The sequence below is a fragment of the Oncorhynchus gorbuscha genome, linkage group LG03 (assembly GCF_021184085.1).
Source record: "Oncorhynchus gorbuscha isolate QuinsamMale2020 ecotype Even-year linkage group LG03, OgorEven_v1.0, whole genome shotgun sequence".
In the NCBI taxonomy this organism is placed as follows: domain Eukaryota; kingdom Metazoa; phylum Chordata; class Actinopteri; order Salmoniformes; family Salmonidae; genus Oncorhynchus; species Oncorhynchus gorbuscha.
The window spans coordinates 40,690,412-40,978,769 of NC_060175.1; the positions used below are offsets into that span (position 1 = coordinate 40,690,412).

At 44.0% G+C, this 288,358-nt stretch overlaps 1 protein-coding gene across 3 annotated transcripts; it reads left to right on the top strand.

Annotated features, from left to right (window-relative positions):
* The first annotated feature begins 16,906 nt into the window (after positions 1 to 16,906).
* Positions 16,907 to 205,085, top strand: LOC124031381 (rho guanine nucleotide exchange factor 10-like protein). 3 transcript variants are annotated; one of them, XM_046342537.1, is made up of 27 exons: positions 16,907 to 17,119; positions 29,915 to 30,214; positions 30,987 to 31,014; positions 42,026 to 42,201; positions 44,276 to 44,384; positions 44,626 to 44,756; positions 45,716 to 45,814; positions 46,619 to 46,727; positions 47,888 to 47,991; positions 48,402 to 48,479; positions 49,563 to 49,742; positions 50,789 to 50,905; positions 54,504 to 54,596; positions 55,343 to 55,513; positions 59,154 to 59,299; positions 60,070 to 60,236; positions 64,306 to 64,421; positions 84,615 to 84,742; positions 89,776 to 89,876; positions 106,656 to 106,774; positions 135,263 to 135,334; positions 153,751 to 153,965; positions 155,383 to 155,540; positions 158,479 to 158,621; positions 174,430 to 174,601; positions 201,387 to 201,509; positions 201,659 to 205,085. In XM_046342537.1, exons 5-27 carry the CDS (start codon positions 44,342 to 44,344, stop codon positions 202,201 to 202,203), a joined length of 3,330 nt encoding a protein of 1,109 aa, XP_046198493.1. In that variant the 5' UTR covers positions 16,907 to 17,119; positions 29,915 to 30,214; positions 30,987 to 31,014; positions 42,026 to 42,201; positions 44,276 to 44,341; the 3' UTR covers positions 202,204 to 205,085. The 3 variants fall into 3 exon arrangements, with proteins under 3 accessions (XP_046198493.1, XP_046198492.1, XP_046198494.1); XM_046342536.1 differs by having other exon boundaries at positions 44,279 to 44,384; XM_046342538.1 differs by lacking the exon at positions 45,716 to 45,814 and having other exon boundaries at positions 44,279 to 44,384.
* The last annotated feature ends 83,273 nt before the right edge of the window (positions 205,086 to 288,358 follow it).

Genomic DNA, 288,358 nt, shown 5'->3' on the forward strand with positions numbered 1-288,358 from the left:
CTTGATTTTGAGACTGGTCTCTGCCCATTTTATGCAAATAAGTATCTTACAAATCTTTAGAAATGGGCTGAGTGTATTCATTGAATTGGTTAATAAACATATAGGAATTTAATTCCTCTAACAATTAGAGAACAATATATATTTAGAACCAGTTTTAAATCAACAAGGGCTTTCTGTAATGCAACTAAATCAGACCGCAGCTCTAACATAGCTTGGTCAAGAGTCTGTGCAATGACATACATAACCATATCGTCTGCATACAGATGAATATTACAGGATTGAATAAATAAACCAATATTATTTACATACTGTAAATAGTAAAGAGAACAGGTCCCAATACCGACCTCTGCGGTACAACTTTCAAAATATTGAGAAAACTAGACTTGACACCATCAGAAAGCACACATTGTGTCCTGTCTGTCAGATACTGTAGCTCTTAAACCATTTGCATTACTTATTGTCCAGGCCCATTTTAGAACTTTTTAGTTGTTAGTTTTCTTTTGTACTTTTTTTTACCCATTTTTCTCCCCAATTTTGTGATATCCAATTGGTTGTTACAGTCTTGTCTTATAGCTGCAACTCCCTTACAGACTCGGGAGAGGCGAAGGTCGAGAGCCATGCATCCTCCGAAACACAACCCTGCCAAGCCGCACTGCTTCTTGATCGCTTAACCCGGAAGCCAGCCACACCAATGTGTTGGAGGAAACACAGTACAGCTGGCGACCGAAGTCAGCATCCATGCGCCCGGCCTGTCTCAAGGAGCTCGATGGGACAAGGACATCCCAGCTGACCAAACTCTCCCCTAACCCGGACGACGCTGAGCCAATTGTACGCTGTCTCTTGGGTCTCCCGGGTCGCAGCCCGCTACGACACAGCCTGGGATCAAACCCAGGTCTGTAGTAACGCCTCAAGGTTTTTAATGGTTAGAGAATGGTCAACGGTGTCGAATGACTTGGAAATGTCTATAAATAGGGCAGCACAATGTTATTTTTTGTTTTTTTTGTGGCTGAAACAGTGCTATGTCCAGATCTAAAACCAGACTGAGAATGGAGTGAGAAGTTAAACAAGTTCTTAGCTGGGAGTTGGTCAGGGATTCTTGTACCCTGGCTAGGCAAGATAATTTGGAGATGGGGCGGTAATTATCTAAGTCAGAAGGATCTCCACCTTTATGTAAGGGGAGTATATGTGCTGCTTTCCAAATGTTAGGGATAAAACCAGTAGCAATTGTCAAGTAAAATATACAGGTTAAAGGTTAAACAATGACTGGGGCAGAGAGCTGTAGTAAGAATGGGTCAAGTGACTCAGCCCCTGTGTATTTTTTTTACATCGATCTTTAGCAAGGCACTTAATATACTACATATTCTATCCATATACTGTGTATAAGGTCTATACATACCATCATATACATACTGTACATACTGTATATTTACAGAATATTCCAGACTCTGACATTGCACATCCTAATATTTATATATTTCTTAATTCCATTCTTTAACTTTTTAGATTTGCATGTATTGTTTTGTATTGTTAGATATTACTCCAGTGTTGGAGCTAGGAACATAATACATTTAACTACACCCGCAATAGCATCTGCTAACTATGTGAATGTGGCCAATAACATTTCATTTGTTTTAATACATCGTAGACATCAAATGGTTGAAATTAAAATAAAGTATGTGAGTCTGTTAGAGCATCATTCTCCACAATCTGTTCTGAGGTGACTAAAAGACTCCCTGTTTCAGAGACTATTCTTTCAAACAGGTGGCCAGCTGAAGCAAAATGGTTATTAAAAGCAGTACACATTTTAATTTGGTCTAAAATGGGACCAGAGGCTGTCAAACAAAGCCTGTTGGGGCAACGAGGGGGTGGAGTTTCGTTTCAAAGATTTGACCACTTTCCAGAAGTTAGCTGGATTACCACCACTCTGATACACAATTCAAGAAATATGTTGATGTTGCTTTTCTAACCATCTGTTTCTCAAGTGTCTGAAGGACAATCAGACGCACAACCATTCAGTCTAGCCTTAGCACAAGCTACATTTCTTTCCTGTAATTTCTCAGTCAATTAATGCGTCAATCAAGGATTCGATTATCCTTAGCCTTTGGTACGACGCATGTTTATGTGTAACAGAGTTCAATTTAAATATATTTTAGCCCATCAGACACTGGCATCAACAAATGCAGATTAAGATCACCCACTATGAATCATTTGGATTTAGCATAGTTAGACAGCAGGTCAGACAATTTGCTGAGAGCACATAAGGAGGCAGAGGAAAGGCGATAAACTCCCAATAACATTAGTTTGGCATTATTACAAAGGCCCACATTTAAGACCAGGCATTCAAATTGCTTTGGGACAGAGATGGTAATACACACAGCAACATTCAAGTTGTTCTTTATGAATATGGAAACACCCCCACTCCTGCCAGCTCTGTCAAATCTATAAACATTATATCCATATTATATCCATTCAGAGACACATCGGAGTCTGGCACAGACTTTTTTTTAACCAAGTCTCAGTAATGATCTAATTGTCCATGTTTGAGAGGACAGAATTACGATATGATCCATTTTCTAAATCAAACTTCTGACATTTACATGAATCAGCCCAAATCCACAACTGCGGGATGACATATCAGACAGAGTATCTAACACAAACATGCTGATGATCAGTAGATAACCCTTATATGAAATAGCCATGCGGTTGGCCTGAAATGGTATAGAAAAAAAATATTTCTTAGAACTGTGCCATTTGGTCTATGGCTCGAATGAGGACGTGGATTAATAGAAGACTCCACAAGGGTTACCTGCTCCGGGCAAGGACTGATACCCCATCACTTTAGTAGTCTTTCAATGTTAGCACTCAGCATCCAAGCTCCTCTCCTGTTCAGGTGCAGGACGTCTCTTGTGTAGGAACTGTGGTCACTCCCAAAACAGATTGAAATGTTAAATATATCCATCACTTTTTCAGGGCAGAGACCTGACTTCATCCAAGAGTCCAGTGCTTATAGCTGGGAGAAGCGATCAATTCCATGACAGTAACATAGTAGATGCAAACGCATTGAATATTTACCTTCATGCACGTTCGAAATGAATTGTGTAACTTTGTCCCAGAAGCATTTAACGACAGGGCACTCCCACATCATATGAAGGAATGTGCCTACCTGATTTAGGGGACACAGTGAACAGTTGAGAGTTGGGGACAATTTCATTTTAAAACTTTCCCTTATTTAAATACGGTCTGTGAACAAACTTAAAATGCATAAATTGATGGTTCGGATTACGGGATGCCAAGGTCACATTTTTTCTAATTCTGTTCCAGTAAAAGGGTTGTTCTGATTCACTTAGATCTGTGGAACATACATTTTCAATGGCTAGTTTAGAATAGAAGCTTTCCAAAGGTTGTTTTTATATTATAGAGATCAGTCCTTTTGAGAGCCAAAATAATTGATTTATAAATCCCATCATTGGATGGTTGGGTAGATGGGTTTCCCAAGGGACTCCATAGGCCAGCATAGCTGACCTAATAGAGAAAAGGAGTTACCTGGTAAAGGCATTATTGTGAAATATTGTAGTATGGGCATGCCATTCTAATTCCCAGTTACATTGTTCTTATATTCTGTGCCAAATAGAAATTGTGTGAGCAATAACAGGACAAAAGCATAGTTTATATTGTTTAAGGAATATATAATTGAAGACAATCTCTTCCAGGAAAATAGGAGACACCATATTTCTCTCTGTACTTGGCCAGGGGGCAGAATAATCATGTGAAACCAATTTAGGATGGGACGAAATGCTAGTGCCCGGAAATACAATTTAAAGTTTTGTATAGATTGTTGTCCCGTCTTTCCCTCGTTGCAAATTTGTTAATCTTATCCGGGCTTGCTTACCTTGCCATATATATAGACTAATGGTCAAACGTTTTAGAACACCTACTCATTCAAGGGTTTTTGTAGAATAATAGTGAAGGCATCAAAACTATGAAATAACATGGAATCATGTAGTAACCAAAAAAAGTGTTAAACAAATCAAAATATATGTTATATTTGAGATTCTTCAAATAGCCACCCATTGCCTTGATGACATTTTTACACTCTTGGCATTCTGTCAACCAGCTTCATGAGGTAGTCACCTGGAATGCATTTCAATTAACAGGTGTGCCTTAAAAGTGTTGTGGAATTTCTTTCCTTCCTAAGGTGTTTGAGTTGTGTTGTGACCCTATTTAGTAAAAGACCAAGTCTATATTATGGCAAGAAAAGCTCAAATAAGCAAAGACAAACGACAGTTCATCATTACTTTAAGACATGAAGGTCAGTCAATACGGAAAATTTCAAGTACTTTGTGTGCAGTTGCAAAAACCATCAAGCGCTATGATGAGACTGGCTCTAATGAGGACCACCACAGGAATGGAAGACCCAGAGTTACCTCTGCTGCAGTGGATAACTTAATGAGAGTTACCAGCTTCAGAAATTGCAGGCCAAATAAATGCTTCACAGAGTTCAAATAACAGACACAACTCAACATTAACTGTTCAGAGGATACTGTGTGAATCAGGCCTTCATCGTTGAATTGCTGCAAAGAAACCACTACTAAAGGACACCAATAATAAGAAGAGACTTGCTTGGTCCAAGAAACACGAGCCATGGACATTAGACCGGTGGAAATTTGACCTTTGGTCTGGTCCAAATTGGTGATTTTTGGTTCCAACTGCAGTGTCTTCGTGAGACCCGGTGTCATGTTTTGTCATTGATTATCATGCCTTGTCCCTGTTCTTCTCCTTCTATTCGTTTCCCTCTGCTGGTCTTATTAGGTTCTTTCCCTCTTTCTATCCCTCTCTCTCCCCCTCCCTCTCTCACTCTCCCGCTCTCTCTTCTCTCTATCGTTCCGTTCCTGCTCCCAGCTGTTCCTATTCCCCTAATCAATCATTTAGTCTTCCCACACCTGTTCCCGATCCTTTTCCCTGATTAGAGTCCCTATTTCTCTCCTTGTTATTCGTTTCTGCCCTGTCGGTTCCTTGTCTAGAATTCACCGTGCTGTGTTTGTGTATCGCCCTGTCGTGTCGTGTTTTCCTCAGATGCTGCGTGGTGAGCAGGTGTCTGAGTCTGTTTGGTTCAAGTGCCTTCCCGAGGCAACCTGCTGTTCACCTGCTGTTCAAGATCGAGTCTCCAGTTTGTCCTCGTCATTTCGAGTGAAAGTTGTGTTTTTTGATTGTATTTACTTTACTGGATTAAAGACTCTGTTTTCGCCAAGTCGCTTTTGGGTCCTCTTTCACCTGCATGACAGAAGGAACCGACCAAGGAATGGACCCAGCGACTTCAGACGCTCGTTACACTGCCGTCGAGATCCAAGGAGCCATGCTCGGCAGACACGAGCAGGAATTGTCTGCTGCTCGCCATGCCGTGGAGAACCTGGCCGCTCAGGTTTCCGACCTCTCTGGACAGTTCCAGAGTCTTCGTCTCGTGCCACCTGTTACTTCCTGGCCTGCCGAGCCTCCAGAACCTAGGGTTAATAACCCACCTTGCTACTCCGGGCAGCCCACTGAGTGCCGCTCCTTTCTCACGCAGTGTGAGATTGTGTTCTCTCTCCAACCCAACACATACTCTAGAGAGAGAGCTCGGGTTGCTTACGTCATTTCACTCCTTACTGGCCGTGCTCGAGAATGGGGCACAGCTATCTGGGAGGCAAGGGCTGATTGCTCTAACAAGTACCAGAACTTTAAAGAGGAGATGATTCGGGTTTTTGACCGTTCAGTTTTTGGTAGGGAGGCTTCTAGGGCCCTGGCTTCCCTATGCCAAGGTGAACGGTCCATAACGGATTATTCTATTGAGTTTCGCACTCTTGCTGCCTCTAGTGAGTGGAACGAGCCGGCGCTGCTCGCTCGTTTTCTGGAGGGACTCCACGCAGTGGTTAAGGATGAGATTCTCTCCCGGGAGGTTCCTTCAGATGTGGACTCTTTGATTGCTCTCGCCATCCGCATAGAACGACGGGTAGATCTTCGTCACCGGGCTCGTGGAAGAGAGCTCGCATCAACGGTGTTTCCCTGCTCCGCATCGCAACCATCTCCCTCCTCTGGCTCAGAGACTGAGCCCATGCAGCTGGGAGGGATTCGCATCTCGACTAAGGAGAGGGAACGGAGGATCACCAACCGCCTGTGCCTCTATTGCGGAGTTGCTGGACATTTTGTTAATTCATGTCCAGTAAAAGCCAGAGCTCATCTGTAAGCGGAGGGCTACAGGTGAGCGCAACTACTCAAGTGTCTCCATCAAAATCCTGTACTACTTTGTCGGTCCATCTACGCTGGACCGGTTCGGGTGCTACATGTAGTGCCTTGATAGACTCTGGGGCTGAGGGTTGTTTCATGGACGAAGCATGGGTTCGGAAACATGACATTCCTTTCAGAGAGTTAGAGAAGCCTACGCCCATGTTCGCCTTAGATGGTAGTCATCTTCCCAGTATCAGATTTGAGACACTACCTTTAACCCTCACAGTATCTGGTAACCACAGTGAGACTATTTCTTTTTTGATTTTTCGTTCACCGTTTACACCTGTTGTTTTGGGTCATCCCTGGCTAGTATGTCATAATCCTTCTATTAATTGGTCTAGTAATTCTATCCTATCCTGGAACGTTTCTTGTCATGTGAAGTGTTTAATGTCTGCCATCCCTCCCGTTTCTTCTGTCCCTACTTCTCAGGAGGAACCTGGCGATTTGACAGGAGTGCCGGAGGAATATCATGATCTGCGCACGGTCTTCAGTCGGTCCCGAGCCAACTCCCTTCCTCCTCACCGGTCGTATGATTGTAGTATTGATCTCCTTCCGGGGACCACTCCTCCTCGGGGTAGACTATACTCTCTGTCGGCTCCCGAACGTAAGTGTCATGTTTGTCATTTATTATCATGTCTTGTCCCTGTGCTCCCCATTCTATTCGTTTCCCTCTGCTGGTCTTATTAGGTTCTTTCCCTCTTTCTATCCCTCTCTCTCCCCCTCCCTCTCTCACTCTCTCGCTCTCTCTTCTCTCTATCGTTCCGTTCCTGCTCCCAGCTGTTCCTATTCCCCTAATCATCATTTAGTCTTCCCACACCTGTTCCCGATCCTTTCCCCTGATTAGAGTCCCTATTTCTTCCTTTGTGTTCCGTTCCTGTCCTGTCGGTTCCTTGTTTAGAATTCACCGTGCTGTGATTGTGTATCGCCCTGTCCTGTCGTGTTTTTGCCTTCATCAGATGCTGCGTGTGAGCAGGTGTCTCTGTCAGCTACGGCCTGCGCCTACCCGAAGCGACCTGCAGTCTGTGGCCGCTTCTCCTGTTATTCCCCTCTACAGACTAGAGGATTTCTGTTATTCCCTGTTTGGACATTTCCTGTTAAGGATTCAGGATTTGTCGTTTTCTGTTTGGACTTGAATAAACTCTGTTTCTGTTAAGTCGCTTTTGGGTCCTCTTTCACCTGCATGACAGAAGGAACCGACCAAGGAATGGACCCAGCGACTTCAGACGCTCGTTACACTGCCGTCGAGATCCAAGGAGCCATGCTCGGCAGACACGAGCAGGAATTGTCTGCTGCTCGCCATGCCGTGGAGAACCTGGCCGCTCAGGTTTCCGACCTCTCTGGACAGTTCCAGAGTCTACGTCTCGTGCCACCTGTTACTTCCTGGCCTGCCGAGCCTCCAGAACCTAGGGTTAATAACCCACCTTGCTACTCCGGGCAGCCCACTGAGTGCCGCTCCTTTCTCACGCAGTGTGAGATTGTGTTCTCTCTCCAACCCAACACATACTCTAGAGAGAGAGCTCGGGTTGCTTACGTCATTTCACTCCTTACTGGCCGGGCTCGAGAATGGGGCACAGCTATCTGGGAGGCAAGGGCTGATTGCTCTAACAAGTTCCAGAACTTTAAAGAGGAGATGATTCGGGTTTTTGACCGTTCAGTTTTTGGTGGGGAGGCTTCTAGGGTCCTGGCTTCCTTATGCCAAGGTGAACGGTCCATAACGGATTATTCTATTGAGTTTCGCACTCTTGCTGCCTCTAGTGAGTGGAACGAGCCGGCGCTGCTCGCTCGTTTTCTGGAGGGACTCCACGCAGTGGTTAAGGATGAGATTCTCTCCCGGGAGGTTCCTTCAGATGTGGACTCTTTGATTGCTCTCGCCATCCGCATAGAACGACGGGTAGATCTTCGTCACCGGGCTCGTGGAAGAGAGCTCGCATCAACGGTGTTTCCCTGCTCCGCATCGCAACCATCTCCCTCCTCTGGCTTTGAGACTGAGCCCATGCAGCTGGGAGGGATTCGCATCTCGACTAAGGAGAGGGAACGGAGGATCACCAACCGCCTGTGCCTCTATTGCGGAGTTGCTGGACATTTTGTTAATTCATGTCCAGTAAAAGCCAGAGCTCATCTGTAAGCGGAGGGCTACAGGTGAGCGCAACTACTCAAGTCTCTCCATCAAAATCCTGTACTACTTTGTCGGTCCATCTACGCTGGACCGGTTCGGGTGCTACATGTAGTGCCTTGATAGACTCTGGGGCTGAGGGTTGTTTCATGGACGAAGCATGGGTTCGGAAACATGACATTCCTTTCAGAGAGTTAGAGAAGCCTACGCCCATGTTCGCCTTAGATGGTAGTCATCTTCCCAGTATCAGATTTGAGACACTACCTTTAACCCTCACAGTATCTGGTAACCACAGTGAGACTATTTCTTTTTTGATTTTCCGTTCACCGTTTACACCTGTTGTTTTGGGTCATCCCTGGCTAGTATGTCATAATCCTTCTATTAATTGGTCTAGTAATTCTATCCTATCCTGGAACGTTTCTTGTCATGTGAAGTGTTTAATGTCTGCCATCCCTCCCGTTTCTTCTGTCCCTACTTCTCAGGAGGAACCTGGCGATTTGACAGGAGTGCCGGAGGAATATCATGATCTGCGCACGGTCTTCAGTCGGTCCCGAGCCAACTCCCTTCCTCCTCACCGGTCGTATGATTGTAGTATTGATCTCCTTCCGGGACCACTCCTCCTCGAGGTAGACTATACTCTCTGTCGGCTCCCGAACGTAAGGCTCTCGAGGATTATTTGTCTGTGTCTCTTGACGCCGGTACCATAGTGCCTTCTTCCTCTCCGGCCGGGGCGGGGTTCTTTTTGTTAAGAAGAAGGACGGTACTCTGCGCCCCTGCGTGGATTATCGAGGCTGAATGACATAACGGTTAAGAATCGTTATCCGCTTCCCCTTATGTCATCAGCCTTCGAGATTCTGCAGGGAGCCAGGTGCTTTACTAAGTTGGACCTTCGTAACGCTTACCATCTCGTGCGCATCAGAGAGGGGGACGAGTGGAAAACGGCGTTTAACACTCCGTTAGGGCATTTTGAGTACCGGGTTCTGCCGTTCGGTCTCGCCAATGCGCCAGCTGTTTTTCAGGCATTAGTTAATGATGTTCTGAGAGACATGCTGAACATCTTTGTTTTTGTCTATCTTGACGATATCCTGATTTTTTTCTCCGTCACTCGAGATTCATGTTCAGCACGTTCGACGTGTTCTACAGCGCCTTTTAGAGAATTGTCTCTACGTAAAGGCTGAGAAGTGCTCTTTTCATGTCTCCTCCGTTACTTTTCTCGGTTCCGTTATTTCCGCTGAAGGCATTCAGATGGATTCCGCTAAGGTCCAAGCTGTCAGTGATTGGCCCGTTCCAAGGTCACGTGTCGAGTTGCAGCGCTTTTTAGGTTTCGCTAATTTCTATCGGCGTTTCATTCGTAATTTCGGTCAAGTTGCTGCCCCTCTCACAGCTCTTACTTCTGTCAAGACGTGTTTTAAGTGGTCCGGTTCCGCCCAGGGAGCTTTTGATCTTCTAAAAGAACGTTTTACGTCCGCTCCTATCCTCGTTACTCCTGACGTCACTAGACAATTCATTGTCGAGGTTGACGCTTCAGAGGTAGGCGTGGGAGCCATTCTATCCCAGTGCTTCCAGTCTGACGATAAGGTTCATCCTTGCGCTTATTTTTCTCATCGCCTGTCGCCATCTGAGCGCAACTATGATGTGGGTAACCGTGAACTGCTCGCCATCCGCTTAGCCCTAGGCGAATGGCGACAGTGGTTGGAGGGGGCGACCGTTCCTTTTGTCGTTTGGACAGACCATAAGAACCTTGAGTACATCCGTTCTGCCAAACGACTTAATGCCCGTCAAGCTCGTTGGGCGTTGTTTTTCGCTCGTTTCGAGTTTGTGATTTCTTACCGTCCGGGTAGCAAGAACACCAAGCCTGATGCCTTATCCCGTCTGTTTAGTTCTTCTGTGGCTTCTACTGATCCCGAGGGATTCTTCCTTATGGGCGTGTTGTCGGGTTAACAGTCTGGGGAATTGAAAGACAGGTTAAGCAAGCACTCACGCACACTGCGTCGCCGCGCGCTTGTCCTAGTAACCTCCTTTTCGTTCCTGTTTCCACTCGTCTGGCTGTTCTTCAGTGGGCTCACTCTGCCAAGTTAGCTGGTCATCCCGGTGTTCGAGGCACTCTTGCGTCTATTCGCCAGCGCTTTTGGTGGCCGACTCAGGAGCGTGACACGCGCCGTTTCGTGGCTGCTTGTTCGGACTGCGCGCAGACTAAGTCGGGTAACTCTCCTCCTGCCGGTCGTCTCAGACCGCTCCCCATTCCTTCTCGACCATGGTCTCACATCGCCTTAGACTTCATTACCGGTCTGCCTTTGTCTGCGGGGAAGACTGTGATTCTTACGGTTGTCGATAGGTTCTCTAAGGCGGCACATTTCATTCCCCTCGCTAAACTTCCTTCCGCTAAGGAGACGGCACAAATCATTATTGAGAATGTATTCAGAATTCATGGCCTCCCGTTAGACGCCGTTTCAGACAGAGGCCCGCAATTCACGTCACAGTTTTGGAGGGAGTTCTGTCGTTTGATTGGTGCGTCCGTCAGTCTCTCTTCCGGGTTTCATCCCCAGTCTAACGGTCAAGCAGAGAGGGCCAATCAGACGATTGGTCGCATACTACGCAGCCTTTCTTTCAGAAACCCTGCGTCTTGGGCAGAACAGCTCCCCTGGGCAGAATACGCTCACAATTCGCTTCCTTCGTCTGCTACCGGGTTATCTCCGTTTCAGAGTAGTCTGGGTTACCAGCCTCCTCTGTTCTCATCCCAGCTTGCCGAGTCCAGCGTTCCCTCCGCTCAAGCGTTTGTCCAACGTTGTGAGCGCACCTGGAGGAGGGTGAGGTCTGCACTTTGCCGTTACAGGGCACAGACGGTGAGAGCCGCCAATAAACGCAGGATTAAGAGTCCAAGGTATTGTTGCGGCCAGAGAGTGTGGCTTTCCACTCGCAACCTTCCTCTTACGACAGCTTCTCGTAAGTTGACTCCGCGGTTCATTGGTCCGTTCCGTGTCTCCCAGGTCGTCAATCCTGTCGCTGTGCGACTGCTTCTTCCGCGACATCTTCGTCGCGTCCATCCTGTCTTCCATGTCTCCTGTGTTAAGCCCTTTCTTCGCACCCCGTTCGTCTTCCCTCCCCCCTCCCGTCCTTGTCGAGAGCGCACCTATTTACAAGGTACATAAGATCATGGACATGCGTTCTCGGGGACGGGGTCACCAATACTTAGTGGATTGGGAGGGTTACGGTCCTGAGGAGAGGAGTTGGGTTCCGTCTCGGGACGTGCTGGACCGTTCACTCATCGATGATTTCCTCCGTTGCCGCCAGGATTCCTCCTCGAGTGCGCCAGGAGGCGCTCGGTGAGTGGGGGTACTGTCATGTTTGTCATTTATTATCATGTCTTGTCCCTGTGCTCCCCATTCTATTCGTTTCCCTCTGCTGGTCTTATTAGGTTCTTTCCCTCTTTCTATCCCTCTCTCTCCCCTCCCTCTCTCACTCTCTCGCTCTCTCTTCTCTCTATCGTTCCGTTCCTGCTCCCAGCTGTTCCTATTCCCCTAATCATCATTTAGTCTTCCCACACCTGTTCCCGATCCTTTCCCCTGATTAGAGTCCCTATTTCTTCCTTTGTGTTCCGTTCCTGTCCTGTCGGTTCCTTGTTTAGAATTCACCGTGCTGTGATTGTGTATCGCCCTGTCCTGTCGTGTTTTTGCCTTCATCAGATGCTGCGTGTGAGCAGGTGTCTCTGTCAGCTACGGCCTGCGCCTACCCGAAGCGACCTGCAGTCTGTGGCCGCTTCTCCTGTTATTCCCCTCTACAGACTAGAGGATTTCTGTTATTCCCTGTTTGGACATTTCCTGTTAAGGATTCAGGATTTGTCGTTTTCTGTTTGGACTTGAATAAACTCTGTTTCTGTTAAGTCGCTTTTGGGTCCTCTTTCACCTGCATGACAGTAAGGCTCTCGAGGATTATTTGTCTGTGTCTCTTGACGCCGGTACCATAGTGCCTTCTTCCTCTCCGGCCGGGGCGGGGTTCTTTTTTGTTAAGAAGAAGGACGGTACTCTGCGCCCCTGCGTGGATTATCGAGGGCTGAATGACATAACGGTTAAGAATCGTTATCCGCTTCCCCTTATGTCGTCAGCCTTCGAGATTCTGCAGGGAGCCAGGTGCTTTACTAAGTTGGACCTTCGTAACGCTTACCATCTCGTGCGCATCAGAGAGGGGGACGAGTGGAAAACGGCGTTTAACACTCCGTTAGGGCATTTTGAGTACCGGGTTCTGCCGTTTGGTCTCGCCAATGCGCCAGCTGTTTTTCAGGCATTAGTTAATGATGTTCTGAGAGACATGCTGAACATCTTTGTTTTTGTCTATCTTGACGATATCCTGATTTTTTCTCCGTCACTCGAGATTCATGTTCAGCACGTTCGACGTGTTCTACAGCGCCTTTTAGAGAATTGTCTCTACGTAAAGGCTGAGAAGTGCTCTTTTCATGTCTCCTCCGTTACTTTTCTCGGTTCCGTTATTTCCGCTGAAGGCATTCAGATGGATTCCGCTAAGGTCCAAGCTGTCAGTGATTGGCCCGTTCCAAGGTCACGTGTCGAGTTGCAGCGCTTTTTAGGTTTCGCTAATTTCTATCGGCGTTTCATTCGTAATTTCGGTCAAGTTGCTGCCCCTCTCACAGCTCTTACTTCTGTCAAGACGTGTTTTAAGTGGTCCGGTTCCGCCCAGGAGCTTTTGATCTTCTAAAAGAACGTTTTACGTCCGCTCCTATCCTCGTTACTCCTGACGTCACTAGACAATTCATTGTCGAGGTTGACGCTTCAGAGGTAGGCGTGGGAGCCATTCTATCCCAGCGCTTCCAGTCTGACGATAAGGTTCATCCTTGCGCTTATTTTTCTCATCGCCTGTCACCATCTGAGCGCAACTATGATGTGGGTAACCGTGAACTGCTCGCCATCCGCTTAGCCCTAGGCGAATGGCGACAGTGGTTGGAGGGGGCGACCGTTCCTTTGTCGTTTGGACAGACCATAAGAACCTTGAGTACATCCGTTCTGCCAAACAACTTAATGCCCGTCAAGCTCGTTGGGCGTTGTTTTTCGCTCGTTTCGAGTTTGTGATTTCTTACCGTCCGGGTAGCAAGAACACCAAGCCTGATGCCTTATCCCGTCTGTTTAGTTCTTCTGTGGCTTCTACTGATCCCGAGGGGATTCTTCCTTATGGGCGTGTTGTCGGGTTAACAGTCTGGGGAATTGAAAGACAGGTTAAGCAAGCACTCACGCACACTGCGTCGCCGCGCGCTTGTCCTAGTAACCTCCTTTTCGTTCCTGTTTCCACTCGTCTGGCTGTTCTTCAGTGGGCTCACTCTGCCAAGTTAGCTGGTCATCCCGGTGTTCGAGGCACTCTTGCGTCTATTCGCCAGCGCTTTTGGTGGCCGACTCAGGAGCGTGACACGCGCCGTTTCGTGGCTGCTTGTTCGGACTGCGCGCAGACTAAGTCGGGTAACTCTCCTCCTGCCGGTCGTCTCAGACCGCTCCCCATTCCTTCTCGACCATGGTCTCACATCGCCCTAGACTTCATTACCGGTCTGCCTTTGTCTGCGGGGAAGACTGTGATTCTTACGGTTGTCGATAGGTTCTCTAAGGCGGCACATTTCATTCCCCTCGCTAAACTTCCTTCCGCTAAGGAGACGGCACAAATCATTATCGAGAATGTATTCAGAATTCATGGCCTCCCGTTAGACGCCGTTTCAGACAGAGGCCCGCAATTCACGTCACAGTTTTGGAGGGAGTTCTGTCGTTTGATTGGTGCGTCCGTCAGTCTCTCTTCCGGGTTTCATCCCCAGTCTAACGGTCAAGCAGAGAGGGCCAATCAGACGATTGGTCGCATACTACGCAGCCTTTCTTTCAGAAACCCTGCGTCTTGGGCAGAACAGCTCCCCTGGGCAGAATACGCTCACAATTCGCTTCCTTCGTCTGCTACCGGGTTATCTCCGTTTCAGAGTAGTCTGGGTTACCAGCCTCCTCTGTTCTCATCCCAGCTTGCCGAGTCCAGCGTTCCCTCCGCTCAAGCGTTTGTCCAACGTTGTGAGCGCACCTGGAGGAGGGTGAGGTCTGCACTTTGCCGTTACAGGGCACAGACTGTGAGAGCCGCCAATAAACGCAGGATTAAGAGTCCAAGGTATTGTTGCGGCCAGAGAGTGTGGCTTTCCACTCGCAACCTTCCTCTTACGACAGCTTCTCGTAAGTTGACTCCGCGGTTCATTGGTCCGTTCCGTGTCTCCCAGGTCGTCAATCCTGTCGCTGTGCGACTGCTTCTTCCGCGACATCTTCGTCGCGTCCATCCTGTCTTCCATGTCTCCTGTGTCAAGCCCTTTCTTCGCACTCCCGTTCGTCTTCCCTCCCCCCTCCCGTCCTTGTCGAGAGCGCACCTATTTACAAGGTACATAAGATCATGGACATGCGTTCTCGGGACGGGGTCACCAATACTTAGTGGATTGGGAGGGTTACGGTCCTGAGGAGAGGAGTTGGGTTCCGTCTCGGGACGTGCTGGACCGTTCACTCATTGATGATTTCCTCCGTTGCCGCCAGGATTCCTCTCGAGTGCGCCAGGAGGCGCTCGGTGAGTGGGGGTACTGTCATGTTTTGTCATTGATTATCATGCCTTGTCCCTGTTCTTCTCCTTCTATTAGTTTCCCTCTGCTGGTCTTATTAGGTTCTTTCCCTCTTTCTATCCCTCTCTCTCCCCCTCCCTCTCTCACTCTCCCGCTCTCTCTTCTCTCTATCGTTCCGTTCCTGCTCCCAGCTGTTCCTATTCCCCTAATCAATCATTTAGTCTTCCCACACCTGTTCCCGATCCTTTTCCCTGATTAGAGTCCCTATTTCTCTCCTTGTTATTCGTTTCTGCCCTGTCGGTTCCTTGTCTAGAATTCACCGTGCTGTGTTTGTGTATCGCCCTGTCGTGTCGTGTTTTCCTCAGATGCTGCGTGGTGAGCAGGTGTCTGAGTCTGTTTGGTTCAAGTGCCTTCCCGAGGCAACCTGCTGTTCACCTGCTGTTCAAGATCGAGTCTCCAGTTTGTCCTCGTCATTTCGAGTGAAAGTTGTGTTTTTTGATTGTATTTACTTTACTGGATTAAAGACTCTGTTTTCGCCAAGTCGCTTTTGGGTCCTCTTTCACCTGCATGACACCCGGTGTGAGTGAACGGACGATTTTCGCATTTACATTTCCCACTGTAAAGTATGGAGGAGGAGGTGTTATGGTGTGGGGTGCTTTTCTGGTGACACTGTCTGTGATTTATTTAGAATTCAAGGCACAATTAACCAGCATGGCTACCACAGCATTCTGCAGTGATACTCCATCCCATCTGGTTTGGGCTTAGTGGGACTATAATTTGTTTTCAACAGGACAATGACCCAACACACCTCCAGGCTGTGTAATGGCTATTTTACCAAGAAGGAGGGTGATGAAGTGCTGCATTAGATGACCTGGCCTCCACAATCCCCCGATCTCAACCAAATTGAGATGGTTTGGGATGAGTTGGAATGCAGAGTGAAGGAAAAGCAGCCAACAAGTGCACAGTATATGTGGGAACTCCTTCAAGACTGTTGGAAAAGCATTCAAAGTGTAGCTGGTTGAGAGAATGCCAAGAGTGTGCAAAGCTGTTGTCGAGGCAAAGGGTGGCTATTTGTAGAATATCAAATATAAAATATATTTTGATTTGTTTAACACTTTTTTGTTTATTCCATGTGTTATTTCGTGGTTTTGATGTCTTCACTATTATTCTACAATGTAGAAAATAGTAAAAATAAAGAAAAACCCTTGAATGAGTAGGTGTTCTAAAACTTTTGAAAGGTAGTGTATATATATTTTGTCTCTGTAGATGGGAGTGATTTTAGAACTGTTTAGAGTTTGACTTTTGAACTGCAGGCTTTTTAATGGGGCTTGACCTCTGATCAAATCTCATCCTGATGTCTACCAGCGCTGACTGCCTGGCCGTACAGTAATTGTACTTAGGAGCAGAAATAGAGCCATTGACATAATAGGTCAGAGCTCAAGACATTTAGCCAATCACAGATTCTCTTGCCCTGACTAGATAGTGACCAAAATGTTTTGAAATATATATGAAAAGGAAGATGTGTTTACTTACAAATACAGTACTTAATTCCTTGTAATCCCCAAGTCCTTGCCTTGGTGATGTAATCACTAAAACTATTCCACCTTTCACCCAGTGTCCACTCCTAATTCCTCTTGACCCGCCCATGACATCTGCATATCTGCTCTGATTGGGGCATGTGCAATACTCTAGCATTTCTATTGGCCCATGCCAAGATTTGCGCTCTGTCTTTGGCCTGCTTTGTGCTGCTGTCTGTTAAGCTGCGGGGGGCAGGAGAGTTGAGGAGGGAGGGAGGGACTAAACAAGAGGGGAGAGAAAGAGAGGGAAGATGGAGAGAAAGACAGGGCAAAACATTTTGAAAAAGAGAGAGGGGAGGATCAGATGGGGGGGACTGAACCATAGAAGTGAGAGAGAGGGGGGAAGGGGGAGCCTCATTCAGAACAGCTAGTGTGCAGAGCAGAGCAGGGAAGAACTTACGTGGTGTGGGAAAGTAAATAGTGCAGGATATTTCCAGTCTACTCCGCCTGAGGCTGGAGCCCTAGCAGCTTCAAAAGCAGACAGAGTGATAAGTATGAGGAACCTGTCAGTATAGAAGCAGGACGTTCATGGGAAGTAACATACATAGTCCACAGGGAGTAACTGAAGCTTGTTAGTGGAACTACTGAGGACAGAAGGTGAGAATTTTTCTACTATAGTCTCTCTCCCTCTGATTACTCTTTTTCTGTTTCTTAAAAAAAAATATATATATATTTCCAAGCAACAAAGACAGGAGCTTTGTCAGAGGGGCCATGGATGGAGTGGGGGTGGGTGGGTGAGTGTGTGTTGTTTTGCACTCTCAATCCCTGTGCCCGAAAGATTTCAGCTTGGGGTAGAGCTGGGGAGGAGGAGAGGAGAGCACTGCCCAAAGCTGGGTAGCCTCTATTTAAATTCACTCTTTCACAAAGAATTACACAAGCGCTAGTGTTCAGGGCTGTGTCAGGTGTTTCACTACCCGTCTTATCAGGGGTAAGACCATGAGACACAATGGTCCAGAGACAGACACCATCTTTTGGCCCTTTGGGAGGATGGTTCATTGATTCCAATCAGACCTGGGCCAGAGCTACTCCACTGCACTACAATACTGTTGGTACCCACTGCATCACCCCAGGTTGAAACAGGAGTACCTATCCAGCCCTAGTGTATGGTCTGCTTCCTGGACTACAATACTGTTGGTACCCCCTGCATCACCCCAGGTTGAAACCGGAGTCCCTATCCAGCCCTAGTGTAGGGTCTGCTTCCTGGACTACAATACTGTTGGTACCCCCTGCATCACCCCAGGTTGAAACCGGAGTCCCTATCCAGCCCTAGTGTAGGGTCTGCTTCCTGGACTACAATACTGTTGGTACCCCTGCATCACCCCAGGTTGAAACCGGAGTCCCTATCCAGCCCTAGTGTAGGGTCTGCTTCCTGGACTACAATACTGTTGGTACCCCTGCATCACCCCAGGTTGAAACCGGAGTCCCTATCCAGCCCTAGTGTAGGGTCTGCTTCCTGGACTACAATACTGTTGGTACCCCTGCATCACCCCAGGTTGAAACCGGAGTCCCTATCCAGCCCTAGTGTAGGGTCTGCTTCCTGGACTACAATACTGTTGGTACCCCTGCATCACCCCAGGTTGAAACCGGAGTCCCTATCCAGCCCTAGTGTAGGGTCTGCTTCCTGGACTACAATACTGTTGGTACTCCCTGCATCACCCCAGGTTGAAACCGGAGTCCCTATCCAGCCCTAGTGTAGGGTCTGCTTCCTGGACTACAATACTGTTGGTACTCCCTGCATCACCCCAGGTTGAAACCGGAGTCCCTATCCAGCCCTAGTGTAGGGTCTGCTTCCTGGACTACAATACTGTTGGTACCCCCTGCATCACCCCAGGTTGAAACCGGAGTCCCTATCCAGCCCTAGTGTAGGGTCTGCTTCCTGGACTACAATAGCCCCTCCCTGCCTGAATTTCACGCTGCCTCATCTCAACAGAGGCGAAAGGAGAAGGGAGAAGGGTCCTCTGATCTGTGTTTTGGAAAGATGTACTGTGTTTCTCTTCTTTAGCCGGATGTCCCAGCAGCCAGACTGTTAGTTTCTTTTCCCCTTGTCTGACAATCAAGTTTCATTAATAGTCTATGCATGTCTGGCCTGTAGCTTAAACCATAAAGCTTCTCCTATGAATAGGAACCCATCCTCCTTCTCCTCTCATGCCACAGCCAATACACAGCTAAGGCCTTCCCACTCCTGGAAGCCCTAGGGAATGGGTAAGGAGTACAGTCGTAGGAGAGTAGTGTGTTGGTATAGTGAGGTACATAGGAGGATGTTTGGTATAGAGCTGTTTGGTATCGCTCTGTTTGCATCGTGTCAATTCCCTCATACTTGCTGTAACTGTGCTATAACTTGCATTCATACATTCATAACAAAGTGACATTCTTAAGACTGCATCAAAGAGACAGCCCAACCACCCTCTGTATTGTAATAGGTAACAATTCTGTATTCTGATACTGAAAAACCACCCAGGCTGGCCGAGACTTAACAATAGAGAAGTATCAACAAATGAACGTGCACACAAATGTCCCAAACTGGCCAATAAAAAGATTAGTCCAACAAGCCAATGACAGGACACCCAGATCATTATGTGTATTTTTAAAGGCCCAGTACAGTCAACATGATGTCCTTCTGTTTTATATATATTTCCATACTATGAGGTTGGAATAATACTGTGAAATTGTGAAAATTATGATAATGCTCTTTTAGTGTTACAGCTGTTTGAAAAGACTGCCTGAAATTTCAGCCTGTTTTCTTGGAATGGAGTTTTGGAGGAGGATGAGGTAAAGTGGTTAATAGACCAATAAGAAAGAGAGTTTTAAACCTCTCTGCCAATTACAGCACATTTTCAGTTTTTCCCTCCCCACTCAGACGACTCCCAGACAGTCCTAGCAAAATTCTTGCTTGAGAAATTAGCCACTCGCTAAAAATATATTTTTGTTTCTTTTTGATCATTTGAATAGAACAATTGTTACCCATACATTATTTGACAGGAGATAAAAATGGATACACTTCAGGACTTACCATAGCTTAAGCCATACACCTACATCAGAATATTTATATTGCAATTACATTGTTGTTACTGAGGTGACTTACCTGCAATATTTGGACTGAGGTATAGTCAGTACAGTCAGTGGTCACAGCAGAGATAGAGAGGCGAGGATACAGTAACACCAACGGCATCCTTAAGTAGTGTGACTACCATCACACACAGTGGTCACAGCAACAGCTTCTGCAGGGGAGGGCAACTGAAGGCCAATGTGACTCTTGTATGAATAATGTAAAACCAGCATGGCTGAACAGTACAGACCACGACAGTGCATATGAAAGCAGCCCATCATGAAGGTTTCACTGTGCTGAACATACAGTCTACGATGCTGTATATTCTCAATATTCAGTAATCAGTACAGTGTACTGTAGCTTACAATGGAGCTTACAATAGGAGAAAAACAAACTGGGTTATGGTGTATGATTCATTCTACTCTGAGCTAAATCTGACAGTCAGATACTCTAACAAGTCCCTATGCTAAATGTTTGGCAGGAGCTGGTTGGAGAATCATGGAGGAGGCATACAATCCATTAGTATGTGTTACGAACACTCCCACTCATGGAGCTCTGCTTTTGACAGCTAAAAGGATGACAGTCAATCTGGTCAGAAGTGGTTAGCTTGTGTCTAAATAGGTTGTCTTTTACAACCCTATCTTTTGATTAGATGATTTCCTTTGGGAAACTGATATTCAGTGGAAGCAGGAAGGGAGCTGCCTCGGACTGTCACTTCTCCCAACTGTTTGTTGTCCATGGATCTTGTTGAAGAAGACGCCCATGAGAGACAGGAAGTTTAGAAACCAGTCAAACCACCCTGCATAAAACCCAAGGAAGACCCTAGATAAAAGAAGGCTGTTTAAGCTGTCTTCTGTAAGAATTCCATTGCTGTTTATTCAGTCTCTATTCTGCACCAGCTGCTGCTCTGTTCTATTGTCCATTGATGTACCCTGACTCCCTCTCCCTGTCTGGCCAATGACTTGCCGGGCCTGGGCATTATGCATGCAGCCAGCAATGGACTCAACATGGCAACAGGTGTTGTTCATGTGGCATGTTAATAACGTTAGTGTGTGAGTAGAGTCTGAGGGTGTGTGTGGATGTTGGGCGGAGGGGGGTGACTGGGATGACTGGGATGGATGAAATGGGGTTACTGGTAAACAAAATTCTGGAAACTTTCCCCAAGTTTTTGTGGGTGAAATGCCACATTCAGTGCAGCCGATCTCTCCCAACTCATGTTTGAATTCCAACAAAGCTCCATACTTCTATAGATATCATATGCATGTGGTGTATTTGATTATGTGTATCAAATTAGAGACATATACAATTATGTGTATCCAAGATCTCCTTGACATCACGACACCTTCCCCAAACATTACCACACCATATCGGTGCTGCTGAACTCTTTATTTGGGTTAGGGTGTGTTTGTTTCATCTCAATTATACAAGCTATCCAATTTTCCTCAAGAATGGCTTCAGGACAGAACCAGTTCAATCTCCTTTGTTTCCTCTTGTCCTAGTCTCTTTTGACAGGCTGTGTAAAGGCCTTTGCACACAAAGTTTTGTTTTTAAATGTAAGTCGTACAAAGTATTTCAACATGAGGAGGAGGATTCCCGAGCTTGAGGAGCCTAGTGAGGAACACAACAGCAACAAACTACTCTGAGTGTACAAAACATTAGGAGCACCTGCTCTTTCCATGACATAGACTGACCAGGTGAAAGCTATGATCCCTTAGTCATGTCACCTGTTAAATCCACTTCAATCAGTGTAGATGAAGGGGTTAAGTATAAGGAAGACAGGTTAAGGAAGGATTTTTAAACCTTGAGACACGGAGACATGGATTGTGTATGTGTGCCATTCAGGGAGTGAATGGGCAAGACAAAATATTTAAGTGCCTTTGAATGGGGTATGGTACAGGGTTTCACAAACTCGGTGCTGGGGCCAGTGCTGTTTTTTCCATAGCACTATACTAGAGGTCGACCGATTATGATTTTTCAATGCCGATACCGATACCGATTATTGGAGGACCAAAAAAAGCCGATAGCGATTAATCGGCCGATTTGTTTTTATTTATTTGTAATAATGACAATTACAACAATACTGAATGAACACTTATTTTAACTTAATATAATACATCAATAAAATAAATGTAGCCTCAAATAAAAAATGAAATGTTGAATAATGTTCAATTTGGTTTAAATAATGCAAGTGTTGGAGAAGAAAGTAAAAGTGCAATATGTGCCATGTAAAAAAGCTAACATTTAAGTTCCTTGCTCAGAACCTGAGACCATATGAAAGCTGGTGGTTCCTTTTAACATGAGTTTTAGGTTTCTAGTTATTATTTCTCTCTATACCATTTGTATTTCATATACCTTTGTCTATTGGATGTTCTTATTGGCACTTTAGTATTGCCAGTGTAACAGTATAGCTTCTGTCCCTCTCCTCGCCCCTACTTGGGCTCGAACCAGGAACACATCGACAACAGCCACCCTCAAAGCATCGTTACCCATCGCTTCACAAAAGCCGCAGCCTTTGCAGAGCAAGGGGAACAACTACTCCAAGTCTCAGAGCGAGTGACATCACCGAGTCAAATGCTATTTTCGTGCACCCCGCTAACTAGCTAGCCATTTCACATCGATTACACCAGCCTAATCTCGGGAGTTGATAGGCTTGAAGTCATAAATAGCTCAATGCTTGAAGCATTGCGAAGAGCTGCTGGCAAACGCACGAAAGTGCTGTTTGAATGAATGCTTACGAGCCTGCTGCTGCCTACCACTGCTCAGTCAGACTGCTCTATCAAATATCAAATCATAGACTTAATTATAAAATAATAACACACAGAAATATGAGCCTTTGGTCATTAATATGGTCGAATCCGGAAGAAATAGTCTTCACACAGGTCGCAACGAGCCAGGCTGCCCAAACTGCGGCATATACTCTGACTCTGTTGCAAGAGAAGTGACACAATTTACCTAGTTAAAATACATTATTAACTAAATATTAACTAAATATGCAGGTTTAAAAATATATACTTGTGTATTGATTTTAAGAAAGGCATTGATGTTTATGGTTAGATACATGTTGGAGCAACGACAGTCCTTTTTCGCAAATGCGCACCGCATCTATTATATGCAACGCAGGACACGCTAGATAAACTAGTAATATCATCAACCATGTGTAGTTAACTAGTGATTATGATTGATTGATTGTTTTTTATAAGATAAGTTTAATGCTAGCTAGCAACAAGGTAAAAATCTGTCGTTCTCCCCCTGAACAAGGCAGTTAGCCCACCGTTCCTAGGCCATCATTGAAAATAAGAATGTGTTCTTAACTGACTTGCCTCGTTAAATAAAGGTGTTAACATTTTTTTTTAAAAAAAAATCAGCCAAAAATACCGATTACCGATTGTTATGAAAACTTGAAATTGGCCCTAATTAATCGTCCATTCTGATTAATCGGTCGACCTCTACACTATACAGCTGATTCAAATCATCAATGCTTGATAATGAGTTGGTTATTGGAATCATTTAGCCAACTTCACATAACTGTGGGAAGCATTGGCTTCAACATGGGCCAGCTTTCCTGTGGAACGCTTTCAACACATTGTAGAGTCCATGCCCCGATGAATTGAGGCTGTTCTGAGGGGGATAGGGTACCACTTAATTTTAGAAAGGTGTTCCTAATGTTTTGAACACTCAGTGTATGTTCTGCTGGCAATGGCAAGTACGTTTGTTATGCAAAAAGTGGCATGAGCTCATTAGTTGTCATTGTGCACATTTTTTTGTAACATATTAGCTGTAAGACATGGCAATACCAAAGCAGAACTTATTATGAAAGATTATTTTACCAGTCCTGCTTTCCTTCCTTTGGAAAAACCCTGGTGATTTTTCCATAATACATGGCGGTAGACAGCTAAAGTATTGAACCTCAAGAGGACAGTGGTTATCATTGATTTTATCCCACAGATACACCATTATACTGAGCAGAGCCAGGCTCTGACACATCACATACAGCGCAGCATGTCCGTGACCCTCTGACCTGTGATCTAACTCCCAGCTAGCCCAGCAGTTCAGTTATCAACACAGAAACAATGCTTTCTGAAGGTGAACAGAGGTTTTTCCTACTACAAAAGGCTCATTGTTTATTAGAGCAGTAAGTGGGCCGGCTGGAGAAACCTGGTTTGTGGTACAGTGAACGGGGTAGAGTCCATGGTGGGCTGGGGCCACACATGACTAGAATTGCATCGACCGTGTGGATATGCTTAGTATTACCCCTAAAGGACAGAGTCTGTGTGTCTCAAAACTGGCCGACCTTGAAACTTGTCATGTGTAATATATTTCAAATTAAGATCAGAAAAAGTATCCCTGTGTAATTCCAAAACCATCACCATGCCAACAACATTATAGTACCTCACTCCCCTAAAACTGACCTGATTTCCTCAGAATTGTCAGGAGACTGCTTGCGTTGATGAGGCTTGTAAAACTGTAATTGACATTCTTGAGTCAGACTTTGTATTCAGGGGAAGATTTGGACTGAAAAGGAATTGTGCAATGATCTCCAAGTGGGCCAGCGCCAAACTCCTTTCCCGCGTAGGCACAGATGATCGTGTCCACCCTTCTCTACTCTTTGCTGTCATTCGCCAGGGGGCTGTGCAAACAGTCCTATCAGGGCCAGGAAAGTTCCTGCAGAGGAAACAGTTAGCAATAATCAAAATGTAAAGCACAAACTGTACTATGAGACTTCACCAGAAGTCCAGGACTCAGGAGTGGTGCTCTGCTACAGATATAAAGATCAGGATGTTGTTGAGGTAAACAAAGATGAACTGATTCAACATATCCCTAAGAGTGTCATTGACTAATGCTTGGAAGACTGCCGGTGAGCTCGATAATTCGAATGGCATGACTAAATACTCAGTGGCCACTAGGGGTGTTAATGGCAGTTTTCCATTCATCTCCCTCCCTGATTCTCACCAGATTGTCAGCGTTGCGGAGGTCCAGTTTAGTGAGGAATTGGGCCCCCTGGGCCAGCTCCAAGACAGCGGATATCAGGGGTAGGGGGTAACGGTTCTTAATCGGGATCCTGTTCAGCCCTCGGTAGTCAATGCAGGGACACAGACCTCCATCCTTCTTTCTCGCGAAGAAGAAACTTGTACCAGCTGGGGATGTTGAGTAGTGTATGAAACCTGACTTCAGCAACTCCTGGATGTAATTGTCCATGACTGCAGCTTCAGGGATCGAAAGAGAGTAAAGACAGCCCCGGGGAGGGGTGGAGCCTGGTAGGAGTTCTATGGCGCAGTCGTAAGGATGATGAGGAGGGAGGATGAAGGCCTCCCGGAGGTTGAAGTATTCGGGAGGGAAAGCAGAGAAGTCTTGGTCTTCAATGGATGCAGGGGGACGTGGCGAGGCTCCAGGTGGGAGTCTTCGACATTTAGTCTGGCAGTTCTTTCCCCAGTCTAGTAGGGGTCCCGTGGACCAGGAGAGTAGTGGGTTATGTAGTGCTAGCCAGGGGTACCCTAGGATAAGGGGGTTTTCGGGAGCCGTGATCAAAAGAAAACTACGACTCTGAGTGATTCACCCCAACCTGCAGTAGAATGGGCTTGGTCTGATATTCCACCTGGCTGGAGCCAATGGGCTTGAAACTCCACCAAAGGCTTGAAACTGCAGAGGGATAGGACATTTCACGCAGGGGATTTATAATTCTCTGACGAAGTCTTGATCAATGAAATTATCTGCGGCCCGAGAGTCCACGAAGGCTTGAATCTGGTGCTGACGGTTGTCCCAGTGGAGGGTTGCGGGTAGTGACAGACTAGGTAGCCGGGGGGTAATTGCACAGCTTGTTAGGTTCTCTCCTTGTCCTGGCGAGCCCTGGCATTTCCACAGTAGTGGCAGCAGCTTTCGCGCATGGGCCTGTCATGCTCCTGTGGGCTCAGACGTGTGAGTTCCAGCTGCATGGGCTCCTCAAGGATGGGTTCAGGGGGCTTGGGGTGCTCAGGAAACCGGGATCGTTTCAAAAAAGCGCTGAATTCTTGCCACCAACAAAATGTTGAATATTTGGGGCATAAAATCACCGAAGCTCTGCAGATTTTGTTGTGAGGATACAGAATCAATAGACCATGTATATTGGTATAAACTTAGGGTTGGTATGTGGAGTTGGAGATAAGTGGGAGTGGAGTTGCTGTGTGAGAGAGAGAATGATGGTGAAAAGATAAAGGGGGGAAAAAAAATCAAAATAAAACATAATAAACGTATATTTGAATGACACAAAGTGGCAGTGTTTTTACAACTAATGCCGGTTTGCCTGAGGCTGATGCCGTGCAGGTGTTTGTACACATACTCTCATTCAAATAAACACATACAAGAACACACACATACATGTAATAGTGCCAGACATGCACACAAACATATACAGTTGGCATTGCTGTTATGATTTCAGTTGTCCTTAATGTCCTTGGTTTTAAATGTATTATAAAAATAAAATTGCATTGTTGTTTGCTCTTTAGTTCATTATTTTGGTTGTTGGTGCATTGGGGGGTTCTTGGGGGTGGGGAATGGAATTACCTGTATATATATTTTTTCTTCCGGGAGGGGGGGCTGTGGGAGGGGTCTCAAATGGTTGAGGGACATGATTGTGATCACGAGAAAGGAAACTGTGACATATATTTTATATCACTATCACTATCATGCACACGCACCCTCACACATAAACAGATGGCTCTGTTGCGGAAAGTCTGATACATGTTTGATAGTGTCTTGATGCTGTATTGTTTGTCCTTCATGTTCTAATACTTTAATGTTACCCCTTCCTTGTGTTTTTTGCAATACATAATAATTTAATTGTTAATATAATTTAATTGTTCTTGGAGGTGGATGTTGATCCTGATTACCAGCGTTATCAGGGACTCAAGGTCCTCTCCCAGTTCTTGAGAGGCCAGCTCATCCTTGATGGAGTTAGACAACCCCTGGTGGAAAGCGGTGACCAGTGCCTCTGTATTCCACAGCCTCTGTATTCCTCTGTATTCCACCAGCCACTGGTCTGGCCCCTTGGCGGATGTTGAACAGTTGGCTGGCCGCTTCTCATCCGCCGAATGGGTGGTCAAAAACCCGTTAGCAGTGAAGGCTAATATGGAGCTGCAGGAGGGTGGCTATTGTTCCCACACTGCTGTTGCCAACGCCAAGGCAATGCCCGAGAGTAGAGAGATTATGTAGGCGATCATGGCCCGATCGGTGTGGAACGAGGAGGACTGTAGCTCGAACACCAGAGTGCACTGGGTGAGGAACCCCTTGCAACCTCCCGGGTGGCCTTCATTCCGCTCGGGGGCTGGGATCTTGGTTTCCTGGTGCCACCCAGGACCTCTATACCAGGTGGTGTCAGGGGAAGGCCCTAAAAGTTGTCAAAGACTCTAGCCACCCTAGTCATAGACTGTTCTCTCTGCTACCGCATGGCAAGCGGTCCCAGAGCACCAAGTCTAGGTCCAAGAGGCTTCTAAACAGCTTCTACCCCCCTAGCCACGCTATTGCTATTTACTGCTGCTCTTTAATTATTTGTTTTTCTTATCTCCTACTTTTTTAGTATTTTCTTAAAATTGCATTGTTGGTTAAGGGCTTGTAAGTCAGCATGTCAATGTAAGGTCTACACCTGTGGATTTTGATTTTGATTTGAACAATGGAAGTGCTAGGGCCTATGGCAGAATGCTTCAAAAAACATGCCCAAGTTCTCAAAATCACTTCAAACCAAATGTTATAGCAACCCAACTACCATTAACAAATGACATACATAGAATGTTGGAGGATATATAGGAATTCTGGTGTTTCCTGTAGGATAACTATTTTTCAGAGTGTGCATACCAATATGTGTACATTCAGAGGGTAGCTAGTTTCTGTATTACAGTTCTAGCAAGTATTTATACCACTGACATACTTTTATGCACTATTTTGACTGCAACTACGCTTATATGTCAGGTAATTTTTGTTTTTGAATTTTTGTACAATCTTAGCCGAGTACATGGGGTGCTATATTTTGGGAAATGATCTGTGTATCTGGTCAAAATCTCTAATACAGGTCCCTTCCACCCTCTGGTGGTATTGATAACTTGTAATTAAGTCATATTTATCAAATTATATACTATAATAGGCATAATTACTATATGCGGAATTAGATATTTTTGAGTCCAAATTGAAACAAAAACACTAAACCAGTATTTACTGTATATTTGTTGGGGGGGTTGATTTTAAAAAAAGTAATGAAATATTTAAATAATTGAATAAACCACCTTTGGGCTATGGTCAAAGCATGCCTCGGGGGTCGTTAAGACACTTTATGTTGCATGCCTCGGGGGTCGTTAAGACACTTTACACTTTATGTTGATGTTTCCTTTATTTTAGCAGTTACCTGTGGTTTTGCATGTGAATCTGGGAATAGATTGTTTTCCCCAAAAATATTTTGCAGTTGTCTAAATGTTATTTTCTATTACAATTCATTTAAATGTAAACAGCATGAGCCTAATGTTGCACACCATTGTTTTCTCTGGAATTTAGATTGGAATAAAACAATTTGTGTAGTAGGAAGAAGCGGAGCCCATTCTAACATGACTCCATTTTTCAGTTTCATCCTGATAGTTCCCAGCACCCATACACAAACTACAGATTACAGAGTCTTCTTTGACTGTGTAAAGTTGAAACAACTATATCAGTCAATAAAAAAAAGATCACAAAGTAAATAGGCCTTACCAAAATGCTTGATCAACTATTTGAAAATGAGGTTCAACTTTTCATGAAGTGTCCTGAAACCTGTGTCTTTTCATGGCAGGGAAATTCCACGATAACGTAATTGCGCTGACACTAACTTTTCTCTTAAAATGTAGTGCCAAAAACCCCCATTGATTTCATAGTTTAACAAACCATACAACTCTATACAGAAGGATTACTTTTAACATTTTACACTGAACATTTTCCAAAAACACATAAAAAGTTTGGTAGCAGAGTTTCTGTTTTTATATGTACACATTTTTCAAAAACTATGTCATATCTCCGAATTAAGATTCAGCTATGTCTGCAGAATGAATGGGGTGTCATTTATCACATGACACATTGACTGTTTTTGAACTACAGTAAGTGAAGTGGATTTACAACCGGTAACGGAATTGCGGCAATGGAATATCATCATTGGTCCCTGATTTGTAAAACACACAAATGCATAATTATGGATGTAAATGTCATGGTGATGTATCGTGAACAGGTACACAAATGTATAAATATGCACTGTGCTGTCCAGACTTGTGAATTCAACTGTGGTTTGTAACTACTATGATTTCCCATTGTTGCCAATTCAATTGAAGAAATTCCATTACCGATTTTTCTGAAATACCATTACCAATTAGGCCCACCCACTTGGGAGCCAGGCCCACCCACTGGGGAGCTGGCTCAGCTAATCAGAATACATTTTTCACCACCAAAGGGCTTTATTATCTCAGTTTCATCAGATTACTGATGGCTGGTCTCAGACGATTCTGCAGGTGAAGAAGCCGGATGTGGCTGGCGTTGCTACATGTGGTCTGCAGTTGTAAGGCCGGTTGGACCTACTGCCAAGTTCTCTAAAATTACGTGGGAGGTGGCTTATGGTAGAGAAATTAAGATTCAATTCTCTGGCAAAAGCTCTGGTGGACATTCCTGCAGTCAACATGCTTATTTCACGCTCCCTCAAAACTTCAGACATCTGTAGCATTGTGTTCTGTGACAAAACTGCACATGATCTTTTTATCTTTTCAAAGGAGAAATACTCACTTAAAGTGATGTAAACACATTTGAGCACAAAATCTGAGCGAAATAAGCTTTTTGTTCGTATGGAACATTTCTGGGATCTTTTATTTCAGCTCATGAAACATGGGACCAACACTTTACATGTTGCATTTAATTTTATTGATATTAGTTGGCAGGGTTCTTTACTTCAATATTATTGTGTTTTGATGTATTTATACTACATTTTATGAATTTTTCAGGTGGATGTTTTCTGAGGCTCCTTTTTCATCAGTCTTTGCTTATTCCTAATTGTTATGATGGAAAACATGCCTTAATGTCTAAACAATCTAGACTTGGCACTCAATTTGACATGCTCCTATGAACTTCACATGTTGGTGCTCATGGGTCCTTTTAGATGGAAATTACTAGTAATTACAGAGGTTGGTTAGTACACTTTATTAGTACTTACAACTATTATACCCTTTGTTGTTTGTGCATTTACACATTTGACATTGTATATAAAAAAACTCAAATCAGTTTCTAAATTGTAGCTAATTTTGTGAAGGAATATTATTTATGTTTTTTCTTCTTCAACATTTTCACTCTCCCTTTGTCTCTGTTCTCTGTTCCAGAGCTTATGTCCTCTGTGATGCCTCAGCCACAACAGAGGGAGGAAGGGGAGGAGGAAGATGAAGAGCAAGGGTTTGTCGACAGTGCTGATGAAGAGAAAGAGCCAGTGGATTGTAAAGACCCTGTCTCAGACTCTGTAAAAGCCAGTCAAAAATCAAACCAGTCATTTAAGGAGGCTATAAACCCACCACAGGACAACACATTAACACCCACTGCACACTCACAACAGCACCTCAATGCAATGCCCCCTGCTGGTCAGGAGGACGCTCCCTCCCAGGGTCAATACTCCACAGCCTCTCCAGGTGAAGTGTTCTTTCTATTACATCACATTGTGAGTGACTCTACTCCAATGGTCTCATAAGGTGCTGTCAGTTCATGAAGTGATTTCATAATAGCTTCTGACAAACAGGCATAAAGAGAGCCAGGTTAAACCTTGTGGTAATTGGATAAAGAGCAGTGTTTGTTTGTTATCAGTATAATATTGACTACCTGACTCAGTCATGCTGCCAAAAAAGCTCTGTTAATTACACTCCCAGCTAAAGCGGAAGATTTTAATCTACGGAAACTTCTGCTGGACAAAATGGAGTGACTAGTGCTTAATTAAACGGCTTCTCACAAAGCCTACATGTAGTACAGTAATCCTCTAAGTGGGTTGTGGAGCGTTCCTCTGCCCTGCTGGGGAATTCTGGGGTTGATGATGCTCTACAGTGAAAGCCTGTTACATAACTAGCGGCTGGTGGAGGAGTCGGTATCAAGCTGGGACTCAGCCCTGCAGGCAAATGAGAGGGTTTACATTGTCTCTATATAAATTAGATAATAGTTTGTGCAGGGATATCTTTCATAAAAGCTGCTGTACACATAGTGCCTATATACAGCTAATATTAAGATTCTGATGGGCTTTTCATAAAACAAGGTAAATTTAGATGAAACATTTGGAATTCATCTAAGTAGGTTTCAATATGAGCAAAACTAACTGTTCTTCCCATATGGTACACAATGCACAAGTTACAGTAAAAAGTTACATGACGTTAGCATTTCTTTAACATTATTTTCTTGGCTCTAATGTCCCCACAGATGTTCCAGTTAGCGACCCACGCAGGCGGTAAGAGACTCCCTGCTTTTTATATGCTATCACAGTATGTGGGAATCGGTATTACATCCTTAGTAACCGTGTGGTTTGGTCTTGGAAGAGGAAACATCTGTCTTCATTAGGTTATCAATATAGTTGCATAACACAAAATCAGATACAACTCTATTTTCATAGAGAAAGTTTGTGTCAAAGTTGAAAGGTTGGACTTCAAAGAAGGAATTCAAAGGAGACAGCCCATCTGTGACTGAATCAGTAGCCTAAACAAGTAGTCTATAGTCTGCAGGTTATTGCAGTTGTAACGATGTGCGCTGAGAGTCGGGAAGCAAGATCCTGACTGGCTGGAGTGAGTGTTTTAATAAAATAAACAGAACATAATGCAAAACAAGAACCTCGAACAAAGCACAGACATGAAACAGAAACAATAACGCCTGGGGAAGGAACCAAAGGGAGTGACATATATAGGGAAGGTAATCAGGGAAGTGATGGAGTCCAGGTGAGTCTGACGACGCTCAGGTGCACGTACAGATGGTGACAGGTTGCGCGCCATAACGAGCAGCCTGGTGACCTAAACGCTGGAGAGGGAGCACATGTCACAGCAGTTTGCAGTATGAAAGTTATATATGAGTTAGGGGCTTCATTAGAATGTACAATAGAAACATGTTATCCACCAGTGCACTGTATCACCCTCTTCATTTGTGATCCCCTACCTTGGCGGGGTCCACTGATCCTGGTTAGGTAACAGCATGATGGTGTGCTAGGAAGTGTGTTGGGAAACCTGTGCTGATAGGAGAGCCAGGGCTGGCCATTCCTGTGTGCTTTCCTGTGATAAGAAAGCAGGGGGTATCTGAGTGACTGTGATAAAGTATGTCTGTGTCTGTGTTTGAATAGGGTTGGATTGTGAGAGAAGGAACTGTTAAGTCTCTGCAGTTTCTCTTCGGGAGGATTTCTGCTGAGTACACTGTTCCACTGTGGGTCAACATTCTCCCTTTCCTAGTGGAGACATCAATAGATATTCCCGCCATCAAGGTGTAAGATGTGTGTCAGAGCATTTGCACTGTGTGTCTGTTTCAGCTAAGATTCAGATATACAGTGGGGCAAAAAAGTATTTAGTCAGCCACCAATTGTGAAAATTCTCCCACTTAAAAAGATGAGAGAGGCCTGTAATTTTCATCATAGGTTCACTTCAATTATGACAGACAAAATCAGAAAAACAATCCAGAAAATTACAGTGGAGGATTTTTTATGAATTTATTTGCAAATTATGGTGGAAAATAAGTATTTGGTCACCTACAAACAAGCAAGATTTCTGGCTCTCACTGACCTGTAACTTCTTCTTTAAGAGGCTCCTCTGTCCTCCACTCGTTACCTGTATTAATGGCACCTGTTTGAACTTGTTATCAGTGTAAAAGACACCTGTCCACAACCTCAAACAGTCACACTCCAAACTCCACTATGGCCAAGACCAAAGAGCAGTCAAAGGACACCAGAAACAAAATTGTAGACCTGTACCAGCCTGGGAAGACTGAATCTGCAATAGGTAAGCAGCTTGGTTTGAAGAAATCAACTGTGGGAGCAATTATTAGGAAATGGAAGACATACAAGACCACTGATAATCTCCCTCGATCTGGGGCTCCACGGAAGATCTCACCCCGTGGGGTCAAAATGATCACAATCACAAGAACGGTGAGCAAAAATCCCAGAACCACATGGGGGACCTAGTGAATGACCTGCAGAGAGCTGGGACCAAAGTAACAAAGCCTACCATCAGCAAGGGCATTGAAGATGAAACGTGGCTGGGTCTTTCAGCATGACAGTGATCCCAAACACACCGCCCGGGCAACGAAGGAGTGGCTTCGTAAGAAGAATTTCAAGGGCCTGGAGTGGCCTAGCCAGTCTCCAGATCTTTGAAGGGAGTTGAAAGTCTGTGTTGCCCAGCAACAGCCCCAAAACACCACTGCTCTAGAGGAGATCTGCATGGAGGAATGGGCCAAAATACCAGCAACAGTGTGTGAAAACCTTGTGAAGACTTACAGAAAACGTTTGACCTCTGTCATTGCCAACAAAGGGTATATAAGTATTGAGATAAACTTTTGTTATTGACCAAATATGAATTAAATTCATTAAAAATCCTACAATGTGATTTTCTGGATTTCTTTCTCATTTTGTCTGTCATAGTTGAAGTGTACCCTTGATGAAAATTACAGGCCTCTCTGTAACGGCGTTCTTCGTTTGTCAAAAGAGAGTCGGACCGAAATGCAGCATGGTGGTTACTCATGTCTTTAATAAAGAAAGCGATACATTAAATAACTAAAATACAAAACAGCAAACGGAACGTGAAACCTAATTACAGCCTATCTGGTGAAACTACACAGAGACAGGAACAATCACCCACGAAATACAAAGCGAAACCAGGCTACCTAAATACGGTTCCCAATCAGAGACAACGAGAATCACCTGACTCTGATTGAGAACCGCCTCAGGCAGCCAAGCCCATACAACACCCCTACTCTGCCGCAATCCCAATAATACAAAAAACCCAATGTCACACCCTGGTCGAAGTATTTTGTGTTTTTCTTCATGTATTTGGTCAGGCCAGGGTGTGACATGGGTTTTTGTATGTGGTGTGTAGCTTAGTGGGGTTGTAGCTTAGTGGGGTGTTCTAGGAAAATCTATGGCTGTCTGAAGTGGTTCTCAATCAGAGGCAGGTGGTTATCGTTGTCTCTGATTGGGAACCATATTTAGGCAGCCATATTCTTTGGTTGTATTGTGGGTGATTGTCCTGAGTGTCTTGATGTCCTTGTTAGATGTTAGTTGACACATGTAAAGGCTGTTTCGGGTTTCGTTTCGTTTATTGTTTTGTAGTGTTGTAGTGTTCGTGTTTAGTCGTGTTTTACGTTTGTTTAAATAAACATGGATCGAAATCGACACGCTGCAGTTTGGTCCGACTCTCCTTCACCATTAGAAAACCGTGACACCCAATACGAAATACAAAAACATAAACCCATGTCACACCGTGGCCTGACCAAATAATAAAGAAAACACAAAATACTAAGACCAAGGCGTGACAGAAACTCTCCCTAAGGTGTGGAATCCCGGACGCACCTCAAAACCATAGGGAGGGTCCGGGTGGGCGTCTGTCCATGGTGGCAGTTCCGGCTCGGGACGTGGACCCCACTCCATTAATGTCCTAGTTCCTCCCCTTCGCGTCCTGGGATAATCCACCTTCGCTGCCGACCATGGCCTTATAGTCCTCACCCAGAACCCCACAGAACTGAGGAGCAGCTCGTGACTGAGGGGCATCTCGGGACTGAGGGACAGCTCGGGACTGAGGGGCAGCTCTGGACTGAGGGGCAGCTCGGGACTGAGGGGAGCTCGGGACTGAGGCAGCTCGGGACTGAGGGGAAGCTCGGGACTGAGGGGCAGCCCAGAACTGAAGGGCAGCCCGGAACTGAGGGGAAGCCCAGTACTGAGAGAAAGCCCAGTACTGAGAGTAAGCCCAGTACTGAGAGGAAGCCCAGTACTGAGATGAAGCTCAGGTAGGTAGTAGGCTCCGGTAGATCCTGGCTAGCTGGCAGATCTGGAAGATTCAGGTTGACTAGCAGATCTGGAAGATTCTGGTCGACTGGCAGATCTGGTAGAATCTGGTTGACTGGCAGATCTAGAAGATTATGGCTGACTGGCAGATCTAGCTGCTCTATGCAGACTGGCAGATCTGGAAGAGACTGGTTGACTGGCAGATCTGGAAGAATCTGGTTGACTGGCAGATCTAGAAGATCATGGCTGACTGGCGGATCTAGAAGATCATGGCCGACTGGCGGATCTAGCTGCTCTATGCAGGCTGACAGCTCCTTGCAGACTGACAGCTCTTTGCAGACTGGCAGCTCTGGCTGCTTTATGCAGACTGACAGCTCTGGCTGCTTCATGCAGACTGACAGCTCTGACTGCTCCATGCAGACTGACAGCACCCTGCAGACTGACAGCTCCTTGCAGACTGACAGCTCCCTGCAGACTGGCAGCTCAGGCTGCTCCGAACAGGCAGGAGGCTCCGGCAGCGCTGTAGAGGAGGAAGGCTCTGATAGCGCTGAACAAGCGGGAGACTCCGACAGTGCAGGAGGGAAGGAAGGCTCTGGCTGTGCTGAACAGGCGGGAGACTCCGACAGCGCAGGAGGGAAGGAAGGCTCTGGCTGTGCTGAACAGGCGAGGCGCACAGAAGGCCTGGTGCGTGGTGCTGGAACTGGTGCTACAGGATCGAGGACACGCACAGGAAGCCTGGTGCGGGGAGCTGCTACCGGAGGACTGGTGTGTGGAGGTGGCTCTGGATAGACCGGACCGTGCAGGCGCACTGGAGCTCTTGAGCACCGAGCCTGCCCAAGCTTACCTGGCTCGATGCCCACTCTAGCCCGGCCAATACGAAGGGCTGGTATGTGCTGTACCTGGCTATGCACCCGCACTGGAAACACTGTGCGCTCCATAGCATAACACGGTGTCTGCCCGGTCTCTCTAGCCCACCGGTAAGCACAGGGAGTTTGCGCAGGTCTCCTACCTGGCATAGCCGTACTCCCATTAAACCCCCCCAATAATTTTTTTTGGGCTGCTTTTCAGGCTTCCAACTGCGTCGCCGTGCTGCCTCCTCATGCCAGCGCCTCTCCGCTTTATCCGCCTCTATTTCATCCTTGGGACGGCGATATTCTCCCGGCTGCGCCCAGGGTCCTTTTCCATCTAATTTCATCTCCCAAGACCAGAAGTCCTTATATCGCTGCTCCTCACAATTAACAGGGAGTGTAGGCTCAGGTCTGACTCCTGACAGCCACTCTCCCAATATAAATATTTGGGGGTTACTTTCGGTTTTCGCTCTGCGGCGCAGTGTCTTTCTTTTCGACTCCATTCGCCTATAGCCCTCTTCGCACTGCTCCAGCGAATCCCAGGCGCGCTCCTGCACTCTCTCTGGGTCGGCCGCCCACCTGTCTATTTCTTCCCACGTCGTATACTCCATGCCTTTGCTGTCCATAACATCCTCCTTTTTCTGCTCCAGCTGTCGCTGCCTGTTAACACGCCACCGAGTGTGGTGGGTGATTCTGTAACGGCATTCTTCGTTTGTCGAAAGAGAGTCTGACCGAAATGCAGCATAGTCGTTACTCATGTCTTTAATGAAGAGATTGCGATACATTAAATAACTTATACATATACAAAAACAACAAACAGAACGAAAACCTATTACAGCCTATCTGGTGAAACTACACAGAGACAGGAACAATCACCCAAGAAATACAAAGCGAAACCAGGCTACCTAAATACGGTTCCCAATCAGAGACAATGAGAATCACCTGACTCTGATTGAGAACCGCCTCAGGCAGCCAAGCCCATACTCAGCCGCAATCCCAATAATACAAAAACCCCAATACGAACCCATGTCACACCCTGGCCTGACCAAATAATAAAGAAAACACAAAATACTAAGACCAAGGCGTGACACTCTCATCTTTTTAAGTGGGAGAACTTGCACAATTGGTGGCTGACTAAATACTTTTTTGCCCCACCTGTATTTCAAATGGAATCAAATAAAAATGTATTCATCACACTCGTCGAAAACAACAGGTGTAAATGTTACAGTGAAATGCTTACTTACAAGCCCTTAACCAACTATGCAGTTTTCAAAAATACCCCAAAAAAGAACAAGAAATAAAAGTAACAAATAATTAAAGAGCAGCAGTAAACTAACAATAGCTAAGCTATATACAGGGGTACCGGTGCAGAGTCAATTTGCGGGGACACCGGTTAGTAGAGGTCATTGTGATAATATGTACATGTAGGTTGAGTTATTAAAGTGACTATGCATAGATAATAACAGAGAATAGCAGCAGTGTAAAAGGGGGCAATGCAACTAGTTTGTGTAGCCATTTGATTAGATGTTCAGGAGTCTTATGGGTTGGGGGTAGAAGCTGTTTAGAAGCCTTTTGGACCTAGACTTTGTACTCTGGTACCGCTTGCCGTGTGGTAGCAGAGAGAACAGTCTATGACTAGGGTGGCTGGAGTTTTTTTCCTCTGACACCGCCTTGTAAAGAGGTCCTGGATGGCAGGAAGCTTGGCCCCGCTGTAGTGCCTTTCGGTCAGAGGCCAAGCAGTTGCCATACCAGTCAGTGATGCAACAAGTCAGGATGCTCTCGATGGTGCAGAATCTTTTGAGAATCTGAGGACCCATGCCAAATCTTTTCAGTCTCCTGAAGGGGAATAGGTTTTGTCGTGTCCTCTTCCCGACTGTCTTGGTGTGCTTGGACCATGTTAGTTTGTTGGTGATGTGGACACCAAGGAACTTGAAGTTCTCAACCTGCTCCACCACAGCCCCATTGAGAGAATGGGGGCGTGCTCGGTGTTCCTTTTCCTGTAGTCCGCAATCATCTCCTTTGTGTTGATCACATTGAGGGAGAGGTGTTTGTCCTGGCACCACACGGCTAGGTCTCCGACTTCCTCCCTATAGGCTGTCTTGTCGTTGTCAGTGATCAGGCCTACCATTGTTGTGTCATCGGCAAACTTAATGATGGTGTTGGAGACATGCCTGGCCGTGCAGTCATGAGTGAACAGGGAGTACAGGAGGGGACTGAGCATGCAGCCTTGAGGGGCCCCCATGTTGAGGATCAGTGTGGTGGATGTGTTGTTACCTACCCTTACCACCTGGTGGTGTTCCGTCAGGAAGTCCATGATTCAGTTGCAAAAGGAGGTGGTAAGTCCCAGGGTCCTTAGCTTAGTGATGAGCTTTGAGGGCCCTCTGGTGTTGAATGCGTAGCTGTAGTCAATGAATAGCATTTTCACATAGGTGTTCCTTTTGTCCAGGTGGGAAAGGATAGTGTGAAGTGCAGTAGAGATTGCATCATCTGTGGATCTGTTTGGGCGGTATGCAAATTGGAGTGGGTCTAGGGTTTATGGGGTAATGGTGTTGATGTGAGCCATGACCAGCCTTTGAAAGCACTTCATGGCTACAGACGTGAGCGCTACGGGTCAGTAGTCATTTAGGCAGGTTACCTTAGTGTTCTTGGGCACAGGGACTATGGTGGTCTGCTTGAAACATGTTAGTATTACAGACACAGACAGGGAGAAGTTGAAAATATCAGTGAAGACACTTGCAAGTTGGTCATTTAGCTCGTCTGGTAGGCTTGTGTCACTGGGCAGCTCTCAGCTGTTTTTCCTTTTGTAGTCTGTAATAGTTTGCAAGCCCTACCACATCCGACGAGCATCGGAGCCGGTGTAGTGCGATTCGATCTTTGTCCTGTATTGATGCTTTGCCTGTTTGATGGTTAGTCGGAGGGCATAGCGGGATTTCTTAAAGCTTCCGAGTTAGAGTCTCGCTCCTTGAATGCAGCAGCTCCGCCCTTTAGCTCAGTGCAGATGTTTCCTGTAATCCATGGTTTCTGGTTGGGGTATATACATACGGTCACTGTGGGGGACGACATCATCGATGCACTTATTGATGAAGCCAGTGACTGATGTTGGGTACTCCTCAATGCCATCGGAAGAATCCCAGAACATATTCCAGTATGTGCTAGCAAAACAGTCCTGTAGCTTAGCATATGCTTATTCTGACCGAGTCACTGGTACTTCCTGCTTTAATTCTAGCTTGTAAGACGAAATCAGGAGGATAGAATTGTGGTCAGATTCGCCAAATGGAGGGCAAGCTTTTTACGCGACTCTGTGTGTAAAGTGGGTCTAGAGTTTTTTTCCGTCTGGTTGCACATTTAACAAATTTGGTAAAACTTGCATCACAAAGAATACTTTGTGATAGAAACATTGTTGCAGAACATGCAGAAAATGTCTACCTATCTACTTAGCCTCAACCCAGGAAAGCAGTGGTATTGTGTGTGTGTCTAGGTATGTGTGATTCTAGGACCTTTAACAGATACCTAAGTGAGACCCTTAAGATGAAAAGTCCAAGACAAAGGTCACCATGACAACTTGACACCTGACATTTATATGGCTCTGCCTTATGTTCATTTGCGCTCTAAGCTTAAAGGTAAACACATTTAACACCCCAGCGAAGCAACCCCACTTTACAACACTCCTTTTTCTTTAACAGAGTTCCCCTCTTCCTCTACTGAGTGGTAGATCTGCAAGCTGTTAAAGTAAACAATGTCACAGTAGACATACTGTATGCAGACCTGTGTACAATGCTTTATGACTGATCGGTGCACACAGCAGATGGAAGATGCAGTTGACATAATAGGTGGTGTGTGTTTAGGATAGACTCGATAGAGGGAGGGAATTGATAACAATGAAGCTACAGTACCAGTCAAAGTTTGTACACACCTACTCATTCAAGGGTTTTTCTTCATAGTGAATAATAGTGAAAACAACAACACTATGAAATAACACATGTGGAATCATGTAGTAAAAAAAAGTGTTAAACAAATCAAAATATATTTATATTTGAGATTCTTCAAAGTACCCAGCCTTTGCCTTGATGACAGCTTTGCACACTATTGGCATTCTCTCAACCAGCTTCATGAGGTAGACACCTGGAATGCATTTCAATTAACAAGTATGCCTTGTTAAAAGTGAATTTGTTAAATTTCTTTCCTTCTTAATGCGTTTGAGCCAAGGTAGGGTTGGTATACAGAAGATAGCCCTATTTGGTAAAAGACCAAGTCCTTATTAAGGCAAGAACATCTCAAATTAGCAAAGAGAATCACAGTCCATCCATCACTTTAAGACATGAAGGTCAGTCAATGCGGAATATTTCAAGAACTTTGAATGTTTCTTCAAGTGCAGTCGCAAAAACCATCAAGCGCTATGATGAAACTGGCTCTCATGAGGACCGCCACAGGAAAGGAAGACCCAGACTTACCTCTGCTGCAGAGGATGAGTTCATTAGACTGTTCAGAGGAGACTGTGTGAATCAGGCCTTCATGGTCGGATTGCTGCAAAGAAACCACTACTAAAGGACACCAAAAAAAGAAGAGACTTGCGTTGGCCAAATAACATGAACAGTGGACATTAGACCAGTGGAAATCTGTCCTTTGGTCTGATGAGTCCAAATTTGAGATTTTTGGTTCCAACTGCATAGGTGAACAGATTATCTCCACATGTGTAGTTCCCACCAGGAGGTGTTATGGTGTGTGGGTGCTTTGTTGGTGACAATGTCAGTTATTTATTTAAAATTCAAGGCGCAATTAACCAGCATGGCTTCCACAGCATTCTGCAGCAATACGCCATCCTATGGCTTAGTGGGACTATAATTTATTTTTCAACAGGACAATGACCCAACACACCTCCAGACTGTGTAAAGGCTATTTGACAAAGAAGAAGAGTGATGGAGTGCTGCATCAGATGACCTGGCCTCGAAAATCACCCGACCTCAACCCAATTGAGATGGTTTGGGATGAGTTGGACCACAGAGTGAAGGAAAAGCAGCCAATAAGTGCTCAGCATATGTGGGAACTCCTTCAAGACTGTTGGAAAAGCATTCCAGGTGAAGCTGGTTGAGGGAATGCTAAGAGTGTGCAAAGCTGTCATCAAGACAAAGTGTGGATACTTTGAAGAATCTAAAATCAAAAAAATATTTAGATTTTTTTGGTTACTTCATGATTCCATTTGTGTTATTTCGTAGTTTTGATGTCTTCACTATTGTTCTACGATGTAGAAAATAGTAAAAATAAAGAAAAAACATTGAATAGGTGTGTCCAAACTTTTGACTGGTCCTGTATATCTAGCCCATCATCAGCATGGTCAGCACTGTTCCCCAGAGAGACTGGAGGAAAGCCATATAAAGAATGTTCCCTGACAGTACTGTAGCTGGAGGGAGTTGAAACAGATCTCAGACAGTAAAGGCTTTGCATTCAGGCTGCTCAGTGCTCATGCTGTGCTTTGCCTCAGGCTATTCTATTTGCATTGAAAAACGTTCCCTGCCCTGCTCCTCTGTTCTCTCCTACAGGCCTATGACTCACAGGGACTTATATAGACAAGTGAAGGGCGTAGGCCTACGAAGATGAACCATAAAATATATACTCCTCCAACATTGAAATAATATTATTGTTCTCACAACATGTCTTGTTAAATCCCCCTTTGAAACCATAGTTATGGGAAATGCATGTGCGCTGCTTTCTAACTGATTCTGTCTGGTGTCTTTGCAGAGCCAATGAAAGTGAAGATTTGCAACTTTTATTTGAGAACATTACTAGGGAGGGGATTTTAAGTTTGAACATTACTCAAACAAGCATTAGCTAACACCTTTATCGTTGTCTTGCCAACTGGCCAACAGGCTGCTCGCAAGCTATTTGGCTGCAAAATATTTCCTTCTCAACTTATCTGCGTAGTTATGTAACTACTGCGGTCTATCAGGCATGTCTGGAACAGGGGAGAGGTACAATATCTTGCTGACTGATTGATTTACTGGCTGTTAGCATAGCCGACAGGGATGGTGGGAGGGATGCATCTAATGAGATTGGTTTCTCCTTCATCCCAGACCTAGCTGTATAATGTGGGAGGACTGCTGTAAATCTGACTGCTAGCTTGAAAACATAAGCAAGTGGTAGTTCTTTACAGAATACCGACAAGATCAGTATTATTAGGAGTTGTGTCAAAGGCAAAATTACAGGCCAGTTTTTATTTAAAGCTAATCATTATTGTGGTCAGGCTTTAGATATGGCAGGTGATCAAGGGGTTTAGTTTAGGGGCAACTTTCATAGCTCACAGTTAATATAACAAACTGGAGGTAAGGTCACATTATCATATTCATGGTCTCAAATGAGTTCACCTGGACCAGAGGACTCTCAACCCCTCACAACAGCGGTCAGCAGAATCATCACACCACAGTGAATAGGACTGACCAACCTAGCAGAATTGAGCTGCACGAGGAACATATGTGCTGTGCCAGGTTTAATGGGAGTGTTAGAATGCTGGGACGGCAGTGCTTGGCCCCCGGCTACTCCACCTCTCCTCCTCCTCATCCACACTGCACTAAATTTGTAATGAGCCACACAGCACCCAGCCTAGAGTGGTCATAACTGCTTTCACTACTCTGTCTGGTATGTTCCAGGGTCTCTGGCCCCGTTGAGCAGGTTGAGCCCAGTGCCGGAACACCCTCCGTGGGAGAGCAGGCCCAGGGAGGTTCTGGTCCTGGAGAGGCGTTACCTGTGGAGAAGCAGACTGACTGGGAGGACCATAGTTTGGAGATACCCAAGGAGAGCTCAAGTCTGAGGGAACACTCTGAAGGTACACAACAGCATAGTACAGAGATACATGAAACATGATATAGACAGACATGAGCAAGCTCACATCAATTACAGTATAGCCTTCATAACCTTCATCACAAGGCTTGTTGTTGGTAGCATAGCATATTTGTTGACATTGTTTTACAGTAAAAACTGTATTGGCCTGTAATCTGCTGTAACCTTCATGGAGGGCAACAGCTAATAGATAGTCTCTCCCTCCTATCATTTGATTTACACATAGACATGAATTAAATTAATTCAGGATGAGAATCAATAGTGGACTATTAGTCTATTTCCACCAAGGGAAATTGCTCTTGGATTTTGACTCAATGCTGACATTAGGCTTTTTGAAGGTGGTCCACTCAAAGACTGTATGGAGCCTGACTAATCCACACCTTTCTCCATTATTTCACCTTTCTTATTAGTTCTCTTTCACATATGTCCTTTACTGTTTTTGTCAATATTGTTTATAATGATCATTTTGGTGTTTTTTATCATGCATGGACAGTATGTCAAAATTGTAGTGGACCTCAATTTTCTGATTCGCTACTGTGTTATTATTGTGACATAATTGGCATGAGTGGTTGTGTTTTCAATGTCTTAAGTACTGGCGTTTTTATGGGATTAATGAACTATTTCCTGTTAATAGCCAACAACCAATAGCACTATCCCTCTAGGACTAAAAGACTCCTTAACAGCTTCTACCCCCAAGCCATAAGACTGCTGAACAATTAGTAAAATGGCCACCAGACACTCCCCTAAATCTTGGGTCTTAATCCCAAGACTACCCTAATTCTATGATTTAAAAAATTTGACTTTGAACACATTCATCAATGACGAACTGAAGAAAGCAATGTTATACTGTGCTAAAAAGTTATTCAGCAAACCAAGGTACAACCTGCCTGAGTTGTCACCTTCTGGGATTGCTGGGGGAGCTTGAAGAAACACACCCAGGCTGTTTGAAACATTGAGAGTTCCCAGAGGACTGAGTCAGTTACTTTCCAGATCTACAGATAGTCAGGTTGGTGGCCAATATACAGTTATTCCCTTTTCATTCAGTACACATTCTTCACAGAGAGTGTTGCTCAGTTAGTCACTATTGCAGTAGAATACCACTGTGTCTCTCTCTTGGATTGTGTCCCAGGTTATTTAGATCCTTAAAGCAATGTCGGCTAATCCATGTCAGAATCTACATCTCTCATCAGATTCATTGAATCCAGGGATTGTTTGGGGCTTATAAAGAACCGTTCCAGACAAATCACAATTTAAAAGCGAATCAATAAATCCCCTAAACTAAATTAGACTGAAACACTCTCAAAGCAGTTAATGACTAATTCAAACAAGGTGGATCATGGACTGTGGAGATAGATCTTTAATCCAGTAAAGTTACAAACAAAAAACACAACTTTCACTCGATCCAAACTGGAGACTACAAAGCAAACAGGGTGCCTCGATCATGACACCTGCTCACAATCTCCACAGCACAATCCCCACACTCTAATAAAACCTGTGGGAAGACTAAATGATTGATTAGGGGAATAGGAACTTCTTAGAAAGAGGGAAAGAACCTAATAAGGCTGTCCCAAGACAAGATAGGATAACACTTTGAAGAACACTTTTTAGTTGCAGGTAGAACCTTTTTGGTTCATGTATAATCCATTCTACAGACGGTTCTACATGGAATCAAAAAAGGGTTCTACCTTGAACTAAATAGAGTTCTCCTGTGGGGACAGCCGAAGAACTCTTTTGGAACCCATTTTTCTAAGAGTGCACTCCTAGCACACATAACAGCAACGCACAAGGCCTATCTCCCTTCTAAGTCACTGCTAATAAAATAATAGGTATTTGATGTTTGAGATGAATCAAAACTGATGCAAATACGATTGCATAAATATACATTTACAAAATATATGGTAACAGAAATGATGGCATAATCAAATGCATGTATGGGGGCAAAATGCAGTGTGCAATACTCTTGAAGTTTGGTTGCTTTGCCAGATTACCAGTGCGAGGCCCTCCTCTTGGCTCTATGGTTAGGGGTTGTGGATGTGAGTGGTCTTTACTGTCTTCCCCAGAAGATGTGACTGATGCTGAGGCTGAGGCTGATGCAGAGCCCCAGACAGGGATCCTAGAGGTGATCTATGATGACGTGCCCTGTGAGGGACCACTCTCTCCTTGACGAAGGTGAGTTCTGGGGTATGGGCCAGGGCTGAGGCCACTGTGTGCTTTTATTGTGCCTTGTCTGGTACTGCACCATCAGATCAATGGACATCAGGCTTTGGTTAAAAATGTATTTTCGTTCCTTTAAAAAAACTTGACTTGTGCTTGATTAAGCTTGAGGGTCTGCTGTCTAAAAATGCCCTGTCAGTATTTGTGCTGTGTTGATGTCAGCACATCTCTGACTGTGTGTGTGTGTGTGTGTCAGGGGACATGCTCTATGAGGACGTGCACAGAGAAGAAAGGCCACAGGGTGCAGGCAATGATTGGAGCTCCAGTGATTTTGAGAGCTACGAAGAGCAGTCTGATAGCGAGAGCAAGCTACCAACCCTCAGCAAGGTAAGAGAGATGGTATTCCATTTGTATATCTATGCCTGTCTGTTTGTCTGTCTCTCCGTCTGTCTGTTTGCTTTTGTTAGTTTTTGTCTTAAATGCACAAGACATGACTCAAAGAGAATATTTCACCCAATGTTACTGCTCCCCACGCATGCTTTTTTATTCATGTGAGAAACTGGTGGGGAAAATACAAAGAACATGAAACATGTATCCACCCTGTCCGTGTGGGTTGTATCTCGCTTTGTGGCCTGAGAATAAACAAGCTCCCTTGTCACTTGAAAGGCACCAATGCCGTGACACTGTCTAGGTGCTGTATGTTATAACAGTTATATATATAACATCTATGGTTATAACCATACAGTAGGTGACTGTAGCTTCTCTCTCCTCCACATGGGGGCAGTATTTACTCATTGACGTTGTGCACTATTCTATTTGGTCAGACTTGGTCCAGTCTCATCCCTGTTGCATGTATGTCTGTAGGGAATATTTGCCTGAGCTGGTGCTATTGGTACATAGAGGTGGAAAATATTTTCTCATATTTTTTGTATTGTAGACGCTGATACCACTTAATTTAATAATATCCTAATATCGTATGTAATTATATCCTCAGAACAATTGTTTGTTATTTTTGGGCAGTAACGATGGAGGCATTACTGTAATAAATATCACAGTAGGAGTGTGCCTCACACCTCCCCTCCTGAAAAACACTCCCTTCACCAAGATCAGTGCTATTAGTCTCGGCTGACATTACCCTATGACCAGCGCAGTGCTCTAAATTTCCGCTCTCCATACTTGTGATTAATCCTGTTGTTGCCTTGCTTGTTTTGCCTTGATCATTTCCCCTCCATTTTCCGCCGTCTCATCTTACTTCCTTCATCCCTGTGCCCTGTTGTGTGGTTTAATGCGACCTGCCCTGACATGCCTCACATCCCACTGCTTTGACACCTTTCCCCGTACTGTAGCAGTACTCTCCTGACCTGCGTTGGCTGAGGGAGCGTTGTGCCAGGACCAAACGTGAAATAGTCATGAGGCTGGGTGGCAAAAACAACTACAACACCAAGGTATATCATTCGCAGTAGGAGAACACAACATGACACCAAGGCATCTCAGCCTAGACGTAAAAACTACAGCACCCAGGAGGCTATGCAAGGATTAAAATGACCAAAGCCAAAATATGTATTCTGTAGTATGATGTGCATTTTAACTGATTAGATATTCACATGATTAACTTTCTTTCCCATCCCCCTTGTGTTTCTGTGCTCTCCTCCAGACTGTCACTCTCATGAGAGATTTGTCTCTTCTAGTTTAGTATCAGTTTTGGGGACACATGAATAAGTAAAACACATTTGCATCAAACACTTTGCCAGTTGCTCCCAGTTGATAACCTAGTTTCTATCATTTAAAAATAGAGACATATTTTTTAAATACTGTCACCATGTGTGTATTCTGGATGCGCAGGCTTTACATGACTCTGCAGGGCTTCAGCGATGCTCAGAGTGGGGTTTGTGGTTAGATGAATGTAGCCACACTGAGCACGACTCCACTACCCCCCCCACAACTACAGCCCAGTCTGATACCATAATCTCACTATGATCTCCTCATAGACTTCCTGATTAGAAACCAACGGAGATGCGCAGATGTCTGCATTACTGGCTGGATGTATCTAGTGCTCTCTCTCTCTCTCTCCTCTCTCTCTCTCTCTCTCTCTCTCTCTCTCTCTCTCTCTCTCTCTCTCTCTCTCTCTCTCTCTCTCTCTCTCTCTCTCTCTCTCTCTCCCCTTGTGGATTACTGTGCAGTGTTTTCTGGCTCCACTCTCCCTCTCCTCGTGGACTAACTCTTCTGGTCTCTTTGTCCTTTTGAACCAGGTTCATCAGCTAATGAAGGCCGCCAGGAGTGGGACCAAGGATGGACTGGACAAGACCAGAATAGCCTTTATGCGGAAAGTCTCCTTCCTGCACAAGAAGGACCACTCAGGTAATCGGAGAAAAAGTTATTCAAACCGACTGTTTGCTAAATGACTGTGTCAGATGTAAGTCTCCTTCTTACAGCGATATGTATGAATTTGTAGAGAAGTGAGAGTTTCTGTGGAAAATCGGAGTTCACATACATTTCAGTCGCCTCTTTTGAATTAAGCTGCGGTGAAGAAATTGTTTGATGCTAGCGGGCCAACAGTAATGTTAAGGCAGATAGAGGAGAAAGCTTCCCATTGCTTTTCCAATCCCAGCTTTAAAATAGAAAAAGACTCATGGAAAAATGATCTAAACAATGTAAGATAGTTCAAACAAAACAGCCGGGATATGTCGAACTGGCTCGCTCCCATCAAAGACAGATGTTGTGGCCAACTGAAGGTTTTGATGTGTAGGAGAGCAATGGGCAGAAAATCTCACGTGACAGAGGCTGCACCCCAGGAAGCCTCGTTGCACAATGGAACCAGATTACCAACCATTAATGGAGTATTGAGCAGCTCTAGAAGCCACAGATAACAGAGCCACGACTCAAACAAATCTTCAAACAACCAAACAGGCCAGTGGTTCTATTTTTGGCTGTTGATCAAGGGTAATCTGTGCAGCATTTTATATTTCTGATACTGAGACACTATTATTGTTCCAAAATCATTAACTGGAATGGTGCTGGCTGGCGAAAAGCAGTTTGAGTATCTGTGTCTGTATGGTTGCAGGGAAGTTGGGAATTTTTGAAGTGCTTTTTGAACACATTCATACTCAAGCTGAGAAGTCCGAGTGTTTGAACATGTTTTTGAAGACGTACTGTCTGTTCGCCTCTTTACTTCTACTGAGATACAGCATTGTTTAAAATGAAATTTTCCCTCCTGAGTTTTTCTTGTAGAGTGCTAATCTCTTCATGTTTTAGAGGTAATACATTAGTGTGACTCCAGTTGAGATATGAAAGCTTTAAATGTGCCTCTGTGTGTGTGTGTGTGTGTGTGTGTGTGTGTGTGTGTGTGTGTGTGTGTGTGTGTGTGTGTGTGTGTGTGTGTGTGTGTGTGTGTGTGTGTGTGTGTGTGTGTGTGCGTGCGTGCGTGCGTGCGTGCGTGCGTGCGTGCGTGCGTGCGTGTGTGTGTGTGTGTGTGTGTGTGTGTGTGTGTGTGTGTATGTGTGTGTTGTACCCCTGTGCAGAGGATGTGGAGGATGACGCAGGGTACCTGGATGTGGCTGTGTCAGATGTGAAACATCCTCCTGCACAGCTGAGCCCTATGCCCGAGGGACTGCGCAGCCAGCAGGTCTGTATGTGTGTATAACATATGTTTGTTTGTCTCTGTGTGTGTGTGTGTGTGTCTGTCAGAAGATTCTGTGAATCTCTAAGGTAATGTTATATGCATGCAATGATACAAACATTATTTTTCTATTGCCAACACTGACTCGGTAGTACGTTTGGGAGGAATATGTCTGCTACAGTTAAGTATAGCGCTACTCATTTCAAGGGAAACCTCAAGGTAAATCCAGGCCTCATGCATACAAGGCTACTCCACCCAAACTCTCTTACCAAATTACAATCACACACATGCATAGTACTATCAAACAACCTGTCACACACAGTATGGCATACAATCAACTCCCATCATGCCATTTTCTGTGTGTGACCTTTGATCTTCGACCTTTATGTTTCCTGATTGGCCTCTTCTGTCCTCAGGTGGTCAGACGTCACATCCTGGGCTCCATCATTCAGAGTGAGCGCAGTTATCTTGAATCCCTCAGGAGAATCCTTGAGGTAAGTCCTTTTTCCCCTGCACCACCCCTCCACTCCAACCTACCCTTACTCGGACAGATGTAATACGTTAATCTTTTCAGCATTTAAGAATGAGGCTGAAAGGAAAACCGGAGATATTTATCAAATAACCAGGCTTGTCACGCATAAATAATCATGATTAAATAGATGTATTTTACATCTGTGGTGCCCCGCTGATGCTAATAAAGAGATTCTCTCTCTGTCAGGTTTTCACAGAATCACAGCAAGGGTTTCACTCTTTTTTATGTTGTCTTTCTTTTTCTGTGGCAGAGAGAGAATCATTCGTTATCTCTCCTATCAGATGAAGAGTGACACACCTGCTGAAATGGGATCAGGTGTGATCAATGAGAGGTTTATGCTCTGGAAAATATTTTCTGTGAACATATGATGTATTACCTTTGTTGTGGCATGTTTGATAATTTGGGTTGTTTAGCCTTTTTCGTGGTTTTGGGTACCATTGAAGTCCAAACTCACTGATGAAGGAAAGATTTTTAAAAAGCCAAGAGCGCAATTATTAGGCAATAAGAACTGCGACTTCAGTCCTGTAATATCAGAAATTGCCTGTGTTATTCCCCATGTCCATATTCCACTTGTCAATAAGTCATTTGCTGTGGAGGATTTGTGGTTGGGCAGGGGAGGCTCGTAAAACAACAATAGCAGCACTAGTCTGTCATCTATTGTTGTTTCCAAACATTGACTTTCATTGCTTTCACTTTCATTTTCTGCTGACTGCATCTGGCAGTTTCTGATTGTACAGGCTACATTAGCCCTGACTCTCATCTTAAAAGACACTGCAGTCACACGTTTTACATAGTTGAGTAGTTTGATACTCTACAGCATCTTGACTAATTGCAATTACTTATAAGATTGTTACCAACTGACAATTACATCAATGTACCTTTCATTAAGGGTCCAAGGCACACGTGATGGTGCTGTTGTATCTGTTGAGAGATGTTGCTATTGATGTCATGCTTTTTATGATCAGGGCCTACTTGTGTGTTTTATGTCGTTCTACACCGTAAAGCACACCTAATCCAAGTTAACCTGGGTATACTATTTCCTCAGGAGTACCAGAGCCCCTTGCTCGAGGCGAACCCACGCATCCTGAGCCCACGGAAGATCCTGCCTGTATTTTACCGCCTACGGGAGATCACTCAGTGTCACTCCATGTTCCAGATCGCACTGGCGTCACGTGTGGCTGAGTGGGACAGCAGTGAGAAGATTGGGGACCTATTTGTGGCCTCGGTTAGTGTGTGTGTGTGTGTGTGCTGTGTGTTGTGTTTTGTGCGTGTGTGCGTGTGTGCGTGTGTGGGTGTGTGCGTGTGTGTGCGTGCGTGTGTGCGTGTGCGTGTGCGTGTGTGTGTGTGCGTGTGTGTGTGTGTGTATGTATGTGTGTGTGCATGAGAGAGTGTGTCAGTTTTCCCATAGGGCATTAGAAGACAATTTCCACAGACACAGTTATAATGAGCTGCACTTAAAATTGAGCAAACATCACTAACTTCAAACATGGAGACCATTACAGCTGAGATGAATATCTCTTCTGCAGCAAATACACTCTGAATATGTGTGCTTATAGCATTGGCACAGGACAATTGGACTAATGTATGAGTGTGCTGCTGTGACCCTCTGCAACGTGGTCATCCATAAGGGTTGCTGATTATTTACCTAAGAAAGATTCTGCCCTCCTTCTGGTCTTGTTTATTGTAGGCTGGGGGTTGGGACTAAACACTCCTCATTCATTTCTCTTTTTCACCTGCCATTGGATTTGCTACCCAGCTGTTAATGCCGTATGCTATTAGTTGGTCTCATACTATCTGTGTGTTGTTTGTGGCTGACTTGCAGAGAAGATGAAGGAGAGGGTTCATTTCTGTGAGACTGGCTAATTTCCCAGCTACTGCTTCTCCAGCTACTGCTGCCGTCAGCAGCCTGCTTTGTGTTTAATCAAATGAGAGCGAATCACTGTGTGCCGCCGCAGCAGGTTTGTGGATTGTGAAGGGTGTTTGTTGGTCTCCTGGATGGTAAACAGGTCAGGGTCCTACATACCACACTTAAATGGCAATTCTCTACCCTTTTCCTCCCTTCCATTCCATGAATATGATTGTTAGATGAGCTGCGGAGCTACTGACTTTCAAGGGACTTAATGTTGTCAGATGCTTTAACAAATAAATGACCAAGCATGACTAGTTCCTGAATTAACTTGTTCCATGAAAAATCCAACAGATTCCTGATGTGAAATGCAAGGATTGTTTCTCTTGCGTTTCCCATAACCCCACCTTTCTATGTTTTTACAGTTTTCTAAGTCGATGGTGCTAGATGTTTACAGCGACTATGTCAATAACTTCACCAATGCCATGGCCCTGGTAAAAAAGGCATGCATGTCCAAACCAGCCTTCCTGGAATTCTTAAAGGTGAGTCACAAAGTTGCACCGTCCATGTTTTTTCTCTCTATTGTTCTTTCAATACACTCTAACCCACGGTCACTGTCGACCTCCTTCTACTATTTAATTTGGCCCTCATACTACAATTCTACTGGTGTCTTAATACTTGGTTAACCCATCAGAGTCTGAGGCCTGTATAAACCAGGAGGGGGAGGGGGGGAGGTCTACTAAGCTATACGGAATTGTTTTAAGATGGTCATACCAAGGATCATTTAGCTATTTGATTTTGAATTTTAAGACCCCTTGAAGTGAAAATGAACAATTATTTGATGAACAATTATTTCTGGCCTTACTGCTATTAGCCCATACAAACACATTGAATAACAGATAGTCCTTACTGCTATTAGCCCATACAAACACATTGAATAACAGATAGTCCTTACTGCTATTAGCCCATACAAACACATTGAATAACAGATAGTCCTTACTGCTATTAGCCCATAGAAACACATTGAATAACAGATAGTCCTTACTGCTATTAGCCCATACAAACACATTGAATAACAGATAGTCCTTACTGCTATTAACCCATACAAACACATTGAATAACAGATAGTCCTTACTGCTATTAGCCCATACAAACACATTGAATAACAGATAGTCCTTACTGCTATTAGCCGATACAAACACATTGAATAACAGATAGTCCTTACTGCTATTAGCCCATACAAACACATTGAATAACAGATAGTCCTTACTGCCCATACAAACACATTGAATAACAGATAGTCCTTACTGCTATTACAAAAACACATTGAATAACAGATAGTCCTTACTGCTATTAGCCCATAGAAACACATTGAATAACAGATAGTCCTTACTGCTATTAGCCCATAGAAACACATTGAATAACAGATAGTCCTTACTGCTATTAGCCCATAGAAACACATTGAATAACAGATAGTCCTTACTGCTATTAGCCCATAGAAACACATTGAATAACAGATAGTCCTTACTGCTATTAGCCGATACAAACACATTGAATAACAGATAGTCCTTACTGCTATTAGCCCATAGAAACACATTGAATAACAGATAGTCCTTACTGCTATTAGCCGATACAAACACATTGAATAACAGATAGTCCTTACTGCTATTAGCCCATACAAACACATTGAATAACAGATAGTCCTTACTGCTATTAGCCCATACAAACACATTGAATAACAGATAGTCCTTACTGCTATTAGCCCATAGAAACACATTGAATAACAGATAGTCCTTACTGCTATTAGCCCATACAAACACATTGAATAACAGATAGTCCTTACTGCTATTAGCCCATACAAACACATTGAATAACAGATAGTCCTTACTGCTATTAGCCCATAGAAACACATTGAATAACAGATAGTCCTTACTGCTATTAGCCCATACAAACACATTGAATAACAGATAGTCCTTACTGCTATTAGCCCATACAAACACATTGAATAACAGATAGTCCTTACTGCTATTAGCCCATAGAAACACATTGAATAACAGATAGTCCTTACTGCTATTAGCCGATACAAACACATTGAATAACAGATAGTCCTTACTGCTATTAGCCCATAGAAACACATTGAATAACAGATAGTCCTTACTGCTATTAGCCCATAGAAACACATTGAATAACAGATAGTCCTTACTGCTATTAGCCCATACAAACACATTGAATAACAGATAGTCCTTACTGCTATTAGCCCATACAAACACATTGAATAACAGATAGTCCTTACTGCTATTAGCCGATACAAACACATTGAATAACAGATAGTCCTTACTGCTATTAGCCCATACAAACACATTGAATAACAGATAGTCCTTACTGCTATTAGCCCATACAAACACATTGAATAACAGATAGTCCTTACTGCTATTAGCCCATAGAAACACGTTGAATAACAGATAGTCCTTACTGCTATTAGCCGATACAAAAACATTGAATAACAGATTCACTACATGGAACAACAGATAGTTTCAAAAACATATCAAAAGGAAGTTTGTTCTGAATTGTCTCTCCTTTATCTGAGAGATATAATAAATATATATATATTTTTTGAACATGTATTTAACCCCATATTTTTGGCATTAAACAAACTCCATATATACTTCCATACATGTTTTCAACTGGTACCGACGGACCTTCCGACGAGCCTTGTGACGCCTGAGCATGTAAATGTTCATCGGAGTGTCACTTTTGCACAGAGGGGTCAAATTAGTGTGAGGGGTCACATCCGGTTCAGATGCTACAGACAGAAGTTGGCAGATCGGCTGTACTGACTTCAGACCAGTCTCCTGATACTTGTTGAGGTTGTAGAGCCTCTTTCCATAGAGGGATTTTTATGGGATTGTTTTATTATGCTAATTAGATTTCCGCGGGTTGCGGACAGCAACTACATAAAAGTGTAGTTGCTTTATTCAAATATTTTCAAGCTGGCCTGGTTGTGCTTACTTGTTGCAATACACTGCACTAATCATAGAGAATATTTATATTGCACCAATGAGCAACTCTCACAACTCTCCCCGCCCCCACATAAAAAAAGTATAAAACATACAGTATATTTAAGGAACTCAAAAGTTGTAATAGTAGAATAGACAAGATGCAATTTCAACATTTTGTAGTAATGTTCAAGTTGCTCAAATTTCACATGAATACACATTAGACATTGCAAAATGTATAGAATTGCAAGAAAGGTCCCTTTAAAACTGCAAAAACAATTCTGCACCCCATGACAAAATGTGTACAATTGCAGGAAATAAGCCTTAAAACTGCATCATTTTCTCTCCAGCAACATGTGGGGTGTGAACAGTTTGTTTCATGAACAGTGCTTGTGCCAATCGGAAATAGATGTGGCATGTGAACAGATCCACTTCCCAAATCTCTAATGACCAACACATCCACTTCCCAAATCTCTAATGACCAACACATCCACTTCCCAAATCTCTAATGACCAGCACATCCACTTCCCAAATCTCTAATGACCAACACATCCACTTCCCAAATCTCTAATGACCAACACATCCACTTCCCAAATCTTTAATGACCAACACATCCACTTCCCAAATCTCTAATGACCAACACATCCACTTCCCAAATCTCTAATGACCAACACATCCACTTCCCAAATCTCTAATGACCAACACATCCACTTCCCAAATCTCTAATGACCAACACATCCACTTCCCAAATCTCTAATGACCAACACATCCACTTCCCAAATCTCTAATGACCAACACATCCACTTCCCAAATCTCTAATGACCAACACATCCACTTCCCAAATCTCTAATGACCAACACATCCACTTCCCAAATCTCTAATGACCAACACATCCACTTCCCAAATCTCTAATGACCAACACATCCACTTCCCAAATCTCTAATGACCAACACATCCACCAGATTCTGTTTCTCCACACCTTACTAACCTAAACCCACTCCTACTCCCACACTCATGCACTCTCCATATCTTGTCCTCTGAATAAGAGGTGCCTAGAGGGGTCTTTCTCTCTGTGTTTTTGCTTATCTCCTGACTTTACTATGGTATGCTGTTTATCTAAAGCGTCTTATCCTGTGTTGTGTAGATGAAACAGGCGTCCAGTGTTGACCGGATCACCCTGTACGGCCTCATGGTGAAGCCCATCCAACGCTTTCCCCAGTTCATCCTATTACTGCAGGTATGTGTCTTTACCAGCACCTTCACTGCTAACATTGACAAGATAATGTCACATGAGAAAACGAACAGGTAAACAATCTGAGATTAACACCACACAGTGTTTTATGGACCTGATCAAGAGATTGACACATGCGATGATACATTGAGCCATTGAAAACTGCTAAATACATGAGATACGGTATAGCACCATGCATGGTTCTACCTGTCTAGTCTAACCATATAAGCGTTTCATGCAGTAGGCTTCTTTGTCTTCCTTTACTTTTCCTGTCTCAACATTGTGTGTGGAACGATTTTGCGTACTGGAACTGCAGTACCTCATTCTATCCATAAGTAGGGGTTGATTATCCATGACTTCAAAAGATAAGTTATGAATGTAAATGAGGCATTTTCCTCTTGCCTTAAACTCAGCACCCTGGAGAGGGAGTGTCTGTGTTAAATCATATATATATACACAGGGAACTAAACTCAAAGCACTGAAACTCTTTTGGGACTCACACACAGAATATATATTTATGCAGGTCCACAAGCACACACAGTTGCAGGTAAGCCAGACACACACATAGATCTGGGATGAAACTCAATAAATACTTGGATTTTTTTAAAAGAAATATGAAAATGAGAACAATGTGCTTATAAGGCTCTGGGCCGTAAAAACACAGAAAACAATGCACACACACGCTTACACACAAACCAACACCTCTTCACTTTATTTAGTGTTTGTTTCTCTCTTCACTGTTTCTCTGTCAGGACATGCTGAAGAACACACCTAAGGGTCACGTAGACTGCCTGCCTCTGCAGCTGGCTCTGACTGAACTAGAAATGTTGGCTGAGAAGCTGAATGAACAGAAGCGTGTGTCCGACCAAATAGCTGAGACTCAGCAGCTAGCACGCAGTGTCAGCGACCGCTCGCTCAGCAAGGTGACAGAAACACTGCAATACACATGTACGCAAGCACATACACGCACACGCAGCCCCCGACACAAGCGCACGCCGACACACACAAACCGACACATAGACACTGACACATACACACGCACGCACACAGAGTAATCAACCTGCTTACCGTGTGGCTCAACCCCAGAGCCCTTCCTCTACCTCCTCTGTGTTATCAGCATGAGCCAACCACCTATGCATTAGCACACATAGCCATCACTTACATTACATTCCCAAACATTAGTCTAGGAATGTATTTTTATTCAGAAAAATCATTGCCCAGATATGATGTCCATTATGGCCCCTGAACAGTGTCTAAACACCACGGCAGGGGCGTTTCTTCTCCATTACCACACTGGAATTACAGTCCAGACGCTGCAAATCTGAACAAATGCATTTTTGAATAAGAGGAATTAAGGGGTAAATGAGACATTTAATTGGAAGCTATATCTCCCCATTTCTCCTTGTCCTTCTCCCTATCATTCCCCCCCTCCTTTCCTTCTGCTATTATTTTCTTCCCCCTCCCTCTCTTTCTCTTGCTCACTTTCTCCCACTTCCTCCCTTTCTTGTCCCCACCTGGAGGCCATCATCTCCCTTTCTCCCTCTCCCTCCCCCTGTGCCTCCTTCTCTCTTTCTTTCTATTGGTCCATGGTGGTGAATTTTCCAGAGTCCTGAGATGAGCTGATTCGGCCAATCTCGTCAGCTCTACACATAATTCAATTTACTGCGGTGAGACTGCAGAATTTCAATAGGAAGCAGTTCTCTTCCATTATCCCATAACCATCCAATGAAATATTAATTATTTGTCACTAAGTAATATACTAAGTATCTAAGTCAGTGGAATATGGGAGATAACACTGTGAGTGGGAACAGGCTGAGGTTTCCGTTTCACTCTATATCTCAGACACACACTCACACAAAACAGTCACACATGCACACACACTGTTGACACTTTGGACTTTTCAGAGGGCCCTTCCATGATTTACGTCTCTCTGCCTCTGGAGGGTGCTGTAGTTCTGTGATCATAGAAGACAGGCTACTGTTTGACTAATGACTCATTTCCCAAGCCATCTGAACAAAAGCCAAGCACAGCTACTGATTCTCCACAGATATCACAATCCATTTGGTGAGATGTGATGGGATGCAGAGCACTGTGCATTGAAAAATGGACAAAACACATATTATTATTATTATTATTCATAAAAATTGTGTTTCTATCGAACAAACAGAAACATCAGAATGGGACGTTATCTGAGCTGCATATTTGTACTCAGTCTTTTGTTTTACTGTAGTTGTAATGACTCTTTTCTTTCAGAAGATTGTTTTAGAATACATAAAACTGACTGTATTGATTCAGCTGGACATAAAAAAGGACTGAACCAAGTAATGCTTTCTATTAGATTACCCTTGCCATATGTACCTTAGGAAAAGTATGTATTGTGTGTTCTCACATACTGCAGTATACAAAGACATTTCTTTGGATATTTCCATGTGTCTGTGTATGTGTGTATATAGTGGCGATTTTAGCATGTAAATCTTGGTGGGGCAAAAAAAACAACACTAAACAATCCATGAATTGCTCTACAACGGTGCCAACAAACTGTTCGGGCCTACATAAAGCTGTCCCAACAGCAGTGTCCCAACAGCAGTGTCCCAACAAGCAGTCCCAACACCTTACCACTGCTACACCTGGCTATCAGAGGAGCCTTGTCTGGCAGCGAAACAGTTCATTAAGCCTCATTTACTGCCTTTAAAAAAAACAGCACTGATATGGCTGACTTGTTTATTAAACAAATGTGGTTTCTACTGACATCTGAGATGTACAAACTATGGCATAAGGGGACGATAAGAAGCAATCCGGAATTTCGATTAAGACATTAATGATTGCGCTAGGATGGACGTAGTCAATATAACTATTTGTTCAGCACTTCTGAAATGTACAGCGACAGAATTCAGAACATGGGACGTTCTTACAGTATTCTCCCTGTACACTAAGTCGGAACCACATAATAAATAAAGGGGGCATATAAGCAGACAATGAAAGCTCTTACAATTTTCAAGGACTACATTTCTCTAAAATGTGCTACATGTGCACCACCAAGTCATAACAGTAGGTGAAATGATGAGCCAAAATAGGACCAAATGATTGAGGCACATGGACTACTAACAGCTTACTACACAACATACAACTTACTTTCTTAGCTACAACTTACTTTCTTAGCTACAGTATACAGTACATATCTCCCTGGCATATTACATAATTTATGCAGCAGCATACAATACATTTTTGGACTCACCTTGTTGTGCCTTGCTCACTTGAACAGGAAGGTGGCGCGGCGGTCCTTCGAGGGAAATTTTGTCATCAAAGTCTGGCATTCTCTGATTTATGGTGCTGGTGAAGTTCTGAATACAAACAGTTCTGAATACAAACAGTCATGAAGTCAGTGATCTTCAGGTCAGAGCTCTAGAAAGAACCGAGTTCCCAACTTGCAATTCCGAGTTAGATGACCGTTCAAAGCCTATTTTCCCAGTCGGACCTCGTTTTTTTTCAGATTTCCCAGTTACGAGTTTCCAGTTGTTTTGAGTTTGGCAGAAATCATGCTGGATTGTTTATCCGTTTAAGCTAGGAAAAGAGACCCTTAAACCCAGACATGGGACCACACACCCACTCCACTGAATAGCAGGCTAGTGATTGCTTGCTTGCAGTTAACCACTGATTCTTTCCAAACCACTCATTGTTGAATTTGGGATTTCCAACTTGTTGTTTAATGTTTATGTCCATTGAGCACCGATTCGTTTTATCTATAATTTCTCTGAATTGTTTTATCTTCATATGACAAGGATTGAAATGATTTGCCGATAGATTGTCGACTTGATTCATGATGATGACTGCTAGCTTGCTAAGATTTTGAAAGTATGATGTTGACATGATCAGTCCAAAGCTACTGTAGATATTATCTGTGACCAATGACTGAGCCTTCTTGGATGGGCATTGCTAACGTAACTCTATGGCAGCACCCAAGTGGCTAGAATTTTGGAGCTCTACCTTTACATTTTGTAATGACGTAGTGTCCCCATGTGTGACAGAACACTGAGCCAATCACGGTGCAACCAGAGAACATTACCAACCCCTACGCTCCATATTTTCTGCTGGCTGCCTCTCCACCACAGAAAGCACTGAGCTAGGCTGAAACACCTGCATTTTAGAGCTCCCTTACTCAAGAAAGCAAAAAAAGAGACAGTGTTTGTATTCTGCTTTATTATTAATTTTAAGTCAATCATTTATACATTCTTTTTTTTACAATGTTTGTATACTGATATGTGACACGTATTAATGCCAAAATAACATGCAAAACAGGCACACACAAAAAAAACAGGTGGGGCTCAAAACACCTGCCCTGACTGACAGGTCGCCACTGTGTGTGTGTCTTAGCATGTGACTGTGTTCTGTGTGCCCTGACTGGACAAATCTCCTTTGATCTGACACTGATCCCCAACGAGACACTCACTTAACCAGTCTTTAGTCTGCCTGCTGTACTCCTTAGCAATTGAACTGAAACCCTGGAGAATTTGCCATTTGTGATGTGCCTTTTGAGACAGTGTCCTGATTGCTCTGCCCCTTTAGCAACTGAACTCAGACCAGGGGTCGCTGGTGCTTTGTGAGACACTGATTGAGACGGTGTATGGGGAGCGAGGCCAGGTCCTGAAGTCTAAGGAGCGCAAAGTCTTCCTCTTCAACGATATCCTCATCTGTGCCAACATCAACGTCAAGTAAGTGGTGTCTCTGTAGAGTAGAGTGAGTTCTGCTAAACAGCTCTACAGTCTGAATACACAAACACCTTCCCAGCTCCACAACATCAGCACCACAAGGCTCAGCCTACAAAGCTTTACAGGGATATATTTAGGCAAACTGCATAGCAAAGAGTAATAGCTAATAGGCGTTCTCTAGCATTATCTGGAGGAACAGAAGCTTTATCAGCTTTAAACAAACTGCAGGCAGCTTAACTAGAGCAACAGGAGTCCTAGATCGCTGACATAAAATATTTCTTGGTCCTTCTACAATTTATCCTCTATGACAGCACCATTGTTCACATCGTCTCAGAGCTAAAGGTAAACAGCACATATTTTCCTCCATTTACAAAGCTCCTGTTTGAGACGTTCATACCTCAAAGCTCTCTTGTTCAGCCTTCAAAGTAGTTATCACCCCATGTTTCGTTCAATTTGATTCCCCCGAAGTTGACTTTGCCTGCCCTCTAGAATCTTGACAAAGTGATCACAACGTTGATTGTATGCGTGATTACAGGAATATATGAATATGAAATTAATTCTGCTCATAGCCGGAGGTCACGCTTTCTGCCGTGAACACAGCTGATCAGACGGATTCTAATTCAGCTCCTCAGCTCTTTATTTGACAAAATAAGGAGCTATACCTCAGTTCTCCTCCTGTTGGTGGTTTGGGATTAGTGCTGCTGTTAGGAAGAGAGGGATGCTGGGAGAAACGTTGACTTATTTGCTTGTTTTTTTCTCTTTTCAACCACCAGGGGGCCCCTTGATATCAGCAGCCTAGTCCCTGTTGGTCCTAAGTACACCGTGAAGTGGAGTGCCCCCCTGCTGCAGGTCCAGGTAGTGGAGGTGGGTCAGGAGGCCTCCCCGGAGACCCTGTTCCAACACGGTGGTGCCAAGCACCCTGGCATTGCCTGTCCCCCAGGTTGGTAAACCTACTGAGTCATCCATCCATCGCCTCTCTATCCCTGTAGTCCAGCTAATCTCATCATTTGGCCAGACTCCTAGTCTCAGCCGCATGGTCTGACTCAGCACAGCCCTCTAATCTGTTTGCTACTGTGAACTATCCCAGTGAATTCTGGTGACGCAGCGCTGTCACTCTGATTGAGGATGTGTTTGTGAAAAGAATAGCGATGATGGTCACTTGGTTCCATTTGCCTGGGCTGTTTTTATCTGCGAGAGATACAGTGAGAAAACAGAGCTGCACCCTCCACAGTCTCATTTCACTCTCTGATAGACCACAAACATATCTGGAGTGGTGTCATCAATCTGCAGAGATTACTCCCTTCCTCTCAAACTCCAATTAGAGAAGCAGCAGCACTAGATAGGAATCTAATGGTGAAACAGGTCTTTTTTCACCCCTCACAAAACTCTGTTGTGCGTACAGATTGGTGGAGAGATCCCTGATAAATGTGCTATGGGAAGGAGATACAAAGCCTTATCATGATGTAATGGAACGGCCTTTAAATATTAATGGCGCCTTTTACAGCAGCGTCTGACCATGTCACGCTCAGTGAACAGCAACAGTTTAACATGGATGCCAAGATTAGGTTTAGATTCTCTGAAGATTAAGCCTTAAAGTCTTAAAAGTTTACTGCAACACTGTGGGATGATTTAAGTTGACATTAAAGGGTCCATCACCTCCTTCTGTCGCTCTCTCCTCTCTCTCTCTCTCTCTCTCTCTCTCTCTCTCTCTCTCTCTCTCTCTCTCTCTCTCTCTCTCTCTCTCTCTCTCTCTCTCTCTCTCTCTCTCTCTCTTTCTCTCTCTCTCTCTCTCTCTGTCTCTCGCTCTCTCTCAATTCAATTTCAATTCAAGGGGCTTTATTGGCATGGGAAACATATGTTTACATTGCCAAAGCAAGTGAAATGGATAAATAAAAGTGAAATAAACAACAAAAAGTGAACAGTACGATGTGCAAATAGTTCAAGTAAAAAAAGTAAAATAAATAAACATAAGTACGGGTTGTATTTTAAATGCAGTGTTTGTTCTTCAGTGGTTGCCCTTTTCTTGTAGCAACAGATCACAAATCTTGCTGCTGTGATTGCACACTGTGGTATTTCACCCAGTAGATATGGGAGTTTATCATAATTGGATTTGATTTTCTAATTCTTTGTGGGTCTGTGTAATCTGAGAGAAATGGGTGTTTCTAATATGGTCATACATTGGTAGGGTCTAATTGTGTTGCTGTCCTGGGGCTCTGTGAGGTCTGTTTGTGTTTGTGAAAAGAGCCCCAGGACCAGCTTGCTTAGAGGACTCTTCTCCGGGGTCATTTCTCTGTAGGTGATTGCTTTGTTATGGAAGGTTTGGGAATCGCTTCCTTTTAGGTGGTTGTAGAATTTAACAGCTCTTTTCTGGATTTTGATAATTAGTGGGAATCGGGCTTATTCTGTTCTGCATGAATTATTTGGTGATTGTCCCATCTTGTGAATTATTGGTTGGTGAGCAGACGCCAGACCTCACAACCATAAAGGGCAATGTGTTCTATAACTGATTCAAGTATTTCTACTCACATCTTAATTGGTATGTCAAATGTTATGCTCCTTTAGAAGGCTCTTCTTGCATTGTCTCTTAGATCGTTCACAGCTTTGTGGAAGTTACCTGTGGTGCTGATGTTTAGGCTGAGGTATGTATAGGTTTTTGTGTGCTCTCGGGCAACGGTGTCTAGATGGAATTTTTATTTGTGGTCCTGGCAACTGGATCTTTTTTGGAACACCATTATTTTTGTCTTACTGAGATTTGCTGTCAGGTCCCAGGTCTGACAGAATCTGTGCAGAAGATCTAGGTGCTGCTGTAGGCCCTCCTTGGTTGGGGACAGAAGTACCAGATCATCAGTAGACATTTGACTTCAGATTCTCTCTCTTTCGCTCGCTTTTTGCTAACTCTTTCGCTCTCTATCTCTCTCTATATCTCTCTCTATATCTCTCTCTCTCTCCTGACTTTTGATTATCAGGATGGTTCATTTTAGAATTTAGCATGGGCCCAATGCAAGCCATCCCCTAAATCATGCCTTCCCAGGTATCTTCCCCTGTGCATCTGCTGTGCATCTTCCTCTGTGCATCTATTGTATTGTTCCCCAGCCTGCCACTGCCACATCTATTTATAGTTGGGGGGGGGGGGGGGGCTGATGGCCTTCCTTATTGATGGAGAAGGCTGGCCTTCTGGGAACTACAGGGATCTCTCAACTCTCTCTCTCTCTCTCTCTCTCTCTCTCTCTCTCTCTCTCTCTCTCTCTCTCTCTCTCTCTCTCTCTCTCTCTCTCTCTCTCTCTCTCTCTCTCTCTCTCTCTCTCTCTCTCTCTCTCTCTCTGTCCCTCCATTGTGCAGAGACACAGGTGGGCAACTGTTTTGTATCCCAACTGTCTGTTCTTGTGCCATCCCCATGTACCCACACACAGGCTTACCTTCTCCCTGCCACCATGACAGAGTATTTTTTTTAATACTGATACTGACACGAGACTGCGATGCAAAGCAATGCTACACTGAATCTATGCTTCATCTACATGCAGTGAGCTGGTGTCCAGGTTTGGATGGGGATTAGTTTATGGCTTTGATACAGATTTGATATATTGGGGATTTGGAAGCAGTGGCTGCTGTAAATTCCCTCAGGTTAGTTCCCAGAGCTGGATGCAGCACCAGCTGGACTATATGCTGAGGATGAAGATTCCTGCTGGCTGTTGTTACATGAAGCGGCTGCCTCTGGGAGGAAGGGCAGGGGCCCCTGTGGGCTCAGCCCTGCCTTGCTGCTTCGTGCCAGTGTGAATGACCGTGTCTGAGTGTGAAAACCAATCCCGCCACACCAACGGGATTACGCTGGATTACAACTCAGCACATTCACCTCTGGGGCTGGGGCCAACTCTAGGCAGGCGGGGATACAGCGGACCTGTGTGCCAGCGAATCCCAAAGCCCCACAGCTACAGGGAAGCCATTGTTTACAGAGACTCACGATAGGCACACCTCTTTATATTCAGATGTGTCTGCTATTGATCGTGTCTCACAGATGTCAGATGTCTGTGCCCGTCTGTGTGAGAGATCCCATTAAATCAGTGAAGGCTGGTGGGAGTAGTTACAGGAGGATGGGCTCATTGTAATGGCTGGAATGGAATAAATGGAGTGGAGTTCAACGTAGTTTCCATATAGTTGCATTTGATACCGTTCCATTTATTCCATTCCATCCATTACAATGAGCCCGTCCTCCAATGAGCCCAGCCTCCTCTGCACTAAAGGCTTAAAGGTTACAAAGGCTCTCTTAAGAGAACAATAACTGCCTCTCTCCACTCTCTGACTATTTGTCGATACATCCACACATCCACCCCCTGGCTTCACACAGCCACTAGATTCCCACAAAGGGCCATGCTTCAGTTACCTGCCTTGTGCCAAGCCGGACTGCTACTTGATTATGTGGTTGTGATGACAGCACAGGACAACGCTACAGCTACATCTTGCTGCAACATTGAATTGTGTTGTGCTCCTGGAGCCTTGTGTAGAGATGTGGACCAGGGCATTAGGGAGGCTGGCAGTGAGAGGTAGAGCTATTGATTCCCTGAGGTTAGAGAGGTAGACTTTAAAGAGTGTGCTTCAAAATCGATTGGTGAATCTCACGTCTAATGAGACACCTGCATTCCTTTTGTTTGGGAAAAGGGCATCATATAGCTCCAAATGGCCTCTCTCTATCTGCTTTTTAGTTATACATTCAGACTCCCGACTTCATTCAGACTGTTCAACAAATAACGGTGGTGATCGATCCATCACACATTGAACTCCTTTCTCAGTGGAACCAGAGTTTCAACAAGTGCAAGTTTTCTTTATCACTTCCACTAGGTATTGTAGTCCAGGAAAGTCTCAAAATGCAGTTCCATTTGGGGATTGTTGTTTGACCTTGAGATGTTTCATAATGTCTTTAGGAGACAAGCATTGATGTGTGTGACATGTTAACTGGTGTAACCTGTTGATGTGTGCACTGTAGTGTGACAGGCTGTGTTGTGCGTTGACGACAGGGAAAGTGATCCTGGGTCCTCCACGGCTTTACCAGGAACTCCAGGACCTGCAGCACGACCTGTCTGTGGTGGAGGAGGTCACACTACTGGTGGGAACACTACAGGGGACATACCAGGTACACCCCAGCCCACTGCTTACTATGTAACACAACCCCACTACTTACTATGTAACACCACCCCACTACTTACAATATAACACCACCCCACTACTTACAATATAACACCACCCCACTACTTACTATATAACACCAATCCATCCCACTACTTACTATATAACAAAACCGCACTACTTACAATATAACACCACCCCACTACTTACTATATAACACCACCCCACTACTTACTATATAACACCACCCCACTACTTACTATATAACACCACCCCACTACTTACTATATAACACCAGCCCACGACTTACTATATGACACCACTCCACCCCACTATTTACAATTTAACACTACCCCACTATTTACTATATAACACCACCCCACCCCACTACTTACGGAATAACACAACAACACCCCACTACTTACTATAGAACACCACCCCACCCCACTACTTACTATATAACACCAGCCCACTACTTACTATAGAACACCACCCCACCCCACTACTTACTATATAACACCACCCCACTACTTACTGTATAACACCAGCCCACTACTTACTATATAACACCACCCCACTACTTACTATATAACACCAATCCATCCCACTACTTACTATATAACAACACCGCACTACTTACAATATAACACCACCCCACTACTTACTATATAACACCACCCCACTACTTACTATATAACACCAATCCATCCCACTACTTACTGTATAACACCAGCCCACTACTTACAATATAACACCAGCCCACTACTTACAATATAACACCACCCCACTACTTACTATATAACACCACCCCACTACTTACTATATAACACCACCCCACTACTTACTATATAACACCACCCCACTACTTACTGTATAACACCACCCCACTACTTACTATATAACACCACCCCACTACTTACTATATAACACCACCCCACTACTTACTATATAACACCACCCCACTACTTACTGTATAACACCAGCCCACTACTTACTATATAACACCACCCCACTACTTACTATATAACACCAATCCATCCCACTACTTACTATATAACAACACCGCACTACTTACAATATAACACCACCCCACTACTTACTATATAACACCACCCCACTACTTACTATATAACACCAATCCATCCCACTACTTACTGTATAACACCAGCCCACTACTTACAATATAACACCACCCCACTACTTACTATATAACACCACCCCACTACTTACTATATAACACCACCCCACTACTTACTATATAACACCAGCCCACGACTTACTATATGACACCACTCCACCCCACTACTTACTATATAACACCACTCCACCCCACTACTTACTATAGAACACCACCCCACCCCACTACTTACTATATAACACCACTCCACCCCACTACTTACTATAGAACACCACCCCACCCCACTACTTACTATATAACACCACTCCACCCCACTACTTACTATAGAACACCACCCCACCCCACTACTTACTATATGACACCACTCCACCCCACTACTTACTATAGAACACCACCCCACCCCACTACTTACAATGTAACACCATCCCACTACTTACTATATAACACCACCCCACTACTTACTATATGACACCACTCCACGCCACTACTTACTATAGAACACCACCCCACCCCACTACTTACAATGTAACACCATCCCACTACTTACTATATAACACCACCCCACTACTTACTATATGACACCACTCCACCCCACTACTTACTATAGAACACCACCCCACCCCACTACTTACAATGTAACACCATCCCACTACTTACTATATAACACCACCCCACTACTTACTATATAACACCAGCCCACGACTTACTATATGACACCACTCCACCCCACTACTTACAATGTAATACCACCCCACTACTTACTATAGAACACCACCCCACCCCACTACTTACTATATAACACCACTCCACCCCACTACTTACTATAGAACACCACCCCACCCCACTACTTACTATATAACACCACCCCACCCCACTACTTACTATATAACACCACCCCACTACTTACTGTATAACACCAGCCCACTACTTACAATATAACACCAGCCCACTACTTACAATATAACACCACCCCACTACTTACTATATAACACCACCCCACTACTTACTATATAACACCACCCCACTACTTACTATATAACACCAGCCCACGACTTACTATATGACACCACTCCACCCCACTACTTACAATGTAATACCACCCCACTACTTACTATATAACACCACCCCACTACTTACTATATAACACCATCCCACTACTTACTATATGACACCACTCCACGCCACTGTTTACAATTTAACACTACCCCAATACTTACTATATAACACCACCCCACCCCACTACTTACTATATAACACCACCCCACTACTTACTGTATAACACCAGCCCACTACTTACTATATAACACCACCCCACTACTTACTATATAACACCAATCCATCCCACTACTTACTATATAACAACACCGCCCCACTTACTATATGACTTACAATATAATACACACCCCACTACTTACTATATAATACCACCCCACTACTTACTATATAACACCACCCCACTACTTACTATATAACACCACCCCACTACTTACTATATAACACCACCCCACTACTTACTATATAACACCAGCCCACGATTTACTATATAACACCACCCCACTACTTACTATATAACACCACCCCACCCCACTACTTACTATATGACACCACTCCACCCCACTATTTACAATTAACACTACCCCACCCCACTACTTACTATATAACACTAGCCCACCCCACTATTTACTATATAACACTAGCTATATAACACACCCCACTATTTACTATATAACACCAGCCCATCACTTATATATAACACCAGCCCATCACTTACTTTATAACACCAGCCCACTACTTACTATATAACACCACCCCACTACTTACTATATAACACCACCCCACTACTTACTATATAACACCAGCCCACTACTTACTATATGACACCACTCCACCCCACTACTTACTATAGAACACCACCCCACCCCACTACTTACTATATGACACCACCCCACTACTTACTATAGAACACCACCCCACTACTTACTATATAACACCACCCCACCCCACTACTTACTATATGACACCACTCCACCCCACTATTTACAATTAACACTACCCCACTATTTACTATATAACACTAGCCCACCCCACTATTTACTATATAACACCAGCCCATCACTTATATATAACACCAGCCCATCACTTACTTTATAACACCAGCCCACTACTTACTATATAACACCACCCCACTACTTACTATATAACACCACCCCACTACTTACTATATAACACCAGCCCACTACTTACTATATGACACCACTCCACCCCACTATTTACAATTTAACACTACCCCAATACTTATTTAATATAACACCAGCCCACCCCACTATTTACTATATAACACCAGCCCATCACTTACTATATAACACCAGCCCACCCCACTACTTACTATGTAACACCATCCCACTTCTTTCTATACAACACCACTCCACCCCACCCCACTACTTACAATATAACACCACCCCACTATTTACTATATAACACCACCCCACTACTTACTATATAACACCAGCCCTCCCCACTACTTACTATGTAACAGCAGCCCACCCCACTGCTTACAATATAACACCAGCCCACTCCACTAATTACTATATAACACCACTCCACCCCACTACTTACTATATGACACCACTCCACCCCACTACTTACAATGTAACACCACCCCAATACTTACTATATAACACCAGCCCACCCCACTATTTACTATATAACACCCGCCCCACACTTACTATATAACACCGGCACACCCCACTACTTACAATATAACACTGCCCCACTACTTACTATATAACACCATCCCACTACTTACAATATAACCCCACACCACTACTTAGTACATAACACCATCCCACCCCACTACTTACTATATAACACCACCCCACGACTTACTATATAACACCAGCCCACCCCAACCCACTACTTACTATATAACACCACCCCACTATTTACTATATAACACCACCCCACCACTTACTATATAACACCAGCCCTCCCCACTACTTACTATGTAACACCATCCAACCCCACTGCTTACTATGTAACACCAGCCCACTCCACTAATTACTATATAACACCAGCCCGCTACTTACTATATAACACCACCCCACCACTTACTATATAACACCAGCCCTCCCCACTACTTACTATGTAACACCATCCAACCCCACTGCTTACTATGTAACACCAGCCCACCCCACTACTTACTATATAACACCACTCAACCCCACTACTTACTATGTAACACCAGCCCACCCCACTACTTACTATATAACACCACTCAACCCCACTACTTACTATGTAACACTAGCCCACTACTTACTATATAACACCACCCCACCACTTACTATATAACACCAGCCCTCCCCACTACTTACTATGTAACACCATCCAACCCCACTGCTTACTATGTAACACCAGCCCACCCCACTACTTACTATATAACACCACTCAACCCCAATTCTTACTATATAACACCACCCCGACCAAATACTTAATATATAACACAAGCCCACCCCACTACTAACTATGTAACACCACCCCACTACTTACTATATAACACCAGCCCTCCCCACTACTTACTATGTAACAGCAGCCCACCCCACTGCTTACAATATAACACCAGCCCACTCCACTAATTACTATGTAACACCACTCCACCCCAATACTTACTATATGACACCACCCCACTTCTTACTATATAACACCACTCCACCCCACTACTTACTATATGACACCACTCCACCCCACTACTTACAATGTAACACCACCCCAATACTTACTATATAACACCAGCCCACCCCACTATTTACTATATAACACCCGCCCAACACTTACTATATAACACCAGCACACCCCACTACTTACAATATAACACTTCCCCACTACTTACTATATAACACCATCCCACTACTTACAATATAACCCCACACCACTACTTAGTACATAACACCATCCCACCCCACTACTTACTATATAACACCACCCCACGACTTACTATATAACACCAGCCCACCCCAACCCACTACTTACTATATAACACTACCCCACTATTTACTATATAACACCACCCCACCACTTACTATATAACACCAGCCCTCCCCACTACTTACTATGTAACACCATCCAACCCCACTACTTACTATGTAACACCAGCCCACCCCACTGCTTACAATATAACACCAGCCCACTCCACTAATTACTATATAACACCAGCCCGCTACTTACTATATAACACCACTCAACCCCACTACTTACTATGTAACACCACTCAACCCCACTACTTACTATGTAACACTAGCCCACCCCAATTCTTACTATATAACACCACCCCGACCCAATACTTAATATATAACACAAGCCCACCCCACTACTAACTATGTAACACCACCCCACTACTTACTGTATAACATCACCCCACTACTTACTGTATAACACAACCCCACCCCACTACTTACTATAAAACACCACCCCAGCCAACTACTTACTATAGAACACCACCCCACCCCACCCCACTACTTACTATATAACACCAGCCCAACACTTTCAATATAACACCATTCCACCCACTACTTACAATATAACCCTACACCACTACTTACTACATAACACCACCCCATACCACTACTTACTATATAACACCAGCCCACCCCACTACTTACTATATAACCCCACACCACTACTTACTACATAACACCACCCCACACCACTACTTACTATGTAACACCACCCCACACCACTACTTACTATGTAACACCACCCCACACCACTACTTACTACGTAACACCACCCCATACCACTACTTACTATATAACACCAGCCCACCCCACTACTTACTATATAACCCCACACCACTACTTACTACATAACACCACCCCACACCACTACTTACTACATAACACCACCCCACACCACTACTTACTATATAACACCAGCCCACCCCACTACTTACTATATAACCCCAGCCCACCCCACTACTTACTATATAACCCCACACCACTACTTACTACATAACACCACCCCACACCACTACTTACTATATAACACCAGCCCACCCCACTACTTACTATATAACACCACTCAACCCCACTACTTACTTTGTAACACTAGCCCACTACTTACTATATGACACCACTCCACCCCACTACTCATAATTTAACACCACCCCACTATTTACTATATAACACCACCCCAGTACTTACTATATAACACCAGCCCACCCCACTACTTACTATGTAACACCACCCCACTACTTACTATATAACACCAGCCCACCCCACCCAACTACTTACTATATAACACCACCCCACTATTTACTATATAACATCACCCCACTACTTACTGTATAACACAACCCCACCCAACTTCTTACTATAGTACACCACCCCACGCCACTACTTACTATATAACCCCAGCCCACTACTTACTATATAACACCACCCCACTACTTACTATATAACACCAGCCCACCCCACTACTTACTATATAACACCACTCAACCCCACTACTTACTATGTAACACCACTCCACCCCACTACTTACTATATGACACCACCCCACTACTTACTATATGACTCCACCCCACTACTTACAATATGACTCTACCCCACTACTTACTATGTAACACCACTCCACCCCACTACTTACTATATGACTCCACCCCACTACTTACTATATGACTCCACCCCACTACTTACAATATGACTCTACCCCACTACTTACTATATAACACCACCCCACTACTTACTATGTAACACCACTCCACCCCACTACTTACTATATAACACCACTCAACCCCACTACTTACTATGTAACACCACTCTACCCCACTACTTACTATATGACACCACCCCACTACTTACTATATGACTCCACCCCACTACTTACAATATGACTCTACCCCACTACTTACTATATGACACCACCCCACTACTTACAATATGACTCTACCCCACTACTTACTATATGACTCCACCCCACTACTTACAATATGACTCTACCCCACTACTTACTATATGACTCCACCCCACTACTTACAATATGACTCCACCCCACTACTTACAATATGACTCCACCCCACTACTTACTATATGACTCTACCCCACTACTTACTATATGACATCACCCCACTACTTACTATATGACTCCACCCCACTACTTACAATATGACTCTACCCCACTACTTACAATATGACTCCACCCCACTACTTACTATATGACTCCACCCCACTACTTACTATATGACACCACTCCACCCCACTACTTACTATTTGACACCACTCCACCCCACTACTTACTATATGACTCTACCCCACTACTTACAATATGACTCTACCCCACTACTTACAATATGACTCTACCCCACTACTTACAATATGACTCTACCCCACTACTTACAATATGACTCTACCCCACTACTTACAATATGACCCCCCACTACTTACAATATGACACCACCCCACTACTTACAATATAACCCCACACCACTACTTAGTACATAACACCATCCCACCCCACTACTTACAATGTAACACCACCCCAATACTTACTATATAACACCAGCCCACCCCACTACTTACTATATAACACCCGACTTACTATATAACACCAGCACTACTTACAATATAACACTTCCCCACTACTTACTATATAACACCATCCCACTACTTACAATATAACCCCACACCACTACTTAGTACATAACACCATCCCACCCCACGACTTACTATATAACACCAGCCCACCCCAACCCACTACTTACTATATAACACTACCCCACTATTTACTATATAACACCACCCCACCACTTACTATATAACACCAGCCCTCCCCACTACTTACTATGTAACACCATCCAACCCCACTACTTACTATGTAACACCAGCCCACCCCACTGCTTACAATATAACACCAGCCCACTCCACTAATTACTATATAACACCAGCCCGCTACTTACTATATAACACCACTCAACCCCACTACTTACTATGTAACACCACTCAACCCCACTACTTACTATGTAACACTAGCCCACCCCAATTCTTACTATATAACACCACCCCCGACCCAATACTTAATATATAACACCCCACTACTAACTATGTAACACCACCCCACTACTTACTATATAACATCACCCCACTACTTACTGTATAACACAACCCCACTACTTACTATATGACACCACCCCACCCCACTACTTACTATATGACACTTTCAATATAACACCCCACTACTTACAATATAACCCTACACCACTACTTACTACATAACACCACCCCATACCACTACTTACTATATAACACCAGCCCACCCCACTACTTACTATATATGACACCACTACTTACTACATAACACCCCACTACTTACTATGTAACACCACCCCACACCACTACTTACTATGTAACACCACCCCACACCACTACTTACTACGTAACACCACCCCATACCACTACTTACTATATAACACCAGCCCACCCCACTACTTACTATATAACCCCACACCACTACTTACTACATAACACCACCCCACACCACTACTTACTACATAACACCACCCCACACCACTACTTACTATATAACACCAGCCCACCCCACTACTTACTATATAACCCCAGCCCACCCCACTACTTACTATATAACCCCACCCACTACTTACTACATAACACCACCCCACACCACTACTTACTATATAACACCAGCCCACCCCACTACTTACTATATAACACCACTCAACCCCACTACTTACTTTGTAACACTAGCCCACTACTTACTATATGACACCACTCCACCCCACTACTCATAATTTAACACCACCCCACTATTTACTATATAACACCACCCCAGTACTTACTATATAACACCAGCCCACCCCACTACTTACTATGTAACACCACCCCACTACTTACTATATAACACCAGCCCACCCCACCCAACTACTTACTATATAACACCACCCCACTATTTACTATATAACATCACCCCACTACTTACTGTATAACACAACCCCACCCAACTTCTTACTATAGTACACCACCCCACGCCACTACTTACTATATAACCCCAGCCCATATTACTATATAACACCACCCCACTACTTACTATATAACACCAGCCCACCCCACTACTTACTATATAACACCACTCAACCCCACTACTTACTATGTAACACCACTCCACCCCACTACTTACTATATGACACCACCCCACTACTTACTATATGACTCCACCCCACTACTTACAATATGACTCTACCCCACTACTTACTATGTAACACCACTCCACCCCACTACTTACTATATGACTCCACCCCACTACTTACAATATGACTCTACCCCACTACTTACTATATAACACCACCCCACTACTTACTATGAACACCACTCCACCCCACTACTTACTATATAACACCACTCAACCCCACTACTTACTATGTAACACCACTCTACCCCACTACTTACTATATGACACCACCCCACTACTTACTATATGACTCCACCCCACTACTTACAATATGACTCTACCCCACTACTTACTATATGACACCACCCCACTACTTACAATATGACTCTACCCCACTACTTACTATATGACTCCACCCCACTACTTACAATATGACTCTACCCCACTACTTACTATATGACTCCACCCCACTACTTACAATATGACTCTACCCCACTACTTACAATATGACTCCACCCCACTACTTACTATATGACTCTACCCCACTACTTACTATATGACATCACCCCACTACTTACTATATGACTCCACCCCACTACTTACAATATGACTCTACCCCATTACTTACAATATGACTCCACCCCACTACTTACTATATGACTCCACCCCACTACTTACTATATGACACCACTCCACCCCACTACTTACTATTTGACACCACTCCACCCCACTACTTACAATATGACTCTACCCCACTACTTACAATATGACTCTACCCCACTACTTACAATATGACTCTACCCCACTACTTACAATATGACTCTACCCCACTACTTACAATATGACTCTACCCCACTACTTACAATATGACTCTACCCCACTACTTACAATATGACTCTACCCCACTACTTACTATATGACACCACCCCACTACTTACTATATGACTCCACCCCACTACTTACAATATGACTTACCACCAATATGACTCCACCCCACTACTTACTATATGACTCTACCCCACTACTTACAATATGACACCTTACTATATGACTCCACCCCACTACTTACAATATGACTCTACCCCACTACTTACTATTTGACACCACTCTACCCCACTACTTACAATATGACTCTACCCCACTACTTACTATATGACACCACTCCACCCCACTACTTACTATTTGACACCACCCCACCCCACTACTTACTATATGACACCACTCCACCCCACTACTTACTATATGACACCACTCCACCCCACTACTTACAATGTAACACCACCCCAATACTTACTATATAACACCAGCCCACCCCACTATTTACTATATAACACCCGCCCAACTCTTACTATATAACACCAGCCCACCCCACTACTTACAATATAACACTTCCCCACTACTTACTATATAACACCATCCCACTACCTACAATATAACCCCACACCACTACTTACTATATAACACCACCCCACTTCATACTATATAACACCATGCCACTACTTACAATATAACACCAGCCTATCCCACTACTTACTATATAACACCACCCCACTACTTACTCTATAACACCAGCCCACCTCATACTATATAACACCATGCCACTACTTACAATATAACACCAGCCTATCCCACTACTTACTATATAACACCACCCCACTACTTCTGTATAACACCACCCCACCTCATACTATATAACACCATGCCACTACTTACTATCTAACACCATCCCGCTACTTACTATATAACACCACCCCACTACTTACTATATAACACCAGCCCACCCCACTACTTCTACATAACACTAGCCCACTACTTACTATATAACACTACTCCACCCCACTACCTAATATATAACACCACCCCACTACCTACTATATAACATCCCCCCACTACCTACTATATAACATCCACCCACTACTTACTATATAACACTACTCCACCCCACTACCTACTATATAACATCCCCCACTACCTACTATATAACATCCCCCCACTACTAATAACACCACCCCACTACTTACTATATAACACCACCCCAACCCACTTCTTACTATTTAACACCAGCCCACTACTTACAATATAACACAACCCCACTACTTACAATATAACACCAGCCCACTACATACAATGTACCACCAGCCCACCCCACCCCACTACTTACTATATAACAACAGCCCACCCCAATACTTATTATATAACACCAGCCCACCCCACTACTTACTATATAACACCAGCCCACCCCACTTCTTACTATATAACACCAGCCCACCCCACTACTATATAACACCAGCCCACCCCACTTCCTATATAACACCAGCTCACCCCACTGCTTACTATATAACACCAACCCCACTTCTTACTATATAACACCAGCCCACCCCACTTCTTACTATATAACACCAGCCCACCCCACTTCTTACTATATAACACCAGCCCACCCCACTTCTTACTATATAACACCAGCCCACCCCACTTCTTACTATATAACACCAGCCCACCCCACTTCTATACTACACCAGCCCACCCCACTTCTTACTATATGACACCACCCCATAATTACTATGTAACACCAGCCCACCCCACTTCTTACTATATGACACCACCCCACTAATTACTATGTAACACCAGCCCACCCCACTTCTTACTTTATGACACCACCCCACTAATTACTATGTAACACCAGCCCACCCACATCTTACTATATGACACCACCCCACTAATTACTATGTAACACCAGCCCACCCCACATCTTACTATATGACACCACCCCACTAATTACTATGTAACACCAGCCCACCCCACATCTTACTATATGACACCACCCCACTAATTACTATGTAACACCAGCCCATCCCACTACTTACTATATAACACAACACCACTACTTACAATATAAGACAACACCACTACTTACTATATAACACCACCCCACTACTTACTATATAACACCAGCCCACCCCACTACTTCTACATAACACTAGCCCACTACTTACTATATAACACTACTCCACCCCACTACCTAATATATAACACCACCCCACTACCTACTATATAACATCCCCCCACTACCTACTATATAACATCCACCCACTACTTACTATATAACACTACTCCACCCCACTACCTACTATATAACATCCCCCCACTACCTACTATATAACATCCCCCCACTACTTACTATATAACACCACCCCACTACTTACTATATAACACCACCCCAACCCACTTCTTACTATTTAACACCAGCCCACTACTTACAATATAACACAACCCCACTACTTACAATATAACACCAGCCCACTACATACAATGTACCACCAGCCCACCCCACCCCACTGCTTACTATATAACAACAGCCCACCCCAATACTTATTATATAACACCAGCCCACCCCACTTCTTACTATATAACACCAGCCCACCCCACTTCTTACTATATAACACCAGCCCACCCCACTTCTTACTATATAACACCAGCCCACCCCACTTCTTACTATATAACACCAGCTCACCCCACTGCTTACTATATAACACCAGCCCACCCCACTTACATTTACATTTACATTTACATTTATATCCAGAGCGACTTACAAATTGGTGCATTCACCTTATGACATCCAGTGGAACAACCACTTTACAATAGTGCATCTAAGTATTTTAAGGGGGGTGAGAAGGATTACTTTATCCTATCCTAGGTATTCCTTAAAGAGGTGGGGTTTCAGGTGTCTCCGGAAGGTGGTGATTGACTCCGCTGTCCTGGCGTCGTGAGGGAGTTTGTTCCACCATTGGGGAGCCAGAGCACCAGTTTTGACTGAGCTGAGCGGGAACTGTACTTCCTCAGTGGTAGGGAGGCGAGCAGGCCAGAGGTGGATGAACGCAGTGCCCTTATTTGGGTGTAGGGCCTGATCAGAGCCTGGAGGTACTGAGGTGCCGTTCCCCTCACAGCTCCGTACAAGCACCATGGTCTTGTAGCGGATGCGAGCTAACTGGAAGCCAGTGGAGAGAGCGGAGGAGCGGGGTACGTGACTTGGGAAGGTTGAACACTAGATGGGCTGCCATGAGTTGTAGGGGTTTAATGGCCAGGGAGCCCAGCCAACAGCGAGTTGCAGTAATCCAGACGGGAGATGACAAGTGCCTGGATTAGGACCTGCGCCGCTTCCTGTGTGAGGCAGGGTCGTACTCCCACTGTTGTAGAGCATGAACCTACAGGAACGGGCCACCGCCTTGATGTTAGTTGAGAACTTTGTTGTCCAGGATCTTCTTATCTGGGAGGAGGACACAATGGAGTTGTCAACCGTGATGGCCATGGAACAGTCCCCCGGGAGGAAGAGCAGCTCCGTCTTACTATCCGTCATCCACACATATGTCTGCCAGACATGCAGAGATGCGACGCCACCTGGTCATCAGAAGGGGGAAAGGAGAAGATTAATTGTGTGTCGTCTGCACCATGTGAGGTTATGACAGAGCCAAGTGACTTGGTGTATAGCAGAATAGGAGAGGGCCTAGAACAGAGCCCTGGGGGACACCAGTGGTGAGAGCGCGTGGTGACAGATTCTCGCCACGCCACCTGGTAGGAGCGACCTGTCACACCAAGCGTGGGCCGCGCATATGGAGATGCCCAACTCGGAGAGGGTGGAGAGGAGGATCTGATGGTTCACAGTATCGAAGGCAGCCGATACTCTAGAAGGATGAGAGCAGAGGAGAGAGAGTTAGCTTTAGCGGTGCACCCCCGTGATACAGAGAAGACAGTCTCAGTTGAATGACAGTCTTGAAACCTGACTGATTTGGATCAAGAAGGTCATTCTGAGAGAGATAGCGGGAGAGCTGACCAAGGACGGCACGTTCAAGAGTTTTGGAGAGAAAAGAAAGAAGGGATACTGGTCTGTAGTTGTTGACATCGGAGGGATCGAGTGTAGGTTTTTTCAGAAGGGGTGCAACTCTCGCTCTCTTGAAGACGGAAGGGACGTAGCCAGCGGTCAGGGATAAGTTGATGAGCGAGGTGAGGTAAGGGAGAAGGTCTCCGGAAATGGTCTGGAGAAGAGAGGAGGGGATAGGGTCGACGGGCAGGTTGTTGGGCGGCCCGTCACAAGACATTTCATCTGGAGAGAGAGGGAGAAAGAGGTCAGAGCACAGGGTAGGGCAGTGTGAGCAGAACCAGCGGTGTTGTTTGACTAAACGAGGATCGGATGTCGTCGATCTTCTTTTCAAAATGGTTGACAAGTCATCTGCAGAGAGGGAGGAGGGGGGAGGGGGAGGAGGATTCAGGAGGGAGGAGAATGTGGCAAAGAGCTTCCTAGGGTTAGAGGCAGATGCTTGGAATTTAGAGTGGTAGAAAGTGGCTTTAGCAGCAGAGACAGAGGAGGAAAATGTAGAGAGGAGGGAGTGAAAGGATGCCAGGTCCGCAGGGAGGCACCTCCATTTCCGCTCGGCCTTGTTCTGTGAGCTCGCATTGAGTAACCACGGAGCGGGAGGGGAGGACCGAGCCGGCCTGGAAGATAGGGGACATAGAGAGTCAAAGGATGCAGAAAGGGAGGAGAGGAGGGTTGAGGAGGCAGAATCAGGAGATAGGTTGAAGAAGGTTTGAGCAGAGGGAAGAGATGATAGGATGGAAGAGGAGAGAGTAGCGGGGGAGAGAGAGCGAAGGTTGGGACACCCCATCCGAGTAGGGGCAGTGTGGGAAGTGTTGGATGAGAGCTACAAGGTAGTGGTCGGAGACTTGGAGGGGAGTTGCAATGAGGTTAGTGGAAGAACAGCATCTAGTAAAGATGAGGTCGAGCCATTGCCTGCCTTGTGAGTAGGGGGAAGGTGAGAGGGTGAGGTCAAAAGAGGAGAGGAGTGGAAAGAAGGAGGCAGAGAGGAATGAGTCAAAGGTAGACGTGGGAGGTTAAAGTCGCCCAGAACTGTGAGAGGTGAGCCGTCCTCAGGAAAGGAGCTTATCAAGGCATCAAGCTCATTGATGAACTCTCCGAGGGGACCTGGAGGGCGATAAATGATAAGGATGTTAAGCTTGAAAGGGCTGGTAACTGTGACAGCATGAAATTCAAAGGAGGCGATAGACAGATGGGTAAGGGAGAAAGAGAGAATGACCACATGGGAGAGATAAGGATCCCTATGCCACCACCCCGCTGACCAGAAGCCCCGACTGGGCGGACGAAGAGAGAGCAGTAGGAGTACAGTGTTATCTGTGGTGATCCATGTTTCTGTCAGTGCCAAGAAGTCGAGGGACTGGAGGGAGGCATAGGCTGAGATGAACTCTGCCTTGTTGGCTGCAGATCGGCAGTTCCAGAGGCTACCGGAGACCTGGAACTCCACGTGGGTCGTGCGCGCTGGGACCACCAGATTAGGGTGGCAGCGGCCACGCGGTGTGGAGCGTTTGTATGGTCTGTGCAGAGAGGAGAGAAGAGGGATAGACAGACACATAGTTGACAGGCTACAGAAGAGGCTACGCTAATGCAAGGAGATTGGAATGACAAGTGGACTACACGTAATGTTCACCAGCAAGAATCTTATTGACTAAAATTATTAAAAATGATACAGTACTGCTGAAGTAGGCTAGCTGGCAGTGGCTGCGTTGTTGACACTACACTAATCACTTCTTACTATATAACACCAGCCCACCCCACTTCTTACTATATAACACCAGCCCACCCCACTTCTTACTATATAACACCAGCCCACCCCACTTCTTACTATATAACACCAGCCCACCCCACTTCTTACTATATAACACCAGCCCACCCCACTTCTTACTATATGACACCACCCCACTAATTACTATGTAACACCAGCCCACCCCACTTCTTACTATATGACACCACCCCACTAATTACTATGTAACACCAGCCCACCCCACTTCTTACTATATGACACCACCCCACTAATTACTATATAACACCAGCCCACCCCACATCTTACTATATGACACCACCCCACTAATTACTATGTAACACCAGCCCACCCCACATCTTACTATATGACACCACCCCACTAATTACTATGTAACACCACCCCACTAATTACTATGTAACACCACCCCACTAATTACTATGTAACACCAGCCCACCCCACATCTTACTATATGACACCACCCCACTAATTACTATGTAACACCACCCCACTAATTACTATGTAACACCACCCCACTAATTACTATGTAACACCAGCCCACCCCACTTCTTACTATATGACACCACCCCACTAATTACTATGTAACACCACCCCACTAATTACTATGTAACACCACCCCACTAATTACTATGTAACACCAGCCCACCCCACTTCTTACTATATGACACCACCCCACTAATTACTATGTAACACCACCCCACTAATTACTATGTAACACCACCCCACTAATTACTATGTAACACCAGCCCACCCCACATCTTACTATATGACACCACCCCACTAATTACTATGTAACACCACCCCACTAACTACTATGTAACACCACCCCACTAATTACTATGTAACACCAGCCCACCCCACTTCTTACTATATGACACCACCTCACTAATTACTATGTAACACCAGCCCACCCCACATCTTACTATATGACACCACCCCACTAATTACTATGTAACACCAGCCCACTAATTACTATGTAACACCAGCCCACTAATTACTATGTAACACCACCCCACTAATTACTATGTAACACCAGCCCACTAATTACTATGTAACACCAGCCCACCCCACTTCTTACTATATGACACCACCCCACTAATTACTATGTAACACCAGCCCACCCCACTTCTTACTATATGACACCACCCCACTAATTACTATGTAACACCAGCCCACCCCACATCTTACTATATGACACCACCCCACTAATTACTATGTAACACCACCCCACTAATTACTATGTAAAACCACCCCACTAATTACTATGTAACACCAGCCCACCCCACATCTTACTATATGACACCACCCCACTAATTACTATGTAACACCAGCCCACCCCACTTCTTACTATATAACACCACCCCACTAATTACTATGTAACACCAGCCCACCCCACTTCTTACTATATAACACCACCCCACTAATTACTATGTAACACCAGCCCACCCCACTTCTTACTATATAACACCACCCCACTAATTACTATGTAACACCAGCCCACCCCACTTCTTACTATATGACACCACCCCACTAATTACTATGTAACACCAGCCCACCCCACTTCTTACTATATGACACCACCCCACTAATTACTATGTAACACCAGCCCACCCCACATCTTACTATATGACACCACCCCACTAATTACTATGTAACACCAGCCCACCCCACATCTTACTATATGACACCACCCCACTAATTACTATGTAACACCAGCCCACCCCACTTCTTACTATATGACACCACCCCACTAATTACTATGTAACACCAGCCCACCCTACTACTTATTATATAACACGCTGCCTCACTACTTAGTGTAGGAATGCTATAGGAGACATACTTGGTATACACAGCCCAAACCCAACATGTTGTTCTACTATAGTATTTATTGCATCACCTCATAGCCCATGCTGCCTCCGAGTTACTCACAAAAGCCTACATCCATATTACCTTCTTTAAAAATGTGAACCGCAGCCTGACCTGCAAAACAATGGTCTTTACTTTAAAGAGATTTAATTTGCAGCTTGACAAATTTTTCATAAAGCTGATAAGTCAAAATAATGCTTGCACTCGTAAAGTGATTTCTTTCTTCCACAACCCAACTATCTGCAGGTTTGAACTCTGAGAACACAGAATGCTTTGATTTGATTGGATATTGAAAATGCATGAACATTGTTATTTTGTTAAATGCAGGGCATTGTACAGCAACAAGCATGATAGTTATTCAAAGATGATAGAGAGGAAGACATTTGGGGAAATCTATTTCTGGGAACATTCACAATGAAATTCAAAATGGAGAATTAAAATGCAATTAAAATGTGATCATATAAAAGCTACAGATCTTTCTGGAATCACCAATTGATAACAGCATAAATACATTTGATATCCCCATGGGGGATCCTGATAAAATATAAAAAATATAAAAAACAGAGAATCAGAGATGTGACAGATTTGAGGGCTATCTCCTGAATAATGTAGTGCCCCTCTCTCCTGCAGTGAGCTCTGTTGTGTTCAAATCAGGACACCTACCAGTAGCCACAATCACATTAAAGCTACTGTACATAACACAGTCACAGTATACTCCAGCAATCACCAAAGAGCCTCTAAGTGGAAAGGTGACCTTTTGGATCTCTATTTTTTCAAGGTGGAGTAAAATAGGCTTTGCCCCATATTATTGATTTTCACACTCCACCCAGTTATAATATAAATGTCCACCAAACAAATATAGGAAATACTTCTGCATGGCTCATTGACTTCATAAATTGATTTGATTCTTACAGTATGACTGGGGGGACTTAACTGTAAAAGTGGTGTAGGAGATGTAATGTGTATGACGTATTTGATGGTATAAAGTGCTTTGCCGTGGGTTGATGAAAATGTCTGTAAATCAAAGCAGTTTTATGAGGAAGGGGTGGAGGGTTCTTTTAATAGAGAGTGTAAGTAAACTCAGCAAAAAAGAAACATCCTCTCACTGTCAATACCATTTATTTTCATGAAACTTAACATGTCTAAATATTTGTATGAACATAAGATTCAACAACTGAGACATAAACTGAACAAGTTCCACAGATATGTGACTCAGAGAAATGGAATAATGTGTCCCTGAACAAAGGGGGGAGGGGGGGGTGGTCAAAATCAAAAGTAACAGTCAGTATCTGGTGTGGCCACTGCATTAAGCTGCATTAAGTACTGCAGTGCATCCCCTCCTCATGGACTGCACCAGATTTGCCAGTTCTTGCTGTTACCCCACTCTTCCACCAAGGCACCTGCAAGTTCCCGGACATTTCTGGGGGGAATGGCCCTAGCCCTCACTCTCCGATGCAACAGGTCCCAGACGTGCTCAAAGGGATTGAGATCCGGGCTCTTCGCTGGCCATGGCAGAACTCTGACATTCCTGTCTTGCAGGAAATGACGCACAGAATGAGCAGTATGGCTGGTGGCATTGTCATGCTGGAGGGTCATGTCAGGATGAGCCTGCAGGAAGGGTACCACATGAGAGAAGAGGTTGTCTTCCCTGTAATGCACATCGTTAAGATTGCCTGCAATGACAACAAGCTCAGTCCGATGAGGCTGTGACACACCACCCCAGACCATGACGGACCTTCCACCTCCAAATCAATCCCGCTCCAGAGTACAGGCCTCGGTGTAACGCTCATTCCTTCGATGATAAACGCGAATCCAATCATCTCCTCTGGTGATACAAAATCGTGACTCGTCAGTGAAGAGCACTTTTTGCCAGTCCTGTCTGGTCCAGCGACGGTGGGTTTGTGCCCATAGGCAATGTTGTTGCTGGTGATGTCTGGTGAGGACCTGCCTTACAACAGGCCTACAAGCCCTCAGTCCAGCCTCTCTCAGCCTATTGCAGACAGTCTGAGCACTGATGGAGGGATTGTGCATTCCTGGTGTAAATCAGGCAGTTGTTATTTCCAATCTGTACCTGTCCTGCAGGTGTGATGTTCGGATGTATCAATCCTGTGCAGGTGGTGTTACATGTGGTCTGCCACTGCAAAGAGGATCAGCTATCCGTCCTGTCTCCCTGTAGCGCTGTCTTAGGCGTCTCACAGTACGGACATTGCAATTTACTGCCCTGGCCAAATCTAAAGGTGTGTGTGCAAGCATGAGATATGAATGTTAGCTTGTGAATGTACACAGAAGTGCATCATGTAGGAGTCGATAGAAGAATATCGTGCACATGGGAGTATGTACTGTAGCTATATTTTCTTGTCACAGCAGAATGTTCTTGTGTGTTTGTGGATCATAGAACCTGAACACGACTGTGGCCCAGGACTGGTGTCTAGCTCTACAGAGACTCATTCGGATCAAGGAGGATCAACTTCAGAGTGCCAACAAGTGCCGCTTACGCCTGCAGGTGCCTGGGAGACCAGACAAGTGAGTATTACATCAATATTACTGGGCCTTGTGTTAAAGTCATACTGTAGTACCACCCAATGTGAAGAATTCATCCATTATCTTCACACTTGTGTGATTTTACGATTTAAAGACGACAAATTGAACTGCAAGGGCTTGTTTTACACTGCCATCTTGACTCCACAAAATGGGTTGTTGGAGAAATTGCCTCATCCATAACTCGGAAAACAGGCCATCACACTCAACACTAAAAGAGAATGGCCGGTGACAAACATTTTAATGTGCCTGGGCGCTAACGTTATGATGATGCAGGAGCCTGACGTTGCGTTGGCTTAACCTCACTGAGCACATTACCTGGCATTACGCTCAGCCAGTGTTAAAAGCCTGACACCGTCTCTGCCACAGCTGGCTGGCAAATTAGAGGTGTGCACCGCAATTTGTCATTAACTGATCGTTCACATATTCACTTCCTTGAGAACGCAAATGGAATGACAGCATTTGCCATGTTATTTTCATGGAGTTCCATTCATATTACAGGTATAGCCAGTATTGTGTGTTTTTCATTTGTTCGGACAGAATTTAAAAAAAAATTAAAAAGCCATTGTAGTTCAGCTCAAGGACACACAGAAAGTGGTCTTTGACTGACAGTTAATTTTGTCATTTTTAGATATACTAAATCTAAAGGCTCCATAATGGGAGCTTCTATAATTCTCTCACACTGTGATGAGTCTGAATGTGCTTATCGTAATGTGCTCAAGTGGCTATGGACTCAGCTGAGAGTAGAGGAGGAGGATAGAGAATGAAGACAGATTAGAGTGGGAGTCGTGCTGTGGCTGCTAGTGTGTGGAGGATGAGAGGGGGAGGAGGGGAGTATTATGAGCAGGGAGGGAAAGAGACCTTGATCCACCTCCACAACATAAACGGGGCAAGGCAGGGTGACAGCAGTGAGGGCCTAAATGTACCCATCCAACCTAAAGTGACAGCTTGAGCAGCAGAGCACTGCAGATTGGTACCCATCCCCCCCTCTCTGTGGTTCCACACTGGGCCTGCAGGGCCAAGCTGCTTTCTCAATGTTTGGTGGAGCCAGATGTCATGCATACAAGAAAGTCCCAGCATCCCCGTTGAGGAGTACCACTTGGTCCCATTGATAATGTCATGAGCAGCAGCATGGACCAGGGAGGGAGACCCCCGTACCCCATCTCTGTGGGTTGTATCAGATAGTGTAACATTATTTGTTTGTAGCAGCCAACAGACCTCATTCTGCCACACAGAGAAGCAGGTTTCTACAATGTAAAGTGAGGGAAATGCTTTGAGCAAGTAGAGTACTATACAGACCTGGACTCCAGTGTATAGTGTAGGGATGGTTATAGTATATTGTGAAGAGAGGCATGTGGTAAAGTAATAAAGAGAGAGAGCTGAGCAGGGTCTGATAGCAGACTAATTGTTGCTGGAGGCTGGGTGGTTGCTTGGCCGGCAGGGCTGGCTGTTGAGGTGGCAGGGCCAGCAGAGTGCCTTAGGGCTTGGGTATGGTGGTGATTGGTGGGGGTTGGGGGGTGACAGTTGGCGCGGTGGGCGCCTCAGCCATTCTGACACGACCCAGGGTGCAATGGTGGCATATTGCAGGAGAGAGCAGAAGGCAGACTGGGCACACCTCTCTCTTTCTTTCTCTCTTTTTCTTTCTTTCTCTCTTTGTGTCTCTCTTGTTCTCGGCATCTTGCTCTCTGTGTCTCACTCTCTGCCTCCTTTCTCTCTTTTCTCTCTTTTCTCTATTTTGTTCTCTCTTGTTTTCTCTCTATTCTCAATCTTGCACACACGTTGATATACAGTCTTGCTCTGTCTGTGAGAGTGGTGGAGGGAGAGTGGGTCCACAGCAGGGTCCCCCTTTACTGAGTCGGTCCCCTCCTATCATCCTGGGAGAGTTCCCAAGCAAGCAGCCCATCACAGCCCCCATTCCCTCCATCCCTCCACGCAGAGCAGGAACCTCCCTTCCCTCCATCCCTCCATGCAGAGCAGGGACCTTCCTTCCCTCCATCCCTCCACGCAGAGCAGGGACCTCCCTTTCCTCCATCCCTCCACACAGAGCAGGGACCTCCCTTTCCTCCATCCCTCCACACAGAGCAGGGACCTCCCTTTCCTCCATCCCTCCACGCAGAGCAGGGACCTTCCTTCCCTCCATCCCGCCACGCAGAGCAGGGACCTTCCTTCCCTCCATCCCGCCACGCAGAGCAGGGACCTCCCTTCCCTCCATCCCTCCATCCATAAATGGCACGTGCATCATTCACTCCCCTCGCAATGAGCAGCTAAGTTGTGAATTTCCCCATCCAGCCAGGTCTGGTCTAGACACACTGATGCTCCCACAGGACCTCTCAGTGTCTGTCCACTCTTTGTGCATTAATGTCACATGTGTGCCTCAGCAGTGACCAGCAGCCATACATCAGCCCGGGTCTGGGCTGTGGGCCGGGTCCTTGCTCCACTCTATTCCGCCATCATGCCCGTGCCTACTTCCCCTTGCTGCCTGTGTACCAGCACATCTGCGCATGTCAATCAGGAGGTGGGAGGACTCCAAGTCTGTTCTGATTAGCATGTTTGGAGCAGCGTGAGCGTCAAGTATTACCCTCCCTGGCAATCTGATGAAGTGACCAGTTTCATTCTCATCTTTCTCCCCCTCTCCCTCCCCTCTTGCTTCATGTCTCTCTTTCCTCAGCAAATTGCTTCTTCTGTATTTAAGCAGTGAAGGGTATGAATTACATCTCTGTGTGAAAGCCCCACTTTTTCAACATGTCAAATAATTTGGAGATCTTACTCACATCTTTCTGTCCTTGTCTTTTCTCACGCTCTCACTCAGTCTGAGCAGGCAGGTATGACAGAAGCAGATTTGAGAGAGCGAGAGAGAGAGATACGAGTCACTGGGGATGTGTACTGCTGTTGTATCTTTTATCACTCAACCTGAAGCAAGTAGTATCTGTGACCTTGTTTATTCATGTAGAACAGAGGAAAAACTAACATTTAAGACAAGTATTGCATAGAGACTGCAAGGATGAGTGTCAGCAGGAGGAGTTGGTGAATGTAAAACTGTGTGCCATTGTTGAGAGGTAACATGGTAGCGCAATCACAGCTGCTGATCTCAGAGTGCTGAGCCACTACTGGAGGCCTATGACCTTTAAAAGTTCCACACTGAGCTCCCCCTGTTCAAGGATCACATTATTCCCACATTCAGGTCCAGAACTGTCAGCTTTTACCCAGGGTGTAAGAGGCATGTCGGGGGCCAAGAGGCGAGGAGCAGGGGGGCGGAGTGGGGATTCTGGCCTGTTAATCCAGCTCCCTGGCTCCTTCTTTGTGTGTTAGCAGTTCATGCTCCCTCTCATCCCTTCTCTTATCTGATCTGGGCGTCTCTACCTTCAGGGTCCAACGGCGCATGCCGTATCATCTGACCTTTACATCACTTCCACCATCCTGATTGAAACAGGGGGAGGTGAAATGTGCTGTTTGTTACGGCTCTGTGGTTACAGGACTCTTACTCCTTCAAATCAAATCAAATCAAAGTTTATTGATCGCATCTAAGGTTTAGCAGATGTTATAGCAGGTGCAGAGAAATGCTTATGTTCTGGTTCCTAACCATGCAGTAAAATGTAGTACACAAATTGTTATAATATTTTTGTTTAATTAAAAATCAAGAAATGTCGGAACAAATGTAATTAACTACCCAGATAGCACTGTAACAGTAATCCAAATGCAATCTATACGTACAGTATATACACCGGATTAATTTACACACAATTTACTAAGAAGGAAATGTACAGCAATAGATATATTAGACTGAGCTATGTAAAGAATCAAGTATATAAATGAATGTGTGGTGTGTATAAACAGTGTAATTAAACTATTAGAATGAGTTATGTTGAGAATACACTATGTTCAGTGGTTTAATGTCTCTATAACATGGGACAGTGTGTGTGTGTGTGTATGTGATAGCTTGTGTGTGTGTGAGCAGTGTGCATCACCTGGTATATGGCTAGTGATGGCTGTTCAACAGTCTGATAGCTTGGCAATAGAAGCTGTTGTTTAGTCTCTAGGTCTTGGCACTGATGCACCTGTACTGTCTCTGTCTGTCAGACAGTAGCCAAGTGAACAGTCAGTGGCTCTTGTGACTGAGGTCCTTAATTTCTTCAGGTTGTAGAGGTGCTGTTCTTCACCAGGGTATCAGTTTGGTGAGACCATTTCAGGTCATCAATGAAGGGCACACCGAGAAACTTTAAGCTTTTGACCCTATACACTGCGGCCCCGTCGATGAGGACGGGGGTATGCTCCCTCGTCTGTGTCCTGTAGTCTACAATCAGTTTCTTTGTTTTGTTGATGTTGAGGGAGAGGTCTCGACATCTCCTCCCTTTCCTTTTCCTCCTCGTCATCCTGTCCCCAGAAGTACCTCTACAGGAGAGGTTGCATTCTTATAGTACAGTAGAATATCTACAGTATGTCTTTATCAATCCAGAAGGGGGGTTTGTTTACAACATGTGTAAAATAGATAGGCCTACATCATTGAATAGTCACATACGACTAAGCTTCCAAATAAAAAGCAGACCAGAATTTCATAATCACATAATGCAACCATATCACAATCCCATGGCATATCCAAACATACATCCATAAAACAGACCAGTCTGCAATGGTCTCCTGGTTTTGGGAACCTAAGGACCATAGACCTATATCTTATATGACACTGCGCAGACCTAAAGAGAACTTGCATTTTTTGAATTTCAGTTTGAAAGTCTGAAATAGCACCTAGAACTTTTTCCTTGCTCTGTGTCACTGAGAAGGAACAGGCCTTTTGCAGAGCATTTGTATGTGGTATTTGTCTTTATTCATTGATTTGCTCTATGGAGCGCGATACCATTATTCCTACACTTATGGCTCTTTTCCGGTGCAGTGAATGACCCATAAAACACAGATGGGCTTTTAGCTGCTGCTTTCTGTAAACAGTAGAACAATGGTCCCGATGAGGTCCCCACAGAGCATGAGTCAGTTGTTTTAACTTGTGTGTGTGCATTCCCCTCCAGGTCGGGACGTCCCGTCAGCTTCATGGTGGTTTTCAACACCCCCAGCCCTCTCAGCAAGATCTCCTGGGTCAACCGGCTGCACCTGGCCCAGATTGCGCAGCGTGAGTACTGCATTACATGACCTTTCCTTACCCTTACTGAAACAAAACACCAGTTACATAAAACAAGCTGCAAAATACACACAGTGAATTGATTTCTATGGTGTTGTTTAGGCTTTATAGAGTAGTAGTTATAACATTTCACTTACAAATCCTTGCAAAAGAGTAGGTGGTTAAGGCAGCTGTGCTCCTGCTTAGGCACTTTCTCATTTGTTTTACAGTCATTGGCTCAGCGAATGTCTGGTGTTATGTGTTACTGAATCACGTTAACCAAAGACGTCCCCCAGGGATAATGTGTTCTGTGTAATGTGTGCTTGGCCTCAGAGGCTAGGCCATATTGAGCTGAGCATGAAGGTAAACACACAGTCTGAGACTGCATCAGCACTGGTCCCTTTCCAGCAGGGAGCAGCACTGTGATTTTCTTTCCTACTGCCTCCCCCCTCCAGTCTCCCCTTGCCCACTCCCCACTACCTATAGCCTGGCTCTATAACCGGAGTGAATCCACCCAGTGATGCTGGAGGCCATCCATTGGGAGGTTCATCAAAGCGTGCTCTGAGCAACTGACATGGGGCTAGCCAGCCAGGGCTACTACTGTACATGATACTAATCTGATTTGCCATGGTGAAACTAGCTCCCCCCATCACTCCCCCCACCACTTCCCCCTGACTCACCCAAACACACATGCACACATACATACACTACTCATGGTTTTGTGTCTATGGTATTGCTCTCTAAGCGCCCTGATAGCGTGTTACTTGGGCCGGCACTGTATTTGGGCTGCTTAAATCCCAGAGGCCGCTGGCTTCACAGTAAGCTCCTGTACACAAATCTGTAAAGGTTTCAAAGGAAGTTACTGGAACCAGATTAAACACCACAACATGAAATGCATTTTACAGATAAGCAGCCAGAGATGCAATTGAACATCATCCTGTTGTGGTGGTGAGGAATACCCAGCCCCAGGGACAACTTGCAAAGGGATCGATAGGGCCAGGACTAAGTCTACTGTTATGTGTTATAGGCTAAAGTAGTCATGTCTGTTTGGCTATCTATCGACAGTGTTAGTTTCTGTAAACATCTGCATATTTCTCTGTCCTCAGAAATGGCAGTGAATAGACCACTAGAATGGATCTCTGCGTGGTGCTGCAGCTCTGTGTCTCACAGTGGGGCACGAGGTAGTGTACTGAATACGTCAGTGCTGGAGTACGTCTGTAGGCTCTCCAGCAGCGCCCGTGGGGTGTTGTCTGACTGTCAGAAAGGCATCAAAAACATCAGACAGGGCGGATACTTTCAGCTGAGTATACCACAGCACAGCAGCATCCACAACACAGCGGTGCTGATTAGGACAGGTGTATATTGAAATGACTTAGCTCATAGATAGCTTCTACAGTAGCAATCATAGCTTATACAGATAACTTCAAAAGTATTGTGACAGTGACACATGAAATGATACAATGACTATGAGGGTAAAGTGCTGTCAGCTTTAATATAAGGGTACTTTCATCCATATTGGGTGAACCGTCTAAAAATTACAGCATTTTTATGTACATAGTCCTCCCATTTTAGGGAACCAAAAGTATTGGGACAAATTCACTTATGTGTATTAAAGTAGTAAAATCTAAGCACTTGGTCTCATATTACTAGCACACAATGACTACATTATGCTTGTCACTCTACAAACTTGTTGAATGCATTTGCTGTTTGTTTTGGTTGTGTTTCAGATCATTTTGTACCCAATATAAATACTGTAAATGGTTAAAAATGTATAGTGTCCTTTTGGAGTCTCTTTTGTATTGTAAATAAGAATAGAATATGTTTCTAAACACTGCTACATTAACATGGACGAAATGCAAAGCCAAATTACTCTCAAAATACATTTTAGAATCGTTCTGAAAGCTTTAGTCTATGTAGTATACTCTCAAGCCCATTACTGTACAAATAATATGGTTTTGTTAGACAAGCTAGGAAATGTGGTTTGTTTGGTATTTTGAGCTGAATTGTTTCCTCCACTTACCCAACTTTTGCCAAGTGTTTGTATTATCCGGTTATTACTTGGGAAGCGAATGTTTTTGCAGAATAGATTGGTTGCACAACAACAAACCACCCCAATGCCAATCTCACGATGCTTCTCAAGCTCAAGTTATTGGAAATCTTTTAATGGTGATGAGCAAATAACGAAGTGGTTGTTGCGGTTTAAGTGGAAAGATCCCCAAAACACAGATAGCAGCTAGCCACTCAGGGAGAGGGACAAACATTTCCAAAAGCCTATTAAAAGTTCAATATTAGGAATGTTTTTTAATATAAAGCATTATGACCTGCCATAAAATATTCTCTCCATCACTTTACCTGCCTGTATGCACTCTATATCCACTTATTTTTCTGGCTTCCTTATTCCTTATACTCAGTATTGCAGTAGTTACGTATAGAATAGGTTTATTACTGTAGGACTATATATTTAGACCTAACATACACTACAAGTCCAAAAGTATGTGGTCACCTCTTCAAATGAGTGAATTTGGCTATTTCAGCCTCACCTGTTGCTGACAGCACAAAGGGGTGGCAGGTGGCCTAATGGTTAGAGTGTTAGGCCAGGTTGCTAGATCGAATCCCAAAGCTGACAAGGTAAAAATCTGTCATTCTGCCACTGAGAAAGGCAGTTAATCCACTGTTCCTAAGCCGTCATTGTAAATAAGTATTTGTTCTTAACTGACTTGCCTAGTCAAGCAAAGGTAAAAAAATATTTAAAAAACACAGCTATGCAATCTCCATATACAAAAATTGGCTGTAGAATGTCACGTACTGAAGAGCTCAGTGACTTTCAACGTGACACCATCATAGGATGCCACCTTTCCAACAAGTTCGTCAAATTTCTGCTCTGCTAGATCTGCCCTGTACAACTGTAAGTGCTGTTATTGTGAAGTGGAATCGTCTAGGAGCACAACGGCTCAGCTTGAAGTGTTAGGCCACATAGGCTCACAGATTTGGACCGGCGAGTGCTGAAGCTCGTAGCGTGTACAAATCGCCTGTCCTCGATTGCAACACCCACTAACGACTTCTAAACTGCCTCTGGAAACAACGTTAGCACTAGAACTGTTCATCGGGAGCTTCATGAAATGGGTTTCCATGGCCGTGCAGCCGTACACCATGCACAATGCCAAACGTTGGCTGGAGTGGTGTAAAGCTCAGAGCCATTGGACTCTGGAGCAGTGGAAACACATTCTCTGGAGTGATGAATCACGCTTCACCATCTGGCAGTCCGATGGACAAATCTGGGTTTGACGGATTCCAGGAGAACACTACCTGCCCCAATTCATAGCGCGTACATTTTGGTGGAGGAGGAATACTTTTCTGGGGCTGTTTTTCATTGTTCGGGCTAGGCCCCTTCGTTACAGTGAATGGAAAAAAAGCAACAGCATACAATAACATTCCAAGCGATTCTGTGCTTCCAGAACAGTTTGGAGAAGGCCCTTTTCTCTTTCAGCATGACAATGCCCCCGTGCACAAACTGCGAGCCAGGCCTAATCACCCAACATCAGTGGCCAACCTCACTCATGCTTTTGTGGCTGAATGGAAGAAAGTCCCCGCAACAATGTTCCAACATCTAGTGGAAGCCTTCCCAGAAGAGTGGAGGCTGTTATTTCAGCAAAGGGGGGACCAACTCCATATTAATGCCTATGATTTTAGAATGAGATGTTAGATGAGCAGGTGTCTACATACCTTTGGCCATGTTGTGTTCTTACACGTTATACAAAATATGACAATGTCAAAGTGAAAAGAAAATCCTACAAATCTTTACAAATGACTAAAAACGATATAACTAAAATATAGTCGTTGCATAAGTATTCACCCCCTTTTGTTTAGGCAAGCCTAAATTAGTCCAGGAGTAAAATATGGCTTAACAAATAACAGAATAAGTAACATGGACTCACACTGTGTGAAATAATAGGGGTTGACATGATTGCCCTGTTTATACACAACATCTGTAAGGTCACACAGTTAAGTATTGCATTTCGACAACAATAACACATCAGACATTTAACATTTATTTAAGCATGCCAATTGAATAATTATTCTATGGATTATGTATTGAACCACCCAGACACATCAAAGACACAGTTGTCCTGAACTGAGATGCAGGACAGGAAGGAAACTGCTCAGGGATTTGACCATGAGGTGATTTTAAAACAGCTAGTTCAACGGTTAAAAACTGAGAATGAATCAACAAAATTGTAGTGACTCCACAATAATGAGTGAAAAGAATAGGATAGGAATATACAGAATAAAATTCTTCCAAAACATGAATCCTGTATGCAACAAGGCACAAAAGTAATACTGGGAAAAGAAGTAATGGCAAAGGAATACACCTTTTGGCCTAAATGCTAGGCCTTATGTTTGGGGAAAATCCAACACATCGCTGAGTAACTGCCACCTGAAATTGAAGCATGGTGTGGTGGCGGCATCATGGTATGGGTATGCTTGACATCGATAAAGACTGACAAAGACTGATTAAAATAAACGGGATGGAGCTAAGCACATGCAAAATCCTAGAGGAAAACCTGCTTCAGTTTTTTTTACACCAGACCTATAACACAAAGCCAAATCTATACTGGAGTTGCTTACCAAGAAGACTGAGTGACAAAGATTTGACTTAAATCGGCTTGAAAATATATGGCAAGACTTGGAAATTGCTGTCTAGCCATCATCCCCAACACCTTGACAGAGCTTGAGGAATTTAGAAAAGAATAATGGGCAAATATTGCATTACTCAGGTGTGCAAAGCTCTTAGACTTACCCAAGAAGACACAGCTGTAATCGCTGCAAAAGCTCTTTCTAACATGTATTGGCTCAAGGGGCGAATACTTATCTAATCAAGGTACTTTTTATTAGTGTTAATGCAATTTAGGATAACAAAAATCCATTTTGACATGACAAAACATTTTGGGTAGATCGTTGACAACAAAAAAAGGCAATTAAATCTATTTCAATCCCACTTTGTAACAACAGAAAATGTGAAGAAATCCAAGGGGCTACTTATGATAGGCAATGTAGGTGAAAATCCATTGAGACATTTTTGAGGCTACAGTGTGAACAAAATGGACTTGCATCAACCCGGCCAGGATGTCAATTACATGTTAATTGCATTACACCCCCACTTTGCTTTCCCATTTAACCAAATGTAATTACAATAAGGGAGTTGTTGATGTAATTTCACGGATGGCCTGCCGTCACTAGGCTCTCCTGTCATTTCATGGTCATTTCTATTTCAATCAGCAGTTGAACTCTACTCAGCTGTATCCTGTATGGACAGAGAGGGGTGCCTTGCTCCAAAATGTCTCCAAATGGCTGATGCCCCAAATAGCAAACACTCGAATGCAAGATTTAGTGAGCTATTAAACATCACAAAGCTCATTTTGGAGCCAGACTCAGCCTTGTAGCTACCAGTGTTTATGTTATAACCCCCCATTTATATAACACACTTATATCCCTCAGGTATGCTTTCATGTACACTCCTTACTGTACCGCACAGAATACGCTTAGTGCCAATTTGCCAAATGCTATCCCCAAAGTATACTTTCAAAACACATCAATCACATCTCATTGCTTACACTTAAGCTACAGGAACATTTGTTTGCCTGACGTACAACTGACGTACAACTTGAAGCACGTTAATAGCATGATTTGTCTTGTAGCGTAAGCTCTTTGTCTTGGGCACATACATTATATATACAGTAGGACTGTCTGACAGATATGAAAAGTTTGTTGATGTAGAGGTTTTTACTTTGCATGTGTCCAGCAGTAAGGCCTTACACCACAGACAATATAGAACTCCAGTAATAACAACTTTGAGAGCTTGGGCTGATAAGGTTCTATCTGCAAAAATATAATTCTGAGATATTGGCTTTAAAGTTCCAAACCCTTATTGGTTTGAATGGTGACAGCAATTTTTGTCTTGTATTCTTTTGTACTTAATAACATGAATTGGGGTATTTAGAATACTACATAGGTAGAGAACCTTGAACAGAACAAGGCTGTGTCAATAATGACATTTTGCCAATTATAACCGTATGGTCCTAAGCTCTCGAATTGTGTCACCTTGGGACCACTTGTTCACAATTGCCCAACAGTGGTGCTGCAGCACACTCAGAACTCAGGAAAGCTACGTGTTCCGCAGTATCTCCTATTCAACTTCAATTGGGACTACTGTTTCTAAGAGGGTCCTACAATAACATTGCCAGACACATAGCCTAATAATTATTAATAGGTTGATTTTGTGCAGAATAATTCATTACTATTTCAATGTATGGACTTCCAGCCTTTCCAGGCAAGGTTAGGACTGCTGATTTGACGGCCCACACAAGCAGATCAGACAAGTGAGAGGAGTTGAGGTGCCAGAGAAAGAGAGATGGAGGAGTGGATAGAGGCAAGAAGAGAGAGGTTGAAAGGGATGGGAGGGTGGAAAGGATGATTGAGACAAGCAATCAGTCCCACCACAGGGAGCAGAGGGCAGGCAGGGGGCTGTGGCCTGCGGTTACCTTGCTATCTCTAAGTGTGTCAGACTCTCCTCTTCCCCAGCAGCCGATTGATAGACAATGCCTGAGGAGTGGAGTGTGGCTTGTCCGTCGTGGCACACACTTTAAGACTCCCTCTTAAAGAGATTCTCCAGTAGTTATGTATACTTTTTAGCCAGTAGTTCTGAAAGTAGTGCTCACAACCCAAAAGTGTTCCCCAAAATGGTGTACTACTACTGTATGTCACATATGTGCAGATATGTGCACCACGTCATTGCTCTCTCTCTCACTCTGCTGTGTGTGCATCTCACTAGTGTGCATCTCACTCAAATAGCAAAGAACTGAACCTTTTTGGATGGAACTCGAATTGCTAGACTTGCCTATGATAATGGTTTTCATAGAAGAAGTAAAATGATTAGAATGACTTTGCTTGTGATACGCGCCCCTCAAATCATACAACTGTAAGAACAGCCTGAGCACACTGGACTTGAAACAACAACAACAATATACCATGTGCCCTTTAATGTATTATCTGACAGGCACTAGCGCTCACAAGTAAGCACACCGGTGAGAACCACTGCAATTGTGGGTGCATGATATTGTTGTTTCTAGTCATTAACATATTTTGAGGCATATTGAGGTTATATTGTTGTACCTGTGAGTGAGAATGTTGTACCAATTTAACTCATATTTGGTTATAGTGCTCCATCAATTTAAAATGTATAGGGACAGATTGTAGTAGCATCAAGTCTTAAGCCTTAAATGGTTGAGCATTTTGCCATGTCCTTATGATCTCGTTTGCCCTGCAGTGTCCCCTTTACAGTGTAGTATTGTGTCTCTGTGGTGTCATTCAATGTATCTCCTTCAGGGCTCACGTTATGTATTATGGTTGTTATGGCAACTGCACGTTTATTTGCCTTGCTCAAGCAGCATCAATTTCTATATGTTTTTTGTTGTAATTATTCCGCATTGGATAAGAAAGATGGAATGATACCTAGTGATGATGAGTCAAATACAAACAATAAAGCATTTTTCCACATGCTCCACTGTATGCTGCTCAGCTTTAGAATTTCTGCACCCAGAAATGAATCTGTCAGACCGCAAAGATTATCTCAACATCTCACTGTGCTCAAACAGTGGGAAATGTTTATGATGAGTAATACATTATCAGGGATTTAATTAACAAATCCCACTCTTGCATTGATCCCTAGGAAATATCAATTGCGCTGGTATATTTAATTAGTCTTTAACTTTGTATCATAGGGTTGATAGACCGCTGCACTCTGCAAATTAAATCATCATCGGCAAAAGGCTTGAAACACAAGCCTGATTTGAATAAAACATCACAACTGGAGAAACCAAACCCCTATGTGGAATGGCTTGAATGCACCTTTCCATGTTGACATTAATCACATCAATTTATTATTTATATTGTACCCCCTTTTCGTGGTATCCAATTGTTAGTAGTTAGTATCTTGTCTCATCGCTACAAAGACGAAGGTCAAAAGCCATGCGTCCTCCGAAACACAACCCAACCAAGCCGCACTGCTTCTGAACACAGCGCGCATCCCACCCGGAAGCCAGCCGCACCAATGTGTCGGAGGAAACACCGTGCACCTGGCAACCTGGTTAGCGCGCACTACGCCCGGCCCGCCACAGGAGTCCCTAGTGCGCGATGAGACAAGGATATCCCTACCTGCCAAACCCTCCCTAACCCGGACGACGCTAGGCCAATTGTGCGTCGCCCCATGGACCTCCCGGTCGCGGCCGGCTGCGACAGAGCCTGGGCGCGGACACAGAGTCTCTGGTGGCACAGCTAGCACTGCGGTGCAGTGCCCTAGACCACTGCACCACCTGGGAGGCGCTATTCAAGTCTTGAATGGATTAGAATGGACGGAATTGATGGTTAGAACCAAATATCTCAAATTTGGACTCATCAGACCAAAGGACAGATTTCCACCGGTCTAATGTCCATCGACTCTTCAACCTCAGGAGGCTGAAGAAATTCGGCTTGTCAACAAAGGCACTCATAAACTTCTACAGATGCGCAATCGAGAGCATCCTATCGGGCTGTATCACCGCCTGGTACGGCAACTGCTCCGCCCACAACCGTAAGGCTCTCCAGAGGGTAGTGATGTCTGCACAACGCATCACCAGGGGCAAACTACCTGCCCTCCAGGACACCTACACCACCCGATGTCACAGGAAGGCCATAAAGATCATCTAGGACAACAACCACCCGAGCCACTGCCTGTTCACCCTGCTATCATCCAGAAGGTGAGGTCAGTACAGGTGCATCAATGCAGGGACCGAGAGACTGAAAAACAGCTTCCATCTCAAGGCCATCAGATTGTTAAACAGCCACCACTAACATTGAGTGGCTGCTGCCAACACACTGACTAAACTCCAGCCACTTTAGTAATGGGAATTGATGGAAATTGATGGAAAATATATCACTAGCCACTTTAAACAATGCTACTCGATATAATGTTTACATACCCTACATTACTCATCTGATATGTATATGTATATACTGTAGCCTATATCATCTACTGCATCTTTATGTAATACATGTATAACTAGCCACTTTAAACTATGCCACTTTGTTTACATACCCTACATTACTCATCTCATATGTATATACTGTACTCGATAACATCTACTGCATCTTGCCTATGCCGTTCTGCACCATCACTCATTCATATATCTTTATGTACATAATCTTTATCCCTTTACACTTGTGTGTATAAGGTAGTAGTTTTGTAATTATTAGGTTAGATTACTCGTTGGTTATTACTGCATTGTCGGAACTAGAAGCACAAGCATTTCACTACACTCGCATTAACATCTGCTAAGCATGTGTATGTGACACATACATTTGATTTGATTTGCTGATGTTTCTTGGCCCAAGCAAGTCTCTTCTTCTTAATGGTGTCCTTTAGTAGTGGTTTATTTGCAGCAATTCAACCATGAAGGCCTGATTCACGCAGTCTCCTCTGAACAGTTGATGTTGAGATGTGTCTGTTACTTGAACTCTGTGAAGCATTTATTTGGGCTGCAATTTCTAATGAACTTATCCTCTGCAGCAGAATTAACTTTTACCAAATAGAGCTATCTTCTGTTTTCCACCCCTACCTTGGGTCAACTGATTGGCTCAAATGCATTAAAAAGGAATTCCACAAATTAACTTTTAAGAAGACACACATGTTAATTGAAATGCATTCCAGGTGACAACATCATGAAACTGGTTGAGAGAATGCAAGAGTGTGCAAAGTTGTTATCAAGGCAAAGGGTGGCTACTTTGAAGAATCTCAAATATAAAATATACTATGATACTATCACTTTTTTGGTTACTACATGATTCCATGTGTTATTTAATCGTTTTGATGTCTTGACTATTATTCTACAATGTATAAAATAGTACAAATTAAGAAAACCCTTGAATAAGTATGTAACGGTGTTCATCTGTTGAAGGAAGAGAGTCGGACCGAAATGCAGCGTGTTTGTTACTCATGATCTTTAATGAAGAAAACGAAACGATAATGAAATAACTAAATACAAAAACAACAAACGGAACGTGAAACCTATTACAGCCTATCTGATGAAACTACACAAAGACAGGAACAATCACCCACGAAATACAAAGCGAAACTAAATACGGTTCCCAATCAGAGACAACGAGAATCACCTGACTGATTGAGAATCGCCTCAGGCAGCCAAGCCTATACAACACCCCTAATCAGCCACGATTCCAAATACTACAAACCCCAATACGAAAAACAACATATAAACCCATGTCACACCCTGGCCTACCCAAACATATAACAAAAACACAAAACTACAATGACCAAGGCGTGACAGAACCTCCCCCCTAAGGTGCGGACTCCCGGACGCACCTCAAACCATAGGGAGGGTCCGGGTGGGCGTCTGTCCATGGTGGCGGCTCCGGCTCGGGACGTGGACCCCACTCCATAAATGTCCTTGTTCCTCCCCTTCGCGTCCTGGGATAATCCACCCTCTCCGCCGACCATGGCCTAATAGTCCTCACCCAGATCCCCACATAACTGAGAGGCAGCTTGGGACAGAGGGGCAGCTCGGGACAGAGGGGCAGCTTGGGACAGAGGGGCAGCTCGGGACAGAGGGGCAGCTCGGGACAGGGGCAGCCCGGGACTGAGGGGCAGCCCAGTACTGAGAGGAAGCCCAGTACTGAGAGGAAGCCCAGTACTGAGAGGAAGCCCAGTACTGAGAGGAAGCCCAGTACTGAGAGGAAGCCCAGTACTGAGATGAACCTCAGGCAGGTAGTAGGCTCCGGTAAATCCTGCCTGGCTGGTGGAACTGGAAGATTCAGGTTGACAAGCAGATCTGGAAGATTCTGGTTGTCTGGCAGAGCTGGAAGAGACTGGTTGTCTGGCAGATCTGGAAGAGACTGGTTGTCTGGCAGATCTGGAAGAGACTGGTTGTCTGGCAGATCTGGAAGAGACTGGTTGTCTGGCGGCGCTGGGCTGACTGGCGGCACTGGCGGCGCTGGGCAGACTGGGAGCACTGGCGGCGCTGGGCAGACTGGGAGCACTTGCGGCGCTGGGCAGACTGGGAGCACTGGCAGCGCTGGGCAGACTGGGAGCACTGGCGGCGCTGGGCAGACTGGGAGCACTGGTGGCGCTGGGCAGACTGGGAGCACTGGCGGCGCTGGGCAGACTGGGAGCACTGGCGGAGCTTGGCAGACTGGCGGCACTGGCGGCGCTGGGCAGACGGGAGACTCCGGCAGCGCAGGAGAGGAGAAAGGCTCTGGCTGCGCTGAACAGGCGAGGCGCACTGGAGGCCTGGTGCGTGGTGCTGGAACTGGTGGTACTGGATCGAGGACACGCACAGGAAGCATGGTGCGGGGAGCTGCTACCGGAGGACTGGTGTGTGGAGGTGGCTCTGGATAGACCGGACCGTGCAGGCGCACTGGGGCTCTTGAGCACCGAGCCTGCCCAAGCTTACCTGGCTCGATGCCCACTCTAGCCCGGCCAATAGGAAAGGCTGGTATGTGCCGCACCTGGCTATGCACCCGCACTGGAAACACTGTGCGCTCCATAGCATAACATGGTGCCTGCCCGGTCTCTCTAGCCCAAAGGTGAGCACAGGGAGTTTGCGCAGGTCTCCTACCTGGCATAACCATACTCCCTTCTAGCTCCCCCCCCCAATAATTTTTTTGGGCTGCTTTTCAGGCTTCCAACCGCGTCCGCTTTAGCCGCTTCTATTTCTTCCTTGGGACGGCGATATTCTCCAGGCTGAGCCCAGGGTCCTTTACCTTCTAATTCCTCCTCCCATGTCCAATTCTCCAAGTGGTGCAGCCTCTCCCACTGCAACTGCTCTTCACGATTAACAGGGAGAGTTGGCTCAGGTCTGAACCCTGACTCAGCCACTCTCTCTCTGCGCCCTCCCCCAATAAATAATTGGGGGTTACTTTCGGTTTTCGCTCTGCGTCGCAGTGTTTTCCTTTTTGACTCCATTCGCCTGTAGCCCTCTTCGCACTGCTGAAGCGAATCCCAGGCGGGCGCCTGCACTCTCTCTGCGTCGGCCGCCCACCTGTCGATTTCTTCCCACGTCGTATACTCCATGCCTCTACCGTCCATAACGTCCTCCTTTTGCTCCTGACAGTTTACACACTGCTCGGTCCATGAGTGGTGGGTGATTCTGTAACGGCGTTCGTCTGTTGAAGGAAGAGAGTCGGACCGAAATGCAGCATGTTTGTTACACATGATCTTTAATGAAGAAAACGAAACTATAATGAATTAACTAAATACAAAAACAACAAACGGAACGTGAAACCTATTACAGCCTATCTGGTGAAACTACACAAAGACAGGAACAATCACCCACGAAATACAAAGCGAAACTCAGGCTGCCTAAATACGGTTCCCAATCAGAGACAACGAGAATCACCTGACTGATTGAAAATCGCCTCAGGCAGCCAAGCCTATACAACACCCCTAATCAGCCGCGATCCCAAATACTACAAACCCCAATACGAAAAACAACATATAAACCCATGTCACACCCTGGCCTACCCAAATATATAATAAAAACACAAAATACAATGACCAAGGCGTGACAGAGTAGGTGTGTCTAATCTTTTGACTGGTACTGTACATTCAGTCTGAATCTGCCATCCTATAAGTTGTTGTGTGACTTCAAAATGAGGGGCGTTGTAAAAAGAAAGTTCATCAGTGATTGGATTGCATCTAACACATCTAACCAATCAAAGTATCAAAGTTGATAACGTCATCATGTAGGCTGGCTCTGGCCGAACCCATCGGTTTCTTGGACCAAGAATGTGTTTACTTTCTAGAAATCGTAGGTGAGAGGCATATCCAGACTCATCGTGGAGAAGAAACGTTAGTTTGGGTAGCTAGGCAGTTTGAGTAACCAGGAAATAGAAGTCATATTATAGGATTGTTTTTTGTTTAGTTGTATATGAGGCAACAAGATGGTATAGAGAAGCAGCCCCACAGCTGCATTCAAGACTGGAGGTAATGACTGTTTTACCTCCAGAGTATTCATCCTTAGTGAATTGGTTCTAAGGTTGTATTTTTGAGTGGTTGACATCCAAACACAGCTCCTGACAGCAATTTTATGTGATGGTGTGTAATCTGTCACAACTGATATTTTCTAGTTTTTTTCCACATTTGGCAGTGGTGTACTGACCAGTGCTGTATTGTGGCTAGGCCGAGCTCCCCTCTCTCTTTCCTCCCTCTTTCATTCAGACCTGATGAGACACGTTGTTTGTTTATCTTTCACCATGATGCTTCAGTTTACAACACAACAGTAAGCAGAATAATGGCAGTTGGAGAGAGGGAGGGAGGAACAGAGATATTCGGCTGTGGAGCTCTGGCCTTTGTTTCTCTATGGTGTAGTAGGTCAGGGCGTGACTGGGGGGTATTCTAGTTTATTATTTCTATGTGGTGTTCTAGTTTATTTTCTATGTTGGTGATTTGTATGATTCCCAATTAGAGGCAACTGTTAATCGTTGTCTCTAATTGGGGATCATTTTTAGGTAGCATTTTTCCCACTTGTGTTTGTGGGATATTATTTTGTGTTTTGTGCAAGTGCACCACTTATTCACGTTTCGTTGTTAGTTTATTTGATTTATTGTTTTGTTTTGCTAAGTTTCACTTCATAATAAATATGTGGAACTCAACATCCGCTGCACCTTCGTCCGTCTCTCCTCACGTAAGTGACATATGCCAGCAGCATACCACCCTGCGTACCACTGTTGGCTTGCTTCTGAAGCTAAGCAGGGTTGGTCCTGGTCAGTTCCTGGATGGGAGACCAGATGCTGCTGGAAGTGGTGTTGGAGGGCCAGTAAAAGGCACTCTTTCCTCTGGTCTAAAAAAAATATATCCCAATGCCCCAGGGCAGTGATTGGGGAAACTGCCCCCGGTGCTAGGGTGCTGTCTTTCGGATGGGATGTTAAATGGGTGTCCTGACTCTGAGGTCATTAGAGATCCCGGTGTCCTGGCTAAATTCCCAATCTGGTCCTCAAACCATCACGGTCACCTAATAATCCCCAGTTTACATTTGGCTCATTCATCCCCCTCCTCTCCCCTGCAACTATTCCCCAGGTCATTGCTGCAAATGAGAACGTGTTCTCAGTCAACTTACCTGGTAAAATAACGGATAAATAAAAAATAGAGGGTCTTTTGTGAATAGAATGTATTATCGCTGATTCATTAGTGACTTTGTCCGTGTGTGTGTGTGTATGCACATGCCCATGTGTGCTTGTGAGCGTGTGTGTGAAGTGACTGTCTGTCTTTCTCTCATTAAGGCCTACATTAGACTGGTTGTGTGTTTACTGTTTGTTCCGAGGGACAGGCACCTTTACTTGTCATCATTAATAGACAGGAAAAGCTGAATGGCAGGGTGTGTTTTCACAATGCCTGTATTTTGTTTTTCTCCCCCCTCCCTCCATGCACACAGTACTTAAGGAAATCAGAATGGGTAACACAGTCTTGGACGTACTCAGGTATTTAATATCACCCTCCACAACAAATAAAATCAGCAGGACCAATACATTATCTGAACCAACAATCACTTGGTTGCCAAACATACAGTAGTGGAGTGTTGTTTATGCTCATTGAATGATTAGCTGAAGAAAGGTGCTGAGCAAAAAGGTGCAAAGGAAATCAGTGGACCCTCTGACCCTCTGACCCTCTGACCCTCTGACCCTCTGACCCACGTGGACCAGCTTCGGGCAAACGGCCTTCAATTACAGCCTTTTAATAAATGACCCTCATAGCCCTGATCCTCCCTGGGAAGAGCTCTATCTGAGAAAGGCTCAGAGATCATCTCAGAGGGAGATCATTTAGGAATACCTTGCAGGTATGAATACTTTATACATGATTGCAACCCAAACACTAAATAGCCCAACTTCATCCTTATTGATTAATTAGTTGATGATCTGTCTGAGCCTGCTCCTCTGATTTGATAAATACCACCCCTCAGGGATTTAGACTGGTGGATTTTAGCAATACAGTATGTTTTTTCTTCTGGCTCATAAGAAAGCCTGGACTTTTCTCTTTTTTTTCTTTCTCAGCATTGTTGTCAAAAGACATCTCAACTCTATCTTTCTAAAGACACACACGGTTTCATTGTTCCTATTCACACTGGTTCAGAGAAATATGGAATAAGTTATCATATGAAATGAGTATCAGATATGAAAGCCTCTCAACAGAAGGGGCTTTGACCTTGACCCTGTCCTCTCACTCTCTGTCATGAATATCACCGAAGGTGGCGCTCGGCAGTCGTCGTCGCCGGTCTATTAGCTGCCAACGATCCCTTTTTCCTTTTCGTTTGTTTCTGTCTAATTGTTTTCATCTGTTCCTTGTTGGGGTTTTGGGATGGGTGTTATTTAAGGTCGTTTTGCCCACTGGTGTTTGTGCGGGCTTGTTGGTTGTTACGTTTGGTGATGTTTTGGTTTTGGGTTTTTCGCTGTCCAGTGTGTGTCTAGGTTTTGGGTTGGTTTCGCGCCAGTGTTTTGGGCATTCACCCATGTTTTGGACCTGTTACGATTTGAAGGACATTAAAGCGTTTTCCCGTTCATTTTGCTCTCCGCATCTGACTCCTCACTCATTTCACTCACCCGTCGTTACACTCTCTCCAAACATCACTGAATGGATTCATATTTTGAAGGTCATCAATCTCAATGAGGTTATAAATTTGTATCATCATGAACAGTTATTCAGTACTGTACTGAGGCTTGTAAACATGAAGCTATGCAGAGTTAAGAGGTGGTGAATGTATGTGTCCCCAGTACATATTTATCTTTGGAAATGTGAGAATAAGGGTTTAAAAGCAGTGCGACATCTTGAGGTACTGTATCACCTGCAAATTGACTCCCTCTTTTTGTGTACCAGTCCTTCTAAGGGAAACCCATCTGAAATGTTATGAGTTGGGGAGACAGAACTCAACTAATTGGCCCTTAAGTCTCCTGTATTCCTACCTGCACTGCAACAGCCAAATAGCAAAAACAACTGCCGCTGTCAAATTAACTGGTCGCACATCTCAAACCAAATTAGGTGTTTAGGATACACTGTGATGTTGTGATGTGATGTTGCTTTGGAAACAACAACTCTGTATTTCTGTGGCTTATTGCATATTGATATATGCAGTTATGCACAAGACACAGGGAGTAAATTAAAACAAGCTGTTTGATTGCACACACAATTGCCTTTTAGTTAGTTGCAATTGACAGTTACAAAATTACTTAATGGAGGTATTTTGGCAGATCTGTGTTGTGTCTGGCGAGCAGGTGCACCTGTTGTAGTGGCTTCGAGGTATTCAGATGTCATGCGCCAGCCAAATTCTTTATTAACCAGCGGTTGCCTTTCTCCTGCTGGGGCAGATACTTGCTGTTATTTTCTCTTTAACAAAGGATCATCACCAGTGCCTTAATCAGTGTTGGCCTAGCATGGAGCTTCTGGGAGTGGGCTGTACCTGGTCCCATCTCCCCTGGCTCTGACTGATTACACACGCGCACAATTCTAATTTTCCTATTCATATTACATACCTGAAGCAAATTCATCGGGTTACACTTTGTTTTGGAAACAAGAAAATAGACCCGTGTCCACTGTTCAGTCAAGTATTTCATATTTCTTATGAGTGCTTATTTGAAGTGGGTCCACTTGGAAGGCTCAACTGCAGTAAGTACAAATACAGTTACAAGGTATATGCCATTACGAAATATGATTGAGTGGAATTAAAACATATTGTCTTTTCTTGTCTTTTCTTCTAGGAGAGGAGAACACACCAGGATGGTTCTGTGCAGAGGATGAAGGGAAGACCATGTCACCATTTTGGCCTTTACTGGCCTGCCGTGTGCCTGTCTTTACCACCAAATCCTCGGACAGGAAGGTGAGTTCCAGGTTAAAACGCCTCTTTGTACGACTCAAGTCTTCTAGTTAAACAGAGTAGTGTGTGTTCTTCGATAGTTTTTAGAATTGTTTCTCAGACACACTGTAGGGCTAAACAGAATGGCTGCCCCCTATCGACATCACCACACAATCAATAATCAGGACGCAGCAACAAACAGTGAATGAGGAGCATAATATTATGTCTACTCAGCTATATTACAATGCAGTTAAGCGCAGTAATTTCCCATTGAAGGCAATCAAAGAGTCCTTGCTTTAGTCCAGGAAATAAAAATAACCTGTCTCAGGATGAATTCACTACAATGGTCCTAGGCTATCAACATATTAAGATTGCATTGAAAAGACAGGTCTACAGTTGAAGTTGGAAGTTCACATACACTCAGGTTGGAGTCATTAAAACTAATTTTTCAACCACTCCACAAATTTCCTGTTAACAAAGTGTTGTTTTGGCAAGTCGGTTAGGAGATCTACTTTGTGCATGACACAACTCATTTTTCAACAATTGTTTACAGACAGATTATTTCACTTTTAATTCACTGTATCACAGTTTCACTGGGTCAGAAGTTTACATACACTAAGTTGACTGTGCCTTTAAACAGCTTGGAAAATTCCAGAAAATTATGTCATGGCTTTAGGATAATTGACATAATTTGTGTCAGTTGGAGGTCTGCGTGTGGATGTATTTCAAGTCCTACCTTCAAACTCAGTGCCTCTTTGCTTGACATCATTGGAAAATGAAAAGAAATCAGCCAAGACCTCAGAAGAAAAATTGTAGACCTCCAGTCTGGTTCATCCTTGGGAGCAATTTCCAAATGCCTGAAGGTACCACGTTCATCTGTACAAACAATGGTACGCAAGTATAAATACCATGGGACCGTGCAGCCGTCATACCGCTCAGGAAGAAGTTCTGTCTCCTAGAAATGAACGTACTTTGGGGCGAAAACTGCAAATCAATCCCAGAACAACAGCAAATGGCCTTGTGAAAATGCTGGAGGAAACCGGTACAAAAGTATCTATATCCACAGTAAAACAAGTCCTATAATGACATAAGCTGAAAGGCCGCTCAGCAAGGAAGAAGCCACTGCTCCGAACCGCCATAACAAAGCCAGACTACGTTTTGCAATTGCACATGCGGACAAAGATCATTCTTTTTGGAGAAATGTCCTCTGGTCTGATGAAAATTGAACTGTTTGGTCATAATGACCATCACTATGTTTGGAGGAAAAAGGGGGATGCTTGCAAGCCGAAAAACACAATTCCAACCATGAAGCACAGGGGTGGCAGCATCATGTTGTGTGGGTGCTTTGCTGCAGGAGGTACTGGTGCCTATCACAAAATAGATGACATCACGAGGGAGGAAAATGACGTGCATATATTGAAGCAACACAAAGCTTGGTCCCAAATGGGTCTTCCAAATGAACAATGACCCCAAGCATACTTCCAAAGTTGTAGCAAAATGGCTTAAGGACAACAACTTCAAGGTATTGGAGTGCCAATCACAAAGCCCTGATGTCCATCCTATAGAACATTTGTGGGCAGACCTGAAAAGTGTGTGCGAGCAAGGAGGCCTACAAACCTGACTCAGTTACACCAGCTCTGTCAGGAGGAATAGGCCAAAATTCACCCAACTTATTGTGGGAAGCTTGTGGAAGGCTACCTGAAACGTTTGACCCAAGTTAAACAATTTAAAGGCAATTCCAATCAGATACTAATTGAGTGTGTGTAAGCTTCTGACCCACTGGGAATGTGATGAAGAAATAAAAGATGAAATAAATCATTCTCTCTACTATTATTCTGACATTTCACATTCTTAAAATAAAGTGGTGATCCTAACTGACCTAAGACAGGGAATTTTTATAAGTCAGGAATTGTGAAGAGCTGAGTTGAAATGTTTTTGGCTAAGTTGTATGTAAACTTCCGACTTCAACTGTAGATGGAGGTGCATTGTGTGCAGATTTTCCCTCAGTCTGGACACAATAAGGCTACCGAAAGTGCGTACAGTTGGTGACGTCATCAGCACTTCGCTTTGCTTGCTAGCTTTCTGGCTAGTTACAGAAGTTAGCAGGCTACGTAGCTACAGTAGTTAGCTACTGCCATCAAGTTGTTGTTATGTTATTAACATATTTGCCTATTCCACATTTTCAGAATTCATACTTGCATTTGCATATAGCGTAGGAAAAGGGAATCTGGAAACAATGTGGACACATTTAAATGTAAATGCATGATGTGTTCGGAATTCTATGATCAAAACGTCATGATTAAAATTCCAAAACTTTATTAACTGCCAACTCTAGACACAACCATGGAGTCTTAGAATTACAAGGTGACACTGTACCTTCCACAGCAAAGCTGGCTAGAAAGTGGCGATCGATAGAGCCTGTGAAGAGTTGGGAGCCTCTCATAGATCAAATGGCAAACTCAGGTGAGAGACAGACTAAAAGGGTTTCAGGACTCCGTCAAAGAGTTATAAAATCAATTTGCAGTGGCTGGAAGATGATATTCAGACTACATTTTTAGCTATAATGCGGTTACGGGGCTTGCATCGCAAGGTGGGTGGGAGATTCCAAATGACCACCAGAGGAGGATGTTATAACGTGATCAGGCAGTTACCTTAATGGTCGTGGGACACCCAAGCATAAATCAATGTTCCGACATTAGATTAAGATCCCACACACAACCCAATAGTCTGTCTGGAAACTATGTGGGCAACAGAGCAAGGGAGGTCCTCGGCAGCTGGAAAAGTTGAGTCTAGAGGAGACAAACATACCTCTCAATTACTGTGGATTTTGGAACACTCCCAGAGGATCGCATGGAGCTTCTGGATTCTTCAACTAATATCTGGTACACCTGCTGAGTGAGTGAGCCAAGGCAATTCATGGACTTGGAGCCAGAAGTACCACTTTGCTTCAGGATTTGCCCACATTCTCTATTTCTGACACTAACAAATGAAGCACCTGAGCATGCCAATAGAAGGGCATATCTGTCATTAATATGAGCTGACCGTGAAATTGCCTGATACCGAAATATTTCCTTGGGATAAGAGACAGCTTTGTTCTTGTGTTTGTGCTTGCATGACAGTATGTGACTGTGTGGGTGAGTTTCTGAAATTAATGTTTTTGTGTGCACATTAGTTGTTGATGTCGAGGATGTGGGAACAAGGGGCTGGGAGAGGCGAGCTGAATGTGTTTTCTCTTCAACCAAAGAGAAGGTGGTAAGTCTTTCATGCAGAACAGCCTGTGATTAGGGGCTTAACTCAACAGCACCCCCCCTCCTCTCTTTTTCTATCTCTTCCTCTCTCTTTCCCTGTCTTTCTCTCATTCTTTCTTTCTCCCTCTCTCTTCTTCTGTCTCTCTCCTTTTTCCCTTCCTCTCTCTGCAGTTCTGCCTTTGCACTACGACTGGGAAGCACACGCCTCTCTGTGCCAAAGCTCCCAACATCTCTTTCCCCCGCTTTGGCAGCCTCACTTGGCAGTCTGACTTGATTGAGGGTGAGAAAAAAAAGATGTCCCGATTGAAAGAGATGTGGCCGAAGGGGCCAGAGTCGTTACGAAAGAAAAATAAAGTTCTAAAGCAGCGTAGCATGAACAACATGTGAGCAGAGTATGGGTCACCTGAGGGAGCTCAGCCCAATGATCACTGCTGTGCGCTCTGTACTCTGAACACTGCTCTGCTCTGCTTGCTGGGATGTGAAGAGGACGACTGGGCAAAGTCGTTAGGCACCGGAGAAAACCCTTATCACAGTCTCTGTTGAGTGAGATCAGTAGGGACTGACTTACACACGTGCACACGATCTAATCTACCAGGCATGGTTTGACCCACTTCTGAGGCACATAAGCAATGGCTGTCATTGTTAATTTAGAACATCCTGTAGCCCTTTGTTGTTCTTGGAACTAATTAGAATATGTTAACCATGCAATGCCTCCAACTTTAAGCTCTACTGTATGTTGAAATGAGGTCTTTGTAGAATGTATTGTATTATAAGAACACCATACCCCTACCCCATTGCCCACCTCACCAACCACATGTGAACCTGTTGTTCATAAAACTAATACAGAGGGGTGAAAGTGAGTGTTAATGTTGTCCAGGGAAGTGGCTGTAGGCTGTTGCCTATGTCTAACTCTGCTGGGTGTTAAACAGGTTTTAGTTGGCTTGTCTGGGGTGCTCAACTTTAATCCCCCAGCTAGGGTCCGGCTTCACCACTCCACTTTCCTCCTTTCTCCACTGGGAATGTCACAGGGAAGTGGTCTGCTGTGTTCCCAAGGCCGTCTATTTCCATCCCATGTAGCGTATGTCCCACTCAGATGCTCCAAGGCCAGGCTAATGGAGCAGATTCAATGATGATGATCATACAGATGTAGGATCTTAATTTGAGCAAGTTTTCTACAGGAAATATTAATTATTACGTGGATTATAATTAATGGACATTATTCGTGGGGGCTGATACATTTTAAAGTGGAAATTACAAACTTAAGAAGCCAATACACTACAAGGTATGCATTTTTATTTTTTATTTTTTATTTTTTAACTTTATTTAACCAGGCAAGTCAGTTAAGAACATATTCTTATTTTCAATGACGGCCTGGGAACAGTGGGTTAACTGCTGTATAGGAAAATTCTTTAATGCAAGGAAATTCAATTTTTTTTTAACCTAATTTCTATCAGTATGTTAAATGTGCAACCAGAGGAAAAAAAAACTCTAGACCACCTTTACTCCACACACAGAGACGTATGCAAAGCTCTCCATCGCCCTCCATCTGGCAAATCTGACCATAATTCTATCCTCCTGATTGTTGCTTACAAGCAAACCTAAAGCAGGAAGCACTAGTGTCTCGGTCAATAAGAAAGTGGTCAGATGAAGCAAATGCTAATCTACAGGACTGTTTTGCTACCACAGACTGGATTATGTTCCGGGATTCTTCCAATGGCATTGAGGAGTACACCACATCAGTCACTGGCTTCATCAATAAGTGCATCGATGATGTTGTCCCTACAGTGAGAGTACGTACATATCCCAACCAGAAGCCATGGATTACAGGCAACATCTGCACTGAGCTAAAGGGTAGAGCTGCCACTTTCAAGGAGCAGGACTCTAATCTGGAAGTTTATAATAAATCCCACTATGCCCTCCGACGAACCATCAAACAGCCAAAGCATCAATAAAGGACTAAGATTTAAACATACTACACCGGCTCTGATGCTCCTCGGATGTGGCAGGGCTTGCAAACTATTACAGACCACAAAGGGAAAAACAGCAACGAGCTGCCCAGTGACACTAACCTACCAGATGAGCTGAATTACTTCTATGCTCGCTTCGAGGCAAGTCAAACTGAAACATGCATGAGAGCACCAGCTGTTCTGGACGCCTGTGTGATCACGCTCTCCGTAGCCGATGTGAGTAAGACGGATTACTAGGATGTGTACTCCGAGCATGCGCTGACCAACTGGTAAGTGTCTCACTGACATTTTCAACCTCTCCCCGTCTGAGTCTGTAACGCCAACATTTTTCAAGCAGACCACCATAGTCCCTGTGCCCAAGAACACTAAGGTAACCTGCCTAAATGACCACCGACCCAGAGCACTCATGTCTGTAGCCATGAAGTGCTTTGAAAGGCTGGGCATGGCTCACATCAACACCGTTATCCCCAAAATCCTAGACCCACCCCAACTTGCATACCGCCCCAACAGATCCACAGATGATGCGATCTCTATTGCACTCAACACTGCCCTTTCCCACCAGGACAAAAGGAACACCTATGTGACAATGCTATTCATTGACTACAGCTCAGCGTTCAACACCATAGTGCCCTCAAAGCTCATCACTAAACTGAGGACCCTGGGATTAAACACCTCCCTCTGCAACTGGATCCTGGTAAGGGTAGGGAATAATACATCTGCCACGCTGATCCTCATTTCGGGGGCTCCTCAGGGGTGCATGCTCAGTCCCCTCATACTCCCTGTTCATTCATAACTGCATGGCCAGGCATGCCTCCAACACCATCATCAATTTTGCCTATGGTCGTGTGGTGCCAGGACAACAACCTCTCCCTCAACGTGATCAAGACAAAGGAGATGACTGTGGACTACAGGAAAAGAATGACCGAGCACGCCCCCATTCTCATTAACGGTGCTGTGGAACAGGTTGAGAGCTTCAAGTTCCTTGGTGTCCACATCACAAACAAACTATCATGGTCCAAACACACCAAGACAGTCGTGAAGAGGGTACGACAAAGCCTATTCCTTCTCAGGAGTGAAAAGATTTGGCCTAGGTCCTCAGATCCTCAAAATGTTCTACAGCTGCACCATTGAGAGCATGACTGGTTGCATCACTGCCCGGTATGTCAACTGCTCCGCCTCCGACCGCAAGGTGGAGGCGGGTAGGGGGTAGTGTGTATTGTGTACTGCCCAGTACATCACTGGGGCCAAGCTTCCTGCCATCCAGGACATCTATATCAGGCAGTGTCAGAATGAGGCCCTAAAAAGACTTCAGCCACCCTAGTCATAGACTGTTCTCTCTGCTACTGAGTATATAGCTTTGCTTATTATTTTACTGCTGCTGTTTAATTATTTGTTAATTCATTTTTACTCATCTATTTTTTCCTAAACACTTATTTGTATTTTGTTTCTTGACTTAATGCATTGTTGATTAAGGGCTTGTAAGTAAGCATTTCAATGTAATGTCTACCTGTTGTATTTGGCGCATGTGACAAATACAATTTGATATGATTTGTATAGTAGCTCCCTGGGGGACAATGTTTCATTTACATGCAACTTCTGCTATCGAAATACGAAGATTACATTGAAAAGACAGATCTCAACACTATCAGACCACAATGCGACTTTTATGCATCTACGGTAGTCCTGTCTTTTCAATGCAATCGTTTCATTTTGATAGCATAACTTGCATGTAAGTCTGAAGTGTAGACAAAGCCTAGGACCTTTGTAGTGAGATCATCCCTGAGACGATGTATTTTTAGATTCTGGGCTGCAGCAAGTACTCTTTGATTGCCCTCAATGGGAAATGACTGTGTTTTACTGCTCTATAATATAGCAGAGTAGACATAATATTATATTCCTCACCCCCCTTTCCACGTAACATTATAATTGTCAGAAGGTGAGTGTAGCTTGTGCATGAAGTCAGGAGCAGTAGAGCAAAATGAGTGTGCAATGTACTTTACTCAAAAGATAAAGGCACAAGATAAACAAATACACTTGACCAAAAACCAATGGTAAATATTATGCACTGGTGAACACCACCCGTCGAAAAAACAAGCCATCATGAACCGTACTGAACATAGAAATAATCACGCACAACAAACATGGGGGAAACAGAGGGCTAAATACATGAACATGTAATTGGATCAGGTGTGTAGAAAATAAAGACAAATCCAACGGAAAATGAAAGATGGTTCAGCGATGGCTAAAAGACCGGTGACGTCGACCACCGAACGCCGCCCGTACAAGGAGAGGGACCGAACTCTGTGGAAGTCATGACAGTACCCCCCCTGACGCGTGGCTCCAGCAGCGCGCCGACACCGGCCTCGGCCCCTGAGGGTGAGGCGCAGGGCGATCCGGATGGAGACTGTGGAACTCCCGCAGCATCGATGGGTCTAACACGTCCTCCACCGGCACCCAGCATCTCTCCTCCGGACCGTACCCCTCCCACTCCACGAGGTACTGAAGGCCCCTCGCCCAAGCCTCGAATCCAGTATGGATCGAACTGCATACTCCGGGGCCCCTTCAATGTCCAGAGGGGGTGGAGGAACCTCCCGCACCTCAGACTCCTGGAGTGGACCAGCCACCACCGGCCTGAGGAGAGACATATGGAACAAGGGGTTAATTCGATAACCGGGGGGAAGCTGTAACTTGTAACATACCTCGTTCAGTCTCCTCAGGACTTTGAATGGCCCCACAAACTGCGGGCCCAGCTTCCAGCACGGCAGGCAGAGGGGCAGGTTTCGGGTCGAGAGCCAGACCCTTTCCCCAGGTGCGAACACTGGGGCCTCACTGCGGTGGCGATCTGCGCAGGTTTTCTGGTGCCTCACGGCCCGCTGAAGGTGCACATGAGCAGCGTCCAATGTCTCCTCAGCGCGCCTAAACCAGTCATCCACCGCAGGAGCCTCGATCTGGCTTTGATGCCAAGGCGCCAGGACCGGCTGGTACCCCAGTACGCACTGGAAGGGGAAGAGGTTAGTGGAGGAGTGGTGGAGCGAGTTCTGGGCCATCTCTGCCCAGGGCATGAACGCTGCCCACTTCCCCGGCACCCCTGGCAATAGGACCGCAAAAACCCACCCACATCCTGGTACACTCTCTCCACCTGCCCATTACTCTCGGGGTGAAAACCGAGGTAAGGCTGACCAAGACCCCCAGACGCTCCATGAACGCCCTCCAGACCCTTGACGTGAACTGGGGACCTCGATCAGATACTCTGTCCTCAGGCATTGTCCGACCGATGCCCAGATGACCAGAGGAGGGTGACGTATGGGCCCAATAGATCAAACGGTCGGGGACAGCAGACGGAACATACAGACGCTCTGCTGGACATTGGAGGGGAATGGGCTCTGTACGTAACGCCCGCTCGATATCCACGTCCAGATCCCACACTACTGGTGCCACCAGGCAAGAGGCCGGGGGTATGGGAGCGGGATCCATGGGCCGCTCCTCAGGGTCATACATCCGGGACAGTGCGTCTGCCTTCGCGTTCTGGGAACCTGGTCTGTAGGATAGGGTGAAAACAAAACGGGTAAAAAACATGGCATATCTTGCCTGGCAAGGATTCAGTCTCCTCGTCGCCCGGATATACTCCAGATTGCTGTGGTCAGTCCAGATGAGAAAAGGGTGTTTAGCCCCCTCAAGCCAATGTCTCCACACCTTCAAAGCCTTGACGACAGCCAACAACTCCCGGTCCCCCAAGTGATAGTTTCGCGCCGCAGGGCTGAGCTTCTTCGAAAAGAAGGCACAGGGGCGGAGCTTTGGTGGTGTAACCGAGCGCTGAGAGAGCACGGTTCCTATCCCAGCCTCGGACACGTCCACCTCAACTATGAACGACAAAGAGGGACCTGGATGAGCCAGCACAGGAGCCAAGGTAAACAGAGCTCTCAGCTGACCAAAAGCCCTGTCTGCCTCAGCAGAACACTGCCAACGCACCGGTCCCCCCTTCAGCAGTGAGGTAATGTGAGCCGCTACCTGACCATATCCCCGGATTAACCCCTGGTAGTAGATGGCAAACCCTAGAAACCGCTGCACTTCCTTTACAATGGTGGGAGTCGGCCAATTACGTACGGCTGTAATGTGGTCACTCTCCATCTCCACCACTGAAGTGGAAATGCGGTACCCTAGGAAGGAGACGGACTGTTGGAAAAACAGGCATTTCTCAGACTTGAGATACAGGTCATGCTCGAACAGTCGACCAAGCTCCCTGCGTACCAGGGACACATGCTCGGCGCGTGTAGTGGGAGTATATCAGAATGTTGTCGATATACACCACTACACCCTGCCCTTGCAGGTCTCGGAAAATCTTGTCTACAAAGGCCTGGAAGACTGAAGGAGCATTCATCAACCCGTACGGCATGACGAGGTACTCATAGTGCCCTGAGGTGGTACTAAATGCCGTCTTCCACTCGCCCCCCTCCAGGATACGCACCAGGTTGTAAGCGTTTCTGAGATCCAATTTTGTGAAGTAGCGTGCCCCATGCATTGACTCAATCGCACTGGCTATGAGAGGTCGGGGGTAACTGTACCTCACCGTGATCTGGTTGATGCCTCAATAGTAAATACACGGGCACAGAACTCCATCCTTCTTCTTCACAAAAAAAAACTTGAGGAGGCAAGTGAAGTGGAGGGCCGAATGTACCCCTGCTCCAGGGTTTCAGAGACATATGTGTCCTCTTGTGACATGACTCCTGGGAAGTGCTGCGTCTATCAGGAGATTTATCGCACAATCCCCCCGTCGATGGGGTGGTAATTGAGTCTTCTTACAGAAGGCGAGAGCCAAATCGGCATATTCAGAGGGGATGCGCAAGGTGGAGACCTGGTCTGGACTTTCCACCATAGTCGCACCAGCGGAAACCCCTAAACACCTACCTGAGCATTCTCGTGACCACCCCGTGAGAGCCCTCTTTTGCCACGAAATAGTGGGGTCATGACAGGCCAACCAAGGTATACCCAGCACCATGGAAAACGCAGGAGAATCAATAAGGAAAAATTTTTCTCCTTGTAATTCTCCTGCGTCACCATGCCCAGTGGAGCGGTGACCTCCCTAATTAGCCCCGGCCTGAATGGTCGACTATCTAGGGTGTGAACTGGGAAGGGCATGTCCACTGGAACAATAGGGATCCCTAAACTATGGGCAAATGATCTGTCAATAAAGTTTCCAGCTGTGCCTGAACCTACGAGCGCCTTATGCTGGGAATGTGGGGAAAACTCAGGAAAATTAATATACACAAACATGTGTGCAACAGAGGGCTCTGGTGAGCCTGGTGCCGACTCACCTGGGGTGACACAAGAGTGCCATGCCTGCTGCCTCAACTCCCAGAGGAATCTCTCCAGCACTGACCGGCAGTGTGCCTTCTGTGGCCACAGATGGTGCATGGACCTGCCCCTCCTCCGGTCGCCCTACATGCAGCACCTCCCAGCTCCATGCATGTAGGAGTTGTAGTGCTGGGGGATGGAATCGACAGACCCCGATCTGTAGGTCCGCGGGTAGCCAGCAGGTTATCCAACCGGATGGACAGGTCCACCAGACGGTCAAAGGTGAGAGTGGTGTCCTTGCAGGCCAACTCCAGACGTACGTCCTCGCTCAAACTACAATGGTAGTGATCGATCAGGGCCCTGTCGTTCCATCCCGCGCTGGCGGCCAGGGTCCGAAAGTCCAGAGAGAACTCCTGTGCACTCCTTGTCCCCTACCTAAGTTGGACGAGCTGTTCACCTGCCGCTCTACCCTCAGGCCGGGTGAAATCTTCAAATTGGTCCAAGAACGCTTCTCCTTCCTCCCATACGGCGTTGGCCCACTCCAGGGCTTTCCATGGGAGACAGGAGACGAGGGCGGACACTCTCTCATGGCCCGAAGGAGCCGGGTGGACAGTTTCTAGGTAGAGCTCCAGCTGGAGTAGGAACCCCTGACATCCCGCAGCCGTCCCATCATACTCCTTCGGAAGATCGAGCTGGATCCCACTGGGACCGGTTGAAGGAGGGGTGAGTAGTGGTGTCCTTGGTGTCCTTGGTGGTGATGGTGGAGGAACTCCTCTTCTCTCCAAGCAGTCCAGATTCTGCAGGACGCGATCCATGGCGATGCTGCTGGATGCGCTCATCGACCCCTAATCCGGGGTTGTCTGCTCCTGCTGACTCCATATGGTTGGGTGCGTGATTCAGTCAGAAGGTGAGTGTAGCTGGTGCATGAAGTACTTTACTCAAAAAAGAAAGGCTCAAGGTAAACAAATACACTTGAACAAAACTGTAAATATTACGCACAGGTGAACACAGCACCCGTCGAAAAACCAGCCATCATGAACCGAACTGAACATAGAAATAATCACGCACAACAAACATGGGGGAAACAGAGGGTTAAATACATGAACATGTACTTGGATAATGAAAACCAGGTGTGTAGAAAATAAAGACAAAACCAATTGAAAATGAAAGATCACATGTCTGCTGTGGTGGTCACTGTAGCGCATGTCACATGCTTGTCTCAGTGAAGATCATGCTTGTGCATACAACATGTCTCCCTAGAGCCCACGAATGTGGCAACATCACACTCCTCACTTTCAAACCGCCCTCAGAGGATGGCGGTTCTTGATCACGAAGGCAGCAGTGAGATAAATGGGCGTGCCTGCACCTGGACACACAACAGAAACCCTCCACGTCTCCTCCAGACTAAAAAAGCATCCTCCTCAGCATCTCGTAGGGCTCTGAGTGGTCTAAGGCCATAAAGATTTTCAGAATGTTTCCGTTTATAAGGGCACTGGAAGGAAAGAAGATGGTTATGGCTGGTATGCAGCAGTAGAGCTCTTTATAATGCCTTTTCAGATTTCATTATCATTGTAGTCTTTGAAGTGGATAGTGACAATCTTTTTTCTATTTTTTGTTGTTGAGGATTAGCTCCTGTGAACAGAGACTGCAACAGAGACTGCCTAATACACTCGATTAGTACACAGAGATCACTAGCCTCGCCAAGCAAGGTCACTGTTATTGGGTTTTTAAATCCATTAAACAGACGTCATGGCGAGACCATTTCAGTGCAGTGTAGACACATTAAACATGGTCACTGGGTTCTCTGCACTTGCTTACTGGACTTGTTGTGTGTGTGTGCTGTGTGCTGTACATGTCCCTTCCGCTCTCTGTCTCATCCATCTTTCCTGCTGATGGGAGGATAAGAGAGGAGGCAGTGGCGTGTTCTACTACTGGCCCTAAAGGAGTGACTCAGAGTGCTGGAGATGAGTTTGTAGAGGGGCCATCACCACTGGTCTCAGGCTGTAAGTGTTAATGGAGTCTTTTTATAGCTCCGTTGGGTTTGAAAGATCTGCTGATTTATGACAATGACTCGAAGCTGTTATTTCATTGGTGGGAAAGGTGGCTCAATGTGTGTTTGTCACCATGCCATAGATGACGTGCCCATGAAATAGGGATAAAAAAAGAGGGATAGAAAGGGAAAGGGAGAAAGGTTCCCTTTTGCCTGATGCAACATCCATCTGTTGGTTTATTTTTTTCCTCCCCAACATGTTTTTGGGTAAAGTCATCAGGATGACACCTCATGCAATCGCTCTCTTCCTCTGTTCTTCATGAAGGTCGTTCTCTTCCTTTCTGAGCAGCAGATATCATCCTCCTCTCTGATTTGTGGGGAACAGATGCCATAGCATGGATTAAAAGCTCTTCCTCAACACAGATCCGCTGGGACGTAGCAGGCTCCCTTTCTACTCTGCAGCGCTATCTCTCTGGCAAACATAAACACACAAACAGCGGGGTGAAAAAGTGCCTGTTTGAAAAGCACATTCCGTCCCTGCAGCCATTTTCCCCATCCCTCATCAAGGCTTTGCTTTATTAATTGCTAAAGCCGTAACCTCCTCAGCCCCCCTGTCTCACAGGAGCAGCGTAATTCATTAGGAGGGCTATAGATTTCTGGTGAAGTGGGGTTCATTTCAAACAGCCCTAATCTGTCACTTGTTTATTCATCTCCTTCCTCCTCTCTCCCGGTGTGTCACCCAGCGTCAGAGGACAACTGATCTCTCCACACTAACAGTCAGCCGCTGCTCATCCCCACAGTTCAAATGGGACAAGGAGACAGGCCCTCGGAGGGAGGATTATGGGGATGCAGAAGGAAGTGTCAATCTAATTTCTCTGTGCTAGCTGGATCACAGCAGATGTGTCGCCTGGATACGGCTGGGCCTCCCGGTCAACGCGGCAGGGTCACTGGGCACAGCAACAAAATAAACTGCTGCAGTCCAGACACGCCTAGCCTAGGTTGTCACCATCACCATCATGGGGACACAGTGACAGTAAACAAGCGTCTACTGCTTAACACTCCCTATCAAAGAAGCACTCTTTATAGGGTCAGGGCAAGAGCAAACACTTCTGGGTTTTAGAGAAAACAACTCACTGGGAGTTGTGGCTGTTCCAACATCTTAACCCAGATGTAGTGTAGACAGATACCAAGGTTTCATCTTTGTGGATCTCTTCATGTCATTACTAAAGAGTATCATATGCCAAACGTATTGAGCCAAGGTAATGTTTTATATTGCTGGTGATAGTCAGCACAACTCCTCTACCTCAGCTTCCTGCTGGGTATATTGGGCTCCCCCCTGTGAGTAGATTGTTAGTGTTGTGGCGGTCTGTAGAGTCTTCAGAGGTAAACTCAAATAGCACTGATGAAGTATGAGTTTTATTGGACATAGACCTAAAGTATGGCAATTAAATATGTATGAAGGTAGGATTAATCACATGTGCTTTATATTATCATACGTTCAAGCCTCTGAATGATGTCAACATCCCTATGAATACTCCCCAACTATATTAATGGATAGCCATAACACAGACAGAAAATGTGGACTGTCTGGTCGCATGCATTGATTTGTTTGTGTGATTACCATGGTAGTAAAATGGTTATCACAACCCTCAGTTCTTCCTTGTTTAAAGCTTTTTCTGTCTGGCTTCCATCAAGCTGAGGAACACTCAACTCTGTTCTCTTATATCGAGGCATAGTTGACTTAAATAACTGGTCTTGGGATTTGCTAGCAACAACATTGAGTCACCATCAGTCAATTCTTGTAAAAATGTAAATTGTGAAAACCCTATGTTTGTCCTGTACAACTGCGGTCCTTCTGCGGGAGGCTGAAATTCATTCCTTTGATAAACTTTTCGCAACTACTGACTTTTCCCTAATTTGTGTTGCTCATAGTACATACTATGTACTACGTCAATTGAGATTCAATTGGATCCGTGGATCCAGGATCAGTGGAATCCAGGATCCTTGGGACGTCCCTACACCATTGAAGTTGAAATTTAAAATGGTTAGTAAGTATGAATTTCATCGCCCCGCGGAAGGACCGCAGTTGTACAGGACAAACATAGGTACAGCAGTGGAGGCTCCTCAGATGAGTAAGGGGAGGACCATGCTCCTCAGTGAATTTCAGAAAATAAATTATTAGATAAAACTATACTAAATATATTCACGGCACCAAATAATTTATTAAAACACACTGTTTTGCAATGAAGATCTACAGTAGTGTAATGGCTTTCCTCCTCCTCTTCTGAGGAGGAGTAGCAAGGATCGGACCAACACGCAGGGTGGTAAGTGTCCATGATACTTTAATAACAACTGAACACGACTCAATACAAAAATAACAAAGTGAATGGAAACGAAAACTGAAACAGTCCTGAATGGTGACACAAACAACAAAACAGGACTCCTGCCTCTGATTAATGACACCTGCCTCTGATTGAGAACCATACCAGGCCAAACACAAAACACAACATAGAAAAACGAACATAGACAACCCACCCAACTCACGCCCTGACCATACTAAAACAAAGACATAAGAAAAGAACTAAGGTCAGAACGTGACAAGTAGCCTCAACAGCACTCTCTGGGGTAGCACCATGGTGTAGCCAGGGGACAGCTAGTTTCTGTCCTCCTCTGTGTACATTGACTCTAATATAAAACCTAGGAAGCTCATGGTTCTCACCCCCTTCCATAGACAGTAATTATGACAATGTCCGGAGGATGTCCTCCAATGTATCAGAGCTCTTGCAGTATGAACTGACATGTTGTCGACCTAATCAAGGGATCAGTAAATTAATCTAGTACTGAAAGAATAAACTACAGTAGGCTAGCACCACAATGCATACAATGTGCTAGTAGTTTACTCAAAGAAAGAGAAATATGTATTTATTCAAAAATGAAGGAGAAGCAAGAGACTGCTAGCTATATTAATTTATTGTCACTGGGGGCCATCTGTGTAACTGCTAAACTGCTTGCTGTACACTGTACTGCATGATTGTAGCGGGTTTATTAAAGCGTTAGTTCTAGTAGCTAGCTATGTTGACTATGTTGATCTGTCGGCTGCCTTCGATACTGTGAACCATCAGATCCTCCTCTCCACCCTCTCCGAGTTGGGCATCTCCGGCGCGGCCCACGCTTGGATTGCGTCCTACCTGACAGGTCGCTCCTACCAGGTGGCGTGGCGAGAATCTGTCTCCTCACCACGCGCTCTCACCACTGGTGTCCCCCAGGGCTCTGTTCTTGGCCCTCTCCTATTCTCGCTATACACCAAGTCACTTGGCTCTGTCATAACCTCACATGGTCTCTCTTATCATTGCTATGCAGACGACACACAATTAATCTTCTCCTTTCCCCCTTCTGATGACCAGGTGGCGAATCGCATCTCTGCATGTCTGGCAGACATATCAGTGTGGATGACGGATCACCACCTCAAGCTGAACCTCGGCAAGACGGAGCTGCTCTTCCTCCCGGGAAGGACTGCCCGTTCCATGATCTCGCCATCACGGTTGACAACTCCATTGTGTCCTCCTCCCAGAGCGCCAAGAACCTTGGCGTGATCCTGGACAACACCCTGTCGTTCTCAACCAACATCAAGGCGGTGGCCCGTTCCTGTAGGTTCATGCTCTACAACATCCGCAGAGTACGACCCTGCCTCACACAGGAAGCGGCGCAGGTCCTAATCCAGGCACTTGTCATCTCCCGTCTGGATTACTGCAACTCGCTGTTGGCTGGGCTCCCTGCCTGTGCCATTAAACCCCTTCAACTCATCCAGAACGCCGCAGCCCGTCTGGTGTTCAACCTTCCCAAGTTCTCTCACGTCACCCCGCTCCTCCGTTCTCTCCACTGGCTTCCAGTTGAAGCTCGCATCCGCTACAAGACCATGGTGCTTGCCTACGGAGCTGTGAGGGGAACGGCACCTCAGTACCTCCAGGCTCTGATCAGGCCCTACACCCAAACAAGGGCACTGCGTTCATCCACCTCTGGCCTGCTCGCCTCCCTACCACTGAGGAAGTACAGCTCCCGCTCAGCCCAGTCAAAACTGTTCGCTGCCCTGGCCCCCCAATGGTGGAACAAACTCCCTCACGACGCCAGGACAGCGGAGTCAATCACCACCTTCCGGAGACACCTGAAACCCCACCTCTTTAAGGAATACCTAGGATAGGATAAGTAATCCCTCTCACCCCCCCCTAAGTTTTAGATGCACTATTGTTAAGTGACTGTCCCACTGGATGTCATAAGGTGAATGCACCAATTTGTAAGTCGCTCTGGATAAGAGCGTCTGCTAAATGACTTAAATGTAAATGTAAATGTAATATGGTGACAACGATGTAGGCTGTGTGTAGCGGTTTGCGGTTATGGTATGAAGGTTTGGGTTGAAATGTTTTTTTTTCCCATGGTTACATTCCACAAGCAAAGGGAAAAGGTGAGCGGAGGAGAGCACGTAGATGTGAGAAGGAATTATACAACAAGCAAATAATTATGGTCTTTGTATGTGGCTGCTACAAAAGTGAATTGTGTTGGCAGTGATCAGGGGTTTTGAGGAAGAGCTTTTATGTTTCTTAAAGGGAAGCAAATAGAATGAAACGGGGATAAACATACCTGAATTTGTAGAAACTTTTGCAACTATTGTATTAATGATTACACCCTAGATCAGCTGTATGCAGGCAAGCGTGTGCGAGGTGATATTGAATGTGTCACCTTGATTACGCAAATTTTTTCTCTTGACCTATGTGGTAAACATTCATTCAGAAGCTAGGTTGTAGCTTTCTAATGATGGGTATAGGGAAAATGTTTGTATCACATAGGAGCCTAAACCAATTGACGTTACATTGTGCCGGGTGAATGGAATATGAATGACAGTCATCCAATATACTGTAATAGAAATAAGGCCATGCTTAATTAAAAAATATATCTTCCCTCAATTTAAACTGCACCGACCGCCACTGAGATACAGGTAAGCGTTTTCAGAATTGACATTTTTTAAAGAATCAATTGATGGTGACTCAATGTTGTTGCTTGCGAGCAGTTATCAATAGTCAACTCCACCTCGATATAAGAGAACAGAGTTGAGTGTTCCTCAGCTTGCTTCCTTCCATCCATGTCTTCTCTTCTTTACTACACTCCATACCAACAGAGGACAGTGTGGTGCTGGTATTCAGGTGCAGGGGCAGCCTGAGCCGTTGCACAGCTGGACAGCGACGTCATCTACAACGAGGCTGATCCGTTGCTGTGACATTTACATACCAATTACTGGAAATCATCCGTGCTCTAGCAATGCCTGGGAGTGGGGAAAGCCATCCCTGTCCTCAACCCCTCCACCCTTGGCCCTTCGTCTCACTTCACTCTGTTCCTGTCAAGATAGCGCACAGGCACATTGTACAACCAGGAGGGGAACACAGCAGATGGGCTAAATCTTAGCCTACTTTTGCATGATATAAAAGGAGACTAATGTGCCAGAATTATATGAAATTCTCGTTCTGCATCCCACCCTGTTCTGAATGTTCCTATTGCATTGTTCCTGTCTGTTTGTTGTGTTGGTTTGTTCTCTCCTTCTCTCTGTTCTTCTCTACTAATTACTCGTGTCAGTCATCCCTCTACCTGAATACAATACATGGCCCACTGCCAGATTTTACTAGAACACTAGCTGCCTCCATGTAGAAAACTGTAAGACAAAACCAAATGTTTGAGGACAGCACTTTGTGAGAGTACCCAGCACGGCACCCTCTTTAGAGCACATAGTGGCTTATTGACTACCGTGTTCATATTCAGAAATGTATAAGAAGTTGGCTTGTTTTTTTTACATTGACCAGAACATTAATCAAGTCGCGGCTTACAAAAACAGAAAATGTATTTTTGAGAGAGTCGTGCATTGAATTTCTATTTTGTCGAGCCAATCTGGCCACAATAGAATGGTACAGGGGAAATTCCAAACCCAGGATATTACTTGATGTAGAGACGCCCTGGCAAATGTGCGCACGTCCCACTGTTTTTGTCTCAGTAGGCACCAGAGGACCCTTTGATCTGAGTCCCATGCCATCTGATCAGGAGGATTAAACCCTGTGCCTCCCGTTTGGTGCCATCCAAAACCCCTGTCGAGGCAGCGTTGTGGTTGTGACATCTTATAGGTGGGCAGAGATCCCCATAGCCCAGAACAATTTGGCCTCATGCAGATAGATTTGTGCCTGGCAGAGAGAGGGAAAGATGGACGAAGGGAGAGATGAAGGGAGGCGATTGAGGCCACAGAGAACTCTTGACCTGTGGTCCTCTTTTGAAACCCATTTATCGGGGGGAGTCCATCGCTTTCATCCAGGCGAGTTGGAACCGCCCGCCATGGCCGCGGGGATGGAGAGGGAGCAACATGCGGAAATTGCATCACATTTAGCCGGACATGTTGCAATCGGTCAGCGAGCAGCTGTGAAGGACACAAGGAAGAGAAAAATCTGGGTTGAGTCACGAATATGAGTTTGTGATGTCCTGGCAATGTCAGGCCGCGCTCAGAGCAGAGATATGCAAAACCACTCTCCCACTTCATTCCAGTTATTGCCTGATATGATCTGTGGGATAGCCAAAGGATACAGCCAATCGTTACTCTACAGTCAGTACTTAGAAAATTGAAGGAGACATCCCTGGCCAGGCTTAATAATAAGCTGATTGCCATATGTTTAGCCTGGAGCTTTGACCACACTATGAGCTATGGGTCAATGAAGAGTTAAAAACAGAAAGCAGCAGCACCCTATTCAATGAATTCCTAATGCTGCAGATGGTTTAATCATAGTCTTCCAATGACGTTGAATATTCAGAGTAATAGAGGGCTGCAAGCACAGCAGGTGGTTGACACTTTGATCTCTGTCCGTTGACGATCATGGAATTTAAATCGCTGGATGACATCCAGCTCATGAAATGATAACATGAGCAGTGTGTCTCAACTTTGATCCTGCCATCCTTCCGGGTTAGATTCACTGGAGGATATTGAACAACTAAAAAGCAAACACAGGTCTGTCCGATTGGTGGCAGTGACATGTGCTCTTATATCTCCCTCTCTAACTTTAAGCATCAGCTGTCAGAGCAGCTTACCGATCACTGTACCTGTACACAGCCAATCTGTAAATAGCACAGCCAACTACCTCATCCCATTATCATTACTTACCCTCTTGTTCTTTTGCACACCAGTATCTCTACTTGCACATCATCTGCACATCTATCACTCCAGGAGTAATGCTACATTGTAGTTATTTTCACCTCTATGGTCTATTTATTGCCTACCTCCCTACTCTTCTACATTTGCACACATTGTACATGGATTTTTCAAATGTTATTTTCTATTGTGTTATTGACTGTACATGTGTTTATGTGTAACTGTTGTTTTTGTCACACTGCTTTGCTTTTTCTTGGCCAGGTCGCAGTTGTAAATGAGAACTTGTTCTCAACTGGCCTACCTGGTTCAATAAAGGTGAAATAAAAATGTAAAATTAAAAAGTCTGGAAGCTGTCTAAGAGCGTCTCTATAAATACAGCCACTGACTGTGTGAGTGTGCCTTTGTGTGCATACACATGTGCTTGTGTGTGTGTGTTGGTTTACTTTTGGGAAGGGGGCGTTACCTGACTGCCACTGTTCAACCCTAACCCTCTATTGATTACATTCCTGTGAGATAATCCACTGTGATTCCCTTGTACAGAATACTAAACATGTATCATGCAGTGAACACATCCTATTCTCTAGCAAATGCTCAAGGCAGTTTGTGTGGATGGTAATGGTGAATTGCCACACAATCTTGTCCGCATGTTCACAATAAAACCCCTGAAAGTCCTAACCTGCTTAGTTTGCTTTACCTGCAGCCATTCATTTCAGTTTGACTGGAAATTCAGTTCCCGGCCATCCTGACTGTAGCCTACGGCAACAGGAGGGTGCAGTGAGGGATTCAGTTGGGAGCAGGCGCCAGAGCCAGTCAATTATCAGTTAATAAACAGCGGAGGTTTTCTATTAGTGTCTGTTAGTGCATGTGAGAGATTGCTATGTGGAATTGGGAGGGGGGCACTGTGACTATGTGGTATTGAGCAGGAAAGGATAGGAGAGGGGAGGGGAGGGAGGAGGAGCCTTGCCTTGGGTGTATTATACCTAAATCCATTGGGTTGCTTTAACTTGGCTTGTTTTGTTGTAATTCTGAGCTTAAAATATAATATATGTGCAAACAAACTCAAAATTCTCTGCTGGGCAGGCCCAAACTGTAAGCTCCGGAATCACACTCTAAAAGACATCCCATCAGTGATGATACTGCACACTTTCCAATAAACATAATCCATTACACAGACAATGCAATGCCTGTTTGCTGCAGTGTGACTTCTCATTGATAATGTTACAGGTCCACTGGGTTCGATATTTGTGCCTCGTAGAAGCCCAGCAATCGTCACGCATCTAATGTGTGGTAAATGTAGACACAGTGGAGTATATATTTCACAGTGGCTGCACAGGAACTTAACTTTAAGGGTTAACACACACGTCCACCTGTGTTTCCCTCAGGAGGAAAACAACATTAATTGGTTCTGGGTAAGTCATCCCTCTCTTGTCGAAGCAGAGACGACAAAAGCCTGACAACACATGTAAACTGTATAAATAGTATATAACATGGTTCTATTGTGTACTGTTACCAGTGAAAGCACCTTCAATCACAGGCTAGATTATTGGATTTGACAGCAAATGTTGATGCATATAACTGTCTGGCTGCCATTGATGCAATATAAAATATGAATAGTGACGATCATAGAGGGGAAGGCCAGTCCCTGATGATGTGTGTAGGAATATCTATGGCTATACATCCTTCCTCAGTTTTCCTAGCATGCTGCAGTGCAGCTCTGGCCTACACTAACCATAGTGGCCACCTGAAGGCGGCATATGGGCTGGCGCACCCTTGGGGTAATGGGTGGGGCAGACTCAGTGTCAGGCGTTGGGTCATTGGGAAACGGCAGCTGGGAGACCGCCCTCTTATCGCACCAACAAATCCCCCTTTAATTAGCTCACATGCTGATCCTCTTCCCCACAGTCCCCAAAGTCCTCCATCAAATCTCCCCTCGATCTGGCTTACCTGCCTCCCTCCCTCCATCTTCCCTACATCCTCCCTCCTCCAACTGGGATGTTGTCTGCTCTCCTTGGCAGAAAGCTGTAGTAGACGGTGAGGGAGAGTGGGCTGCTGACTGACAATTGCCTTAGCGGAACCTAGATTTTTAAATGGTTCCTCACTGACACCTTATTAGAATGGGCAACCTCAATGGTGTGTGCATCGCTGGAAACCCCACATGCTGCCTTATTACCTGTCGATGCTTCCTGTACATTTTAGGTGGAACTGGTTCACACCCTCCAGCATTATGATTTACAATATTGAGCGTCCACTAGTCATTCTCAACACTAAAGATGTGCATAATCTAGCACGTGCATTTAGTTAAAGGTGCTAGTTACACACCCATATATATTTAATTTTAAAAATATATATTTTTTACTTGGCAAGTCAGTTAATAACAAAAGTGGGTTAGCACGACAGATTTTACCTTGTCAGCTCGGGGATTCGATCTTGCAACCTTTCGGTGACTAGTCCAGCGCTCTAACCACTAAGAGGTAGTCTCCTGGAATCCATTTGAATTAACAGGTGTGCCTTGTTAAAAGTTAATATGTGGGATTTATTGCCAGCTTCACCTGGAATGCTATTCCAACAGCCTTAAAGGAGTTATCATATATTCTGAGCACTTGTTGGCTGATTTCCTTCACTCTGCGGTTGAACTCATCCCAAACATCTCATGGGTTGAGGTTGGGGGATTGTGGAGGCCAGGTCATTTGATGCAGCACTCCATCACTCTCCTTCTTGGTCAAATAGCCCTTGCACAGCCTAGAGGTGTGTTTTGGGTCATTGTCCTGTTGAAAAACAAATGATAGTGGGACTAAGCGCAAACCAGATGGGATGGCATATCGCAACAGAATACTGTGGTAACCATGCTGGTTAAGTATGACTTGAATTCTAAATAAATCCCAACAGTGTCACCAGCAAAGCACCCCCACACCATCACACCTCCTTCTCCATGCTTCACGGTGGGAACCAGACATGGGGAGATCATCCGTTCACTTACTCTGCATCTCACAAAGACACGGGGTTGGAACCAAAAATCTCAAATTTGGAATCATCAGACCAAAGGACATATTTCCACTGGTCTAATGTCCATTGCTTGTGTTTCTTGGTCCAAGCAAGTCTCTTTTTCTTATTTGTGTCCTTTAGTAGTGGTTTCTTTGCAGCAATTTGACCATGAAGGCCTAATTCACGTAGTCTCCTCTGAACAGTTGATGTTGAGATGTGTATGTTACTTGAATGCTGTGAAGCATTTATTTTGGCTGTAGTCAGAGGTGCAGTTAACTAATGAACTTATCCTCTACAGCAGAGGTAAATCTGGGTCTTATTTTCCTGTGGCCGCCCTCATGAGAGCCAGTTTCATCATAGCGCTAGATGGTTTTTGTAACTGCACTTGAAGAAACTTTAAAACTTCTTGAAATGTCCTCATTGACTGACCTTCATGTCTCAAAGTAATGATGAACTGTATTTGTCACGTGTGCTCCCTCTCCGGCCTTTAGGTCACCATGCTCGTTATGGCGCACACCTGTCACTGATGTTACGTGCACCTTCGCGTCATCAGATTCACCCTCTCCATCACTTCCCTGATTACCGTCCCTATATATGTCACTCCCTTTGGTTCTTTCTCCAGGCTTCATTATTTCTGACTCTGTTTTCATGTCGGTGCGTTGTTTGTGTTTCGTGTTCATTGTTTATTTTATTTATTAAAACACTTACTCCCTGAACTTGCTTCCCGATTCAACGCACTCATTACATCGTTTCTCTTTGCATATTTGAGCTGTTTTTGCCATAATGTGGACTTTGTCTTTTACCAAATAGGGCTATATTCTGAATACTGTCATGGAAATTCTAAAGAGAGTCTGTAGATTCTTTCAAACAACATTACTAAGATTTGCAAAAATTGAGCAGTCAACAATCCACTCCACATACAGTGTAGTTCAGAGCTGAAAGGTCAATGAACAGATGTTGGTTGAGAGACTGCCAAGAGTGTGCAAAACTGTCATCAAGGAAAAGGATGGCTACTTTGAAGAATCTCAAATATGAAATATATTTTAATTTGTTGAACACTTTTTTGGTTACTACATGATTCCATATGTGTTATTCATAGATTTGATGTCTTCACTATTATTCGAGGCGGCAGGGTAGCCTAGTGGTAACTAGCCATTGGACTAGTAACCGAAAGGTTGCAAGTTCAAATCCCCGAGCTGACAAGGTACAAAATCTGTCGTTCTGCCCTTGAACAGGCAGTTAACCCACTGTTCCTAGGCTGTCATTGAAAATAAGAATTTGTTCTTAACTGACTTGCCTAGTAAAATAAAGGTAAAAAAAAATTATACAATTTAGAAAATAATACAAATAAAGAAGAATCCTGGAATTGGTAGGTGTGTCCAAACTTTTGACAGGTACTATGTGTGTTATATATATATATATATATATATATGAGAGAGAGAGACAAATCAAACTCTGACTGTGAAAATTACCTGCAAAGGCCAGCGGTCTCCGGTGACTGATAAAACCCACTGTCTGCAGCCCACAATACCAGCAGTATCCCATCGCTACGCTGCTGTCCCTTTGCTTCAGCTACCAGCCTCCTCCTTCTAACCGCAGGGCTTCCATATGGGGCCATATTATTACTGCCGTTTAATTACCAATCAAAAAACATCTCACTCCTCGTAGCTAGCCAAGAGGAATAGCAGGCAGAGAGGGAGAGAGATTGGAACACGTGGGCTCTATAAGCAGAGAGAGAGAAGAAAAATCAGGCGGGAGAGCAAGAGATTGATGGAGAGAGACAGTGCATCTGCGTGATGAATGTGAATAGATGTAGAGAGACCGAGGGGATCTGGAGGAACGCATTCACTGGACAGATGGGCGGAAGCAGTCATCTGTCGTGCATCATTTTTTTTGGGGGGGGGGTGTTGTGTTTACAAACACACCCTGCAAGGGAGAGAGGGAGGGATTTGGCAAGTGAATGTTATAAATTACCCATGATTGATGTTTCCTGCCTTTTGGACAACAGTAAATGGCATGCAGCATCCATAGCTGACCTCTTGAGCCACATTCCCACCCCAGCACCACACAATTAGTTGTTCCGTCTGCTACATGGCCCAGCATCACGACCACCAATAAACATTCCCTCATGGCCATGGCTATTGTGCTGGTCAGGGAGGCTGCATGCCCACAGTGCTTTGTCTCATGGGGACACCAAGATCGAGAAGCAGCTATCCATTGGCCAACACTGAAAGCTTCCAGGCCTAAGACTGCTGTTGTTGATCTTATTCTCTCAATGTCTATTTTTAATGTTTTACTACTAACTCATAGATCTGAGAGCTGTGCTTTTCTAAGCCAGTTATAGCCTTTGTTTTGCAGCGATTCATACTGCTCCAACTCTGGACTGGTATGTTATGCTCTAGGTAAATGTCACACTTCTATAGCACTTACAGTCCTACAGTGGATTCCCTGTTTTCATGTACTGTATACAGTACCTTCCCAAACTTTTTAGTCATAGAAAATGAGTTGATGTGAAAGTTTTCTTTTCATCATCCATTCATACCCAAATACATTCTCATTCAGGAGCAACATAATGGCTATAATTGTTCTGCAGGTCCCAGGTACTAGCTGTGCTCTTTCAATTGTGAGGGTGCAAATAGCACAAACCAAGTACCTTTATTGTATGTGAGGGGGTGTTGAGAAGCAGAATCTACAGATGGCTGTGGGGAGTAGGTAGGAGAGGTCTGTGCAGCAGTGAAAGGGCAAGGGTGCTATTATAACATTTGGCGCTATGGAGACCATGGTTCAAACTCTGACAAGGTACTGTATGTCAGCCCACTCTACCTATTTTAGACAGTCATAAAATGCCTCCGTTGCAGGAGGCCACTATTATGATTGACATCCTACCAAATGAAAAGCTTTAAAGAAATATCCTTTGTTTATTTCAATATGAAACAGTCCATCCCCATCAATGTCCCATGCCTGGTGCAATTTCTCAATGTGGTACTGTCATTTTGTCAGTAGGAGAACTGTGCTGTGAGTGCTGCTTGAAAGGAAGTTCCCAATATGAAAAGAGTGGCCATTTTAGACTGACCTGTTTATTCAAATGGAAAAACACCTGTCAGACTCTAGGGAAATAAACGTCAGTCATAGGTTGACAACTTAGATCTGCTGGACATGGTAACACATGTTGACGATGAATTGATACCACACCACAGAGAAACGGTCCTATGTCTTGGCTGAATCTAATCCTCTTACAGGGCTCTATAAGCCGATCCAGATGTGTAGAGTCGATCCCAAGGGAAATCAGTCTCCAGCTAGAAGAGCAACTGTACCTAAACCATATGGAGATGAATATTTAATTATCTAAATGAACAAAACAATTTATAATTTTCAGTAGCGTTGCATTGGTTAAAATCAGTGGGCAAGCCAAGCCAGAAATGTAAAGCCATATTACAACCTATGTGTTGTGATAAGTGCTTTGTTTGCTTTATAACCTGTTAGATGAAATGCCTTGTCACCGTGATATACAGTGCCTTGCGAAAGTATTCGGCCCCCTTGAACTTTGCCGGATTTGGATACAAAAATATTTCCCAAGCTTTAAACATCCCAAGGAGCACTGTGCAAGCGATAATATTGAAATGGAAGGAGTATCAGATCACTGCAAATCTACCAAGACCTGGCCGTCCCTCTAAACCTTCAGCTCATACAAGGAGAAGACTGATCAGAGATGCAGCCAAGAGGCCCATGATCACTTTGGATGAACTGCAGAGATCTACAGCTGAGGTGGGAGACTCTGTCCATAGGACAACAATCAGTCGTATATTGCACAAATCTGGCCTTTATGGAAGAGTGGCAAGAAGAAAGCAATTTCTTAAAGATATCCATAAAAAGTGTTGTTTAAAGTTTGCCACAAGCCACCTGGGAGACACCAAACATGTGGAAGAAGGTGCTCTGGTCAGATGAAACCAAAATTGAACTTTTTGGCAACAATGCAAAACGTTATGTTTGGTGTAAAAGCAACACAGCTCATCACCCTGAACACAACATCCCCACTGTCAAACATGGTGGTGGCAGCATCATGGTTTGGGCCTGCTTTTCTTCAGCAGGGACAGGGAAGATGGTTAAAATTGATGGGAAGATGGATGGAGCCAAATACAGGACCATTCTGGAAGAAAACCTGATGGAGTCTGCAAAAGACCTGAGACTGGGACGGAGATTTGTCTTCCAACAAGACAATGATCCAAAACATAAAGCAAAATCTACAATGGAATGGTTCAAAAATAAACATATCCAGGTGTTAGAATGGCCAAGTCAAAGTCCAGACCTGAATCCAATCGAGAATCTGTGGAATGAACTGAAAACTGCTGTTCACAAATACTCTCCATCCAACCTCACTGAGCTTGAACTGTTTTGCAAGGAGGAATGGGAAAAAATTTCAGTCTCTCGATGTGCAAAACTGATAGAGACATACCCCAAGCGACTTACAGCTGTAATCGCAGCAAAAGGTGGCGCTACAAGTATTAACTTAAGGGGGCTGAATAATTTTGCACGCCCAATTTTTCAGTTTTTGATTTGTTAAAAAAGTTTGAAATATCCAATAAATGTAGTTCCACTTCATGATTGTGTACCACTTGTTGTTGATTCTTCACAAACAAATACAGTTTTATATCTTTATGTTTGAAGCCTGAAATGTGGCAAAAGGTCGCAAAGTTCAAGGGGGCCGAATACTTTCGTAAGACACTGTATAAAGGCCGAGACAATAAGAAGAAGCAGTGGCAGAATAAATTCAACCACACCTCTGTCTGGTGAAGTCCACACGAGCATATTGCATGTAACAAACAGTTACAAGCTAAATATGATTTGGCTGTCCATGGTTTTGATTTCTGTGTGTGTGTGAGGAAGTAGAAAAAACATGTTGACTCACCCTACTTGTAGAGAAATGCTAAAGCCATCCTCTCTTTCATGATGATGAAATGGTCTATGACTTCGTCATACACTACACGCTTTGCGTTTTTGTTGTCCTAGGCTACCTGGCTAAATTGCTTGCTCACTAGCCTAACTTCCTTTCATGGGCAATGATGAGTCAGCTACTTAACATTAGCCTACTACATTTAGCTACATATTGAACTTCCATCCTCTCAGGCCAGGGGCACAATGTATGAATTTACGAATGGATCAGAATCTCCTTTATAATCATTGGCCAGAACGGAGAATTAAGTAAAATCACAAGTCCAAATCCTTATCTCCATGCATGGCTAATTTAGGAAACTGACAATTTTAGCTTGCTAGCAAGCCACTGAGGACAACAATGCAACGAGATGCAACAATTCCATTATTTTCTGTCAATTACATTTAGCTCTTAATGTGATGTGATTGGTGTGAAGACAAATCCAAACTGGCTTGCCTTTACACTTTTCTTTTGGAGCGCCAGGACCATTCACAGTTGAGCACACTCAGTTTAGCTCAACACATGATTGGCTATTATTTTATACTTTTTATTATCAAGGGAGTCCAAATGTTCGCTGGCTTCCCTTGCATTCAATGCTACGGCGGCGACAATGTCATAATCTTTTTGACCAGACAGCATCTGAGACAGAGGGGTGAGAAATATTCAGCGTCTTGCGAATTGGCATGTCTATTTTCATCCTCTTACACTGCCCCCCTCGGTCTAGACTGATCTAATTACTGGTGTCAAAGCAGTTAGTTACTTTCAGGAAGTTCCTGCTGCACTCTGACAAAACAACAGAACTCTGGCCAGGGCACGACGCAGATATCTATTCCCACAAACAAGTAGCGATGAGTTTGTTTTTGGGGGAAGCATGCCTACACGTCACTAGTAATATTTTTTATTGCTTAATATTGGTTTTGTTTCCTTTTTAGTTTGAAGCTGCCCTTCACAATCCAGGACGGTTCTCTGCAGGGTGCACCTTGCTACCTGAAGGCTACCTCTGGGTGAGTGACACATGCAGTGCTTACAGGCACACACGCACATGCACAGGCATGCACACAGACATGCACGTGCACACCAAAGTATTTATCAACCATTAACCATGACACATTTTGATACTAATATTCTTCTGTAATATACTATTTATATTGGTCTCAGAATTGTTCACATCATTACATCTAAAATATTTAGCAGTGAATGTGATATAGAGGATTTTCTCTCCAAAACAATTATCATCATGGAAACTGACCCTTCACTTTCATATACACTCTTAGTAAAAAAAAAGTGCTATCTAGACCTAAAATGATTCTTTGGCTGTCCCCATAGGAGAACCCTTTGAATAACTATTTTTGGTTCCAGGTAGAACCCTTTCGAAACCTTTTTGGTAGTATACGACAGTGTGGGAGAAAGAAAAGACTACAGAGGGATTTTGTGATGAGTGGAGCACATTTCACTGGCAGACAATAGTGCCACAATCCCTGGACTTGTTGGAATTTAGCTGGATTTAAAATAGGACCACTTTCTGTGAAAAACCATGCCTCAGAATATCATCTATTAATCTTTGTTTCATTTTTTGGGAAGAATGGGAAATTGATGGGGTAATCCTCCTAAAGTAGGTTGATAAATCAGGTGGATAAATTGGGTGGATAAGGCCAGACAGTGGAAGAAGCCCTCTAGGACCTAGCTAGAAAGGCTGTGCTCCCTATCTGGGACTTAATTGTTTTAGTGGTTATCCTGAAGACTCTGAACTCTACTCACACACTCACACAACTTACACTGACACCCCAACCCCCCCCCCCCCCCCACAGACAACATACGCCCACACACACATAACATTCACACACATGCATACACATAACATTCACACACATGCATACACGCACACACACAATGATGACGGCACGTAACCACCCTCCTTGGGTGCTTGGTATCATTGTTCTGTCAATCATGGTTACCTGAAAGGAAACACGTGCCGTCATCATTGCTTTGCACAAGCACGGCTTCACAGGCAAGGATATTGCTGCCAGTAAGATTGCACCAAAATCAACCATTTATCGGATCATCAAGAACTTCAAGGAAAGCTGATCCATTGTTGTGAAGAAAGCTTCAGGGCGCCCAAGAAAGTCCAGCAAACGCCAGGACCGTCTCCTAAAGTTGATTCAGCTACGGGATCGGGGCACCACCAGTACAGAGCTTGCTCAGGAATGGCAGCAGGCAGGTGTGACTGCATCTGCACACACAGTGAAGCAAATACTTTGGGGCGGCAGGGTAGCCTAGTGGTTAGAGCGTTGGACTAGTAACCGAAAGGTTGCAAGTTCAAATTCCCGAGCTGACAAGGTACAAATCTGTCGTTCTGCCCCTTAACTGACTTGCCTAGTAAAATAAAGGTAAAATAAATCAATAAAAAGAGGATTGCCTGGTGTCAAGAAGAGCAGCAAAGAAGCCACTTCTCTCCAGGAAAAACATCAGGGACAGACTGATATTCTGCAAAAGGTACAGGGATTGGACTGCTGAGGACTGGGGAAAAGTCATTTTCTCTGATGATTCCACCTTTCCGATTGTTTTGGGGCATCTGGAAAAAAGCTTGTCCAGAGAAGACAAGATGAGTGCTACCATCAGTCCTGTGTCATGCCAACAGTAAAGCATCCTGAGACCATTCATGTGTGGGGTTGCTTCTCAGCCAAGGGAGTGGGCTCACTCACAATTTTGCCTAAGAACACAGCCATGAATAAAGAATGTTACCAACACATCCCCCAAGAGCAACGTCTCCCAACCATCCAGGAACAGTTTGGTGACGAACAATGACTTTTCCAGCATTATGGAGCACCTTGCCATAAGGCAAAAGTGGCTCGGGGAACAAAACATTGATATTTTGGATCCATGGCCAGGATTCTCACATTGAGAACTTGTGGTCCTCAAGAGGCGGGTGGACAAACAAAACCCCACAAATTCTGACAAACTCCAAGCATTGGTTATGCAAGAATGGGCTGACATCAGTCAGGATGTGGCCCTGAAGTTAATTGACAGCATGTCAGGGTGGATTGCAGAGGTCTTGAAAAAGAAGGGTCAACACTGCAAATATTGACTCTTTGCATCAACTTCATGTAATTGTCAATAAAAGCCTTTGACACTTATGAAATGCTTGTAATTTAACTTCAGTTTTTCATAGTAACATCTGACAAAAATATCTAAAGACAATGAAGTGGCAAACTTTGTGGAAATTTGTGTCAATCTCAAAACATTTGGCCACGACTGTATAGTACTTACATAAATAACAATGATTGAAGTGTTTTGCAATGTTTTGGCAACATTGATCTTGAGAATGTCAAGTGCTGCAGTTATGTAGGCCTCATGTGTGACAGATTGCAACACAAGATACAGTACCTACCTTGAAAGATCAAGTTTTGCAAAGAGTCCAGCACCCACTGTTACCTACCATGCAATCATCACAGAAAGCTTTTCAAACAGCATATATCTTCACCTAAGTAAGTGTTCTTCCCAAGCTACTGTATGTCACATGCCTGTAATTATTTTCCTAACAACATCCCAACGTTAGTATTATTATTTTTTGGAAGATTCACAATATCATAATAAGAGCCAGTGGATCCACGAATAAACAACTGGTTGGGCGCTCTGCTCTCCTCTGCTCACTCCCCCACTCGTCTCAGATCTACCTCCCTGGCAGGCTTGTCAAATGAGGGATGACACTAATCATGTTAAAGTGAGATGGGCTGGTGGGATTTCTGCTGGCTTTGATCACAGCAATGCCATTGTTTCTAATCAGTCTGATTCACATGCATTTCCCTGTTTGTCTACATTCGCCGCTTCACTCCCCTTCTCTGACTGGTGTATTTCCTCTTATACCATAAATTACCTCTCCTCTCACCCTCTTCCTCAGCCACTCCAGATTTCAGATTCATCCTCATGGTTCATCCTCATGGTGTGTAACGTGGAAAACAAAGCAGGACTGAAACCGAATAAGAGATAAGATTTTAAAATGAGTCATTGCCAACGTTACAAACTTCAGCGTTCACTTAGCCTCACCACCACGGCATGTCTATATTCATCCTCTTACACTGCCTCCCTCGTTCCAGACCCATCTAATTACTGCTGTCAGAGCAGTTAGATACTTTAAGGATATTCCTGCTGCACTCTGACAAAACAACAGAACTCTGGCCAGGGCATGACTCCAGATATCTATTCCCACAAACATGTAGTGATGAGTTTGTCAGGACAGTCATTTCACTGGGTCTGTGGAGGAATTGGATGGAGAAGGACAGGGGCAGTTGGATGTGTGGGTGGTTAAGTGTAGGAGTTGGGCTTGCTTCAGGCTCTTGTAACACAGAGCCACTTGTCTTGAAGCTTTGTTTTCGGGGAGCTCGTCTCTGTAGTTTTCCCTGTGTAACAGTCCATTATTTGCTCTGGCTCGCTAGCCAGAACCCAAGGGACTTTTCCCTTCCAGATCAGCATGCTGATACAAATCTAACAAATGACTGCATGCAAATAAGGCCAGGGAGGGGAGTCGAAACGGTCTAAAGACTATATTTATCCCAAGTCTTATTCACATAATGTGACTCCTGTGGAAATCCATCTTTGCTATTAAGTGTAAGTTTTTGGGAGGGACATTACACTTCTGTTGGACAGTTGCATCAGTCCCATAGAGAGAAAAACAGCTTGGAGAATCCTGTTGAAAACCTATGACGACTTCACTTAATGATTGGAGAGTGTGATTTGGAGCCTCCTAATTGAAATTGCTACAGCTCTAGGTTTACCCCCTGCCTCTCTTCCCTTCCCTTGTAGTGACATTGGCAGGCTTGACACAAGGCCAAAATTTGATTTGACTTATTTGATTTATTAGGATCCCCATTAGCCGACGTCAATGGCGACAGCTAGTCTTACTGGGGTCCGACACATAATGAAAAAGACATTACAGACAAAAGACTTTACAATTCATATACACTACCATTCAAAAGTTCGGGGTCACTTAGAAATGTCCTTGTTTTTTATTTTAAAAAAGCACACTTTCTGTCCATTAAAATAACATAAAATGTATCAAAAATACAGTGTAGACATTGTTAATGTGGTAAATGACTATTGTAGTTGGAAACGGCAGATTCTTTAATGGTATATCTTGTTACGCACGCCTCTATGAAGAGGGAACGCAACACCCTGCTACAACTAAACTCTCCGTGAAGTGAAAAAGGTATGGACTGTAGGTGCAAGAAAGACTGACAACAGGCAGAATGTGGTACCGTTTACAAGGACTATATTCCTTCACACGGTAATATGGGGAAAAGGGGCTGGACGGAACCAAAGAAAAGAAAGTAAATCTCAAAGCCCCCCCCCTCTCCTATCTTACCTGCCTACCCACTACTTACCTAATTTAGCACCACCTGGTGCCCTAATCAAAATACAGGGGGTGGTCCACCCAGGTCTTACCTAGTGTGCCTAGACAGCGAATATGCTACGGGTATATGTATGCCCGCGGGCCTCTTTCCTAAGCACTCCCTAGGTGCCTTCCCCTTCCCCCCTGGGAACAAATGAAACAGAATATTAAACAATTTCACAAACAAACTAAGAAACAAAGGACATCAAATAAGCTGTATCTGAGCAACAAACTCAGAAAACATACCAACTCTCAGCAATGAACTCCCAGCAAAATCTCTAGCAAAATCTCTCTAGCAAAATCTCTGCAATGACCTCCCAGCAAATCTCTAGCAAATCTACCTCCAGCAAAATCTCTCTCCTGAACAGAACACTGGCTTTTATATAGCTTCAGATTGAATGGGTAATTGGAGACAGCTGTCTTGACGAGGGGGCGGGGTCAGCTCTCCAATTAGCCCTGGAGTCGACCAATCAACTGCTTGAGGGATTTCAGGAAGCCTTTTCCTGAAATAAACACATGCAAACATACAAACTACAACACATAAACTGGGGAACGTAACATATCTACATAGGCGTACAGAAGCCCTGTCACAATAGTTGTTGTAATCATACTCAGACCAAAGCGCAGCGTGGAATCAGTTCGACATCCTGATTCTATAGGGGAGGGTCCGGGTGGGCATCTAGCGTCGGTGGCAGCTCCGGTGCGAGGCAAAGTACCCATTCCGATCGTGGATTCACCAGCATCAGTGGCGGCTCTGGAGTGCGGGACTTTGCCCCCGCCCAGAACACAGGTCCGGCCATGGAGCCGGGTAGAACGCCGCACCCGGACCGGGCACCGGCGCAGAGGAAGGCTCCTGCCATGGAGCGGGACCGGGCGCCGTGCCTGGACTGGGCAACGGCACAGAGAAGGGCTCCTGCCATGGCGCTGGACTGGATGCCGTGCTCGGACTGGGGATCGGCACAGAGGAAGGCTCCTGCCCTGGAGTTGGAGGTTCTGGACCGTGGACCGTCGCTTGAAGCTCTGGACAGGGGAGGGGCACTGGATGCCTGATGCATGGGGCCGGCACAGGTGGCACGCACTTCAGGGGGAGTGCGGGGAGTAGCCACAGGACGTACTGGGCTGTGGAGGCGCACTGGAGACCTGGTGCCTAGAACCGGCACAAATTGTACCCGGAACGATTACACACTTCGCACGGCGAGTGTGGGGACCCGGAACCTGATGCACAGGGCTGTGGAGGCGTACTGAGACCTGGTGCGTGGAGCCGGAACAGTTTTAACCAGAGTGCTAACACGCTCCTCAGGACGAGTACGGAGAGCTGACTCGGGTGGCAGCAAATTGATGACACGCTCTTCAGGGCGAAAGTCATGCATCATACACCAACCCAACAACTCTCTCATCTCTCTCTCCTCCAGTTTCTCCATCAGCTCACTAACGGTCTCTGACTCTCTCCATTCGCTGTCCTCCAGTTTTCCCTCTTCTCCCAGACTGGCTCTGGCTCACTCCTCGGCTCCGCCGACCACCCTGTGTGCCCCCTCCCCCCAAAATTTGGGCTGTCTTTTGGCCTTTCTATGTGGCTGCGAACCCTAGGCATCGTCGCTGTCCTCCCTTATCTCCTTGCGTCTGTTTCCACGGAAGGCTTTCGTCTCCTGCTAGGATACCTTCTCCTCCCGGGCATGCTGCTTGGTCCTGGTGTGGTGGGATCTTCTGTCACGATCGTCGTTGTAATCATACTCAGACCAAAGTTCAGCGTGGAATCGGTTAGACATCCTTTTATTATCAGAGAACCGAACAAAAAAACAGTAAAGAATAAACGATACTTGAAGCTCAAGTGGTGACATGGCTGCCTAAATATCACACACTCACAGTGGTGAAATGGCTGCCTAAATATGATCCCCAATCAGAGAAAATGATAAACAGCTGCCTCTGATTGGGAAACATACCAGGCCAACATAGAAATCAACACACTAGATCACCCACCCTAGTCACACCCCGACCTAACCAAAATAGAGAATAAAAGGCTCTCTATGGTCAGGGCTTGACAGGTCCATTATCAGCAACAATCACTCCTGTGTTCCAATGGCACGTGGTGTTAGCTAATCCAAGTTTATCATTTTAAAAGGCTAATTGATCATTAGAAAACCATTTTGCAATTATGTTAGCACAGCTGGAATGTGTTGTCCTGATTAAATAAGCAATAAAACAGGCCTTCTTTAGACTAGTTGAGTATCTGGATCATCAGCATTTCTGGGTTCCATTACAGGTTCAAAATGGCCAGAAATAAAGACCTTTCTTCTAAAACTCATCAGGAGTGGGAGGCCCTGGTGCACAACAGAGCAAGAGGACAAGTTCATGTCTAAAGTAACACCAAATAATTTAGTCTACTCAACTTGTTCAACAGCGATACCATTCATTACCAGATTCAGTTGAGGTATATAACTTAGGCAATGATTTGTACCAAATACAATCCTCCATTTTATTACTGACCACCCATTCTAAAACAGAATGAAACTCTTTGTTAAGGGTTTCAGTTACTTCATTAGCTGTGGTTGCGGATGCGTATATGGTTGAATCATCAGCATACATGGACACACATGCATTGTTTAATGCCAGTGGCAAGTCATTGGTAAAAATAGAAAAGGTTAGAGGGCCTAGAGAGCTGCCCTGCGGTACACTACACTTGACATGTTTCACATTAGAAAAGCTTTCATTAAAGAAAACCATGTGAGTTATATTAGATAGATAGCTCTTAATCCATGATATGGCAGAGGTTGAAAAGCCATATGTTTTCTCAACAACAGGTTGTGGTCAATGATATCAAAGGCTGCACTGAAATCTAGCATTTGGTCAACGGTTTGCTAAGAGCTGGCAGCAAGCTGATAGGTCTGCTGTTAGAACCAGTAAAGGCCACTTTATCACTCTTGGGTAGCGGAATGACTTTGGCTTCCCTCCAGGCCTGAGGACAAAGACTTTCTTCCAGGCTCAGATTAAAGAGGCTTTATAGTTGAGTAAAATCCTTAGTATCTTTCCATGTGAATGCCAGTACCAACTTTACAAAATTCTAACATACACTGCTTTTCTTTCATTATTTGTTTTTCAATTATTTTTTTAAATTAATTTTACTTCCAATGTTTTTTTGGTGAATAAACCTTCTGATTCGATGAAAGATGGAATCCATTTTTTTTCCATTATTTATATCATTGATCTTGACTTCATAATACAGTTTCTACTTTTTGTTGAGTTTAGTCACATAATTTCTCAATTTGCAATAAGTCAGCCAGTCAGATGTGGAGCCAGACTTATTAGCCATTCCTTTTCCCTATCTCTTTCAACCATACCGTTTTTCAATTTCTCATCAATCCATGCAGCCTGAACAGTTCTAACAGTCAGTTTCTTAACATGTCCATGTTTATAAATAATTGGAACAAGGAATTTCATAAATTCATCAAGTGCAGTGTTTGGACTCTCCTTATTAATCACATCAGACCAACAAATATGTTTTAACATCATCCACATAAGAGTCACAGCTAAATATTTTGTATGATCTCTTACACAGTATTTTAGGACCTGCTTTTGGAATTTTGGCTTTCCTGGATATAGTCACTATATTGTGATCACTGCATCCAAAGTTCTACAGTATTAGTAAAAATGTGATCAATGCATGTTCATGTAGTGTTTGGTAACATCCTGGTAAGTTGATTGATAACCTGAACTAGATTTAAAGGCACTGGTTACAGTGAGAAGCTTCCTCTTGAGTGGACAGCTTGATGAAAACCAGTCAATATTCAGGTTTCCAATTAAGTAGACCTCTCTGTTTACTTCACATACACCATAAAGCATTTCACACGTAATATTTAGATACAGTCTGTTAGTGCATGGTGGCCTATAGAAACACCCCAAATGAAAACTAGTCAATATTCAGGTTCCCAAGGAAGTAGACCTTTCTGTTTACATCAAATCAAACTTTATTTGCCACATGCGCTGAATACAACAAGTGTAGACTTACTTAAATGCTTACTTACAAGCCCTTAACCAACAGTGTAGTTCAAGAATAATCATTTTATGGGCTTTCCTCTGACACCGTCTATTATATAGGTCCATAGATGACAGGAAGCTTAGTCCCAGTGATGTACTGGGCCGTTCGCACTACCCTCTGTAGCGCCTTACGGTCAGATGCCGAGCAGTTGCCATACCAGGTGGTGATGCAACCGGTCAGGATGCTCTCCATGGTGCAGCTGTAGAACCTTTTGAGGATCTGAGGACCCATGCCAAATCTTTTCAGTCTCCTGAGGGGGAAAAAGGGTTTTGTCGTGCCCTCTTCACGTCTGTCTTGGTATGTTTGGACCATGATAGTTTGTTAGTGATGTGGACACCAAGGAACTTGAAACTCTCGACCCGCTCCACTACAGCCCCGTCGATGTTAATGGGGGCCTGTTCGGCCCACCTTTTCATGTAGTCCACGATCAGCTCCTTTGTCTTGCTCACATTGAGGGAGAGGTTGTTGTCCTGGCACCACACTGCCTGGTCTCTGACCTCCTCCATGTAGGCCGTCTCATCGTTGTCCATGATCAGGCCTACCACTGTTGTGTCGTCAGCAAACTTAATGATGGTGTTGGAGTTGTGTTTGGCTAGGCAGTCGTGGGTGAACAGGGAATAAAGGAGGGGACAACTACACACCCCTAAGGGGCCCCAGTGTTAAGGTTCAGCTCTTTCCACCTGGGGAGCGGCCCGTTAGGAAGTCCAGGATCCAGTTGCAGAGGGAGGTGTTTAGTCCCAGAGTCCTTAATTTAGTGATGAGCTTCGTGGGCACTATAGTGTTAAATGCTGAGCTATAGTCAATGAACAGCATTCTCACATAGGTGTTCCTTTTATCCAGGTGAGAAAGGGCTGTGTGGAGTGCGATTGTGATTGCATCATCTGTGGATCTGTTGGGGCGGTATGGGAATTGGATTGGGTCTATGAGAGATAGGAGTGGCTATATAGCCTTTTTTTATTGTCAAGTAAATTCTAACATACAATGCTTTTCTTTTCTTTATTATATTTATGATATTTACTTCCAATGTATTTTTGGTGAATAAACCATCTGATTCCAGATTAGTCTCCCGCTCCTTGAAAGCGGAAGCTCTAGCCTTTAGCTCGATGCGGATGTTGCCTGTAATCCATGTCTTCTGGTTGGGATATGTAGGTATAGTCACTGTGTGTACGACTTCGTCGATGCACTTATTGATGAAGCCAATGCCTGAGGTGGTGTGTTCCTCAATTCCATTGGATGAATCCCGGAACATATTCCAGTCTGTGCTAGAAAAACAGTTCTGTAGTTTAGCTTCCGCATCATTTGACCAGTTCCGTATTGAGAGTCACTGGTACTTCCTTCTTTAGTTTTTGCTTGTAGGAGTCAGGAGGATAGAATTATGCTCAGATTTGCCAAATGGAGGGTGGGGGAGAGCTTTGTATGCATCTGTGTGTGGAGTAAAGGTGGTCTAGGATTTTTCTCCCCTGGTTGCATGCTGGTGAACATGTGGTAAAACTGATTTAAGTTTGCCTGCATTCAAGTCCCCGGCCACTACGAGCGCCGCTTCTTTGTGAGCATTTTATTTTTTTCTTATGGCCTTATAGAGTTGGTTGAGAGCGGTCTTAGGGCCAGCTTCGCTTTGTGGTGGTAAATAGACGGTTACAAATAATACAGATGAGAACTCTCTTGGTAGAAAGAGTGGTCGACAACTTATCATAAGGTACTCTACCGCAGACCAGCAATACCTCAAGACTTCTTTAATATTAGTCATCGCGCACCAGCTGTTATTGACAAAAAGACACACAACCCTACCCCTCATCTTAGTGTCTCATCTTAGCGTCTCTCTTCTGCCGGTGCATGGAATTTCCCGCCAGGTATATATTGTCAGTTTCTTCGTTCAGCCACGTCTCGGTGAAACATAGGATGTTACAGTTTTTAATGTCCCGTTGGTAGGGTGATCTTAATAATAGGTCATCAATTTTATTGCATCTTAGCAAGGTGAATGGAAGGCATTGGGAGTTTACTAGCTCGCCTCTGGCTTCTCAGAAGGATCCCCGATCTGCCTCCCCTTTTCCGGCGTCTTTTCTTCACGCAAAAGGCGTGAATCTGGGCCTGTTCCATTGAAAGCAGGATATTCTTCTTGTCGGACTCGTTAAAGGAAAAAGTTTCATCCAGTCCGTGGTCAGTGATCGCTTTTCTGATGTCCAGAAGTTATTTTTGGTCTAAGAGGCTGTAGCAGCAACATTATGTACACAATGAGTTAAAAGAATAAGTTACAGAAAACTGTATAACGTCAGCCATGTTCGTTGGCACCATTTTAACCAGATACATTATCAAACTTTTCACATAAATTATTTAGATACTGACTGTTAGAACTTGGTGGCCTACAGCAACACCCCAAAAGAAAAGGCTTTAGATGTGCCAGGTGAACCTTCAACGACAACATGTCAATAACATTTGACATGAGATCTTCTCTAAGCATTACAGGGAAATGGCTCTGAATATATACAGCAACACCTCCCCCATAAGCATTCCTGTCTCATTTATAGATGTTATATCCTTGTATTCAATATGGTCATGATACTTGCAGAATCAAGGGGAAGTGGGGAATGATTTCCAGGCCAGTTTTGATCATGTCAGGTCCGCTCTCTTCTTTCGTCAGGAATTTTTGTTTTTGTGGTTGACACAAAGTGTGTTGGTGAACAAGCTATGTCAAACTCATGCCCCTATAGACACTATGGACCACAGGCAAAGGAACACCACTAACATACAACCACTGGTCAATGTGCCTCCCCCCTCCTAATGACCAATAACCTTGTCTCATTCTGTCCATTCTGTGAAGATGAGTTTTAATGGGGTCACCTTGTCATCTGATTCAGCAGTCAACTGTTGTATTTCATCCCTTCATTGGGATTGAGTTTGTCATTGCTCAGTATCCGACTCAAACATTAAATCAATCACCTTAAAGAAAACCCTCAATTGTCAAGCGATGCACAGCCTTTCAAAGTACAGTATTAAAAAAAATCTCTCTGTTCTCTGTTGATGAAAAGATCTGAGTTTTAGAAATTGTTTGACGTTCTAGAGATGACATTATGAATCCATTACAGTCTGTGGTCTCGGAATCTGAGGGATATTTAAAAGTGAGGGAGGACTATAGACAGAATTTGAAAGGATATTTGATTTTAACTTTAGTCTCTGCTGAAACTGCTGACGGGTGCGAATATCAGAGCTAAGAGGAATTACAGAAGACGAAGTGTTCTCCGTCTCCTGAAATTCTATCAAGACGTGCATATTGTAAGCATGAGCAAGTCACTAAAAAAGATGGCCCATAGTCTCGTATCCTACATATTTCTCAACCACCATTGACCCATTGACCTTTTTGCCTGTGTATGCACCCGCATACAAGGTTTGGTTTGATCCGGCTTGGTGAAGCTAACTTCTGTGCCTCGCATACTCCCATAAAATACTGCTTGAAAAAAATTCTTGGGCCAACGTAGAAACAACATAGACATAACACTTCCTCTAAATAGTCAGAATTCATCTAAGATAAATCAAGACATCTGTAATGAGTTTTGACATTTTTGCAGAGAAGGTCTTAGTTGCACATTTTAACATTCACTAAGATGTTTGGTGCAGTATTTCTCAAGCGAAAGTTATTTTATGAAAACTTTTTGTCTCTCGTTGAATGACAACAAAGAAACTGTTGACCAATCACAGACGAAGGAGGCGTAGACTTTGGCGACCAAACTTGAACTTGGCCTCGAGAAGAAATGTCAAACAGATGTAAAACCACCAAAGCAAACAGATCATAATATATACTGAAACTGTTTAGACTGGGATGCATGTTTTCTGTGACCGACGGTCTTTACTGACCACCCCATTCTCTGCTGACCGCTAGGGGAGAAGATATCTTGACCGAGATACAGTTGAAGTCGGAAGTTTACATCCACTTGGGTTGGGGTCATTAAAACGCATTTTTCAACAAATTTCTTGATAATAAACTATAGTATTGGCAAGTTGGTTAGGACATCTACTTTGTGCATGACACAAGTAATTTTTCCAACAATTGTTTACAGACAGACTATTTCAATTATAATTCACTATCACAATTCCAGTGGGTCAGAAGTTTATATATACTAAGTTGACTGTGGCTTTAAACAGCTTGGAAAATTCCAGCAAATTATGTCATGGCTTTAGAAGCTTCTGAAAGGCTAATTGACATCATTTGAGTCAGTTGGAAGTGTACCTATGGATGTATTTCAAGGCCTACCTTCAAACTCAGTGCGTCTTTGATTGACATCATGGGAAAATCAAAAGAAATCAGCCAAGACCTCAGAAGAAAAATTTTAGAACTGTAGAACAAATCAAATCAAATGTATTTATATAGCCCTTCGTACATATCTCAAAGTGCTGTACAGAAAACCAGCCTAAAACCCCAAAACAGCAAGCAATGCAGGTGTAGAAGCACGGTGGCTAGGACAAACTCCCTAGAAAGGCCAAACCTAGGCAGAAACCTAGAGAGGAACCAGGCTATGTGGGGTGGCCAGTCCTCTTCTGGCTGTGCCGGGTGGAGATTATAACAGAACATGGCCAAGATGTTCAAATGTTCATAAATGACCAACATGGTCAAATAATAATAATCACAGGCAGAACAGTTGAAACTGGAGCAGCAGCACGGCCAGGAGGACTGGGGACAGCAAGGAGTCATCATGCCAGGTAGTCCTGAGGCATGGTCTTATGGCTCAGGTCCTCTGAGAGAGAGAAAGAAAGAGAGAAATAGAGAATTAGAGAGAGCATACTTAAATTCACACAGGACATCGGATAGTACAGGACAAGTACTCCAGATATAACAAACTGACCCTAGCCCCCGACACATAAACTACTGCAGCATAAATACTGGAGGCTGAGACAGGAGGGCTCAGGAGACACTGTGGCCCCATCTGATGATACCCCCGGACAGGGCCAAACAGGAAAGATATAACCCCACCCATGTTGCCAAACCACAGCCCCCACACTACTAGAGGGATATCTTCAACCACCAACTTACCATCCTGAGACAAGGCCGAGTATAGCCCACAAAGATCTCGCCACGGCATAACCCGAGGGGGGGCGCAAACCCAAACAGGAAGATCACATCAGTGACTCAACCCACTCAAGTGACGCACCCTTCCTAGGGATGGCATGAAAGAGCACCAGTAAGCCAGTGACTCAGCCCCTGTAATAGGGTTAGAGGCAGATAATCCCAGTGGAAAGAGGGGAACCGGCCAGGCAGAGACAGCAAGGGCGGTTCGTTGCTCCAGAGTCTTTCCGTTCACCTTCACACTCCTGGGCCAGACTACACTCAAGCATATGACCCACTGAAGAGATGAGTCTTAAGTAAAGACTTAAAGGTTGAGACCGAGTTTGCGTCTCTCACATGGGTAGGCAGACCATTCCATAAAAATGGCCTCCAGCTGTTTACTTAGAAATTCTAGGGACAATTAGGAGGCCTGCGTCTTGTGACCGTAGCGTACGTGTAGGTATGTACGGCAGGACCAAATCAGAGAGATAGGTAGGGGCAAGCCCATGTATTGCTTTGTAGGTTAGCAGTAAAACCTTGAAATCAGCCCTTGTCTTGACAGGAAGCCAGTGCATGGAGGCTAGCACTGGAGTAATATGATCTAATTTTGGGGTTCTAGTCAGGATTCTAGCCGCTGTATTTAGCACTAACTGAAGTTCATTCAGTGCTTTATCCAGGTAGACAGAAAGTAGATTATTGCAATACTCTAACCTAGAAGTAACAAATGCATGGATACATTTTTCTGCATCATTTTTGGACAGAAAGTTTCTGATTTTTGCAATGTTACGTAGATGGGAAAAAGCTGTCCTTGAAATAGTCTTGATATGTTCATCAAAAGAGAGACCAGGGTCCAGAGTAACGCCGAGGTCCTTCACAGTTTTACTTGAGACGACTGTACAACCATTAAGATTAATTGTCAGATACAACAGAAGATCTCTTTGTTTCTTGGGACCTTTCTGTAGCTCAGTTGGTAGAGCATGGCGCTTGTAACGCCAGGGTAGTGGGTTCGATCCCCGGGACCACCCATACATAGAATGTATGCACACATGACTGTAAGTCGCTTTGGATAAAAGCGTCTGCTAAATGGCATATATTATTATTATATTACCTAGAACAAGCTTCTCTGTTTTGTCCGAGTTTAAAAGTAGAATGTTTGCAGCCATCCACTTCCTTATGTCTGAAACACAGGCTTCTAGCGAGGGCAATTTTGGGGTTTCACCATGTTTCACTGAAATGTACAGCTGTGTGTCATCTGCATAGCAGTGAAAGTTAACATTAGGTTTTCGAATGATAGAGGTAAAATATATAGTGAAAACAATAGTGGTCCTAAAACGGAACCTTGAGGAACACCGAAATTTACCTTTTGATTTGTCAGAGGACAAACCATTCACAGAGACAAACTGATATCTTTCCGACAGATGAGATCTAAACCAGGCCAGAACTTGTCCGTGTAGATCAATTTGGGCTTCCAATTTATCCAAAAGAATGTGGTGATCGATGGTATCAAAAGCAGCACTAAGGTCTAGGAGCACGAGGACAGATGCAGAGCCTCGGTCTGATGCCAGTAAAAGGTCATTTGTGCAGACTCAGGACAACTGAGCTTTGAAGGAATACGCAGATTTAAAGAGGAGTTTGTAATTTGCTTTTTAATAATCATGATCTTTTCCTCAAAGAAGTTCATGAATTTATTACTGCTGAAGTGAAAGCCATCCTCTCTTGGGGAATGCTGCTTTTTAGTTAGCTTTACGACAGTATCAAAAAGGAATTTCGGATTGTTCTTATTTTCCTCAATTAAGTTGGAAAAATAGGATGATCGAGCAGCAGTAAGGGCTCTTCGATACTGCACGGTACTGTATTTCCAAGCTAGTCGGAAAACTTCCAATTTGGTGTGGCGCCATTTCCGTTCCAATTTTCTGGAAGCTTGTTTCAGAGCTCGAGTATTTTCTGTATACCAGGGAGCTAGTTTCTTATGAGAAATGTTTTTAGATTTTAGGGGTGCAACTGCATCTAGGGTATTGCGCAGGGTTAAATTGAGATCCTCTGTTAGTTGGTTAACGACTTTTGATGTTCCTTGGTTGGGGTCTGAGCAGATAATTTGTTGCAATGGTGGTCCGATAGTCCAGGATTATGAGGGAAAACATTAAGATCCACAACATTTATTCCATGGGACAAAACTAGGTCCAGAGTATGACTGTGACAGTGAGTAGGTCCAGAGACATGTTGGACAAAACCCACTGAGTCGATGATGGCTCCGAAAGCCTTTTGGAGTGGGTCTGTGGACTTTTCCATGTGAATATTAAAGTCACCAAAGATTAGAATATTATCTGCTATGACTACAAGGTCCGATAGGAATTTGGGGAACTCAATGAGGAACGATGTACATGGCCCAGGAGGCCTGTAAACAGTAGCTATAAAAAGTGACTCAGTAGGCTGCATAGATTTCATGACTAGAAGCTCAAAATACGAAAACGTCTTTTTTTTTTGTAAATTGAAATTTGCTATCGTAATTGTTAGCAAATTGCACGGGGGATATGGTCACTAGTGTAGCCAGGAGGTGAGGCCTCATTTAACACAGTAAATTCATCAGGCTTAAGCAATGTTTCAGTCAGGCCAATCACATCAAGATTATGATCAGTGATTAGTTCATTGACTATAATTGCCTTTGAAGTAAGGGATCTAACATTAAGTAGCCCTATTTTGAGATGTGAGGTATCATGATCTCTTTCAATAATGACAGGAATGGAGATCTTAGTGAGATTGCTAAGGCGAACACCGCCATGTTTAGTTTTGCCCAACCTAGGTCGAGGCACAGGCACGGTCTCAATGGGGATACCTGAGCTGACTACACTGACTGTGCTACTGGCAGACTCCACTATGCTGGTAGGCTGGCTAACAGCCTGCTGCCTGGCCTGCACCCTATTTCATTGTGGAGCTAGAGGAGTTAGAGCCCTGTCTATGTTGGTAGATAAGATGAGAGCACCCGTCCAGCAAAGATGGAGTCCGTCACTCCTCAGCAGGTTAGGCTTGGTCCTGTTTGTGGGTGAGTCCCAGAAACAGGGCCAATTATCTACAAATTCTATCTTTTGGGTGGGGCAGAAAACAGTTTTTAACCAGCGATTGAGTTGTGAGACTCTGCTGTAGAGCTCATCACTCCCCCTCGATGCCGACACATCTTTCTAGCTGATTTACACGCTGAAGCTATGTTGCGCTTGGTGATCTCTGACTGTTTCAACCTAATATCGTTGGTGCCGACGTGGATAACAATATCTCTATACTCTCTACACTCGCCAGTTTTAGCTTTAGGCAGCACCATCTTCAGATTAGCCTTAACGTCGGTAGCCCTGCCCCCTGGTAAACAGTGTATGATCGCTGGATGATTCCACAAGTCTGGTTCATCCTTGGGAGCAATTTCCAAACGCCTGAAGGTACCACGTTTATCTGTGCAAACAATAGTATGCAAGTATAAACACCATGGGACCACGCAGCCGTCATACTACTCAGGAAAGAGACACGTTCTGTTTTCTAGAGGTGAACGTACTTTGATGCGAAAAGGGCAAATCAATCCCAGAACAACAGCAAAGGACCCTGTGAAGATGCTGGAGGAAACAGGTACAAAACTATCTGTATCCACAGTAAAACGAGTCCTATATTGACATAACCTGAAAGGCCACTCAGCAAGGAAGAAGCCACTGCTCCAAAACCGCTATAAAAAAGCCAGACTACGGTTTGCAACTGCACATGGGGACAAATATCATACTCTTTGGAGAAATGTCCTCTGGTCTGATGAAACAAAAATATAACTGTTTGGCCATAATGACCATCGTTATGTTTGGAGGGAAAAGCAGGAGGCTTGCAAGCCTGAAGAACACCATCCCAACCGTGAAGCATGGGGGTGGCAGCATCATGTTGTGGGGGTGGCAGCATCATGTTGTGGAGGTGCTCTGCTGCAGGAGGGACTGGTGAACTTCACAACATATTTGACATCATGAGGAAGAAAATTATGTGGATATATTGAAGCAACATCTGAAGACATCAGTCAGGAAGTTAAAGCTTGGTCACAAATGGGTCTTCCAAATGGAAAATGACCCCAAGCATACTTCCAAAGTTATGGCAAAATGGCTTAAGGACAACAAAGTCAAGGTATTGGCGTTGCCATCACAACGCCCTGACCTCAATCCCATATACATTTTGTGTGCAGAACTGAGAAAGTGTTTGATCCCAACTGACCTAAGACAGGGAATTTTACTAGGATTAAATGTTAGGAACTGTGAAAAAGTGAGTTTAAAAATGTACATTTCCGACTTCAACTGTATACTGTATCTTACTGACCATAGATGCCTGTCTACTCTCTCTCAGTGTTTACAACTCTTTTTAGATAATTTGTAAGGAATTCAGTTCGGCTTTCAACTTACTCTTGAAAGTTATTATTGTAGAATGCACAAGGCTCAATTTTGAAATTGGGTATTGTATCATCTGTTTTCCTCTTGTCATGTAAGTCATTGCCTACCTTAGAGAACTATTTATAACTTGTCAGAAATGTCCAGATCAACGAGCCTTTGTCAGCTCACGTTTTTTAGCTAGGTTTTTTAGTCCATAGATTTTGTAGTAATTTTTGAGTCACTAAATATAACATGAATACACATTATACGTGTGATATTTGTATGAAATTGCAAGGAAATTTGCTTTCAACCTGCACATTCTCTCCACCGACGAGGGGTTTGAACAGAGAAATTGACATAGAAATAGACGTGACGTTACGTGGGATGATCCCTAATGCTGGTAGGGGTGGGTGCCTGAGTGAAAAGGTTTGGCAACCCCTGCTCTAGGTGCCTAGTGTTGTCGTATCTTAATGACCCAACTTTTCTCTCTGTAGGTAGCCAATGAGGAGTATCCCACCGTCTCTCTCTGCAGGTGACTAGTAGATTAGTATTTTACTGACCTTAGATACCCACTTTTCTCTCTGCAGGTGGCCAGCGGAGGAGATGTCACCCAGGGGCAGGTGGAGATATTCTCCCTGAACAGGCCCACACTGCGCCCAGTAAAGAGCCTCCAGGTGGGGGCCCCAGTGAGGTGTCTGGAGTATGTGCCTGAACCTAGACCCTCAGAGGAGGTGGAGGCTGTAGCCTTCAGGAGCTCTACTGGGGTGGGGAACACCATCTGTTTGGGACTAGATGATGGAAGGTGAGGAGAACACAGCTCTTAGAGAAATTGTCAAATACTGTAGTGTGAGTTACACAGCAATATTAATGTATTTACCGTTGTTAGTATCACCACTATCATCCTACTCTGAAGTCAATTTGTTTTCACAGAGAGTCATAATCTGCATTCAATTTATGTAAGGCTGCTCTCAGACTAGTAGTAGTAGATCGGACCAAGAAATCAGAGTTGAATCATACACGTTGAATCCTGGTGCACAACCATTTCTTATTTTCCTGTCTACTGTCTATATTTTCAGATTTCTACTGCATGTGGTGATTGCATTATTATCGCAGAACAAGAAAACAGTCTTCTTGCGTTTGAGATGCAAGATATTGCCAGTTACTGTAGTTATTTTCTCTGCAAATGTTTCTGTTATTCATTTGGGCACCAGAATAAAATGAAATGTGTGTCATTTATCTCTTTATGTTAACTCATTCCCTCAACTCATTCACTCTTGTATATTTGTCCAGAGATGAGAGAAAATACTTATGATGTGTATAAACCATGGAAGACTGACATGGGGGCGCTGTACTGAAGCTACTCCACAGCCATCTTGGTACTCCTCCTCTGTTGTAAAAAACCCCAAAACTTATAGAAATGAATTTATTAAATGTTTACATTCGTTTTTGGAAAGTATATTCTGTTACAGACACCTTAATTCATTATTTTTAATTGTATTATGCGAACTGAACATAAAACATGTTAAATAAATAGTACTAATATCCCCACTTCACAAAGAAATACTTGAAACATCTTGAAACATATTTTGAAATTGTAGAATTATATTAATTTCTATGGAGGACTGCTCCTTCTGGGGAGTACCCATAGAGTACCACAATATGAGTCATAATACCTAGAGAGATTTACATAGTTATCAAAAAGTAATTCCAGGGTAGGTCTACATGAAACACAGACCTTATTTTAAGTGTTTCTAAAATTCCTTATGGGAAAAATGTATGGTGGAAAAACAATTGGAATAATTTCCCTGTTTGACCTCTACCAGATTTTATTTGGTATTATGACACCTCAATATGGCAGCTGGTGGCTTTAAAGCCTCTCATTGGCCAATACATAGCATCAGCAATCCAGGATTTATATAGACATGTACATCATTGGAAAAGACAGAGTGTAATAGCAGCACAATTTCAGCATTTATTTTAGCGGGACACAAAACAATGACGTTAGTTAACGTTCTCTTTCAAGAAAAAAAAGGAATTGTAAAGAGAAAAAAAGGTGCAGCACAGTCACTGAAGTTCAGATGAATCGAGAAAGAGCTAGATGCTGCACACACAATACTGAAGCTCCAAAGTGCCCAGTTACATCAAATGACACATTAACGAGGTACTCTGTCTTCATCAATTATGTTCATTTACACTGTTCCTGCTCCTTTCCCCTTCAGCATCTTGGTGTATGGCAGTGTGAACACTGAGGCCCAGTGCCTGTTGAACCTGCGGAACCCTCATAGCTGCCCTGTTCTGTGCCTCAAACACTGCACCAACTTCTTGTTTGCTGGGCTCAGGGATGGAACCATGATGGTCTATGGAAGAAGTAATGGAGGTAAGGTCTCTCCCTGGCCTCCCGAGCGGCGCAGTGGTCTAAGGCACTGTATCGCCAGTGCCTTAGTTGTGCCACTAGAGATTCTGGGTTCGAGTCCAGGCTCTGTCGTAGCCAGCCGTGCCCGGGAGACCCATGGGACGGCGCACAATTGGCCCAGCATTGTCCAGGTTAGGGGCGGGTTTGGCCGGCAGGGATGTCCTTGTCCCATCGAGTACTAGCGATTCCTGTGGCAGGCCGGGCGCAGTGCATGCTGACATGGTTGCCAGGTGTATTGTGTTTCCACTGACATATTGGTGCGGCTGGCTTCCGGGTTAAGTGGGCATTGTGTCAAGAAGCAGTTGAGTTGTTTCGGAGGATGCATTGCTCTCGACCTTTGCCTCTCCCGAGTCCGTACGGGAGTTGCAGCGATTAGACAAGACTGTAACTACCAATTGGGGAGAAAAACGGGGTAAAAAAATAGAATAATAAAAATAAAAGGTTGTCAGGAAGATGGTCCTCAGATTTAAATCCAAAATGGCAGAATTGTTGAAGCATCACACTACTAACATAGCAATTTATTTCATGTCAGTAGTCATAGATGGACACTCAGAAATGCATGTTTCAAGCCATTACCATTATAGAAATTAAAGCAGGAGAATGGAAAACATGTATAATTATGTCACACCACTAATACTCTTACAAATATTAGCTAGTAATTGATATTAATTCAGATAATCATTGCATTCACTCATTAGCCTACTATAGCAACAATGTGTAAGGATTGTATTATATTGTATGGAATGTGACATTAAAATGGATAGGTTATTTTGTTATTAGACATTATTAACAGGGCTTGTATCTGTAACAAAAATGGCTTTTGATTTAATAATCCAATCAAATTAGTAGTGCAATTATGAGTCTTACTGTTTCCTTGTTTCAATTTGTACATCTGTCGATTTGTACATGCTAATGCATGTCTCAATCTGCTGCAGTGAATGCTTCAGTGAGTGTGTAAGAAACATATTTTCTGTCATGCATTCAGTCTGCTTGCGGAGACATGCAATGCGTGATAGGATTTTCAGGGGATTCCATCAAGTGGATACGTTTGTGAAAAGCAACTTAATCTCAGAATAGCAATCTTGGAAAATATTGCCTTAAAATACCTATTTTAATGCCCATTGTTGGTGATATTCCCTGTCAGTGTAAAGAAATGACACCTGAAGTCACCATACAGTGGTTGGCGTGGTTGTGCTTTGGTCAGGCAGGCATATCATACAGTAGGGCCAGAAGGCTTAGTTAGCACAATCTCAACATTCACTCTCCCAGTCACCTCAGCCTGCGGAAGCACAATGGCTTCATCACCGTGCGGTGTGGTGTGGTGCGTCTGTCCTGGCTGTGTCAGTGTGACTGCCTGCATCTCCCCAGCACTCTACTCTGCTCTCACCTCCAGCCATGCAGAAAGGATGATTAATTACGCCAGTGTGCTGCGTGTCGATTAAATATGACTATTCATGTTATGTAAAATTAATAAATAAATAAAAAAGAGGGAGAAGACAGATGAAAAGCTCTGGAGTGGAGCGTGGATGGTGTCAGGCAATGTTTGTGCATTTTGCACAGCTGTTAAAGATTGATGCCCCTGGATGGTACACTACTGCCTGGAAACCATGTCTGCAGGAGTATGAAAATATCAAGTCCTCACATGGGACTTCTATCAAAAGGCATATATGAACAGCCTTCCCAGCACATTGTTGCTAAACTGAAAATCCCTATTTCTTTTTTCCTTTTGTGGTGCGTGTGGTAGAGCAGTGACATCGCTTGTGCATGGGCCGAGGGGACTTTTAAAAGACTGAATTTGAAAAGGTGGAAGAATGACATTTAGAACACGACAAGCAATTAACCTGGGCAAGTCAAAAGTCATTGTGAAGCTATTCTGGTTTGAAAGCCAAGATATAAACAACTAAAAATTTTAATTAAATGGCTGTGTGCACTTTTTAAATGTTGCTTCATTAACGCACTGCAAATGAAAAGCTTATGTAATGCGCTTTATAACACGTTGCCACAGAAGCAGGTATGGGTGATTACAACTCAAAGGAAAAAGGTCTGCTTCATTTTCACACTGATGTGCAAAAAAAAGAAAGTTGCGATAAAGAAGTTGGAAAGCTGATTAAATTGTATGGCAGATATTAGCATATGGTATTAAGAACTATTGTTTAGCACACAAGTCTCAAAACATATACCAAAGACACTGCTTTCATCAAATTGTGATTCAAGCTGGTGTGTGCATACGTGAGTACGCGTGTATGTCTATTTGTGTGTATGTCCGCGCATGTGCATGCTTAGTTGCGCATGCACGTGTGTGTTTGTGAAACAGGAGTATAAGTATTTGTATGTTTTTTCAGTTTGGAATATTTGTCTAGCAAACACCAGGGCAAGTTCCTTCAGTGAAAGTAGAAGAAATATAGTTTAATTGCCTTGCTCAATGCAACAGCTGCTGAATCACCACATTTCATAGACAAACAGAATGTGTTGCATGTATTTAAAACATATTCATAAAATGGTGATAACAAGTCATGTTTTTGGCAGCTGTTTGTAGCAGTTTTCCTACATTGTAAAGTAGGAGTAATGGGGCGGCAGGTACCCTAGGCGAGCCAGCAGCCAAAGGGTTGCCAGTTCTAATCTGATGGGAAGTGAGCTGGCAACCGGAGAATTGCTGGTATCGAATTCTAGATGCTTTTGCCTGCCGTTGTGCCCTTGAGCAAGGCACTTTACCCCCCCACAACAACTGCTCCACAGACACCCTTCTACAACCTGTATGTATGTGGATCTTTCGGCGGGGTTGGGATAAAAAAGCGGAAGTAACATTTCACTTGGAACTTGTGTATAACTGACGAATAAAGTGATCTTAAATCTTCAGTTTAAAGTGTTCTAATCCTGAGTGTTGGTTGTGTTGTGTTCTCAGGTGAGTTGTGGGAGCCAGACTCCAGCAGGACTGTTATTGTGGGCCCAGAGCCGGTGAGGACACTTCTGGTACTGGAGGACTCTATGTGGGCCAGCTGTGCCAACTCTGTGACCATCATCGAGGGCTCCAGCCTTGCCACCCAGGTACAATAGGAGATGCACCATGTGTTGTATAGTTTGCACAACAGCACACAAACACATACCTCCCGAAATGACCCTGAAAAGCATCTTCACTTCCACCTGGCATACTTTTCACAACTGCCTTAGAGCAGAGGCTCATGCACAGAATAGTCTCAACAAGCCCAACAATATCCTGTCAATTCCTTCAACTCAACACACTTGCTATTGGAATTGTAAACTATATTCAAACTCGAAACTCCTTGAGTCATACATTGTTACTTACCCTGAGTACAGAATGAGCTTTGAGGCAGCAGTGGCTCTCTGTGCTTGTACACTTTCCTGCCTGTCCAGTCCTCTGGAGATCAGAGCTTAGCCAGCTGAGTGACCATGCAAAAGAGACAAGGTTCTGTCTGGCTGGCTCCAGCATATCCCTCCTCCGCGTTGAACAGGCGTGTGTGCTCAGGTCGTCGCTGGTCGCTCCTTTCATAACTTTGTCTTCCTTACTAATGCACACCCTAGAGGACTGACTTCACTGGGGCTGTGATGCGAAACTGGGATCAGGGAAGCAGCACTTGCCCCTGGGGCTGAGCAATAACTTTGTGATGGGGGCGCAGGCCAGGGTCGTGATCACTCAATCACCCCTCTCTACTACTTTAGTGGTCTAGCCCATTTACTTAAGTTAGAACAGCCTTACTGTCAGCTCTGCTCTATCTTGAATTGATGATCCTTGATAGAGCTGGGAGTTAACACAGAAGGCTACACTGCGCTCCCTGCAAAGCTCCTGTGTAAATGGGCAGTGCCACACTGGTGTGACATCGCAGTGTGCCGAGCAAACAGAATAAAGCCCATCAGACAGTCCTGTGGATATGCATCCTTCTCTCCTCCTTCTCCTCCTCTCCACCCTTAGTGGGTTTGAAGTGACCTGTGTGTGTGTTCTGTATTATGACAGAGCTGTGGGAATGGTCCATCTGCCCTCAAAAAGAAGGGTTCTAAATCAGGCCTGTTGTCAAAACCTAACCAGGCAAGATGGCATTGACACATGGGCCTTTGATCAACATGGCTTGTCTACCTCCCTCTCCTCCCAACTCTATAAGATAGGAATATGCTTACTCCCCCTCCTTCCTCATGTCCTACCCATGCCCACTCCCCTCCTTCTCCCTTTCCTACCAATGCCCAATCCCCTCCTTCCTTCCTTCCTTCACCCCCATGGCTGTGTGATTGTGGCTGTGGATTTGCTCCTCTCCTAAGAACAAACATTGTCAAATCAAATCAAATGTTATGTTACATGCGCCGAATACAACAGGTAAAATCAAATGTTATTGGTGACATACTGTACACATGGTTAGCAGATGTTAACTTCTTGCGTCGAGCCATCCCGGATCCGGTATTGTGACTACAGCCTCAAGCTCATTACCATAACGCAACATTAACTATTCATGAAAATCTCAAATGAAACGAAATTAATCTATTTGCTCTTAAGCTTAGCCTTTTGTTAACAACACTGTCATCTCAGATTTTCAAAATATGCTTCTCAACCATTGCAAAACAAGCATTTGTGTAACAGTATTGATAGCTAACATAGCATTTAGCGTTAGCATTCAGCAGGCAACATTTTCACAAAAAAACAGAAAAGCATTTAAATAAAATCATTTACCTTTGAAGAACTTCGGATGTTTTCAATGAGGAGACTCTCAGATAGCAAATGTTCAGTTTTTCCTGAAAGATTATTTGTTTAGGACAAATCGCTCCGTTTTCTGCGTCATGTTTAGCTACGAAAAAAAACCTGTATCCAGGATTGTGTAAATCTATCCGCAATCTCATTAGCATAACACAACGTTAACTATTCATGAAAATCGCAAATGAAATGAAATGAATCTATTTGCTCTCAAGCTTAGTCTTTTGTTAACAACACTGTCATCTCAGATTTTCAAAATATGCTTTTGAACCATAGCTAAACAAGCATTTGTGTAACAGTATTGATAGCCTAGCATAGGATTATGTCTCTCTTTCAGCATGCAACATTTTCACAAAAACCAGAAAAGCATTCAAATAAAATAATTTACCTTTGAAGAACTTCGGATGTTTTCAATGAGGAGACTATCAGATAGCAAATGTTCCGTTTTTACAAAAAATATTATTTGTGTCGACTAATTGCTCCGTTTTGTTCATCACGTTTGGGTAAGGGAAAAAAATAAAAATAATTAAGTCATTAAAATGCAAACTTTTTTCCAAATTAACTCCATAATATCGACAGAAACATGGCAAACCGATGTTTAGAATCAATCCTCAAGGTGTTTTTCACATATCTATCGACGATAAAATCCATCGTGGCAGTTGACTTTCTCTTCTGAAGAAATGGAACGCGCATGGACCGACAGATTACGCAATAATTTTGACACAGGACACCGGGCGGGACACCAGGTAAATGTAGTCTCTTATGGTCAATCTTCCAATGATATGCCTACAAACACGACACAATGCTGCAGACACCTTGGGGAAATGACAGAAAGGGCAGGCTCATTCCTGGCGCATTCACAGCCATATAAGGAGACATTGGGACACAGCGCCTTCAGAATCTGGGGCATTTCCTGTATGAAACTTCATCTTGGTTTCGCCTGTAGCATTAGTTCTGGGGCACTCACAGATAATATCTTTGCAGTTTTGGAAACGTCAGAGTTTCGTCTTTCCAAGGCTGTCAATTCCATGCATAGTCGAGCATCTTTTCGTGACAAAATATTGCGCTTAAAACGGGCACGTCCTTTTATCCAATAATGACATAGCGCCCCCATAGGTTGAAGAGGTTAATGCGAGTGTAGCGAAATGCTTGTGCTTCCAGTTCCGACAGTGCAGTAATATCTAACAAGTAATCTAACAATCCCCAACAACTAACTAATAAACACAAATCTAAATGGATGGAATAAGAATATGTACATATAAATACGTGGATGAGCGATGGCCGAGTTGCATAGGCAAGATATAATAGATGGTATAAGATAAAGTATATACTGTGGCTTGCGAAAGTATTCACCCCATTGGCATTTTTCCTATTTTGTTGCCTTACAACCTGGAATTAAAATAGATTTTTGGGGGTTTGTATCATTTGATTTACACAACATGTCTACCACTTTGAAGATGCAAAATATTTTTACATTTACATTTACATTTAAGTCATTTAGCAGACGCTCTTATCCAGAGCGACTTACAAATTGGTGCATTCACCTTATGACATCCAGTGGAACAGTCACTTTACAATAGTGCATCTAAATCTTAAAGGGGGGGAGAGGGTGAGAGGGATTACTTATCCTATCCTAGGTATACCTTAAAGAGGTGGGGTTTCAGGTGTCTCCGGAAGGTGGTGATTGACTCCGCTGTCCTGGCGTCGTGAGGGAGTTTGTTCCACCATTGGGGGGCCAGAGCAGCGAACAGTTTTGACTGGGCTGAGCGGGAGCTGTACTTCCTCAGTGGTAGGGAGGCGAGCAGGCCAGAGGTGGATGAACGCAGTGCCCTTGTTTGGGTGTAGGGCCTGATCAGAGCCTGGAGGTACTGAGGTGCCGTTCCCCTCACAGCTCCGTAGGCAAGCACCATGGTCTTGTAGCGGATGCGAGCTTCAACTGGAAGCCTGTGGAGAGAACGGAGGAGCGGGGTGACGTGAGAGAACTTGGGAAGGTTGAACACCAGACGGGCTGCGGCGTTCTGGATGAGTTGAAGGGGTTTAATGGCACAGGCAGGGAGCCCAGCCAACAGCGAGTTGCAGTAATCCAGACGGGAGATGACAAGTGCCTGGATTAGGACCTGCGCCGCTTCCTGTGTGAGGCAGGGTCGTACTCTGCGGATGTTGTAGAGCATGAACCTATAGGAACGGGCCACCGCCTTGATGTTGGTTGAGAACGACAGGGTGTTGTCCAGGATCACGCCAAGGTTCTTAGCGCTTTGGGAGGAGGACACAATGGAGTTGTCAACCGTGATGGCGAGATCATGGAACGGGCAGTCCTTACCCGGGAGGAAGAGCAGCTCCGTCTTGCCGAGGTTCAGCTTGAGGTGGTGATCCGTCATCCACACTGATATGTCTGCCAGACATGCAGAGATGCGATTCGCCACCTGGTCATCAGAAGGGGGAAAGGAGAAGATTAATTGTGTGTCGTCTGCATAGCAATGATAGGAGAGACCATGTGAGGTTATGACAGAGCCAAGTGACTTGGTGTATAGCGAGAATAGGAGAGGGCCTAGAACAGAGCCCTGGGGGACACCAGTGGTGAGAGCGCGTGGTGAGGAGACAGATTCTCGCCACGCCACCTGGTAGGAGCGACCTGTCAGGTAGGACGCAATCCAGGCGTGGGCCGCGCCGGAGATGCCCAACTCGGAGAGGGTGGAGAGGAGGATCTGATGGTTCACAGTATCGAAGGCAGCCGATAGATCTAGAATGATGAGAGCAGAGGAGAGAGAGTTAGCTTTAGCAGTGCGGAGCGCCTCCGTGATACAGAGGAGAGCAGTCTCAGTTGAATGACTAGTCTTGAAACCTGACTGGTTTGGATCAAGGAGGTCATTCAGAGAGAGATAGCGGGAGAGCTGGCCAAGGACGGCACGTTCAAGAGTTTTGGAGAGAAAAGAAAGAAGGGATACTGGTCTGTAATTGTTGACATCGGAGGGATCGAGTGTAGGTTTTTTCAGAAGGGGTGCAACTCTCGCTCTCTTGAAGACGGAAGGGTCAGGGATGAGTTGATGAGCGAGGTGAGGTAAGGGAGAAGGTCTCCGGAAATGGTCTGGAGAAGAGAGGAGGGGATAGAGTCAAGCGGGCAGGTTGTTGGGCGGCCGGCCGTCACAAGACGCGAGATTTCATCTGGAGAGAGAGGGGAGAAAGAGGTCAGAGCACAGGGTAGGGCAGTGTGAGCAGAACCAGCGGTGTCGTTTGACTTAGCAAACGAGGATCGGATGTCGTCGACCTTCTTTTCAAAATGGTTGACGAAGTCATCTGCAGAGAGGGGAGGAGGGGGAGGGGGAGGAGGATTCAGGAGGGAAGAGAAGGTGGCAAAGAGCTTCCTAGGGTTAGAGGCAGATGCTTGGAATTTAGAGTGGTAGAAAGTGGCTTTAGCAGCAGAGACAGAGGAGGAAAATGTAGAGAGGAGGGAGTGAAAGGATGCCAGGTCCGCAGGGAGGCGAGTTTTCCTCCATTTCCGCTCGGCTGCCCGGAGCCCTTTTCTGTGAGCTCGCAATGAGTCATCGAGCCACGGAGCGGGAGGGGAGGACCGAGCCGGCCTGGAGGATAGGGGACATAGAGAGTCAAAGGATGCAGAGAGGGAGGAGAGGAGGGTTGAGGAGGCAGAATCAGGAGATAGGTTGGAGAAGGTTTGAGCAGAGGGAAGAGATGATAGGATGGAAGAGGAGAGAGTAGCGGGGGAGAGAGAGCGAAGGTTGGGACGGTGCGATGCCATCCGAGTAGGGGCAGTGTGGGAGGTGTTGGATGAGAGCGAGAGGGAAAAGGATACAAGGTAGTGGTCGGAGACTTGGAGGGGAGTTGCAATGAGGTTAGTGGAAGAACAGCATCTAGTAAAGATGAGGTCGAGCGTATTGCCTGCCTTGTGAGTAGGGGGGGAAGGTGAGAGGGTGAGGTCAAAAGAGGAGAGGAGTGGAAAGAAGGAGGCAGAGAGGAATGAGTCAAAGGTAGACGTGGGGAGGTTAAAGTCACCCAGAACTGTGAGAGGTGAGCCGTCCTCAGGAAAGGAGCTTATCAAAGCATCAAGCTAAATTGATGAACTCTCCGAGGGAACCTGGAGGGCGATAAATGATAAGGATGTTAAGCTTGAAAGGGCTGGTAACTGTGACAGCATGGAATTCAAAGAAGGCGATAGACAGATGGGTAAGGGGAGAAAGAGAGAATGACCACTTGGGAGAGATGAGGATCCCGGTGCCACCACCCCGCTGACCAGAAGCTCTCGGGGTGTGCGAGAACACGTGGGCGGACAAAGAGAGAGCAGTAGGAGTAGCAGTGTTGTCTGTGGTGATCCATGTTTCCGTCAGTGCCAAGAAGTCGAGGGACTGGAGGGAGGCATAGGCTGAGATGAACTCTGCCTTGTTGGCCGCAGATCGGCAGTTCCAGAGGCTACCGGAGACCTGGAACTCCACGTGGGTCGTGCGCTGGGACCACCAGATTAGGGTGGCCGCGGCCACGCGGTGTGGAGCGTTTGTATGGTCTGTGCAGAGAGGAGAGAACAGGGATAGACAGACACATAGTTGACAGGCTACAGAAGAGGCTACGCTAATGCAAAGGAGATTGGAATGACAAGTGGACTACACGTCTCGAATGTTCAGAAAGTTAAGCTTACGTAGCAAGAATCTTATTGACTAAAATGATTAAAATGATACAGTACTGCTGATGTAGGCTAGCTGGCAGTGGGTGCGTTGTTGACACTACACTAATCAAGTCGTTCCGTTGAGTGTAATAGTTTCGACAGTGCTGCTATTCGGGGGCTAGCTGGCTAGCTAGCAGTGTTGTTTACGTTACGTTGCGTTAAAAGAACGACAATAGCTGGCTAGCTAACCTAGAAAATCGCTCTAGACTACACAATTATCTTTGATACAAAGACGGCTATGTAGCTAGCTCTGTAGCTAGCTACGATCAAACAAATCAAACTGTTGTACTGTAATGAAATGAGATGAAAATGTGATACTACCTGTGAATGCGACCGGGTTGTGAGTCTATTCGGTAGACGTTGGCTAGCTGTTGGCTGGCTGTCGGCTAGCTGTCGGCTAGCTGTTGGCTAGCTGTTGGCTAGCTAGCAGAGTCTCCTACGTTAAGGACGACAAATAGCTGGCTAGCTAACCTCGGTAAATTAAGATAATCACTCTAAGACCACACACTCTAAACTACACAATTATCTTGGATACGAAGACAGCAAAGACAGCTATGTAGCTAGCTAACACTACACTAATCAAGTCGTTCAGTTGAGTGTAATAGTTCTAGAGTGCAGCTAATCGGTGGATGTTAGCTAGCTGGCTAGTGAAGACTACGTTAGGACGGCGAAATACGATAATTACGCAATTATCTTTGATACAAAGACGGCTATGTAGCTAGCTAAGAAGAAATTGCTAAGATTAGACAAAACAAACCGTTGTGCTATAATGAAATGTAATGAAATGTAATTAAAAAGTTATACTACCTGCGGAGCGAAGTGACGATGCGACCGCTCACTCCAACCCGGAAGTCAGGACATATTGTGAAACAAACAATAAGTAAGACAAAAAAATTGAAAACTTGAGCGTGCATAAATATTCACCCCCCTCAAAGTCAATACTTTGTAGAGCCACCTTTTGCAGCAATCACAGCTGCAAGTCTCTTGGGGTATGTCTCTATAAGCTTGGCACATCTAGCCACTGGGATTTTTGCCCATTCTTCAAGGCAAAACTGTTCCAGCTCCTTCAAGTTGGATGGGTTCCGCTGGTGTACAGCAATCTTTAAGTCATAAATGTTTCCCCCTAAACCACTTGAGTGTTTCTGTAGCAGTATGATTAGGGTCATTGTCCTGCTGGAAGGTGAACCTCCATCCAGTCTCAAATCTCTGGAAGACAAACAGGTTTCCCTGAAGAAATTCCCTGTATTTAGCACCATCCATCATTCCTTCAATTCTGACCAGTATCCTAGTCCCTGCCGATGAAAAACATGGGGATAGTGTTCTCGGGGTGATGGGAGGTGTTGGGTTTGTGCCATACATAGATTTTCCTTGATGGCCAAAAAGCTACATTTTTGTCACATCTGACCAGAGTACCTTCTTCCATATGTTTGGGGAATCTCCCACATGCCTCTTGGCGAACAACAAACTTGTTTGCTTATTTTATTCTGGCCACTCTTCCATAAAGCCCAGCTCAGTGGAGTGTACGGCTTAAAGTGGTCCTATGAACAAATACTCCAATCTCCGCTGTGGAGTTTTGCAGCTCCTTTAGAGTTATCTTTGGTCTCTTTGTTGCCTCTCCGATTAACCTCTTACGTCCACCCGACACGCAGGCGTCACATCTGGACATCTGGAAATGCAAATGCGCTACGCTAAATGCTAATAGCACTCGTTAAAACTCAAAACACACATGCAGTGTACTGAATTAAAGCGACACTCGTGAATCCAACCAACAAGTCAGATTTTTAAAATAATTTTCGACGAAAGCATGAGAAGCTATTATCTGATAGCATGCAACACCCCAAAAGACCCGCAGGGGACAACGTAATTAGCATAGTCGGCGCTACACAAAACGCAGAAATAAAATATAAAACATTCATTACCTTTGACGATCTTCTTTGTTGGCACTCCTAGATGTCCCATCAACATCACTATTGGGTCTTTTTTTTCTCGATTAAATTGGTCCATATATAGCCTAGATATCGATCTATGAAGACTGTGTGCTCAAGGAAAAAAACAGCGTTTTATAACGCAACTTTCACAAAACACTTCGAAATACTTTTGTAATGCAACTTTAGGTATTAGTAAACGTTAATAATCTATCAAATTGATCGCGGGGGCGATGTATATTCCATAGCTCCACATCTTGAAACCATGTCCGGATATATCTCAACCAAAACATCCTGTCGGAGACCGGAAGAAATGGGCTGTCTCTTGTTCGTTTGACCAAGAAACAAAGCCCAGGCAAATGACAAGACTGGTGACATCGTGTGGAAGCTGTATGAATTGCAATCTCGGCTCCAGGTAATGTGGTTTCCATTCAACAATACATGCAAGTGGCGCATTGATATATTTTCCAATTTTCAGTGATCAGATTGTCCTGCGCTTTTCGATGAAACACGTTCTGTTATAGTCACAGTCGTGATTTAACCAGTTTTAGAAACGTCTGAGTGTTTTCTATCCACACATACTAATCATATGCATATACTATATTCCTGGCATGAGTAGCAGGGCGCTGAAATGTTGCACGATTTTTAACAGAATGTTCGAAAAAGTAGGGGGTAGGATTAACAGGTTAATGCCCTCCTTGCCTGGTCTGAGAGTTTTGGTTGGCGGCCCTCTCTTGGCAGGTTTGTTGTGGTGCTATATTCTTTCCATTTTCTAATAATGGATTCCATGGTGCTCCATTGGATGTTCAAAGTTAAAAAAATGTTTTATAAACCAACCCTTATCTGTTGCTCTCCACAACTTTGTTCCTGACCTGTTTGGAGAGCTCCTTGGTCTTCATGGTGCCCCTTGCTTAGTGGTGTTGCAGACTCTAGGGCCTTTCAGAACAGGTGTATATATACTGAGATCATGTGACAGATCATGTGACACTTTTGAAGGTAATTGGCTTCTCCAGATCATATTTAAGGGATTCATAGCAAAGGGGTGAATATTATTTTATTTTTTAAAATTTTAAACAAGTTATCTTTTGAATTTCACTTCACCAAATTGGACTATTTTGTGTATGTCCATTACATGAAATCCAAATAAAAAATACATTTAAATCACAGGTTGTAATACAAAGAAATTGGAAAAAACGCCAAGGGGGATTAATTATTTTGCAAGGCACTGTACATATGAGATGAGTAATGTAAGATATGTAAACATTATTAAAGTGGTATTGTTTAAAGTGACTAGTGAGTTTCTATGTAGGCAGCAGCTTATCTGAATTAGTGATTGCTGTTTAGTAGTCTGATGGCCTTGAGATAGAAGCTGTTTTTCAATCTCGGTCCCAGCTTTGACGCACCTGTACTGACCTTCTGGATGGTAGTGGGATGAACAGGCAGTGGCTCGGGTGGTTGTTATCCTTGGTGATATTTTTGGCCTTCCAATGACATCGGGTGATGTAGGTGTCCTGGAGGGCAGGTAGTTTTCCCCCGGTGATGCTTTGTGCAGACCGCACCACCCTCTGGAGAGCCTTGCGGTTGAGGGAGGTGTAGTGGTCGTACCAGACAATGGTACATCTGTAAAATTATGCATCTGTAAAAGTTTGTCAGTGTTTTAGGTGACAAGCCACATTTCTTAAGCCTCCTGAGGTTGAAGAGGCGCTATTGTGCCTTCTTCACCATACTGTCCTTGTGGGTGGACCATTTCAGTTTACCATACTGTCCTTGTGGGTGGACCATTTGAGTCTGTGATGTGTACGCTGTGGGTGGGTCCTTAATTAACCAACAATGCAGTTTAAGAAATAGAGTTAAGAAAATATCTACTAAATAAACTAAAGTAAAACAATGTAATAAAGCACAAGATATTTTCATAGCAATAACGGGGCTATATACAGGGGTTACTGGTACCGAGTCCATGGGCGGAGGTACCGGTTAGTCAAGGTAATTTGTAAAGTGACTATGTATAGATAATAAGGAGCAGCGAGTAGCAGCAGTGTAAAAACAAAGGGGACGGGTCAATGTAAATAGTATCGTTTGCTGTCCGGTAGCAGAGAGAACAGTCTATGACTTGGGTGACTGGAGCACCTTTGATGATTTTTTGTTCCTTCCTCTGACACAGCCTAATGTATAGGTCCTGGATGTCAGGAAGCTTGGCCCCAGTGATGTACTGGGCTGTACGCACTACCCTCTGTAGCACCTTGCTGTCGAAGGCCGAGCAGTTGCAATAGCAGGTGGTGATGCAACCGGTCAGGATGCTCTCTATGGTGCAGCTGTAGAACGTTTTGAGGATCTGGGGACCCATGACAAATCTTTTCAGTCTCCTTAGAGGGAAAGGGTTTTGTTGTGCCCTCTTCACTACTGTCTTGATATGTTTGGAACATGACCATGTTGGTGATGTGGACACCAAGGAACTTGAAACTCTCGACCCACTCCACTACAGCCCCGTCGATGTTAATGGGGGCCTGTTCGATCAGCTCCTTTATCTTGCTCACATTGAGGGAGAGGTTGTTGTCCTGGCACCACACTGCCAGGTCTCTGACCTCCTCCCTATAGGCCGTCTCATCGTTGTCCATGATCAGGCCTACCACTGTTGTGTCGTCAGCAAACTTAATGATGTTGTTGTAGTCGTGCTTGGCCATGCAGTCGTCTGTGAACAGAGAGTACAGGATGGGACTAAGTACGTGGCAGATATGTTGTTGCCTACCCTTACCACCTGGGGGCGGCCTGTCAGGAAGTCCAGGATCTAGTTGCAGAGGGAGGTGTTTAGTCCCAGGGTCCTTAGCTTAGTGATGAGCTTTCTGGGAACTATGGTGTTGAACTCTGAGCTGTAGTCAATGAACAGCATTCTCACATAGGTGTTCCTTTTGTCCAGGTGAGAAAGGGCGGTGTGGAGAGCAATTGATATTGCATCATCTGTGGATCTGTTGGAGCGGTATATGAATTGGAGTGGGTCTCGGGTGTCGGGAGGATGCTGTTGATGTGAGCCATGACCAGCCTTTCAAAGCACTTCATGGCTACCGACCTGAGTGCTATGGGGCGGTAGTCATTTAGGCAGGTACAGCATTCTGACATAGGTGTTCCTTTTTTCCAGTTGGGAAAGGACAGTGTGGATATGCGATTGAGATTGTGCTCAGTGTAATGCAGGGCTAATGAGCTGTTCAGGCGGTGGGACTTTAGTGATACTTTAGTGCTGGGGCGTTAGACAGCAGTGCTTCTCTCCTCTGCTGATGAAGGACTTGGGTGGTGCTGCTGTTTGTGTGACAGCAGTGCTGTGTGGTAGGGGCATATTACCTCTGTCACGCTTTGCTACCACTCTCATGGTAGTAAGCAATGCAGAGCTCAGCTCCCTAATACCACGGTGTCAATTGGGTGAGCAGTTGTTGCCTTCACTTTATTTGATAGTGAGGAAAGAGTGCTTCACTACATGTTCAGCATCACCATCAATTTTAGGAGAGACCTTAGTGTCAAATATATGCTCTGATAGGCTGATGGGCTCTCCAGGCAGTATCGAATGTTGTCAAGGCTGGCAGTCATGCAGCCCTGTAAACAAATATCACTTCCACTAACCTCTTCAATTAAATTACCCTACCAGTCAATTAATTATCACAACCGGCCTTGATTTGGGAGTCCCATAGGGTGGCACACAATTGGCCCAGTGTCATCTGGGCTGTTATTGTAAATAAGAATTTGTTCTTAAAACTGACTTGCTTTGTTAAATAAAGGTTCAATGAAAAAAAATGTTTTGTTTGGCCTCACTAATGTACAGGGTCAGATCAAATTTAAGCAGCCAGATATTGACATATCCAGTGAAACATATGCTAGACAAGGTGTCATGATGACAGGGTGTCAGTTAATGATTAGTTTGTTAATTAAGAATTAGTCGGTTTATACCAAAATCACTGATTAAACCCCCCTCATAATTTCTCGCGGTTCACTGACATTGTTGATGCTCTTTACATTTTATACAAGTTTGAACTTGGTCTGTAATTAGAGCTTAAATTCTTTGAAATAACGCTTCTTGAATTGAAATCTCTATCAGAAAAATAACATTTGGTAACACTTTATTTGTATAGTCCATCTGTATGAAAAAAAGGTTTAAATGTAGATGCTCTACAGATGATCAGTTATAGTTCAACTAACAATCTACTAACCCTTGTCCTAACCCTAAACTTAACCCTAACCCTTCTCTTTTCTTTTTCTAACCCTAACCCAACCATCTTTTCTTTGTGGTTGCACTTGAAAATGGGAGAGATGCAGTATCCTCTCCGCCCAAACAGAGCAAAGCAGGCACCTACTGCTGTGAAGTCAATTAAAAGAGAAAACACATCAAAGGGTTCTCTTCTCTCCCCACTCTCAAACAAAGGAGGTCCCTCTGGCAAGAGCACACAAACAGGTGGAAATCCCTGTCCGCTGGTGCCTCGCGCTCTCTCTCTCTCTCTCTCTCTCTCTCTCTCTCTCTCTCTCTCTCTCTCTCTCTCGCTCTCTCTCTCTCACACTCACTCTCACTGTCTTGCTCTCTTTCTGACTAATCTCTTAGCCCCTGACTCATAAACCAAGAGGACCTGGGAGATGATGCCAGAGCCAGCCCCTGTCATGGTGCAGGCCTCGGGGGTAGCATGCCTAGCCATGATAAGGCTCGTTGCTCTTCCTCAGCAACTCATTCAGTTAAAACATTTTTTTATTTAACTATGCAAGTCAGTTAAGAACAAATTCTTATTTACAATGACAGCCTACCCCAGACGACGCTGGGCCAATTGTGCACCGCTCAATAGGACTCCCAATCACAGCTGGATGTGATACAGCCTGGATTCAAACCAGGGACTGTAGTGACGCATCTTGCACTGAGATGCATTGCCTTAGACCGCTGCGCCACTTGTTTGTGCCTGAAAAGCCTTCTCTTTTCCTGTGGTCTTGAGAAGTTGGAGGGTGGGAGGATGTTGTGTACTGACACAGTAGAAAAGATGCCCCAGTCTGTGAATCATTGGTGCAGTTAATTACAAGCTCAAGAGAGACACACTATGGCCTTCTGAGAAAGCAGGGTTGGTAATATCCAGTCATCTGGCCTACTTGGGTTTTGTGGAAAGATTTAAAGAGGGCTACATTCAGATCTTCTATTGGTCTTTTCCAATCAAGTACTTCAAACAATGTGTAGGCAGATTGCTTAGGATTCAAACCGTCTCAAACAGCCTAATTCATACTCTTAGAGGAGGTGCTCCCACAATAATGTCGTTTTTACAGAATACAAGGTAAATTATTGGATTCTTCACACACCACACTAAGACGTTATCCCATTCCACTACCTTTTCAAGCTTTTTTTTGTTAAATGAAAGCATGCTTTGCTTTTATACTTACAAGACCATCAGGCTTGATTCTGTGAGCTGTTTTGTCTCTTAGTAATGTGGTGCCTCCCTGTATTTCTTTAAACTTTTATTTTAGCAATATAAATCAAATCACATTTTATTTGTCACTTGCTTTGTAAACAATAATTGTGACTGAGGGTGCAATGCTATTTGGTTAACTACTTAGCAGTCTTGGGGTAGAAGCTGTTCAGGGTCTTGTTGGTTCAAGTCTTGATGCATCAGTACCACTTGCTGTGCGGCAGCAGCGAAAACAAGTCTTGGGTCTTTGACAATTTTTAGGGCCTTTCTGACATTGCCTGATATAGAGGTCCTGGATACAATACGTCATTGAGAAAATGTTTTATTTTCATAATAACCTTATTTTGTTGGTCAGTAGGTGCCCAACATAACAAAAGGTGGTGGTGTGTTACTCAGATAGATACATCCTGTCTGATTTCCTGATTTCTGTAACCGTTAGCGTATCTGTGTAATATTGACATAAGCTCAGAATATGCAAACATGGTCCTGTTTAATCAATTGCTGTGCTGATCAAAGGACAGTTCATTACCTCTGCCAAGTGAATATGTAGCTTAAAGTTGTGTTTGTATTTATTATTGCAATAAAGATTGTGATGCTACAATTTCCAATAGGCTTATATCTAAAAAATACATACTAGCTAAGGATGTGGGGCTAATATATACACACACATCATTTTAGCAGGACACAGTAAAATCCATTATCCCTCTGAAGAGTCTGAATTAGTGGTGTGTGAAAAATTCTATAATTTACCTTGCATGCCTACAAACCACATTATTGTGGGAGCACCTCCTCTAAGAGTATGAATTAGGCTATTTGAGAAGGTTTCAATCCTATGAAACCTGTCTACACATTGTTTGAAGTATAATAGACCAACATACAGTAGCTACTGCAGTAGGTCAAAGCTGTGTGCTGGAAAACCTTGGTAGAGCAAGAGTGGAGTAGGCAATGTGGTGTTCATGTGAATTTCCTTTCTTTTTCAGCCTATTTATCACTTAAAGGTGCAATATGCAGAAATCGCTCTGCCATTTCCTGGTTGCTAAAATTCTAACAGTTCGCCTAATTTCAGTTTGTGACATAACAAGCAAGCGCAGAGAATCATTGTACCATCTAAACCACTGTGAAATATTTGTTAATTAACCAAAAATATAGTATGTTCAGCTGTTTGAAGCTGGTGCACAGAACGGAAAGTAAAAGACGTAAAAACACAACTTAAGAACGGGAAGCATAGAAAAAGGGCACATTGAACAGATCTACCGCTTGTTAGACTTGCTTCCAATGAGAATGATAGATCTATAACTCACAATTCTATGTGAATTTGGTCAGGTCGCCCAAAAAGTTACATATTTCAGATTTAAAACGTAGTTTTTTGTTTTTAATCTGCATGGTTTTTACACCGGAAGGTGATTATGCCACATTATTATACAACACTATTAAATACAACGCCTGGAGAGGGGTTCTTATATGTCATTGATCCACAGTACTTTCTTTAGTGTGCACATTTGTGTGTGTGCTTCTGTGTGGGTGAGTTTTTATGTGCATGCATACGTTTAATAAAGTCATATTTATGATATTATAACTTCATTATGGATAAGGTGTCTACATACAGGTCCATAAAATTGTGATGTGCAGAGCAATGGTAAATAAGCAATTACAGTCAGTATCGTCACACTTTATATGGTAATTTGTTTTGATAGCCAGAATGTAACATACCGGTATTATAAATGTCCAGATTTCGCTAGGATAATTTTTTTTCTCCAGATTGGAAGCATGTACCTCAGCAGTTCCTCACATAACCTTTATATCTGATAGCAGAGAAAGCTAACCCAGATAACATCACATGATTTGACAAAACAAATCTGTTCTATTGCATTTAGACTAGGATCTCTACATGTAAAATGAATTGTATTCAAAAAAACTCAGATCTACAGTATATCTAATTTAAAATATATTTGTAAACCGGGTCTAACGGTGGCCATACTGTTTGGTCATTGATTTGTATCTACATGTTCTGTGTGTAAGCATTTGCTTGCCAGCTCTAGGCCTATTTTAAGTCCCATCTCTACTATGGTTTCCATGGTGATGTTATTCACTGCTTCCGTAGTGATGTTATTCACAGCTTCCCCCCTTCCCTCTCTTCTAGAAGTTTGAGGTACACCCAGACCCCATGGTGACTGTGGCCCATATGGTGCGGGCTGGGGGAGGAGTTTGGATGGCCTTTAGTGAGGGCTCTTCTATTCGCCTGTTCCACACTGAGACACTGGAGCATCTGCAGGAAATCAACATCTCCACGCGAGTATCTTTGCACAACCCAGGTACAGTACAGAACACCCACCCTCAGGTTGGCATAGGGATTCATCTTGACCTTCTAATTCCAGGGGCTAACGTTTTCCTTCTGTCCAATGTCACCCTCTCTAACACTCCTGCCCTTAAGCCCTCTGATTTAATGCATCTCTATAATTTTGACGTCCCATTCTTTGTTTGTTTTTGAAGTATTTTAGAAAACACTTAAGTAAAGTGTTGTATGACACAACATCAACTCCACAAGTCTTTGCTATTTTTCTATCACATTCAAATCTGTCTTCAAGCTCATGCAAATGCATGAGCCTGACCTGTTGTATTAGTAGGGTTAGGAGGAAAACATACGGCATACATTACTCCGTTTTTGGGGCCCTCATTGTACAAGAGCAATGAGAGGGCACCATTTAAGTCACGCCTACGATGCGCTCCTCACTGGACAGGTATTCTGGTCTTGTCTTGCTGGAACTAGCTGCTCCTTGGGTCCTGTGCTCCAGGGATTGACCTGAATAAGTAGCCGCTAGAACCCGAGGAGCCCTAATGAAGCTGTAGGGTAAGAGGCTGGAATTAATAAAAGGAGTAGAGTCATGAAGGCGCTGTTAAAATGCTGTCAGGCAAAGTTTTTCATTGCAGGAGTTGCCATGGAAACACTTGTTTTTCCTTTAACGTCCCTGCAACGCTGGTATAGTGCCAGTTTCCCCCCCCTTCTTTCTATTGGTGTCTCTCCATTTTCTTCTCTCCTCTCTCACTTTCTCTCTTCTTACCTTATCTTTCTCCCTTTCATTTTGTACTGCCACATCTCTTTTCTTCTCACCCATATGTGCTGTCTTCATCTCACCCTCATTTTACCTCTCACTGCAACCCCTTTAGGATGATATATACATTCTCCTCACCTTCATGATACATGAAATATACTGTATATCAGCCAACCCAGGTATTTCCATGGGAGAGTCAGGATAAACCCACAGCAGACACAGAAAAGAGTATGTCTGAGGGTAGTCATTCCACACATTGTCATTTTGATTCAATCTCTGCCCAAGGTCCTATGGCCCAGGGAGTCATTACATCCATTAACCTGGTGCCTCAACTCTCACACTGTTTCTGAAGGTTATTTTGAGCTGATTCAGTGTAGCCTGTGCTCCCTTTCCCCTAATGCTGTCTGAATCTATTCAAATGTGCCTCCTTCCCCCATGCATCTCAGTCCAGACAGAGTTTGATATTCTCCTGGTCAAAAGGACTGTCGGACAAAACTAAAATAAGAAAAAGGCAGTGCACCAAATCAAGCTTCAGCAGTCAGACAAAGATAATTACTGTCAACAGTTCCACTGCTGTAGCCCTTTCTCATGAAATGGATGGAGAAGGAAATAATAATAAAGAGTCATGTTTCAGAAAGCCCAAGCTTTTCTTTCTCAGATCAAAGTTTATTTTTGTTAGACACTTGTAGAAGACGTTCCTATCGGTCAAGATGTCTAGACTTTAGATAGTTTGGTGATCCTGCGCTCATTTCCTCCCTACTCCAGCACTTCCTGATGAAATATGCAGCATGTATGAGAATGAGGGAGGGTGGCAGGTTGGCCTCAGGGAAAGTTGGGAGACATGGTGCAAGGGTTGGTTAGGGGGGGCTAGGATGAGGGGTGGCTAGAGGGGTCCTCAGGGCCGGAGAGAGAAAATGCTCTAGCTTCTCTTCTGCTGTGCTCATGGGTAAAGGAGCACCTAGTTCTTCTGGATACACTGAGTACACATGAAACATGGAATATTGATTGAGTTATTACAGATCAATGCTCTTCCATTTCCACCGGCCTCTATTAATAGATAATTCATTCATGAATGATCTTTTCCCCAAATCCTCACCCTTCAACTTTTTACACTCGTGGGAGTTGGCCTATATGTATGTGGCTAAATTGAAATGTTTCTTACAGAAGAAACATGGAAAGCATATGCATAACCATGGTAGCAATTGAAAGGGAACAGCTTGGAGATAATGGGAAAATAATTAGACCAAAGTTGAGGACACAACAGTTCACCTGACACAACACTGAATACAAACATTACACTGATGATTTTATGTGCATTTTACATTTACTTCTTTTTTTGCCACATTTGTTACCGAAATCTGAAAATACACTGGTTACATTCATTAACACGATAATAACTATATTCCTGGTAAATGTGGGGTAGGTGCAACATAAGACACCAAACGTGACAAGGGTTTGAGTGAGAGGACTGACTGGTGTCTCCAAGTGGCCATACACCTCTCCAAGGTGTGCACAGTTTCTAAGGGAATTTCCATCATGTGAAGTTCATAGGAGCATGTACAATTGGATGTCAAATGAAAGCTAAGAGGCTATATTTTTGGGAAGGCATAGATAGATGTTTCAATCATTTTCCATCTATAATTAGTCATACGTAAAGGCTTTGATTTCCGGATAAACAGATGGAAAAGGGGTGTTAGAAAACAGCTACCAGGAAAAGTCTTAAAAGGTATCAGAAATACATCAAAACACAATAATGATGAAGTAAAGACTCCTGACAACTAATATCAAACTTATATATTGTTTTGGAGAAATTGTTTACATTGCCTTGTGCCTTGTGATTCTGTTACCAAAATCCCACATACTGTATCTTTAAGATATTTAAACATTTCTCTACCTCTTGAGGAGGGAGGATAATGAAAGTTGACAGAAGTAACAAGTAATCGCCGACCACCAAATAGTTATAGTGATTCACTAATATCAATTTTGTTTATGAATTAGTAAGTGATTCAAACTCGTAATTCCGTTACCAAAAAAATCAGTAATGGAATTGTTGCAACTGAGTTGGCTACAATGGGAAATCATAATAGTCACCTGCTACTGTCCTGCCTCCCACTGGCATACTGTCATGTTCAGCTGGTTACTGTTTTCTTTCCCTTTCTGTTATCTGGTGAGAGAGAGAATACAGTAGCCGGCACGCGTCAAACGTTTGATTTATGACCCAATGTCCGGATGACGTGTGTATGCCCAAATATGGGCATCCGGTCAGGACATCCTGGCGGGAAGTTATCACGTGGTTATGCCCATATATGTGCACGTGTTAGAGTGTGTGTTAATTTATGCATATATTGCATCTATTCCTTTGAAGTTGTCATGATGATTGATGTGTAGGGACCTCATTGAACTGGGTGGGATGTGTTTGAACATATCAAGGAGGTTGGCGCCACACCCCTTATTTTATTGCCCTTAGGACCGTTGTCTATGAAGCAGGAATGTCCTGGGGGTATTGGGTTGGGGGAAGACACATTATAAATAAGACCCAGAACAACACAACACATAACCTGTCGTCAAAGGGTTTGTCAACGAGTATGAAGCGAGGGCCAACCAACAAGAGCGTACAGGTCGCAATTGTGGGGAGTGTATGGGGCTTTGGTGACAAAACGGATGGCACTGTGATAGACTGCATCCAGTTTGTTGAGTAGAGTGGTGGAGGCTATTTTATAGATGACATCACCGAAGTCAAAAATCGGCAGGATGGTCAGTTTTACGAGGGTATGTTTGGCAGTATGAGTGAGGGAGGCTTTGTTGCGATATAGGAAGCAAATTCTAGATTTAATTGTGGATTAGAGTTGCTTAATGTGAGTCTGGAAGGAGAGTCTAACCAGACACCTAGGTATTTGTAGTTGTCCACGTATTCTAAGTCAGAGCCGTCCAGAGTAGTGATGCTGGTTGGGCGAGCAGGTGCGTGAAGTGATCGTTGAATTGCATGCATTTAGTTTTACTTGCGTTTAAGAGCAGTTGGAGGTCACGGAAGGAGAGTTGTATGGCATTGAAGCTTGTCTGGAGGTTAGTTAACACAGTGTCCAAAGAGGGGCCAGAAGTCGCTCTGGATAAGAGCGTCTGCTAAATGACTTAAATGTAAATGTAAATGTAAGTATACAGAATGGTGTCGTCTGCGTAGAGGTGTATCAGAGAATCACCAGCAGCAAGAGCAACATCATCGATGTATACAGAGAAGAGAGTCGGCCTGAGGATTGAACCCTGTGGCACCCCCATAGAGACTGCCTGAGGTCCGGACAACAGGCCCACCGATTTGACACACTAAACTCTATCAGGGAAGTAGTTGGTAAATCAGGTGAGGCAATCGTTTGAGAAACCAAGGCTGTCGAGTCTGCCATTAAGAATGTGGTGATTGACAGAGTCGAAATCCTTGGCCAGGGCGATGAAGACGGCTGCACAGTAATGTCTCTTATCGATGGCGGTTATGATGTCGTTTAGGACCTTTAGCGTGGCTGAGGTGCACCCATGACCAGCTCTGAAATAAGATTGCATAGCGGAGAAGGTACGGTGGGATTCGAAAAGGTCAGTAATCTGTTTGTTAATTTGGCTTTTGAAGAACTTAGAAAGACAGGGTAGGTTAGATATAGGTCTGTAGCAGTTTGGGTCTAGAGTGTCAACCCCTTTGAAGAGGGGGATAACCGCGGCAGCTTTCCAATCTTTGGGAATATCAGACGATACGAAAGAGAGGTTGAACAGGCTAGTAATAGGGGTTGCAACAATTTTGGCAGATAATTTTGGAAAGAGAGGGTCCAGATTATCTAGCCCGGCTGATTTGTAGGGGTCCAGATTTTGCAGCTCTTTCAGAACATCAGCTATCTGGATTTGGGTGAAGGAGAAATGGGGGAGGCTTGGGTAAGGTGCTCTGGGGGGGTGCAGGGCTGTTGACCAGGGTAGGGTAGCCAGGTGGAAAGCATGGCCAGTCGTAGAGAAATTCTTATTGAAATTCTCAATTATAGTGGATTTATCGGTGGTGATAGTGTTTCCTAACCTCAGAGCAGTGGGCAGCTGGGAGGAGGTGCTCTTATTCTCCATGGACTTTACAGTGTCCCAGAACTTTTTTGAGTTAGTACTACAGGATGCAAATTTCTGTTTGAAAAAGCTAGCCTTAGCTTTCCTAACTGCCTGTGTATATTTGTTCCTAACTTCCCTGAAAAGTTGCATATTACGGGGGCTATTTGATGCTAATGCAGAACGCCACAGGATGTTTTTGTGCTGGTCAACGGCAGACAGGTCTGGAGTGAACCAAGGACTATATCTATTCCTAGTTATACAATTTCTGAATGAGGCATGCTTATTTAAGATGGTGAGTAAGGGATTTTTAAAGAATAGCCAGGCATCATCTACTGACGGGATGAGATCAATGTCATTCCAGGATACCCCAGCCAGGTCGATTAGAAAGGCCTGCTCGCAGAAGTTTTTTTAGGGAGCGTTTGACAGTTTTGAGGGGTGGTCTTTTGGTCGCAGACCTATTACGGATGCAGGCAATGATGCAGTGATCGCTGAGATCTTGATTGAAAACAGCAGAGGTGTATTTGGAGGGCGAGTTAGTTAGGATGACATCTATGAGGGTGCCCGTGTTTACGGATTTGGAGTTGTACCTGGTAGGTTCACTGATAATTTGTGTGAGATTGAGGGAATCAAGCTTGGATTGTAGGATGGCCAGGGTGTTAAGCATGTCCCAGTTTAGGTCACCTAGTAGCACGAGCTCAGAATATAGATGGGGGGCAATCAATTACATATGGTTTCGAGGGCACAGCCGGTGGGGCTTAGGGAGGTCTATAGCAAGCGGAAACAGTGAGAGACTTGTTTCTGGAAAGGTGAATTTGTAGAAGTAGAAGCTCGAATTGTTTGGGTACAGACTTGGATAGTAATACAGAACTCTGCAGGCTATCTTTGCAGAAGATTGCAACACCGCTCCTTTGGCAGTTCTATCTTGGCGGAAAATGTTATAGTTAGCAATGGAGATGAAGGTTTTTGGTGTTTTCCTAAGCCAGGATTCAGACACGGCTAAGATATCCGGGTTGGCAGAGTATTCGAAAGCAGTGAGTAAAACAAACTTAGGGAGTAGGCTTCTAATGTTAACATGCATAAAACCAAGGCTTTTATGGTTACAGAAGTCAACAAATGAGAGCACCTGGGGAGTAGGAGTGGAGCTAGGAACTGCAGGACCTGGATTATCCTCTACATCACCAGAGGAACAAAGGAGTAGTAGGATAAGTGTACGGCTAAATGCTATACGAACTGGCCGTCTAGCACGTTCGGAACAGAGAGTAAAAGGAGCAAGTTTCTGTGCACGATAGCATAGATTCAAGGCATAGTGTACAGACAAAGGTAAGGTAGGATGTGAGTACATTGAAGGTAAACCTAGGCATTGAGTAATAATGAGAGAGATATAGTCTCTAGAGACGTTTAAACCAGGTAATGTCATCGCATATGTAGGAGGTGGAACAACGTAGTTGGTTAAGGCATATTGAGCAAGGCTAGAGGCTCTACAGTGAAATAAGACAGTAATCACTGACCAGGACAGTAATGGACGAGGCATATTGATATTAGAGAGAGGCATGCGTAGCCAAGTGAACATATGGGTCTAGTGAGTGGTTGGTCTGACTGGGGACACGGCGATTCAGACAGATAGCAGGCCGATTCTAACAAGCTAACAGTTAGTAGGCCGGGGCTAAACAAGCTAGCAGTTAGCAGACTGGGGCAGGCAAGCTAGAAGTTAGCAGACCGGGGCTGGCAAGCTAGCAGTTAGCAGACCGGGTTAGCAAGCAAGCAGTTAGCAGGAGAAAGCAAGTTAGCAGACAGGGGCAGGCAAGCTAGCAGTTAGCAGACCGGGGCAGGCAAGCTAGCAGTTACCAGACCGGGGCTAGCCGATAGACCAGTCGTGAAATTAGTAGGGTTCGAAGTAGCTCTAGGTAGCTAGCAGGCCTAGCAGGTTAGCAGAATGGGCCTTCGGCGGGCGTCGCGCCTGAGGGGCCTGTCGGTATTCCAGTCGTAGAGGATCGGCAGGGTTCCAATCCCCGTACCGGCAGTTGAAGGGGTCCGGATATTGTAGCCCAGGAGTGGGCTTCGGTGGTAGCACAGGAGCCCTGTCCGGGCTAGCTTCAGGCTAATTGGTGCTTGCTCCGGGATGGAAACACTGTTACTGGATGTCTACCGCGCATACCCCCTATCTACAAGTTAAAATATTATGATGGGGAGCTTATAGAGGGATCTTTTTATGAGAAGGAACTACAGAAGGTACAGTTGGGTAAAGACAAAGTATTTCACGTGGAGGAGATTCTTAAAGAAGTCAACAAATGAGAGCACCTGGGGAGTGGGAGTGGAGCGAGGCACTGCGGGACCTGGATTAACCTCTACATCACCAGAGGAACAGAGGAGAAGTAGGATAAGGGTTATTTAATTATTTTCCTCCGTCAGTCTGCACTTTCTTGGTGGGCTCCTCCTTCCTTCAAGATAGAGTCAAAGGCCCGGGTCACCTCTGCCCGACTCTTATTTTTTTAAGACCCTTACAAATGCTATTTTAGAGAAAATATCTATAACCTTTAGCATGTAGCAATTTCCATAATTGTTTTATCTGCAATGGCCTGCATGTCACATAGATCCGCCTGAAACTGGGACAAGGGATGAGTAGAAAAAATTATATTTCTTGGAAATTGTTTTCGTACAGGTTTATGCAGAGAAAAGCATCCTGATCTGCTAACCACTCATTCACTTGAGCAATGCCTAACCGGCTACCTGTTTCTTCCGCTATAGCTCTCTGTAAACGCTCCTTACGGGGGTAGAATAAGACCCAGGGTTAGAGGGGATATAATAAATGTTTTTCAAGATCTGCTCTGCCATCCTTCTTGCCTCTCTGAGGTACAATAACGTTAATGAGCCCCTTTCAAATAACGACAACATTTCATTTAAATTTTGAATTGTAATTTTTTTGCAAACATCAAGTATTATGTATACAGACAATTCAGGATTCGTAGCAGGATACTAGTCCCCATTTTCTCAACGAACCAAGCATGCAACACCCTGTATTTTTGGTTTACATTTACAGGCTTGTGTCGCAGATTTTTTTATATCCGCTATATAAGTGTATAAACAACAAATATGATACATGTTACAATTAAACGGTGTTTCAAACAAATAATGTAAAATCTTAGCCAAAGTTGTTTCTAGTTCTACAGAATCATCCACAAGACGGGATACCAGTTGTGTCCATTGTAGACTCTCGCCCGTATGTCGTACATGATTCCTGATTTGCTCCATTTTTAGCACGCGCTCTACATTAGCCCATGTATTGTGGGTTGTGTAGAACGTTACATTGTTCACTTTATTTTCAATAATTTGCTGCATCACATTTGTAAGTTATCTCAAAATAAAAAATGTATTTATTCTCTCTAACATCGTATGCATATAGTTACCCATTGCTTTACATCTAAATAGCAAATATGTATTGTCACTCGGTCTTGCGGTTTATTGAGCCAGAAAGTAATCACATCAGCCACCACAGCTTCCATGTATTTGTTGTCATCCACCAGGGTGTATCGCATTTCTTTGAGTTTCTCGTGGATGTAGATCGACCTCCTTCAGTTCATGTAGGAAAGCCTTGGTTACCCCTTAACTCTGGGAATAGATGGCACAAGACCCATAGACTCCAGGGCTCTGACCAGTGAAGGTATAAAGCAGCAGGACCACAGTCTTTTCACCAGCTCCTCAAAATGTTTGAAGAAGTAGTATCTTGGGGGCTCGTATAAACATGGATGACGGCGCTGGCTGGGGTGATTGATCTCACAACCTATGCATTTTTCTGCTATATACTCTCCAATCATCACGTCATAAAGTGTGGCTATAGAGGCTTTGATGGTGTCCACAAAAATAGTACTGACCACCCCATCAAACACATCCTCAGGCTGTGTACATGTAGGGGATGTTGGGGGTCTTGCCAGGGGGGAGTAGAATAGTGGGCTGCGAGGCATAGAGTCCTTAGGGTCTGGCACCCATGACATATCGGAGTCCTGGTATGTTGTATGAATATGATATATGCTGAAATTAAGAACCGGAGGTTTTATGAGCACTCCTTTTATTGTTGAACCAGTCCTTTGGTATCAGGGCGTGGTTAGCGCAACCGCGTACTTAGTTTTCTTCGGGGGCTGACCCTTCTGAGGATGTCCCATCTTGGGGTTCATTTGAATCATAATCCTTAGGATTCATATATATTATTCACTTCCTTAGCCGAACAATGCTCTGCTGCTGTTGGCTCTGTACAAAAAGAGCATCCAACAACTATAACATTTTCAATTCCATTAGATCCCAACTTTTAAAAGGAATAAGCATGCGCAACCGAAAATCCCCAGTCAGGCCACCATCAGGAATGTTTGTGTTGCGGGTTTCCTCGTTGCTGATATAGATCTCCACGCACCCACATGGAAGTCCATTCTTTCTTTGTATTTTCACCCTGTGAAATACTCTTCCTGAGGAGTCAGGGGTACCTTCCCAACGGGTCTTGTAGCCCGTGAACACGCTATACCCCTTTGTGATAACTCTCAGTTCGGGACACACCACCTTGCGAAAAACCTTCCAGTCTTCAAGCCCGTAGTCCACTCCTAAAGTCTGGTCTGTATATTCTTCTCACTACTTTGCCGCTGATTACAAAATCCATGTTTAATTTCGTTAGTGGTTTATCGTGGTCGCTTGTGTTGTTCTGGGTCTTATTTATAATGTGTCTTCCCCCAACCCAATACCCCCAGGACATTCCTGCTTCATAGACAACATCCCTAAAGGGCAATAAAAAAGGGGGTGTGGGGCCATCCTCTTTGAAATGTTTAAACACCCCCCCCCCAGTTCAACGAGGTCCCTACACAATCCCTTCAAACATCATGACAACCTCAAATGAATAGATGCAATATATGTGTAAATTAACACACACTCTAACACGTGACAACAGGAACAGGATGCACTTATATTGGCATAACCACGTGATAAATTCACGCCAGGATGTCCTGACCCATATTTGGGCATGCACACGTCATCCAGACATAGGGTCATAAATCAAACGTTTGACGCGTGCCGTCTACTGTATTCTCTCTCTCACCAGATAACAGAAAGAGAAAGGAAACAGTAACCAGCTGAACAGAACAGTATGCCAGTGGGAGGCAGGAAAGTAGCGGGTGACTATTATGATTTCCCATTGTAGCCAATTCAGTTGCAACAATTCCATTACGTCATCCGGACATAGGGTCATAAATCAAAAGTTTGTCGTGTGCCGTCTACAGTATTCTCTCTCTGGTGGTCAAACCAAGAGTGTTAAAACAGTCTGGACAACCTCTCCCTCTCTCTCACTCTGCCTCTCGTTCTCACTCTCCAGTTAATGTTACCTCTCCCAGCTCTTACTGACACCCACCCATGACCACCCCTCTCTTTCTATTTCCTATAACCAAAATCCTCACCCACTGAGCATCGACCGACACTGGACGTCCATGGATGTTCAAATTTGGTCAGTCCACCCAGTCCACAAACGAACCGGGATGGACCAAATCTGAACCTATCATAGACATATGTTTCACAAGTTTGGATAGCACAGTACTGTACAGTGAGTAGAGCACAGTCAAGTACAATACAGTACCGTGAGTAGATAACAGTAGAGTACAGTCCAATACAATAGAGTAGTACAGTACAGAACAGTACTGTGAAGTATAGTACAGTGGAATATAATATACTGAACTCTACTGTACTGGACTATACTGCAGTGTACTCAACTGTACTCTACTGTACTGAACTCTACTGTACTCTACCCTACTCTGCACTGCCATTCTGTGCTGTATTGAACTGCACTGTACTCTACAGTGCTCTGATGTGCTGAGCTGAGCTGTGATGTCAAAACTTATGAAACATGAGGAAAATGACATTCTTATCCATAATTATGCATTTATGTGTAGGACAGATCAGGGATCCATGATGGAATTCAGTTACCACAATTCTGTTACTGGGTGTAAATCCATTTCACTTACTCAACAACCAAGATAGATGTTTTCTAACTCAAGGTGCCATGTCATAGCTGACACCCGCTTCTTTCTGCAGATGTCTTTGATTCTTAATTTGGAGCAAATATTTTGCAGAGTTTTGAAAATATGGTCGCATAAAAACCTGAGGAAGATTTTCCGTTACTTCCGTTTGCATCGGCACACATCCTCCACTAAATTATTATTTGCAAATTTTCCTGTGGAAATTGTTGAAAGTAGTCCTTGTGCATATATAGTTGTATGGTTTGTTAAACTTTGATATCAACATTTTAAAGTGAAAAGAAAACTGAGTCAAAGCGTAAATCCAAGGGATTGCCCCTATGCAATTTTAATGCACTTTTATGATTAAAGAAGCGTCTTCAACTACAGTATCAGGCCCTTCTTCGAGCTCTCCTAGCTGTACTGTTGAAGAACTAGAGCAAGCACACTTGTAGTAATTTTTTTTGGAACATAAGTCTGCATTCCCGCCATCACACAATTACTGTTGTTGTTTACGCAATCCAAAAATGGTCTATTTTAAATCGCAATCGGAGTCAGGTGGGTATGATTTGTAAGCTTGTTCTATTGCCATTATGACTAGCTAAGTTATAATATACGATCTTACAGTGTTAGGCTTTCACAAGGCAATTCAGAGAAACAGACCATAATTTTGGTGCGCATAGAAAGGAGTCATGAGTGCATTCAGATACTTCAAAATTAACAAACATAGGCTCATTCTCTAGAGAACAATCCAGGGTATGATGCCATGCCATCTTGTAACTGTACATCAAACATAGTGATTGTAAACCTTGACACTATATGATGTAAGTTTTATGATTTTGAAATGTAAAGTGCACATTAGGACTCGCCAGTGTTTGGCTTGCTTGTATGACATCAAAGCAGTATTTATAATAATCCTCAACGTCGGATCTTTCAAAATACATTGAGTCATCTAAATTTACAGAATTTTATTCACTGAGATTAAACAACATTTTGTTGCGAGCAATGCTCAAATTCAGAACAGCTGTCAGTCAAAACCCATACAGTGCTGTGAAGCACAGAGCCAAAGCTCTGACATCATGTATAGCATGTTACTGTACAGCCACCATGTTTCAATTTCGGTGCTTATTAGTGACCAAATCTGCCACTTTCAAATCGTATACGGGTACGAGTGCAAATGGTTAATGTGCTGCTCCTCGCCAAGGGGTTTCTGTCCGACTGGGAAGGTTCTAAAGCCAAGAAGAAAAACCTGTCCCTTCTGCTAATGGGTTTAATAGTTGTTTTCTTTGGGTAAAAAAATATGGGCAGTACCAGTCAAAAGTTTGGACACACCTACTCATTCAAGAGTTTTTCTTTATCTTTAATATGTTCTACATTGTAGTATATAGTGAAGACATCAAAACTATGAAATAATGGATATGGAATCATGTAGTAACCAAAAAAGTGTTAAACAAATGAAAATATATTTTATATTTGAGATTCTTCAAAGTAGCCAGCCTTTGCCTTGATGACAGCTTTGCACACTCTTGGCATTCTCCCAACCAGCTTCATGAGGAATGCTTTTCCAACAGTCTTGAAGGAGTTCCCACATATGCTGAGAACTTGTTGACTGCTTTTCCTTCACTCTGCGGTCGAACTCATCCCAAACCATCTCAATCGGGTAGCGTTTGGGTGATTGTGGAGGCCAGGTCATGTGATGCAGCACTTCATCCCTCTCCTTGATCAAATAGCCCTTATACAGCCCGGAGGTGTATTTTGGATCATTGTCTTGTTAAAAAACAAATGATAGTGGGACTAAGTGCAAACCAGATGGGATGGTGTATCGCCGTATGCCTTGAATTGTAAATAAATAAAAGGCATTGTCACCAGCAAAGCTCCCCTACACCATCACATCTCCTCCTCCATGCTTCACGGTGGGAACTAGACATGCAGAGATCATCCGTTCACCCACTCTGCGTCTCACAAAGACACAGCAGTTCTAACCAAAATTCTCAAATTTGGACTCATCATACCAAAGGACAGATTTCCACCAGTCTAATGTCCATTGCTAGTGTTTCTTGGCCCATGTAAGTCTCTTATCATTATTGGTGCCATTTAGTAGTGGTTTCCTTGCAGCAATTTGACCATGAAGGCCTGATTCACACAGTCTCCTCTGAACAGTTGATGTTGAGATGTCTGTTACTTGAACTCTGTGAAGCATTTATTTGGGCTGCAATTTCAGAGATTGGTAACTCTAATGAACGTATCCTCTGCAGCAGAGGTAACTCTGGGTCTTCCGTTCCTGTGGCAGTCATCATGAGAACCAGTTTCATCATAGCTCTTGATGGTTTTTGTCTTGTCTTAAAGTAATGATGGACTGTCGTTTCTCTTTGCTTATTTGAGCTGTTATTGCCATAATATGGACTTGATCTTTTACCAAATAGGGCTATCTTCTGTATACCACCCCTACCTTGTCACAACACAACTGATTGGCTCAAACGCATTAAGAAGGAAAGAAATTCCACAAATTAACTTTTAAGAAAGCACACCTGTTAATTGAAATGCAATCCAGATGACTACCTCATGAAGATGTTTGGGAGAATGCCAAAAGTGTGCAAAGCTGTCATCAAGGCAAATGGTAGCTACTTTGAAGAATCTCCAATATAAAAATATATTTTGATTTGTTTAACACTTTTTTGGTTACTCCATGATTCTATATGTGTTATTTAATTGTTTGGATGTCTTCACTATTATTCTATTCTTAAAAATAAAGAAAAACCCTGGAATGAGTAGGTGTTTCCAAACTTATGACTGGTACTGTACTTCAAACGGTCCTCATTTGAAATATCACAGCAAAATATTTATCTTTAGAAACATATTTTTGACGCAAAAAACACTTCTTAGACCAGCCCACTGAAGACCTCTGCGTTACTGTGGAAACCGGAGGTGGAGGATCGTTTAACCTTTTGCAGCAGTGGGCTAAATCAGGGTCAGATCGTGTTTCTTGAGAGTCTTAAACAAATATATATATTTTTTAAAGTATGCACCTCAAACACATAATTATGGGCGTAAAAAAATTAAGACACATGTACCATGTCAGATATATAGTTGAAATGTATTCAATTTTCAGTTTGCATCTCAACGTTATATACACAGAAGATTGAAATATACCAAAACCGTTTGACATAAAAACATCAGATTTTAGGTGGCTTTTTAAAATAATGATTATTAATTAGGAAATTAGGAAAAATATAAATAACATTCCACCCATGAGGCCACTAGGTAATTTGACTGCAGGTAAGGGCAACAACCTCCCTAAACTCCAGTCTTTGTCATTATCCTCCTTAATTGCTGTTCCTAGAAGATGTTCTCACTTCACTTTACAGTTCCTGTTAACCCTGCAGTGGGTGTTCATGACAACCACTGCCATTCTGATGCAGCACTCTGTGACACAGACTAGAAATAGGCACAATCTCCATGTAAGCAGTTGGCTGACATTTTTAAGATTGAGTTCTTCACTGTGCCTTCTAACTCTCTTGTGACCCTCTGAGATCGCTTCCTCTGCAGACGCTTAACATGCACCTCAGCGATCCTGCATCCACTCCCTACTTGCACAACCCTGCTGTGTAAGTCGCTCTGGATAAGAGCGTCTGCTAAATGACTTAAATGTAAATGTAATGTTTCTTCCAAATTTGAGCTCTGCAAATCTACCAAGACCTGGCCGTCCCTCTAAACTTTCAGCTCATACAAGGAGAAGACTGATCAGAGATGCAGCCAAGAGGCCCATGATCACTCTGAATGAACTGCAGAGATCTACAGCTGAGGTGGGAGACTCTGTCCATAGGACAACAATCAGTCGTATATTGCACAAATCTGGCCTTTATGGAAGAGTGGCAAGAAGAACGCCATTTCTTAAAGATATCCATAAAAAGTGTTGTTTAAAGTTTGCCACAAGCCACCTGGGAGACACACCAAACATGTGGAAGAAGGTGCTCTGGTCAGATGAAACCAAAATTAAACTTTTTGGCAACAATGCAAAACGTTATGTTTGGCGTAAAAGCAACACAGCTCATCACCCTGAACACAACATCGCCACTGTCAAACATGGTGGTGGCAGCATCATGGTTTGGGCCTGGTTTTCTTCAGCAGGGACAGGGAAGATGGTTAAAATTGATGGGAAGATGGATGGAGCCAAATACAGGACCATTCTGGAAGAAAACCTGATGGAGTCTGCAAAAGACCTGAGACTGGGACGGAGATTTGTCTTCCAACAAGACAATGATCCAAAACATAAAGCAAAATCTACAATGGAATGGTTAAAAATGAACATATCTAGGTGTTAGAATGGCCAAGTCAAAGTCCAGACCTGAATCCAATCGAGAATCTGTGGAAAGAACTGAAAACTGCTGTTCACAAATGCTCTCCATCCAACCTCACTGAGCTCGAGCTGTTTTGCAAGGAGGAATGGGAAAAATTGTCAGTCTCTCGATGTGCAAAACTGATAGAGTCATACCCCAAGCGACTTACAGCTGTAATCGCAGCAAAAGGTGGCGCTACAAAGTTTTACTTAAGGGGGCTGAATAATTTTGCACGCCCAATTTTTCAGTTTTTGATTTGTTAAAAAAGTTTGAAATATCCAATAAATGTTGTTCCACTTCATGATTGTGTCCCACTTGTTGTTGATTCTTCCCAAAAACATGGTTTTATATCTTTATGTTTGAAGCCTGAAATGTGGCAAAAGGTCGCAAAGTTCATGGGGGCCGAATACTTTCGCAAGGCACTGTATAGTATACACTACCGTTCAAGATTTGGGGTCACTTATAAATGTCCTTGTTTTTGAAAGAAAAACACGTTTCTTTGTAAATTCAAATAACATCAAATTGATCAGCAATACAGTGTAGACATTATTCATTTTGTAAATGACAATTGTAGCTGGAAACGCCTGATTTTTAATGGAATATCTACATTGGAGTCATTAAATAGTACTCGCAAAACACCAGTCTCAACGTCAACATTGAAGAGGCTCGAGTTCCTCAGTCCAGTGTCTGTGTTTTTTCCCCATCTTTAATCTTTTATTTTTATTGGCCAGTCTGAGATATGGCTTTTTCTTTGCGACTCTGCCTAGAAGGCCAGCATCCCGGAGTCACCTCTTCACTGTTGAAGTTGAGACTGCTGTTTTGCGGGTACTATTTAATGAAGCTGCCAGTTGAGGACTTGTGAGGCATCTGTTTTTGAAACTAGACACTCTAATGTACTTGTCCTCTTGCTCAGTTGTGCAGCGAGACAGTTTGCACTGTTCTGTGAAGGGAGTAGTACACAGCATTGTACAAGATCTTCCGTTTCTTGGCAATTTCTCACATGGAATAGCCTTCATTTCTCAGAACTAGAACAGACTGACGCGTTTCAGAAGAAAGGTCTAGTTTCCGGCCATTTTGATTCTTTAACCAAACCCACAAAATGCTGATGATCCAGATACTGAACTAGTCTAAAGATGGCCAGTTTTATTGCTTCTTTAATCAGGACAACAGTTTTCAGCTGTGCTAACATAATTGCAAAAGGGTTTTTTAATGATCAATTAGCTTTTTCAAATGATAAACTTAGATTAGCTAACACAACATGCCATTGGAACACAGGAGTGATGGTTGCTGATAATGGGCCTCTGTACGCCGATGGAGATATTCCATAAAAAAATCTGCCGTTTCCAGCTTCGATAGTCATTTACAACATTAACAATGTCTACACTGTATTTCTGATGAATTTGTTGTCATTATAATGTACTAAAAAATTGCTTTTCTTTCAAAAACGAGGACATTTCTAAGTGACCCCAAACTTTTCAAAGAATTTAACTTCTCTAGGGTAGGGGGCAGCATTTGGACATTTCTATCTTCTAAGTTCCAGAAGATAGGATATTCATATACCACCCCGCTCCTCCGCTTTCCACTGGCTTCCAGTTGAATCCGAAGACCATGGTTAACGGCACCTCAGTACCTCCAGGCTCTGAGGCCCTACACCCAAATAAGGGCACTGCGTTCATCCACCTCTGGCCTGCTCGCCTCCCTACCATTGAGGAAGTACAGTTTCAGCCCAGTCAAAACTGTTCGCTGCTCTGGCTCCCCAATGGTGGAACAAACTCCCTCACGACGCCAGGACAGCGGAGTCAATCACCACCTTCCGGAGACACCTGAAACCCCACCTCTTTAAATACTATAGGATAAAGTAATCCTTCTCACTCCCCTTAAAATATGTTGCACAGAAGACTGGATGTCATAAGGTGATGCACCAATTTGTAAGTCATATAATCTGTAAATGATATAATCTGAAAAAACACTCTAAACTTTCCAAAACTGTTAAAATAGTGTCTGTGAGTATAACATAACTGATTTGGCAGGTGAAAACCTGAGAAAGGTGAAGATCTTCCGTTTCTTGGCAATTTGTAAATAGTCGCTCTGGAAACATTCAGGAAGTAGGATTTTTTTGTTGTTGTTGTAGTTTTCTATTCAATGCCATTACAGTATCCATTGACTTAGGACTCAAACTGCAGTTCCTATGCCTTCCACTAGATGTCAACAGTCTTTAGAAATTGTTTCAGGCTTGTATTCTGAAAAATGAGGGAGTAAGAGCAGTGTGAATGAGTAGACCCTGCCATGTCAAAGCTTTTTCATGTGCATGCCTGAGAGAGTGCCTTTCTTGTTAACCTTTTATATTGGCAAAGTTATTGTCCGGTTGAAATATTATTATTGACTTATTTAGGCTAAAAACAACCTGAGGATTGAATATAAACATTGTTTGAAATGTTTCTGCGAACTTTACGGATACTATTTGGATTTTTTTGTCTGACTCTTGTGACTGCGTTTGAGCCTGTGGATTACTGAAGAAAACGCGCAAACAAAACGGAGGTTTTTGGATACTTTATCGAACAAAAGGAACATTTATTGAATAAATTAATGTCTTCTGAGTGCAACCATATGAAGATCATCAAAGTTAAGTGATTCATTTTATCTCTATTTCTGACTTGTGTAACTCTTCTAATTGGCTGGTTACTGTTTGTAATGATTTGTCTGCTGGGCTATGTTCTCAAATAATCATACGGTATGCTTTCGCCGTAAAGCATTTTTGAAATCTGAACCTGTGGTTGGATTCACAAGAAGTTAATCTTTAAACCTCTGTAAAATAGTTATATATTTTCTGAATTATTATAATGAGTATTTCTGTATTTGAATTTGGTGCCCTGCAATCTCACTGGATGTTGGCCAGGTGGGACGCTAGCGTCCCACATACCCTAGAGAGGTTAATCTAATCAATGGCATTATTTTCAATTAACTCTGCAACTTTTCTAATTCTTGTATTTTTTTACAACTGCCACCTGTTTGGCTTCAAAGCAATTACAACAAAGACATGTTGACATAGTTAAAAATATATATAGGTGTGAAAAAAATTATAAAGGATATTTCATGCTGAAACCCTCCTATTAAATACTATTCACTGAGTTGATGCTTTATATTTAGGATAATGTTTTATAGCTTTGTCATTTTCGATTTTAAAATCATCTAATGTTTAAAAAAAATGTTATACTGTATATTTTACATGTGATCACACAGGTCACACAGAGGGCCAGAGATAAATGTGACCGACTGGCTCAATTCGGTCTTTTGTAGCACATTTTTAAATAGTGTTTTTTACATTGGATAAAAGTAAAGACTCAGCTCTAGAAAATGGTATATCATACACTACAGTTGGGGCACAATGGGAAAGTTTTTCTGCTTTGAAATTTGATAAATTTGTGGCCCCACTTTTTTTGGTACACCTACTGGAGAGGTCTTCTTTGTCTACACCCACTCAGCATTGTTCACACCCTTTTAAGCTTTAGCCCACCCATCTCTTTAAGGATTCACATGAGGCTAAACAGAGTGAGTACGATAGTGTACTAAAAAGCCAAATATTTCAAGACTAAAGGCTGGGTTATGCTACGTCTATCGACATGTCTGTATACAGTTGTCACAGAGACATCATGAACATTCTATTGTCCTCCGAGATCAAACTTGATGTTATGAAAAAGTATAAATACAAAAACGACAGGCTGCATGACATCAGCAGCATGGTGTTCCAAAATAGCAGAGCTGGTGTATTTTCACACCAATAAACCCATCTATTTAAAAAGTATAGTATATATGTCAATCTAGCAAACCAGGCAACCAAAAGTGACTTTCTAAACAATGTTTTGGTTTGTCTTTTAGCTTGTTAATTTTAATATTATATATATATTTTTGTACTTTTAACCCTTTTTTCCCCGAATTGGTAGTTCCCAGGGTATTTTACAAACAGCACAATTGGTAGTTAAAAGGGTATTTACAAACAGCACAATTGGTAGTTACCAGGGTATTTACAAACAGCACAGGAATGAAATCAACAACATGTATTGATCACATATTTACTAATGCTGCAGAAATGTGCTTTAAAGCAGTATCCAAATTCATAGGATGTAGTGATCACAATATAATAGCCATATCTAGGAAAACCAAAGTTCCAAAGACTGGGCCTAAAATAGTGCATAAGAGGTCATACAGTACTTAGGTCAGCTTATTCCAGTTACTAATAAGCACGCACCCATTAAGAAAATTACTGGAAAAACTGTTAAATCCCCCTGGATTGATGAGGAATTGAAAAATTTTATGTTTGAGAGGGAAACTATACTTTGAAACAAATATCAAGTATATCAAGAATGATAGTAAAAAGCTTTGGAGACAAATAAATTACATTTTGGGGAAAAAGACAACTTGGATCCAAATCAAATCAAATGTATTTAATCCATCAGTCATTGAATCAGATGGCTCATTTGTCACAAAACCCATTGGTATTGCCAACTACTTTAATGACTTTTTCATTGGCAAGATAAACAAACTTACTGTAGGGATAACATGCCAGCAACAAATGCTGACACTTCACATCCAAGTATATCTGACCAAATTATGAAAGACAAGAATTGTACTTTTGATTTCCATGAAGTCGGTGTGGAAGAGGTGAAAAATGTATTGTTGTCTATCAACAATGACAAGCCACCGGTGTCTGACAATCTGGATGGAAAATTACTGAGGAGAGTCCTAAATATGATCAAATCTATTATCAAATATTATCAAATCTAAAAGCATTGTATTTAGGACAAATCATTCACTAAATGCTAAACCTCAACTACATCTCGTAATGAATAATGTGGAAATTGAACAAGTTGAGGTGACTAATCTGCTTGGAGTTACCCTGGATTGTAAACTGTCATGGTCAAAACATATTGATACAACAGTAGCTAAGATGGTGAGAAGTATGTCCATAATAAAGCGCTGCACTTCTTAACAACACAATCAACAAGGCAGGTTCTACAGGTCCTGGTTTTGTCGCACCTGGACTACTGTTCATTCGTGTGGTCAGGTGCCTCAAAGAGGGACTTGGGCAATTGGCAGTTGGCTCAGAACAGGACAGCACGGCTGGCCCTTAAAAGTACACAGAGAGCTAATATTAATGACATGCATGTCAATCTCTCATGGCTCAAAGTGGAAGAGAGATTGACATCATCATTACTTGTTTTCATAAGAGGTTTTGACAAGCTGAAGGTACTGAGCTGTCTGTTAGGGATAGCCCCTTTTTTCCAATTTTCGCCTAAATGACAATCCCAAATCTAACTGCCTGTAGCTCAGGCCCTGAAGCAAGGATATGCATATTCTTGGTACCATTTGAAAGGAAACACTTTGAAGTTTGTGGAAATGTGAATTGAATGTAGGAGAATATCACATAATAGATCTGGTAGAAGAAAATATGCTATCTTTGAAATGCAAGAGAAAGGTCCTGGTTCTAGCCATCACTCTGGTTGTAATTCAGATAGTGTCCACAAGATGGCAACAGTGTATGTGCAACGTTTCAGACAGATAGCTTGAAGTATGAGTGAACTACAATACTTTTAGTGTGAAGTCCCCAGGTACATTTGGGCAAATCGTGGAGACATTCGCATTCATATTACATTTTCCTTCAAGAATATCGTCAAATCTCTATACTTGGACTTTGATTCAGCTTTCCAAGTATTAGTAGCCATATAATAAATTCAACATTTGCAAAACAACCATTTTTCATAACTTCATAACTCTGAATACCCTTATAATTGTTGCCCAAAATGAAAAAGCATGCTGTCGTACAAGGTTAGTAGATACCTTTTACAGCATATACATGGTTTCCAGATACTCCCGTAAAGCCCAGCTCATTGGCTATCTAGCTAGCTTTGTTTGACCCCGATTGGTGCTTATTTGACAAAGATACAGTCATTCAAGGGATGACCACCAGCGTCATCAGCTTGCCATGAAGGCGTCGCTCGCTGACCAAATTTGGTGACCCTAATGATATAGTGAAGTCTTGTTACGTTCTAGGATCTCTGAGGTATACATATGAACGTGATTTGACTCACTGAAACAAGGTCTAGAGTGAGATTTTAACAGATTCCTTTCTTTGCAAATTGAACGAGTGGATATACAAAATCGATCGTGCATGCTATATGGACCTTTTTATGAAAAATTATCTTATCTAACAAAACGACACTTCATGTTATCTCTGGGACCCTTTGGATGATAAATCAGATTAACTTCTTGCGTCGAGCCAACCCGGATCCGGTATCATGACTACAGTCTCAAGCCCATTACCATAACGCAACGTTAACTATTCATGAAAATCGCAAATGAAATGAAATCAATATGCTAGCTCTCATGCTTAGCCTTTTGTTAACAACACTGTCATCTCAGATTTAAAAAAATATGCTTCTCTACCATAGCAAACTAGCATTTAGCGTTAGCATTTAGCGTTAGCATTTAGCGTTAGCATTTAGCGTTAGCATTTAGCGTTAGCATTTAGCGTTAGCATTAGCAGGCAACATTTTCACAAAAACCAGCAAAAACATTCAATAAATCATTTACCTTTGAATAACTTCGGATGTTTTCAATGAGCAGACTCTCAGTTAGATAGCAAATGTTCCGTTTTTCCTGAAAGATTTTTTGTGCAGGAGAAATCGGTCCGTTTGGTGCGTCACGTTTGGCTACCAAAACAAAACGAAAATTCAGTTATCCAAACGCCAAAAAAAAAACATTCCGACGTTTCCAAAACTGCAAAGATATTGTCTGTGAGTGCCACAGAACTGATGTTACAGAAAAAAAACAGATAAAAATCCAATCAGGAAGTGCCGCATTGTTTGAAACCGCCTCATGCCAATGACTCCTTATATGGCTGTGAATGGGCCACGAATGGGCTTAGGCTTTCTGTCGCTTCCCCAAGGTGTCGACAGCATTGCGACGTATTTGTAGGTATATCATTGGAAGATTGACCATAAGAGACTACATCTACCAGGTGGTCGCTTGGTGTCCTCCGTCGCAATTATTGCGTAATCTCCAGCTGCAGTATTTTTCCGTTTGCTTCTGATGAGAAGCCAACTGCCACCACTGATAGATTACCGAAAAGATATGTGAAAAACACCTTGAGGATTGATTCTAAACAACGTTTGCCATGTTTCTGTCGATATTATGGAGCTCATTTGGAAAAAAGTTTGGCGTTGTAAGTGACTGCATTTTCCGGTCTTTTCTTAGCCAAACGTGATGAACAAAACGGAGCGATTTCGCCTACACAAATAATCGTTTTGGAAAAAATGAACATTTGCTATCTAACTAAGAGTCTCGTCATTGAAAACATCCGAAGTTCTTCAAAGGTAAATTATTTTATTTGAATGCTTTTCTTGTTTTTGTAAAAATGTTGCCTGCTGAATGCTAGGCTTAATGCTATGCTAGGCTATCAATACTCTTACACAAATGCATTTGTAGCTTTGGTTAAAGCATATATTTGAAAATCTGAGATGACAGTGTTGTTAACAAAAGGCTAAGCTTGTGTTTGAATATATTTATTTAATTTCATTTGCGATTTTCATGAATAGGAAACGTTGCGTTATGGTAATGAGCTTGAGGCTATGATTACGCTCCCAGATACGGGATTGCTCGTCGCTAGAGGTTAACAAGGATTGAAGCTTTTAGCTGATACAAGACACTTATATGTACCGACAATTGTTGTTTCTCTAAAATCTGCGGTCTTAACATGAGGCTCTGCATGATTTACAACTTGATGGGACGCCGATCCTTAAAACGTTTTTAAAATACTTACACACAGCTTGGACACCCATGCATACCCCACAAGCCATGCCACCAGAGGACAGGGGTGATGAGCCGCCAGGACTTAGTGTGGGTGAGGAGTCGGAGAGCAGAGTTTTGAACCATCGAGTTGATACTAGTTAGCAGTAAGTTGCAGTGGTCAAGACAGGAGGAGAAGAATACATGTATGAGGGTTTCAGGAACAGGATGGGAGAGGGAGGACCTGACTTTGGCAATGTTGCAGAGGTGGCAGCAATACTGGGTGATTTAAAAAGCCATAGTCAATCAAACAATAGTATAAATAGTATTTAGCAAAAATGTTTATTTTTTATTTACAATCTGTAGAAGCTATGAGAATTCATTTGTGAAGCATCGCAGCACAGTTGAAAAACATATGGCAAATAGAAATACAAAATGGATGATGTTGAGAGATATATGGGAGAGGTTGATTGGAAGTGAAGGGTGGGACTAATAGCAAGATAAAACATGTAAAACATACGGGGTCTGTAAAATGTATATATGTTCAGAACTTTTGTGAAATAGCACAGTTACAAATAGAAACTGGATGGACATCAGAAATAGAGGAAGGACTAAAAACAAACATAATATAACTATTGTAAAATAGACTGTGTATGTAAAATGTGTATAAGATGTATAAATTGAAGGTAAAAGCTGAAGTGTTTATTAGTTTACTTCATTTGGGGGATCGGTGGTAGTGTTTGAGGGGAATAATAATAGAGGTATATTCTTAAAGTATTTATGTCTATATAGGTATCTGTATGTATATATGTGTATATTTATGCATGTGTGTATGGATATATATATATTTTACCCAAAAAATATATGGGGGGATTCGAAATGATGCATACAATTAAATTGATGGAACCAATATTCTTTCCGCAATATTAAGCTGATCCACCCCTTAAAAAAATGTTACAGAGGTGAAAAATTAGGATTTGACAGTCTATCTTATGTGGTGATCAAAGGAGACGGTGGAGTCCAGGATGACGCCATGGTTGTGTGAGTGGGGGGAGGGAGAGACAGTGGTATCATCAATGGTGAGGGTGAGGTTTCCAGCTTTGGTGAGGGTGGATTTGGTGCCTATGAGGAGGAGTTCCGTTTTATCACTGTAGAGCTTGAGGAAGTTTTGTTGCATTCACATTTTTATTGCAGAGATTCAGGATTTAATGTGGTCAGAAGTAAGTTGAAAAGGGATTTGGTGCTGAGGTAGATCTGGTGTTATCGGCATAGCAGTGGAATTTAAGGTAGAAGTGACAGAGGATCTGACCAAGGGCGAGGATGAAGAGTAAGGGGCCCAGCACAGAGCCTTGGGGGACACTCTGTGTAACTGCAGTTGAGGTGTGGCCATTAAGGGAGATGTAGTGGGTCCGGTTTGTGAGGTATGATTGTAGCTAGGAGAGTACAATGCCTTTAACGCTCAGACCCTAAAGCCTAGTGAGGGGATATGATGGCTCACTGTGCCAAAATCGGTACCCAGGTCGAGGAGAATCAGGATGTTGAGGGCACCAGCATCAGCAGAGGTGAGATCATTGACAACTTTGAGGAGTGCAGTTTTACCTGTTGCGTCGAGCAATCCCGTATCCGGGAGCGTAATTATAGCCTCAAGCTCATTACCATAACGCAACCTTAACTATTCATGAAAATCGGAAATGGAATTAAATAAATATATTGCCTCACAAGCTTAGCATTTTGTTAACAACACTGTCATCTCAGATTTTCAAAATATGCTTTTCAACCACAGCTACACAAGCATTTGTGTAAGAGTATTGATAGCTAGCATAGCATTAAGCCTAGCATTCAGCAGGCAACATTTTCACAAAAACAAGAAAAGCATTCAAATAAAATAATTTACCTTCTAAGAACTTCAGATGTTTTCAATGAGGAGACTCTCAGTTAGATAGCAAATGTTCATTTTTTCCAAAAAGATGATTTGTGAGGAGAAATTGCTCCGTTTTTTTCATCACGTTTGGCTAAGAAAAAACCCTGAAAATTCAGTCATTACGACGCCGAACCTTTTTCCAAATTAACTCCATAATATCGACAGAAACATGGCAAACGTTTTTTAGAATCAATCCTCAAGGTGTTTTTCACATATCTATTCGATGATAAGTCATTTGTGGCAGTTTGGTTTCTCCTCTGAAGCAAATGGTAAAATACACATAGCTGAGATTACGCAATAATTGCAACAGAGGACACCAACCGGAGCACCTGGTAAATGTAGTCTCTTATGGTCAATCTTCCAATGATATGCCTACAAATACGTCACAATGCTGCAGACACCTTGGGGAATAGACAGAAAGCGCAGGCTCATTCCTTGCGCATTCACAGCCATATAAGGAGACATTGGAACAAAGCGCATTCAAAATCTGGGGCATTTCCTGTTTGAAATTTCATCTTGGTTTCGCCTTTAGCATCAGTTCTGTGGCACTCACAGATAATATCTTTGCAGATTTGGAAACGTCAGAGTATTTTCTTTCCAAAGCTGTCAATTATATGCATAGTCGAGCATCTTTTCGTGACAAAATATCTTGTTTAAAACTGGAACGTTATTTTATCCATAAATTTAAAGAGCGCCCCCTATATCCAAGAAGTTAAGTACTGTGGAGGGGATGGAAACCAGACTGGAGGGGCTCTATTTTAACAATAATTAGGTGGCGCTTAAATTTATCCTATTTCACACATGCACAACTGCAGTGGTGGAAAAAGTATCCAATTGTCATACTTCAGTAAAAGTAAAGATACCATAATAGTAAATTACTCAAGTAAAAGTGAAAGTCACATAGTAAAATACTACTTGAGTACAACTTTTGGTTTTAAATATACTTAAGTATCAAAAGTAAATGTAATTACTAAAATATACTTAAGTATCAAAAGTAGAAGTATAAATAATTTCACAAACCAGATGGCCCAATTTTCTTGTTTTTTTTTAAAATTTACAGATAGCCAGGGGCACACTCCAATTTAACATAATTTACAAACTAAACATTTGTGTTCAGTAAGTCTGCCAGATAAGATGCAGTGGGGATGACCAAGGATGTTTTCTTGACGTCTGTGACTTGGACCATTTTCCTGTCCTGCTAAGCATTTTCAAAATGTAATGGAGTACTTTTGGTTGTCAGGGAAAATGTATAGAGTTAAAAATACATTATTTTCTTTAGGAATGTAGTGAAGTATAAGTAAACGTTGTCAACAAAATAGTAAAGTAAAGACCAAAAATGACTTAATTAGTACTTTTACTTAAGAACTTTACACCACTGCAAATTATTATAAAACACTTTTGCATATCCCATTCCCCCTGAGACAACCTTGGAGAGTGGGGTTAAGTGCCTTGCTCAAGGGCACACTGACAGATGTTTCACCTACTCTGGGATTTGAACCAGCAACCTTTCAATTACTGGACCAGTGCTCCTTGCCCATATACCCATATATAGGTTGTTGATTAGTAGGTGGGTTTGTAATTGGGAGGCTACAGTCCGTTCCAGAGTCTTGGCAAGGAAGGGGAGGTTGGAAATGAAGTGTGTAATGGAGTGAGTGTACCAGAACATATTTATCAAGAATATTAACAGGGGGACAGGTAACCTAGCAGGTAACCTAGCAGTTAGTGCATTGGGCCAGTAACTGAAAGGTTGCTAGTTTGAATACCCGAGCCAACAATGTGAAAAGTCTGTCGGTGTGCCCTTGAGCAATTTGCTCCAGAGGTGCTATACTTCTATGGCTGACCTTGTAAAACAACACATTTCACTACACCTATACGGTGTATGTGACAATAAAACATATTTTTATAATGTTAAGGCAGTACTTAACAAAAACCTATGTTTCCCTATTCCTATGTTGTAGGCCAGAAGAGCATGCGTGTCACCAGCCTGCTCATCCACCAGGGGCTGCTGTGGGTGGGCACTGTTCAGGGAATCATCATCACTCTGCCCGTGCCCAAACTGGAGGGCATCCCCAAAATAACAGGTACAGATGACGGAGGAGGATATGATGAATCAAGGGGCCTGTGAACATTTTTCACTGGGAAAAGTGATCCATTATAAAAATGGTGCTAGTTGCTTCTGGGGGTATGTTTGTCACCATTGTTCTTTTCTGATTGTATCTCTGTCCTGCAGGAAAGGGGATGACCTCTCTGAATGCCCACTGTGGTCCGGTGGACTTCCTGGTGGCCACGTCCAGCACCCTGTCCCCAGAGCTACTGAAGAGGGATTCTTTGGCGGACGGACCCGACTCTGCCTGTGGAGAGGAGGACCGCAGTTACTCCTCCTCCCAGGAGTCTCTGCCACAATCAGGCTCCTCCCAGGGGGAGGGGGGGGGCAAGGGGCGGGGTGTGTTGCTACAGTACACGTTGCGCTCCACTTCGGGGTTGCCAGGGCGACCGCTAACGGTGAGGGGCGATGAAGCATCGGACTCCTCCCTGGAGTCTTTGGAGCACAGCCTGGAGGACGGCTCAATCTATGAGTTCAGTGGTGACCCAGAGATGTGGGTGCAGGGACGCCCCTCTGAGCGGGACGGGGGGCGCAGGGACAGAGTGATTTCGGCAGCGGTCATATCTGGGGGCAGGGGTTTCCACAGACTGAGGGAAGGGACAACGGAGCGGGCGGGGGTGGAGTCTTCAGAAACAACCCTGATGATGTGGGAACTACCACTGACAGTGTGATCTGGGTATCAACACTCCGGCAGTGTAGAGGGGAGAAGCAGATCTTTTCCCCAGCCCTGCATCCTTTCCATCCCATAATGCCAGGATCATGTACCATGTGAAAGCAGGACATTAGTGCTGGCACAGAGCACAAGGCCAGGCTGATGACTCTTTGTGTTAGTGAGCTCCTGCATGCTCCATCTGAGGAAACCTGCTGGTGACCTGTGAGGCATGGTGTACTGCCATCCCATTGGTGGATCTGGATGACCCTGCTTACTCATTCTCAGCCACAGGCCCAGAGCCTTTCTTGTGACAGCTTAAACTGGTCCTCGCCCCTCCTTACAAGTATGGATATGCAGAAATCAAGCATCATCAGAGCTGACAGTGCTTGCCTCACACATATTTATCTCCCACAGTTGACAGCCTTCCTTTGTGAGTAAGAATTGACCACATTTCTTTGAGAGTGACACTTTGTTGAATCTACCATGCTGCAGTGCCGAAGATGGACCTCTTTCATCTGAAGCCATCTGTTTAGGGCTGAGAAAAGCTGAGAAACTACTGTAGGTGTTATTTAGTTCTATTAGTTCAGAAAACCTCAAGCACTCCCTGGCAATGTGAAATATGTGAAATGTCTGTCAATGTGTCACAAGTGAATCTGTGCTTTTAGAAAAATGAAAGTGTGTTGGACGCTGACTGTGAGTCCTTAATCATCAGATTTTTTTTCTACTGCATAAATAGGTAGGTTATCTGAGATATGAGAGGGAATAGAAGGCAACGTCTTTGTGTCCTGGTCTATCAGAGTTTAGTAGTTTTACATTTAAATGTTCCCACTTGTAGTACTACAAAGTGCAAAATGCACACCATACATGTTTCTTGTGGACGACGATGATACTGTCCATTGTAAGTCAGTTAAAGCAAATATATATCCACACCAGCATGCTGATATGCAACAAACTGCATTTAACCTATGTTACACATCAAAAGGCCTACTGAATTCAGTACAAAAGACACCGGCTACAACTGCTGCAGCCACCCAGACGTCATTAGTGGCTGTGTGGAGGCACCTAAAACGGAGAATGCTTTGTATGGGTTTTTGTGGCAATTTAACACACACAAACCTTTGATAAATCTATCCCCTAGTGTCCTTAAGCATTTTTATCTCCTTTCCTTCACTCCCTGTTTGAAGCCATTGCTATCGGTGGTTTGGTGTGCTAACAGAGACATGGTAATCTCCTGCCCTGTTTCGGTTTCGATTTTATTCTGCTACAACGGAAATGGCCTACCTTTGACAATGTCTTTGAAAACAGTTGATTGACAAATGAATTGAGATGTTTGGCTATGAATGCATGGTGTTGAAGACTTAGTGTTATTTTGAGTTTCCTATGCTGCCGGATGGAAATTATGGTTGATTCCATATTTTGTCACCACTTCTGTAGAATATGTTGTATAATTCCCCTTACATCTCCATACCCGAGTTCTCTTTTTCATTCCAGTAGAAGGTCCTGCTTTCTATGGTTCTGAAACATTATTTTATTTTACTTCGTCTCCCCGGAATTAAAATATAGTTGCTTTGTTTAACAGGTCAAGTTCAACAGAAAACATAACTCAGTACAGTGTTACGTTGTTTCTATGAAAATGTACAGTGCACATGAGAAAAGCTGTTGAAAGCGTACTGTACAAGACTTGTTTAGTGTTCCTATGATAATACTATTCTACAACACTATTCTGGAGGTCACCCACATGTCAAGGTTATTTAGATGTAGCCAGAGTGTATGATTGAGTAACCTTTATGTAGTATACATCATTCGGTGCCGGTCGGTGGTCGGCGGTCGGTGCCGTTTAAGATGAGGGAGGCCAATCTTTTATTTTATTTTAAGAGAATGACCTTATTTCTATTACTGAATATTGGAGGACTGTCATTCACATTCTATTCACCCAGCTCAATGTAACATCAATAGGTTTAGGCTACTACATGATACTCAAATGTTTCCTATACCCATCATGAGGTTAAAACCTAGCTTCCGGATTAAAGTTTACGACGTACATGTAGGTGCACAGGTTGAGAGAGAAATGACATATTCAATATCGCCTTGCAGACTCTTGCCTGCATCTAGTTGATCTAGGGTGTAATCATTAGTCCAACAGTTCCAAATGAAAGTGTCTGTTGGACAAATTCAGGTAGGTTTATCCCCGTTTCATTCTGTTTGCTTCCATTTAAGTTTTCGAACAGAATAGGCAAAATGAATACACCCCTGACCACCGCAAACACAGTTCACTTTCATAGCAGCCACATACAAACAGCATGATCATTTGCTTGTTGTATAATTCCTTCTCGCATCTACAGTACGCATTCTCATCATCTTATACTTTCCCTTTCTCTTGTGGGATTCATATCTTAATGTGTGTCCATCCTCTCATCCTTTCCCATCATTTTAGCCTCAATATTATTTTATCTATTCACACTCATAAATGGATATTGTCTATTATAACTTTACACTCATACTAACCATGCTGTCTGTTCCTATAAAACAACATTTGCAGCTACTAGCAGCTACCCATACTTTGACTTTCATTCACATAATTGAAAATAATGTGCCCTTATAATATTATAGATTTTGACACCCCTGTGGTAGAGAAAGAGGCTTATGATAAGTCACCCGGTTTAACTTTTGAACATCATGAAATAATGTGACTCAGTTGTATACGTAGATAGAGTGAGAGGTCTAACATTAGATGCACAGTATAATGTTAAGTTACATTGCACATATAAAACAATGCTTAACTCCATTAAATGTCAATTCCAATTGCCCTTTGGTACGTTAATGAATACATGCTTACATACTGTACTTTAAAAGTGTTTCATAATTCATGTGTAATATGTCATTGTTAAATAAATACTTCATAGCAATAACATGATATTCCAATTATCTTTTGTGGGGCTCAAATTAAGGTTGGTGTTGATTTGAAGGTATCTTTGCAAGTCTGAAGCAGTTCAATTACCAAAAAAACAGCAACTTTGTCTACATTTTGACCCATTGTGTATTGCCTAATAACAGTCTAATCTGCCTGTTAAATACCACTGTGTCCAATCTCTTGGCTCATCCGATTTGGAACCGGACTTCACAATTCTCTGTTTGGACGGCCCATGGCAGTGAGGTCCAGACCAGTCTGTTAGACCGGGTACCCACCTTGCGCCATCTGCCCATATGTCCTCACACCACTAACCTTCCACGTGGGACACCAGCTGCATATCTAATCACTGGCTCTCTACAGTTTGGGAGACGTTTTCTCTGTGTAGAATTGCTGTCTGCCAACCCAGCCCAAGCAGCAGCTGATGACCCTGCTTACTACGGTTTCTGGATGGCCTGGTTGGCCATTAGGACTGTGTGCTACAAACCCCTGACCTGCCAGTTGCATGTCCTCAACACCCCTCTCTTGTCCTCATGTCTCCTTATGAATAGCTATGATAGCTCCCTGCTGACAGCAGCTGATAAATAGGGGAATGTCTTCAGCTAATAATGTTGATCAGCTAATAATAATGTTTTCCCCACTGTAACCTATTCTCTGCAACAGAACGCAGAAGAGAATGGATCATAATATGCTTCAACAGTCTTTGAGTGTGAATAATCCACATTGTTGTTTGCTTCTCCTTATTTCTCTTCATTTTCACAGCAATTTCTCATTTACCAAGCTGTTCACTCTTATTAGGCTTCCCCTGGGGAGAACTGCTAACCACAGAACAGAAGACAATGCAGAGGCAGAATGAAGAACACATAATTCCCTCTGCTGCTGTACCTGTACAGTGCCCCACACCATCCATAGAACAGGGAACATAATGCGGATCTGAAAAAGCTCTGCTGAATTGCACCTTGTACCTGGGTCAGCAATAGAACGCATCCTTCCCTGCAAGCAAAACGACACACTGAGAAAAAGCCCAAAATGCTGCGCAAGCTTTCACTGTCAAATAGAACTCAAACAGTAGTGCATTATGTTCCAGGGGAACTTCACAAACCCCTTTCTAAACCTTTCTAATGATATTTTTCCCAATTAACCCTGCCCCAGGAGAGATTTGACTATCTTGAGCCCCAGCTTTGCACCTGTGAAGCTGGCGGCGTCACTCTCCCTGCATCTCAGGTATAATTTGCATGGCTCGGTCAAGGCTAAACTGGAGCGAATGAAGCAATGCAGTTTGAAGGTCTTCATGCTTTATCTATTGGCTCCAAAAAGCTGGGCATATTTGCATTGCTTTTCATTTCCGCCGGCTCAGCAGTACCCATGATAAAGGAAGAACAGCACAATGTACCAACTATCCTTGACAAAGAGGCTGGGGCTGACGATTTGCATTAAGAGAAAACAAAGATAGGGTCCACATACACAGTCATATTGGGTGTTATTATGGGCCTCCATCAAAGCTCTTAGTGTATGTCTGTCCATAGAAACAAATATTAGGAATATGCACAGTAATGGGCTTAGATCTGGTTTATGTGATGGCAAATGTTGGTAATACTGACCACTTAAATCTCATATGAATAAGCATAGGCCTATATTTCTCAGAGGTTTCTAGAAGCCACAACTTAGATTGAAAGCTACTAAGGATGGTAGCTGACTCTATAGCCACTTCTATCTGTTATATCTTTAATCTGAGCATAGAGGAACGTTTTTGTCCTCAGACCTGGTGGGAAGCCAACATCATTCCACTACAGAAGAGTGGTAGAGCAGCCTTTATTGGTTCTAACAGCAGACCTATCAGGTTGCTGCCAACTCTTATCAAACTGTTGGAAAAAATGGTGTTTTAAAAAATACAATATTTCTCTGTAAATAAACTAACAACATACTTTCAGCATGCGTATACAGAAGGGCACTCAACATGTACTGCACTGATGATTAGTTGCAATTGATAATAAGATTGTGGGAGATGTACTGTTAGATTTCAGTGACCATAATCTGTTGTTGAGAAAACATATATGTATGGCTTTTCAACCTCTGCCATATCATCGATCCAAAGCTGCTGTATCTATCTAATAGAACTCAGAGGGTTTTCTTTAATGGAAGCTTTCATAATGTCAATCATGTAAAGTGTGGTGTACCGCAGGGCAGCTCTCTAGGCCCTCTAATCTTTCTATTTTTACCAATGACCTGCCACTAGCATTAAACAAAGCATGTGTGTCCATGTATGCTGATGATTAAACCATATACAATGGCGAGAACAAGTATTTGATACACTGACGATTTTGCAGGTTTTCCTACTTACAAAGCATGTAGAGGTCTGTAATGTTTATCATAGGTACACTTCAACTGTGAGAGACGGAATCTAAAACAAAAATCCAGAAAATCACATTGTATGATTTTTAAGTAATTAATTTGCATTTTATTGCATGACATAAGTATTTGATACATCAGAAAAGTAGAACTTAATATTTGGTACAGAAACCTTTGTTTTCAATTACAGAGGTCATACGTTTCCTGTAGTTCTTGACCAGGTTTGTCCACACACTCAATCCAACAGGATGCTTTCAATTGAGCAATTGAGGTTTTAGGCGCCAAGCCAAATTTCTTCAGCCTCCTGAGATTGAAGAGGCTCTGTTGCCCCTTCTGCATCACACTGTCTGTATGGATGGTCCATTTCAGTTTGTCAGTGATGTCTACACCAAGGAACGTGAAGCTTTCCACCGTCTCCACTACTGTCCCATCGATGTGGATAAGGGGTTGCACCTTCTGCTGTTTTCTGGAGTCCACAATCATCTCCTTTGTTTTGTTAACATTGAGTGAGAGGTTAATTTCCTGGCACCACACTCCCAAAGTCCTCAACTCCTTCCTGTAGGCTGTCTAATCATTGTTGGTAATCAATCCTACTACTGTTGTGTCGTCTGCAAACTTGACGATTGAGTGCAAGGCATGCTTGGCCATTAACGAGAGAATCACTGACATGATGTCAGCTGGTCCTTTTGTGGCATGGCTGACATGCAGTGGAAATGTTTTGGGGGGATTCAGTTCATTTGCATGGCAACGAGGGACTTTGCAATTAATTTAAATTCATCTGATCACTCTCCATAACATTCTGGAGTATATGCAAATTGCCATCATACAAACTGAGGCAGCAGACTTGGTGAAAATTAATATTTGTGTCATTCTCAAAACTTTTGGCCACGACTGTATAGGCAATGACATGTACTATGTGTAACTGATAGATGCTCACACACAATACATGTTATTGTTTTTAAATGTAGGTAAAATGTAAAGTATTGTCTGTCGTGTCTTTTTTGTTATGTGTCGGACACCAGGAAAACTCGCTGTCGCCATTGGTGTTGGCTAATGGAGATCCTAATAAATCAAATAAAAAATCTAATTGTACTAAGTTTCCGAGACCGACCTGCCCTGCAGGAGAGAAGTAAGCAGAGGTCCTTGCTCCAACTCCCATCATGCTGCTATAATTGTCAGGCCCATCACTCTCTCATTGCTCTGGGAAGACCTGTCTGTACAAAGTGCTTTGTGGAGGCTCCTGGAGCGACTCACCCAAATATTTTATTTATCACCTTTTAATCATGCAGAGGATTGATAAAATTTTGATCGCTGTACATTATTCAGCCTGTCTCTAAGGAAAGGTCCGCTCCATGTCTTGACACCATGGGGATATTAAATACTCATCATCTTCAGCGATATATATCGCCATGTCCGGAGACTTGGAGAAGGGCTATTGAAAAATAGGCACATCTTCCTTACACTCTTCATAAAAATAACAATGAGTTTTCTTTTTTTGTTTAGTGTATTCACTGCTCCCTGGTTCCAGTCCTTGATGTTATGATTTATATGTTAACAGTGTATAAAAAGATAATTGGTAAAAAGCTAAAGGATTTTACAGGCAATCTCCTCAAACTACATTATGGTATAAGCACCATTGTAGCCCCCTCTCCCTTCTCTTTATTTACCTTTGGAAATATAAAACATTATATACAGTGTACTTTTTTTCTTACTTGCAGCATTTATTTTATGAGAATGTTTAGTCCTTTGAAGGGTGACCTTCAATTCATATCTATCGCTGTAACTCTCTGCTACCATCTCACTGGGACCTCCATCGAGGAGATAAAATGTTGTTTTATGTCTTGCAGTAAATCAAAATCACTTTTATGCCAACATTTCTCCCACTATTCAAACAAAATGAGAGCGTTAGCATTCAGGTATAGTCAAAACAGTCCTCGCTCTCTCTTCTCCCTATCACTGGTGAATTTGGATGAACAAGTCAGAGGTAAATAATGTGTTGAATATGACAACAGCCCTGTTCCGTTTTACAAGGTGAACAAAATATGACTTGCTGCATCCTCAATATAGAAAAGAACAAATACAAATCGATACTTTCCCCTCTTGCTATCCATATTGAGAGGCTATTATTTCACTATGTGTCTGTTTGGTGCCCTGAATCAGAATTGCCTCTCCTATCTTCTCCATCTGACAAATGCCCAGTAATACCACTGCATTTATTGTCTGTGTCCTTTGTATGACAGTTTTACCACCAGCCAAGAGTCTTGTGGGTGAGCAGCACACACCATATCTGTTATGCGGGTGAATGAGGACCCAAAAGCGACTTGGCGAAAACAGAGTCTTTAATCCAGTAACGGAAATATGCAATACTCCTAGACAAATCGGAGCGGTAAATAAAGCATAAAAAACAATTCCACTCGTAATGACGAGAACAGACTGGAGACTCGATCATAAACTGTAGGTTGCCTCGGGAAGGCACTTGACCGTAGCAGACTCAGACACCTGCTCACCACGCAGCATCTGAGGGAAACACGACACGACAGGGCGATACAAAGACACAGCACGGTGAACAATATACAAGGATCCGACAGGACAGAAACGGAAAACAAGGGGAGAAATAGGGACTCTAATCAGGGGAAAAGATAGGGAACAGGAGTGGAAAGACTAAATGATTGATTAGGGGAATAGGAACAGCTGGGAGCAGGAACGGAACGATAGAGAGAAGAGAGAGAGGGAGGGAGAGAGAAAAAAGGGAACGAACCTAAAAAGACCAGCAGGGGGAAAACGAACAGAAGGAAAAGCAAAACGACAAGACAATATAAGACAAAACATGACAGTACCCCCCCACTCACCGAGCGCCTCCTGGCGCACTCGAGGAGGAATCCTGGCGGCAACGGAGGAAATCATCAATCAGTGAACGGTCCAGCACGTCCCGAGACGGAACCCAACTCCTCTCCTCAGGACCGTAACCCTCCCAATCCACTAAGTATTGGTGACCCCGTCCCCGAGAACGCATGTCCATGATCCTACGTACCTTGTAAATAGGTGCGCTCTCGACAAGGACGGGAGGGGGGAGGGAAGACGAACGGGGGTGCGAAGAAAGGGCTTGACACAGGAGACATGGAAGACAGGATGGACGCGACGAAGATGTCGCGGAAGAAGCAGTCGCACAGCGACAGGATTGACGACCTGGGAGACACGGAACGGACCAATGAACCGCGGGGTCAACTTACGAGAAGCTGTCATAAGAGGAAGGTTGCGAGTGGAAAGCCACACTCTCTGGCCGCAACAATACCTTGGACTCTTAATCCTACGATTATTGGCGGCTCTCACAGTCTGTGCCCTGTAACGGCAAAGTGCAGACCTCACCCTCCTCCAGGTGCGCTCACAACGTTGGACAAACGCTTGAGCGGAGGGAACGCTGGACTCGGCAAGCTGGGATGAGAACAGAGGAGGCTGGTAACCCAGACTACTCTGAAACGGAGATAACCCGGTAGCAGACGAAGGAAGCGAGTTGTGAGCGTATTCTGCCCAGGGAGCTGTTCTGCCCAAGACGCAGGGTTTCTGAAAGAAAGGCTGCGTAGTATGCGACCAATCGTCTGATTGGCCCTCTCTGCTTGACCGTTAGACTGGGGATGAAACCCGGAAGAGAGACTGACGGACGCACCAATCAAACGACAGAACTCCCTCCAAAACTGTGACGTGAATTGCGGGCCTCTGTCTGAAACGGCGTCTAACGGGAGGCCATGAATTCTGAACACATTCTCGATGATGATTTGTGCCGTCTCCTTAGCGGAAGGAAGTTTAGCGAGAGGAATGAAATGTTCCGCCTTAGAGAACCTATCGACAACCGTAAGAATCACAGTCTTCCCCGCAGACAAAGGCAGACCGGTAATGAAGTCTAGGGCGATGTGAGACCATGGTCGAGAAGGAATGGGAAGCGGTCTGAGACGACCGGCAGGAGGAGAGTTACCTGACTCAGTCTGCGCGCAGTCCGAACAAGCAGCCACGAAACGGCGCGTGTCACGCTCCTGAGTCGGCCACCAAAAGCGCTGGCGAATAGAAGCAAGAGTGCCTCGAACGCCGGGATGACCAGCTAACTTGGCAGAGTGAGCCCACTGAAGAACAGCCAGACGAGTAGAAACAGGAACGAAAAGAAGGTTACTAGGACAAGCGCGCGGCGACGCAGTGTGCGTGAGTGCTTGCTTAACCTCTCTTTCAATTCCCCAGACTGTCAACCCGACAACACGCCCATAAGGAAGAATCCCCTCGGGATCAGTAGAAGCCACAGAAGAACTAAAAAGACGGGATAAGGCATCAGGCTTGGTGTTCTTGCTACCCGGACGGTAAGAAATCACAAACTCGAAACGAGCGAAAAACAACGCCCAACGAGCTTGACGAGCATTAAGTCGTTTGGCAGAACGGATGTACTCAAGGTTCTTATGGTCTGTCCAAACGACAAAAGGAACGGTCGCCCCCTCCAACCACTGTCGCCATTCGCCTAGGGCTAAGCGGATGGCGAGCAGTTCGCGGTTACCCACATCATAGTTGCGTTCAGATGGTGACAGGCAATGAGAAAAATAAGCGCAAGGATGAACCTTATCGTCAGACTGGAAGCGTTGGGATAGAATGGCTCCCACGCCTACCTCTGAAGCGTCAACCTCGGCAATGAATTGTCTAGTGACGTCAGGAGTAACGAGGATAGGAGCGGACGTAAAACGTTCTTTTAGAAGATCAAAAGCTCCCTGGGCGGAACCGGACCACTTAAAACACGTCTTGACAGAAGTAAGAGCTGTGAGAGGGGCAGTAACTTGACCGAAATTACGAATGAAACGCCGATAGAAATTAGCGAAACCTAGAAAGCGCTGCAACTCGACACGTGACCTTGGAACGGGCCAATCACTGACAGCTTGGACCTTAGCGGAATCCATCTGAATGCCTTCAGCGGAAATAACGGAACCGAGAAAAGTAACGGAGGAGACATGAAAAGAGCACTTCTCAGCCTTCACGTAGAGACAATTCTCTAAAAGGCGCTGGAGAACACGTCGAACGTGCTGAACATGAATCTCGAGTGACGGTGAAAAAATCAGGATATCGTCAAGGTAGACAAAAACAAAGATGTTCAGCATGTCTCTCAGAACATCATTAACTAATGCCTGAAAAACAGCTGGCGCATTGGCGAGACCAAACGGCAGAACCCGGTACTCAAAATGCCCTAACGGAGTGTTAAACGCCGTTTTCCACTCGTCCCCCTCTCTGATGCGCACGAGATGGTAAGCGTTACGAAGGTCCAACTTAGTAAAGCACCTGGCTCCCTGCAGAATCTCGAAGGCTGATGACATAAGGGAAGCGGATAACGATTCTTAACCGTTATGTCATTCAGCCCTCGATAATCCACGCAGGGGCGCAGAGTACCGTCCTTTTTCTTAACAAAAAAAAAACCCCGCCCCGGCCGGAGAGGAAGAAGGCACTATGGTACCGGCGTCAAGAGACACAGACAAATAATCCTCGAGAGCCTTACGTTCGGGAGCCGACAGAGAGTATAGTCTACCCCGAGGAGGAGTGGTCCCCGGAAGGAGATCAATACTACAATCATATGACCGATGAGGAGGAAGGGAGTTGGCTCGGGACCGACTGAAGACCGTGCGCAGATCATGATATTCCTCCGGCACTCCTGTCAAATCGCCAGGTTCCTCCTGAGAAGTGGGGACAGAAGAAACGGGAGGGATGGCAGACATTAAACACTTCACATGACAAGAAACGTTCCAGGATAGGATAGAATTACTAGACCAATTAATAGAAGGATTATGACATACTAGCCAGGGATGACCCAAAACAACAGGTGTAAAAGGTGAACGAAAAATCAAAAAAGAAATAGTCTCACTGTGGTTACCAGATACTGTGAGGGTTAAAGGTAGTGTCTCAAATCTGATACTGGGAAGATGACTACCATCTAAGGCGAACATGGGCGTAGGCTTGTCTAACTGTCTGAAAGGAATGTCATGTTTCCGAGCCCATGCTTCGTCCATGAAACAACCCTCAGCCCCAGAGTCTATCAAGGCACTGCATGTAGCACCCGAACCGGTCCAGCGTAGATGGACCGACATAGTAGTACAGGATCTAGATGGAGAGACCTGAGTAGTAGCGCTCACCAGTAGCCCTCCGCTTACTGATGAGCTCTGGCTTTTACTGGACATGAATTGACAAAATGTCCAGCAAGTCCGCAATAGAGGCACAGGCGGTTGGTGATCCTCCGTTCCCTCTCCTTAGTCGAGATGCGAATACCTCCCAGCTGCATGGGCTCAGTCTCTGAGCCAGAGGAGGGAGATGGTTGCGATGCGGAGCAGGGAAACACTGTTGACGCGAGCTCTCTTCCACGAGCTTGGTGACGAAGATCTACCCGTCGTTCTATGCGGATGGCGAGAGCAATCAAAGAGTCCACACTGGAAGGAACCTCCCGGGAGAGAATCTCATCTTTAACCACTGCGTGGAGTCCCTCCAGAAAACGAGCGAGCAGCGCCGGCTCGTTCCAGTCACTAGAGGCAGCAAGAGTGCGAAACTCTATAGAGTAATCCGTAATGGATCGATCACCTTGGCATAGGGAAGCCAGGGCCCTAGAAGCCTCCCTACCAAAAACTGAACGGTCAAAAACCCGAATCATCTCCTCTTTAAAGTTCTGGTAATTGTTAGAACAATCAGCCCTTGCCTCCCAGATAGCTGTGCCCCACTCTCGAGCCCGGCCAGTAAGGAGTGATATGACGTAAGCAACCCGAGCTCTCTCTCTAGAGTATGTGTTGGGTTGGAGAGAGAACACAATATCACACTGGGTGAGAAAGGAGCGGCACTCCGTGGGCTGCCCGGAGTAACAAGGTGGGTTATTAACCCTAGGTTCCGGAGGCTCGGCAGACCAGGAAGTAACAGGTGGCACGAGACGAAGACTCTGGAACTGTCCAGAGAGGTCGGAAACCTGAGCGGCCAGGTTCTCCACGGCATGACGAGCAGCAGACAATTCCTGCTCGTGTCTGCCGAGCATGGCTCCTTGGATCTCGACGGCAGTGTTACGAGCATCTGTAGTCGCTGGGTCCATTCTTTGGTCGGATCCTTCTGTTATGCGGGTGAATGAGGACCCAAAAGCGACTTGGCGAAAACAGAGTCTTTAATCCAGTAACGGAAATATGCAATACTCCTAGACAAATCGGAGCGGTAAATAAAGCATAAAAAACAATTCCACTCGTAATGACGAGAACAGACTGGAGACTCGATCATAAACTGTAGGTTGCCTCGGGAAGGCACTTGACCGTAGCAGACTCAGACACCTGCTCACCACGCAGCATCTGAGGGAAACACGACACGACAGGGCGATACAAAGACACAGCACGGTGAACAATATACAAGGATCCGACAGGACAGAAACGGAAAACAGTAATAGGGACTCTAATCAGGGGAAAAGATAGGGAACAGGAGTGGAAAGACTAAATGATTGATTAGGGGAATAGGAACAGCTGGGAGCAGGAACGGAACGATAGAGAGAAGAGAGAGAGGGAGGGAGAGAGAAAAAAGGGAACGAACCTAAAAAGACCAGCAGGGGGAAAACGAACAGAAGGAAAAGCAAAATGACAAGACAATATAAGACAAAACATGACAATATCAGTCCCCTGGCAGTCGTCTCATCCTCTCTCTCTTGCATCTCTCTCTCTCACACATACACTCTGTCTATTTCTCTCTCTCTCAAAAGGAAAAACACTTGTTGGTCCCCTACATGGCAGATTGAAGGAGTACATACATATTCCGTAGACATTTTGTGACATGGCTGTGCTCTTCAGTATGTTCTGCATGCACGTTATTTTATTGGCCAAAATTCTCTGCTTCCATGCAGGTAAGCACAAACATACCCAGCCCTCATAAGTTTGTTTTTTAAGTCAGCCAATACCGAATTCCCCCTGCATCCTGATGTGTAAGATGTGTATTTTGATTCTATTAGGCTGTCCAAAGGGAACTGGCAAAGGGTCTAATCCTCCCTGTCAAGGCTGATCTCTAATCTGAGAAAGAAGTGAGGCTGAATAATGGACTTTTTACACAGGGCCCCAGGACTGACTGGCACACACAATGCAGTTTTGGAGTCTTAGCTTTCAAAGGGAGTGAAAATCAATATTAATGGTGGAAGAAATTATATTTATTCAAAATTCAATTCTGCTTCTGATAGCATGAGGAAAGGAGGCCACAGCCTGCACAGGAAGCACACCAGCCTGAAAGTGTTAAGTCTTAGCGGGTGGACATTCACTGTAACCAACATTGACAGGGAATATTTTTTAAACCTCTGTCATCCTAGTCTCGCGTTGCATTACGTCATCCATATGACTCCCGTTACGCAACATACAACATAGTCTTTCTGTTTTCATGTGACAAACTAATGTAACAAAAAAACATCTATTGTTATCAAAGCAACAGGCAACTTAAAAAACTGCAGTCTATTTTTTTCCTTTGTGATGTTCTTACTGTCATACGCAGAGCCATTTAGAAATATAGCTATAGATATATAATTTAAATATGGTTTTGGTCATAATCCTTTGAATTAAAGACTGCTGAAGAAGTAGAGCTCATTCACGCAAACGATCAATCAATTGTTTCCCGTGGATAATTTGTTTTGTAAAACAGTTCTTCAAATGCACCACAACAGATGTGATACTATACACAAAATGGTTAGATCACACATATTAGTTTCAGTAATCCTTAACAAAACAATCACATGGATTTCTTTCCCAGGATTATCACATGATCTCACATAATGGAATTTTGATGGTTCCTTGGGGTGGCAGGGTAGCCTAGTGGTTAGAGCGTTGGTCTAGTAACCGGAAGGTTGCAAGTTCAAACCCCCGAGCTGACAAGGTACAAATCTGTCGTTCTGCCACTGGACAGGCAGTTAACCCACTGTTCCTAGGCCGTCATTGAAAATAAGAATTTGTTCTTAACTGACTTGCCTAGTTAAATAAAAAAAATAAAAAATGGAGTAGCTGTACCCCCTGAACACATTTGTAGGGATAAAATAGCTGAGTAAGAAATGGTGGAATCTATACATCTGCCAATCGCAATTGAACTCACAATTGTGCAGAGTACAGAACCAGTATTTCACAAACAATTCATGGTGAGAAATGTATGATACATTGTACATTACTGCAGGAATCAATTACTTCCATCTGTAATTATTGGGACAGTGTATCATGACACAAGGCGAGATGCAGATGGTTGGAGTATTACAATGTTTTATAATCCAAAAGGAGTAGGCAGGAGAATGGTCATAGACAGGCAAAAGGTCAAAACCAGATCAAAGTATAAGAGGTACAGAGTGGCAGGCAGGCAGGCTTGTGGTCAAGGCAGGCAGAAAGGTCAGGCAGGTGGGTACAGAGTCCAGAAACAGGCAAGGGTCTAAACCGGGAGGACCTAAAAAAGGAGAATAGCAAAAAGCAGGAGAACAGGAAAAATGCTGGTTGACTTAGAAAACATATAAGACAAACTGGCACAGAGAGACAGGAAACACAGGGATAAATACACTGGGGAAAATAAGCGACACCTGGAGGGGGTGGAGACAATCACAGGGACAGGTGAAACAGATCACGGTGTGACAGTACCCCCCCAGGGATGCCACCTGGTGTCCTACCTGGGAGCATACCTGGCTGACCGGGGTGTCGGTGGTGGAAATCGGCGATGAGGGCAGGGTCCGAGATGTCTTTAACAGGAACCCAGCACCTCTCCTCCGGGCCATAACCCTCCCAGTCAACCAGGTACTGTAAACCCCTGCCCTGTGTTCGAACCCTCAGGAGGTGTCTCACCGTATATACGCTGGCTGGCCATCGATGACCTGGGGGCGAGAGATGGGCCTGGAAACAGAAGACAAAGGACAGTGAGACACAGGCTTATTTCTGGACACATGGAAAGTAGGGTGGTTATGGAGGGTACGGGGTGACACAAGATGGACAGCAGTGCAACTCAGGCCTCTGGAGATGGGAAAGGGACCAATGAACCGGGAGACAGTTTGCGGGACTCTACCTGCAGGGGCAGGTCACGAGTGGAAAGCCATACCCCAATGCGGTAGCGGGGAGCTGGAGTCCGGCGACGGTCCACTTGTTGACGATACCTGGAGTTGGTCTTGAGAATAGCCGCACTGGCTCTTCTACAGGTACGTTGACAGTGGACAAACATCTGGGCCATGGGTACGCTGACCTCCTGCTCTTGTTGAGGGAAGAGTGGAGGCTGATACCCCATGGGCACTCAAAAGGAGAGAGTCCTGTGGCAGAACATGGAAGGGTGTTCCTGGCATACTCCATCCAGACCAGTTGACAGCTCCAGGTAGTGGGGCAGGCATCTCAAGGTGGTTTCCAGGTCTTGGTTGGCTTGCGCTGACTGACCGTTGGTTTTGGAGATTAAATCCAGATGACAGGCTGGCCAATGACCCAATAAGGGTGCAGAATGCCTTCCAGAACTGAGACGAGAACTGTGGACCCCGATCGGAGACCATGTCTACCGGGAGACCATGGATCTGGAAGATGTGCTGTACCATAAGCTGGGTTGTCTCCTTGGCAGAGGGTAGTTTGGGGAGAGGGATAAAATGGGCGGCCTTGGAGAACCGATCGACTACCGTCAGAATGACAGTGTTGCCATCAGACGGAAGGAGCCCAGTGACAAAGTCCAGGGATATGAGGCCAGGGACGATGTGGGTTTCGGTAGTGGCCAAAGGAGGACAGAAGGTGCTTGCCATGGGGACAAACAGCCAGTTAGCCGGACCCCCTTCAGGTCCAGGCTGGGAGCGTTGCACCTCACAAACCAGGTTCCCAATACCCCAATCCACAGTGGCAGCAAGGCATGAGGTAGGGAGAATGGTTTCGGAGGTCAAGGGTGTGGCAGAGGAAATGTATAGGCAGGTGAGAGCGTTCACATTTTTTGACCCTGGGCGGTAGGAAATAGTGAATTTGAATCTGGTAAACAAGAGTGCCCACCGGGCCTGCCTGGAGTTGAGGCGCTTGGCTGTACGGAGATATTCCAAGATTTTATGGTTGGTCCAGACCAACAATGGCTGTTCTACTCCTTCCAGCCAGTGCCTCCACTCTTCCAACGCCATCTTAACCGCTAGGAGTTCTCAGTTGCCTGCATCGTAGTTCCTCTCTGCAGGATTGAGACGATGGGACAGGGATGACGCTTTTGGTCCTGGGCAGATCGCTGGGAGAGGATGGCACCCACTCCTAGATCCGAAGCATCAACTTCCACCACAAATTGATGCAAGGGGTCCAGATGGATGAGGATGGGTGCTGCTGTGAACCAATGCTTCAGGTACACAAAGGCTTTGTCGACACCTGGAGACCATTTGAATGGTACCTTGGGAGAGGTGAGTGGTGAGAGGGTGGCCTCCAGGGTGCTGTAATCCCAAATGAAACTGCGGTAGAAGTTAGCAAAACCAAGAAACCGTTGCAACTGCACCCTGGACATTGTTTGAGGCCAGTCAACCACTGCTTTCACCTTTCCAGGTTCCATCTGAATATTGCCCTCAGCAATGACATATCCCAGAAAGGTGATAGTAGAGCAGTGGAACTCACACTTCTCGGCTTTCACAAACATTTGGATCTCCTGGAGGCACAGAAGGACCTGTCTGACATGAAGTACATGCTCTTGGGCAGATCGGGAAAAAACAGGATGTCGTCAACGTAAACAAACACAAAATGGTTTAACATGTCCCGGAGCACATCGTTGACCAAAGCCTAGAAAACAGCGGAGGCGTTGTTGAGAGCAAATGGCATGACCTGGTACTCATAATATCCACTGGCTGCGTTGAAGGCTCTCTTCCACTCATCCCCCTCGCGTATCCGAACCAGGTGGTAGGCATTCTGAAGGTCCAACTTCGAAAACATTATGGCCCCCTGGAGAGGTTCAAACTCAGAGGAGAGGAGAGGTAGGGGGTAACGATTTTTAACTGTAATGCTGTTTAGTCCCCGGTAGTCAATGCATGAATTCAGGGTCTTGTCCTTCATCTCCACAAAGAAAAACTCTGCGCAGGCAGGAGATGCAAACGGATGGACGGCCCCAGTGGTCAGAGTCTCTTCTATGTACTCCTCCATAGCTTTGGTCTCTGGTCGGGACAGAGAATACAATCGACCCCGAGGTGGTGTTGTGCCTGGGAGAAGATCAATGGCACAGTCATAAGGACTGTGCAGGGGAAGGGAAGTAACATGTGCCTTATTGAACGCTTCCAGGAGGTAATGGTATTCAGTGGGAATGGCAGAGACATCCACAACCCAGGATGAAGCTTTTGGTCCAGTCAATCACAGGATTGTGCTTTTGAAGCCAGTACAATCCCAAAACAACAAAACATGGGGAGATGCAATGAGGAGGAACTGTAGGGTGTCATGGAAAATTGCAAGATTATGTTATAATGCTTGTATTGCATTATAATGGTTGTTTTTTTCCGACAGAATAGAGTATTCTGTTAACTATTGTGTGCGTGTTCCACTGAGGATGGGCCTCTATGAGATAGCACTGACAGAAGAGATTTACGATGTCTTTGGGTGATAAAACCAAAAGAGCATTCCAGATAACATGAGGTAATGTTTTTGTGCTATGAAGTACCAGGAATGAGATTAGAACCTCGTCTTAGGGACCAAACTGAACGATAATTTATAGTGAATGTTATCTGGCTAAGGGATACTCCTTCCTCAATTATAAAGTCTCTTTGTGAACTGTTCCTAAGATCTGTGGTTCGTCATGTAGGTTGAGAGGGGTGACTTTCAATGGTTCATTAGAGATAGCTCATCATTGAAAGTCAAAGGCTATTGCAAAGCTCTTATTATTATTAATAATGTAGTTTAAGTATAACTCTGACTGGTGTGTGAAGTTTGTTTCTCCTCATTTGGTAAAGCAGAAATAAGCCACCACAATGGTCTCACTGTGGTTACCAGAAACCCATAATTGAACGGGCACAGTACTATGGGTGACTTCCCCAATAGAGCGGCTGTGCCCTACCATCCATGGGAACAGAGAGAGGCTGAGTGGGAATACCAAGCTCCGAATCAATAGTGGCATCCATAAGACATTCATCAGCTCCAGAGTCAATGAGCACTCGGAGAGACTTAGATTGGTCTCCCCACAGCACAAGCACAAAAAAGGGTGTGCGGGTGATGGGAATTAGGGAACTCCCAGTCTGACTCACCATAGTGCTGGTACCCACTAGAGACAAGGGTTTCCTAATAGGGCAGGTAGCTATAAAATGTCCTGCCCCTCCACAGTACAGACAGCAGTTACTGTTCATCATCCGTGAGCATTCCCCAACTGATAACTTAGCTCTTAACAACTGCATTGGCTTAGGAGTATTCAACTCACTCATCGTAGATTCACGAGAGAGCTCGGGTTGCTTCGAATCCTCTCGGAAAAGCTGCTTTCGGAAACTTCCGAATTCCCTCAAAGGTGAACGAGCCATAGCGGGTGCACGAAAGTGCCTGAGACCAGACCTCCTCTCACTCCCACGTTCCCTTAGGCGTTCATTGATTTTGATGGTAAGGGCAATAAGGGAGTCGTAGTCCACCGGCAGTGTAATTTATAATTAGTGTAATTATATACTCTATCTTTGATCGGTCTGAAGGAAACGAAGATGGCTGTAAGCTAAAAAATAAGCGAACACTGAGAGAAAACCCCAGCAGGTACCAGGATTCCCCGAATATCACTCCTGAGGAGGTAAGTGGGATTATCTGGGAGCCGGGATAGACTGTACAAACTCACCACAGAAAGGGAAACATTTACTGGGTGATTGGGATTTTTCAGCGGTGGCAGGCAGCCGCTGAGCTAACTTCCGGATTTGCTCCATAATAGCCTTTAACCCATGGTCGTCGTGTTACGTCAAGTAACTAAGCCCTTCCAAAAGGCCCTGTAACAACTCCTCATGTTGGCTGTTGTTGGCTCCCTGCAGGGAGACAGCGTGGCGGTGATGGTCCATGTCTGCTGGATCTGTCATGGCCAGTTCGTACTATCATGACACAAGCCGAGACCCAGATGCAGACACAGGAGGCATATGGTTGGAGTCTTACAATATTTATTAATCCAAAAGGAGTAGGCAAGAGAATGGTCGTGGACAGGCAAAAGGTCAAAACCAGATCAGAGTCCAGGAGGTACAGCGTGGCAGACAGGCTCGTGGTTAAGGCAGGTAGAAAGAGGTCTCCTGACCCCTCCTGTCTCAGCCTCCAGTATTTATGCTGCAGTAGTTCAAGTGTCGGGGGGCTAGGGTCAGTTTGTTATATCTGGAGTACTTCTCCTGTCCTATTCGGTGTCCTGTGTGAATCTAAGTGTGCGTTCTCTAATTCTCTCCTTCTCTCTTTCTTTCTCTCTCTCGGAGGACCTGAGCCCTAGGACCATGCCCCAGGACTACCTGACATGATGACTCCTTGCTGTCCCCAGTCCACCTGGCCGTGCTGCTGCTCCAGTTTCATCTGTTCTGCCTTATTATTATTCAACCATGCTGGTCATTTATGAACATTTGAACATCTTGGCCATGTTCTGTTATAATCTCCACCCGCCACACCCAGAAGAGATACTGGCCACCCCACATAGCCTGGTTCCTCTCTAGGTTTCTTCCTAGGTTTTGTCCTTTCTAGGGTGTTTTTCCTAGCCACCGTGCTTCTACATCTGCATTGCTTGCTGTTTGGAGTTTTAGGCTGTGTTTCTGTACAGCACTTTGAGATATCAGCTGATGTACGAAGGGCTATATAAGTAAATTTGATTTGATTTGAAATATCAGGCAGGCAGAGAGACAGGAAACACAGGGATAAATACATTGGGGGAAATAAACGACACCTGGAGGGGGTGGAGACAATCACAGGGACAGGTGAAATAGATCAGGGCGTGACACAGAGACACATTTTCTATTGTTTTCGCTCTCTACTCCAGCATTTCGGATTTGGAATGACAATTACTCGTGTATGAGGTTAAAGTGCAGACTGTCACCCTTAGTTTGAGGGTATTTTCATCCATTTGGGTGAATTGTTTTAGAAATTACAGCACATGTTGGATATAGTCCCCCCAATTTAGAGGACCAAGCATATTGGGACACCATGATATTTGTGAGTCTGTAACTTTCTCACTCATCATTATTCACGATTCATTCAGGGCTATCCGTAATCATGGTAGCATCCACAGTAATTTAGAAATGTTTAGAAACATATTATATTCTTATATACCATAAAAATGACTCCAAAATGACACAATACATTATTTACCATGAATTTCTATTGGGCACAAAATAATCCGAAATGCAACCAAAACAAACAGCAAATGCATCCAAAAATGTAGTAGAGTCACAAGCTTGATGTAGTCATTGTGTGCTAGGAATATGGGACAATATTCTAAATATTCTAATTCTTTTGACTACTTTAATACACATATAAAATAATTTATCCAAATACTTTTGGTCTCCTAAAATAGAGGGACTATGTACAAAGAGTGATGTAATTTCTAAACGGTTCACCCAATATGGATGGAAATACCCTCAAATTAAAGCAGACAGTATGCAATTTAACCTCATAGTTGTTATATCATTTCAAATTCAAAGTGCTGGAGTACAGAGCCAATTGTCCCAATAATTAGAGAGGGCACTGTAATATCTAGCTCTGAAAAGCCAGTTCCCTTTCCAACCCACCAGCATCAAAGGCCAGGGAAGCAATTTTAGATAATTTTGAGATAAAACTAAGAACTTGCAAAAGCACAGTATTAGACAAATTGATCTGAATTGCATCTTTGTATATGTCTGCTCCTTGTTTTCAAACTATACATTAACTGCTGGTTGATTTTCACTTATTAATGTAATTTTCACTCACAGTCATCTACAAATAGAATATGCCGACAAATCAACCTCTGGTTAACATAGTTATTGTGTTTATTGTGTCACTGTTACAAACTGCTGAGGCTATGTGTTGGTTCAGTTCACAGGACAAGATTTGCTTAATCACAAAACAAGATTGCCCTTTTGGCATCGGTGAAGCCTGGATGTGATATATCATGCTGTGCACTTTTATCAGTTGAGCAGTGTCCTTTTTACTGACCGGTATGGGGCCATCGTCAGACAACAGCACACCGTGTTTGCTTGGTAGGGACCTTCGACCTCCCTTTCAAAAGGCAGCTTTGAGGCAATCTATGATGTTGTACAAGCCATGCAAATGGAAGCCAGTGTTTTGTTTATCTGCTCCCAGCTGTAATAGAACAAAAGGTTGATGGAATTATCACAGCCAAAGTTGTTTGATGACTGTAAAGTGCAGACACAGGCTGCTATTTAGAAAATTGGTCACACAAATCGATGTCTATTACTCGTTAAAACAATGTTTTGGTCTGTGATTCTAGATGAAAGAAAGCATTGTATTCTGTCATGGCTTTGTCAAATCAATTGACCACTTCCTTTCTACAGAGAATGAATCCTTGTCAAGCATAACGGCATGCCGAGTAGCAAAGAAAAAGCCATATCTCAGACTGGCCAATAAAAAGAAAAGATTAAGATGGGCAAACTAACACACTGGACAGAGGAACTTTGCCTAGAAGGCCAGCATCCCGGAGTCACCTCTTCACTGTTGATGTTGAGACTAGTGTTTTTGCGGGTCCTATTTAATGAAGCTGGAAGTTGAGGACTTGTCAGGCATATGTTTCACAAACTAGACACTCTACTGTACTTCTCTTCTTGCTCAGCTGTGCACCGGGTCTCCCACTCCTCTTTCTATTCAGCCAGTTGTTCTGTGAAGGGAGTAGTACACAACGTTCTATGAGATCTTCAGTTTCTTGGCAATTTCACGCATGGAAACGCCTTAATTTCTCAGAAAAAAATTGACTGACGAGTTTCTTAAGAATGTTCTTTGTTTCTGGACTTTTTGAGCATGTAATCGAACCCACAAATGCTGATGCTCCAGATACTCAACAAGTCTAAAGAAGGCAAGTTTTATTGCTTCTTTAATCAGGACAACAGTTTTCAACTTTGCTAACATAATTGAAAAAGGGTTTTATATTGATCAATTAGCCTTTTAAAATGACACACTTGGATTAGCTAACACAACATGCCATTGGTGTTTGCTGATAATGTGCCTGTGTAGATATTCCATTAAAAAACAGCTGTTTCCAGCTACAATAGCCATTAACAACATTAACAATGTCTACACTGTATTTCTGATCAATTTGATGTTATTTTAATGGACAATAAAATGTGCGTTTCTATCAAAAACAAGGACATTTTAAGTGACCCCTTTAGAACTTTAGAATGGTAGTGTATATAGGGCAGCAGCCTCTAATGGGCTTGTGATGGCTGTTTAACCTTTTGCGACTAGCAATCCCGTATCCGGGAGCGTAATCATAGCCTCAAACGCATTAGCATAACGCAGCGGACATAAATACCACTAGAAACATTTCCTATTCATGAAAATCGCTAATTAAATGAAATAAATATATTCAAACACAAGCTTAGCCTTTTGTTAACAACACTGTCATCTCAGATTTTCAAAATATGCGTTACAGCCAACGCTAGACAAGCATTTGTGTAAGTTTATCATGGCATAATGCTATGCTTGGCTCTGCTGGCAGCAGGCAACATTTTCACGAAAATAAGAAAAGCAACCAAATTAAATCATTTACCTTTGAAGAACTTCAGATGCTTTCACTCAGGAGACTCCCAGTTAGATAGCAAATGTTCCTTTTTTCCCAAAATATTATTTTTGTAGGCGAAAAAGCTCCCGTTTCTTCATCATCCTTGGCTGAGAAATCGAGAAAATGCTATTACTACAACGCCAAACTTTTTCCAAAATTAGCTACATAATATCGACAGAAACACGGCAAACGTGGTTTAGGATCCATCCTCAAGGTGTTTTTAACATATGTGAGGCAATTAGTTTCTCATAAGAAGCGAATGAAAAAATGGCTACATCAGTATTTTACGCAAGATTTTCTGCGGGAGACACCATGTTCTTCAATGGAAATGCCTAAAAAAACGTCACAATGCTGTAGACACCTTGTGGAATACGTGGAAAACGTAAGCTCATTCGTAGCTCATTCACAGCCATATAAGCAGTCATTGGCATGAGGCGGTTTTAAAAAATGCGGCACTTCCTGGTTGGATTTTTATCTGGGTTTCACCTGTAACATCAGTTCTGTGGCACACACAGACAATATCTTTGCAGTTTTGGAAAGGTCAGAGTGTTTTCCAAAGCTGTCAATTATATGCATAGTCGAGCATCTTTTCGTGACAAAATATCTTGTTTAAAACGGGAACGTTTTTCATCCCAAAATTTTAATAGCGCCACCTAGTCACAAGAAGTTAACAGTCTGATGGCCTTGAGATAGAAGCAGTTTTTCAGTCTCTCGGTCCCAGCTTTGATGTACGTGTACTGACCTCCCTTTCTGGATGATAGCGGGCTGAACAGTTAGTGGCTCGGGTGGTTGTTGACGTTGATGATCTTTTTGGCCTTCTGTGATATCGGATGCCATAGTCGTCCTGGAGGAAAGGTAATTTGTCCCCGGTGATGCGTTGGGCAGACGCACCACCCTCTGGAGAGCCCTGCGTTTGTGGACGGTACAGTTGTAGTACCAGGCGGTGATACAACCCAACAGGATGCTTTCAATTGTGCATCTGTAAAAGTTTGTGAGGGTTTTAGGTGCCAAGCCAAATTTCTTCAGCCTCCTGAGGTTGAAGAGGCTCTGTTGCGCCTTCTTCACCACACTGTCTGTGTGGATGGACCATTTCAGTTTGCCAGTGATTTGTCAGCTTTCCACCTTCCCCACTGCGGTCAGATTAGATAGATTTGATATAGGCCGCTAGTTTTTTATATTTCGTGGGTCAAGTTTCGGCTTTTTCAAGAGAGGCTTTATTACTGCCACTTTTAGTGAGTTTGGTACACATCCTGTGGATAGAGAGCCGTTTATTATGTTCAACATAGGAGGGCCAAGGACAGGAAGCAGCTCTTTCAGTGGTTTAGTTGGAATAGGGTCCAATATGCAGCTTGAAGGTTTAGAGGCCATACTTATTTTCATCATTGTGTCAAGGGATATAGTAATAAAACACTTGAGCGTCTCTCTTGATCCTAGGTCCTGGCAGAGTTGTGCAGATTCAGGACAACTGAGCTTTGAAGGAATACGCAGATTTAAAGAGGAGTCCGTAATTTACTTTCTAATAATCATGATCTTTTCCTCAAAGAAGTTCATGAATTTATCACTGCTGAAGTGAAAGCCATCCTCTCTTGGGGAATGCTGCTTTTTAGTTAGCTTTGCGACAGTATCAAAAAGGAATTTCGGATTGTTCTTATTTTCCTCAATTAAGTTGGAAAAATAGGATGATCGAGCAGCAGTAAGGGCTCTTCGGTACTGCACGGTACGGTCTTTCCAAGCCAGTCAGAAGACTTCCAGTTTGGTGTGGCGCCATTTCCGTTCAAATTTTCTGGAAGCTTGCTTCAGAGCTCGGGTATTTTCTGTGTACCAGGGAGCTAGTTTCTTATGAGAAATGTTTTTAGTTTTTAGGGGTGCAACTGCATCTAGGGTATTGTGCAAGGTTAAATTGAGTTCCTCAGTTGGGTGGTTAACTGATTTTTGTCCTCTGGCGTCCTTGGGTAGACAGAGGGTATCTGGAAGGACATCAAGGAATCTTTGTGTTGTCTGTGAATTTATCAATTTGTATGTCGCTCTGGATAAGAGCGTCTGCTAAATTACTTAAATGTAAAATGTAATGTATGTAATGTATAGCACGACTTTTGATGTTCCTTGGTTGGGGTCTGAGCAGATTATTTGTTGCAATTGCAAACATAATAAAATGGTGGTCCGAGAGCCCAGGATTATGAGGAAAAACATTAAGATCCACAACATTTATTCCATGGGACAAAACTAGGTCCAGAGTATGACTGTGACAGTGAGTGGGTCCAGAGACATGTTGGACAAAACCCACTGAGTCGATGATGGCTCCGAAAGCCTTTTGGAGTGGGTCTGTGGACTTTTCCATGTGAATATTAAAGTCACCAAAGATTAGAATATTATCTGCTATGACTACAAGGTCCGATAGGAAGGCTGTATATGGCCCAGGAGGCCTGTAAACAGTAGCTATAAAAAGTGACTGAGTAGGCTGCATAGATTTCATGACTAGAAGCACAAAAGACGAAGATGCCGTTTTTTTTTGTAAATTGAAATTTGCTATCATAAATGTTAGCAACACCTCCGCCTTTGCGGGATGCACGGGGGATATGGTCCCTAGTGTAGCCAGGAGGTGAGGCCTCATTTAACACAGTAAATTCATCAGGCTTAAGCCATGTTTCAGTCAGGCCAATCACATCAAGATTATGATCAGTGATTAGTTCATTGACTATAATTGCCTTTGAAGTAAGGGATCTAACATTAAGCAGCCCTATTTTGAAATGTGAGGTATCATGATCTCTTTAATGACAGGAATGGAGGAGGTCTTTATCCTCGTGAGATTGCTAAGGCGAATACCTCCATGTTTAGGTTTGCCCAACCTAGGTCGAGGCACAGACACGGTCTCAATGGGGATAGCTGAGCTGACTACACTGACTGTGCTCGTGGCAGACTCCACTATGCTGGCAGGCTGGCTAACAGCCTGCTGCCTGGCCTGCACCCTATTTCATTGTGGAGCTAGAGGAGTTAGAGCCCTGTCTATGTTGGTAGATAAGATGAGAGCACCCGTCCAGCAAAGATGGAGTCCGTCACTCCTCAGCAGGTCAGGCTTGGTCCTGTTTGTGGGTGAGTCCCAGAAAGAGGGCCAATTATCTACAAATTCTATCTTTTGGGAGGTGCAGAAAACAGTTTTCAACCAGCGATTGTGTTGTGAGACTCTGCTGTAGAGCTCATTAATCCCTCTAACTGGGAGGGGGCCAGAGACAATTACTCGATGCGACACATTTTTCTAGCTGATTTACACGCTGAAGCTATGTTGCGCTTGGTGATCTCTGACTGTTTCATCCTAACATCATTGGTGCCGACGTGGATAACAATATCTCTATACTCTCTACACTCGCCAGTTTTAGCTTTAGCCAGCACCATCTTCAGATTAGCCTTAACGTCGGTAGCCCTGCCCCCTGGTAAACAGTGTATGATCGCTGGATGATTCGTTTGAAGTCTAATACTGCGGGTAATGGAGTCGCCAATGACTAGAGTTTTCAATTTGTCAGAGCTAATGGTGGGAAGCTTCGGCGTCTCAGACCCCGTAACGGGAGGAGTAGAGACAAGAGAAGGCTCGGCCTCTGACTCCGACTCGCTGCTTAATGGGGAAAACCGGTTGAGCATTCCTACAGCATTTCCTTCCAGAAACCATGAGAAAGTTGTCTGGCTGCGGGGACCGTGTGAGGGGATTTATACTAACATTACTATCTGTACTTACTGGTGGAACAGACACTGTTTCATCCTTTCCTACAATGAAATTACCCTTGCCTAACGATTGTGTCTGAAGCTGGGCTTGCAGCACAGCTATTCTCGCCGTAAGGCGATCATTCTCCTGTATATTATGAGTACAGCGACTGCAATTAGAAGGCATCATGTTAATGTTACTACTTAGCTTCGGCTGTTGGAGGTCCTGACGAACCATGTCCAGATAAAGCGTCCGGAGTAAAAAAGTTGAGGGGAAAAACAAAAATATAAACGGTAATTAAAAAGTAAAAACCGTAAAGTTGTCAGGTAGCAAAGTAGGTTGGCAACAAAACGCACAGAAACGTTAATACTCTTTCCAAGCAATTAAATAGTACCTTTTAACATAGTTGAGACGCCATATAACGAGGCATTAGTGCACATTTTTTTCATAACGAGAGACATCCTTGACTTGGACTCAGTGGTGGAGAAATCCATACCCCATTGAATTGGTCCACTCAGGGCACATAGGTTTAATTCTAGATCAAGAGTACAAACACAACTGGAACAACAACATATCAATGGTGGGTAATTGACCAAGTCAAAAGGCACTCCCCCACACAATCGATCCCTCTTAGACCACCTCTCTTTCAAAGGGGGGAAATCAGAGCTGTGTTGCGGGTGCATACATTGAACTTTATTCCCATTTTATGCACTTTTCTCTCTACATTTATTTTGACCTTGAACTGACGCAAGGGGAAAACCTAGGCCAGCAGGTAGACTAGTGGTTAGATTGATGGACTAGTAATCGTAAGGTTGCAAGATTGTATCCCTGAGCTGATAAGGTCCAAATCTGTCGTTCTGCCCCTGAACAAGGCAGTTAACCCACTGTTCCTAGGCTGTCATTGAAAATAAGAATTTGTTTTTAACTGACTCGCCTAGTTAAATAAAGGTAAAATAAAAAACTTTGGCATGGAGATCAAATAAATGGAGATGTGTTTACAGAGGAAGGTGTGTCTACAGCCCCATATTCTGACTTTGACTTAATTCTTTCATAATTCCACCACCTTTACGTGCGAGGAAACGATTAACAACCCGTCGGTTCCAAGTGGAAAAACAACTAATACATATTTTCCTGATAGAAATAACACCATTCTCAATACACTGTAATTTGAAAATGGATAAGAGCTATTGATACGATCTAGGTAAAATGTAATATCTTTGTAAAGGGGATTGTTCTATAACAATTATATTAACATAGGTTGTAATATGGCTTTTTTTTACTGGCTTGGCGTGGCTTTCCCAATGTTTTTACCTACACACCGCTACTGCTGAAAACGCCAAACAATGTAAACCCCATGAGGAAATCGGTTGGTCAGCAAATAGGAGGGTTTTCAGTGGTTGATTTACATTTATTCAGTGCACATAAGGGAGACACTCCCAAAGAGCTTGTTGTGCACCTGTGTAAGGTAAGTCTGAATACCAAATACTGAGAAGTGTCCTTAAGAGGGTAAGCTCTTAACATCTCAGCAACTATCAGGTATTGGTGCTTTCAATTTCTACATTCAACCACCGTGTTCAAGGACAGCTTGTTTACAGTTTACCAACCAACTGTTTTATATTGTCTACCTTTTTCAAATCGAAAGTGTAAGAGTATGATTAACAACATGATTGAACATTACCAGGCAATGCAAAGGAATTAAATTGTTTACACATTTGGAAGCTATGTAGGACACGTCACCTTTGATTTGCATGTTTCTGCAAAGTACATTTACATTTAGATGTACTTGCTGATGAAGTGAAATTGAGTAGGAGGATGTTTAATCTTGGTTTGTCTTCATTTCAAGGTTCAGCTTGGAACATCATGCACTGACCTTGCTTTACACTGCATTTGATTATTTGATCATTTTAATCTAAAATAATTATGATGACACACAACTATAATTTCTTGTTGGTAAAAACTGAGCAGAATCATAAAAGGTTTCTGTATTCACACATCATTTTTGCATTGCTTCCCCCATTTTCATATTGCACTTATTCCCCTTTCAAACTTGCCCTATTCCTCCCATTATTCTACTAGACAGCTCTGCTTCTCATCCTTATAGAACTACCATCTGTAACACACAACCTTTAATTCTGATTATTGTTCATAACATAATATTGACACTAGAAACCTGATTTGCGATACTATTTGATTAAAAAAAATGTATGTTATGATGTAATCATCACATTTCTGATACAATAAAGGTAATATTAGATAGTTCTTCAAATCTAGGGTTTAATCACTTAAAATTGAGAATGTTACAGAAATAATGTGGAGAGTCAGCTACTAGGTGGAATTAAATCTGTAACAACTATGAAAAAAAATACCCTTAATGCTCAAAATAACCCCAACATGCCCATGTTAAACAGTTAAATGAATCAATAATCCAATAAACAAATTGGTCAAGCAGATGTAAATGGACCACACCATATGCCACATTAATGCCTATCCATACTAATTCATATCCCTCGTTTCCTCGCCATCTATTATCTTTCGAAGAACCATAGTGTAGCATATGGAGATGTGTTAAACTTACTCCTCAGCCTGAAGTATCGCCACTTGCGCCGCCAAATTGCTACCTTTCAAGTGGTGCCAACTGGTAAGACGCTTCAGGAGGGCGGTCACACGTGCTATAGCAGGGCAGAGGTCCTGGGTTTGTGCCTCAGTGTGGCATCCTTTACAATAGCAGAACATGGTGAGGGCCTTATAGAGATTCAATCTTCTGGGTTATTCACAGGCATTCCTGCAGGGTGAGGGGTGTGAAGGTTGAAGGTTATTTCTAAACCCACTTCCTCTTGAAAGGGTCAAATAAAAAAAGAAAGGGTGAAAAAGGGTGTAAAAACGACAGATAATTTACTGTTCGCTAAGCCCTGCCCACCGGGAAGCCCAATTCTCTACTCAAACCACTAGCGAAATCCCCTCACAATCATCTCAAACTGTTTTCATACACAACTAAATTAAACCTAGACTTCCAATTGCTAAACAGGAAACTCTCGGGTATGTTGTGGTGGACTGTCATTACAATTGCTGCACGAGAACCAGGTACAATTATGTTAATAGCGAGTCTCTGAATTCACTGTCAGCATGTAGTCAAAGCTACTAACTACATTTGGAGCTAACTAGTGCTCTCAAATCTTGTCCTGAATTCCAAGGCAGATGGGAGTTGTATTTATAACAAGGCTAACTTAGCTAGCTAACATACATTTTGAGAAAACAGTTATATTAAGTGGTTAGCTAGCTAGTATTAGCAACATGTGGTGGTCAAAATGAAAGCTAGTTAACCAGCTGATCATTTCAGATTTAAAAAATATTCCATAAACAGGCTCTGCATTTCAGGAATCACAGTAGCAAGTAACCCTGATATACTGCTCAATTATTTAGCCATCCTGCTCTCCGTAGCCGATGTGAGCAAGGACTTTAAACAGGTCAACATTCACCGCAGGGCCAGACAGATTAACAGGATGTGTACTCAGAGCATGCGCAGGACCAACTGGCAAGTATCTTTATTGACATTTTCCTCTCCCTGACTGAGTCTGTAATACCTACATGTTTCAAGCAGACCACCATAGTCCCTGTGTCCAAGAAAGCGAAGGTAACCTGCCTATATGACTACTGCCCCGTAGCACTCATCTCGGTAGGCATCAAGTGCTTTGAAAGGCTGGTGAAGACTCACATCAACACCATCATCCCGGAAACCGAAAACGGAAACAGGCTCCAGCAGGTATATCTCTCTAGTCACCCCCAAAACCAATTCTTACTTTGGCCACCTTGCCTTCCAGTTCTCTGCTGCCAATGACTGGAACGAACAGCAAAAATCTTTGAAACTGCAAACACTTATCCCCCTCACTAGCTTTAAGCACCAGCTGTCAGAGCAGCTCACAGATTACTGCACCTGTACATAGCCCATCTATAATTTAGCCCAAACAACTACCTCTCCCACTACTGTATTTATTTATTTATTTTGCTCCTTTGCACTCCCATTATTTATATCTCTACTTTGCACATTCTTCCACTGCAAATCTACCATTCCAGTGTTTATTTTAATTTTATTTATTTTTTAACTTGCTATATTGTATTTACTTTGCCACCACGGCCTTTTTTTGCCTTTACCTCCCTTATCTCACCTCATTTGTTCTCAACTTGCCTACCTGGTTAAATAAAGGTAAAATAAATAAAAAAACTAGACCCACTACAATTTGCATACTGCCCCAACAGATCCAATGATGACACAATCTCAATTTCACTCCACACTGCCCATCCCACCTGGACAAAAGGAACACCTATATGAGAATGCTGTTCATTGACTACAGCACCATTGGAGGGCCAGAGCAGCGAACAGTTTTGACTGGGCTGAGCGGGAACTGTACTTCCTCAGTGGTAGGGAGGCGAGCAGGCCAGAGGTGGATGAACGCAGTGCCCTTGTTTGGGTGTAGGGCCTGATCAGAGCCTGGAGGTACTGAGGTGCCGTTCCCCTCACAGCTCCGTAGGCAAGCACCATGGTCTTGTAGCGGATGCGAGCTTCAACTGGGAGCCAGTGGAGAGAGTGTCTACATCTCAGTCACTCAATGATGGTTGGCAATCAGTGCATCTAAATGCATTTCTTGAAAGCTGCATTGTTCAAACTTAATCAGTAAGTAGATTATCTAGCACAAGGTTACCAGGAGCGGGGTGACGTGAGAGAACTTGGGAAGGTTGAACACCAGACGGGCTGCGGCGTTCTGGATGAGTTGTAGGGGTTTAATGGCACAGGCAGGGAGCCCAGCCAACAGCGAGTTGCAGTAATCCAGGGTCGTACTCTGCGGATGTTGTAGAGCATGAACCTACAGGAACGGGCCACCGCCTTGATGTTAGTTGAGAACGACAGGGTGTTGTCCAGGATCACGCCAAGGTTCTTAGCGCTCTGGGAGGAGGACACAATGGAGTTGTCAACCGTGATGGCGAGATCATGGAACGGGCAGTCCTTCCCCGGGAGGAAGAGCAGCTCCGTCTTGCCGAGGTTCAGCTTGAGGTGGTGATCCGTCATCCACACTGATATGTCTGCCATACATGCAGAGATGCGATTCGCCACCTGGTCATCAGAAGGGGGAAAGGAGAAGATTAATTGTGTGTCGTCTGCATAGCAATGATAGGAGAGACCATGTGAGGTTATGACAGAGCCAAGTGACTTGGTGTATAGCGAGAATAGGAGAGGGCCTAGAACAGAGCCCTGGGGGACACCAGTGGTGAGAGCGCGTGGTGAGGAGACAGATTCTCGCCACGCCACCTGGTAGGAGCGACCTGTCAGGTAGGACGCAATACAAGCGTGGGCCGCGCCGGAGATGCCCAACTCGGAGAGGGTGGAGAGGAGGATCTGATGGTTCACAGTATTGAAGGCAGCGGATAGGTCTAGAAGGATGAGAGCAGAGGAGAGAGAGTTAGCTTTAGCGGTGCGGAGCGCCTCCGTGATACAGAGAAGAGCAGTCTCAGTTGAATGACTAGTCTTGAAACCTGACTGATTTGGATCAAGAAGGTCATTCTGAGAGAGATAGCGGGAGAGCTGGCCAAGGATGGCACGTTCAAGAGTTTTGGAGAGAAAAGAAAGAAGGGATACTGGTCTGTAGTTGTTGACATCGGAGGGATCGAGTGTAGGTTTTTTCAGAAGGGGTGCAACTCTCGCTCTCTTGAAGACGGAAGGGACGTAGCCAGCGGTCAGGGATGAGTTGATGAGCGAGGTGAGGTAAGGGAGAAGGTCTCCGGGAATGGTCTGGAGAAGAGAGGAGGGGATAGGGTCAAGCGGGCAGGTTGTTGGGCGGCCGGCCGTCACAAGACGCGAGATTTCATCTGGAGATAGAGGGGAGAAAGAGGTCAGAGGTATTTGTATTTTATTAGCATTTAAGTAACTGAATTGGGACACGTTTTTGTACTTACTGCATGTATATTAGATTATTAAAGTATATTAAGTATAAATAGCTAAACAAATGTACATCTTAAGTACCTTTTATGTATATTCCTCATACATTTGAAGTATACTAAAATGCTATTTAAATCCTGCATTTTCTTTACAAAAAAAAAATCATACTCATGCTTCATCTATACTTTTACAAATACAGCTCTACTGATTAACCAAATGAGCTACTGTAAATCCATGTAAATATTACTGTCACGCCTTGGTCATTGTATCTTGTGTTTTTGTTATATGTTTGGGTAGTCCAGGGTGTGACATGGGTTTATATGCTGTATTTCGTATTGGGGTTTGTATTAATTGGGAGTGTGTATTATTAGGGGTGTGTCTAGTTAGGCTTGGCTGCCTGAGGCGATTCCTAATTGGAGTCAGCTGATTCTTGTTGTCTCGGATTGGGAACCGTATTTAGGCAGCCTGAGTGCGCGTTGTATTTCGTGGGTGATTGTACCTGTCTTTGTGTTAGTCACCAGATAGGCTGTATTAGTTTCACTCGTTTGTTGTTTTGTATTCTCAGTTATTTCATGTACAGCATTTTCTTCATTAAATGTCATGAGTAACCTACACGCTGCATTTCGGTCTGACTCTTTCAAACAACAGACGAACTACATTACAATTACCTTGATTGACCAAGGCATCTTCTCAGCCAATGTTAAAATGCTGTTTACAAACCATCAGTGGCTGGATTATTAATTTAAAAATAAAACTTTTCCAAAACTGTGCACTATTCGTATTTTACACTTTAGTTGTTCATATTATGGTAATAACTAAACATTTCAATAATGTGTGATGCTTAATTAAAAGTACAACATAGGGTTTGAAAATAAACATAAAAACATTTGAATAAGCTAAATCTGAAGAATAATATCATATTATGAATCCAAATTACAACTGCTGAAAAGGATGCTGGGGAATATGCAAATTATTTTGTGGACATTTAAGGTTAAGTATGGTTTTTTTGAAAGTATATTTAGGTATATTTTCTTGAGATTTGAAAAAGTATACGCTCAGTAAGCATGTTCCTCAGCTGTGCAATACACAATTGTTGTCAACTTCCTCTGCACTCTTCTGAACAGGAATTCACAAAGAACTTCAAAACTCATTATTATTATTGCAAAAGTATTCATACCCCTTAGATTTATTCACATTTTGTTGTTAGAAAGTGGGATTAAAATGGATTTAAATTTGTAATTTGTCAACAATCTACAAAAAAATACTTAAATGTCAAAGTGAATTATTTCTATAAATGTTTTGAAAAGATTAATAGAAAATAAATAACTAAAATATAGTTGATGCATAAGTATTCAGCTCCTTGAGTCAATACATGCTAGAAACACCGTTGGCAGCGAATACAGCTGTGAATCTTCTTTGTTAAGTCTCTAAGAGTTTGACACACCTGTGTTGTGCAATAATAGCCCTTAATTATTTTCATAATTTTTGAAGCTCTGTCAAGATTTTGTGCTCATGGCTACACAGCAATTTTCCCATCTTGCCATACATTTTCAAGCAGATTTGAGTCAAAACTGTATTCTTGGTAAGCAACTCCAGTGTAGATTTGGCCAATTGTCCTGCTGAAAATGTGAAGTCCTCTCCCATTGCATGCTGTAAAGCAGACTGAAGTATTTTTTCCACTAGGATTTTGCCTGTGCTTAGCTCCATCCCGTTTCTTTTTCCCCAGTATTTGCCGATGTGAAGCATACCCATGAAACGAAAAATAAGGCTGCAATTACTCAGTGATGTGTTGTGTTGGATATGCCCTAAATGTAAGGCTTTGCATTTATTTGTATTATTATTTTCACTCTGTCAATTAAATCATTATTGTGGAGTCACTAAAGTGTTGTTGAGCCATCCTCAGTTTCTCCCATCACAGCCATTTAACTATTTTTTTTACAATCACCTCATGGTAACATCCCTGAGCAGTTTCATTCCTGTCCCGCAGCTCAGTTCAGAAGGATGACTGTATCTTTGATCTGTCTGGGTAGTTTAATACATAATCCACAGCATAATTATTAACTTGACCATAATTAAAGAGATATTCAATGTCTGATTTGATATTGATGCCGATCTACCAATCACTGCCGTTTTATGAGGCTTCCGAAAGGCTCCCTAGTCTTTGTAGTTGAATCTGTGCTTGAAATTCAATACTGGACTGAGGGACCTTACAGATGTTGTACTGTATATATGGGGGAAAGGGGAAGGGTTAGTCATAAAACAACTATTATTTCACAGTCCATGGAACATATTCTATGATTTGTTAAGCCAAATTTGGCTCCAACTAATTTTGGATCGCCTAAACAAAATACTTAGGCAATGACTATGTTTAAGTTATCACATTTTTATTATTCTTTGCATTTTTTTACTTTGACATTAGAGTATTTTGGAGTTCATTGTTGACAACAAATGACAATTACATCAATTGTAATCCTACTTTTTAACACAATAGAATTTGAAGAAATATAAGGGTTATGAATGCCTTTGCAAGGCACTGTTTACTTATAGTGTATGTGATCACTCACAAGCAGAGTTTCATTTAAAAAAGCAATGCTTAAACTTAAAACCAAACTCCAACTGTATAAATATACTAAATTACAATTAAAGAATTTGAAATTTGAGTGTTAACATTTAATGATAGTGAATTTATAGCGTACTGAAGAATGAAAACAATGAATTTAAAGTACACTTTTAATACGTGTATTGAAGGTTGATGAAAGTAAATTTATAGAATACTAACAGACTGAAAAACTATTTAAATGATACTTTTAATAAGTGAATTGAAGGTTCATGACAGTATATTTATAGTATACTAAGACTGAAACAATGAATAACTTAGATGACACTTTTGATAAGTATATTAAAGTGTGATGATAGCATATTTATAGTATACTAAAAGACTGAATAAACAATTAATATAAAGTACACGATTAAGTGTGTTGAAATATATTGATATTATATTTATAGTATGCATAAGATATACTAGGAAAAAAGTTCTCGCAATTGAAGTATATTATCCTTTATTTTTGTATATTTAAGTATACTTTTTTCCCACTTGGGATAGAAAAATCATTAAACATATTACCAATAACCCAAAGTCTAGCAGCCGAACTAAATACCATACCGTAGACTGGATCTCAAATTTGACAACAGTGCTTCAAAGGTTTCGTTGATGCTGTTTCTTAAACTGTAGAGGAAACTGCAAATTTAAACCCTCTTTTCATTGGGGAGATTGGTTTGTGTACTTTAGAGTTGGTTCCCAAGAGGGACGTGAAGCACCTCTGATTCTATTGAAATAAACGGGTGGATAATTATGAACTCTCTGGTGGCAGTGCTAGATAATTGCTGATTAAGCGAGTCGGCCATTGTTTTTCCTCATTGCTCTGAGGATTAATGAGATGGCCACCAGTTTAGTGTAGCTGACTCACCTTTCAGTGTGGAAAGGTGCCAGTAATTGAAAATCGGTTGGTTCCAACAGGGCAGGCTTTAGTCTTTTGGGGGCCCTAAGCGAGATGTGTTTGGAGGGAATCATTGATGGACAGCAATATTTAAACCTTGTTTCCCATTTCAAGCAAATGTAAGTCAGGACTGAGACTAGAACACTCAGGAACACTCCACACCTCTTGGAAAGTCATTTTGTTGTGTCTTTGATACTTACATTTGTGTAAATGTCTTGCTGAAAAATTAAACTCTATCCCATGGTTGGGTTTTCCGAGGACTGAGGTGGGTTTTCCTTTAACTTTTTACCTCGGCTTTGCTCCTGTCATATTTATTTTGATCCTGACAAACTCCATAGTCTCTGCCAATGATAAGCAAACCCAACACATGATGCTTCCACCAAAATAGGGACAGTATCCCTGGTCAGGGAAGGCAATTATGGGACCTGGGCTGTGGTAAGGGCATGCAAAGTTCTTAGTATGCATTTACACAGGCAGCCCAATCCAGATCTTTGGCCAATTATTTACATATACGATACCTATCTGATATTTTCTCTAATGTGTAATCAGCAAAACAACACATGGAATCTGATCTTTTTACTTCAGATTTATATTGCTTCCATATGTCCTCCATATGTGGATCAATCCTGACACAAACCCAATCTTCCATATGCAACCTCTGTCTGGGTGGCAGATAGCCTAGCGAATAAGAGCGGTCGGCCATTACAACCAAAAGGTTGCTGGTTTGAATTAGGGGTGGGGTGAGAGGGATTACCCTGGTATTCCTTAAAGACAGGTTGCTGGTTTGAATCCCTGTACCGACTCGGTGAAAACTAGGCACTTAACCCTAATTGCTTATGTAAGTCACTCTGGATAAGTGGATTATCATTATCATGCCAAACACCACACAATGTAAAGGATCACTGACAAGAAATGAGCATTGCATACACTAACATTTAAAGATTTTAGAACACCTACTCATTCAAGGGTTTTTCTTTATTTTTACTATTTTGAATAATAGTGAAGACATCAAAACTATGAAATAGCTCATATGGAATCATGTAGTAACCAAAAAAAGTGTTAAACAAATCAAAATCTATTTTATATTTGAGATTGTTCAAAAAGACACCCTTTACATTGATGACAGCTTTGCACACTCTTGGCATTCTCAAAACCAGCACGAGGTCGTCACCTGGAATACATTTCAATTAAGTGTATCTTTTTAAAAGTTTATTTGTGGAATTTATTTCCTTCTTAATATTTTTGAGCCAATCAGTTGTGTTGTGACAAGGTAGGGGTGGTATATAGAATAGAGCCCTATTTGGTAAAATACCAGGTCCATATTATGGCAAGAACAGCTTCAAAAAGCAAAGAGAAACAACAGTCCACCATTACTTTAAGACATGAAGATTAGTCAATACAGTACATTTCAAGAACATTGAACGTTTTTTCAAGTGCAGTTGCAAAACAATATTAAGCGCTATGTTGAAACTGGCTCTCATGAGGACTGCCATAGGAATGGAAGACCCAGAGTTACTTCTGCTGCAGAGGATAAGTTCATTAAAGTTATCAGCCTCAGAAATTGCAGCCCAAATAAATGCTTCACAGAGTTAAAGTAACAGACATCTCAAAATAAACTGTTCAGAGGCGACTGTGTGAATCAGGCCTTCATGGTCAAATTGCTGAAAAGAAACCAATACTAAAGGACACCAATAAGAAGAAGAGACTTGCTTGGGACAAGAAACATGAGCAATGGACATTAGACCGGTGGAAATATGCATGGAGGAGGTGTTATGGTGTGTGGGTGCCAAGCTGGTGACACTGCCAGTGATTTATTTAGAATTCAAGGCACACTTAACCAGCATGGCTACCACAGTATTCTGCAGTGATACGCCATCCCATCTGGTTTGGGCTTAGTGGGAATATCATTTTTTTTAACAGAACAGTGACCCAACACACCTCCAGGCTGTGTTAGGGCTATTTGATCAAAAAGCAGAGTGATGGAGTGCTGTATCAGATGACCTGGCCTCAACAATCCCCCGACCTTAACCAAATTGAGATGGTTTGGTATGAGTTGGACTGCAGAGTGAAGGAAAAGCAGCCAACAAGTGTTCAGTGTATGTGGGAACTCCTTCAAGACTGTTGGACCAGCATTCCAGGTGAAGCTGCTTGAGAGAATGCCAAGAGTGTGCAAAACTGTCAAGGCAAAGGGTGGCTACTTTGAAGAATCTCAAATATAAAATATATTTTTATTTGTTTAACACTTTTGGGCTACTACATGATTCCATTTGTGTTATTTCATAGTGTTGATCTCTTCACTATTATTCTACAATGTAGAAAATAGTACACATTAAGAAAAGCCCTTGAATGAGTAGGTGTTATAAAACTTTTGACCGGTAGTGTATTTGTGCTACTTCAGAGGCTACATCAGTGTGAATGAGCAAATCTGATTTGGTCACATGTAAAACTGTGTGGACAGTTTGTGTGGAAAAAAACAGTCAGAAAAAATGGATGTATAGAAAGAAAATCAGTTTTGGGTTTAGGGTGGCTGTGTAAACATAGCCTTTGCTAGGATGTAATTCTGATGTGAACATAGCACTTATAAACACAAGATATCAAAACAGTGATATTAGTTATTGTTATTTTAGAGGTAACTGATGAGGAGTACAGATGACTAAATTGCCACATATATCCTTTTATACAACCACTCATAGATACAGTGCATTCGGAAAGTATTCAGACTCCTTGACTTTTTCCACATTTTGTTACATTACAGCCACATTTTTCCTCATCAATCTACACAAATTACTCCATAATGACAAAGCAAAAACAGGTTTGGATACATTTTTGCAAATGCATTAAAAATGGAAAACTGAAATATCACATTTACATACAGTAAGTATTTAGACCCTTTACTCAGTACGTTGTTTAAGCACCTTTGGCAGCGATTACAGATTCAACACCTGTATTTGGGGAGTTTCTCCCATTCTTCTCTGCAGATCCTCTCAAGTTGGATGGGGAGCGTCACTGCACAGCTACTTTCAGGTTTCTGGCTTGGCCAGTCAAAGACACTCAGAGAAGCCACCCGAAGCCACTCCTGCATTGTCTTGGCTGTGTACATAGGGTCAATGTCCTGTTGGAAGGTGAAGCTTTGCCCCCAGCCTGAGGTTCTGAGCACACTGGGGCAGGTTTTCATCAAGGATTCTGTACTTTGCTACATTCATCTTTCCCTTGATCCTGACTAGTCTTCCAGTCCCTGCTGCTGAAAAACATCGCCACAGCATGATACTGCCACCACCATGCTTCACCGTAGGGATGGTGCCAGGTTTCCTTCAGACGTGACACTTGGCATTCAGGCCAAAGAGTTCAATCTTGGTTTCATCAGACCAGAGAATCTTGTTTCTCATGGTCTGATAGTCCTTTAGGTGTCTTTTGGTAACCTCCAAGCGGGCTGTCATGTGCTTCTGTCTGGACAGTCTACCATAAAGGCCTGATTGTTGGAGTGCTGCAGAGATGGTTGTCCTTCTGGAAAGTTCTCGCATTTCCACAGAAAATCTCTGGAGCTCTGTCAAGAGTGACGACTGAGTTCTTGGTCACCTCTCTGACCAAGGCCCTTCTAACCCAATTACTCAGTTTTGCTGGGTGGCCACTGTGTTCTTGGGGACCTTCAATGCTGCAGAAATGTTTTGGTACCCTTCCCCAGATCTGTGCCTAGACACAATCCTGTCTTAGAGCTCTACGGACAATTCCTTTGACCTCAAGACCTTATATAGACAGATGTGTGCCTTTCCAAATCATGTCCAATCAATTGAATTTACCACAGGTGGACTCAAGATGGAATGAAGTTGTAGAAACGTCAAGGAATACCAATGGAAACAGGATGCACCTGAGCTCAATTTCGAGTCTCATAGCAAAAGATCTAAATAAGGTATTTATGTTATTTTATTTTTAATAAATGTGAAATTTTTTCTAAAAACCTTTTTTCGCTTTGTCATTATGGGGTACTGTGTGTAGATTGATGGGGGGGAAAAGTAATTTAATCAATTTTAGAATAAGGCTGTTACGTAACTAAATGTGGAAAAAGGGCAGGGTTCTGAATACTTTCTGAATGCACTGTAACTATTCCCAATACCCTAAAGGTTTAGAACATTTTCTAAATATATGACATTCACACATAGTGTATGCCAAATTCATGGGCTGTATTGAGATTTGACATTGGCCAGTGTAAAGTAGTGGATATACTGTGGAAACACTTGGCTTGGAGGTAAGAGTGATTTCAAACAGGACTAAAGGTGTCAGCATGCTTCAGTTTGGCTGGCGGCTAGCCAAAGTCGGCTAGGCGAACCGAACAAGTGTACTCACTTAAAAGACCTTCTCTTGAACAATTAGAAAAAAAGCAGCAATAGTACTATAGATGTGTCTATCCTATTTGAGACATCGTAGCCAGTATACATTTCCTCAAAATAGTTAGTACTGATCTAAGATAACTCAAAGAAATGTACGTTTTTGTCGAGGAGATCTTAGTTGCACAATTTTACATCTAAGTAAGATTTTTGTTGCAGTATTTCTCAATGACAAAATCAGCATGAAAACAAGTAATCTCTCGTTGAATGAGAACAAATACTTTATTGAAAAATCCCTACAGTTGACGAATCACAGATTAAGAGGTGTAGATTTCGGCTGGCCTCGAGAAAAAATACTTTGTGCCCGAACAGCCGAAAAAACCAAAACGTCCAAAATGAACAAAACGTCACAATGTTGTGATAATATATTGCACAAACTCTTCCGAACTGTTTCGGCTGGGAAGCTTGCGAACGCCTTAATTGGAACAGAAAAAGGAACGTGTGGCCTAAAAAGATCAATGGGAGGCATTCCTACCGCTGTATAGCATGATAAGTACAAAGACCATGCTAATGAGCAAAATACCCTCTCAGAGACAATTGATGAGCATGAAGAATGATCAGGGCCGGTTCTGGGCACAAGCGACATAAGCGGATGCTTAGGGCCCCTGGCCGCTAGGGCCCCCCTGCACAAAAAAAGAACTCAGAAGGGGTCTCAACGTACTATTGAGAGTAAGAATAGTAGAATACACCAGGTGCAATTTCGAAATTTGGTTGTGCATCAGCAGTTTTACTCTTGTTATGTTAATCACTGACAGTCACTCAATTAGTAATGTCAGCTAACAATTTTCAGATGGGTAGTTAGTCTAATCAGTCATCTAAACTTGTCGTAATCATGGCCAAATACTGACCGGGCAACGGGGGGCAAGTGGCCAGGGGCCCTGACCTTAAGGGGGCCCTGATTTGATTTTGTTAGTCAGTCTCACTCAGATATCATATTAAAACGGCACAAGTCATTACAAAATTAGTGGAATTATCTGAAATTTGTCATAAAATTGCAACGTTTTCTGGAGAATTGCAGGAAATGTACTTTTCACCATCAAGATGGGGTCCACTAAACCCCCCCCCCCCTCCCCCAACCAAACCCTACTTAGGGCCCCCAAAAGGCTAGAGCTGGCCCTGACACCGTTGGCGTTAACAGACTGATATGCAGAGTAACCATTAACACCACTAAGCAAACAGCCACAAAAGGATGCTTTTAATAACTAGACACCTTTTATTTTGTATTTATTTTTGTTTAATTTACTCCAATCTGACATTTGAATGTGTCCACAGCTGTCACATTGCTCTTTAAGACCATTAAATAGCAAATGGTTTGTTTGCATTCAAGTAGCAAAGGCACTATGTTAATGCTTTAGGCAGATCATTTGTTTGCTGCTTTTAATGAATGCGATGGTCTCATCAAGAGGAGAAGGGTCTTTTAATTATCTCTTGTCCATTCCTTATTCATCATGTGTGACGGAAAAGCAACACTTTGAATAGAGTAAAACATCTATAGCTTAACGCTCATTAACTCCTGCCTATTACATCATTTTGGTCAAGAAGCTGAAATTAGCATCTGTGTCTCAAAAGGCTGTGTTTACACAGGCAGCCCAATATAGATATTTAGCCAATTATTTGCATATCGGATACCTACAGTATTTGATATTATCCCTAATGTGTTGACAAAGAAAAACCACATGGAATCTTATCGTTTGGCTTCCGATTTATACCGCCTCCATATGGCTGAATTGACACAGGCAGCCCAATTCTGATCTTTGTTTCCCCCACTAACAATTGGACAAAATATCAGAATTGGGCTGCCTGTGTAAACACAGCCTAAGTGGATGTGAATCCTGATACAAACTCTATCCATATATATGTGACCTCTGTCTAGACTCTCCAATCACATTTTTTTTCTATGAAGTGTTTTTTTTTGCACGACCTGCTGTTACCATGACAACCACCCCACATATTTTAGGAACAGTGACAGGAAATGAACATTGCAGCTGTGTGCTACTTAAAAGGCTACATCAGTGTGAATGCACAAATGCTCATTTCAAATGCATTCACACTGATGTAGCCCCTGATTGCTCAGTCCAAACTTCTTCCATTTAAGAATGATGGAGACCAATGTGTTCTTGGGGACCTTCAATGATGCAGAAATGTTATGGTACCACTCCCCAGATCTGTGACTCGACACAATCCTGTCTCGTAGCTCTACGGACGATTCCTTCGTCCTCGTAGCTTGGTTTTTGCTCTGACATGCACTGTCAAATGTGGGACCTTATATAAACATGTCCAATAAATTGAATTGACCACAGGTGGTCTCTATTCAAGTTGTAGAAACATCTCAAGGATGATCAATGGAAACAGGATGCAGCTGAGATCGATTGCAGGTCTCATAGCAAAGGCTTTGAATACTTATGTAAATAAGGTATTTCTGTTTTTTATTTTTAATACATTTGCAAAAATTTCTAGAAACCTGTTTTCACTTTGACATTATGGGGTATTGTTGATGGGGTATTATTGATTTAATCCACTTTAGAATAAGGCTGTAATGTAACTAAATGTGAAAAAGGTCAAGGGGTCTGAATACTTTCCAAAGGGCACTGTATAAGTGAATTTGTCTCAATACTTTTGGTCCCCTAAAATGTTTTTTTGGTTTCAACCGCCGTGTCTTTGTGAGATGCGGTGTGGGTGAATGGATGATCTCAGCATGTGCATTTCCCACCGTAAAGCATGGGGAAGGTGTTATGGTGTGGGGGTGCTTTGCTGGTGACACTGTCTGTGATTTATTTAGAATTCAAGGCACACTTAACCAGCATTCTGGCTACCACAGCATTCACAGCACCTCCAGGCTGACCAAATTGAGATGGTTTGGGATGAGTCTGTCATGACTTCCGCCGAAGTCGGGTCCTCTCCTTGTTCGGGCGCCACTCAGTGGTCACCGTTTCCGGTCTTCTAGCCATCGTCGAACCACTTTTAATTTTCCATTTGTTTTGTCTTGTTTTTCCTCACACCTGGTTTCAATTCCCTCATTTACTTGTTGTGTATTTAACCCGCTGTTCCCCCCATGTCTTTGTGTGTGATTGTTTATTGTAGTGCTTGTGCACGTTCCCCTGGAGCGCACAACGGGTTATTTTGTGCCCATTTACTCTTGTTGTTCTGGATGTCGTTGGTTTTGCTTAATAAATCTCTGGTTATTACCAAGTTCTCCTCTCCTGCGCCTGACTTCTCTGCCGCTACAGAGTCGGACCACAGAGCGAAGGAAAAGCAGCCAACAAGTGCTCACCATACGGTATGTGGCAACTCCTTCAAGACTGTTGGAAAAGCATTCCAGGTGAAGCTGGTTGAGAGAATGCCAAGAGTGTGCAAAGCTGACATCAAGGCAAAGGGTGCCATCCTATTGGTTGGAGCGAGTGGTCGCATCTGCACGTCGCTCCAACGGGTAGTATAACTTTTTCATTATATTTCATTATATCACAACGGTTTGATTTGTCTTATCCTAGCAATTTCTTCTCAGCTAGCTACATAGCCGTCTTTGTATCAAAGATAATTGCGTAATTATCGTATTTCGCCGTCCTAACGTAGTCTTCACTAGCCAGCTAGCTAACGTCCACTGATTAGCTGCACTGGGAAAACTATTACACTCAACTGAACGACTTGATTAGTTTAGTGTTAGCTAGCTACATAGCTGTCTTTGCTGTCTTCGTATCATCGTATCCAAGATAATTGTGTTGTTTAGGTTTAGAGTGTGTAGTCTTAGAGTGATTATCTTAATTTACCGAGGTTAGCTAGCCAGCTATTTGTCGTCCTTAACGTAGGTGACTCTGCTAGCTAGCCAACAGCTAGCCAACGTCTTCTGTATAGAACTCAACTACCCGGTCGCATTCACAGGTTGTATCACATTTTCACTTCATTTCATTACAGTACAACGGTTTGATTTGTTTGATCGTAGCTAGCTACTTAGCTAGCTACATAGCGTCTTTGTATCAAAGATAATTGTGTAGTCTAGAGCGATTTTCTAGGTTCGCTAGCCATCTATTGTCGTTCTTTTAACGCAACGTAACGTAAACAACACTGCTAGCTAGCCTGCTAGCCCCGAATAGCAACACTGCAGAAACTATTCACTCAACGGAACGACTTGATTAGTGTAGTGTCAACAACGCACCCACTGCCAGCTGGCCTACTTCAGCAGTACTGTATCATTTTAATCATTTTAGTCAATAAGATTCTTGCTACGTAGCTTAACTTTCTGAACATTCGAGACGTGTAGTCCACTTGTCATTCCAATCTCCTTTGCATTAGCGTAGCCTCTTCTGTAGCCTGTCAACTATGTGTCTGTTTATCCCTGTTCTCTCCTCTCTGCACAGACCATACAAACGCTCCTCACCGCGTGGCCGCGGCCACCCTACTCTGGTGGTCCCAGCGCGCACGACCCACGTGGAGTTCCAGGTCTCCGGTAGCCTCTGGAACTGCCAATCTGCGGTCAACAAGGCAGAGTTCATCTCAGCCTATGCCTCCCTCCAGTCCCTCGACTTCTTGGCACTGACGGAAACATGGATCACCACAGACAACACTGCTACTCCTACTGCTCTCTCTTCGTCCGCCCACGTGTTCTCGCACACCCGAGAGCGTCTGGTCAGCGGGGTGGTGGCACCGGGATCCTCATCTCTCCCAAGTGGTCATTCTCTCTTTCTCCCCTTACCCATCTGTCTATCGCCTCCTTTGAATTCCATGCTGTCACAGTTACTAGCCCTTTCAAGCTTAATATCCTTATCATTTATCGCCCTCCAGGTTCCCTCGGAGAGTTCATCAATGAGCTTGATGCCTTGATAAGCTCCTTTCCTGAGGACGGCTCACCTCTCACAGTTCTGGGCGACTTTAACCTCCCCCACGTCTACCTTTGACTCTTTCCTCTCTGCCTCCTTCTTTCCACTCCTCTCCTCTTTTGACCTCACCCTCTCACCTTCCCCCCTACTCACAAGGCAGGCAATACGCTCGACCTCATCTTTACTAGATGCTGTTCTTCCACTAACCTCATTGCAACTCCCCTCCAAGTCTCCGACCACTGCCTTGTATCCTTTTCCCTCTCGCTCTCATCCAACACCTCCCACACGGCCCCTACTCGGATGGTATCGCGCCGTCCCAACCTTCGCTCTCTCTCCCCCGCTACTCTCTCCTCTTCCATCCTATCATCTCTTCCCTCCGCTCAAACCTTCTCCCACCTATCTCCTGATTCTGCCTCCTCAACCCTCCTCTCCTCCCTCTCTGCATCCCTTGACTCTCTATGTCCCCTATCCTCCAGGCCGGCTCGGTCCTCCCCTCCCGCTCCGTGGCTCGATGACTCATTGCGAGCTCACAGAACAGGGCTCCGGGCAGCCGAGCGGAAATGGAGGAAAACTCGCCTCCCTGCGGACCTGGCATCCTTTCACTCCCTCCTTTCTACATTTTCCTCCTCTGTCTCTGCTGCTAAAGCCACTTTCTACCACGCTAAATTCCAAGCATCTGCCTCTAACCCTAGGAAGCTCTTTGCCACCTTCTCCTCCCCCTGAATCCTCCGCCCCTCCCCCCCCTCCTCCCTCTCTGCAGATGACTTCGTCAACCATTTTGAAAAGAAGGTCGACGACATCCGATCCTCGTTTGCTAAGTCAAACGACACCGCTGGTTCTGCTCACACTGCCCTACCCTGTGCTCTGACCTCTTTCTCCCCTCTCTCTCCAGATGAAATCTCGCGTCTTGTGACGGCCGGCCGCCCAACAACCTGCCCGCTTGACCCTATCCCCTCCTCTCTTCTCCAGACCATTTCCGGAGACCTTCTCCCTTACCTCACCTCGCTCATCATCTCATCCCTGACCGTTGGCTACGTCCCTTCCGTCTTCAAGAGAGCGAGAGTTGCACCCCTTCTGAAAAAACCTACACTCGATCCCTCCGATGTCAACAATTACAGACCAGTATCCCTTCTTTCTTTTCTCTCCAAAACTCTTGAACGTGCCGTCCTTGGCCAGCTCTCCCGCTATCTCTCTCTGAATGACCTTCTTGATCCAAATCAGTCAGGTTTCAAGACTAGTCATTCAACTGAGACTGCTCTCCTCTGTGTCACGGAGGCGCTCCGCACTGCTAAAGCTAACTCTCTCTCCTCTGCTCTCATCCTTCTAGATCTATCGGCTGCCTTCGATACCGTGAACCATCAGATCCTCCTCTCCACCCTCTCCGAGTTGGGCATCTCCGGCGCGGCCCACGCTTGGATTGCGTCCTACCTGACAGGTCGCTCCTACCAGGTGGCATGGCGAGAATCTGTCTCCTCACCACGCGCTCTCACCACTGGTGTCCCCCAGGGCTCTGTTCTTGGCCCTCTCCTATTCTCGCTATACACCAAGTCACTTGGCTCTGTCATAACCTCACATGGTCTCTCTTATCATTGCTATGCAGATGACACACAATTAATCTTCTCCTTTCCCCCTTCTGATGACCAGGTGGCGAATCGCATCTCTGCATGTCTGGCAGACATATCAGTGTGGATGACGGATCACCACCTCAAGCTGAACCTCGGCAAGACGGAGCTGCTCTTCCTCCCGGGGAAGGACTGCCCGTTCCATGATCTCGCCATCACGGTTGACAACTCCATTGTGTCCTCCTCCCAGAGCGCCAAGAACCTTGGCGTGATCCTGGACAACACCCTGTCGTTCTCAACTAACATCAAGGCGGTGGCCCGTTCCTGTAGGTTCATGCTCTACAACATCCGCAGAGTACGACCCTGCCTCACACAGGAAGCGGCGCAGGTCCTAATCCAGGCACTTGTCATCTCCCGTCTGGATTACTGCAACTCGCTGTTGGCTGGGCTCCCTGCCTGTGCCATTAAACCCCTTCAACTCATCCAGAACGCCGCAGCCCGTCTGGTGTTCAACCTTCCCAAGTTCTCTCACGTCACCCCGCTCCTCCGTTCTCTCCACTGGCTTCCAGTTGAAGCTCGCATCCGCTACAAGACCATGGTGCTTGCCTACGGAGCTGTGAGGGGAACGGCACCTCAGTACCTCCAGGCTCTGATCAGGCCCTACACCCAAACAAGGGCACTGCGTTCATCCACCTCTGGCCTGCTCGCCTCCCTACCACTGAGGAAGTACAGCTCCCGCTCAGCCCAGTCAAAACTGTTCGCTGCCCTGGCCCCCCAATGGTGGAACAAACTCCCTCACGACGCCAGGACAGCGGAGTCAATCACCACCTTCCGGAGACACCTGAAACCCCACCTCTTTAAGGAATACCTAGGATAGGTTAAGTAATCCCTCTCACCCCACCCCCCCTAAGTTTTAGATGCACTATTGTTAAGTGACTGTCCCACTGGATGTCATAAGGTGAATGCACCAATTTGTAAGTCGCTCTGGATAAGAGCGTCTGCTAAATGACTTAAATGTATGTATGTATGGGTGGCTATTTGAAGAATCTCGAATGTAAAATATATTTTGATTTGTTTAATACTGTTTTGGCTACTACGTGATTCCACATGTTATTTCATATTTTTGATGTATTCACTATTATTCTACAATATAGAATACTATTATGTATACATTTTTACCTTAATAATATTTTTTTTTACCTATGTTTTAGTATTATTTCTAAATTATGTTTTTTTTATATATATATACATACTGTATTTTTTTCAGTCTTTATGCGATGCACAATGCAGAGAACACCGGAAGAATTATCATTTAATTACCATAGTGAATTGTAATGTTTTATTATGTGTCAATTAATCCCATAAGAGATGGGAAAGGGGGATACCTAGTCAGTTGTACAACAGAATGCCTTCCACTGAAATGTCTGCCGCATTTCACCCAACCCCTCTGAATCAGAGATGTGCAGGGGGCTGCTTTAATCGACATCCATGTCTTCGGCGCCTGGGTAACAGTGGGTTAACAGCCTTGCTCAGGCCAGAATGACAGATTTTTACCTTGTCAGCTCGGGGTTTCGATCCAGAAACCTTTTGGCCCAACACTCTAGGTCGATCCTACTTAGTGGTGTGTTGCGTAGGGCACTATCCTAAGTTGATAACTACATGATATGTCTACAGCTGTAAGGCACTAGCATCGGACAGTCTACAAGGATGACCTATGGACCTCTGGGAAGAAACTTGTGATTAATGTAGCTACAGAGTCAAAGGGGTTTCAGGGTAAATGTTCAACTTTACCAAGGCTGGTATTTTGCTCTGGCCTTTAATCGAAAACAGCTTCTGAAGATCAGAACAGAGATCACAAACCTCAAATAGGATGACAATTTCTACTATAATATTCTGTGTTTCTCTGGGATGTGGCTGATCAAAGACATGATTAATATATACTACCGTTCAAAAGTTTGGGGTCACTTAGGAATGTCCTTGTTTTTGAAAGAAAAACACATGTTTTTGTCAATTAAAATAACATCAAATTAATCAGAAATAATTATTCAGGCTAGGGTCTATTTTTCTCCACTTCTTGTCTGACTGACAAAGTAAAGTAAACTGCCTGTTACTCAGGCCCAGAAGCCAGGATGTCCATATAACTGGTACCATTGGATAGAAAACACTTTGAAGTTTGTAGAAATGTTAAAATGATGTATGAGTGTAGAGTGGACTCTGCTTCTGATGACATATTTTCCGCTTTGAGAGGTACTGAAACCCCTTTCTATGAAACTAATGGTGTCAGTCCCACCAATGACCCGGTTACTCCCAGTGGTGAAACACTGTGCGATATCGCAGAAAGATATCCTTGTCTCAGTTCGCAGGTACTGGAATGGTTGCCACACCTGGATGCTGTGGTGACTGGCAGGCCACGACAGCCACTGAGAGTTTTGAAGCACAAACACCAGAAGATTTGGTTGAAAGGTTACAGCCAATCCTCAACGACGTGTCTGCTAACAACTCATACCTTTTTGTTTGTGTCTCAGACACCAACACCAACCACTGGTGGGGGGGGGCCCCGAGACACGAAGGGGGGTAATACTAGTCAAGACCCTTGATGAGCCTCGTCGAAGCCAGTGGGGGGGTTCGAGACTACGTGCAACACTGTACAAGTCCTCCCAATCAGAAAACAAATAAAGTTGTAAACGTCCCCGCAAGAACAGACAGGAGCGGACAAGCCCCTCGAAGGGGATACATCTGAGATATAACTTAGGTGTTCCATACTGGTCGTAAAGTAAAAAAACTTTCCACCTCCCCCAAAAATGGGAACAATAATCATTCCCTGCCATGTGCAGTCTCTACTACAATGCAACTAATAAAATGCTCTAATCATGTGTTCCGGTAGGATAACATTTCAGAATGAATTGGTAGGGTAGCTGGTCCCTTTGAGTACCAATGCCAGCAACAGTCCGTCCAGCCACAGTCAGTAAGAAGTTTAGAGACCGAAGAGGTCAAATTGCCCTTCATAACAGCGACAAAGGAGGTAGTAGTCACTCAGATTTCAACACAAGGAAGGGAATCTCCAAAACACTCTTCTAATGGTTAACACAAAATACACTAATAAATAGAACTCTCCATTTAGGAGGAAAGTTATTAGAATGATCACACTGCTTACGACTGGTTCAGTGCTTATAGAGTACTTCTGCCGTGAGTTTAGCTCCTCCGTGGATAACATAGCTATGAAATAGACTCCTCCATACCTATCACCACTACAATAGTTTAAGACACATTAACTTGGCATATGGCTTGAGGTTGGCACCGATTCTTACTGACACATGGTCATTGACATGGTTTCGTTCCCTTGGCATGTGCGCTTGTGTAAACATAAACGCACATGTACAACAGAACCCTTAATGAGGATTTATACTAGGATCTCTTAAACGATGGTGAAGACATTATGTACAAAAAATATTGTATAAAAATAAAATAAAAATAGCAGAGTTGGTTAGGAGCCCGTAAAAAGCTTCTATCCACTGCAGCTCCATTCCAATGATGTGCCAAATCTACTATATGGCATTATTATAGGGAAGCCTAATTATTAGAATAACCCGTCTCAATATTTGCAGACATATAGGTGATAATATATAGGGGCTGATCTGTTGTCAATATTGCGGAATAATTTGAATGTAAGATGTGAACAGAGAAAGCTGATCTGAAAGCAGCGCTGCCTTTGTTTAGATCATATAAGTATCAAATAGAGGTTTTCACTGATCCTCCTGCACCTGAATACCTGAGACCCAATCCGGGACCCAAGCGGGTCCGTATCCAGAATTCTAAATAATGTCACGGGTATGTATAATTTGAATTGACTTGTCCGATGAATCAGATTGTGACAGCTGCGGGAGAGGGAGAGAGGGAGGGAGGGAGGGAGGGAGGGAGGGAGGGAGGGAGGGGGATTATATATTATATATATATGTACAAATTATGCTTCTGCTCTTTTCAGGAGAGTGGCACATGTAGCTTGTTGTTAGCCAATCATAAGTCATCAAAGCGGGCAATAGGCTACGGTCATAGAGCCTTTGTGAGGGTAAAAGTTAGGAGATGTATAATCAATGTAACTTAGTTGGTTGCAGTCTCTCATCTCTCACACCCTCCTCCCTTTTCTCCATGTCGCTCACACTCACAGTAGCCTACACACACAGCACGGCCCCTGCTAGAGCATCACCTCTCTCTACCTCCCGCTTTATCAGCTCCGGTTAATAACCGGAACACATGATTATCTAGTAGATAATAAAAATGAATTATTCTGCTGCTTCCCTCACTCGGATTGGACTGGGTCTGCATCAGACCAGGTCTATACGGAAAGGATCTAGTTGTCATTGGGTCTGTTCAGAACAGATCTCTAATATTTTACAAATTCATTTATGCATATTGGGTCCGGATGGGGAAGGTCCTTTTCGGAAAGGATCCAACTTTTTGACCCGTGAAGGCCTCTAGTATCAAACCATGCTCCAACGACACACTTAGTGGAAGTTCTCCCTATAAGGTGTTTTGGGAAATGCACGCGAGTTCTTCGACGGTTATAGGAACTATTGCTAAAGCCTAAGTTCCATCGCTATTGAGAAACCGGGGCCAAAGCAGTAGTCATCCTCACTACGAGCGCTCTGCCATTTCCACAATGCAGTCAGTTCTCATTGATCAAGAAGCAACCGGTGCCGACTAGCTAGCTAGCAAAATCAAACAAGTCAACCTTCCATCTGTCCTGGAACTTTGTGGGTAAAAACAACCAGATATATTCAATCAACAACTGATCAAAAAACAAAAAAAGGTGATTGTGGACTACAGGAAAAAGAGGACCGAGCACGCCCCCATTCTCATTGGGGCTGTAGTGGAGTGTCAGGACCCGGTTACGAACCCGGGTCTCCGGAGTGAGAAACAGTCACTTAACCAACTGAGCCACGAATATTCGGCAGAACCCAGAAGATGAGGCAGACACAGCAGTACTTGAGACGGTGTATTTAATGATGTAAAAAGTGAAGTCCTTCAGGAAAACATGTAACTCCACAACCTCAAAAGGAATTCCACAAGAACAAAGGTAATCCTCCAAGACAAAAAGGAAAATCCACAAGGTGGTAGGTATAGCATAAAAAGCCTCAAAAGATACTCAAAAATAAATAAACAAGAACAAAAAAAACAGAATTCCACAAGAGAGTCCACCGGGATCAACAAGAGTTCACAGAATACTAGGGCTGGGTGCTAACATACAAACACAGAGCAAAGAACTGAGGAAAACTAATGGTTTAAATACAATCAGGGGAAACGAGGCACAGGTGCAAATAATAATGGGGATCAAGGGAAAACAAAAGGTCAAAAAGCACAATGGAGGCATCTAGTGACCAAAAACCGGAACAACCCTGGCCAAATCCTGACAGTGGAGTAGGTTGAGAGCTTCAAGTTTCTTGGTGTTCACATCACCAACAAACTAACATGTTCCAAGCACACCAAGACAGTCGTGAAGAGGGCACGACAAAACCTATTCCCCCTCAGGAGACTGAAAAGATTTGGCATGGGTCCTCAGATCCACGAAAGGTTCTACAACTGCACCATCGAGAGCATGGTGCATCACTGCCTGTTATGGCAACTGCTCGGCCTCCGACCATAAGGCATAACAGAGTGCCGTGCGTATGGCCCAGTACATCACTAGAGACAAGCTTCCTGCCATCCAGGACATCTATAACAGGCTGTGTCAGAGGAAGGCCCTAAAAATTGTCAAAGACTCCAGCCACCCTAGTCATAGAGTGTTCTCTCTGCTACCCCACTGCAAGCGGTACCAGAACGCCAAGTCTAGGTTCAAGAGGCTTCTAAACAGCTTTTACCCCGAAACAATAAGACTCCTGAACATCTAATCACATGGCTATCCACACTATTTGCATTTTGCCCCCCCCACCCCACCCCCCGTCTTTTACGCTTCTGCTACTCTCTATGCATACACTTTAGTGTTGTCACTTTAATAACTCTACCTACATGTACATATTACCTCAATTACCTCGACTAACTGGTGAACCTGCACATTGATTCTGTATCGGTACCCCCTGTATATAGTGTCCCTATTGTTATTTTATTGCTGCTCTTTAACTACTTGTAACTTTTATTTCTTATTCGTATTTTTTAAACTGCATTGTTGGTTAGGGGCTTGTAAGTAAGCATTTCACTGTAAGGTGACCTGTTGTAACCTGTTGTATTCGCCGCATGTGACTAATACAATTTGATTTGATTTTCACGCAAAATAAATGCACACATACTGTACATGTTATTTGAATATTTCACCCACACTGATCATTGAATAAATAAAAAGGAAAATATCAATCAATGGTTCATTATATTTTGAATACAGGCCTACACATTGCATAACCACAGCCCATTCCTGTTTAGTGAGACTTGTTTCCCAGTTGTTTGATTGTCGGTGGTTATTGCAGGGAAATTACCCTGGGTAATTGGGTGTCTCTGCTTTAGGTGATCCATGTGCCACAGACATCAAAGCAATATTCCAGACTAATTGTCATTTCAGCGTCCCTGATATTTCTGATGTATGACATTTCATTATCCATTTAATTGGGTGGCTTGATAGGGCCCACAGAGATTCAACAAAGAAAATGTCTGATCCTCCCCTCCCTATTACCTATAACAACTGAATACATTTTCAGCTGAGCTGTTTAAACTGAATTGTTTTTTTTGTCGGAGCTCTCTGCAGAGCATGAGTATGAACCCCCTCCATTTGATGAGGTACTGTCAAAATACAAGTTACTTCACCCATGTGCTTCATTGATTTACGCTCGTATTACCTGACTAGGCATTATTCATGGAACAGAAAGCCCCCTGAATGCAGACACTGTTGTACTCACACGAAGGGGGATATGACAGCATTGTCTCTCACCCTTGTTAGAATTCAGCTGTGGGTAATGGGAGACACATACTGACACCCTCAGTCTCATTAGAGGCCAACACCATGTGTCCAACACTATGGATGGTGAACGCCTAAACAGTCACTTGCCAACAGTCAATGTACATTTATTTTCATTGCAACACACAGGTAACTGCCAAAATAATGGAAACACTTGAGTAAAGTAGGGATAGAGTGTATATTGAAAGCAGGTGCTTCCTCACATGTGTGGTTTCTGAGTTAATTAAGCAATTAACACCCCATCCATCATTATTAGGGTCATGTACTGTATATAAATGCTGGGGAGGCCATATAATCATCCACAGGGCACGAGTGGCCATTGAATGGTTTGATGAGTATGAAAATGATGTAAAGCATATGCCATGGCCATCTCAGTCACCAGATCACAATCCAATTGATCACTCATGGGAGATTCTGGAGTGGCGCTTGAGACAGCGTTTTCCACCACCATCAACAAAACACCAAATTATGGAATTTCTCATAGAAGAATGGTGTCGCATCCTTCCAATAGAGTTACAGACACTTGCAGAATCTATGAATCTGGCTAGTGGTGGCCCAATGCACTATTAAGACACTTTGTTGGTGTTTCCTTTATTTTGGCAATTACCTGTATATTCAACAGCAGGGCACCATTATTGACATCCATAGGTCACTGTTAACAATTTAACCATTGCAATAAGTGGAAGCATTGACTGCTTTCAAAAATAACCTAAGTGACTAAGTAAAAGTAACTGCCAAGTGTTTCCAGATTTCTATGAAATATCTGACCCATTTCAGGAAGCTAGGCATATGTTTCAGGTCCCTACTTCACACGAGTCATTTGAACGTAATCTTTTTTTTAATCAAAATGCAGTTTTTGGCAGAAATGCCTTCTAGAACATGTGAACTTTCATGTTCTTTATTTACAAACTTGTATGCCATCTGTAGATATGAATACAAATGTTAAACTACGAGCCTAGTTGGTTTAGCCACAGAAAAAGTCAGCAACCTTCCTGCTTGCCATGATTGGCTGAGATAATGAGTGGGCTGGACATGCTGAGAGATGAGTTCGGATTGGTCTGCCATATAGTGCACTTCTGTCTATTTGAGCTGGTTAGTATATGTAGGTAACCCTGTCTAACACAGCTTTTTTTAAATATTGCTTAGTAGATCTGCATAAGTGTTGCTCTCCACTTTCCTGGAGGACCGAGTTTTGAAATCAGTAGAATTAGAGTATGATAGCTAAGAAGATGGGAGAAAAACCCTGCCTCCAGATTACATCTTCAAGCTAAGGGCAAACATGGCATCCGTGACAGAAGACACATCCATCTATGATGTATATGGGTAAGATAGTCTTGCTAGCTACATTTTCAGATATTACAGGTTTCTAATTTTGACAAAGTTGTTTATATTTCAAGTTATAGTGTATTGTTAGCTAGCTAACATTAGTAGCTGGTAAAGTAGATGATAAATTCTAAATTCACACTACACCCCCATGCTTACGGTGAAGAATGGGGGTGGCAGAATCATGGTGTGGGGATGTTTTTCAGTGGCAGGGACTGGGAGACTAGTCAGAATCGAGGCAAAGTTAAACAGAGCAAAGTACAGAGAGATCCTTGATGAAAAACCTGCTCCAGAGTACACAGGACCTCAGATTGGGGTGAAGGTTCACCTTGTAACAGGACAATGACCCTAAGCACAATGCATGAGTGGCTTCGGGACAAGTCTCTGTATGACATTATGTGTCCCAGCCCGAGCCCGGACTTGAACCCGATCGAACAGAGACCTCTAGAGACCTAAAAGATAGCTGTGCAGCAACGCTCCCCATCCAACCTGACATAGTTTGAGAAGATCTGCAGAGAAGAATGGGAGAAACTCCCCAAATACAGGCGTGCCAAGCTTGTAGCGTCATACCCAAGAAGATGTGAGGCTGTCATTTTACCAAAGGTGCTTCACCAAAGTACTGAGTAAAGAGTCTGAATACTTACAGTACCAGTCAAAGGTTTGGACACACCTACTCATTCAAGGGGTTTTCTTTATTTTTTAACTATTTTCTACATAATAATAGTGAAGATATCAAAACAATGAAATAACACATATGGAATCATAGAGTAACCAAAAAAGTGTTAAACAAATCAAAATATATTTTATATTTGAGATTTTTCAAAGTAGCTGCCCTATGCCTTGATGACAGCTTTGCACACTCTTGGCATTCTCTCAACCAGTTTCATAAGGTAGTCACCAGGAATGCATTTCAATTAACAGTTGTGCCTTGTTATTATTATATTATTATTATTGTTAAAAGTTAACCTTTTGCGACTAGGGGGCAGTATTTTCATTTTTGTATAAAAAACGTTCCCGTTTTAAACAGGATATTTTGTCACGACAAGATGCTCGACTATGCATATAATTGACAGCTTTGGATAGAAAACACTCTGACGTTTCCAAAACTGCAAAGATATTGTCTGTGAGTGCAACAGAACTCATAGATATGTGAAAAACACCTTGAGGATTGATTCTAAACAATGTTTGTCATGTTTCTGTCGATATTATGGAGCTAATTTGGAAAAAAGTTTGGCGTTGTAGTGACCGCATTTTCCGGTCGATTTCTCAGACAAACGTGAAGAACAAACGGGAGCTATTTCGATAATTTTTTGATAATATTAATTTGATTGCTTTTCTTATTTTCATGAAAATGTTACCTGCTGCTAGCAGAGCCTAGCATAGCATTGTGCCATGATAAACTTACACAAATGCTTGTCTAGCGTTGGCTGTAAAACATATTTTGAAAATCTGAGATGACAGTATGATTAACAAAAGGCTAAGCTGTGTCTCAATATATTTCATATGTGATTTTCATGAAAAGGAAGATTTTATAGGAAGATTTATGTCCGCTGCGTTATGCTAATTCGTTTGAGGCGATGATTACGCTCCCAGCTCCGGGTTTGAGAGTCACAAGAAGTTTCATTTATGGAATTTCTTTCAATCTTAATGTGTTTGAGCCAATCAGTTGTCTTGTGACAAGGTAGGGGTGGTATACAGAAGACAGCCCTATTTGGTAAAATACCAGGTCCATATTATGGCAAGAACAGCTCAAATAAGCAAAGAGAATGCTACACTGAGTTCAAGTAACACACACATCTCAACTGTTCAGAGGAGCCTGTGTAAATCAGGCCTTCATGGTCAAATTACTGCAGAGAAACCACTACCAAAGGACACCAATAATAAGAAGAGACTTGCTTGGGCCAAGAAAGATGCACAATGGACATTAGACTGGTGGAAATCTGTCCTTTGAGATTTTTGGTTCCAACTGCAAAGTCTTTGTGAGACGCAGAGTTGGTGAATGGATGATCTACGCATGTGAGGTTCCCATTGTGAAGGATGGAGGAGGATGTGTGATGGTGTAGGGGTGCTTTGCTGGTGACACTGCCAGTGATTTATTGAATTGAGATGGTTTGGGATGAGTTGGACCATCGATCACCACATTCTTTTGGAGAGATTGTAAACCCAAATTGGTCTACACGGACATGTTCTGGCCTGGTTTAGATCTTATCTGTCGGAAAGGTATCAGTTTGTCTCTGTGAATGGTTTGTCCTCTGACAAATCAACTGTAAATTTCGGTGTTCCTCAAGGTTCTGTTTTAGGACCACTATTGTTTTCACTATATATTTTACCTCTTGGGGATGTTATTCGAAAACATAATGTAAACTTTCACTGCTATGCGGATGACACACAGCTGTACATTTCAATGAAACATGGTGAAGCCCCAAAATTGCCCTCGCTAGAAGCATGTGTTTCAGACATAAGGAAGTGGATGGCTGCAAACTTTCTACTATTAAACTCGGACAAAACAGAGATGCTTGTTCTAGGTCCCAAGAAACAAAGAGATCTTCTTTTTTTCCATCTACGTAACATTGCAAAAATCAGAAACTTTGTCCAAAAATGATGCAGAAAAATTAATCCATGCTTTTGTCACTTCTAGGTTAGACTACTGCAATGCTCTATTTTCCGGCTACCCGGATAAAGCACTAAATAAACTTCAGTTAGTGCTAAATACGGCTGCTAGAATCCTGACTAGAACCAAAAAATTTGATCATATTACTCCAGTGCTAGCCTCTCTACATTGGCTTCCTGTCAAAGCAAGGGCTGATTTCAAGGTTTTACTGCTAACCTACAAAGCATTACATGGGCTTGTTCCTACCTACCTCTCTGATTTGGTCCTTCCGTACATACCTACACGTACGCTACGGTCACAAGACGCAGGCCTCCTATTTGTCCCTAGAATTTCTAAGCAAACAGCTGGAGGCAGGGCTTTCTCCTATAGAGCTCCATTTTTATGGAACGGTCTGCCTACCCATGTCAGAGACGCAAACTCGGTCTCAACCTTTAAGTCTTTACTGAAGACTCATCTCTTCAGTGGGTCATATGATTGAGTGTAGTCTGGCCCAGGAGTGGGAAGGTGAACGGAAAGGCTCTGGGGCAACGAACCGCCCTTGCTGTCTCTGCCTGGCCGGTTCACCTCTTTCCACTGGGATTCTCTGCCTCTAACCCTGTTACGGGGGGCTGAGTCACTGGCTTGCTGGGGCTCTCTCATGCCGTCCCTGGGGGAGTGCGTCACCTGGGTGGGTTGATTCACTGTTGTGGTCAGCCTGTCTGGGTTGGCGCCCCCCCCTTGGGTTGTGCTGTGGCGGAGATCTTTGTGGGCTATACTCGGCCTTGTCTCAGGATGGTAAGTTGGTGGTTGAAGATATCCCTCTAGTGGTGTGGGGGCTGTGCTTTGGCAAAGTGGGTGGGGTTATATCCTTCCTGTTTGGCCCTGTCCGGGGGTGTCCTCGGATGGGGCCACAGTGTCTCCTGACCCCTCCTGTCTCAGCCTCCAGTATTTATGCTGCAGTAGTTTGTGTCAGGGGCTAGGGTCAGTTTGTTATATCTGGAGTACTTCTCCTGTCCTATTCTGTGTCTTGTGTGAATCTAAGTGTGCGTTCTCTAATTCTCTCCTTCTCTCTTTCTTTCTCTCTCTCGGAGGACCTGAGCCCTAGGACCATGCCCCAGGACTACCTGACATGATGACTCCTTGCTGTCCCCAGTCCACCTGGCCATGCTGCTGCTCCAGTTTCAACTGTTCTGCCTTACTATTATTCAACCATGCTGGTCATTTATGAACATTTGAACATCTTGGCCACGTTCTGTTATAATCTCCACCCGGCACAGCCAGAAGAGGACTGGCCACCCCACATATGCTCTCTCTAATTCTCTCTTTCTTTCTCTCTCTCGGAGGACCTGAGCCCTAGGACCGTGCCCCAGGACTACCTGACATGATGGCTCCTTGCTGTTCCCAGTCCACCTGACTGTGCTGCTGCTCCAGTTTCAACTGTTCTGCCTTATTATTATTCGACCATGCTGGTCATTTATGAACATTTGAACATCTTGGTCATGTTCTGTTATAATCTCTACCCGGCACAGCCAGAAGAGGACTGGCCACCCCACATAGCCTGGTTCCTCTCTAGGTTTCTTCCTAGGTTTTGGCCTTTCTAGGGAGTTTTTCCTAGCCACCGTGCTTTTACACCTGCATTGTTTGCTTTTTGGGGTTTTAGGCTGGGTTTCTGTACAGCACTTTGAGATATCAGCTGATGTACGAAGGGCTATATAAATACATTTGATTTGATTTGATTTGATTTGATTTGACCGGAGACTGAAGGAAAAGTGATCAGCATATGATGGAATCCCTTCAAGACTGTTGGAAAAGCATTCTCGTTGAAGCTGGATGAGATAATGCCATAAGTGTGCCAAGCTGTCATCAAAGGGTTCTCAACTAACATCAAGGCGGTGGCACTTCCTGTAGGTTCATGCTCTACAACATCCGCAGAGTACGACCCTGTCTCACACAGGAAGCTACGCAGGTCCTAATCCAGGCACTTGTCATCTCCCGTCTGGATTACTGCAACTCGCTGTTGGCTGGGCTCCCTGCCTGTGCCATTAAACCCCTACAACTCATCCAGAACGCCACAGCCCGTCTGGTGTTCAACCTTCCCAAGTTCTCTCACGTCACCCCGCTCCTCCGCGCTCTCCACTGGCTTCCAGTTGAAGCTCGCATCCGCTACAAGACCATGGTGCTTGCCTACGGAGCTGTGAGGGGAACGGCACCTCAGTACCTCCAGGCTCTGATCAGGCCCTACACCCAAACAAGGGCACTGCGTTCATCCACCTCTGGCCTGCTCGCCTCCCTACCACTGAGGAAGTACAGTTCCCGCTCAGCCCAGTCAAAACTGTTCGCTGCTCTGGCCCCCCAATGGTGGAACAAACTCCCTCACGACGCCAGGACAGCGGAGTCAATCACCACCTTCCGGAGACACCTGAAACCCCACCTCAAGGAATACCTAGGATAGGATATGTAATCCTTCTCACCCCCCCCCCTTTAAGATTTAGATGCACTATTGTAAAGTGACTGTTCCACTGGATGTCATAAGGTGAATGCACCAATTTGTAAGTCGCTCTGGATAAGAGCGTCTGCTAAATGACTTAAATGTAATGTAAATGTGGCTACTTTGAAGAATCTAAAATGTATTTTTATTTGTTTAACATTTTTTGGGTTACTACATGATTCCATGTGTTATTTAAAAAAATCTAGAAATAGTAAAAAATATATATATTTTTAACTTGAATGAGTATCTTACATTATGAGGTGAATAAATATATGTTTTTCCTCACCCATCTACACACAATACCTCATACTGACAAAGTATAATTTTTTAGAAATATATCCAAAAATGTGAATATTTCTGGGTAAGTCTTTAAGACAGTTACACACCTGAGTTGTACAATATTTTCTAATTATTTGTTTTTTAAATTCTTTGAGACAAAGATGAGTGGTTGTTGATCATTGCTAGACAGCCATTTTAAAGTCTTGCCATAGATTTTCAAGCCAATTTAATTCAACACTAGCTAGGCCACTCAGGAACATTCAATGTCATCTTAGTAAGCAACTCTGTCACGCCTTGGTCATTGTATCTTGTGTTTTTGTTATATGTTTGGGTAGGCCAGGGTGTGACATGGGTTTATATGTTGTATTTCGTATTGGGGTTTGTATTAATTGGGAGTGTGTATTATTAGGGGTGTGTCTAGTTAGGCTTGGCTGCCTGAGGCGATTCCTAATTGGAGTTAGCTGATTCTCGTTGTCTCGGATTGTGAACCGTATTTAGGTAGCTGAGTGCGCGTTGTATTTCGTGGGTGATTGTACCTGTCTCTGTGTTAGGCTGTATTTGTTTCACTCGTTTGTTGTTTTCTTCTTCAGTTATTTCATGTACCGCATTATCTTCATTAAAAGTCATGAGTAACCTACACGCTGCATTTCGGTCTGACTCTCTTCAAACAACAGACGAAGTTCGTTACAGAATCACCCACCACCATTCACAGACCGAGCAGCGTGTGAACTGGCAGGATCTAAAGGAGGACGTTATGGACGGCAGAAGCAGGGATTATATGACGTGGGAAGAAATCGACAGGTGGGCGGCCGACCCAGAGCGAGTGCAGGAGCCCGCCTGGGATTCCCTACAGCAATGCGAAGAGGGCTATACACGTATGGAATCGAGAAGGAAAGCATTGCTATACAGAGCGAAAACCGAAGCTAACGGGGAAAGCGCAGAGAGAGAGTGGCTGAGTCAGGAAACAGACCTGAGCCTACTCTCCCTGTTAATCGTGAAGAGCAGTTGCAATGGGAGAGACTGCATCATTTGGAGATTTGGACATGGGAGGAGGAATTAGACGGTAAAGGACCCTGGGCGCAGCCGGGAGAATATCGCCGTCCCAAGGAGGAAATAGAAGCAGCTAAAGCGGAGATGCACATGTATGAGGAGGCAGCACGGCGACGTGGTTGGAAACCGGAGAGTCACCCCCAAAAAATATTGGGAGGAGGCTAAAAGGGAGAATAGTTATGCCAGGTAGGAAACCTGCGCATACTCCCTGTGCTCACCGTTGGGCTAGAGAGACCGGGCAGGCACCGTGTTATGCTATGGAGCGCACAGTGTTGCCAGTGCGGGTGCAGAGCCAGCTGCGACACATACCAGCCCTTCCTATTGGCCGGGCTAGAGTGGGCATCGAGCCAGGTAAGCTTGGGCAGGCTCGGTGCTCAAGAGCTCCAGTGCGCCTGCACGGTCCGGTCTATCCAGAGCCACCTCTACACACCAGTCCTCCGGTAGCAGCTCCCCGCACCAGGCTTCCTGTGCGTGTCCTCGTGCCAGTACCACCAGTTCCGGCACCACGCACCAGACCTCCAGTGCGCCTCGCCTGTTCAGCGCAGCCAGTGCTTTTCTCCCCTCCTGTGCTATCGGAGTCTCCAGCCTGTTCAGCGCAGCCAGAGCCTTTCTCCTCTCCTGCGCTGCCGGAGTCTCCTGTCTGTCCAGCGCCACCAGTGCTACCAGTCGGCCCAGCATGTCCAGTGCGCCTCGCCTGTTCAGCGCAGCCAGAGCTTTTCTACTCTCCTGCGCTGCCGGAGTCTCCTGTCTGCCCAGCGCCGCCAGTCGGCCCAGCGTCACCAGTCTGCCAGGATCCGCCAGAAGTGCCAGTCTGCCAGGATCCGCCAGAAGTGCCAGTCTCCCAAGATCTTCTAGATCGGCCAGACAACCTGAATCATCCAGGTCCACCAGCCAGCCAGGATTTACCGGAGCCTACTACCTGCCTGAGCTTCCTCTCAGTACTGAGCTTCCTTTCAGTACTGGGCTTCCTTTCTGTACTGGGCTCCCTCTCAGTACCGGGCTTCCCCTCAGTACTGGGCTGCTTCGGTCCCGGGCTGCCCCTCTGTCCCGGGCTGCCCCTCTGTCCCGAGCTGCCCCGCTGTCCCGAGCTGCCCCGCTGTCCCGAGCTGCCCCGCTGTCCCGAGCTGCCCCGCTGTCCCGAGCTGCCCCGCTGTCCCGAGCTGCCCCTCTGTCCCGAGCTGCCCCTCTGTCCCGAGCTGCCCCTCTGTCCCGAGCTGCCCCTCTGTCCCGAGCTGCCTCTCTGTCCCGAGCTGCCCCTCAGTTATGTGGGGATCAGGGTGAGGACTATTAGGCCATGGTCGGCGGAGAAGGTGGATTATCCTAGGACGCGAAGGGGAGGAACTAGGACATTTATGGAGTGGGGTCCACGTCCCGAGCCAGAACCGCCACCATGGACAGACGCCCACGCGGACCCTCCCTATGCTCTTGAGGTGCGTCCCAGAGTCCGCACCTTAGGGGGGTTCTGTCACGCCTTGGTCATTGTATCTTGTGTTTTTGTTATATGTTTGGGTAGGCCAGGGTCTGCCTGAGGCGATTCCTAATTGGAGTCAGCTGATTCTCGTTGTCTCGGATTGGAAACCGTATTTAGGTAGCCTGAGTGCTCGTTGTATTTCGTGGGTGATTGTACCTGTCTCTGTGTTAGTCACCAGATAGGCTGTAATTAGTTTCACTCGTTTGTTGTTTTCTTCTTCAGTTATTTCATGTACCGCATTATCTTCATTAAAAGTCATGAGTAACCTACACGCTGCATTTCGGTCTGACTCTCTTCAAACAACAGACGAAGTTCGTTACAAACTCCAGTGTAAATTTAGCCTTGTGTTTTAGGTTGTTGTCCTCCTGAAAGGTGAATTTTTCTCCCAGTTGTCACGCCTTGGTCATTGTATTTTGTGTTTTTGTTATATGTTTGGGTAGGCCAGGGTGTGACATGGGTTTATATGTTGTATTTGTATTAGGGTTTGTATTATTTGGGATCGCGGCTGATTAGGGGTGTTGTTAGGCTTGGCTGCCTGAGGGGATTCTCAATCAGAGTCAGGTGCTTGTCGTTGTCTCTGATTGGGAACCGTATTTAGACAGCCTGACATTCGCTTTGTATTTCGTGGGTGTTTGTTCCTGTCTCTGTGTTTTAGTCACCAGATAGGCTGTAATTAGTTTCACGTTCCGTTCTGTTGTTTTTGTATTTAGTATTCAGTTATATCATGTACCGCGATTCATTTCATTAAAGTCATGAGTAACCTACACGCTGCATTTCGGTCCGACTCTCTTTCTTCAACAGACCAACGCTGTTACACCAGTGACTGTTGGAAAGCAGACTGAACCAGGTTTTCTTCTAGGAATTGGTGTGTGCTTAACTACACTACAGTTCAATTGGCATGCTGACTGCAGGAATGTCCAGCAGAGCATTTGTCAGAGTATGTAATGTTCATTTCTCTACCATAAGCCACCTCCAACAACATTTTAGAGAATTTCGCAGTACATCCAACTAGCCTCACAACCACTGACCATGTGTAATCACCCCAGCGCAGGACCTCCACATCTGGCTTTTTCCCCTGCGGGATCATCTGAGGGGGGAGTGGTGGAGCTGAGGAATGTTTCTGTCTGTAATAAAGGCAAAACAAATTCTTATTGGCTGGACCTGGTTCTCCAGTGGGTGGGCCTGGCTCCCAAATGGGTGGGCCTACGCCCACCAAAGTTGGCGCCCCTGCCCATTCATGTGAAATCCATAGATTAGGACCCATTGAATTTATTTAAATTGACTGATTACTTCTATGAACTGTAACTCAGTAAAATCATTGAAATTGTTGCATGTTGCGTTTATATCTTGGTTCAGTATACATTTTACGGAGACTGTACATTTTACATTAGTTCTCTTTTTTAAATTTGTTTATTTATTTTTAGTCCCACCCTTCAGCTACCCTGAAGGTGGGACCTAGTCTAATTGACATATATTTTTCAACTGTGCTGTACTGTTTCACAAAAGATTAGAATGTTTAACATAAGGTGTCCTTAGTGAGGCATTGGAAAAACTACCTGTTTGTGGTTTAATTCACTTCTCAACTCAGGGACCTTACAGGTAATTGTATGTGGGGTACAGAGATGAGGTAGTCATTCCAAAATAATGTTAAACACTATTATTGCACAAAGTGAGTCCATTTAATTTATTATGTGACTTGTTTAGCACATTTCTACTCCTGAACAGATTTAAGCTTAAGGCTTGCCACAACAAAGGGGTTGAATCCTCAAGACATTTCAGCTTTTCATTTTTAACTAATCTATATCAAATTGTAAAGGAATGATTCCACTTTGACATTATGGGGTATTGCGTGTAGGCCAGCAACACAAAATCTCAATTTAATCTATTTTAAATTCAGGCTGCAACAAAACAAAATCTGAAAAAAGTCAACGGGTGTGAATGCTTTCTGAAGGCACTGTTTTCTAAAGGCGCTGTAGGTTTAGTTTTTTGTGGCTATAGTGCCTTTGGAAAGTAATTCCGACCCCTTGACCTTTTCCACATTTTGTTACGGTACAGCCTTATTCTAAAAAAATGTAAACAGCATTTTTTAAATCATCAGTCTACACATAATTTCCCATAAAGACAAAGTAAAAACTATTTTATTAAATTTTGTTGCAAATTAAGAATAAAAAATATTAAATATTACATTTATATAATAATTCAGGCCCTTTACTCAGTACTTTGTTGAGCACTTTTGGCAGAGATTACAGCATAGTGTCTTCTTGGATATGGCGCCACAAGCTTGGCACACCTGTATTTGGGGACTTTCTCCCATTCTTATTTGCAGATTCTCTCAAGCTCTGTCAGGTTGGATGAGGAGCGTCGCTGCACAGCAATTTTCAAGTCTCTCCAGAGATGTTTGATCGGGTTCAAGTCCGGGCTCTGGCTGGGCCACTCAAGGACAGTCAGAGACTTGTCCCGAAGCCACTCCTACTTTGTCTTGGCTGTGGGATTAGGGTTGTGGTCCTGTTACAAGGTGAACCTACGCCCCACTCTCAGGTCCTGAGTGCTCTGGAGCAGGTTTTCATCAAGGATCTCTGTACATTGCACCGTTCATCTTTCCCTCGATCCTGACTAGTGTCCCAGTCCCTGCCGCTGAAAAACATCCCCACAGCATGATGCTGCCACCATAGGGATGGAGCCAGGTTTCCTCCAGATGTGACACTTGGCATTCAGACCAAAAAGTTCAATCTCAGTTTCATCAGATCAGCGAATCTTGTTTCTCATGGTCTGAGAGTCCTTTAGCTGCCTTTTGAAAATCTCCAAGCGGGCTCTCATGCCTTTTACTGAGGAGTGGCTTCCATCTGGCCACTCTACTGTAAAGGCCTGAATGGTGGAGTACTACAGAGATGGTTGTCCTTTTGTAAGATTCTCTCCACAGAGGAATTCTAGAGCTCTGTCAAAGTGACCATCTGGTTCTTGGTCACCTCCTTGACCAAGGCCCTTCAACCCCAATTGCTCAGTTTGGCTGGAGGGCAGCTCTAAGAAGAATCTTGGTGGTTCCAAACGTCTTCTATTGAAGAATGATGGAGGCCACTGTGTTCATGGGGACCTTCGATGCTGCAGAAATGTTTTGCAACCCTTCCCCAGATGTGTACCTCGACACAATCCTGTCTCGGAGCTCTACGGACAATTCTTTCGACCTCATGGCTTGGTATTTACTCTGACATGCACTGTCAACTGTGGGACCTTATATAGACAGGTGTGTGCCTTTTCAAATCATGTCCAATCAATTTAATTTACCACAGGTGGACTCCAATCATGTTGTAGAAACATCTCAAGGATGATCAATGGAAACAGGATGCACCTGAGCTCAATTTCGAGTCTCATAGCAAAGGATCTGAATACTTATGTAAATGAGGGCTTTCTTTTTATTTTATTTTATACATTTGCAAAAAAAATGATAACCTGTTTTTGCTTTGTCATTATGGGGTATTGTGTGTAGATTGATGAGGAAATACATTAATTGTATCTATCTAATCTCTCTAGGCAAGTAGTGTGGCCTGCTATATATCACAATATACTCTAATATATAATAATAATAAATGCCATTTAGCAGACGCTTTTATCCAAAGCGACTTACAGTCATGTGTGCATACATTCTACGTATGGGTGGTCCCGGGGATCGAACCCACTACCCTGGCGTTACAAGCGCCATGCTCTACCAACTGAGCTACAGAAGGACCACTCTACTTCAGGCGAGCAAAATCTAGAAACTTCCTTAGATTTCGTGCACCAGCTGTTTACAAATATGCACAGACCGCCCTCCTCGTCTTACAGACGTGTGCTGTTCTATCTTGCCGGTGCAGCGTGTATCCCGCTAGCTGAATATCCATGCCATCATTCAGCCACAATTCCGTGAAACATAGGATATTACGGATATTGATGTCCCGTTGGTAGGATATTCGTGATCGTATCTTGTCGAGTTCATTGTCCAATGATTGCACGTTGGGGAGTAGTATTGACGGTAATGGCAGCTTTCCCACTCGCCTTTTCCAGGTACTGACCAGGCATCGGGCTCTTAGTCCTCTGTACCTGCGTCGCTTATTCTTGCAAATAACGGGGATGTCGGCCCTGACAGGTGTTGGAGAATGTCTTGTGCGTCTTATTTGTTGAAAAAACAAAATCTTTGTCTAATCCGAGGTGAGTGATCGCTGTCATGAAATCCAGAAGCTCTTTTTTTGCCGTAAGATACGGTTGCAGAAACATTATGTACAAAATAAGTTACAAAAATTGTGAGAAAAAAAAACTAATAGCTCCATTGGTTGGGTGCCTGTAAAACTGCTGCCATTTCCTCCGGCGCCATTGGGATTCTTCCGATGGCATGGAGGAGGACACCATATCACTGGCTTTATCAATAAGTGCATCGAAGACGACGTGAATAAGACCTGTATAAACAGGTCAACATACACAAGGCTGCAGGGCCAGACGAATTACCAGGATGTGTGCACTGGGCATGTGCTGACCAACTGGCAGGTGTCTTCACTGACATTTTCAACATGTCCCTGATTAAGTCTGTAATACCAACATGTTTCAAGCAGACCACCATAGTCCCTATGCCCAAGAACACAAAGGCAACTTGCCTTAAAGACTACAGACCCGTTGCACGCACGTCCATAGCCATAAAGTGCTTTGAAAGGTTGGTCACAGCTCACATCAACACCATTATCCCAGAAACCATAGACCCACTCCAATTTGCATACCACCCAAACATATCCACAGATGATGCAATCTCTATTGCACTCCACACTGCCCTTTCCCACCTGGACAACAGGAACACTTATGTGAGAATGCTATTAATTGACTACAGCTCAGTGTTCAGCACCATATACTCAAAGCACATCACTAAGATAAGGATCCTGGGACTAAACACCTCCCTCTGCAACTGGATCCTGGACTTCCTGACGGGCCACCCCCAGGTGGTGAGGGTAGGTAGCAACACATATGCCACACTGATCCTCAACACTGGAGCTCCCAGGGGTGCGTGCTCAGTCCCCTCCTGTACTCCCTGTTCACCCATGACTGCATGGCCAGGCAAGTGACTCCAACACCATCGTTAAGTTTGCAGATGACACAACAGTGGTAGGCCTGATTACCGACAACGACGAGACAGCCTACAGGGAGGAAGTCAGATACCTGGCCGGGTGGTGCCAGAATAAGAACCTATCCCTCAACGTAACCAAGACTAAGGAGATTATTGTGGACTACAGAAAAAGGAGGACCGAGCATGCCCCCATTCTCCTCGAAGGGGCTGTAGTGGAGCAGGTTGAGAGCTTCAAGTTCCTTGGTGTCCACATCAACAACAAACTAGAATGGTCCAAACACACCAAGATAGCCGTGAAGAGGGCACAACAAAGCCTATTCCCCCTCAGGAAACTAAAAATATTTGTCATGGATCCTGAGATCCCCAAAAGGTTCTACAGCAGCAATATCGAGAGCATCTTGACTGGTTGCATCACTGCCTGGTACGGCAATTGCTCGGCCTCTGACCACAAGGTAAGACAAAGGGTAGTGCGTACGGCCCAGTACATCCCTGGGGCTAAGCTGCCTGCCATCCAGGACCTCTACACCAGGCGGTGTCAGAAGAAGGGCCTAAAAATGATCAAAGACCCCAGCAACCCCAGTCAGAGACGGTTCTATCTACTACCGCATGGCAAGCGGTACCGGAGTGCCAAGCCTAGAACAAAAAGCCTTATCAACCCCTCTTTTTACGCTGCTGCTACTACCTCAATAGGACCGACCAACCAGTGCTCCTGCACAGTGTAACGGCTCTCTATCTCCTCCTCTGATGAAGAGGTAGAACAAGGACCGGACCAAAATGCAGCGTGATGGTGATTCATGATATTTTAATGAAGGAAAAACTAAACATACAGAAACTACAAAATTAACAAAATGAAATAACGAAAACCGAAACAGCCCTATCTGGTGCAAACACAAAGACAGGAACAATCACCCACGAAACACTCACAGAATATGGCTGCCTAAATATGGCTCCCAATCAGAGACAACGATAATCACCTGACTCTGATTGAGAACCGCCTCAGGAAGCCATAGACTACGTAGACACCCCACAAAACCCCAAGACAAAAAACACACCACAATAACCCATGTCACACCCTGGCCTAACCAAATAAATAAAGAAAACACAAAATACTAAGACCAAGGCGTGACAGAACCACCCCCCCCCCCTAAGGTGCGGACTCCCGGATGCACCTCAAAACCATAGGGAGGGTCCGGGTAGGCGTCTGTCCATGGTGGCAGCTCCGGCTCGGGACGTGGACCCCACTCCATAAATGTCTTAGTTCCTCCCCCTCGCGTCCTGGGATAGTCCACCCTCGCCGCCGACCATGGCCTAGAAGTCCTCAACCAGAACCCCACTGGACTGAGGGGCAGCTCGTGACTGAGGGGCAGCTCGTGACTGAGGGGCAGCTCGGCACTGAGGGGCAGCCCAGCACTGAGGGAAAGCCCAGCACTGAGGGAAAGCCCAGCACTGAGGGAAAGCCCAGCACTGAGGGAAGAGTCTGGTTGACTGGCAGATCTGGAAGAGTCTGGCTGACTGGCAGATCTGGAAGAGTCTGGCTGACTGGCAGATCTGGAAGAGTCTGGCTGACTGGCGGATCTAGCTGTTCTGGCTGCTCCATGCAGACTGGCAGCTCTGGCTGCTCTATGCAGACTGACAGCTCTGGCTGTTCTATGCATACTGGCAGCTCCATGCAGACTGGCAGCTCTGGATGCTCTATGCAGACTGGCAGCTCTGGCTGCTCCATGCAACCTGGCAGCTCTGGCTGCTCCATGCAGACTGGCAGCTCTGGCTGCTCCATGCAGACTGGCAGCTCTGGCTGCTCCATGCAGACTGGCAGCTCAGCCTGCTCCATGCAGACTGGCAGCTCAGGCTGCTCCATGCAGTCTGACAGCGCAGGGTGCTCCATGCAGTTTGACAGCTCAGGCTGCTCCATGCAGACTGGCAGCTCAGGCTGCGCTGAACAGGCAGGAGACTCCAGCAGTGCTGTAGAGGAGGAAGGCTCTGGAAGCGCTGAACAGGCGGGAGACTCCAGCAGCGCTGTAGAGGAGAAAGGCTCTGGAAGCGCTAGACAGGCGGGAGACTCCGACAGCGCTGGAGAGGCGAGGCGCACTGTAGGCCTGATGCGTGGTGCTGGCACTGGTGGAACTGGACCGACAACACGCACAGGAAGCCTGGTGCGGGGAGCTGCCACCGGAGGACTGGTGTGTGGAGGTGGCTCTGGATAGACCGGACCGTGTAGGCGCACTGGAGCTCTTGAGCACCAAGCCTGCCCAACCTTACCTGGCTTGATGCCCACTATAGCCCGGCCAATACGAAGAGCTGGTATGAACCGCACCGGGCTATGCACCCGCACTGGAAACACCATGCGCTCCATAGCATAACACGGTGCCTGCCCGGTCTCTCTAGCCCCCCGGTAAGCACAGGGAGTTTGCGCAGGTCTCCTACCTGGCATAGCCATACTCCCTGTGAGCCCGCCCCCAATACATTTTTCGGGCTGACTCTCAGGCTTCCATCCGCGTCGCCGTGCTGCCTCCTCATACCAGCGCCTCTCCGCTTTCGACCGACGCCGGTTCTTCCTTGGGGCGGCGATATTCTCCAGGCTGAGCTTAAGGTCCTTCACCGTCCAGTTCGTCCTCCCATGTCCAGTCCTTCTCTCGCTGCACCTTGGCGCGGCTACACTCCCCTGGTTTAGCCCAGGGTCCTCTCCCGTCGAGGATTTCCTCCCAAGTCCAGAAATTCTTGTCGCGCTGCTCCTGCCTGTTACCACGCCACTTGGTCCTGTGGTGGTGGGTGATTCTGTAACGGCGTCATTTTTTGCACTATTGGTTAGAGCCTGTAAGTAAGCATTTCACTGTAAGGTCTACTACACCTGTTGTGTTCATCGCACGTGACAAATAAACTTTGATTTGATTAGATATTGTAGTGTAAGGCTGGAAGGTAAGAAAATGTGGAAAAAGTCAAGGTGTAAATATTTTCTGAATGTACTGTATATTGTATTTCTTTTTGAATGTAGCTACACGTTCACAAACAGTGGTGATCTCAGACATAATGCTTCACCTGCTAAAGCATAACCTCTGTTTAGAGTGTGTGTAAATCTTACTCCCGCTAGTATGGTTAAACTCCCACTAGTGATTAATATATAACCTATTATATCTCATTATCGGATTATGTGATATTGTATGTGAGTGATACTTAAATTGTCCTTTCTATAAACCTGAGTAAATCTTCAGTTTTCACAAAAAAAAGTTAAATTACCTCCGAGTCAAACGGTTCAGGAGAATGTGAGGAGATGCAGATTGTTCCTGTCACCGTGACAGGAACGAGCTCTCACTGATTGTTTGTGTATCCACAAGAACATTTACAAAGCATAATTGAAGTCTTCCTGGTGGCTGTAAGGAGTTAACATTATCACATTATGGAGTCTAATTCAGTGTGAATGAATGACACACAGCAACCTCCATTCTGGTTGAGAAGCTGCTCCATCATAAACACACTCACAATCCTCTGGAGAAATACCCACTCAGTGATTTTGGAGTGCTGGAGCCCTGCAACTCCCATCACACTCTTCATGACTCCGCTGTCAGGGAAGATCATATGACTGGCCATGTTGGAAATACGTAGAGGCAGTTATGGAATTCAAAAGCACAGGCTGGCCAGATTAACACGCATATAATGGGGAGGTTGGAGAGGCTGTCTTAATGCAGCTGACGCCAGCTGACTAATTAGATATGACAAAGTTCAGAGTCTCTCGAGGTAGGGATTAAGAACACAGTGTGCGATGAAGGCCCCTTGGACAAAATAGATTATGACAGAAATCCTTGATGAATAATGAATGTGGTCATTTAGCAGGGGAATGCTGCTGTTGGAAGTTCGTTGTGTGATGATCAAGACAGGTTGCCCAGTAAGAATGAGCTGGACTGAGCCATTCCCAAAAGTATGATGCGGTAAGAGATCCCTTAGCCATCAATGTCATCGAAAACCGGGTCAAGGTCCTGGATGCAACTGCCAAGACAAAGCACTTTTTAATTTGTGAAATAGAGTTTACTCACTTTTCATTTGGTTAATTATCATTTACCCACGTACTATTGAGAGTTCCCAGCATTGGTCAATGCTTAGAATGATAATATTATTGGTCAGAATTCTAATCACGCCTGTCTCTCTGCGAACGTGATTCAGGTATGCTCGTTATGTTTTCCTGCTCCCCCACGGATTTGCTTTGTTAGCAGCGCATTCATTCACCACTCTGTTCAATGGCAAGCTCTACCTCAGCCCAGACCAACCAAGTGACAAAGAGAGTGACAGTGGGTTTGTGATATGCCGGACAAAAGACAATGTTTAAACTTCCATCGACTCCTGCCGTGTCAAACATCCATGTCAAACACACTCTCGGAAAATGAGTTTACAACTGGTAAATAGTCACTGACGCTTACGTGTAATAAATGCAATAGGATCTCTGTGGGCCTAATCGTAAAGATTTATTGTGGCATGAACACAACCAGTTCCTGATTGATTGTCAATCACTTCTTTACTAGGCTATCCGCATACGCTCATCCACTCGCAACATATTCCCAGCCTCCAAACAGTGGTGAATGTAAAGAGACATCTGTTACACAAAACATTTAAAATTGTAATGACATTTGGCGATTGTCATTAGGCCAGAATTTATGCTTCCACTTCTGTCTGTTTGTGCGTCTCAGTGTTGGCCACCCATCTCTGCCTTGGAAAAATAGCAATGTTCTATTGTAGGCTATACCACACATTTCAAGTCCTTTTGCAAACGTTTCATGCCTCTGACACACGGTAATGATAAATAATGGTGTAATAGCCTACAGTATTCTTGACATTTGATTTAATTATTGTGATAGGCTCATGTTTTACATATACGGTGTGCCCTCATCGCTTTTGCTAGGATGGATGCCTCACTGGACCATACCGCCTTACTTTCACGCCTGACTATAGTCTAAACAAAAAAAATTGGCTACTATTAATTCTCACATCCAAATAACTTTTCTTTACACAGAGTAGAGACAGACAGTGGTGAGTCAGGCTGCAGACAGACAGAGGAAGCAATCATTGAGAAGTTTATAGTACAGTGGTTCCCAAACTTGGGGTTGAGGACCCATGTAGGTCCTCTAAATCTAAATAGGGACCCTGAGAGAATCTTTAATCTTATCAAACACATAACTTGTTTCTCTTCAAATGGGTATAGAATACAACATTTTCGAGTCAACTAAAGGCATTTTGCTTTGGTGAACTTTAGCTGTTTACAATACACAAAATTGAATGGCAGTGCAGGTATCATGATATAACAACATGAACATGATTAAAAAGATAACACATGGACTTTTCTTGTGTCCAAGTGAACTATTTTGGGAGGGAAACCTGATGTGTATAATATGTTAGCAAGCCCATTTACATTTAGCTAAGTCATACAAAAGACTAACTTAGATTTGCAGGTGACTGTCCATAGGCAGCTGAGGCTCCAGACAGGAAAGATCCACTGCAAGAGGGGGAAAATAATGACAATATTTTTGACAAAAATAATCTAGCTAGCTATCTAGCCAGTTCTAACTTTCTTGCTGTAAGATAAACTCAACCCTGCTAGACAACCCTGCTAGACAATCGAACTAGCTAGGTGGCGCATAACATTTAACAATAACTATTAGTAATTCAATTATATTATATTAAAACCACAGGATCGGTGTCCCTATACCGGGATGGTTGTTGCTCAATATGCGATAATGTGATTAGAAAACATATACAACAGCCAACCTTCCGGGACATAGACATATCTTTTATGGGCAGAAATCTCAAATTCTTGTTAATCTAACTGCAGTGTCCAATTTACAGTAACTATTACAAAAAAAATATGATGCTATTGTTTGAGGATAGTGCACAAAAAAAACACTTCTAACAGCAACTGGTTTTATAAATTCACCTCTGAAGGTAAATAATGTACTTACATTCAGTAATCTTGCTCTGCTTTGTCATCCTCAGGGTCCCAGAGATCAAATTTAGTGTAGTTTTGTTTGAAAAAAATCTAATGTAGGAACTGAGTTCTACAGTTTGACCCCTCTGCTATCTCTGGGTCCACACTGACCCCTCCCTGGCATCTAGATGTGTCTTTTCTGTAGAGAAGCAAATGATCCATCATGAATGACATTCCTGGGAGTGAGGTAAACTTAAATGTTTGATTACTATAGCATTTTTGTATGTTCTCCATAGTTATGTGCTTGAAAATTTATAAATTGACCAATTCAGCACATCTGGGCAAACTCCTGGCAGACATGAGGCAAAATGTTGTGTGGTGCGGTAATTCTCCACTGGATCAGCCTGAAACTTTGCACTTGGAATAACTCTAAATTACAACTAGGCAACTATCTTATTGTATGGCCGTTCTCTTGCATTTCAAAGACGATACAAAGACGAAAAAACGTTTTTTTGTTTGTATTGTCTTTTAACAGATCTAATGTGTTATATTCTCCTACATTCATTTCAAATTTCCACAAACTTCAAAGTGTTTCCTTTCAAATGGTATCAAGAATATGCATATCCAGGCCTCCCGGGTGGCGCAGTGGTTAAGGGTGCTGTACTGCTGCGCCAGCTGTGCCACCAGAGACTCTGGGTTTTTGCCCAGGCTCTGTTGTAACCGGCCACGACCGGGAGGGCTGGGGGCAGTGCGCACTAACCAAGTTTCCCAGGTGCACAGTGTTTCCTCGAACACATTGGTGCGGCTGGCTTCCGGGTTGGATGGCGCCGTGTTAAGAAGCAGTGCGGCTTGGTTGGGTTGTGTATCGGAGGACGCATGTCTTCTCGAGCCGGTACGGGAGTTGTAGCGATGAGACAAGATAGTAGCTACTAAAACAATTGGATACCACTAAATTGGGGAGGAAAAGGGGTTAAAAAAATGCATATCCTTGCTTCAGGTCCTGAGATACATATTTGCGTATGTCATTTTAGGCAAAAAAAATATTTTTAAAGGGTCCGATCCTTAAGGCATGACATATTAACCCAAAACTTTCATTTCCAAAACAGTTCTTACCTTCGTCAGTCACACTTCTGAACAAATCATCTTCTTCCTCTCTATTCCTTTTTCATTTTAAATCAATGTTATCAATATTTCATTTGAAAAAAATGCCATTATCATTGAGAAAGGTTTTTGACTGTGACAGAGTTCTTCTCCTTACATTTACATTTAAGTCATTTAGCAGACGCTCTTATCCAGAGCGACTTACAAATTGGTGCATTCACCTTATGACATCCAGTGGAACAGTCACTTTACAATAGTGCATCTAAATCTTAAAGGGGGGGGGTGAGAGGGAATACTTATCCTATCCTAGGTATTCCTTAAAGAGGTGGGGTTTCAGATGTCTCCGGAAGGTGGTGATTGACTCCGCTGTCCTGGCGTCGTGAGGGAGTTTGTTCCACCATTGGGGGGCCAGAGCAGCGAACAGTTTTGACTGGGCTGAGCGGGAGCTGTACTTCCTCAGTGGTAGGGAGGCGAGCAGGCCAGAGGTGGATGAACGCAGTGCCCTTGTTTGGGTGTAGGGCCTGATCAGAGCCTGGAGGTACTGAGGTGCCGTTCCCCTCACAGCTCCGTAGGCAAGCACCATGGTCTTGTAGCGGATGCGAGCTTCAACTGGAAGCCAGTGGAGAGAACGGAGGAGCGGGGTGACGTGAGAGAACTTGGGAAGGTTGAACACCAGACGGGCTGCGGCGTTCTGGATGAGTTGAAGGGGTTTAATGGCACAGGCAGGGAGCCCAGCCAACAGCGAGTTGCAGTAATCCAGACGGGAGATGACAAGTGCCTGGATTAGGACCTGCGCCGCTTCCTGTGTGAGGCAGGGTCGTACTCTGCGGATGTTGTAGAGCATGAACCTACAGGAACGGGCCACCGCCTTGATGTTGGTTGAGAACGACAGGGTGTTGTCCAGGATCACACCAAGGTTCTTAGCGCTCTGGGAGGAGGACACAATGGAGTTGTCAACCGTGATGGCGAGATCATGGAACGGGCAGTCCTTCCCCGGGAGGAAGAGCAGCTCTGTCTTGCCGAGGTTCAGCTTGAGGTGGTGATCCGTCATCCACACTGATATGTCTGCCAGACATGCAGAGATGCGATTCGCCACCTGGTCATCAGAAGGGGGAAAGGAGAAGATTAGTTGTGTGTCGTCTGCATAGCAATGATAGGAGAGACCATGTGAGGTTATGACAGAGCCAAGTGACTTGGTGTATAGCGAGAATAGGAGAGGGCCTAGAACAGAGCCCTGGGGGACACCAGTGGTGAGAGCGCGTGGTGAGGAGACAGATTCCCGCCACGCCACCTGGTAGGAGCGACCTGTCAGGTAGGACGCAATCCAAGCGTGGGCCGCGCCGGAGATGCCCAACTCGGAGAGGGTGGAGAGGAGGATCTGATGGTTCACAGTATCGAAGGCAGCCGATAGATCTAGAAGGATGAGAGCAGAGGAGAGAGAGTTAGCTTTAGCAGTGTGGAGCGCCTCCGTGATACAGAGGAGAGCAGTCTCAGTTGAATGACTAGTCTTGAAACCTGACTGATTTGGATCAAGAAGGTCATTCAGAGAGAGATAGCGGGAGAGCTGGCCAAGGACGGCACGTTCAAGAGTTGGAGAGAAAAGAAAGGGATACTGGTCTGTAATTGTTGACATCTGAGGGATCGAGTGTAGGTTTTTTCAGAAGGGGTGCAACTCTCGCTCTCTTGAAGACGGAAGGGACGTAGCCAGCGGTCATGGATGAGTTGATGAGCGAGGTGAGGTAAGGGAGAAGGTCTCCGGAAATGGTCTGGAGAAGAGGGGAGGGGATAGGGTCAAGCGGGCAGGTTGTTGGGCGGCCGGCCGTCACAAGACGCGAGATTTCATCTGGAGAGAGAGGGGAGAAAGAGGTCAGAGCACAGGGTAGGGCAGTGTGAGCAGAACCAGCGGTGTCGTTTGACTTAGCAAACGAGGATCGGATGTCGTCGACCTTTCAAAATGGTTGAAGTCGTCTGCAGAGAGGGAGGAGGGGGGGGGGGAGGGAGGATTCAGGAGGGAGGAGAAGGTGGCAAAGAGCTTCCTAGGGTTAGAGGCAGATGCTTGGAATTTAGCGTGGTAGAAAGTGGCTTTAGCAGCAGAGACAGAGGAGGAAAATGTAGAGAGGAGGGAGTGAAAGGATGCCAGGTCCGCAGGGAGGCGAGTTTTCCTCCATTTCCACTCGGCTGCCCGGAGCCCTGTTCTGTGAGCTCGCAATGAGTCATCGAGCCACGGAGCGGGAGGGGAGGACCGAGCCGGCCTGGAGGATAGGGGACATAGAGAGTCAAAGGAAGCAGAGAGGGTGGAGAGGAGGGTTGAGGAGGCAGAATCAGGAGATAGGTTGGAGAAGGTTTGAGCAGAGGGAAGAGATGATAGGATGGAAGAGGAGAGAGTAGCGGGGGAGAGAGAGCGAAGGTTGGGACGGCGTGATACCATCCGAGTAGGGGCAGTGTGGGAGGTGTTGGATGAGAGCGAGAGGGAAAAGGATACAAGGTAGTAGTCGGAGACTTGGAGGGGAGTTGCAATGAGGTTAGTGGAAGAACAGCATCTAGTAAAGATGAGGTCGAGCGTATTGCCTGCCTTGTGAGTAGGGGGGGAAGGTGAGAGGGTGAGGTCAAAAGAGGAGAGGAGTGGAAAGAAGGAGGCAGAGAGGAATGAGTCAAAGGTAGACGTGGGGAGGTTAAAGTCGCCCAGAACTGAGAGGTGAGCCGTCCTCAGGAAAGGAGCTTATCAAGGCATGAAGCTCATTGATGAACTCTCCGAGGGAACCTGGAGGGCGATAAATGATAAGGATGTTAAGCTTGAAAGGGCTGGTAACTGTGACAGCATGGAATTCAAAGGAGGCGATAGACAGATGAGTAAGGGGAGAAAGAGAGAATGACCACTTGGGAGAGATGAGGATCCCGGTGCCACCACCCCGCTGACCAGAAGCTCTCGGGGTGTGCGAGAACACGTGGGTGGACGAAGAGAGAGCAGTAGGAGTAGCAGTGTTGTCTGTGGTGATCCATGTTTCCGTTAGTGCCAAGAAGTCGAGGGACTGGAGGGAGGCATAGGCTGAGATGAACTCTGCCTTGTTGACCGCAGATCGGCAGTTCCAGAGGCTACCGGAGACCTGGAACTCCACGTGGGTCGTGCGCGCTGGGACCACCAGATTAGGGTGGCCGCGGCCACGCGGTGTGGAGCGTTTGTATGGTCTGTGCAGAGAGGAGAGAACAGGGATAAACAGACACATAGTTGACAGGCTACAGAAGAGGCTACGCTAATGCAAAGGAGATTGGAATGACAAGTGGACTACACGTCTCGAATGTTCAGAAAGTTAAGCTTACGTAGCAAGAATCTTATTGACTAAAATGATTAAAAATGATACAGTACTGCTGAAGTAGGCTAGCTGGCAGTGGGTGCGTTGTTGACACTACACTAATCAAGTCGTTCCGTTGAGTGTAATAGTTTCTGCAGTGCTGCTATTCGGGGGCTAGCTGGCTAGCTAGTAGTGTTGTTTACATTACGTTGCGTTAAAAGAACGACAATAGCTGGCTAGCTAGCTAACCTAGAAAATCGCTCTAGACTACACAATTATCTTTGATACAAAGACAGCTATGTAGCTAGCTATGTAGCTAGCTACGATCAAACAAATCAAACCGTTGTACTGTAATGAAATGAAAATGTGATACTACCTGTGAATGCGACCGGGTTGTTGAGTTCTAATCAGAAGACGTTGGCTAGCGTTGGCTAGCTGTTGACTAGCTAGCAGAGTCTCCTACGTTAAGGACGACAAATAGCTGGCTAGCTAACCTCGGTAAATTAAGATAATCACTCTAAGACTACACACTAAACCTAAACAACACAATTATCTTGGATACGAAGATAGCAAAGACAGCTATGTAGCTAGCTAACACTACACTAATCAAGTCGTTCAGTTGAGTGTCCTTAATCTGAAGAAATGTTACATTTTTACATCCACCCTGTCAATTGGAGGCGGGCCGGGATCGGAGCTCGGGTACATTTCAAAATGTGATTGACACCTTGTAAAAAATATATAAGATAAACTCAGCAAAAAGAAACGTCCTCTATTTATGAACATAACAACATTCAACAACTGAGACATGAACTGAACAAATTCCATAAACATGTGACTAACAGAAATGGAATAATGTGTCCCTGAAAAAAGGGTGGTCAAAATCAAAAGTAACTCACTATCTGGTGTGACCACCAGCTGCATTAAGTGCTGTCGTGAATCTCCTCCTCATGGACTGCACCAGATTTGCCAGTTCTTGCTGTGAGATGTTACCCCACTCTTCCACCAAGGCACCTGCAAGTTCCTGGACATTTCTGGGGTGAATGGCCCTTGCCCTCACCCTCCGATCCAACAGGTCCCAGACATGCTCAATGGGATTGAGATCCGGGCTCTTCGCTGGCCATGGCATAACACTGACATTCCTGTCTTGCAGGAAATCACGCACAGAACGAGCAGTATGGCTGGTGGCATTGTCATGCTGGAGGGTCATGTCAGGATGAGCCTGCAGGAAGGTTACCACATGAGGGAGGATGATGTCTTCTCTATAATGCACAGCATTGAGATTGCTTAGTGAAGATTGAGAAGCTTAGTCCGATGATGCTGTGACACACCGCCCCAGACTATGACGGACCCTCCACCACCAAATAGACCCCGCTCCAGAGTACAAGCCTCGGTGTAACGCTCATTCCTTCGACGATAAACACGAGTCTGACCATCACCCCTGGTGAGACAAAACCGCGACTCTTCAGTGAAGATCACATTTTGCCAGTCCTGTCTGGTCCAGCGACGGTGGGTTTATGCCCATAGGCCATGTTGTTGCCGGTGATGTCTAGTGAGGACATGCCCTACAACAGGCCTACAAGCCCTCAGTCCAGCCTCTCTCAAATCAAAGTTTATTTGTCATGTGCGCTGAATACAACAGGTGTAGACCTTACAGTGAAATGCTTACTTACAGGCTCTAACCAATAGTTTAAAAAAGGTATTAGGTGAACAATAGGTCAGTAAAGAAATAAAACAACAGTAAAAAGACAGGCTATATACAGTTGCGAGGCTATAAAAGTATATTCAGGCTACATTCAGACACCGGTTAGTCAGGCTGATTGAGGTAGTCTGTCCATGTAGATATGGTTACTGAACATGTAGATATGGTTAAAGTGACTATGCATACACTATTGACACAATGCAGATAGCCCGGTTAGCCAATGTTCAGGAGCACTGGTTGGTCGGCCCAATTGAGGTAGTATGTACATGAATGTATAGTTAAAGTGACTATGCATACATGGTAAACAGAGAGTAACAGTAATGTAAAAAGAGGGGTTGGGGGGGGGGGGGGGGGTTGGTGGGGGCACACAATGCAAATTGTCCGGGTAGCCATTTGATTACCTGTTCAGGAGTCTTATGGCTTGAGGGTAAAAAACTGTTCAGAAGCCTTACTGTCCTAGACTTGGCACTCCGGTACCGTTTGCCATGCGGTAGTAGAGAGAACAGTCTATGACTGGGGTGGCTGGAGTCTTTGACAATTTTTAGGGCCTTCCTCTGTCACCGCCTGGTGTAGAGGTTCTGGATGGCAGGCAGCTTAGCCCCAGTGATGCATTATCCTCTGTAGTGCCTTCCGGTCAGAAGCCGAGCAATTGCCGTAACAGGCAGTGATGCAACCAATGCTCTCTCCGCCTATTGCGGACCGTCTGAGCACTGATGGAGGGATTGTGCAATCCTGGTGTAACTCGGGCAGTTGTTGTTGCCATCCTGTACCTGTCCTGCAGGTGTGATGTTCGGATGTACCGATCCTGTGCGGGTGTTTTACACGTGGTCTGCCACTGTGAGGACGATCAGCTGTCCGTACATTCTCCCTTTAGCGCTGTCTTAGGAGTCTCACAGTACGGACATTGCAATTTATTTCCCTGGCCAAATCTGCAGTCCTCATGCCTCCTTGCAGCATGCCTAAGGCACGTTCACACAGATGACCAGGGACCCTGGGAATCTTTCTTTTGGTGTTTTTCAGAGTCAGTAGAAAGGCCTCTTTATTGTCCTACATTTTCATAACTGTGACCTTAATTGCATACAGTCTGTAAGCTGTTAGTCTTAACGACCGTTCCACAGGTGCATGTTCATTAATTGTTTATGGTTCATTGAACAAGCATGGGAAACAGTGTTTAACTTCTTCGATATAGGGGGCACTCTTTTAATTTTTGGATGAAAAACGTTCCCATTTTAAATAAGATATTTTGTCACGAAAAGATGCTCGACCATTTTTTGCCGCATTTTTTTAAACCGCCTCATAGCAATGACTCCTTAAATGGCTGTGGAGAAGCTAGGAGTCAGCTTACCTTTTCCACGTTTTCCCCAAGGTGTCTGCAGCATTGTGACGTATTTGTAGGCATATCATTGGAAGATTGACCCTAAGAGACTACATTTACCAGGTGGTGTCCTCTGTTGCAATTATTGCATAATCTCCAGCTGCAAGTACTTTTCCGTTTGCTACTGAGGAGAAACCCAACTGCCACGAAGGATTTATCATCGAATAGATGTGAAAAACACCTAGAGGATGATTCTAAACAACGTTTGCCATGTTTGTCGATATTATGGAGTTAATTTGGAAAAAAGTTTGGCGTTGTAGTGAATTAATTTGTTTTTTTTCTTAGCTGAAATTGATGAACAAAACAGAGCGATTTCTCCTACACAAATAATATTTTGGGAAAAAATGAACATTTGCTATCTAACTGGGAGTCTCCCCGGTGAAAGAATTTGAAGTTCTTCAAAGGTAAATTATTTAATTTGGTTGCTTTTCTTATTTTTGTGAAAATGTTGCCTGCTGCCAGCACAGCCTAGCCTAGCATTATGCCATGCTAAACTTACAAATGCTTGTCTGGCGTTGGCTGTAACACATATTTTGAAAATCTGAGATAGTGTTGTAAACAAAAGGCTAAGCTTGTGTTTGAATATTTATTTAGTTTCATTTGCGATTTTCATGAATAGGAAACGTTGCGTTATGGTAACGTGCTTGAGGCTATGATTACGTTCCCGGATATGGGATTGCTCGTCGCTAGAGGTTAAACCCTTTACAATGAAGATCTGTGAAGTTATTTAGATTTTTATGAGTTTATGGTTCACATGTTTTTCAAAATAAACATGTACTTTTACTGTGTTTCATAAGTGACAGGTATACTTCAAGGAATAGGGTAACAGCTGCATAATATATTTTCAACTACAACTAATGATCCAACTTTGTCATTTAAAGCCCATGTTGGGGACCTAATGCGCCAAGGCAGGTCCATAGAGAGCAAAACATTACCATCAGGGTTAATGAGGTGCAAGTATGTATTTTACACATACATTCAAAAAAATGTATGTAAATATATTTGATTTATTTATGTATTTGATAAATAAATCAGAGTCAGGTGATTATCGTTGTCTCTGATTGGGAACCATATTTAGGCAGTCAAATTCTTTGAGTGTTTCTTGGGTGATTGTTCCTGTCTTTGTGTTTGCACCAGATAGGGCTGTTTGGGTTTTCATTATTTCATTTCATTGTTTTTGTAGTTTCTGCATGTATAGTTTTTCCCCGAGCTGACCCTCAGTCCAGTGGGTTTCCGGGTGAGGACTACTAGGCCATGGTCGGTGGCGAAGGTGGACTATCCTAGGACGCGAGGAAGGGGGACGAAGACAATAGAGTGGGGTCCCGCGCCGGAGCCGCCACCATGGACAGACGCCCACCCGGACCCTCCCTGTTGTGTTGAATTTGGCGCCCTGCACTTTCACTGGCTGTTGTTGAGGTGGGCCGCTACCGTCCCGAATATCCCAGAAAGGTTGCAACAGCTTTGTTAGAAAGTTTTCCCCATTCAGTTCCATAAAAACCTTCAGAAAGACTTAAGGTGGAGCGGAGCTCAGTAGGGTAAGTAAGGTTCATGGCATACATGAGGCCAAACAGCATTGCAACAGCAAATGCTACGTTGCCCAGATCCTGCAACACCTTGATGCCTTCAAGGACAATTCCAGTGTCCTCTGGTTCCTCACTCGTGGCATGGTCTTTGATAATGTAGATCCCCACAGTAGTGTCCTCAATGGCAGCCTTGGTGGACTCTTCCATCCATGTCCTGGTCAAGACACAAAGACAACACTTGACAATCATTAAAAAAAACATTCATCAACTAAATGTTTACAGTTAGGGACTCCAGATTGCAAAATGTATAGCTCATGAAGCACAAGAGCGTGAAACAGACAGAAATAAATCAAGACTGGAGTCATTTTATTAAGTGTAAACTAAATCAAGAACTGCTGGTAAAATTTTAACACCACCTATTACAAGGCAAAAATTAAGTGGTTCTAACCAAGATTTATATTCTATTCAATTACATTTGAGACATAACCAATTTGATCACTGTATTCAGCATTCATGCTAGAATCTTTTGAGGATCTGAGGACCCATGCCAAATATATTCAGTCTCCTGAGAGGGAATAGGTTTTGTCATGCCCTCTTCATGACTGTCTTGGTGGGCTTGGACCATGTTAGTGTGTTGGTGATGTGGAACCCAACGAACTTGATGCTCTGAACCTGCTCCACTACAGCCTCGTCGATAAGAACGGGGGCATGCTCGGCCCTCCTTTTCCTGTAGTTCACAATCATCTCCTTTGACTTGATCGCGTTGAAGGAGAGGTTGTTGTCCTGGCACCACAAGGCTAGGTCTCTGACCTCCTCCCTATATGCAGTCTCGTCGTTGTTGGTGATCAGGGCTTACCTACCACTGTTGTGTCAACGGTAATCTTAATCATGGTGTTGGAGTCATGCCTGGCCGTGCAGTCATGAGTGAACAGGGAGTACAGGAGGGGACTGAGCACGCACCCGAGGGGCCCCTGTGTTGAGGATCAGAAGATGTGTTACCTACCCTCACCACCTGGGGGCGGCCCTCAGGAAGTCCAGGATCCAGTTGCAGGGGGAGGTGTTTAGTCCCATGGTCCTTAGCATAGTGATGAACTTTGTGGGCACTATGGTGTTGAACACTGAGCTGTAGTCAATGAATAGCATTCTTACATAGGTGTTCCTTTTGTCCAGGTGGGAAAGGGCAGTGTGGAGTGCAATAGAGATTGCATCATTTGTGGATCTGTTAGGGCGGTATGCAAATTGGAGTGGGTCTAGGGTTTCTGGGATAATGGTGTTGATGTGAGCCATGACCAGCCTTTGAAAGCACTTCATGGCTACAAAAGTGAGTGCTACGGGTCAGTAGTCATTTAGGCAGGTTACCTTAGTGTTCATGGGCACAGGGACTATGGAGTATTTAATCTGAATGATACAATTCTGGAAAAAAATGTGCATCTAACCACAGCTAATGAAATAAGATGGAAGACAGAGATGACACAGTAATAGAATCGCTAGTGATAGAATTTGATGGTGGCACGAAACAGAAGAAAAAGAAAAGGGAAGGAAGGAGGAAGGAAACACTATTAACATACCACATATTCCTGAACAAGGTTTGTTGGGTCTTCACCCATATACGTACACACTCCCCTTATGATGCAATCTCATCCGACATCTATGTTGCTTTTATAAGAAAAAAAATGTTTTTTTTTATGCACGTCTTCTTTTGGTGTAGAACCACATATGAATGTGTCTTTTGAAGTATATGGAATTCTTACATCAACCATAGGTGCCATTATTGATATGAGTCTTCTGCCCGGCTGTCCTCTTCTTTGGAAGAACTTCAGCAGGTTATCGGAGTGTATATCAAGTTGAGAAAGAAATTTGGGCTGGAGTGGGGTTGTGATGATTCTCTTAAACACAGCATTGACCTGAAAATAGTAGTTAAACAAATTAGATTAAAAGCTGCAGAAATTAAAATAGACAGGAGATAATAACACAAGCAGCAAACTAGAGGGTTCTCTATTGGGAGAGAAATAACTCTGTAGTCAGCACAAATGGTGAGAACTCTGAACAAGACTCACTTATGTGGCAAGCTGAGGGAAAATAATCTTATACCCTCACCAACAAATCCCAGATAATATACCCAATAGATAAACAATAAGACAAGCATGGCTAATTTACCTCAATGACTTCAAAGACGCAGGCAATCTTGCCATGAAGTCCTCTACCATGGGTGCATCATGGACAACTTCATGTCTCCGGTCTCTGTTGTTTCTTTTCTTCACATCGGACAGTAGAGCTTTCCGCATGTCCTCAATGTTCTCTGTTTCTCCTGAGGGATATTTGGGACAAAAGTTTACTTCTGATCTCTTTTGGCTTTTTAACACCAACACTTCCATGCAGGTTTGTGCTTCAAGGAGTTTATCGTCACCTCTGGACATCCCAGTCTTCTCAGGTGAGTGAGGTAGTTTGCCAGTTTGTATTTCAAACTGGTTTTCCTTCCTCCACATACAGTGAAGGAACACTTCCCAGTCATAATTTTTTATAAACCTCTGAGTGGACTTTATTTTGGTGCACAATTAAGGCATTCCAGGTCCTAAATGCGCATGGACTGTCAATGTATGTACATTGGTAACAGACAGTATGGCCATAATGTGGGTGCTTTAACTTGTAATGATGCAAAAGTTGGGACCTACTTGACACCAATTCTGAACACCCCTTAGATGTTCACATTCACACAACACTGAAAAAAACAACATAAATACCATAAGACCTAAAGACTGACATTTGGAGGAGAAATGTATTTTGGTATTAAAACAACCTGATAACAGTACTCACCAACACTATATAGCATTTGAATGGGTAGACAAAGCAGCACAAATGTAGAAGGCAAACATAATGGACCTGTAAATATACATTTTGCTCATGAAATTATAATTTTCTTCATTATGAAATATTTGATTCAATTATATATTGATTTATGCATGCATCCACTCATATGCACATACGTTGAATAATTTGCATTTGTCAAATCATTTAAAGTATATTGATAAATTAACAGTATATAAAGTAATACTCTTCAACTGCTAAAATGAACTCCACATCCCATTTCAATAAGTCTATGTCCCCTTTGCACCACGTTTTACAACATTGAGGCAGCCAACAATGTTTATAATGAGTATTTTGTGAATTGATGTGGCTCTCTGCAAAATCACAGCATGTTTTGGAACTACTGAACATAACACGCCAATGTAAAATTATATTTTCTGATATAAATATGCACTTTATCGAACAAAACAT

Excerpts from the sequence above, each read along its gene's own strand:
- LOC124031381 (XM_046342537.1), top strand. The coding sequence starts at position 44,342 with ATGATGACGTGCCCTGTGAGGGACCACTCTCTCCTTGACGAAG. Across the intron at positions 59,300-60,069 it reads TGTGCCAACATCAACGTCAA|GGGGCCCCTTGATATCAGCA; the intron begins GTAAGTGGTGTC and ends TTCAACCACCAG. Across the intron at positions 158,622-174,429 it reads GCTCCAGCCTTGCCACCCAG|AAGTTTGAGGTACACCCAGA; the intron begins GTACAATAGGAG and ends CCTCTCTTCTAG.